Source organism: Ochotona princeps, chromosome X, assembly GCF_030435755.1.
Source record: "Ochotona princeps isolate mOchPri1 chromosome X, mOchPri1.hap1, whole genome shotgun sequence".
Classification (NCBI taxonomy): domain Eukaryota; kingdom Metazoa; phylum Chordata; class Mammalia; order Lagomorpha; family Ochotonidae; genus Ochotona; species Ochotona princeps.
Genome location: NC_080865.1, coordinates 10,790,647 through 11,079,004, shown reverse-complemented (window position 1 = coordinate 11,079,004; position 288,358 = coordinate 10,790,647). Strand labels below are relative to the sequence as shown.

The following is a 288,358-nucleotide window of genomic DNA, read 5'->3' as shown; positions in this document are numbered from 1 at the left end:
GTGAGACACTGTGTTAAGTACTTGAGAATCATTAACACATGCTATACCACCACACAGAAATTCATTCTCAGCCATTTTTTTCTTAGATGAGAAAACAGAAGTACTTGAGGTATCTTAGCTAGTGAGGCAGGTGGAGTCTAGATTTGAACCCAGGAGTTCTGTCTCCTAGAAGCTATATGTGTCTTTTAACTACCTAGTTAAGCTAATATAATGTCTTCTTCCTCCAGGGAACCACAAAATCATGGCTTGCTTTCTCATAAACTATGTGTTCTTTAGAACAAACACATTACCACTGAATAAAAATTACAGTATTACTTGATAAGAAAAGCTAAGAAGTGAATTATTTCAAAAGTTACACCCATGAAACAGGCTAAATTAAACCAGTAATTTCACAAGAGTACCAGAAGTCTAAATATACTTTTCGAACTGCCTGAAGACACCAAATAAATTTATACAAGGCACAGTTTGAAAAATCTAGACTGAGCTTTTCATTGTCAACCTCAAAGCCAATTCAATGTGAATGCTGGGTGGTGGCAAGCTCAGAGGTCTGCTGCATGTTTCAGTTCTTGCTGGGGCTCAGGTTTCTGACCTCTGAGCACCATGACAAAGCAGAGTCCTACCTCCAGACCTGAAGGGAATGGGCAGCAAAGACATCTGAATCCCCTTGCCTCCACGTGCTGTGCTGTCACCTAATTTTTTATCTATCTCTTAGGAGCCAAGGACAAATGCTTCAGGTGAATCCCAAGCTGTCTCAGAGTTTTCAAAATATGAGAGGGTTTTATGTCTCAGTACCCAGTGGGAGCAGCTATAAATGATGTTCATTTTATTTATTTTTATATTTAAAGGATTTCTAAGCCTTGCAGTTTAAGCATGGTAACGTGCCTGGCGAGCCCTGATCTGTGCACAGCCCTGCCTGCAAAATCCTTTTGTGGGATCCAAAGACATTTATGATCATAATTCTGAGTTCACTGCCACTGTGGTTATTATAAATATCTGAAGAAAATGAAAGCTAGAAAAGAAGGTTAAAAATTTTAAGATATAAATTCAGCTGAAGAAAAAGAGATGGAAATGAGAGCAAATATTCATATTTGAAGAAAGCCATGTAAACTCCAACCACTTCAAACTACCTCACAGATATAAAAACAATCTTAAAAGAAGAATTGGTGTTGTGTGTGATTCAAAGAAAAGGTTTCCACATGTAATCATAATACAATTTGACAGATTTTTTTCCTATGAAACCATGCGATGAGCTTTACAGCTTGGACCAACGATCCATTTAACTAATAGCAATATTGCCTATTATTGCCAATAGTCCATCAAACACTGAAGAGAGTAAAGGAATAAGCATTGAGAAAGATCTGTGCTCTGAAGCCACTGCTAAGAAGTTCAGTTTGGCTAAGAGCCTATCACTGTGGTCCAGTGTCAGTCTATTTTGTGTTACTATAGCAAAATGCTTGAAACTGGGTGCTTTTACAATGAAAAGAGGCTTACTTAACTCACAGTTTTGGCTGAGTCACCTGGCAGATGACATTACATTGTGGGAGCAGTCAGTGGCATTTTTGAAAGAAGGATTCCAATGACTTGCCAGGCTTACTTGTAAGGTTGTGCTCTCACCATAACCAATCTAGTCATGAAAATCCTAATTCATTCCTGTGATATGAGCAATAATCCTTTCTGAGGATGGTGGCCCGATGATCTAATCCCTTCCCACTAGGTGGCCTAGCCTCACCTAGCCCTTAGCACATAAACCCTTGGACAATAAATCACATCCAAAATGTAGCATAACAGTACAAGATAGAGATGAGATTGAAGAAGTAAGCAGGGGTAAGATTCTCAAGACTCTGCCTTTTTAAGCTTTATTTATATTTATTTGAAGACAGAGCTATAGACTGGAGAGAGATAGAGATCTTCCATCAGCTGGCTCATTCGCCAGATGGCTTCAGCAGCAGGGGATGGGCCAGGCTGAAGCCAAGAGCCGAGTGCTTCCTTCAGGACTCCCACATAGGTGCAGGAACCCAAGCAAATGGGCCATTTTTTTCTGCTTTCCCAGGCACATTAGCAGGGAAATGAATTGCAAGTGGATCAGCTGGGGTTTGAACTGGTGCCTAAGCAGCATGTTGGCATTGCAGGTAACAGTTGACCCCTTTAAGCCAAAATGCCAGCTCTATCAACATTCTTTGAAGACTGGTTGAAGACACTTGTTCTGTACCTAAGGCAGTACGGAACCAGTAATCTTGTCAGTTTTCGTCCTATTCATTTCAGGAGCAGCCGGCAGGGCCAACTTCATGAGCATGTGACCTGTGCAGTCATACAGGGCTCCGTGTACTTGGGGTTTAGTGCTACATGATCACTATCTTCAACTTGTTAATGACTTCATTTTTGAGTGTGTGATTTGTAATTGACATATGAAGCTTGAAGCTTGGCACCTCCTTCAACCTCCCTGGGGCATGGCTCTCAAATTTCCTCACTACTGACATCCCATACCTCACTTCGTCTCTTTTGACACGAGATGCCCTCCATGCCTGCAAAGGCCTGTGAGTGTGGGAGAGCACTCGGTGGCATTCCTTTATGTGCAACAGAGTGACAATCCTTGTTCCAGACTGGCAGTGATATGGCATTTCTGGTGGGTAACTTTGTGTGGGTAGGGGAAAGCTCCGTTTCCACCTTTGATGGAGACATTCTAGTACAAAGGGTCAAAGATTCTTAGAGATCAGCTATCTGCCATAGGTTGGGGCATCAGGCCAGGGGAAAGACAACACTGGCTGAACTTCTCCAAGCTCCACCTCCCTACCGGGGTGTTGATCTAGTAGCCAGTGGAAAAGAGAGATCTGTTAATGGCTCAGTCCAAGGGGAGACTGTCCCATGTAGCAGGGTGAAGGCCTCAGATGGCAATTTCCCATGCTGGCAGTGTCTCTTAACTGTCTCTGTGCCAGGGGGATTTTCTCTTCCTCATTCCAACTGCCTAAATCTACTCTGAATCCACCACTTCTGGTCAGTATGAAACAGCTCTCAGGGATGAGAGCAAAAATGAAAATTGTGAAGTTTTGATGATTCTGCAAATGGGTCCAATACCTTTAACAGTTCTGTTTCAAACTGATATTGCATAATAAAAACACATATGGTAAACTACAAATAGAAAAGGCAACCATGACAAGAATGGGTATAAAAAAGGAAAAACTCTAAAGTTTACTTTTATTGACACCAGTTTCCTGTGTTTTTTTTCTTTTAACAAGATGCTCATTGTCATTTTGCATGGGGCTAACATATCATGAGGGTGCTTTAGGGAGCTGGAAAGCACAAATAAGCCTGTAGTAAGATGGTCACTGAAGCAGGGAGATGTCAACATATGACTTCATCTACAGTTTAGCATGCCTAATCATTCACTCCCTCTAAATAGTGTTTTTCAAACTTTAGCCTCCTCCCAAATAACCTATAACACTTCATAGAATGTACATAACTGGGCAACTGGGCCTGCATAATCAATTTTCTGATTTGGAAAGTTGGAATGTGGACTTGAAGTGGTACACTACATTATGCCTCCTCTGGAGTGTATTTAATCCATGTATTCCTTGAAGGCAGAACCTGGGCTTGCAAATAAATTTTTCTGAAAGCCCACATCTTTTCCCTGAGGACTCTTTCAGATCCTGCTAAGTAAGTAATGAGCCACATGGCCCTGCTCCTTGTTCACCAATGATTGGGCAAGGTGTGGCTACATGATCTAAGCTGGATCAATCAAATTCCCTTTCCGGAGGTTTTATATTTAACACTTGAGGACTGGATTCAGTCTTTACTTTTTTCTCAATGAGAAGGCTTGATGTAAAGCCATGTTAAGGCAAATACATTTGACTTCCATGTAGGTGCAGCAAAGGAACTATGTCAAGAGATGCAGAGAGAATTAGCTAAGTGAAAACAAATCAGGTCTCAGTTCCTACAGGATTTTTACTTTCAGCCTCCAATCTCACACACACACACACACAAAGAACTACTGTCCATCTCCTTTTGTTCCTTGTGCTCTTCATTTTCCATTTTCACTACCAGGACAATGAGTATAGATTTTCTGACAATAATCTCTCTGCTGCTTTCTCTTTATGTTTTTAAGGACTGATGCGATTGTATTGTCACTCAGACAACCTAAAAAAACTTCCTGTTTTAAGATCAGCTGATGAGCAACCTAAATTTTATCTTTGATATTCCTTTTGGTGTGAAAGTAACAGTTTCCAAAATAAAGAGGTAAACATTTTTGAGGACCCATTTTTCTGCCTTCCACAGAGATACTTTGAAAAATGTAAATTTTTCAAATTGATTAAAAGATAAATGAAAACATAAGAGTATCAATTTTTATATAATTTAAAAACTTTTTATGATACAGTTCCATGGGCTCGGAGATTTCCCTTCTCACACTCCCAGTACCAATTATTATTGAGCAAACTTAATATTAAACAAAAACAAAAACCAACCTATTTCCAATTGAAAAGCGATGTTTGGCTGAGATCATTTTAAAAGGAAGTTTTTAGTATACATTCAGGGACTAGTATTCATTACATTTCACTAATTATTCTAGAGACCAGAAGGCGGGATCAACGTTTAACTAATTTTTAGATGTTTGCATAACTTTTATTCTGAAAAATACAAATACGTTGCAATATTGGAAGATAGTAGGATAATATCACAAACATAGGTGGAAACATCTTATTAAAATATTACAAATCTGGGGCCAGGGTCATGGCATAACACAATAATCCTCTGCCTGTGGTGCCAGTATTGCCTATGGGTGCCTGCTTGAGTCCTGGCTGCTTCATATTCAGTTCTCCACTAATGGTCTGGGAAAGCAGTGGAGAAGGGCTCAAGCCCGTGGGACCCTGCACCTGCGTGGGAGACCCAGAAGAAGCTCCTGGCTCCTGGCTTTAGATAAGCTCAGCTCTGGCCTTTGTGGCCACTTGGGGAGTGCACCAGGGGATGGAAGATCTTTCTCTCTGTCTTTCTGTAAACCTGCTTTTACAATGAAAAGAAATAAATCTTTAAAAAAATAGAAGAGGAACAACATGAATGAAAGAGTGCTTAAATAGAGTTAAAATTTATAAAATGTATCAACTAAACATTCTTTTGAACGTTCTAGGACTTTAAAATGTAATATGTAGGGCCCGGCGGCGTGGCCTAGCGGCTAAAGTGCTCTCCTTGAATGCCCCGGGATCCCATATGGGCGCCGGTTCTAATCCCGGCAGCTCCACTTCCCATCCAGCTCCCTGCTTGTGCCCTGGGAAAGCAGTCGAGGACGGCCCAATGCACTGGGACCCTGCACCCGCATGGGAGACCTGGAGGAGGTTCCTGGTTCCCGGCTTTGGATCGGCGCGCACCGGCCCGTTGTGGCTCACTTGGAGAGTGAATCATCGGATGGAGGATCTTCCTCTCTGTCTCTCCTCCTCTCTGTATATCCAGCTTTGTAATAAAATAAATAAATCTTTAAAAAAATGTAATATGTAAACTAAGAAATTATTAGATGGATTTAACAGCAGGCACACAAGAGGACAGGGTTAATGATTTCAAAAATAATTCTACAGAAAAGGAAAAAGAATAAATGAGAAAATTTAGAAATCAGAAAGGATAAAAAAAGAGATTGGGACACAATAAAAAAAACTGACAAATATGTTTGGTGAAGCACTAGAAAGAAGGGAAAGAGCTAACGTAAGAAAATATTGTTACGTTATTGTTCTTCAGTATTTGAAGAAACAATGGCTAAGAATTTCCTCACTCTGGCAGAAGATGTCAACCCATATGTTCAAGATGCAGTAATAAGACCAGTATAGTACACTGGCTTTGGTGTTGTGGTGTAGTAGGTTAAGCTGCCCCTTACTTGGACAGCATCTTTGTTGGTCTGCCAGCTTGAGTCCTGGCTGCTCCACTTCTAATCCAGCTTCATCTCTTCTAATGCACTTGGGAATGGCAGCACAAGATGACCTGAGCACTTGGACCTCTATACATGTTTAAGAGATCCAAAATGGAGTTCTGGAGTCCTGGTTTAGGCATAACCCAATCTCTGCTGTACAGCCATTTGGGGAGTGAATTAGAAGATTGAAGATTTTCTCTCTCTCTTTTCCTCTTTCTGTTATTCTACATTTCACATAAATAAAACAGGTTAAAAAAACAGAAATATGGCCTGTAGTGAAACTATTGAATACCAAAAATATAGAGAAAATTCTAGAAACAGTCAATGAAAGTAAAAGATCTATTGCTTTCAGGAGGATACCTGTAACAATTAGAAGTGATTTCCTCATAGAACCATGTAAACCAGAAAATAATGAAGTGATATCTTTGAAATTCTGAAAGAAAAAACAAAAACCCAAACTGCCAATCTACAGCTCCATACTGAGAAATAATACCCTTCACAGAAACAAATGGCAAGGTCATGTGTGAGAAGTTCCACTTCAAAACAGAATCATGGTACAAGAAACATTAAACTTCTTCATTTTGAAAAAAGGCAGATCTGATATAGAAGCATGGAAGTATAAGAAAGAGTGAGTAGTCCTCAAAAATGGTAAGTATTTTGAGTGAATGTGAAAGACTGTTGTCAACTTAAGCAAAATCTTGTGAGGTTTCTAAAATATGTGAAAGTAACATGTAACAATATGAGCAAAACAGGTGGAGGAAGAAGTGGAGTTAAACTGTTGTTAAGTTCTCCTGTTGTTGAAGGCATGGTAAAGGCATGGGTTTAAGGTAATAAATATGTTTGTGATTTCTAGGACAGGCACTAAAATACTGATGTGAAGAGATTTGTAACATGACTGACAGGATAGAAAGTAGGATCATAAAAATATTCAGATGAAAGAGTGTGCTAATGGCAGATGTATAAACTACTGTATTTGTAGACAACTCAAAGATTGTAGAAAGAAATTTCAACATATATCAATGTATGATGAAGTTTATACCATATTCTTCAAAATCAATCTTCACCATTTGCTTTTAGCTTTATTATTTGGGAATTTTACATAGTATGTTTGTATGTTTATACGTCTATGTGTACATAAAGCATGAAAAATACGTATGTGTATATATATATAGATAGATATACCAACACATATATACATATCCACTTTTATTCGTTGAATATAATTACCAATTCCTCTTGTTTTTCTTGATTTCTCCTGTCTTTAGTTTTTAGTTTGTGATGTGGTATCTTACCCTCTATCATGCTGCTATTTCTGTCCTAGGCCTACACCTACCCTTTTTTGTCAGCATTTATTAAGGATGCTTTCTAGAATGGAACACAGCATTCCAATAGTGTTCTTACCATCCCAGAAAGATCTGCAATTGGGATAACTTTAGATTTATTATGTATTTTGGGAAGCATTACCATATTGATTCATGCTGAACTTGGAGATAATGGAAACATCCATGTCATTCCATGTTTGATTCCATTCATCTTTGATATTGTGTTCTCCAAAAGTTCATTTGCTGAAACCTAAATTCCTCAATGTGTTAGTGTTGGGAGTTTAGGCCAAGTGGGAGGAGTTCAGGTGTGAATTGCTCAAGGTCTTTTTTGTGGGAATGAGTTAACTGTGTTGGGAGTCGGTCTTCTACACATGGCCTCACAACCTGCTGTCCCGAGGTCCTCACTAAAAGCTGAGCAGATCTTGGCACCCTTCTCTGGGACTTCCCAGTTTCCAGATCCATATGTGAAATACAACTTTTTTTTCTTTATAAATTTCTCATTTTCAGGTACACAGTTATAGTGACAAAGATGGACAGAGACGAGCCTCTCTACTGATTCTGCAAGTTGATTTTACAAATCCAAGTATGAGAACTTTGAATACTCTTTATTTGCTTTTCGTTTGATATGTGCCTTAATACTAGCCTGAATTCATTGTGGACCCAGAACCTGTTATCCCTGTGCATTTGCAAACTTCCACCTACAACATTTTTTGAATGTTAAATTTATGGGCAGGATAGGCTTTGAAGTTCAAACAATATAGATTTTTCTGGCAATGAGAATTACGCATTGGAAAAAGTCAATGGAATAGAGCCCTGAACGACCATTAAATGTAGAACAAATCCTCATCTGCCAAGGTTGCTTGTGTTTCAATATAGCCGATGAGTCACTGAAATGGAGTAGTGAACAAACAAAGACATTATGAGAGGGGAGAGGAAGCTGATGCTTGTGAAAACGCCATTGAGGCCATCTTTAACTTCATCAAGGAATCCACCTCCTCAGTTCCCTTAGTCCCTGCATACAAAGCTCCATTTCAAAAAGCAGTTTTATAAGCTGTTTCCTCTTTGCTTTCATCCTTTTTGCTTCTAGAAAATCCTACTCACCTTTTAAGTACCAATTCAGATATCACATTCTATGTTTTGTCCCTGACTCTGCACTATCACCCTCTACTGCAAACCAAGTCATAAATAACACTTCACGCATGTGCGTTCCTTTAACAGAATATTCATTTTGATCTATTATTATAGTCAATGATTTATGTGTCTGAATCACTGGTTTGTTCACATCTTCGGAGCAGATTCTGAGTCTAACTTGTCTGCAACGTGCATGGAGTTCATAAGAGGTATTCAATAAATGTTTATTAGATGAAGAAATGCTTCTTATGCCTTTGTCAAATAATCTTCCTGTGGAAACTTTTAGTTTTGTTGTTATCAAGTTGGGCAATTCTTTCTAAAAATTTACCAGAGCAAGAGAATCAAGATGGCGGAATAGGGTAAGGACTCATTAAAACAGAGAACCATTAGCCAGGGTGAAGCAGAGAAAGCACATTCCAGGAAATAGGAGAACACAGATTGATAGCAGAGAAGCACCAGGACACTGACGGACATAAGAAAGCAGTGGAAACTATGGTGTGATCCTGCAGTGACTCCAGTGGCAGTCAGGGAGTGGCGATCTGAGTTCCACCAGTGGTATAGCTCAACCAGTGGCCAGGTGGAAAGGAGAGTTCATCAGGAGCTCAGGAGGTGAGCCCAGACAAAGAACTGCCTGTCCTGATGATTTGGTTGCTTGAGCCAGAAGCTGAGATAGAACAACAGACCCTAAGAAGGCAGTGTGGGAACATGGTGGATTTTACAGCCACATCAGGCACAATATTGTGAAGGGAGACAAAGTCTTTGGGACAGGACCGTGCATGCACTGAGCAGGAAGTGAACTAGTTTCTGCCTCAGTGCATTGCAATGACGTGGCATCCTATAGGTTCAAACCAAAATAGGTCCAGGTAGCTTCCATAACTAATGATCATCAGATCCAGATGTCCACTAGTAGCACATCAAGTGCCACTTTGTACAGTGTGACAAAGGCTTTAAGACTGCAGGGACAAGAGTGAGCTGCTCATGCACTGAGCTGGGAGCAAACTCACTGAGCACAGTACACTGCACTGGTCCCACATAAAAAATAATACTGACTTTGGCATCATACAGGTCAAAATTGGTCCATGTGGCCCTCAGACCTAATGGCCAGCAGGTTCCAGCAACATCAGCACCACCAGTAACCTAGATATTCAGCAACCTGGTGTTTCCCTAATCCTGGAAATTGCTTAAACCGGAAGTGGGAGAAAGATTGTATAGACAACAGTGCAATCTCATTAATAAAATGACAGGACCAGGGCCTGGCACAGTAACCTAGCAGCTAACATTCTCACCTTGCAAGAGCCGAGATCCCATATGGGCGCTGGTTCTAATTCCAGTGGCCTCACTTCCCATCCAGTTCCCTGCTTGTGGCCTTGGAAAGTCTTGGGACTCTGCACCCACATGGAAGACCTGTAAGAGGCTCTGGGTTCCTGGCGTCAGATTGGCGCAGCTTCGGCTGATGCGGCAACTTGGGGAGTGAATGAGCAGAGGGAAAAATCTCTCTCTTTGTCTCCTCCTCTCTCTATATCTGACTTTCCAATAATAAAAGAAAAAGGAAACTTGATTTTAAAAAATTGGCAGGACCAAGTTACTGCCTATTCAATATTAACTCTGAATGTAACAGGCTTGTACCCATCAGTCAGTCATAGATTAGTAGACTGGATTAAAAAAAAAACAAAAACAAAACAAAAGCCATCTACCTGTTGCCTACAACAGGCACACCTCACAAAGGTCAGCAGAAATTATGTCTCATGGATTTTGATTTTTATTTCTTTAAAGTAGTTTTTCTCCTCATGCTGAATTCTTCATTGACACACGGCTCATACAGTGCCATCTATTTCTTCAAGAAGGTTCTTGATTTTCTTTTTCAGAACTTTTACTCCCATCTAAGTACTGGTTTTTTTCAAACTTTCCCTTCCTTCCTTCTTGCGCTTACCAGTGGGAACCCCAACCCAGTCGGGGCATCCCCTTAGCTCCCGAACAAGGCCTGTTCCCATCCACAGGCCTTGTGCATGCCAGAGGAGATTGCAGTTCTATAGATTCTCACACTGGTGGATGCTGTGCTCTAGCTCTGCCAGATAGATCCCCAGCGTTAGCTTTAGTGTATGTCAGTTGGTGGTGTTCAGTGGTAGTTGATGCTAACTACCCCAGCTCAGGTCTCCCATGTGTGCTGGTGCTTTGTTCTGACCTTTAAAGGTCCTCTCATTTCTCCCTCTAAACCACTTGGTCTCAGTACCTTTGTTTATCTGTAAGTACAGTGGCCTTCTCAATGATCTTCCCTCTATAGTCCTTCCTCTCCTGGGTGTGAGCCCTCCAGTCCCTGTATGCACCCACCCCCAATGCCCCAGAACAACCTGCCGCATGGCCCAAGGCCTCCCGCCAGTCTCCCCCTCTGCTGGGACTATGCTGCCTGGCCAACTTCACTTGCTCTTGGACTACAAGGGGTCTAGGCAGAAGATTGAGTTCTTACATTTAGGTCTTGCATCTATTTTTTGAGTTGACTGTTATGCACAACAAGAGATTTGGTTGGGTCTATGTTCATTCTTCTGTAAGTGAATATCCAGTTTTCCCAACACAGTTAATCGATAAGACTGCTGTTGTGTCCGTATATGATCTTAGCAGATGCATTTTGTTTTTACAGGTTCTCTACCTTGTTCCAAGGATCTTTGTGGCTGTTCCTGTGCCAGTACCACATGGTCTTAATTACTCTAAGCTTGTAATTTACTGCTTTATGTAGAAATTATTTTCATGTTGTTTGAAAGAGAGGCAGAGGAAGAGATATAGAATCTTCCATCTGTTGATTCACTTCTCAGCTGAGGCTGGACTGGGCCCAATTCAGGAGCCCAGAACTCAATCTGAATTTCCCACATAGTTGGCAAGAATCCAAATAGTTTATCAGTCAACTGTTGCCTCCTGGGGTTAGGAAGCTGGACTTGGGAGTGAAGCCAGGACTTGAACCATGCACTTGAAAATGCTACTGTAGGTGCCTGAAGCTGTGTCTTAACTGCTGTGCTGAACATCCATTCTGCTAGTTTGTTTTTTTTTAATAGATTTTTCTATTGTGTAACTTTGCTGAATTTCTTCATTGTTTACCATACCTTTTTAGTGCAGTCTGTTAAGGGGCTTTTATCTCTATATTATTATCTGCAAAATGTGACAATTTAATTTCTTCCAATTTGGGTGTCTTTTGCTTCTTGTACCTAGTTACTGCTCTTTAATTTTTCCACTGTTAGTTTTTACATCACTCTCTGAAGGAGATTCTAACATTTTGATTTTGCATGTGCTCACTTACATTTTTAGTTTTTCTATAGCCATCGCCTTTCTGATATTTTGTCATCTGCTTACCATGTAGTCCTTGATTCATGGTGTGGGTGTCCTCACTCATTATGGTATCTGGGTCTCCACTCACCCAAATGCAAAAGCAAGAATGTACACTTTACCCATTAAAACATCCCACAACCTATGACGTTGAATATAAGTGGTTAAAGTGGGCATCCTTGAATTTTTAGAGATGTTAGAGAAAAATCCTTAATTTCCCCCCATTCAGCATGCTAGCTGTTGATTTGTTATATACGATTTTCATTATATTGAGATGTTTTTCCATACCAAATTTGTTGAGAATTTTTTTCTTGTTGATCAGGAAGGGATATTGGATTTTGTCAAAAGCCTTTTATGCATCTATTGGGGTAATGATATGATTTTTATCCATCATTTTCTTGATGTGGCAAATCATTTTTCTTTATGTATGTTGAACTATTTTTGCATCTCTATTCTTGGCGCCAAAGTCTTTCACTGTGTGCTTTTTTATTCAATTTTAAAATATTTTTTTTTGAGAATTTTTGTGTCTTTCTCAAAGATGCAAACCCTCTTTTCTTAGTGTGTCCTTGTGTGCTTTTGTTGTCAAGGTCATAGAGGCCTCAAAGAATGAATTTAGAGGAATCCCTTGCTCCTCTTTTTTTTGGAATAATTTAGGAAGCACTGGTATTAATTCTTCCTTTTTAATGTCTAACATTTATTTATGAACAAGAGAAAGAACAGTGATGTGAGCTTTGTACAAACTTAAGTTAAATCTCGAGAAGATCCCCACGTAGTTCCTCCCATGAAGTTTTCATTCTAAAAAAAAAAAAATTGTGGCGTTGGGGCTTGTTTTGTGGTACAGCAAACTAAGCTGTTGCTTGCAAGATCAGCATTCCATGCTAGAGTGTTAGTTTGAGTCCCAGCTGCTCCTCTTCTCTGCTTCTTTCGAAAGCAGTGGAAGACAGTCTAAGCTCCTGGGCCCTTGCTACCATTCTGAGAGACCAGATGGCGTTCCAGACTCCCTAGTTTCGGCCTGGTCCAGCCCTCTACATAAAAACATGTGAATGAAAGTTTTTCTTTTTCTGTGCCTCCTCTCTCTCTGCATCACTCTGCCTTTCAAAAAAAAAGTAAATTTAAAATAACTGTTAATAATTTTACATGTTATGGGCCACAGTAATAAAATATTTCTCTATATGTATAAAACTTGTCTACAGCTAGGAATATTTTCCCTTTTTGACGTTATGATTGGAGTTTTGGAGTTTCTTCTGTTTGTTCACCTGGTGTGCACTAGGTTTTTGTGAGCTATTGTTCACAACCACTATGCTGTGTAACACTAGAAACTTACTTGTTTGATATAATTTAGATTTGATGCCCATTATGTTAATTTCCTACCATATTCTGGATATTAATTAACCTTTTGTCACATAAGTGGCTTGCTAATGTTTCTTCCCACCCTATTAGAAGTCCGTTCTACTGTGTAGAAGCTACTGAGTTTAATATAATCCTATTTTTCTCTTTTCTCTCTTTTTTTTTTTGTTTGGTTGAGCTTTTGGGGTATTCCCTTCGAATTATTGAGTACATCAAAGCCTCGAAATATTTCCTTTATATTTTCTTCTGGGATTTTTGTAGTTTCAGGTCTTACATTTAGATCTCTGATCTATTCTGAGTTTATTTTATTTATAGTGACAGGTAAGAATCTAATTTCAGGCTGGACCATGGAACTCACATGACAGTAACACACCTGACATGTGCAGTTGCCGGAACTTGGAGGAGCCAGGGCTGGGCTAAGCTGCAGCATCCACTGGCACATACAAAGGCCAGCACTAAGGCCATGCCAAGCAGGGCTATGGCACCCCTGGCACATGTGAGATCTGGGGCCTTATAGGGAAACTTGGAGAACTCTCCAATGGGGAGTAGAATAGGTGGGGTTGGGGGTGGGCCAGGCCAGGCCAGGCTGCAATACTCACCAGCATTTATGTGGGCCAGATCTAGGGTAGACCAGGCTGTGCCATGTCACAGCACCTGCTTGCATACATGAGAGCCAAAACAGGGTGTGGGCTGTAACACCTGCCAATGAGAGCTGAGATTGCAGGTGGGCCATGCCAGGCTGGGTTGAAGCACCCACCACCATGCACAAGAACCTGGGCTGTAACACACTTGATAGGAGAACACTGGGAACTCCCCTGCTAGGTTGCAGCTCCCACTGGGGAATGGGAGAGTCAGGGCTGGGATGGCAGCTTGGCTTGGGTAAAGCTTCAGCACCCCATCAGCGTGTGTGGACTGGATTTTGGGACAGGCCAGACTGGACTGGGTTCCAGCAGCTGCTGCTGTTCATGAGAGCCAGAATGGGTATGGGACAGGCAGGGCTAGTCTGTAGCACCTGCCTAGTCAGAGGAGAATAGATTGGATCACTCTCCTGGCCAAGCTTTGCAACATGTTCCTGGATCTGTGGATGCACATTGAATTAGCCAGTAGACCTTGGAAAGATTTGCTCATTCCTGGTGCACCAAAGCTGGCAATGCCTCAGAACTATCCAAACTACTCAAATAACACCCTTGAACACTCTTCCACATTGGGGTCTCTAAAGCGTCACCATATTTGACTGTCTTTCAATGCCCGGGTGCTGATGTAATTTGACAGCAAGGAGTGACTCCCTCACTTTCCCTCACTGCAGACACTGGAGAAAAAAAAAGAATGGAACATTTGTCTCTCCAATCTTCCTCCATATCTCAAGCCTCTCCACCATAATCAGAGAACTGCATTGTGTGTCCATCCATTTCAACTATGTAAACAATGTTAAAAATTTAAAAAAAAAGTTTAAAAAGAGTATAATTTCATTCTTCTGCACATGCATATGTATATCTAGTTTTGCCTATATCGTTTGTTGAAATGACCAGCCTTTCTCTAATGTAAGTTTTTGGTGTATTTGACAAAATTCAATTGGCTGTATGTACACGGACCAATTTTTGAGTTCTCTATGATATTCTCTTCATTAGTATGTCATTTTTTTGGGGGGGTGACAGTACCATGTTATTTTAACTACTGTAACTTTGTATTATATTTATGAGATTTATTGTAGAGACATTTCATTTTTTGAAAAGATTTTTTTAGATATGAAAATTAGAGAGAAATAGAAATCTTCCTTCTGCTAGTTCAATGCTGAGATGCCTACAACATCTGGCCTTCTTCCATCTTTTTTAATGTTTTGAACTAGTTTGAGAAGTATTGAAGTTATTTTCCCTTTAAATGCTTTGTAGAATTTAATTGTAAAGCCACAAGGTCCTAAATTTTGACTCTTAAATTATTGCTATGGTCTGCTTGCTAATTATTGTTCTATTTAGTTTTCTTATATACTCTTCATTTAATCTTTGCATCTATCCAGGAACTTATCCATACCCTTAAAGTTGTTTTTAATATATTAACATATAGTTTTTCAGGCCCAATGTGGTTGTCTAGATGCTAAAGTCCTCGCCTTGCACATGCCAGGATCCCATATGGGCTCTGGTTCTAATCCTGCTGGCCCTGCTTTCCATCCAGCTCCCTGCTTGTGGCCTGGGAAGGTAGTTGAGGACGGCCCAAAGCCTTGGGACCCTGCACCCACATGGGAGAATTGGAATAGGCTTTGGGCTCCTGGCTTCGGATTGGCGCAGCTCCAGCCATTGTGGCTGCTTGGGGAGTGAATCATCAGATGGAAGATCTTCTCTGTCTCTCCTCCTCTCTGCATACCTGACTTTCCAATAAAAATAAAGTAAGTCTTTAAAAAATATGATTTTTCTAGTGGTTTATATTTCTATGGTATCAATTTTAAAGATATCAGTATTTCTCATTTTAGTTGTTTGTCGTTTTCCTCCGTTCTTTGTTAATGTAACTAAAGGCTTTCTGTTTTGTCAAACAGCCAGCTTTTTTTTTGGTCTTTTAGTTTCAATTTCATTCATTTTTGAGATTGATTCTTATTATTTCTCCCCTTTTGCTAATTTTGGGTTCAGTTTGTTGCTGCTATTCTGAGTCTTTAAGATTAACCATCAGATTTTAAAAAATGCTTATATAAAGGGAAGAAATTTCATGTATTTCATATATGCAACTTTAAGAACATAGTGACACTTCTCACCATAGCCTCCCTCCCCTACTCCAATCCTCCCTTCTTCTCTTTCAATTTTTACAATCACATAATTTAAATTCTTTTTATAATCACATGCCTAATCCTCCACCATACAAAGAATTAAACAAGTAGTAAGTAGAAAAATCATTGTCCCTCAAGTGTGTCAGCAAGGACTATAAACAATAATCAAATCTGAAATACTAATTATTTGAAAACTTTCTCTTGTTTTCATTTATGCACTTATTGGTGTAAGTTTCTCTCTTATTGGTTTTGCTCTGTCCTATAGATTTTTTGATATATTGTGTTTTTATTTTCATGTATTTCAAGACTTTTTCAAGTTTCCTTTAATTTCTTCGGTGACCCATTGGTCATGCAGGAGCATCTTACCTAATTTTCATGTATTTGTACATCTTCTGTCATTCTTTTTTGCTGATTTCCAGCTTCATTCAATCATGATTTGAGAAGATACATGATACGATTTTAGTTTTTATAAATCTCCTGAGACCTTAGTTGTGGCCTAATATATAGTCTGTTTTGGAAAATGTTCCATATACTCATAAAAAGAGTGAATATTCACAGCTATTGGGAAATATGTCTTGGAAGTATCTGTTAGGCCCCTTTGCTCTACAGTGTAATTCAACTCTGATTAATTCTCTGGGTGATGTGTCCATGATGACAATGGGAATTAAAGTACCCCACTAATATTTTATTTGAGTCTATCTCTCCTTTAGGCATAATAATATGTGCTTTATACATGTGTGTGATATTTGTATTGAGTGGTATTTGTACTGGGTGCATATGTTTATAATTTTTGTATCTTTTGCCGAATCAATCCTTGTGTCAATATATAATGCCATTTTCCTCTTTTTACAGCTTTTTGTGATAGTTTGTTATGATATGACACGATATGATACTGATTTGAGTACAGCCGCTCATGTTTGTTTCTGGTTTCCACTTGCATGGTATGTATTTTTTCAATTCCTCACTTTTAGTTTATGTGTACCTCTAGCTGAATAGTCAGTTCCTTGTAGGTAGCATATGGTTGCGTCTTGATTTTTTTATACATTCAGCCATGTTATGTTTTTTGACTGAGAAAGTTAATATGTTTATATTGAAGGTTAATATTTGTAGAAGAGAACTAACTCAGGTCATTTTGCTGATTCTTTACTGATTGTCTTATATAGTTTTTTGCTTCTTTGTGCCATTCTTGTTATTTGTTTTTAAAAAATTCATTTATTTACTTGAGAGAGAGAGAGAAAGAGAGTGAGAGAGAGAGAGAGAGTCTTCCATATACTGGTTCACTTCTCAAACAGCCACAATGGTCAGAGCTGGGCCAGTTCACAGCCAGGAGCAGGAGCTTCTTCCAGGTCTTCAGTGTGAGTATAGGGACCCAAGCACTTGGACCATCCTCTGCTGCTTTCTCAGATGCATTAATAGAGAGATGGGTCAGAAGTGGAGTAGCTGGAATTCAAACCAGTGTCCATCTAGGATGCCATTGCTACACCTACTGCAGCACAGCACCAGCCCAAACTCATTATTTGCTTTGGTAGCTTCTGTCATAAGATTGGATTCACTTCCCTTTGCCCTGTACTTTCTCTGCTAGTAAATTTTGGACTCTCATGTGTTTCATGATGGTTACTTTCAATGCAGGAATCCTGTTAGGATTTCTTGTAGTATTGGTAGGCATTTATGAATCCCTGTTTTTGCATGTCTTGCAAATATTTTATTTCTTCTCACTGGAAAGAATATTCCTGCTTCTATTTTTTTTTTTCGTTGAAGACAAAGAAAGGAGACAGTATGCTCGGTGAAATAAGGCAATCCTAAAAGGACAAATATCATATGTTTTCTCTGATATAAGGCAACCTTCATGCTAAATACAAGATCAATAAATATAGAGGTAAACATGCATGCGTATATAGTCATCTAGAGGAACTGTAAATGGAGACTATCATAACGAGGTGAAGATACATTGCACTATGTATTTCTACTTCCAAATCGAAGATGGACTCCCGATGAAGCTGTTGAATATATCTTGACACTAGGATGCTGGACATTCTGCCATTGTGCATACCTACATTGTCAGGATACAGATAAATAGCAGAATGATGGACTTATAACTGTTTCTGAAGGACTATACTATTGTAATAATATAGGGGAAATCAGTAGGGGGAGGTTAATTAGGAAGGGGAGAAGGGAAACCCCAGAGCCCATGAAACTGTATCATAAAATTAAATAAATGAAAATGTTTAAAAATGGCATTTAAGAGGCAGTTGTTTATCTAAAGGCTTATAATGGCAGAAAATTTAAACATATTTTGAATTTATCATCTCACTCTGTTCTGGTTGGTAGGGTTTCTGCTGAGAAGTCTGCGGTTAGTCTAATGCATTTTCCTTTGGATATGTAGCTTGAAGATTCTCCTCCCATTTTCTTTTGGATTCCTCTATTTACTGAGTTTTGATGACACGCCTTGGAGAAAGTCTTTTCTGGTTGAGTTTGGTTGTGTTCCTTTGAGCAACATATATCTTGAAATCTTTATCTCTTTCAAAACTGGTGTTCAACTATTAATTCATTCATGGCTTCTCAACACTCCCTTCCTTCTATTCTGGTTATTTATTCACATAATATGAACTCTTTTTTACCTATTTGCATCTCATATTTCTCACAAGTGTTCCTTATTATTTAAAATTCCTTTCTCTTTATTTTTGTCTCACTGAGTTATTTCAAAAGTGTTACCCTGGAGATCAGAAATTTTTTCTTCTACTTGGTCTAATGTGTTGATAATGTTCCCAATTGTATTTTTTATTCAGCTAATACTTATTCAGCTTAAATTATTATTTATTCAATAATTATTTAATTATTATTATTATTCAGCTTAAATTTCTGATAGACTCTATATAGCTATTTGTATCTGTTGAATTTTTCACTTCCATTATATATTGCTTCCATCACTTCTTTCAGTTATCTATACTTGCTTGTATCTCATTGAATTTCTTTAGTATCTTTTTAATTCATTCAAATTCACATCTATTTCTATATATATTATATTTTATATATAATATATATATTCTCTATATATATTATATTTCTACATATATTATATATTTCATTCAAATTCACATCTATTTCCATAGAGATATTGTTGCCTTTTGGAGATGTTTTGCTTCCTTTTTCCTTCATATTTCCTTTGTTCTTAAGATGTCTGTGAGTTTGCTGTAACAATTCCTTCTTCTTCATAAAATAACTTTTCTTCCAAAATATATTTTTGTTTAGATAAACTGTAAGGGTTCATTTGTATTTTAGTTTTGTCTTTGTTTCTTAGTAAGCCCAGGCAGGTAACTTCTGAGTGAGTTTTTTCAGCTATAATTAATAGGAGCAGTATATGTGAATGCCATGCTAGACTAGTCCAGAGAGTTGAATGTCATTCATACTAAGGTTTGTGATAGCAATATCCATATTCCTGGTGTGTGGGACAAAGAAGGGTCTGTCACTCTGTCCAGCTAGGACAGTATGAATGATGCTGTGAGGCTTGTGGTAGCAATAGGTGTGGCCTTGTGGCTCTGTGATATAGATGGGACATTCCCCTGTCTTGCTATGTGGATATGGGCAATTTTGGTCTCAAAACACTGAAAAACCTCAGTTCAAAAACTTGCAGTGGGTTTATGAAGGGAACCTTTTTCAGGTTCCATGAGATGGATGCAGGTTATTGTGGGAATTGTGTAGTGACAGATGTGGGCTAAGTGCAGTGGAGTTCAAGTAGGGTTTTCCCAACGTTCTATAGGATAGGTTCAGATGACTCAAGAATAAAACAGTAATAGTCACAGTCCTGGAGCTAAAGAGTGAGAAGTGTGCTTTTCTCTGGTCCGTGGAAAAATTGTAGGTTATGCTGGTAATTTTGTACTGACAGCCATGTACCTGGAGCCTGCTATCTATGCTATTGAGAAGAAAGTATATTGTAAGCTGTTTGGAAGGATTGTTCTGCATATGACTGTTAGGTCCAGCTGATCTCAGGCACAAGTTAAGTAATGTTTTGCTGTTGGTTTCAAGTCTGAATTACTTGTCCATTTCTGAAACTGGAATCTTAAAGTTCCCTACTTGTTAATGATCCCAGAACTCAATCCAAGTCTCCCATGTGGGTGGCAGGGAACCAAGTATTTAAGTCATCATCTGGTGCCCTGACAAGGTGTGTACTCAAAGGAAGCTGACTCAGAAGCAGAGTGGGCAGGACTCTAACCAGGCACTCTCTTGATTCTTTCTATTGCAGTTTTGCGTTTTGCATGATGTACTATCCAGTTGAAAGATTTCTGATTTTGTTTTGTTACTTCCATCTCCCTGTCAAGACTCTCTGTTAGAATATGAGATTCTTTCTCTGTTCTTTTGATATCATTGAATTTCCCTAAAATTGCCTAAATTCTTCATCTGAGTATTAGAAATGTCAAAACCTATGTGGTTGATTTCTGGCAGCTTAATTTTTTTCTAGGTGAGATCATGATTCCCTAAGAGTTCTTAATGCTTGTCCGTATATAGAGAATTGCAAAATTAGTTATTGACACATTGAAGAATTAGTCATTCCTCCCACCACCAGTCTGGGAAGCCTAGCTTATTCTTTCAGAAATTTCTAAACAACCCATTTAGTTCCTGTGAGCCTCTGGACTCTTTCATCACTTCAATACTCGATGACATCCTACGGCAAAATTTACCCTAAGTTCACTGCCAGTGTACTGCCACTGTCTCAGTGACTTCCTGAACATTTATATTTCCCAAATATATGCTTAGTGTGTCAGTCACCATGACCTGGGAAGGCCTCAAAGCAGTATTAATTTGTCCCTACAAACCTTCCCCAAATACGCCCAGATGCCAATATTGTGGCTACCAATGCCAGAATGCTGGATAACACCCAAAGTCTACAGCCCACCCAGACCAGCATAGCCTGGGAAAAGTACCAAAGTCTGCATTGCTACAGTCTGTCAGCTGCTAAGATGGGCTGACAAGCTGAGCCTGCTCCAAGTAGCTAGCTGAAGTGCAAGTTTGATCAACTGGAGCCACAGACATCTACTTGACACCATGGCAGGCCCAGGGATCCTACCCATGGGTACTAGCCTAGGAATGGGACTCACTGAAATTGATACAGTATTAAAATTTACCATATGATTGAATTTTACCACTGAGTCCCAAGATACAGTTTTCTGGCTCATTGTTATCTACCTAAGGATAGGCTAGGGGGTGATGAAAAAGAGAAAAGAATCCCAAAACTGTTGAACTGGTTGACTTCAGGCACCAGTGTGTTCACAATGTGTGTGATATGTGTTCGACTCTATGAGTTCAACACAGATATTTACTTTGGGTGATGTACAATAAAGAAACCTAAACTGTTCATTTTCAGAAGGAAATTAGAAAGAATGTGAAATAATGACAGTAAGAAATGAGAAAAAGAGGAAAGAAGGGTGCATTCAGTGGCTGTTAAATGTGATTTTTATAAAATGGGTTCATTGGTATTAGGAAAGTCATCTACTCAGTAGAAACATAGTTCAATGAATAGCCATATGTAAGGCATTGAATAAGGAAGAATTTCAGTTATTCGATGACATTTTTAATAAATTTGACATCTATTACTTTACAAATAAAGTCATGTGTTTCCAGTCCTGACGATTAGCTGTTATTCATGTAACATCAATGGTTGTTGCAGTTTTATCTTTAATATCTTTGAACATGGAACTGGAAAAACTGAGTTGATTGTTTTCTGTGAGACGAATTTCTGCTATGGACATGTCCTAAGTTGAAAGCACATCTGTGAAGACTGCTTTGATTGGATCAGTTGACAAATTAGTCAGAAAACAGCCCTGGCGGGGTCATATGCTCTGCAAAGTAGGCATGCAATGGCCCTGGAACTGTGCTACGCCATGCACTTCTATCTAGTTTAGAAAATTCTGAAAACCTTTCTATCAGCTGATTATTTAAATTTGCATTGCCTTAAAAAGTAAATGTTATGCGTCCTTCTTGTTGAAACATTTTTAACGCATGCTGAATTATTTTCAATTGGGAATATATAAAAGTCTTACTGAAATGAATCTCAATTAGCTGCTGCAACAAATCACATTTCTGTAAGAAAGACAAAAAGGGAAAAAGAGGCTCAGGGAATTTATTTAGGAAAACACATAGGTTTTGTGGAATACTGATTTCCTGCAGGAATCCCAGATTAGACCTGAAAGTGCTTTGCAATATTTAGTATTAAGACAACAAAGACAGATGACAAATTCTCAAGTAGTTATGCTTCTTACTCATGAAACCTGAATCAAAACGATGCTATCATGTTTTCTCACCCACGTCCCCTTTTTTTCCCAAATGGTTTGAGTGACCAAATGTACTTTTAAAGGCTTAATGATTATCCTTGCTTCTACTTTTATGTCCTTCTCAGTCATTTCTATGTCTCTGAAATCCTCTTTACCTACCACACCACCTCCACATTTGATAATCAACCTTGCATCTAGAATACATTTATAATTTAGAGCAAATTCAAGAAACCTGACGTGTGCACTCCCTGTGATCCTCTGCCTCTTGCCTCATTGCTATTTACGCTTGTTTCAATTCTGGAGCTAAAGTTCCTGTCTCCTTTCGTGCACTGGAACCTTGTTAGGCTTTTCTTCTACTCGAGACTCAAGTCTCTCTTTGCTTTCCGTGCTCACTCTGACTTGTGCTGTCTTAGTGTTATCTTACTGTCAGATCTGAATGTTCAATCATTCTTGCCTGCCTTGTTTTCTGCTTAACAACATAGTACTACACAGCTTCCTGTGTTCAGTTGAACAGCTTCCTGCTTCCTCCTGCCGAGTATTTATTATTAATTCCATCAGATGCCGCAGTCCATGTTTAACTAGTTTGCAGACTCTGCTGTTACCCACACAATTATACAAGACTATGAACCCCAGTAAGCAGCTCATTTTCTGTTTTTAATAAGTTTTCTCTGATCTGGCGCAGTGGCCTGGATCTACCCCATCAAGCAGTAGGATCCCATATGGGCTGGTTTGTGTCCTGGCTGCTCCACTTCCCATCCAACTCCCTGTTTATGGCCTGGGAAAGCAGTCGAGGATGGCCCAAAGCCTTGGGACCCTGCACCCACATGGGATGCCAGGAGGACAGCTCTTAGCTCCTGGATCTTGGCCTCGGATTGGCTCAGTTCTAGCAATTGCTGCCTTTTGGGCAGTGGACCAGCAGATGGAAGATCTTTCTCTGTGTCTCTCCTTTTCACTGTAAATCTGCCTTTCCAATAAAAACCAATAAATACTGGCAAGCAACTCATTCTTTATCTTTTGTTCCTTTCTCTATCTTTTGTTCCTTTCTCTCTTTCGTTCCCTTTCCTTTCATCTCCTTTCTTTAAACTGCAGCAAGTACAGTGCCTGACATGTAACAGGCATTCAGAAACTAACTCCTCACTAATTGATCATGGAGACGCCAGTTGAGTGCACAGACCAAGAATCCTGACTAGAGCAAGAAATAGCAAACTCTGTTGGAAATGTGCCTTCACTTTCTACAGCATTGCTTCTCAAACTGGTCTCAGACTCATTATAGATTGATCAAAAATGGACTTCAAAGAGCTTTCGTTTATGTGGAATACATCTATTGAAATTTAGTGAGAAATCAAAACGGGGAAGATTTTGAAACACCAAAATGCCTCTACTTCATCATCTGAGTGATGATGTCATCACTCATTATGTAGTCTCCAGAGGACTCTCACTGCGAGACCAAATGGAGGAAAAATCAAATAGCATCTAATTTTTCAGAATAGTTTTGGTCTCCTGGAGTCCCTGAGTGAGTCTCAAAGGACGTGGTAGCCTCCCAGGTTACTCTGTGAGAACTGCTGTCTCATAAAGGACAAAAGCCGATGGGAGAAAAAATTCCTGGAGGGGGATGTGTCTGCATCTCAAACACAGGCAGCTGGGTAAAGATCAAATCCAAAGCAATGAAATCAGATCCAGAAATAAGCCTAGAGACTGCCTCTGAGTGAGGTCAAATCATATGAGGATGTAGGCAAAAGTTTAAGGTTTTTCTGTTGGACAGCAAATATGAGAGAACTTCAAAAAGTTCATGGGAAATGTGTATTATGAAAAAAAAACCTATCCATGGATTTCAATTTTTTGCATCAAAATAAACATCTTTTAATTCCATTTTGTATGAACTTTTAAAGTATTTTCATTTTTCCAAATCATAAATGAGCATTTGTCTTTGTTGGTTGAGTTTATGTAGATATTCATTAATATAATATGTAATATTTTACATTAAGACAATTTTTGTGGAAAGATCAAAAAGTTGTCTGTGCTTTCAAAAGGCTTTCTTGCCTGTGATGCTTAAAAATAGCATGGGCAGACAGGCAGAATGTCTGAACCTGTGCCTATCTCTCCTTGGTTTGGACCAGTGGTTCACACACTATTTAATATAGAAAGAAAGTAAGCACAGCCCTTGCTCTCAGAGTTCAACTTTTTGGTTTTAAAATACTAATTTCTTCAAAATTAAAATGCGATTCTTTCTTTTGGACGTTTTCTTTGCTGAGCACCTCTAGTCAATGTCAAGGTGACATTGGAGACTGGGACATTTAGTTTCCCTTGTTGAGGTGGGAACAGACAGTTATGACAGCAGATGCTGTTTATTCTTCAAAAGAAAAGAAAGAGGAGGGATTATGTATTGGCAAAAAGTAACTGAGTATTGGGAAGACTGGCATTTGTGTTAGAAGGGTTAAAATTTTTTAAACATTTGAATTTGTGTAAATAGAACTTGCTTTCTTGTGCAAGATGGCAGTAAGCCCACCTTATTCCCTTTATCCAGGGCTCTAGAACAAATGCCTCAAACTAACAATAATTTTTAAAAAGCTATCAAAGTGGAGTGGAATGGCTCGCTAGGGAAAGGAAGACTCGGTGGGCTTTTGGGATCTCCCCGGCCTGGAGGCTTTGTGACCGGCACAGGTGTGGGCAGCCAAGCTGTCTGGGAGAAGGGAGACTCAGTGGGCCTTCAAGTTCTCCTGCGACTGGAGGCTTTGTTACCGGCACAGGTGCCTTCAACCAGTCTGCGTGCCTGTCTGGGGAAGGTCTGGGCCTCCCAGTGGCACTCTCTGGGGGATTGGAGGTATGGATTTGCAGGGCGAAAGGGGAATTGCATAGGTGGTGGTGACTGACAACCTGTGGATCCATGCCCAGGTGAAGAATTACTGCTGAGTGACTTCCATGGATAAGGCCACTGTACGTGTATGTAAGAGAGGGGCTGAGACCAAATGGTTTGGAGAGGGGAACAGGAGAGCCTTAAAAGATCGGGCTGAAGTATGAGCACACGTGGCAACCTGAGCTGGGGTAGTTAGCATTGACCATCATCAAGCACCACTCACTGACACACACTAAAGTTAAAGGTGGGGCCTACCAGTGGGAGTTGGAACAGGGGATGGGTGGTGGTAGGATGGGTCATGACAATAGCTAGCGTTTGAGAGAATTGAGTATGCTAGCAGAATCTGTGGGGAGATGTTGGCTCACCCCTGTGGAACTGCGATCTCTGTTGGCACACCCATTAGCTGTGGATGGGAACAGGCCCAGCTGGGGAGCTAAGGAGACACCCCTGGCTGGGCTGTGGTTCCCACTGATGAGCACAAGGGCCAGAATTGAGGCAATGATCTGGGCTGGACATGGCTACAGCCTCCACCAGTGTGGGTATAGACTGGGTCTGGGATGTGCCAAACTGGGCTAGACTCCAGTACCCACTGGTGCTCGTGAGAGCCAGGGTGGGTGTAAAAGAGGCTGGGCTAGGTCTTGACTCCTACTGAACCATGGGAGAGCTGTATCTGGATATGGATCAGGTTGTAATACCCAATAGTAAGAATAAGAATGAATATGGGCTGGTTGAGCAGTCACTGTTCCTGCCAGGGCAGGAGGTGGACAAAGTTAACTTGGGCCAAGGACCCGCTGGTGTACACAAGAACTACCACTGGGAGGAGATCTGATAGAGGTGCTTGGGGAGTTCTTTTGTCAGCACGCAGTCCTTGCAGGTGAGCACAAGAAGCAAGACAAGGAGCAGCCCAGAGCAGGCCAGGTTATAGTACACACTGGCATACATGTGGGTCAGGTCTGGGGGTCAGACCAGGCTGTGTCAATTCCTAACATCTCCTGGCAGATCTGTGAACCAGGGCATGGCACAGGAGGAGCCAAGTCAGGCTGCAACACCAGTCAGTTCACATTAAGGCCGTGACAGAGATCAGGCTGGGCTGGGATAGGCTATAACACCCACCAGCAGGAGCTGGATCTGGGGGCAGATTAGACTGAGCCAGGCTGCACAATATGATAGTGGGTGCTGAGGTGAGGTGAGCCATGTCAGCCTTGGATCAGTACGTGTCAGATTCATCAGCCCTGGAGGCTTGGGGGGGTGGCATTGGGGCTAGGGTTACCTGACCTGGGTCCCGCCTGCAAGGTGGGTGCTGGATTTATGAGCCCCGGGGGTTAGGGATCTGGTGGTACTCTGGTTGTTTGTTCTGGGTCCTGCCTGCAGGGTGGGTTCCAGGTGTTTGAGTCCTGGGGGTGGGGGATTTGGTGGAGTTTGGGTTGCCTGGGCCAGATCCTGGGCCCACTTGCATGGTGAGTGCCAGATTCGTGAGCCCTGGGGGTGGGGGATCCATTGGGACTCAGGTCACCTGGCTTGGGTTCTTGGGCCCACCTGTGAGGAGGGTGCTGGGTTTGTGAACCCCCATGGGTGGGACATCCAGTGGGGTTCGGGTCACCTGGCCCAGGTCCCTGCGCCCGCCTATGAGGGGGGTGCTGAGTTCGTGAGCCCTGGGGGTGGGGAATCTGGTGGGGCTCGGGTTGCCTGGCCCAGGTCTCTTGGACCGCCTGCGAGGTGGCTGCTGGGTTTGTGAGCCTTGGAGGCAGGGGATCTGGTAGGGCTCAGGTCAAATGGCCTGGGTCTTTTGGCCCCCTGGGAGAAGGTGCAGAGCTCATGAACCCTGGGACGAGGGATCCGTTGGGGCTTGGGTTGCCTGGCCCGGGTCTCTGGACTTGCCTGCAAGAATATCCCCTCCTTAATGAAAAAGGTGGAGCAGTGGACACAGATCCTGACACACACAGAGAACATCGCAGCCCATTTGATACTGTAGCAGTAGAACAGAGCAAATTGAACAATTACCCCATCCAAACAATGACAGCAAAAATTTGAATGAATTAGACTTGAGGTTGACTGTGTCAGCCAATGGACATTGGGAGGGCTGCATCATCCTTGAATTGGTGAAATCGCAGCATTTTAGAACTATCCAAATCACTTGGGCAGAACTCTCAGAACATGAACTACAGCAGGACCCTCGCTTGGTATCGGTGGTGGTTTCCTATCCCTGCGTATCAGGACATTTGTGATATCGGATGTGTCTTCTCCCTTTACCTCACCCCTTCCCCAAAAAACAATAACAAGAAAAAAGCAAATGTGGAAATAATGATCTCACCCACTTTTTCCTAACCCTCGATCCTTCCCACCCTGATTAACCCTGTAATTATTATGAAAAATGAAAATAATAATTTAAACAAGCTATCAAAGCAGGCAAGCAGGACTGGTAAACATGTACTTGCAGTGGGTGAGAAGTTTCCCAGCATTTGTGTTTTTAACATTTTTAATTTTCAAAGAGTTGATTATTTTTTATGAGAAAGATTTATAGAAAGAGGGAGACAGAGAAAGAAAGATCTTCCATCTGCTGGTTCACTCTCCAAGTGGCTACAACAGCCAAAGCTAAAGCCAGGAGCTTCTTTGGGATCTCTCACGTGGCTTTGGAGCATCCTATACTGCTTTCCAGGCCACAAGCAGGTAACTGGATGGAAAGTGGAGCAGCTGGGATAAGAACAGGTGTCCATATGGAATTCTGGCACTTGCATAAGGATTAGCCTGTTGAGCTGCTGCACATGTTCTGCCTCCATCCCAGCATTTTGTTGTTTGCTGATGAGGAAGGATAATTGCTATGTAGTGTTTGTGAGATGGAGTAGATTTACTCTGTTAACACCCACAGGCTAACATTTTCATGAAAAATAAAGTCTTGCATCTGATTCCCTTAAAGGAAGATTAGCAGATACCAGGATTTTTTTTTTAATTGCTATGTTTGTCAAGTTGGAGCTCAGCAGGTCAAGGTAATTGAGATTTCATCTGTGACTTGGGTCACTGCTTGTGAATGCCAGTGGGACACTGAATGCGAAGGCAGCAGGAAGGAACACAAAAGCAGCCTTGGGGCTGGGAGGCAGTAGGAAGGCAGGTGGGGAAGAAGGCAGATGGCAGGGAAAGGAGGGAAGAAAGGGAAGAGGCAGGGGAGAAAGGCCCAAGGACTTCTTGTTCTTATTTTGCTGTTCATAACACCGGGAGACTATTGTCCTGCAGATTGTGAATTTCAAAAACACGGGGCATTTTTATCCACAATTTCTTTGACTCAGAATGAATTATCTATTGAAAGCAGCAAAAACAATGTTCTCTCTTTTTATAATGGCTGCAGGTCTCACCCCATGGATAGACTGTAGAGCTCAGCTTGGGTTTATCTCTCTGCCAAGGCTGAGCAGATTTGGATTTAATTCTCCCAGCCACTCCTTTCCCTTCCACAATAGGCTGCATGGTGGTGCTTGGAATCTTTATTTCTTTCTCAATTATAACTGATACTAATCAAAATTTTTTTGAGGTGTGTACAATTGGGCTACCATGAAAACAGGACTCCCAGCATGTTATTCTGTAATGGTTGAAATGGCAAGATGACATGGAAAAGTTGATCATGGAATCTTCTTTGACTTCCACCCCACTAAACAAATAATAAGACCTGTCTGGCATTGGAGCAAGCTAAGACATCTTGAGGCCTTGACTTCCGCTAGCACATCCCTCATAAAACCCTGTGATTAAGACAATTGAAGCAACTATGTGATTCTTTACTCAGTTCAGCTGATAACTCTGGGTGACATTAGGTAAATCACTTTATCCGGTCTAATCCTCAGTTGTCTTATTTGTGAAAGGACTGTTGCTTGCCCAATCTCATTTTACAGGGTGATTGGGAGAGTCACACAAGAGAATAAATATGCCTTAACGTTGTGAAGGTCTGCATTTTTTTTTTCATTTCTGAAAACTAAACACACAGGAGATAAGATACGGCTAATACAAAGAGTAACTCCATAGATCTTTTCAAGCCTATCAACCACGAGGCACTGGTTTTAGTGCCCTGATCACTGATGTTAGATCTGAGAACGCTTACACAATCTGAGCCAGGGGAGAACATTGTTTTCAAGCATCCTCTCTTCAAAATGGAGAATTCAACACTGTGCCATTTCTTTGGATTGATTTCAGACAACCTCAGTTACATTAGGGAGAGGAAATGCGCAAGTGAATACATACATACAGAGAGAGAGGGAAACTCCCAGAGGAATAGAACACAGGACAGGATCAGGGAAAACAGGCCTAGAGGGAGAAGTCTTCTCTGAGCACTTAAGTAATTAATTTTCTGTTCAAATTATGGCTCCCTCCTTTCTACTTGTGACCTAGACTTTCAAAGCTTGAAGTTTTAAATTCGACAGCTCTCCTGGCCAAGCTTTGAAAGCAAGTATCTGGGCGAATCAAGACTCTCAGATGGACTATGTCAGCCAATGGGCCTTGCAAGGATTTGCTCAACCTTGAACCAATGAAATCAAGAGCATTTCAGAACTATCAAAACCACTTAAGCAGTACCCTCAGAACATGTGCCACACCGGGGACCCTGAGATGACATCTAATGGCTGCCCCTCATTCCAGGGTACTGATGCAATTGGGGTGCTAGGAGCAGCCCTGTCTACTTCTCTCCCCACTCTCCCTAGAGACAGGAAGAGAAAAGATTAGAGACAGTTGTCTCATCCACTTTCTCTCATTTCTCAACCCTCCCACTCTAATCAACTGTGTAAACATGACCAAAATAAAATGAGTTTATTATTTTTTTAAAAAGCCGGAAGTTTTGTTTTTTCTGTATGCAGAGTAAAATGATCCATATTACTGCTGTCCCCTCACTTGCACACAGAAATTAGACACATGTTTTACAGTACATTTTTCAGTGACCTTTCTGTAATTTTTTTCCTTTAGGTGAAGTCCAAAAGATCTCTAAGATTGGTGTGCAATGTATTGGCTGAAAAATAGGAGTTGCTATCTTGAAAACCAAGGCATGCTTGTTTTTTTCAATTACCAAGAAACATCAGGAAAACATTTTTTACTTTTGAGCGAGTACTAGGACTGCTTCTAAGATATTTCACTAGGGTGTTTTTACACAGTCCCCAGGACTGAGTCAGCACACAGTAGAGGTGATTTTTCAAAATAGTGTTTCATGAGCATACATTGGTTTCTTCTCTACTTACGTTCATTTCTATTTGATTTCAAGTTACTGCATGACCTAAACAAAAGAGCATTTGACTGAGAGTCATGAGAATCTATTCTCTTTTTTTAAGATTTATTTACTTTTATTACAAAGTCAGATATACAGAGAGGAGGAGAAACAGAGAGGAAGATCTTCCATCAGATGATTCACTCCCCAAGTGAGCGCAACGGCCAGTGCTGTGCCGATCTGAAGCCGGGAACCTGGAACCTCTTCCAGGTCTCCCACGCGGGTGCAGGGTCCCAAAGCTTTGGGCCGTCCTCTACTACTTACTCAGGCCACAAGCAGGGAGCTGGATGGGAAGTGGAGCTGACAGGATTAGAACCGGCGCCCATATGGGATCCTGGTATGTTCAAGGTGAGGACTTTAGCCGCTAGGCCACGCCACTGGACCCATGAAAATCTATTCTTGCGTGTTTAAATTACTTAACATCCTTAAGCCTGAATTTTCCAAATGAAGGGTGAGTATTTGAAAGGAAAGGGCAGCATAATGAATTCAGAGCTGGGAAGGAGTTGGGTGAAGGGAAAGTGTACCACCAGAAATCTGTGCCAGTTGTAATTTCACCTAAAGCACACGATTGCAGCTCAATATCATCCAATCCATATTTTTTGCTCTTTGATGCCATGTATCACTGGCTCATGGTAACTTGGATACTGACGAGACTAGTGATTCTTTGTAACATTGAACTTCCAATACTGCTTCCTTTTAAGGAAAATATTTTTTGTATGATGTAATAAGTACATAAAACATCTTGCATGGAGGCCTTGGGAAAATAGGCAGGAATCAACATAGCACTAGCTGGATCTCACAGGTCAGTACAATCAGTCCCCAACTTTCTCATCATCCCACCGAGAGGAATGTTCAAGCCTGGTGGGGTGGGACACACTAGGATTTATGTTTCAAGATAGGAGTCCACGTGTTCCTTCTGTTTCAATTCTTTATGGCAAGTGTGAAAGTGACCATATAGCAAGGGTCACAGACTGTGAATTTGGGTATCTGCTTTCCAAAGAGTTTGGAAGGTCCTTTCACCTGTCGCTTGGAAGCTTTGTGGCAGTCTGAGACCCCAAGCTGCTCTACCAGCAAGAGAGAAGGAGAGTCATTAGGTCCGTCAAGCTCATTGCCAGGCAGCCTGGAGTGCTTTTGGTGGTCAGTCTTTACGGCTCTGCAAGATGCTTCTTTGATGCATTTATTTCCTTCATTGCCTAGGAAGTATAAAAGTCTGATAGGATGAATGCAGACACTGCCAAGGAAATGTTCTGGGTTTTGACTATCTGAGATCTACCTTTTGTAGGAAATAGAACAGTGCTCTTTTGCATTTTGTTTTTCTTCTGACCATTACTGTCAGTTTCAACTTCCTGTCTCCTTTTCCAAGGCTTAGTAATGAACCTGAATGAACTCCATTGAGTTAAGTGTAGAATATGAAGGTCCATGGTTGAAGTTCTAAACTTACATTGTCACCTGGGCCAGGGATGTGCCTTTACGTCTTCAAAACTCCCCTATATCCTCTTCACATTTCACTTTAAAACGACCATGGAAACTGCTACCTTCTTGCTTTTTCTATGAATGGATGGGGCCTGGGAGCACCACTGACCTCTTTTCTATCTTTCCTGTGTTTCCCAGAGTAAACTTCATGAAATCTTAGTATCCCAAAGAGATAGAAACCAGGGTAAGCAAACTTTAACAGTAGTATGTTCTGTTTCTAGTCTGTAAGATTAATGAAGCACCGTGAAATATTAAAAGCATAAGTTGGTTTAGCTTTTTACATTTAAGCTTCATTAATTGCTTTGAATATAGGAACTCTCTTAGAACAGTACTTTTAAAAAAATCAGAGCTCTAATCAAAAGTTATAGTTTACCTAAACATCTGTTCTGAAGAATGAATCAGAGAAAAAAAATCAAGGAATAACTGGAAATTTTTTAGTTGGCATAATGATAATGGAACTGGGAAGACAGAGGAGGCAATGGTGAGAAATAACTGTCAATTGAATGTGCAGATGGTCCTAAAAAGAAACACTTTCAAATGCCAATGAACAGTCATTCTTCTTAAGCATAATATGATGGTTTTGTCAAGCTTTTAAATAAACAATTCTTCAGGCAAGAAGCATTTTCAAAATGAACACATGTTCAACCTGTTCTAGTGTACTTTATATTTTCATTCCCACCTCCAGACTCACCCTCTACTCTCCTGTACCTACTCTTTGTCTCAAGAGACCCACCCATATCTTCTATCAATGGTGTGACTTATGCTCTGCCTGTTGAATTTGAACAATGAGAAATGCCAACAGTAGATTAAGATGGTGGCTTCAGTTAACTTCTCCCCAGGCTGTTCTACTGCAAGTTTATTAATGTTGGCTGTGTGCCCTACTTGAGTCCACACCCTGGTAAGCATGCTTTTCTCTTACCCCTGTAACCTGCCCCTGCCATGTCTTAATCCACATGTGAGGTCCCTTAACTCTGACTTCATCTTAGTAAAAGCGTCTCTATTAAAATCTCCTTAAGGGATGGGTACTGTACTACAGTGGGTTAAGCATTTACTTGGGACTCCCATTTGCCATATGAGAAGCTCTGGTTTGAGTCCTGGCTACTCCACACTTCTGATCCAACTTCCTGCTAATACATCTTGGAAAGCAGCAGATGATGGCTCAAATGCTTGAGTTCCTGCCACTCACATGTTCTCCTACATGATTTTTGGCTCCCGGCTTTGGCTCAGCCTAGTCCCAGCTATGGCAGGTATTTGGAGAATGAACCAGTAGATGGAACATCTTTCCTTCTCTCTGTTTTTCTGTCTTTCTGATAAACCTTTAATATTTTTTAACTTCTTTATCTCATTTTGAGTATGTTATCAATTTTACGTCAGTACTTTAACCAACATACTGTGGAAAACTTAACAAAATACTATTTAAGAAACAATGTCCCTACCACAAAGGAGCTTACAACTTTGTTGGAGAAGGTCGTTTTGCGAAGGTGTCACCGGAGGAGTATATATTGGACAAACAATATCTTATACACCAGCAGGGACTACTCTTTCTTTCCATATTTAATTTTTAATAGCTTTATCAAGGTATAATTGATGTTCAGTTGAGTGCTTACATTTGTATATACCTGTGCCACAGCAAACAGCATCAAGAAAATAAATGCATCTATCACTCTCAGCTCTCAATAAGTTTTCTTAAGCCTTTTTGTCATCTCTCCCTAGTGACAAATGCTCCTCCGTGGAAATCCATTCCCTATAGCTGATCTGCCTTTTGTCAATATAGATTAGCTTTCATTTTCTAGAATTTTGTATCAATGCAATCACAAATGAGTACATCTTCATTTTTCTTTTGGCTTCTTTTACTCAGTGTGGTTATTTTAAAATTCATTCATGTTACAGTATTTTAGTAGTTAACTCTTCCTTATTTCTTTTTTTTTTTTTAGATGTATTTATTTATCATTGGAAATTCAGATATACAGAGAGGAGGGGAGACAGAGAGGAAGATCTTCTATCAGATGATTCATTCCCCAAGTGGCTGCAATGGCCGGAATTGAGCTGATCTGAAGCCAGAAGCCAGAAACTTCTTCCAGGTCTCCCACGTGGATGCAGGGTCCTAAGGCTTTGGGCCGTCCTCCACTGCTTTCCCAGACCACAAGCAGGGAGCTGGATGGGAAGCAGGGCTTCCATGATTAGAACCGGTGCCTATTTGGGATCCTGGCGTGTTCAAGGCAAGGACTTTAACAGCTAGCCCACCGCGCCGAGACAAAAAAAAAAATTCTTGAGAAACTGCATGACCTTTCATTAGGCAAGGGTGTCTGCTTTACTGTTAAAAGAATGAGCCCTAAAAGGGAAAAAAAGTGATTTGCATCAAAATTGAAATGTCTGCTCTTACAAATACACCATTAGATATCAATTAGGTATCTACTAAGTAAAAGAAGTTTCCTATTTGTGCTGATGGTTTGTTCTGCCCTTTAAAGGTCCTCTCATGCTGTTCTGTCTCAGTCCCCTTGTTTACTTGCAAGTGCAATGACCTTCTTGAAGATATTCCCACTGTAGTCCTCCTCACCTTGGTGTGAGCCCTCCAGTCCCTGTACGCAGCCACCCCCAAGCCTCCAGAAGAAGCTGCCTTGTGGTCCAAGGCCCTCTGCCAGGCTTCCTTTCCCCTGGGCTGTGCCGCCCAGCCAGCCTCACCATGACGTTGGCCAAGGCAGTGACACAGAGGCAGAGAATCTTCCACCCACAGATTCACTCCCCAAATGCTGTCAATGGCCAGGGTTGCACCAGGACAAAGCCAGCAGCCCAGAAGTCCTTCCAGGTCTTTCACATGGGTGGAAAGGACACAAGTACTCTATTCATCGTTTTCTGCCTTCCCACCGCATTAGCAGGAAGCTTCATCAGAACAGAGGATTTGAAACTTGAAGCGACTTGAACCAGAACTCTAATATTGCGTGTGAGTGTCCCTATCAGAGATTTAACACGCTACACCACATGACCTACAGTTTTTCATAAATTTTATAGCTTTGAGTGTTATATGCATGATCCAGTTCAAATTCATTTTTTGTATGTATTGTGAGATACACATTGAATTTCATATAGACAGGTATAAGAAGAAATAGGGACAAAGATGTTCACCATCATTTGTTGAAAAGATAATTTCTCCACTAAATTGTTTTGTCACATTAAAAAAAAATCAACCTACTACATATGTGTGAGTTTGTTTCTCAGACTCCTGCTCCTTTTTGCAAATCTCCATAAATGTACTATTCTACATTGATTACAGTAGATTTGTAGTAACTCTTGCAGTAAAATAATGTTGAGTCTCTGGAGACTTTTCATTATTCTAAAAATTGTTTGGCTATTTTAGATGAATTTTACAATAAAATTGTCAAATTTGCAAAAAAAACTGAAGAGATTTTCAATAGAACTGTATTGAAAAATTCACTTAAATGCCTGTATTCTCTTATGTCTCTTTCAGATCTTTATAGTAATTATCCTGAATTCTTTTCCAGGCATTTCATCAATTTTCCTTTCTTTGTGATTGATGCTAAAATGCTGCTTGTTTTCCTTTTGGAGCATTGTACTGCCTTATTTTTAATTTTTTTTCTGTCCCTATGTCAATTTCTGCACATTTGGCAAGTCTGTTATTTCTATCATTTTAAAGAAGTATCTATGTATATAGTTGAAAGGCAGAGAGATAAACAGAGTTACAGACATAGATGGAGACAGATTGAGAGATTTTCAATCACTTGGTTCACTCCCCCTATGCCTGCCACAGCCAAGGTTGGGCCAGTCTGAATCTGGGAGCTAAGCACTCAATCTAAACCTCCTGCATGGGTGTCAGGGACCTGATTACTTGGACCATCATCTACTGCCTCCCAGGGTATGAACTAGCAGTAACGTGAACTCTCAAGTGGAGCCAGGTGTTGAGCCCAGGCATTCTGATATGAAATGCGGGACATGCCAAGTGATGTCTTAACCTCTATGCCAGGTTCACCCCCTATTACTTTTTAAAAGCTGGGGCTGTTTTTGTTTGTTTTTGTTTTTGTGGGATTGAAGACTTTTCTTTGCAAATATGTCCATATGTATTCTTTCTCCATCAGGGGTCTAGAACACTCCTGGAGCCATGTAAGGTTTCCCAGATAGCTGACATCCAGCCCCTGACTGCTTTCTAAGCAAGGAGCAGAAACTGTAGAGCCTCTCCTGGCACCATGATGATGAGATATGCAGATCCCTATCCTCTGACAATGCAAGGTCTTGAGCAGGACCTTGGGCACTAGGGGGAATGGGTTCATGCAGACCCTCCTTGCCTGTGCATGTGGCATCAAGGTGGATTTACTATACACAGTATCTGCCATTGCTCACATGCAGGCCTGAAGTTGCACAAATGGTGCTGATTCTGTAAGCAAGCTGATCATGCACACAGTCTTGAGCACAGCAGAAAGTATGCAGTCACAAGCAGTGCTGCGCAGGCCAGGCTAAGGTCAAATGAACAGACTGGGAGTCTGTGTGTATGTGTATGGGAGAGTCCCAGCAACAGTGAGCAACATCCTGGGTGATGGGACAGGGGGAAGACTCTGGGCGGAGGTGGGAGGCACGTCATGCTCTGTACCTTGTAGGGCTGAGCCCTGTGTGGGATGGGGTGTCAGCTTCACCAGGTTTGTTCTGGATCTAGTTTGACTTGTGAGGTTGAAGTCTATTTTTGTAGAATGTCTGTGGGGCCCCAGGGACAGGGTTGTGCAGGGTTTCTGTCCTTTAATTCTGGCTGAATTTCAAGAGCAACTCCGTTCTCAAAATGTTGTTATACTGCTGCATCCTGTTCTTGGTGTTGTGAAATATATAATGTGAGGGTTGTTGTTGTTGTTGTTTGTTTGTTTGTTTTCCCCTGAAGCAAAGCAATTGGCTGTGAGATCTCCAGATGTTTCTTCTTACTGGGCTCCTAAGTTGTGGTGCCTGTGGGTTTTTCCTGTAGCTAGGATGGCCTGTTAAGCTGATCAAGCAGGTGGCTTTTCTGAGAGTCTCCCATTTGCCCTTTTCCCTGCAGTGGGAATCCCACTCTCGCTTCCCACTATTGGGGAGCTCAATTACCAGTTATCTTTACTTCTCTCCATGTGCTGCTATCCCGAGTCCCTGTGTCCTCTCAGGCTCTTGTTATCCCTCTGCTGAGCTCTGATGTTCTTCCTCAGGCACTCAGCTGGAGATGTATCTGTTCAGTCTTTGTTTCGGTCCTTCTCTGTAGGGGAAGGCCACCATTCAGGCACCTCTATTCAGACATTTTGGAATCTCCCTCTGAATTACTGTGTTTAGACTTTTATTCAGTTCAAAATACATTCATTCTATTTTGACTACTTCTATTACCCATGAATTATCCAGATGTGTATTATTCCATTTCCAAAATTTTAGGGATTTTCCAGAAATCCTTTCAGTATTGACTTTAAAGGAAATTCTACTGTGGTCAAAGAATGTAATTTCTTCTTCTTCTTTTTTTGAATTTATTGGGGCATGTATCATGGCCCAGAATATGATCTATCTAGATAAATGTTCTGTGCACACTTGAAAATACTGTGTATTTTGCTATTGTTGGAAGGAATGTTCCATAAATATGAATTAAGCCATCAAGCTGAAAGTGTTGTTCATATCTATATTCCTGTTAATATTCTGTCTACTTTCTTCATGAATTATTTAAGGAGTATTTAAATATCCAAATATGCCCCTTTCATTCTGCATTTCTTTATGTAATTCTATAGTAAGGACCTGTTAGTTATTAGTTCATATTATTTGCAATTATCTTTACTTTTTTGTGATTTTTACACAGTTGATTAGGGTGAAAAGGTTCAAAGGCTACAGGAAGGTGGGTGAGATCATTATTTCCACATTCTCTTTCTTTCCTTCCTATATCTGAGGGAAGTGGGGGAGATAATACTTCATATATTTTTATTTGATTAAAAGACAAAGAAGCAGAGACAGACAAGCAGACAGCGATCTCATATCAGCTGGTTAACTCCCCAAACACCTACAACAACTGGGGCTGAGCCAGGCCCAAAGTAGGAGCTCAGAACCCAATCAAGTTCTCTCATCTGGGTGGCAGGGACTCAGTGTCTGAACCAACACCTGCTGCTTCCCAGGGTGCACATTGGCTGGATTTTTAAACAGAATTGGGACTCAATTTCAGGGAATGTGAGCATCCTAAAGCAGTGTCTTATTTGTTAGGACAAATTTCCACCCCAACTTCCTGTACTTTGAAGCTTATTGTTTTTAAAGATTTATTTTAATTGAAAAGGTATATCAGGTTTACAGAGAGAAGGACAGACAGAAAGATCTTTCATCTGCTGGTTCACTCCCAAAGTGGTCACAATGGCTAGAGTCAAGCCAATCCAAAGCCTGGAGCCAGGAGATTCCTCCTGGTCTCCCAAATGGATGCAGGGTCTCAAGACTTTGAACCGTGCTCTGCTGCTTTCCCAGGTTACAAGCAAGGAGCTGGATGGGAAGTGGAGCAGCCAGGAAATGAACTAAGTGCACATGGGATCCTGGCTCTTGCATAGGGAGGATTTAGCCATTGAGCTGTCATGCTGGACCCCTGAAGTTTATTATAAGGAGCATCATTGTTTAAGATAAGGAATGAATGTGTCCCAAGCTGTAATTTGTCCTGCTGTGACACAGTGTCCACCCTTCAACCTTCTTTTGTCCAGAACTGGCATGTTATCTCTTTTTAAATCTGTTTATATCTTTATAGGAAGCACACAATTGGTACTACTTTTTCTGTATCATCATAAATTACTTGTCCATTTTTTGGAGATAGTGTGGTATTTGAACACATATACACAGTTGGAACTGATAAAACCAGGTTAACTAACATTTCCACTGCCTTTTCTTTATTGTTGCAGCCTTGTACTCTAACTTATTCTTTCCGACTGTGTTTGGGTATACACTATCCTTCCCCTCACTCTTCCTCTAGTACTCACTATGCTAAATTCAGCTTGACCTCCATTTTTTGAACTTTTACATATAAGAGATGTGTTATTTGTCTTTTTGCCTGTAATTTATTTCACTTAACGTAGTTTCTTTAGTTCATTTTGCTACAAATGTCATGATTTCTTTTTCTACAGCTGATTAGAATTCCATTCCACACATATATATATACACACACATGCATATACACTCCGCATGTTCTTTATCCACTTGTTTATCACTGGGCATCTAGGCTGATTTCATACCTTAGCTACTGTCAGTAGTACTGCTAACATGGGAGTGCAGGTATCCCTTTCATATGCTGATTTCACTGCCTTCACCTACATTAAGTATTGCTTTTTCTTAGTATATCAGACTCCTCCTATAATTAGGATATTTACATATTTCACATGCCATCTAATTATTTGTGGTCAGGTTTTATATTCTCATGTTAGTATTTGTTTGTTAATTTGTCCCAGCTGCACTTTATTTCTTTCTTTTTCCTTTATTTTGAATTAATTTTATAATAGTATCATGCTATTAGTTTTGTTAGTTTAAATACCTTTTAGTAATCATTTTAGAATTTACAACATGGATCTTTAACTTCTTACAGTCTGCCTTCAAATGATAGACCGTTTTTATTATAAAGATAATAATGTACTTTCTTTTCTTCCTGATTTTTGTGCTATGTTTTCACACATTTTTCTTACATTATAAATCCAGTGTTTATTTGTGATTAGTTCTATTTAAATAGTTAATTGCCATGTATTTACCTTTGCAGTCGCCAGTTCTTATGTTCATTATTACCTTGTACATGGATTTGTCTCATCGTTTTCTTATTACGCTATAGACTTTCTTCCACTTTTCTAGGAGAGCAAGACTTGGTGATGAATTCTTTCAGCTTTCTCATGTCTAAAACCTGTGTTTATTTCACATCTGGCTTTTAAAGACATCTTATTTAACAGTCATAGAATTCCAACTTGACAGTGTGGTTTGTTCTTTTTGGTGCTTTAAAAACACTGCCCCACTGTCACTTTGTTTCTGTTATTTCCAACAAGAAATTTGCTGTCATGTTTACATTTTTCCCTTTGTTTGTAATGTTTCTATTTTCCTCTGGCATTTTTAAGGATTTTCCCTTCATCACTGTTTTGAGAAATACTATTTTAATGTGCTTTGATAGATTTTCCTTTGAGTTTGTTGAGAGTCTTGGGTCTGCAGGTTTATAATCTTTATTAAATTTTAAAGTTTTTGTTTATGGTTTCTTCAAATAATTTTCTTTTCCCCTCCCCTATTGCAGGTCTTCATCTGCACATTTATCAAGGTTCTTCTAGTTGTCCAACTTTTTACTAATGCTGCATTTTTCTTTCTTCACTGCTTTGTTTTTCTCTGGGTTGTTTCTATTACTATGTCAACTTCAAGATCACCATATTTTCCCCAATGTGATATAATTTGCTATTATTCCACTCAGTGCATTTTTCAACTCCAACATTGTGATTTTTATGCCTACAGGATCGTATAGCTTCCATGCTTCTATTTAACTTTCGATCATCTGGAATATTATAACTTTTAAAACATCCTTGCTTAATTCTAACTTCCCTGTAACTTCTGCTTCAGTTTCAACTACTTGACAATTTCCTTCATTGAAGGTCATTTTTTCCCCTCTTGTCTGTCGGCTCTGTAATATTTTCAAAAACACTTTATTTAAACATGACATAAAAGAGTACTTTACCCATTTGTAAAAACGTTGAGGAGACAACATTATTTTGCTGTCAAACATTTTAAAATCAATGTATAGTTTCCTCCTAATACATATTTTTATGAATTTTTTGAAGATCTTTTACACAATGTAACACATCTGTTTGAAAAGTACATATTAACAACGTTTTTGTAAGCCAAATTTTTTTGAATAGACGCCAAACATTGTGAATTTTAGCCTCTTCAATGTTGGATTTTTTAAAATTTTTGTAAGTATTATTAATTTTTGATAAGAGCCAATTAAATTAGTTTAAAACTGTTTTATGTTTTCATGTCTTGCTTTTAATACTTTTTAGGTCAGAACAGAGTTGCATTTAGTGTAATACTAATTATTCCCTGCTACTGAGCAAAGACACTTCTGTATGTCCTACCAAGTGCTCTGTGAATCATGGAATTTTCCAGTCTGGCTGGCAAGAGGAGGCAAAACTTCCAGTCCTGTGTGAAAACTAGGTATTGTTCCCTATAATCCTTTTTTGTTCTTATTCTTGTTTATTTTTAATTGGAAAATAAACATTGCATTTATAGAATGCAACATGATGCCTTGTTTTGTATATATACGCACACATTATGGAATGGTTAAGTAAAGATATTTAACACATTAATTACCTCGCATACTCATTTGTTTGTCTTGAGATCAATAATCCTTTCAGATAGTGCATTCCTCAGTATTAGGCTCTTTTCTTACTGTATACACTGATCAGTACTTAACTGAATTGTTGACAGATTCTTCTTCAAATCTACAGATTCCTCTCTGGTACTCAGTTCTGTGAACTATGGCTGCTTTCATTACCCAGATCTCAGTTCTGTTTCCTAAACTCAGGCAGTGCACCGGGCTTTTTTTTTTTTTTTCCTGTTAAGTTTCCTGTTCCTGTAGCCTGGCACTGGGGCCATGGCTCATTTGTGAAATTTTATTTGTTTCTCTTTTCTTAGGAGTCATCGTGATGATTAATTTTATTGTCAGTTTGGCCAGACTAAGGATTACCTAGCAGTTTGTAGAACATGATTTCTGGGTATTTCTGTAAGAATTTTTCTGGAAGATTAACATTTGAATCTATCATTTGACTGTGTAAGATTATGCTCGACAATGTGGGCATCATCCAATCTGTTGTGAGCCCAAATAGAAGAAAAAGGAAGAAGGGAAAACTTAGTTGGGACATCCATCTTCTCCTGCTCTTAGACATCAGTACTCCTGGTTTGGTCTCCTTCCTTCCTCCAGTATCACTGAGTTCTCAGAGCTTTGACTCACACAGAATTTTACCACTAGCTTTTTTTTTTTTTTTTTTTTTTTTGCCTGTAGATGGCCAGATCAAGAAATGTCTCAGCATTTATAATGATATGAGCTGATATATACATTGTGATTAATACACTGTACTTCATTGTCTAACGCTCTTTGTCTTCAGAATAATTCATTGATTTTTTTTAACCTATAATTTTGTTACTCAAATTGCAGTAACAACTCAAACTTTGTTATATTTTATTTGGAAGAAGTTTGACTAGTGGGTCTTACAAAGCAACAACCATTTTCTATAATCCCAAAAAAGTTTTTACATAGATTTGAAATGAAGGTATGATTTCAGGAAACAAGTTGGTTTCCTATCTACCAAGAGTCTTTAAATTCTCATTCGGTGTAGAACTGGGTTACAGAATAATGCCAAAAATATAGAAATTCAACTTAATTGTTTATTAAGTGAATCAATCTACAATGCTTTTTTTGTGTTTTTTTGTTTGTTTTTTTTTTTTTTGGTTACAAAATACGTCTTCCAGGCTTTTCATCACGAACTTTGTCTTAACATTAAAAAATTTATTTCTAAGTAACATATTCAATTGTACATATTTATGGGGTTGACTATGATATTTCAATGCAAGTATATAATGTATAGTAATTAAATAAGGAAATTATCATATCTACCACATCATTTATCATTTCTTTGTAGTGCAAACATTTAAAATCCTCCCCACTAGCTAGTTTGAAATGGAGATGGGAGAGAAGGAATGAGGGAGAAAAGTATCACTATATTCTTAGAATCATATCTATAAATCATGTGAAATCTTTTCTTTTTATTAACACATAAAAATAAATACATAATTGTTGACACTCACAGCTCATTATACTGTAAAATGCAAAAAGTTATTCCTCCTATTCAATTTTACTCCTGTACCGATTACCCATCCTCTCTTCAATCCACCTTCCTTCCGTTATATCTTAACATTTTTGTTCATACCATGAAGCAGGGGTTTTGGATCAGCCTCATTGAGGTTTGATTTTAATTCTTAAAAATAGAATTACAAATCACATTCAATTTACCATGATTAGACTTATGATTTTTTAACTTTATTATGATGCAAAAGTGATGCATATTCAATAGGAATCATTCTTTAAGTTTTGAGCTTTGGTCTTTTTCCAGGCTACCAGCATATGGTCCTATCCCCTCTCCTGATGCGGAGTGGTGAACAGTGAGTGTAGTTCCCAGCCAGTATGAGGGAAAATAATCAACATTTTACAATGTCCTGTGCTGCTAAGCTGAGATGTGCCCTAGATAGAGTATTTTTAGTGTTTCTGACTTGAGATGCTTTCAACCTGTAATAGATTATCAGGACTTAACCTCATCAGAAGTCAAGGAATGTCTTTATTTTATAAAACCCCGGTGGAATGAGGCAAGGGCTTGGTATCATTCCCTTAAAGCTGTCTGCCTGAATAATGGTGTACCTTACCCAGACTCTGTCTAGTTTGGATCTATTGCTAACTTTCACTATGCTTCCTAGTATATTTCTGCAGAGCTTTATATTTATTTACAAGTTACCAGTCATTCAAATGGTGTTCCATCTTTAGCCTCTGATCCTTTTCTTCAACTCTCCTGAGGCCACATCTCTTGAGTTTACCACCTGGTGTTTATATCCACTCACTTCATACCCTAATGGAAAAGAAATAATTATAATGCCCAGCATTACAGCAGGTCTGTGGTTCTTCAAAGAATCAGTGATTTGAATTTCTTGAGTCATTAATAGGGTGGGAAAGAACAAATAGTTATAGCTCAAGTGATAATGTCAAGTCCCAAGCTTTGTGTAAAGACAGAGTGTCATTTATTTGCCTTTGGTCTAGTTAATTAGGTTTTTCTTCTTGTGAATGCATTCCTTGATTTTAAGACTTTTGGCATTTTCTCCCCCTTTCTGTTCATGGATCACTTGTAGTGGAGTAGAATCCTAAAATTCTTTCAAAACAGTGCTTCTCTTTCTTGAGTTTCATTGGCAATTCCTTAGTGAATTATAAATCTCTGTTAATGAGTCACAGAGAATGGTTTACTGTTTTCTTCTTTAATTCAATCCTCTTCATGAAGGCTAGGGGGATTTTACTTCAATTATGATATAAAGCGGACTCTAAAAGGAAGGTGAAATCTACTGATGTCAACTGGGATCCTGGCAGGTAGTGGTATTCAACAAGAAGAACCAAATGCAAGGCATTAATGAAGGGACCAATTACGGAACTATGGACTTGGTTAAGAAAACAAAGAATACTGAGGCACTTAGAGACTGATGCTGCTAGAGCACCATTGTTGAGTTATAATGGCCTGAAGTGGTAATTACTACCTTCAGCTGAAAGTTACCTGGAAGCCATGAAATAGGATTCCTGGAGAAGCTTCCCAATAGGAGCTGTAGTCACTTAGGAATGTAGCCATGCCGTAAATGTAACGCTGATGTATGGATGAAGCAATGGAATGCCCCAGCCTCTCTCAACATTCTCCAATATCCCTTGAATTTCTCCACAGTCATGCTCAAGCCAGAAGTCAGTTGGAAGGGAAGTCTGGGTATTACAGTCCATAGGACCCACTATGACACACAGCAGACCATAGAGCTGTAATGAGGTGCAAGTGGAGAAAAACTAACCAAAATTCTTTCTATCCTTCTGAATCTTAGCTACTACGCTAAGTAATTACTTTATTATGGCAAGTAAGAGTAATCATTAAGCTAAGTTATGATTGATGGTTGTGCTATTATTCTTTATTATCTATCCAGTTTTTTAAAAAATATGTGTCAACTAAATTTGGGGAGATATTTTAAAGCTTGTGCTGCATTTCTCAATGTCATCCTGTAGTACTCTGAAAGAGTTTTCTAATGGACTCTGTGAGACACATACGTTTATTTGAAAATGGCCAATGAACTAGTGTGGTATAAACTCATTGACCACTGACCACCGCAGGTTTGACTTTTTCGGTGGTTGAAAATAAACAAGTTCCCAGGATGCTCTTGTTGACTGGTCTGTATTTTTTAAAAATACTTCCCTGAACACCACAGTTATTTGAAGGATGTGTCATACACTGTACTTCTGGCTAAAGAAAACATGAGATGGAAGACAATTTGTTGCCTTTTAATGCTTATTCAATTTTAGAAATAAATGCATGACAGGGTGCTCTGGTTTTATAAGCTGGGATCCTGTGTACAAGTTGCAAGCATTTGAGCTTTGAATATCTTCTCTGAGTCTTTAATGACCATATGGGATGATGCAGATTTCTAGCCAAGGCTGTCAGTCTCAGTGGCACGTATAATATTTCTTCCCATTTGGTCCTTGGCCCCAATTTAAGAGCTTCCGAGTACATTAATCCTTTCCTTACACTATTGCAATTTAGGTGTAGTCAAAACAATGCATTAAGCCACTAGCTACTATAATGTACTAGGCACTGTGCCCCATACTGGGAGAACAAAGCTAAATAATCTATGGAACCAACATGAGAGGAATGGGCACATAAGCAGGATCTTTGATTATTATATTATATTATATTATATTATATTATATTATATTATATTCATAGTCAGAATTAGGTGCTGGTGTTTAGCCCACCTGAGTCATAGGAAAACTTCCTGGTGACTAATAGTTTTTAAACGTTTCTGAATTTCACCTCCAGTAGAGAAATGAAAATGAAAACAGTGATCCAGGAAGGGAGGAACATCATGACTAAAATCACAGAACTATGAATCAGCATGATAAGTGCTGGGAACTATTCTAATCATGAATAACAAAATAAAGAGTGATAAAGCTGGAGGAAATCAGCAGTACAGTTGGTGTTCAAGGGGCATAGACTTTCTCAAGAGCTAGGAGAGTATCTATGTGTTAAAAGGAGTTTTCAGACTGTGGATAAATATAGGAGGAGATGTAAGTCTATGGAGAGGACAACACTGGGTGTCAATAGTTCAGAAAGAATCGTTAGGGGGCCAGCACTGCGACGTTTCAGCCTTCCAGGCTCTCATAAGGAACACAAATCAAATATCAAGAACAACTGACCCGTGTGATCGACGCTATTGTCAAATATCTCAAGAGCTGTACTTGGCTTTGTAATCCTGAATAAGAAAATAAAACCAGCTCACTCACATTCTTGCAACCCAATAGGATCGCAGCACTTTGTATCCAAAGGCTGGCTAACACCCATCTAAGAGACCCATCTCTACAGTAAATACTCAGTTGTCTAGGGATAGACATAATTTTGTTTAGTTTGAGGAAGATCTTGAGAGGCAAGCATCCTCAGCAACTCACTCATAACTGCTCAAGTGGTTCGTGAGATTCAGTTCAATAAGGGTCATCTTTTTGAGAATGCATTTCTATTTTTCAAGGTGAGAGAACACATTACCAGTCCTAGGTAACAAGGGAGTTTTGTTGAACATTAACTGTATTCTTTTGTATCTGGATTCTTTTACTTGGCATTAAGTTTGGGAAATATATATAGTTATTATGTGTAGCTGTAATTTTAATTGTATAGTATTTCATTTTGAAATATACTCATTTATCCATTATGTAGCTTGCTACTGATGTGACAACCCAGTTTGGGGCTATAAAATGAGGTTGTTATGAGCATACTTGCACAAGCTTTTGGGATTCATATGTATATGGCTCTGCTGAGTATATATGAGAGTGCTTCACAATGAGCATTCAACAATTGGCCAAACAATAACACCGATACAAGTTATAATAGTGAGGGGAAGATTTTCCAAATGCTCATAACAGCCAGGGACGGGCCAAGACAAAGTTTGGAACTGGGTGTGTTCTTAGCAGAAGTGGAGGAGAGAGGAGTATGGGACAACACTGTGGAAGAGCAAATCAAATCTTCTGCTTGCAATGCTGAGCTCCTATATTGGAGTGGTGGTTAAAATCCCAGGATCTCTACTTCCGATCCAGCTTCCTGCTAATGAGCCTGGAAAAGCAGAAGATGGAGGTACATACTAGAAAATGCATCTGTTGCCATAAAAAACAATTTTAGACTCAAAGGAAAAGGAGATCTATAGAGAAATCCTCAATTGTCTTGAATATTACCTAGAAAGTCATGAGCAGACTATCAGATATATGAACATTAAAGGCTATTTTGATGAGAGCTCACTTCAAAATGAGGAACATGCTACTGAAAATGAGCAAAAGTGATTCTTATTACACAATTGCAAAGCACTTAACTGAATTGTGAATTGTTCGGATCAATGTAAGCTAAACCAACTGAGATGTCTAAGCTGCTGACTATTGTTCCTGTAATTTATTGTTGGTAATTTTCAACTGGGATACAAACAAGATTGTTTCCACAAAAATTGATGTGATGATCTACAACTACAGGCTTTGTCTTTAATATCATGTCATCTCGCCTTAAAATGAATTCACAAAATGCATTCATTTATACACTGCTGATTTCTTTTGAGCATTGTCTCCATGAGTTTTTCATAAAGCATCAGTGAGCTCATCATTTTCTTTTCCATTGATGATGTTGTTCTTGCTTCAGTTTTGGCTGAATTTGTTTTGCTTTGAAGGGGCTGTTTTCATATGATATTATGTCCTTCTTAATGCACCCAGAGTAGATCCTATTCCAGCCATGTCCTGACAACTTAGTCCAGATTTATTTTAATGCTAGAAAATTTTGAAATCCTTGCACAACTTTTCATAACATACATTTTACTTGATCTTTTTGAAGATTTCACGCATAAGTGACTTCTTTTTTATTAAATTTTATTTATAATGATACAGTTGCATAGGTTCAGGGATTTCCCCGTTCACCTTCCCCTCCCTTTACCCCCACTAATTTCCTCTGTATTGTTACAATAGTATAGACCTTCAACAACACTCACAAGTCCACCATTCTGCTTTTTAAGTGTATCCTGACATGCACATAAGTAATTTCAAGATTTTTTTTCACCATGAAAGTTTATTTTTCAACTGTGTTTCCACAAACTTTTGAACTGTGCTCATGTATATTTTCTTTTAAAATTTTTGTGTATTTATTTGAAAGGCAGAGTTACAGAGACAGAGGGAAATACAGAGAAACAAAAACATCTATCCATTGGTTCATTCTCCAGTTGGCTGCAATGGCTAGGGCTAAGTCAGGCTGAAGACAGGAGACCATTCTCATCTCCCACATGAATGACAGGGGCCCAAATACTTGGACCATCTTCCATTGCTTTGCTGGATGTATTAGCAGACAGCTGGATCAAAAGTGGAGTAGCCAAGACTGCTGTTGCCCATAGGCAGTAGCTTAACCCACAATGTCAATCAATCTTTAGATATGGATTTTTCAGTGTTTGGACATACTACACAATGATTGCTTTAAAATCATATAATAACTCTAACATTTGGGACTCCTTTATGACTACTTCTTTTGACAGGTTTCCATACCCCATATGAACCATGCTTCTTTGGTGTGTGTCTTAAAGTTTTTGGTTGAAAATTGGAGATTTTAGATAATACCGTTTCCAAAGTGGAAATTTTGGAAATTAGATCATCTCCTCACTGGTTTGTTATTTTTGTAGTTTGTGTATAATGATTCTCATGGACCAGTTCAGTAAGATCTTTTTGCTTTTCACCTGGTGTGATGGCTCAGTGGCTAAATCCTCATCTTGCAACCTCTGGGATCCCATATGGGCACCTGTTTGTGTCAAAAAGCTTCACTTCCCATCCAGCTCCCAGAAGATGGAAGATCTTTCTCTCTGTTCTCCTTTTCTCTGTAGATCTGATCTACCTTTCCAATAAAAGTAAATAAATCTTAAACATCTAGGGCCTGGGGCAATGGTTCGATGGCTAAATCTTCAGCTTGTACACACTGGGATCCTATATGAGAGCGCAGGTCTGTGTCCTGGCTGCTCCACTTCCCATCCAGCTCTCTGTTTGTGGCCTGGGGAAGCAGTCAAGTATGGCCCAAAGCCTTGGAACCCCACACCTACATGGGAGACTTGGAATAAATTTCTGAGCCAATTCGGAGCCAAGAGGCAGGAGCTTCTTCCAGGTTCCACATGTCAGTGCAATGTCCCAAAGCTTTGGGCCGTCCTCGGCTGCTTTCCCAGGCCACAAGCAGGGAGCTGGATGGGAAGCGGAGCAGGTGGAACACAAACTGGAGCCCATATGGGATCCTAGAAATACAAAGCAAGGATTTAGTCATTAGGCTATTGTGCCTGGCTCCACTTTTTAAAAATATTTTTTAAAAGATTTATTTATTTTTATGTAATGGATTTAAAGAGAGAAGGAGAGACAGAGAGAAAGAACTTCATCTGCTGGTTCATTCCTTCAAATGGCCACAAAAGCTGGAGCTGTGCTGATCTGAATCTGGAACTGGGAGCTTCTTCCAGGTCTCCCACACAGGTGCAGGGTCCCAACAGTCTGGTTCATCCTCTACTGCTTTTCCAGGCCACAAGCATGGAGCTTGATGGGAAACGGAGCAGCCGGGACACGAACAAGTACCCATATGGGATCCTGGTGAATGCAAGACAATGATTTTAGCTACTGAGCTATTGTGCCAGGCCCTTGGCATTTTCTTAAACAGTTCTTACATTGCTGCAAACCTTAAGTTTCTTTTTTTTCACCATATTCAAGAAAATTTAAAAAATATTATACACTCTGGAGGAATAGTGGGTCTATTTTCTTTCTACTTTGCTGAAATATTTACACAATAGAGTGCTAAGGCTGTGATTATGAAGTGAAATGAAAGTATGTCACTGTGAATATTAGGAAAAAAGAAACAAGGAAAGAGGATGGTGGGTGGGGAAAACAGACAGGAGGGAGGGTGAGGTACAATGTATCACTATGCTCTGAAATGTGTATGGTGGAATACATGGAATTTGTTCTCTTCTTATATAAATAAGTTTAAAATGCTGATTTAACTTAAAAATTTATTTAACTCTTTCCATATTTTGTGAAAGGCAGAGAGATGGGGGTGAGGGAGAGAGAAGTGGAGAGAGATTTTTCCATCTACTGGTTCATTCCCTAACTACCCGCATGAACCAGAGCTGGGCCAGGGTAAAGCCAGGAAACCAGCATTCAATCTAGATCTTCCAAATTGGTGGCAGGGGTCCATTGTCTGCTGTTTTGTCTGCTGCTTCCCAGAGTACACATTAGTAGAATAACAGGGACTCAAGCTCATTACTATGATATGAGATGTGGGGATCTCAAGCATTGACTTAAACTATGGCACCAAATCCAGCCCCTGATGGAAGTGATTTTGACAAATTTTGCCAATATTTACAATGCTTTTGTGAAGGAGCAGATTTTTTCAAAGTTTTTACAATACAATTTTAAATATTCTTCTTTAGGTGTATATTTGAGGGAAGAAGCAGTTGATCTGGGGCTAACTGAATCAAACCTGACGTTAAGAAGCCCAAGAACATATGTCCAGTAGACAGTTAACTACACGTATCATTTGACACATTGAATGGTTAACATTCGTTGAGCTTCAGATGAAGTTATGACATAATATGTGACAGTTAATTTCATTTTAACCTTGTTGGTTAATTCAAGGCATCTCTATGGTATTTATTCATGTATGTACATATACTTACACACATACCATTTCCATGCTTCCCTTCCCTATGCAATCATTCCAATGTGTTCAATATGATTCTTTTGACCAATTAAATGTTCTCCCAAAATACGTGCCTTTGTTATGCATTCATGTTTTGTGGATAGTCAGAAAATATGTCACACATAATTATGTAATAACCTCCATGAACACCCCTGAAAATGTCTCAAACTTAGCTGCAGATTGGAATCACCATTGTAACTTTAATATAACGTTCCACTTATAGCACATTTAAAAAACCAGAATGGACTTAGGATTTACAAAGAGCTTCAGAAATTCAGACAGCAATAAATAAAAATAAATAAATAAATAAATAAATAAAATAACACTGTGATGAAATGGGAGAAAGAAATGAACAAAGATTTTTCAAAAAACACAAGTCCACATTGCTGACAGACATATGAAAAATGCTCAGGCTCCCTAGCTGTCAGAGAAATACAAATGAAAACTATACTGAGGTTCCTCCTAACTCCAGTGAGATTGATCTACATTCAGAACTCTACTAACAACACCTGATGGCATACATGTGGGGAGGAAGTTACCCTCCCTCACTGTTGGTGGGAGTGTAGGCTGCTACAACCACTATGGAAGTCAGTATAGAGAATGCTAAGAGAACTGAAAATTGATGATGAGCCACACTCTTACCTTCAGGGAGCCCACGGTGGGACCAGGGAATTTTCAGATATTCTGGAGGCTCTTGGTAGATGCCCTAAAACCTAATGTAGAGGTAATAAGAGAACGCAAGTAGGATGAAAATACAAAACAACCCCTTATGAATGCCCAGAGAAATCTGCTGGTGATTGGATGCCTAAGGAATCCAGCAGGATGATACAAGCAAGTTTGGATATGTCTTCAAGCTCACCTGTAAATAGTGGAGTGGTTTTAGGAATATAACATAATTACGTTTAAATCCCCCTCCCCAATTATTCTGACTCCTAGAGAGAAATTGCTTGAGTGTTTCCCTTTTGACTCTTTTGATGTCAAATAAACATTTCCAGATTCTTGCAAATGTGAAAGCTACTGTACTTCTTGGACCAATCAATGAATGACATGATCAGTAACGGATAAAAAAGCTTCAGTAAGTCATAACAGATCTCATGTCATTGTAAAAGTTTACCCAATTCAGGAAAACATTCTAGATTCCTGGGTAAGGTAGACTTGAGCTTTAGTGGAAAGAATCTGCCTGATGATCTCATTCCTGTTTCTCCACTCCCTGCTGACACACCTTTGAAGACTTTCACTAAATATTGTCGGGACTTAAAAGTCCATACACATCCACCATTTCCAAACAATAGCAATTACTTCAGCTAATCTTGGCGGTTCTTTCTTCCCTTTCAACATCATTTATTTTCATTCTCCATTCCCAGTTTTTCTCTTTTTAAATCTTGACGAACTGAGAAAGTCAACACTGATGGCTCCTTGTTTTTATTTTTATTACTATTACCTTGCTTCTTCATTTTACAGTTAAAAAAGAACTGAGGGCATCTGATCACATCCCACATTATTTGAGACAACACTAGAGTTAAGCAGATTATGTGACCTGTACACCGTCTCATTTTGTGGTTTCATTCTCAGTGGAGTGACAGGTGAAATGGGTGGGGGCCCCAGACAAGTATCAAAATAGTAGTTCTAGATGAGGTAGGAACAGTTAGGAAAACAAAAACTGACACCGAAGCCTAAAAGCAACACTGAAGAACACACAGATGATAGCATTCCACTGACTTTGTCTTTCTCTTGCCTACCTTTGAGGACCATTGTTGGGTAGAATAACTCTTAAGTCCTACACTCAATACATTGTGGTAGGTGTGGTTGGGCACAGATGGCACTGAAGTCCATCACTGGTTTAAGGGTTATTCCCTGTTACCACCCTGCTGTCTGACCCTAGCCAATCTCTGCCCTGCTCTGTGATCTTGGCGAAAAGATCCCCATGGACTGCAGCATCAGGTTCTTACTGCCAGGATGCATTCAACCAACTGAGGTAAAGCAATAGAGTGAAAAACAGAAGACGTACAGGTGGAGGTGTTGCCCCTTGCCTTTCTTCTCAAACAGTGAATAAGACCTTCCATGCCTACCACTGGGTGGTCTGTCCATGTGCTAGCGTGCACAGGGTTCTATTTCTTTCCCTTGTTCTTCTTAGGCTTGCACATGCAAAGGGACCCTACTGTGCTAGTCCCTGGGTGCCTCAACATCCCTTATTTGTTCTCATAACCTGCTTGGTGGTTCCTTTATTAGGGTCTCCTTATTTGAATCTTGTCAGTCGCATTTTGTTTCTTGTTAGGCTCCTTACTGATAGGCTAGTTCCCCTAGGTCTCACTTAAAATACTTTGACAAATAGCATGAGGTGTAAAGTGGCGCTGCAGGGGATGCAGAACCAAAACCCTGACCATAACACTTCATTGCAGAAACTGGAAAAGACACAAAATACATACAGAGGGGCACAAGTCACAAACCCAATAAGTTAGAGTGATACCAACCCCAAATATACAGGAACAGATGCAAGATGCACACAAGTAGGGCAGTGTGGGAGATAATCATGCCTCTCAAACCTCTTCCTACCACAGTGTGCCTCACAAGCGTCTGCTTGTGCTGTGCTTTCTCTCATTAGGCAAGATCATTATAACACAACTTGGTCCTAGGGGAACCACATTTTAGCTTGTCCGTCACCAGGGAAAGCTCTTGCTGCTTTGTGTCTTGTTTGCTGAAGGTAATGCTTCTTTATGGGAAAATCATTCATTTCTTAGGTATTTTATGGCTTCCTGTTTCTCTAAAGATTGTCATTTCCTAAACAGTGTGTATCTGTTACCCTTTATAATGGCCCAAAGGAAACAAAAGCACATTCCATGAAGATTTCATTTAGGAGAGGGAAAAATAGCATCTGTTAACTCTGTAAGTATTTTGGTGTTGTTCTTGTTTTCTTAAGCAAGATAGTTGTATGTGTTGCAGGCACTTGTCTCTCTTGTTTCTGGAGCATGCACCCATGAATTGGGTGATGGCCTCTTTGGAGATCCCAGCTGCACTCATCTCTACTTTACAATATGACATGCACTCTTGCTTTAGTCACTGTGCTAAACAGAAGCACAAAAAGCCTTTCATAATCTTTTCCCACTAGGAATTTTTTGGGGGTTAAAGAAAACTGTACTGTGGCTATAGTTTAGGTAGATACAGAAAAGCTTATTTTAGTGGTGTCCAGGGATATGCTATTAGCAATAACTCAACGAGGCTGACACTACAAAGGGTTTTCTGAAGCATCACAGTTTTACCTCTTTCAGCCTTTGGGTCATCTAAATAAGGGCAACGTTGGAAAGCCCAAAAGGAAGGTCTCTTGTGTGCCTGTGTGGGTATACAAATTTAATGCAACTGAACTCGAGAATTTACTTATTTATCCAGTTAACAAAAGTGTATTAAGCACTGGCTGTGTGCTAGGCAGTAAGCAAGCTATGAGTAATAGCTAAAGTCAAAAAGGAATGATGTGGCCCCCAAAATGTTTACAGCCTGATCATTTAAGTTTGATTTGTTCACTACCATTTAAAGGCAGTCCTTGAAATCTTACATATTTGAAGAGATGAATACATTTACTCTGACTGGACATGACACAACCTATGAATGTATTGAAATATCACAAGGGACCTATAGTTTTTAATGTTTGTCAGAATCTTCTAAATAAATAAAAATAAGCCTAACATAAAGAAGCCAACTCCAAAAGACAAAGGCCTTCTTGGACTAGCTTGTTATGTTGTTGCACTCGTTTTATTACAGGCCATATTGGGTACTGTTGTATAGTACTACTTTATCTTCTTTGTTGCATTTCATAATTCCAACCACTTTTTGAGGCCCATGAGGTTAGTATGACATTCCCTATTGTGTAGATGAGGAAACCGTGATCTCGGGCAAGTTCGAAGCTTTGTCCACTATCACATAGCTGACAGAAGTCACACCCACACTTCACTCAGAGAAAGTTTCTGCCTTTTCCATTTCAGGACTGTCTTACACTCAGCTTCTGCTCTTTTTTATCCTTTTTTTTTTTTTTGCTTGTGTTAATTTTTCTTACGGCCTAGAAGATTTTAAGCTCCTGAAGGCTCAGTGTCACGTATTTCTTTGAACTACTCAAACCACTTAATATAACATTGAACATATTGTTAATCTATATGGGTTGAGTATATAGATTTAGGAAGATTTAAGTTAAACTTGGAGATGTGCTTAAAAGAATTGATAAGGCAGTTCCAACTCACCTCCACAGGACTTACATGTTGGCATTCACTTCTTCCTTTTCAAACGACATTCTTCTAGATGGATTTAATTTACTGTGGGTTAGGATAATTGGGAGAGGATGAGACCATTACCTGGGAGAGTTAATGGCTGAAGATTTTACTCAAATTCTTTATTGGAAGTTAATGCATGAGTAATTCTCGAGTGACTTAAGCGGGCCCTGGATTTCACCCTAGAGATTATGATTTTAATTTAACATATCCTGCTGTACAGTGTGTGAAATATGCAGCCAGCAGTGATCACTGTGAGATGAAAGCCCAGTTGTGTTTATTTTAAGAGACTGTGGTTTTTGCCAAAGCCAACATTCCTGGGCAGTGAATGGACTGAGTGAATCATTCAAAGTAGGTGAGAGGTCACAAGCCTGGAAAAAAATATGAAAGCTCTTCCTGTTAAATGGAAGCATTGGAAAGGGCATTTATAAAGCAGAAATTATCATGGAAATGGATTTTTCTTTTTCAAAATAAACCTTCTGCCTATGGGTCTTGAAGACCTCTTCTTTAACTCCCGCTAATTAATTCTGGTGTTTTTCACCTTCCCTAGAATTAGACACAGAAAAATATTCTGGTTCCTATGGCCTGCCTTGGACAATGACCTCATTGGACAAGGGAACAGTAGCTGTTCTTGAGGGTGATGAAGACACATTCCCTGGAGAATCAGGCTGGCATACTGCCCATGTGACATGACTTTATTGAACGTCAGACAAACCTTCACAGCCAACACTGCATTCCTTATGTATCAATCTTTTGGGGATATCAGCAAGGGCTAGGGATAACATTTAAAGTGGAGGATGTGACAATTCATTATTGAGCACATACTGTATAGTAATCATCTATAAATTTCACTCATCCAATAATGTGGGTATGTTAAATTCCCATTTAATTGATGAGGAAACTGAAGTTTGTAGAAGTGAGGTCAGATAGGTGGTCAGTGATGGAAACAATATTCGAGGCGGAGTAGGATGGAAAGAATGTCATTTATCACCATGAGCCAAAATAGATGGAATCAAAAAAGGGTACACAAGTCATTCTCTGATTATTTGGAAGGCAACCTCTATCTTTATGTGATAGCAAACAAACTAGTTTTGTTACTCACTAGACCCTGGAGGATCTGGTGGGAAGTCAGTCTTTGTGAGCCCAGCCTAAAGAGAAACCAAAAGGAAATAAAGCAAAATGATATCTAAGTTGGATCAACTTCTGTCCTCAGGAAACAAATGGGTCGATAAGTGAGCAGGGACTGAAATTTGAAATCCAGTTACATGCCAGGCAAAGAAGCAATCCATCCAAGTTAGCCTTAAGCAATGGAATCTCCCAGATGCCTTATTGCCAGTGCAGGACCTCTGGAAGGGAACTCCATAAATTGTTATTAGGTTTTCTTGAAATTGTTTCGTTCAGCAGTTCTTCCTCAGTTTATGCAACAGGAAGAGCTTGGCTGAAAGTTCAATGGGATAGACTAGGAAAGTTCATCAACACTGGGTCTGATGAAAGGCTGTGGAGCAGGACCAACCCCAAGCAAATTGCTAATGTCTTGGTGGAGGATAATCCATCAGCAGCAGAAATACTCCTTGCAAGTAGGAAGATGGAAGTGAAATCCACCAGGGCTCACTTCAGTGGGTGAAGGGGCCGTGGCAATGTGAGTGGTTGGGTGGAGTCTCCACAGACTCTATGACTTCCGTTGCGTAGACTTTGCCTTAGCTGAGATTCTCCAGGGAAATATGTGTATTTCCTCTGCTTCATGGAGATTTGATGAGTCTCAAAGATGCTGTGTATGACGAAGGGAGAAAGGGACAAAAGGAGAACTAAAGCCTATATTCTCTGAGGAAGCCTGGGAGAGAATGAAGCTCTGTTAATGTGGACAACAAAAGATATAAGAACTCAGATTAAGTGACATTGTGGTAAGCGCGCACACATGCACGTGTGTTCACATACACATGCATGTGCTGGAAAATGCACATGAATATCAACTATAAAGTCCACCATGACTGATCTCTTGATCAGTATATTTGATCTCTTTCCTCTCTCTGGCCTTGATTTCCAAATCCTTGAAAGAGGAATAACAGCACTCCCTCCAGCCTCAGGATTAAATAAGATAATGTACACTTGATAACGTACACTTGCTGGTATTTCTAAAAATCAATGTAAATCAACACTATCAGGAAATCCCTGCACATAAGGGACTAAGGAGCTAGATAAAAGGAAACGTGAGATTCTATGGAGACTTTTCTGTGTGACAGAATGGATAGAAAACATGCATTCTTCTAGGTTGTGACTTTGACATTTGTTTCACAAAGGCTGTGAGTGGCAGTGGTAGATTTGATTGGGGGATGGGTAGATAGGGTTATCTATCATGAGATGAGCAGTAAGGATGATTCGTGCAGAGGTCAGGAAGAATGGAGTGCCAATAAGTACTGGCTGGCATGGCGAGCAGGAAAACCGTGCCCCTGGATGACAGCATAAATGTTCAATTATGTATCAGATGTTTGGTAAAATGCATTTAATATCCATCAGAACATTTCCTCCATGTGCCCACAGATGGGGAGATAAGGCCACATCCAAGGCCTCAAAGGATAAGCAGTAAGATAAAATGAAAGAGGGATGCCATAACCTTACAGGTCATAAAGATGAGGATCTTAAATCTAGTCTACTGCTTATCAGTAATGTGACCCTAAGCTGTCCTTGAAACACCTATGAGCCTTTCTTCAACTAAAAAATATTACCTAATTTCTGCTTAGTAGCCTGTGATGATGACTGTGTGCACCTGACTGATGAAGGACATGCACCAAGGATAAGCTAGTAAGACAATGGGGGAAGCTAGGTGCTGCTGGAACATAAGCTAAGCAAGGAAAGTCTTAGCTATAGCCTTACATTGAAGGAAAACTCCTGAAGGTACTTTATACCTCTGAGTTGACCCAGTTTGAATGTAGTTGGCCAACAACATGGAGGCAGAGTGTAGGGGTCAATGTCAACTCTCATCAACCCCGAGGGATGCTCCAGATTTGCTGTGAACTGTTAGAAGTTGAAGGACATTGAAGCTGGCAGAGAGGTTCACACACACACACACACACACACACACGAATGTGAAGGATTTGCCTCCCTCCCCAAATGACATTATAATAACAATGGAAAATTACTCTTTATTGGTGAAGGATTACCAAAAGTGCATGGATTTGCTCTCAACAAGAAATCTAACACCAGCTCATCCTCCCAGACCTCCATAACAGAATGTGGTCTTCAATAGTCTGTAAGTGGTTTTATACTGAAAACCTGGACATGCAAAGGGATACTTAGGGAAGACTATCTAAAAGCCATTTCCTTAGCCCATTAACATGCTGTCCTTGTCCAGAAAAACAATGGAAATACTGTCTTGTTTATATTAATTTAAGTTCTTTTACACTCAACTTCACTGTAGAGTGCCCAACACTATGAAAGCCCACCAACCAAACGCCTCCAGCAATGAATTTGTATCTAAATACATTAGGCTTGTTGAACTAAGTGCAGCAGAAGAAAACAATATGCTAGAGGAAACCGGAGGCCCTTGGGAAGAGAGAGGAGACAGAGGGCTGCTCACTGGGATCAGGCCTATTCTGGGTGCATCCCTGGATGGTCTAGGGGAGCTAAGGCTGACTCCGGATTAGGCTCTCTCAGGAGGCGTGGCCAATGTAGTATATGGGCCTCAATAATTTTCATATAGGACAAGTAAACCTGGAGTTGTCATGGGTAAAGGAACAAGCTGCTCACATGAGAAAAGGAGGATGCTTAGTTATTTTTGTGATTGCTGAGTGGCTTTACCCTTGTCTTGTTTCAAATATAATCTTGGCCCAGAATGGTGTGTATTGCTTGAACACACTGTGATCTGGTTGCCAGCAGGTCCATTTCTCACTTTCTCTGCTGTCAGCAGGGATGTATTTCATTTTCTTGGTGCCATACTCCTTTTTTCTCATCAAAGTTAAAAAGAAAAAAGCCTTACTAGATTTGTTCTTGTGGTGGTGGTACAAATTCTAAGGCAGTTGCTAGGCCTTAGACAACCTGGGGTATCACACATACACAACACACACACACACACACACACACACACCCCTCCAGCAGCAGCAGCAGTACCATGGGAATTTTGTTCAAAATATAATATCAAGATAAAGCACTTTATTTAAAAAAAAACAAAGCATCTCTCTCTCTCTCTCTTTTTACAATAGCAAGGTCTAGCTATACGTCTTACTTTATTTTCAGTTCTCTTTTTTCCCCTCTAGATTTTAGGATGGCCAGAGCCAACCTTTTTGGTTCTCATATTTGTACTCACTTATCTCCCTAATCCCAATTTCACACTTCAATTTCATTATTTCTTGATTGTTAATTTCTTCAGGCAAAAGCAGGGAAGGGAATAATTCCACGTTGAGCTGTGCTGCATAGCTTGAAGCTAACACAAATTTTGATTTTGCGTTAGTTCCCAGTTATTTCATGTTTATATCTGCTTCTCATCATTCATATGTCCTTCCTTTCTTCTTTCCTTCATTCCTTCATTATATAACTGCTATTTGGAAATGCTGGTTTTGATGAAATATTTTGGGGATTCTTGCAGACTGACAGTAGAGGTCACCATGGAGCTGTGTATGGTGGTGTGGCCTCTCAAAGCTTTGGAAACGTCTTCCCAAAGTGTATTCTTTTTGCTCTGCTCTTTAACTAGACAGCATTTTGCAATGATTGCCTTCTTGTCATTTTGGTAATAGAGTTGTTTGAAGGAGAGAAGGTGGCTTTTAAATGTTGTTTACCAAGAAAGAATCCATTTTAAGCACTAGGGAACTCTGGAAAAAAAGAAGAGGTTACAAAATGTGTTTACTCAAATATTGTGAAATGAGGATGGAAATTCACAGCAAAGGGTATTTGTCATCTGCTCATGACTAGCAGATGGCCTTCTCCTCCTCCTCCTCTACTGCAAGCCGAGTGACTCAGATCTTACAGGGTGTGCGAAATGAAATTTCAAAACTGTCCAGAGTAGAGGTGGCAGTGCCATAACTCGATGAGGGAGGAGTGCACCAGCCAGACGCCTTCGCCAGCCAGCATGCTGCCAAGGATTTCACAAAATGTCTCTCTCCTTGGAACGAAGAGTATTTGGATGTCTTCTTTCCTTGCATGTTCAAGCGTCCATCCCCACAAGGACTCAGGGGATGCTTCAGGCTGTAGGTGAGCCTGTGTGGGAAGCAAGGAGCGGGTGGTCTGCAGAGCCAGGCAAAGATGGGCTCACCTGTTCTGGCTTGTCAGCCTTAGCATAGTAGAAGCTCTGCCTCTGGCCATCAACAGAATAAAGTCTGGACAATTATCACATGCCCCAATAACTGGGGGATTACATACAGGTAAAGAGATGCAAGCTAACTTCAAAGTTCTTTGGTTTCTTTTGTTTAATTAAAAGGGACTCTGGATCTGCTATGCTTAACAAAACAGTTAGAACTTTGTTTTAGTCAATTACATTTGTTTAAAAATTAGAGCTTTGCCAACCAGGTGGACTAACGTGAACTTGACTTTAAACTGCAAATTCCACTGCCCTTTATTTGGTAATCACCATACTTTTTCCACATCCATCCCACCCCTCCCACCCCCTGCTCCTGCCCTGAACTGCACTTCCTGGCATTTACATTGATCTTTTGAGATCAGTCAAAAGAAGCCTTGTTGTTTCCACCTGGGTTTCTTAGAACATTCTGGAAGAAGCCAGTTGCCATGCAAGAAGTCTAAATGAGATTTATATGTTTTGAGAAAGCTCAAGCAACCACATGAATGGGGTGCATAACTGGAGAAAAGCCTGGCAAATCCCTACCTAGTTTAAACATCCCGGTCAATGAGCCAGATACCCAACTGAAGAAGTCATCTTGGACATACAGCCCAGTTGAGCCTATTGATGACTCCAACCACCATCGAACTGTAACCATCTTGGCAAACTGAAGAACTGGCTGGCCAAACCCAGGTAATTCACAGCAGAATAAGAGGTAGCAATAGATTAGTTTAAACCACTTTTTTTTTGGAGGGCTACCCAGCAATAGATGATGTAAACACTTCAACAATTCATGAGCGATAGAGAGCGAGCCAAAGAAAGGTCAACTGGCTAAATAGTAACTCAGTATGTAGATTTGTTACAATGCAGCAGTTTTTTAACCTTTAAAAACATATCTATTTATTTATTTGAAAGGCAAAGTGATAGAGGTCTTTGTTTTGTGGGTTAACTCTTCCGAATGACTTCAGTGGCCAGGACTGGGCCAGGCTGAAGCCAAGATACAAGAATCCCATCTTAGTCTTCCATGTGGGAAGCAGAGGCCCAAGCACTTGGTTCATCTTCTGTTGCCTTCTCTGGTACGTTAGCTGGGAGCTAGATTAGAAGTGGAGCAGCTGGAACTTGAGCTAGTGCTCATACGTATTTGCCAGCATTGCCAGGAAGTAGCTTAATCTACTGTGCCACAATTCTGGTCCCCAGAAGCAATTTTGATATGGCCTAAAACTCGAGTATTTTCTAACGGATCTTTAACTAGTGATGCTATGAAGAAAAACACCTTAGTATATAAAACACAAAATAGAGAGAAACAGAATGCTCTGGAACATATTCTATGGAGTGAAGAAGTAGGAGAGAAGCTGGAAACAATGAAATAAAATAGTACTAATGTTACCCCTGTTGCCCCCATCCTTTGTTCACTACTGATAAAAAGAAGATGGGCAAACATTTCCTAAGAAGTTATTTTGTGTGATGAAGAAAGGACGTGATTACATTAAAGGCTTTGAAGTTAGAGATTCCAGTTGAACAATGGTTAAGGAAAATGGCAGCATATGAGGATGCCAGTGCCAAAAGGACAGGCACATCTTCGTGATTTGTGCAATTTCATTGGAGTCATCAAGAAGGAGACGAGGCACAGAGAGCATTGGAGTCAAATAAAGCAGGTCCAGTATGTATAAATAGGATTTTTAAGTCAAACTGTTTCCAATCAACCACAACCATTGCATAGAAGCCAGTGAATTTGGTACAGTAGAATGAATGCCAAAGAGCAAATTGGGAGGTCTTGGTTGTGCTATTAACAGGCAGTATAAACTTGGCAAGTCATTTATCCTTTCTGAGTTTCAAAGACAAAGAATTATTATCAATTGTAATACAATTAGTAGTTGCATTTTATGAAATCTTAACTTCTCTTGAACTGTAAACTCTCATTAGACTGTTAGGTTTTTAAAAATAGATAATTACTCTTATAGACTGAAGGTATATATGTATAAAAGTCTTTGAAGCCTTAGGTAAAACAAAACAAAGATATCTTTAGGTAAGGGCAAGAATCTTTGTTTTGTTTTCTGGCATATCCTAAGTACTTACAATAGTGACAACACATGGGAAACCCTAGTAGAAATATTTGTGGACTAAATTAATGAGCTATTCATAAGAAACTCAGGACAAAAATAATCTAAAATAGCCATGTACAATGTAAACATGTCCTTATCTCTTTTCTTTCCTTTTTTATTATTTCATTTTATGACACAGTTTCATAGGCTCTGGGATTCCCCTCCCCAAGCTCTGTCCCATATTGAATTCCTCCATATTTTTACAGTAGTACAGTTCATAACCAGTTATGATTCCTTCATTGAGAGCATGGGCCATGCAGAGAGTACAACATCTTATTGTCCAGATAAATTCAACAGTTTCATTGGGAGACCATCCTTGGTCTGAAAGTAGGGCTGGCAGAATATCATTCCCTCCAATGAAAAGCCACTGCACAACTTCAACAACAGGAAAAAACATGGAAATTTACAACATCATGAAGTTAATTGATGGTATTGAGTGACCAATATGTTAGAAAATGCAAGTTCTTAACCACATCCTGTAACTACTTCACTGACATCTCAATTTTAGTTTATACGCAACTGGCTGCTATAAATCTCAAAATGGTTATAGGGTACCATTCAGCTGTCTTGTGTCTATTTTCATTTTTATGTTTAGCAGTTTATAGTATTCAAGCGTGATTTTTACTGAACTTCACGAATTTTAGGATAGTCCAAACAGGCTTATAACTCTAACAAGCCATATGTTAACGATTGAGGAGCAGAACAATTTTAGCAGGGGTGTGCAGAGAAATCTTCAGTACCTTAATGAGGTGTAACTGATCTTTGTGTCCTACCTAGTAAGGTATATGGAAGTCCAAGCTAACTTTTTCCTGTCTGTTCTAAGCTTTCCTTATTGGTCTCTGTCTATCTGATCTAATTTTTTTTGGGGGGGGGGCTCCAGAACAACCCTGATGGTCATTACAAGAGAGGGTGGGGAGCCAAAGTTGGAACTAAGTAAGGACCAGAGAAAACTCCTCTCCCAAGTCTCGAAGGAAGTTTGTTGTTCTGTTTCTGAGGACCACTCAAGGCTCTTGGCTGTTGTTCTGATGACATTAGATCCTGTGAGGAAGGATCTGGACTTCTTCTATCCAGTGTGGGAAATCCAGTAGGGAATGGTTGACCTCAGAGTTCTCAGCCCGAGGGCACTCCAATTCCCTGTGATCTCCTTGGCCGTTGGGATATAGTCCTTGGTGCCCATACTGATAGTCCTTCATGAGATACCGGAGTCTCTGGGGTTAGGATACAAGCCTCCTCCTGTCCTCTTGTTCCACTCTGGGGTCCCCTCCTGCTCTGTGCATATGACCTCCGGTTAAGAGGCTCTCAGGATAGCTCTTGGATCCCACTGTATGTCTTTATAGTTTTTGCTAATGTCTAATGCAGATTCGAGCCTGCTGTCTGTAAGTTATCTGTTACAAACTTGATAAGTTATACTTAACATCTTTCTCACATACTCTAAGAAGGTGGAAGATTTCTCTGCTCTCCTGACCCAATGTGGAACAACATAGGGTATTAAAAGCATTTCAGGCTTTTCAGTTCTTTGATGTAGATCAGAAGCAGTCTGTCATTGATTATTGGTGTATTGGTTACATCACAATATCTTATTGTGTGTGATATAGGCTGTTTGAGGGTGTAATAATATTACCCTGTCTAAATCCTCACATTTCCAAACAGAGGAATGAACCCCAACTGTGCTTAGGGACAAAGGGACAGCGGCCTGCTCTAGCTGCTTTGAACTGAAGGGGGGCGTTGTTCAGTAACAGCAGCAGTAGGGGGTTCTAGAAATTCTTGGTAGAGGGTAGAAGTCATCAGGTGTCTGAAGTACTACCTGGCACTTGAAGGCTTCTCTTTGCTGAAGTCTAGATAACAAAATATAACATAGTTATACTCTTTCCCAACCTAGCAGATCATGAGTTCAGTTAGAAACCCAATTGGAATACTTGGGCTTTCAAGCTTAGATATAAAAGAATAGTCAGGTTTCAACCTTTGTCAGAGTAAACACTACTTTAGTTTAAAGCTATAGACTAGATTTATATCAGTGAACTCCTTCAAGTCCCCAATTTTGAAACATACCCAATGACTGCAATGGACACATGAAGCTTTTGAGTTGTATGAAATTGTTATCTGAAACAATGAAAGGAATAGCATGTGGCATCAGAATATAAACCCATCACAGGACAGGTAAATGCAAGCTGACTTCTTGACTAACCTTAACGATTTTTGCATTTGAAGTTTGAAAATGCTACAGTAGTTTTGCATCTAGCTAGAAAACCGGCAAGTGTTAGATTTTTCTAAAATGGTTATACTTTACCAATCATTGCCAGCCCTAAGAGTTTCAGGAAGACATATAGCCTAAAACAGCACTGAAAACATTGTTACAAGACCTACTAGTCACATTGTAGATGGTACAATATTTAAACTAGTTTTCCTTTACAATAACCTAGTGGTTTATAGTATTCTAACAAGATTTTACAGAACTTGCACACTTCAAGGAAGAGGCAAGCAATCTACTAATTTATAGGCTAACAAGCCATGTACTGGTAATTGAAGAACATAAGAATCTTAAGTAGATGAGCTGAGAAATCCTAAAACACTTGGCAAATGAGGAAGACATGAAGTCTGCCTTAGGGCAGTAAGGGTATTCTACTTCAGTGAAGTCTAGTAAAAACTGAAGAGGGAGATGGCAAACATGTCTGTCAGGAGCCTGGTCAGTGATGCAGGCTGAGCAGTTGCAGGCTAACTAACTTTTCCCTAGAAAAACTTCTTTTCTGAGCTTCTAGATTTCTACCTGTCACCTGAGCTAATCTGGGGTTCCTGAGAGACCCTGATGGTCACCATAAGGCAGGGAAGAAGCCCAAGCTAGCTAGGACAGAGAAGGCAGTGTCCGGATGGAAACTTACAGCTTTCCCTTCCACTGTGAGAACTATGTGGGGATCTTGGGGTGCTGTTCTGAGGTGTCACTGAAGTCCATGGATGGCCTTGAGCCTGTGAAAGTTTCCGGGCTGCTTTCATCCCATGTGGGAGATCCAATGGGAAATAACTGGCCTGAAGTACTTGGCCTTCTGGGGCAGTCATATCTCCAATGACCTCTTTGATAGTTGGGACATGGCCCTGGGTGTCCTTTCTGAGAATCCTTGGTGAAGTGTCCATTGCTTCTGCAATGAAGAGCACTTGGGAGGCCTCCAGAGGGTCTTGCTAGAACCAGGAAGTTCCTGGTTCCTAGTTTTGACTGTTGCAGACATAGCGAACTGGTAGATGAGAGTTCTCTTTCTGTCTGCCTCCTGAATTCAAAAACATGAATATGCACACATAGTTCTTTCAGTTTCTTTAAAAAGCATAATATTTTCTGTTGCTTTAATATGCTTTCTCTTCTAGATCTTCTACCAAATCTTTCACTTTTTCAGTTATCTAGGAAAATTTCACCACATAGCAACAACATTTCTTCCTGTTCTCAGCTTCCTTCAGTCCACCATTTTATCCTTGTAGTTGTTTGAAAAGTGTTTTTTTTGTATAAGCTACTCTTTAATGCAATGTTTTCTTTTTTCTAGTATTTCCTCTCACTTAACATTTTTTATGCTTCCTTTGATAAGAAATAACATATCTCAACGGGTATGAAAAGATGATAATAAGTAGTTTTCATTAACTTACTCATCACAGTTGTACAATTACAGGCACACTGAGATGCTTTGCCTAAGTCAATATAATTAAGTCATCTGCTGTCCATTAAAAAATAAAGAAGAAAAAGGTAGGCTGAGGATAGAAGACACTCACTTTTACAGATTTATAAAGATATTACAGAATATTTGTAATTCATAACAAACCTCCTTATTTTGCTCTATACCATGCATCATGTCCCGTTCTGCTACTTGCTGAAAGATCAAACTTGCTCTTTCAGATGAAATTTGGTAAGTTTCATTTCATATGAGAGACAGAGAGGGCTTTACATGATGTAAAGAAATATTGAAATGTACTTACTACACATTATACAGAATAATGAATATAGCAAAAGGTCATTCTAGAAATGAATTGTGTGCATAAAATAACCAACACTTGCCTTTCCATGACTGACATAAAACAATAAAACTATCCCCAAAACATTTCTCTTTTAGTTGAATTTCTTCACAGTATCACTAAAATATCAAGCTCAGGCACTTACATAATAATCACTTGTAAAACCCTTTACAATATTTAAAATGCTTAAATTATTCTCTTCTCCCTTTAAAAAATATGATGTAGCTGGAAATTCAGTGAAAATCTACTATCTAAATATTTGATGATTTGGATTGTAAACAACCATTAGCCAGAGTCTATCTTATACTCTCTAGGTTTAAGAGGTAGCCTTTCTGGAGGCCTGGAGCAGTAGTCTAGTGGCTGAAGTCCTTGCCTTGCATGCGCTGGGATTCCATATGGGCACTGGTTCTTATCCTGGCTGCTCAATTTCCCATCCAGCTCCCTGCTTGTGGCTTGGGAAAGCAATTGAGGACGGCCCAAAGCCTTGGGCAAGGACTTGAACTACTACGCTATTGCGCCGGGCCCTGATGGCTCCTTTTTTGCTAGTCCTTTGTATGCTGCAGTTCACTAATATCTTTTTGCTGCTGCTTCTTTTTTTGCACAGGAAAAATGTAACATTTTTTCAGAAATATTGATCTAATTTTATTTTTGTAGACTGTCAGGATAAAAGCAAATCTCGCTTTGAAAATATAAAATTCAGGAGCCCAGCATGGTAGCCTAGTGGCTAAAATCCCATATGGGCGCTGGTTTTTGTCCTGGCTGCTCCATTTCCCATGCAGCTCCCTGTTGGTGGCCTGGGAAAGCAATAGAGGATGGCCCAAAACTTTGGGACTCTGCACCCGTGTGGGAGACCTGGAAGAAGCTCCTGGCTCCTGGCTTTGGATTGGCTCAACTCCGGCCATTGCAGCTGCTTGGGGAGTGAGCCAGCAGATGAAAGATTTTTTTTTCTCTGTCTCTCCTTCTCTCTGTAGATCTGCCTTTCCAACAAAGCAAACAAATCTTTTTTCTTAAATCAGTATTATGCAAAACAATCCCTCTTTTTGCACCCTACTCCAACCCTGTCAAATTTTCTGAAGAGTTCCACTCCTATGATTTTTCCCTGGTAAACATTTACATTCATATTTTATAGGCAATTCCTGGCTCACAGTTTTGCTTTTTTTTAAATTGTTATTAGTATTTTCCATGATCTTCTTTGCTTCTTAGGAGCTTTCACCAAGAAGAATTCTTCTATCATTATGGTTCAGTTTGCACCTGTGTAGCACTGCTTCTCAACTAAGGATTATTTTGTTGCCCTGGGGGCATTTGGCGATGCCTGAGACACTTTTAGTGTTTGTGATGGGTAAGGCATTATTAGTGTCTATAGGCGAGAGTCCCTGGATGATGCTAACCATCATAAAACGTATAGGACCTTTTCCCATTGCAAGGAATCAACCAGCTCAAATAACAGCAGTGCCAAGGGTAAGAAATCCTGTTCTATGGGGAGAACTTCCAGTCCACTCTCTCCTGCCCAGGTTTTAGCCCCAACCAGCACATAACAAGGTGAAGAATCTTTGCTCAGTTTTCCAAATTCAGTAAAAAGCAAGGTCATCAGATGATGAGGTACTGGAGAAAAGCCAACTTATCCATTAGGCATTGTAGTCACAGTGCCTTCCTGGACTCAGGGGTTTATTAAAGCATTTTCATTTCAATTTCTTTTAAAATCAGGGAGAAAGCTAATATAGAAACAATGAACAAAGAATCTAATTTGGGTTATATTTTTCTATATCGATTAAACTACAGAAGACATTTTTAAAAATTTTTTCTTAATAGAAGAATTCCATAAAGGCAAAAATGTTGTGGGCCACAAAAAAACATAATGTAACTCTTTTAGGGAGGGGAAAGAAGCACAGAAAATTTAAATAGTGAATAAAGCATGAAAAACCTTTGTGGGCAGCGGGAAAGGAGTTTCAGGAAAGAAATGTAAGCTTTTGAGAAGAATGCCAGGTGTTATTTAATGCCCATTTGGGGTTGGTATTCATCAATTTATAGGCATACAATTTTGTCTGGTAGAATAATTCCCTAGCAGAGCTCAGCTGCGTGAGTATGGCGCAAAGCAGACAAATATCTGGAATTTTCCAGTGCTAGCCATTTGGTGTAAGGGAGAGAGAAATAAAGGACAAAAAAGAATCTGCAAAATATTTTTTCAATAGTGAATTGAAGGGGCCAACCTAGACAAGGAGTGAAGTGATAACAGAATCACGTCTTTGAATCAAGGTGGAAAAGTCAACATTCAATTTGTTGAAAGGTTGTGACCCATGTGTTAGGATTGGTTAGATTTTGGGAGAGCTGGTAGGTGCCCAACTGTGCATTCACCAAACATTACGAACCTTGACAATACAGGTTAGTTTCCCTGAGAAGATCTTGCCAAGTTGCCAGTTTCCTTTAAGATGTGGAACTCTTAAAAAGGGAAAAATAATGTTATTTTCTTTTAGCACCTTAACTTACTGCTAATTGTGACAGAAATCTAATAATCAAAAAGACCCTGAATGTGGGCCTAGGCAGCGGGCCAATTTAAACAAAGATCTGTTTGCCAAATGTTGATTTAATTTGCAAGATGCTTGCTGTTTTCTTTTTTTTATTATTGATTACATTGCATTATGTGACACAGTTTTATAGGCACTGGGATTCCCCCCCACCCCTCCCTAACCCCCCCCATGGTGGATTCCTCCACCTTGTTGCATTACCACAGTTCAAGATCAGTTGAGATTCTTTCATTGCAAGCATCTACCAAGCATAAAGTCCAGCAGCTTGCTGTTTTCAATGTCTCTCAAAATTAATGTGTTGGAAACTTGGTCCCCAGTGCAGCAGCATTGAGAGGTGAGACCTTTGGGAAATGACTATCCCATGAAGGATCTGTTCACACAAATAGATTAAGCCACTCACGGATAAAAGGATGGTATTGGGAGTTGCTTTGTTTAAAAATCAGGAGGATTTAGTAGCTAAATCCGTACCTTGCATGCACGAGGATCCCATATGGGTGCCAGTTTGTATCCTGGCTGCTCCACTTCCCTTCCAGCTCTCTGTTTGTGACCTGGAAAAGCAGTAGAGCATGGGCCAAAGCCTTGGGACCCTATACCCAAGTAGGAGGCCCAGAAGAAGCTTCTGGCTATTAGGTTTGGATCAGCTAAGCTCTGGTTGTTGCAGCCACTTGGGGAGTAAACCAGTGGTCAGAAAATCTTTTCTCTATGCCTCTCCTTATCTCTGCAAATCTGCCTTTATAATAAAACTAAATAAATCTTTAAAAAAAAAAAGAAAGAAAAAAGGAAAGAAAAGCAAGCTTTAGGGACAGCAGCAATGGCGTAGCAAGCTAAGCCTCCTCCTGTGTTGCCAGCATCTCATATAGGCATTAGTTCAAGCTACTCCGCTTCTGATCCAGCTTCCTGCTAATGTGCCTGGGAAAGCAGCAGAGGATGACCCAAGTCCTTGGGTCTCTGCTCCCATGTGGAAGCTCTTGGTGCCTGGCTATGGATTGTCTCAGCTCTGGGCCAGTGGATGGACGATCTCTCTCATTCCTTCCTTCTCTGTAACTCTGCCTTTCAACCAATCAATAAATAAATAAAAGTAAATAAACAAATAAAAAAAATTTTTAAAGAAAAGCAAGTTCTCGCTGGTATGCTTGTTGTGTCTCACCATACAATACCATCAACCACATCATGATGCACCAAGAAGTCCCTTACCAGATGCTGAGTAGCTGCTGGTACTAGGCTCTTGGAATCCCCAGTCCTGAGAATCATGAACCAAATGTAACTCCCATTGCTTGCAAATTGCTTTGTCTCAGGTATTCAGTTGCAGAAATGGAAAATGGACCAAGACAACGCTGAAAATGACAAATTGCCAATTCTAATATTCTTGATTGTTTCTAATATTTAAAAAAATTGTGTGTACACACTAGCATAAAATCTACATCAACAGTTCATTAGCCACTGAAAAATTTTAAATGATTTGTTTTAGCTACCAAAGTTTTGCTTAGGTTTCATTTTTAATATGCTACAGGCATTTTACTGCAGCCCTTCTGCAATGGATTTGTCAGTCCAACGCAGTTGAATTTCATTTGCTTTCGTGATTCACATTCCAGACATTGAACAACATTCATCTGCTTATTTGGAGGTAATTTTCCATGGGTTTCTCACATTTCTGTACATCTTGTTAGCAAGACAAGACTTTTTTTTTTCTTAACTACCTTTGCAAGGATATTTATACAGTGAATAGTATCTCCACTGCTTCCTCCCCTAACTCAGCCAGCCCCTTCTCCCCACTCAGCAAAGAACAGTAATACTTTCCACTTTAAAAGATTCAGATCCCAGACCCTACATAATTGTACCATAAAATTTTTTTAAAAATCAGATTCCTCAAGCTCGCTGAAGCTCAGAGATCTCTTGTAACTCAGTTCACTGTCCATGTAGGTACCACCTGGTCCTCTTCCCGTCACCCTGATGGAATCTAGGCTGAGGGAACCTACACAGAAATGATGATGGTATGGCTACTGCTATTTCATTGAGAAATAAGTTGTTTCTTTTTGATCCAAGAGTCTTCTATCTAGTACTGGTATTCGTTCAATGGTGTCTGATTACATTGTTAGATTAGGGTAGGCTGAAGTGCCAGACTCTTCCAAATTCTTAGCAGTCTATAAAATCATTTTGTCAAGTCAGTTTTTTAAAAGTCACGAAGTGAAATGACTTTTAAAATACTGAGTACAAAATTTCAAATCCATTGGAGGGGCAGGCACTGTGGTGCAGTGCATGAAGTCACTGCCTATGATGTCCTCATGCCATATGGACATCAGTTCAAGTCCCTACTTCTCCAATTTCAATCCAACTCCATGTTAATGCTCCTAGAAAAACAGCAGAAGATGGCCCAAGAGTTTGGGACCCTGCACTCATGTGGAAGACCTGGAAGAGGCTCCAGGCTCCAGGTTTTAGCATGGCCTAGCCCTGGTTTTTACGGCCACTTGAAGCGTGAACCAGAGGATGGAAGACCTGTTTCTCTCAGTCCCTTCCTCTTTGTGTAACTCTGCCTTTCAAGTAAGTAAATTTGCGCAGACATACAAACACTCGCTGAAAACAAAGAACTTCCCTACCTTTGTTCTGAAATACTTGATATTTGAGACACAAATAGTAATTATAATTTAAAATACACAAAATAATTTTCCATATAAAATGTCACATATGCAAAATACTAAAAAACATTACAGAATCCTTTAAACTTTAGCTATCCATAATGAAAGGCAGTGGCAGAAGAACTGCAAAAAAAACCCCGTAAAACTAGATTGCATCAAATCTTTGTGCCAGTCACTGAAACTGTCCAGTCAACTCCAAAAGCTGATGAAGCCAAATAAGCCACTGTTGTAGGTTTGATTAATGGTGAAGTAAAACGAGTTTTTAAAATAATCTGGTGAATTATCATGCTTCTCATTCATTCTTTTGGCCTAGCTAATGAGGGATGGGAAGCGGAAGGGAGTCCAGACAACTTGGGGAAAGAATTGCAAATTGATGTGAGAGGTGCACCAACACAGATGCCTCTAACTGTTTCTTGTTGTTACATTTTTATTTTGAAGTTTTGAATTTTGTGGTACAATTTATTAGGATCCCCACGCCAAACTCCCACCCCCCGATTACAATATTATAATCCTTCATAAGGAGTCATAATTCCATCAGTCTCTTATTTAAGTGTGCCCCTACACTGCTGGTACAGACAATGTCAGACAGTCCAGCATCCCATTGTCTACGCATTTCCAACAGTTTCATTGGGAGTCCTCTGTATGACTTCTTTAAGAACACCAGCCTGTGTGGTTAAGAGAACTTTCTAATAAATTAGCATTAGTGCTGTTTGGCCTTTCTGCTAAGCTGGCACAAGACAGTATCTTTCCTAAACTAAAATAATGAAAAGATGAGTAAAGGCTCTTAGGCTTAGAAGTTGAACTTTGCTGACTTAGGTTCAAGATAGAGATTTTACAAGTTTATCCAATCGCTATACCACAGTTTCTCCACCTTAAAAGCAGAAGTAGCTGTATCACATGTTGTCTGAACATGTTGTGAGGATTGATTGAAATACACATTTAGATAGTTTTGTATGACACCTGTCCCATAGAGAGCACTCAATAGCTTTAGCAATACGTATCACTAAGAATTTTAAAAATCTGAATATCAAAGCACTTCAACACATACACTTTTTTTTAAGTTTTGTGTTTTGATACTTGGGGTGAAGTGTGGGAGCACAAAGATGCAGGACTTTGTATACAGCCAGACAAATAGCGGGTATAATCAATGTGTTTTAGGGGATCCGAAAATTGCATGCCACTTCGTGAATGTTTAGGTTTTGACAGAACGACAAACAGATATTGCAAAGATCTTTCCTTTAATTATGAAATTCATATATATTAAAAGAAAATTAGCCTATATGCTATTATTTTTTCAAGATTCATTTGAACCTAGCGAATTTCTGGTGTTTGAGGTTCAATCAAGTCATTATATCTAACCTCTCTTTATAAATTATCCTTTTTTTTGTTTGAAAGTTGAGTTGGCAATGAATGGTCACCTAATGTAAATCTTCTTGATTTTAAACATCAGCTGCTACAAAGTCAGGTGAAGAGTATGACTCAATATTCCTGGGGACGAAATTCTTGTGTTCCTTGTTATTATTGTCAAGTAGGCAACACATTGAAGGGAGCAGAATGCCTTTTGGCGAATCTGCCTACTTTTTGCCAGATGAAAACTGGCAGGCATTAGGGCAAGCACAAGTACCATCATTTCTCTTTCAAGCATTATCATGATTACAATTTATTAAGCACCTGCTATGTGATAGGCACCTAATTTATACTTATTTACTACTAAACTCTGAAAACATTCACATGATGTTTACATTATCACCACCTTCTTGCTGATGAGGATGTAGGTGTAGAAATCTTAAAGAGTTTGCTCAAGATTATCCAGCTGATATGGAACAGAACCACATTTTGAACCCAGGCCCCTGAGTCATTTTGTGCTTCAACTGTGACTAAAGCCACTTTGGTCTTAGATCATCAGCGTTTTGGATCCATCCCAGGAGTGGCAAGAGTTACATTCAAATCTAGTGAGGAAGGAAGGAAGAAATAAGTCAGAAGAGAGGGAGGATGGCACTGGCATACTCTTCCAGCACCAACATTATTCAAAATTTTGGTTGTGAATAGTTGCTGCTGCTAAGGGCCTGTAATCCAATGAAGAGGAAGGATGAGAGTGTTGCTAAATCAGACCACTAAGGGTTCTATTTAAGGATTCTGAAAACCTGGAAAAGTTTGCTGGGGCTTGTCTGCAAGATTGGCCTTTGTAAGCATGAAATTAGAGTTATATATAGACATAACTTATCTGAGTTAGGATTCAGTTTGACCATCAGTGACAGGAAACTCTAATGAGTAGCAGTTTAAATACACTAAAATTATGTTTGCAAATACAATTCCTCATGTATAGCTGACGTGAAGCTGCATAGTATCAGGGTCTCAAGTTTCTCTCATCTGGGGCTTTGCTATCTTTGTCACGTAGACTGTGACAGCTGCTCAAGCTTCCCATGGTCTTAGATGGCTTCCTGAATTTCCTATCCACATTGTTAATAGCAGGAGGGATGCATGATGGAGCTTTTCCTTCTATTCTGAGGATACTTTTTGAAATGGTTTTCACACTGTTTCTGCATTTTCATGTCCAGAATTTAGTTACTTGACCACAGGTAAATGGAAAAGAAGATAAAAATATAGCCATCATTGTCATTATGTCCAGATGAAAGTCAAGGGAAAGAAACACAGAACAGATACTTTGGACAATTCAACCAGTTTGCTTCATACACAGAAACTAAGCAAGGTCAGTCTTGTGTGGTTTTGTAAACAAGAAGTAAAGGAACACTATTAATGAGAGAAATTAAAACTGAAGGATTTTAGGATATCTATTGGCAGTACAGCTTTTTAAAATGTTGCCTTTGTCCAGTATAGTCTGTTCTGTGTCATTTGTTGGGAAACCAATTAAGCCCACAGACCACACCAGTTTCCTTCTCAGTTCCTCACACCTCGGTTCACCTTGGCCATGCTCTCCTTCCCCTGTGGCTATGTACCAGACAACCAGAGGCAGCTTTTGTGTCTCAGAGACTGCTGAAATTTTTCAAATTAGTGAATGTGAAACCTTCTGTCTGGCCTCACTGTTTCCTTCCTGTGAAATAACAATAAAAGAATCAATCCATGGTGTCTCCTTTCGTATCATGACCAACCCTGCTGATGTCTACGAAGGAACTTGCAGAGAGCACTGTGCTCACCAAGGCAACTGAGTGTATAAGAAACTATAAAATCTTCCTAGTTTCTCTCTCTGGATCCACGTTTGGCCTCATACACCTCATGAATGCAACATCGTTGAAATAGTATATAATTACTGAGGCCGGAAAGTAACTAAATATTCATTAAACAAAAATGCTTTCCAGTCGTAATCTTCGAGGCATAAATTAATTAATGGATGCAACACTATTTGTATAATATTTTAATTTCATCTGACACACAAAATTATAGATATTTATGGTGTACCACGTAATGCTTCAATACATGCATATATTGTGTTGTGTCCAATCAAGGCAAACACACCTAGCTCTTCAAATATTTATCAATTTTTTATGGAAAAACATCGTCTATACATTTTTACACAAATGTACAGTACATTCTCATTATCTATAGTCACTGTAAGTGGGTAAAAGAACACCAGAATGTCTTACTCCTAACTAACTGAAGTGTAATGACAGTCTTTCCACATGTCTGCTGACCCCTGCTACCTCTAGCTTCTGGTATCTACCATTATAGTTTCAACATCCCTGAAACCACTCATTTTTACACTCCATATATGAGTGTACTTTCTGTGTCTGGCTTATTTAACTTAACATAATGACCTCCTGTTCCACTGAACGTTGTTGCAAATGACACAAGTCCGCATGTTTTTGCAGCTGAAGAAATCTCCACAATGTATCGGCATCACATTTTATTCATCAGTGGATGAACATTTAGGTTGTTTCCATTTCTTGAGTGCTGTGAATAGCGCTGCAGTAAACATGAGAGCACAGATTCTCTTCAACAGACTGATTTCACTTCCCCTGCGTGTACAGCCAGTGTTGCGATTGTTGCATCATATGGTAGTCCTATTTTTGGTTTTTGAGGAACCTCCATACTGTTTTCCATGAGACTGTGCTAATTTGCATTCTCACTAACAATGTTTAAGAGTTTCTGTTTTTCCACATCCTCACAGCTTTTGTCTTTTGTCTTTTTTGATTACAGCATATAGTGATATCTCATTGTGGTTTTGATTTACATTTCCCTGATAGTTATATTTCTCATATATCTGTTAGCCATATGTAGGTTGTCCCTTGAGAAATGTCCATTTACAATCATTGCCCACAGTGACTAACTGGGCAAATGGAGACTCTAAGGTGGACTATGTCAACCAGTGGATTCTGGAGAGATTTCATTGTGCTTGGAGAGATTTCATTGTGCTTGGAGTGATGAGATCAGCAGTAATTCAGAACTGTTGAACTATCAAAACTCTCAAAGTATGCCCCACATCAGGGACTCTGGGGTGGTGTTGGGTGGCTGTCCTCCATCCCAGGGTGCAGAGGCCTTTTGGGAGACTGGGTGTGGCTTTTACCCTTATCTCCCTCCTTCCCCTGGATACAGGAAGAATAAAAAAAGAATGTAGAAATGAGGATCTCACCCAACTTCCTGTAGTGCTTGATCATAATCACCCTAATCAACTATGTAAAATCATAAAAATAAAAATAATTAATAATTTAAAATAAATAAAAGCATTGCCTGTGTCTAAATTGGATTAGGATTTCTTATATATATTCTGCTTAGTAACCCTTTGCTAGATATGTAACTTACAAGCATGTTTTGCTGTTTTAGGTTTTCTCTTCATTCTACTATTTCCTTTGCGGAGCAGAAGCTCTGTATTTTAATGAAATTCCATTTGCTTGACTTTGCTTTGGTTTCCTGTGCTTTGGCTGTCTAATCCAAAAAGTTTCTGAAATAAAATCAGTCTGTTGAGGAGAGTACGCATTCCCATGTTTAGTGTAGGATATTCACTTCAGACAAGAGTTGCTAACAACCTAGGTGCTCACCAACTAAGGAATGAATGAAAAAGTGTGGTCCACATGCAAAAGTATTGGTAGAACTGGAGGTCATTTTGCTAGGAGTAAGACCAATAGTGCATGATTTTACTCCTATATAGAGTGTAAATACAAGTGATTTCACAGAAGTTGAGCATAGAATGTTGATTACCAGAGGCTGAGGAGGAGATGGAAGAAGGAATGGGTTAAGGTTGATTATCACATCCAAAGCTATAATTCTGATGTCATATTCACAGTAGAGTGACTGTACGTAAATGCCAACACACTGTGTATTTCTCTAGTTAAAAAAACTAGGAGTATTTTGAAAGTGTTCACCATAAGTGGAATATCAGATGTTTGAGGATATAGGTCTTTTTTTAAATATCAAAATTATCAAAATAGCAGGTCACCCAAGCATATGTACAATTTTAATTGAACACTAATAATTTATAATAAATAAGAATATCTAAGTAAGTTAGAATTATAAGGATATAAAGGAAACATGTTTCCAGGAAGATATACTAAAACTTATCAACAGCAAGGGTCTGTGATGCCTGAAGCACAATCTATTCCTTTCCGTACCAATTCTATCTCAGAGTGCTGAGAACTCTGCTCTAGGAAGATGTGGCCAAGCAGACAAATCTCTCTTTCCATTTATCTCCCAGCTGAGACCTATAGTAGCTTTCCAAGGAGGCAAAACCTCGGTACTTCTCATGCTATAGCCCAGCTACTTTTTTTGCAGAGGCTATGTTCTGAGTGAGTGCAATAGGGAGGTGATATTCCCACCTTTTATTCAGCCAAAACTCTTTCAGTGTGATCAGGTTTCACCAAAATCTGCTAGCAATAACTTACCCAAAGGGGACATTATGCAGAATACCTACAAGATATTATCAAAAATGTCTAGCTTCCAACAAAATAGGTAAAATACATAAAGAATCCATAAACTATGTTCTATACAGCAAGAAAAAATCTGACAAAGGAAATTGTCTATTAATGCAAGCAGAGGCTTACTAACCAAAGATTTCTTGATAACTAATATACATATTTCTAAATGAAACCTTGATGAAAGAAGTAAAATACAGGGCCAGGCGTGATCGCTCAAGGGCTAAATCCTCACTTTATAAGCACCAGGATCCCTATCTTCTGTAATGGATAGGAAATTAGAACAGCAAAAGAAACAGAAGACTTGAGTAACACTATCACCGATTGGACCTGGAAGACTTCTGGTAAAGTCTTCATAAACTTGGAAAGCAGAAAAGGAAAAAACACACAAATTCGGTTTCATGAAAATGAAATTTTTTTTTTGCTTCAAAGACATTATCAAGACGAAAAGACAGCTCATAAGGTAGTATATGATGATTTCAAATCCTACAGTGAATCTTCACAAAATTATGAAAATGTTGCTGGAAAAAAAAACAGTTGTTTATGTCACTAGTCTGAGTAGTACGAGTAGTGCAGTGAGAGATGCCACACCTCCCACTTAGGAGAAGAAGGAAATAATTCCAGATCGTAGTCTTGGCTTTGCACCAGGCCCAATACAATAAACCCAGTGCCAGAGAGCTCCTTATGGCCCCATCGCCTAGGGTTAGTGCATGCATACTGAGCCTTTGGATCTTCATTAGTCAGGTAATCAAGGGACTGCCACTATCACTGCTCCCTCAACCTGTCTACTTCAATGACACCTAGCATAGGATAAAACCCAAAGGATTCCAGCCCAGCGCAATAGCCTGGTAGCTAAACTCCTCCCCTTGCAAGTATCAGGATCCCATATGGATGTTGTGTTGGTGTCTTGGATGCTCCACTTCCCATCCAGCTCCCTCTCTGTGGCCCAGGAAAGCAGTTGAGGATGGCCTGAAGCCTTGGGGCTCTGCACTCAGGTGAGAGACCCCAAAGAAGCTCCTGGTTCCTGGCTTCAAATCAACTTAGCTCCAGCTGTTGCGACCTCTTGGGGTGTGAACCAGTGGAGGGAAGATCTTTCTGTATCTAGTTCTCTTTGCATATCTTGCTTTCCAATAGAAAGAAATAAAATCCTAAAAGCAACAACAACAAATGATTCTTTTTCCAAGCCAGGAACTGAAGATGGAACCTTTAAACCTGCCCTTAAAAAAGACAAACACCTGTTCCCTTGTAGAATGAACTTTGTTTCTCCCCCCCAAAAAGCAGGCTTGATGTGTACCTCTGAGAAGGCAGAGGACCTGGGACTGTGAGACTGGGATGCGACTTAGCACAGTTCAGGATTAAGTAAGTAAGAGATTGCCTTCCTTGCTGTTTCTTGAACCTTGGGAAAACAAGGAAGTATAGGAGTATGTCTTGGGATTTAGTGTTAAAACAGCAAAACCTGACACTTGGCAAATCCTAATGGTCCCCATCTCAAAGACAGTGCCTAAAGATAGAGCACCTGGACCCGGACCAATAGCAAATGGAGTCCTGTGGCACCTGTTCATTGGACTTCGATTTTGCCCATTATCACCTGTTCCTGATTGCAGTGACCTTGGAAGTATCACTTATGCACTGCTGGTGGGAATGCAAAATTGTGCAGCCATGTTGTAAAACTGATATTTCCCAAAATATTAAACATTGAGTTACCACTTTCCTTAGAAATTCCAATTCTAGGTGCATACCCAAATGAAAATATATTCTCATAACAAATTTGTACAGTGATTTTCAAGTATCCTTATCCATATGAGTCAAAAACTGAAAAATAACCAAATGTTCATCGATGTATTTAGTGGATAAACAGTTATAATCCAAATAATGGAATGTTATTGAATCAGAAAAAGGAATCAAGTACTAACACAAGCTACATCGTGGATAAATCTTTAAAATATTGCATTAAATTAAAGAAGCCAGTCAGAAGAGATCACATAATATAGAATTCCATTTAATTTTTAAAAAGTAATTGGTATATTTGATTATTCCATGATACAGTTCCCTTACCCCATCCTAAATCCCCATCCCTGTCCTTCCTCACTGATTTTCCCCATGTCATTACAATAGTATATTAGTTCACAATCATTTGTAAGTCCATCATTCTGAAATTTAAGTGTATCCTGACATTGTAAGTATGGACAGTGGCATAGTCCAGCATCTTACTGTCTATATACATTCAATAGTTTCATTGAGAGTCCATCTTTGATTTGAAAGTAGAGATGCACACTGCATTGTATCTTCACATCTGTATGTGATAGTCTCTACTACACAGTTACTATACAACCCCTTAAGTGAAAGGCCATTAAACAAAATTAACCACAGAGAGAAAAATAGAAAATCTGCAACAACATGAAGTTAAATAACATGTTACTGAATGACCAATATGTCGCTGAAGAAATTAAAAAGAAAATCAAAGACCTTCCTGAAGCAATTGATGCTATTGTGTGACCTATAAGTAATGGAGGGAATTAATAAGAAAAACTAAAACTATTTTTTAATAAAAACAAAGACATCAAACTCCCTGAGATGTAGCAAAAACAGTTTTGAAAGGCTATTGATCTTATATTTTACATGAAGTCTGCCTTGTATCGGAGAGCACATGTGATATTTGGCTTTGACTGTCCTTTTGTGATTGACTTGTTTCACCGAACATGATGGTCTCCAGTTGGGACCATTTGGTTGCAAATGGCAGGATTTCATTAGTTTTTAATGGCTGAGTAGTGTTTCATGGAGGAGATGTACCACAGCTTCTTTATTCACTCCTCTTTTCATGGGCATCAGCGTTGTTTCCATGTCTTTGCTATTGTAGCTTGTGCTGCTATAAGTACAGAACTACAGATCCTTTTTGCATGTGCAGATTTCACTTTTTTGGATATTTTCCCAGAAGTGGGATAAGTGGGTCACACGGAAAGTCAATTTTCAGTTCTCTTAGTACTCTCGATATGATCTCCATAGTGGTTGTAGCAGCCTACACTCCCACCAGCAGTGAAGGTGAGTATCTTTCTCCCCACTTGCATGCCAGCAGGTGTTGTTAGAGTTCTGAATGTAGGCCAATCTCACTAGAGTTAGGTGGAACTTCAATGTGGTTTTCATTTGCATTTCTCTGACAGCTAGGGAGCCTGAGAATTTTTTCACATGTCTATTGGCCATTTGGATTTCTTTTGAAAAATGTCTGTTCATTTTCTTCTCCCATTTCTTCACAGGGTTGCTTGTTTTGCCATTATTGAGTTTCTGAAGATCTTTGTAAATCCTGGATATTAGTCCCCTGTTGGTTGTGTAACGTCCAAACATTTTCTCCCATTCTGTTGGTCGCTTCTTCACTTTATTGATTGTCTTCTTTGATGTATACAAACTTTTTAGTTTGATATAGTCCTATTTGTTTATTTTGGCTTTGACTGCCTGTGCTTTTGATGAATTTTTTAAAAAAATATTTATTTATTTATTTATTTATTTATTTATTTATTTTTAAAGATTTATTCAGTTTATTACAAAGTCAGATATACAGAGAGGAGGAGAGACAGAGAGGAAGATCCTTCGTCCGATGATTCACTCCCCAAGTGAGCCGCAACGGGCCGGTGCGCGCCGATCCGATGCCGGGAACCAGGAACCTCTTCCGGGTCTCCCACACGGGTGCAGGGTCCCAATGCATTGGGCTGTCCTCCACTGCTTTCCCAGGCCACAAGTAGGGAGCTGGATGGGAAGTGGAGCTGCCGGGGTTAGAACCGGCACCCATATGGGATCCTGGCATGTTCAAGGCGAGGACTTTAGCCGCTAGGCCATGCCGCTGGGACCTTTTGATGACTTGTATTTCCCAATTCCTTTATCTTAGAGAGTGCCTCTTTTGTTTTCCTCTAATAGTTTCCACTTACAGCTGATTTTTGTATAAGGTGACAGCGGTCTGCTATCCAATTGTCCCAGCAGCATTTGTTGAAGACACCAGCTTTTTCTCTAGATTGTTTTTAGTTTTCTTAATTGTCTATGTATGTGTGAGCTCCCTTCTGTGGTTTCTGTTCTATTCCATCAATCTTCTTCTCTGTTTCTATACCAGTACCAGACTGTTTTGATAATAACTGCCCTATAGTGTGCCTTGAGGTCTAGAATTGTGATTCCTCCTGCTTGATTTTTATTCACCAGGATAGCTTTTGTTATTTATGATCTCTTGAGTTTCCAGATGAAGTTTTGTATCTTTTCTGTTTCTGAGAAGAATGTTGTTGGGGTTAGCAGATTACTCTCTTTAGGGCAGGTTGCTAAACTGTGCTGCCCACTGGTCTACATTTGATTTTATTGATTGCATTTGGTACCTGGCTCTTCATTTGCAATCTCTTAAGCCAATCCCTCTAGCAAGTTTTAGAATTTGGCTCTTATGCTAGAATTCTACAATGGCCTCCGGTAGTCCCAGCTCAACACTCTTCAGCCTCTGTGATTCAGCACTGTGGCTGCAACCTTGCCTGCACAGCCTTTATCCCACTCCTGGCTCCATCAATGCCCGGGATTAGGGAGATGCCAGCTGTCCTAAATTACTGGCTGCTGGTCTTCCTGGAACCTGGTGGCCTTTAAATCTGAGGACCACCCGGACCCATTTCTGTTGGAACCCATAGAATTCCAAGTCAGTACTGATTTCCCTGTGGATCGATTTAATGTACTGAGTCAGAATTGATTTTGCTCCTGGCTTAGCCCATGCACAGCTCAGCCTTTGTTATCCTTCTGTTCCCTCAGCCTTTGCCACAGTGCATAAAATGTCATCTGATAAGTCCTGGCTTACTGCATGCACAGCTCACTTTTGTGTCTCTGATGCTGCAGCCTTTGCCACTGTACACAAAATGGCACCTGATGTGGCACTGGTGAGGTTGGCTGGACACTAGGTTTGGGGGCCTCCCAGACCTATTTTGGTTGGAACCTATAGGATGCCATATTGGTACTGATTTCCTTGTGGGACAAATGAAGTGTACTGAGTCAGAATTGATTTTGCTCCTGGCTTAGTCCACGTGCAGTGCTCTGTTGTCATTCCAGTCCTGTAGCCTTTACCACAGTACACAAAATGGCATCAGTGTGGCACTGGGGGGCTTGGGCCATGAAATCTACCCTATTCCTGCACCACTGCTTGGGGTCTGTCACTCTGTCTCTGCTCATGGTCAAATCAAACAAATCAGCAAGATGGGCAGTTCTTTGCCTGTGTTTCATCTCCTGAGCTCCTGGTGAACTCCCGTTCCACATGGTGGTTGGTAGGGCTCTGATTATCTATCACTGATAGCTGGCTGCTGCTGGGGATATCTGGTCACTGCAACACAACTTCATTGTCTCGCTGCTTCCCTGTGTCCACGGGTCTCCAGGTGACTGCTGTTGGCCTGTGCTCTTCTATTTCCTGAAATCTGTCCTCTCTGCTTCACCATGGCTGGTTTCTCCATCATTTTAAACCTGTCTTCACCCTATACCACCATCTTGCTCCTTATCCATATGATTGCATTTATAAGGCACTTTTAGATTATGCAAATCTATCAAGATAGAAGTAAACTAGTGGATGTCTCATGTGCCGTTGAATCAAAAAGCCTTGGGGTTGCCACAGACAAAATCCATCCAGCAGGAGCTCAAAGCTTCTCTAGAATGTTAAGGAGTTTTGATTGCTCTGGACCTGGTTGCAGGTGTGAGGATAGAGTACATTTAGTCCACGTGTGTAAAATGGAAGCTCATGCTTGAGAATTTGCATTTTATTCTAGAAAAATTAGCAGCTTGGGGGTGGTAGGATTTTTTTGAGCAAGAAAACAATAGGGTTATGTTTGTCAACTGGAATTACATCTTAGTTTGTAACAAGGAGTTTGGATCAAAGTAGGGAAGAGACTAGTAAATGTAAGAGAAAGTACATAATGGAAGAAGAAAGTGTGATTAAAGGTCCTAGGGAAGAAGTAAGTCAGTGGTAGGTGGGTCAATTTGTAGCGTCCAGACCTGAGAGTGTCTTTTGATGATTGATTGACAGTAGTTATGATAGTGTAATGATTTGAATATGGCTTTCAAGTTGAGTATAGGATTAACTATAACCCGATCAACAGAGATAGCTAATGGAGGAGCAACAATTCACGGGGAATGACATTTCTGGCCATAATGTGTTGAACTCTGGGATCATCAACAAAAAGACAACTATCTAGCCGATTTTTGAAAGATTTGTTTATTTGAAAGGCAGGAAGAGGGAAGGAGAGGAAATCTTTCATTGGTCACTCCCAAAATAACTACATTGCCCAGGGCTGGTCCAGGTTGAAGCCAGGAAATTTATGTGAGTCTTCCACATGGGTAGCACAGACTCAAGCGTTTTTGCCATCCTGCTCCACATTCTACATTCAAATTGGATTTGAAGCGGAGCAACCGGTACTCTGGTATGGCATGCTGGCATCATAGGAGGTGACTTGCTGTACCACAATGCTGGCCTCTGTCCACGTCATGTAAAACAAAATGCTTGGAAACTAAGAAATATCGTTCAAAATTAGTATTGGTCAGCCAATAGAGAAATAATAATGAAAACTAGAACATGTTTCAAACTGAGCAACTGAAATGTTATATGTCAAAAGTAGATGAAACATGAAGTAGTGCATGAAGTAAAATTTAGATTTCTAGAATGGGTGATTTGGTATAGTGGTTAAATCATCTCTTGAGATACCTACTCTCTATTGGAGTGCCTGGTTCAGGTTGTTTGCTTCAATTCCAGTCCAGCTATATGATAATGTTCACTCTGGGAGGCAACAAATAATGGATATTTCAAGTACTTGGGGCCCTGACATCCATGTGGGAAATCCAGTTGGAGTGCCTAGCTCCTGGCTTCAACCTCACCCAGCTCTTCATGTGGTAGGATCTTGGAAATGAATCAGTGTATGGGAGATCTCTGTCTTTGTCTCTCTGAGTTTCAAATAATTCTTTAAAAGTTAGTCTACTGATTATGATCCTTAAAATATAGATTAAAACATACTTAGATCTTTAAGTAGAATTAAAAGATAAATGTATTTGGGTGTAGAAGAATTCTGAAACTCCTGTATGTTGAGGAATCCTCAAAAGGTTCATGGGAAATATTACTAAAGTTACATATAAATTTGTTTTTTTGCATCATAATACCTTAATTATTTAATTCCACTTTTCCATAAAATTTGTGGTCCACATATTTAAGAAAAGCTTGCTAATTGATCTTATCAAAATGAAAGCAAATAAACGTAAAAAAATGGAAAATAAAAGCCAAAAATAAATTAATTAAAATGAAATGAAATGCAAAACATATGGAAATCAACAAAACCAAAAGATGATTTTTCAAATATGCAAATAATATTTATAGTATTTTCATGTGACAGAGCTAGGAACTGAAGAAAAAAGGAACAGAAAACTAACCCTAGGTATAAACAAGTGATATTCATAATAGAACACGACATTGTTAAAAGTTAAAGCAGAAAGATAAAAATCACAGTTGTAGTTGGAACCTTTTAAAGTTTTCCCTTAACGATTTCAACCAGTTCAAAATCAGCAAGGATATAGGACTTGATAATCAACTTACCATAATTTGATAGAACACCCTCATGCAATAAGAGTAGAACTGAATCTTTTCAAGTGTCTATTAAATATTCACCAAGATAAACTAAAAATGCAGCTCAATAGATATTTAAAAATTGAAATCATACGAAGAATGCTCTCTGATCACAATGAGATCACATTATTCAATAACAGAAAGAGAATAATCCCCAAGCAGTTGGCAATTAAATAAGATATTTTTAAGTAATCCATAGGTCAAAGAGAAACTCTCAGAGGAAAATTAGAACACACAAAACCGGGCCCAGCACGGTGGCCTAGCAGCTAAAGTCCATGCCTTCAGCATGCCAGGATCCCATATGGGCACCGGTTCTAATCCTGGTAGCTCCACTTCCCATCCAGCTCCCTGCTTGTGGCCTGGGAAAGCAGTCGAGGACGGCCCAAAGCCTTGGGACCCTGCACCCGTGTGGGAGACCTGGAAGAAGTTGCTGGCTCCTGGCTTTGGATGGGCACTGTACTGGCCGTTGTGGTCACTTGTGGAGTGAATCATTGGATGGAACATCTTCCTCTCTGTCTCTCCTCCTCTCTGTATATCTGACTTTATAATAAAAATAATAAATAGATCTTTTAAAAAAAAGAACACACAAAACCAAATGAAAATTCAATACAGCAAAATATGTTCAACTCAGCTAAAGTAGTGCTGAGGGTGAAGTTTACAGCACAAAATGTTTACATTAGCAAAGAGGAATGGTCTTTACTCAGTAATGAGTTCCAAATTAATTAGTATGAGTGTTCAAGAAACTAGGACAAGAACAGCAAAATATAAAGTAAAGCAACATAAGGAAGGGATGTTGGAAAGGGAGAGGTAAAATAAATCAGAAACAGGAAAAAAGAGAAAACTTTCCTTGGAAAGATAATAAAATTGACAAACTTCTAGCAACAGTGACAATAAAGAGATGAGGCATCATTACCAATAATAGAAATGAAATTGGTTATCACATGCAGTCATTAGTAAGGAAAAGTAAGAGAATATTATAAATAATTTTTATGCATATAAACTGAACAACTTAAATGAAATGGATCAATTCCTTAAAAAACACAAGTTACCTAAAACAACCAATGTAAAATAGACATTCTTAGTGTTACTGTCAAAAGCAAGTGGAATTTTTAAGTAAAAGCCCTCCATGAAAATATGAAGAGGTTACAAAACACTTAAAGAAAAATTGACACCAATTTTACATAATGATTCCCAGAAAAATAGAAAGAGGGAATGCTTTATAACTCCTTTAATGAGGCTAGTATTGCCATGATATTAAAATCATACAGATAGCACAACAAAGAAAGCTATTATGCAATATCTCTCATCTTGCTGGATATTAAATCCTTAACATACTGTCCAATTGTTACCAGTAATGTCTAAAAAGAATTGTGCTTCACAATTATCTTAGTTTTCTACTGCTGGCATAGCAAGTTACCACAAACTGAGTGACTTAAAACAATGCATATTACCTTACAGCTTTGTGGGTTAGAAATGGATCTCACTGAATTAAAATCTAGGTATTGGTCACATTCCTTTCTGGAAGCTGTGGGGAGAACATTTCTTTGCCTTTACCAGCTTCCATGGCCACCCACATTCTTTGGCTCATGGCTTGCTTCTTTTATCTTGTAAGCCAGCAATATTGAAGCTTCCTAACTATTCTTCCACACTTATGCCTCCTGGCCACAGCTGGGCAACATTCTCTGTATTTAAGAATTCATGTTGGTGAGTGAGGGAAAAGAATTCAAGTGATTTGAATGGGCATGCATTATCAATCATGGATAATCTTCTCACCCCAAAGTCCCTACTTTAGTCACATCCCCACAGTTTCTTTTGCCATGTGAGGATAATGTTTAGTTTCTTAGGATTCAGAAGTGGATTATATTGGGGGGCAATATTCTCCCAAATGCAGTTTATTCTAGTTACAACAGTCAATGTAATTCACTATATCAACAGAAGAAAGAAAAATCACACGATCATACCCTTTGTTAGAAGGAGCATTTGCTCAAATTCAGCAATCATTCATGATTTTAAAAGACTTTTGCAAATTAGGGACAATAGAAAGCTCAATTTAATAGTATTTACAAAACTACTTCAGGCAAAAGACTGAAGGGATACAATCCTAAGATAAGAAACAATATATGATGTCCACTGTCATTAATGATATTCAGCATGGTAGAGGCTCCATGCTGGGCAAAAAGACAAGAGATATACAATAAAAGGATTCAATCCAGAACATATGCCTTCTTAAAAATGAGTAAAAATCGAGCAACCACAAAAATATTTTTCTTCACGTATGAACAAATTCAAATGGATCAACAAAATAGAGAAAGGCTCAATATCATTAGTGAACAGAGAAAAGCATAAACTGCAATAAACAAATCCCATAGTTGCAAAAATTATGAAGTCTGATAATAACAAGCATGTGTGAGAATTTGCTGAAATGGAAATTTTACACATTGCTGATGGGAGAGTTTGAAAATATATATCTTAGTTTCATGCACTCGTGCACCAGGCTACAAATTCAAGAACATCAGTAGTAATTTTTTTTGTAATCATATGACTTGAAAAAACCCATCAGTGTAAACAAATTTTGCAGTATAATCACAAATCCAGTCATATTAAGTACTAAAAATAAAAAACTGCAATTATAACAAAAGAATGTATTTCATTTCACGAACATGAAGCTGAGAGACAAAAGCACTATGCAAGTTACACACACCTTAAGAGCACAGAGGCTAAAATCTCCACTTCGGACACCCACGTCCTATATCCAAATGTCCAGTTTAGGTGTCAGCTACCCCACATCCAATCTGCCTTCCTGCTAACGTGCACTCTGAGGGCAAAAGTGCTTCAGTCCCTGCCACACAATTGGAGACTTAGATTGAGTTCCAGGATTCTGGCTTTAACCTAGTGCAACCCTGGCTGTTACACGCATTTTGGGAGTGGGAAGTTTTCTTCTCTCTCTCTCCATTTCAAATAAATAAAAATGAACAAGTTATTTGATTCTTATAATGGATTTATACATTAAAATCTCATTTACATGACATTCAGACATATTGAAAACTAAAACTATACAGAGATGCAAACCTAAGTGGTACAGCTATAAATTTTCGACAAAAGTTAAGAAAGTAACATTGGGAGATAAGAGGAAATTTCGATTGCAAATGCAAGATGTGGGGCTGGTTGCATTGCCCAACAGGCTAATCTCCACCTTTAAGCACTAGCATTCTCTGACCTGGGAGGGCAGCTGAGGGTAATCCAAGTCCTTGGGACCCAGTACCCATACAGGGGACCTGGAGGAAGCTCCTGGCTCCTGCCTTTGGATCCACTCTGCTCCAGCCATTGCGGCCATTTTGGGAGTAGACCAGAGGATGGAGGATCTTTCTCTCTGTCTCTCCTCTCTGTAAATTTGCCTTTCCAATCAAAACAAATAAATCTTAAAAAAGAGAAACTGAAAAGATAAATGGGCCTATTGCTTTTCTACAGAACTAGCAATATTCTCTTTCTTGACCTATATGATACTTTATAAATGATTGTTAACCAGAAAACACTTTTATGTTCCTTTATGTTAGTATGTTTTATTTTAAAAGAAAGTCTTGCTAAATGATTTCACAATAATAAAATGCATCTTAAAAAGCAAACAGCTACATTCATATAAAGAACTTGAAAATAGTGTGGTAATAAAAACAGGAAGGAAACAATACATGTAAGGGCAAAAATTAATAAAATAGACATAAAAATATAGCATTGGCAGAAATTAATTCCTAGCAATATTAATCAAGTAGACACATGACAAACTGTTCTAATGGGGGAAAAAAGCTCAAAGGCACAAATACATATGACAACTAAAAATAAAGATTTCAATTATAGAGAGTAGAGATACAAGTTTTATAAAAATAATCTGTATTAGTAACTTTGTACCAATAAATCAAAAATATTGAAGGCATGGACAATTTACCAAAAAAGAAATCATACCATAACTATCTCAAGTCAACTGAAAATTGTATAGACCAGTGTGGTCGTTACATGGGCATATCATGATGCCTAGACATTTGATTAAACACCATTCTGGATATTCCTATGAAGATTTTTTGAGATGAAGTTACCACTTTAGTTGATGGAATTTCAGTAAAGCACATGATCCTGCATAATGGAGGTAGGCGTATTGCAATCAGTTGGCAGCCTTTAACTGAATGAAGATTGTGCACCTGAAGGTGAAAGAATTCTGCCAACACAGCACTTTTGGACTTTAACCTTTCCTTGCGTCTCCAGTCAACTGGTCTGCCTGAAGATTTTATATTTTGCAACCCTCCACAGTCACATGAACAAATTCAATGTAAATCCTTCAAGTAATTTCTGAAGCCCATGCAGCCTTGACACCAAAGTTAGACACGAATTGTACGTAGAGGTTCCCTTTGCATTTGCTTTGCCCCCCTCTCTGGAATACTCCCTGCCACACCTTGACATAGCTCTATCATTCATTTAGCCCAGTCTCTGCATTAATGCCCTGTGTCTGAGCACCACTTCCCACTCTATGTAAAAAGAGCCTGTTTTTTTTTCTGAGATGTTTTCTTATTTTTTTCCCACAAACGTTACCACTATTTTGTATATAACAGTTATTTACCTATTATCTGTTTCCCTACTAGAATGTGAGCTGCATGAGAGCAGAAAGCATTTTGCTCAGCTACCTCCCTGGTTCTTGTAATTATTCCTGGTGCATTCTTCTATTATTCTTTTAGTAGACATTCTTCCAATTTATTTTGAAAGACTGAGAAATGAACTGTCTCTCACATTAAGATAGTTAACAACTATACATACATCCTTAATATGTATAGTTGGAATACTAAAATACTTTAAAAGTTGTCAAACTAGGGTAACAATATAAGTTTATTTTAGTGCAAAAACTTTTAGTGAAAAACTTTATGTACAAGGGTATTCAGAAAATCATGGAAAAGCATATTTGAAAAAAAATTTGGGGGTGGGTGATGTGCTGCAGTGGGTTGACCTGCTTCCTGAAGCAACCATATTCCACTGTGTAATGCCAGTTTGAGTCCCAGTTCCTCTGATTCTGATTTAGCTTCCTGCTAATGCACCCCCTAAGAGGTAGCAGATGATGACTCAAGTACTTGGACCCCTGTCACTGAGTGGGAAAGTCAGATGGAGCTTTGCTCTGGCTTTGGCTTGGTCTGACCCTGGCTGTTGAGGACATTTGGGGAGTGAACCAGTAGATGGAAGAGCTTCTCTTCACCTCCCCTCCTCTCTTCCTCCCCCTCCTCCTTCCCAGACGTAGATCTCTCTCAATCTCTCTGAGTGTACCTGTTGGTATGCCTTTAAAGTCAATGAAAAGAAATACACACTTAAAAAAAATCCTGCATGGTACGAAGTACTACGCAACAAGCAAAAATGTATTACATGTGTTGATATGGAAAATGTATACATGTAGAATGGCTTTATATATGTGTGTGTACTTAAAACGCCAAAACTAGTAGTATATGTTGCTCATAGCTAAATATGTACTTAAAACCATATCATAAATTGGAATGGCGCATAGTCATCTCTGAAGAATGGGGAAAGATTTTTGTTATGGAAATACTGGAAAGTATCTGATTTTCTATCAGTGAAATGGTGGATAAGCAAATCATATTTTCTTTCAATAAAAATGTTTCTGGGTAGTTAAAATGAATGAAGTAGAGCTATTCCTGCAGCCTGGAAAAATCTTAGCAACATGATGTAGAATAAAACAATTTGCAAAAAGGATTTGTCAATATGCTACTATCAGGAGTCTACAATCTTGGACTAAATTCGGCTCACAATCTGTTTTTATGTGGCTTACAATGAATGGTTTTTATATTTTTAGTGGGAAAGAGGATGTAGAGGAGGAAGAGGAATGGCTGTATCCTGTGAATCCTTAAACCTTACTAGTTCTTACTAGTGGCTCTTTACATATTAAGGGTTTGCTAAGCCCTGCAATACAGGTATGTGCATTAGTTTACTGCCACTTGGGGAGTGAGTGAGTAGAAAATATTTTTTTCTGTCTCTCCGTCTTTCTGTAAATACGCTTTTCCAATAAAATAAATAAATCTTTAAAAATTAAAAAATAAAAATGGGAAGCCAATTGGCAAAAGAACTTCAATCTGAGTATTGATATATAGGTACTTACCACATCGTTTTCTGAGCTTTTGTATTATAAAAGAGTCATTAATTCCCATTCCATCTGCCTTACTTTCTCTCTGTTTCTGAAATTTTCTCCTGACGTATGGGGATTGGCCCATTTCAGCATCATTTGTGACTCCATTTTCTACCATTACTGACTACAAATATTTACCCAAATAAAAGAGGACATCTGTGAGTCAAAGGACTTCACACTCCAATGGAGTTTCACCAGTAGTTAAAGTGCTTGCTCTTAGGAAAACACTTTGACCTTTTTCTTTTCATCTTGTAAATGAAATATTGGGGTTAGATAGCCTCAAACATATATATATATTTAGAAGAAAAATGGTGGATGGAATAGGACAGACTTTTTTAATTTCATGAAACTGTAAAACTTTCAGTTAAATATGTGTGTTTTTAATTTTGTGATGAGTTGGGTAGATAATGTGATTAACATTTTTTTATATGAAAGACAATCACCTTTCTGCTCTGGTCATATAGAGGCAATCAATGTCAACCTACTTCAATCATGTGAGCCAAAAATGACATTCTCCACACATCAGATCTGTGAATGATTTTCTTGAAAATGATGATTCTTATCTTCAAGGAAAGAAATCCAAGTTTCAGCTATAACTTTCATCCGTGAACCTTGAGGTTTCCCCCCTCCCTTACAATCAATTTCATGCATTCTTTTCCCTTCTGTTTGTAACAATCACGCAAAATATGGTCTAAGTTTGGTGGAAGATTTTGTAGTCACAGGGAAGAATCAGGCTGGGCAACATATTAGTACTTCACATGAGTATTCCCAAACAGGAGCATTTCTAATAAAAAAGTTTATTTATTTATTTATTTGTTTATTTGTTTATTTATTTATAGGCAGAATGAGAGAATAAATGAGTGGGAGAGAAATAGATCTTTCATTTCCTGGTTGCAACAACTGGGGTTGAGCCAGGCCATAGCCATGAACCAGGAACAACATCTGGATCTCACACATAGGTGGCAGGAGACCTTGCACTTGATCCATCATTTCCTGCTTCCAAGAATCAATTAACAGGAAGCCAGATCAGTGAAAATGGAAGAACTGGGATCTGAACTGTCACTCTGATAAGGGATGCTGGCATCTCAAGTGGTGGCTTAACTCATTGTACCACATTGCTAGTCCCTAGAATCAGTTTCCTTTTGAGTCCCTCCTGTTCTTTATTCTTAAATAATGCTGTTAGTGTTTTCTTTACTTTTCAGAGCAGCCTCTTCTTAGAACTTCTAGCCCCTGGCTCTCTGTCCTTCCACAAATTTCCCCAAACAGTGCTTCATTCACTCCTATTCCTTGATCTTCATTTTTCATGGAGTAGCTTTCCCCTGCTGTGAAAGTCCTGGGCTTTAGATACTTAGTCTTCCTCACTGTATCCTCATTCAAGTATCTCCTCAATAAAACTGATTTCTACCTACAAAGAAATTCTCCCACTAGGATCAACTTTTTCACCACTAAGCATTTGCAAGAAAATATCACTTGGCTCTTGGTACTTGCATTTGCTGTAGGAAGCGGCCTTCTCAGCTCTAAGGTCTTGATTATGTACAAAGCCTTGGACACTTGCATTCTGAAATTATAACCCTCAGCCCAACCACAGCATGTGCAGCAGACATTCCAGGCTACCTCCCAGGCACCAAGATCATTAATTGACACCAAAGTTGTCCTGGATCCAAGCCTCTAATTCCATTAGAAACTGTTCTGCTCAGAAGGCTGGCTTTTTCCTCCATCTACACTTGATTGGAATAATCTCCTTAATTAGAAGGAAAAATAGGAAAGTGGTTAACACTGTGCAAGTACAATTTTCTCAGATGATTAGACACTTTTTCTTTTGAAATGAATAAATAAAAGGGAAAGGGGGAAGAATAATGATACAGGTTTTACTTTTTAAAGTTTGAATAAAATTAACATAATTTCTCTTTTAGATAGAAAGCACATTATAGACACTGTAGGTGGAAATGTGGGTGGACACATAGGAGGGGAAATGAGAGAGCATTGAAAATACAGCTGAAATAATGAGCCTGTAAAATGAAGAACAGAACCGAGGATCAGACTGGAGGAGGGAAAGATCTCTGCTTTGATCAGAGGCAAAGAGGATGGAGCACAGAAAATAACAGGGAACCATTGAGCTGAGCTGAGAGACGGGCAGACATTGGACCAATGGATCTGGGCATAGACAGTAAGAGAACAGGGAACATTTCACCACTGACTTAGGTTCAAAATTATACTTGTGTTTAAAAGGAAGAAAACACAATACTATCACTCATGAAATATCCAGTTTTACACACACTATCCCTGATGGAAATAGAAGTTACACAACTAAGCAACATGATTTGATTGCAACTAATCTGGAGCAAGCTTGCTAGAATAGAGAACATCGGGTCTTATTTTCATTATGTCCACCCCCATCAAAGCAAGGACAACACAACCCAGTTAATGCACTCTCCCTGTCCCATTCATTTTACAAATGAGGAAATGGAGGCTCAATGAGGTTGTGAAAACAGTGTTCTTGCTTTGTTTTGTCTTCGTTTGTTTTTAATCTCACAGCCTTAGAAGTCAGACAATTAAATCTCTGTGATTTCTATGAAAAGTGTTTTATTGCTTGACATGCAACAAAATGAATCAAGAAATTGGCAGGACTGAAAAAATCATTCCAAATTTCAAAGTACCTTGAGAAACTAGTAGACACATCTGAATTTGGAATATCTTAGTCTAACCTGTGTGCCACTTAGATGGAACTGTAGTTTAGGCTATAAATTTGGTAATACAGGGAATTTTCTGTACCATGTGTTAGCTCTCCAAACAGGCAGTTGGATGAAATGAATCCACGGATGTCATCCTTTTAGCTTTCTCTCTCTCTCTCTCTCTCTCTCTCTTCACTTCCTATGTGCCAGTCCCACTCTCTGACCCCTCTGCCTTTTCACGATCTCCTAACTTTCCTCCATAGGTTTTCCCACTCACATCTTCTTTACCCACCGTGCCATAATGCTTGCTATTCTCTTCTTGTCATCACAGTTGCCATTGATGGCTCGTGAGAGGAATTTTAATAGCCCAGTAAATATGTAGCCCAAATTTTCATCAATGGAAATTGGATCACCCCTACTTAAAGATAAGGAGCATTCTATTTCATAAGTATAATTAACTGTTCAGCATTCCCTAGGCACTCTCTTCCTGAGTAAGAGGGATCTTCCTTATATATTACATTGTAGCCCAGAATAACACCACAAAGCGAAAAGTTTTTGAAGTGATTCTCTACACGCTACTCAAATTTCTGCTTCTCCTGATGGATAATCTGTTTAGACACTTCTACCTTAGTCTGTTCAGGTTACTATAACAAAATATTTTACACTGGGTCATTTATAAGCCTCCAGAATTTATTGCACATGGGTTTTCAGGTTGGAAAACATGCGGTAAAGGTACCAGTAAATTCATTGCTCCTTATAAATGCTGGCTTCTGACTGCATCCTCACCTGGTGGAAGAGGCAAATAAGGTGCCAAGTTTCTTTTACGAAGAAAGTAAGAGTCTTTATGACTTAATCACATCCCAAAGGCTCTACTTTTTAGTATTATTGCATTGAGGATGAGGTACAACGTTCTGGGGGAGGGGAGCACACAAACATAGAGATAGAACATAGCAACATCTTAGAATTTGCAAATATCTGGTCTTTTGCATGCAGCATGTCAGCCCATCAGTTTCTCTGGAGGTTTTCTGGTTGTGTGTAAAATGACTCACTCAAGGGCACCATCACTGTGGTGTAGCATGTGAAGCCACTATCTGCAACACAAACACCATACATGGATGGGCATAGATTCAAGGTTAGGCTGCTACACTTCTGATCCAGTTCCTTGCTAATGCACCTGGGAAAACAGCAGAAGATGATGGCTCAAGTGGGTGGGCCCCTATTACCCATATGGAAGACCCTGATGGAGTTCCAGGCTCATGATTTCCACCTGACCATTGTAGCCATTTGAATAGTGAGCCAGCACATTGATGATATTTCTTTCTTTCTGTCTGTCTCTCTCTCTCTCTCTTATTAATACTAACTGTTTTGCAGGCTTGTACAGCCTATATAGAAATCAGTATGAATAATACTCAAACAACTCAAAATCTGCATACCATATGATCTAGCAATAGCACTCCTAGGAATATATCCAAAACACCTGTTACACGACAAACCAACGTGCACCCCTATGTTTATAGCAGCACAATCAATAATCGCAAAAACTTGGGAGCAACCGAAATGCCCATCAGCAGAGGACTGGACAAGAAAGCTATGGTTCATTTACTCCATGGAATACTACTCAGCTATTAAAAAAAATGAAACGCAGTTTTTTGTGGCCAAATGGGCCCAACTGGAAACCATTATGCTAAGGGAAATGAGCCAATCCCAAAAAGTTAAATACCACATGTTTGCCCTAATATAAGATAAAATTATGTCAATCCGGAAAATAGTACCTGTACATTGTAATACTATTTCAACCTCAAACAGCCTCTATCTACTGCAACAAGATAATGCGATGTAAGCTGTGTATCAACAATCAATGTGCGTCAGACTGCTTATGATCTACCTCAAAGAACTGTAAAACCTAATATACTTTTAATACACTATGTTATTCCGTAATGGGGAGGGAGAGCAGAGAAATCTTACATCACTGTAGAAGGTGTGAGGAAGACGGGAAGTATAACCTATCAGGATCATAACTGGTAACTCATAGACAACAGACTTGAATCAGCATTAGACAATAGTAACTACAAAGGCATATGGGGGACCCAGGAGCGATGCTAACAACCTCTTAACAGGAGGTCATGTGCACAGAGCAGGGGGGACCCCAGGGTGGAGCAGGCGGACAGGAGGAGGCTTGTATCCCAACCCTGAAGACTCCCAGATCCTCACCAAGGACTATCAGTACGCGCAGCAAGGACTACATCCCTACTGCCAAGGAGACCATGGGGAAATGGAGTGCCTTCGGAGGCCAAGAACTCTGAGGTCACCCACCCCCATTTGGATCTACCACATGGGATGGAAGAAGCCCAAATCCTTCCTTGAAGGATCCAAGGTCATTGGAACAACAGCCAGGAGCACTGAGCGGTCCGCAAAAACAGAAGAACAGTAAACTTCCTTCTGGACTAGGGAGAGGAGCTTTCTCTGGTCCTTGCCTGGTTCCGACTTTGGGTCCCCACCCTCTCTTGTAATGACCATCAGGATCGCTCCAGAAACCCCTCAAAACAAATAAACAAATAAACAAAAAAAAACTAGAATAGATAGAGAACAACAAGGAAAGCTTAGAACCAGACAGGAAACAGTCAGCGGGGATGCACTTATAACTCACTGGGTGGGACACGAAAATTAGTTACTCCTCACTGGAGTATTGAAGATTTCTCTGCACACCCCTCCTAAAACTGTTCACCTAAACTGTTGACATATGTCTTGTTAGAGTTATAGAGTTAGACTACCCAAAAAACAGCCAGGTTCAGCAAAATCATGCTTTAATGCTATAAACTGCTAAATACTAAAATTAAAATAGACATGAGACAGCTGAATAGTAATCTATAGCCATTTTAAGGTGTATAGAACCTGGTTGTATGTAAACTAATAATTGAAATGTCAATGCAGAAGTCACAGGATGTGGTTCAGAACTTACATTCTTTTTCTTTTCTTTTTCTCTTTTAACATATTGGTTACTCAATACCATGTCAACTAATTCCATAATGTTATAAATTGTTACTGATGTTATGTCGGGGCTTTTAATTGATCGGGATGATACTCTGCCGGCTCTACCTTCAGACCAGAGATGGTTCCCCAAGAAACCGTTGAACTTATCTGGACAATAAGATGTTGGACTTTATGCTTGGTTGATGCTTGCAATGAAAGAATCTCAACTGAATTCGAACTGTGGTAATACAACAAGGTGGAGGAATCCACCATGGGGGGGTGTTGGGGGAGGAATGGGGGGAATCCCAGTTCCTATAAAACTGTGTCACATAATGCAATGTAATCAATTTAAAAAAAAGAAAATAAATGCTACTGAATTCACACAAAAAAACTAGCTGATTTTGGTTAGTGTTCAAGAAATATTTGCAAAGTAGGTGATTTTACAAGCTAGGTGATCAGGATTCTGCAATTCATGGGACACTAGGTCTCCACATCATCAACATATCTGTGTACGTGATTTGCAAGCAGCAATAGCCACCTGGATTCAGGACACCAGCTGAGTCAAGGAGTGTCTTGGTTACTGGCAAAAAATCTTCGGCATGTGATTGATGCAAGGTTGAACCTCCACTGCCAATTCTTCTCCCTCTCTATCCTCACCGTTTTTTGTACCCTTTAATGTTACACTCATCCATGCTTTGGCCGATGTGGGCAGCAGCAAAGCTAGGACAATTCTGAACCTAAAACTTAAGAGCTTTTGTTTTCGTCAAAAGCTGAGCTAAGCTTCAACAGGTAAGCTATCAGGTCATTAATTAAAATTACAAGTCAAAATGGGTATAATAGTCAAGAATTGAATCATAAACAGTGGTAACATAAATAAGAACCTAAATGGCTCAATAGATGAATCCTCTACCTGCAAGTGCTGGCATCCCATATGAGCACCAGTTAGTGTCCTGGTTGCTGCACTTCCCATCCAGCTCCCTGCTTGTGGCCTGGGAAAGCAGTCGAGGATGGCCCAAGTCCTGGGGACTCTGCACCCACATAGGAGTTCCAGAAGAAGCTCTTGGCTCTTAGCTTTGGATTGGCTCAGCTCTGTCCTTTGCAGTCATGTAGGGAGTGAAAGAGCGAATGGAAGATCTTTCTGTCTCTCCATTTCATAAATTTAACTTTCCGATAAAAATCAATATATTTTTTAAAGAACATAGGCTAAAGAAAAAGAAATGCCGACTCCGCCAGTGCTCCATTTTCTGCTGTGGAACAGTGCTAGGTGAAGCTCAGATTGTCAGCACGGATGGCAGGAATTGTAAAACTGTGAACAGTGAAACTGCTGAAGGATCCCAAGGGCAGAGAATCTTGCTTTTTATGGACCCGAAAATTGGAGGGAGGAAGAGAATTAAAGTTTAGAGTAGAAAAGTACAGAATACTAAAGTGGATTGGAGAAAAATATCTTCAAGGTCCCCTCTGAAGTTGGTCTCAGAAGAGGTGCTTGATAGATGCCATAGCCAAGAGCTCCTAACGAACGGGCTTCTGCATGGAGTTCTATAGCTTAGGAATACAGATACCATCGACTATGGCTGAGGCGCTCAATCCCTGACCACAACTCCTCTCTGAAATTGCAATGCACATATTATGTGCCAAAACTGATGTGGGGAAGGAAGTTTTCCACAGTAAGACCTGACCAAGTAATGCTTTTAAAATTGCCTTAATGGTCAGGTCTTAAAAAACCACACATAGATTTTGGGCCAAAATATTGACTTCTCAGTTTCTGTTTGCACTCATGGACCAAAGTTGTTCACATACCTTATAACCTCTATGCATAGCTTCTTCTAGTATTTGCTATCCCTGTACATTTGAGGTCTTACCTAAAAATGTGTTGTCTATGCCCATGATTTGAAGTGTTTCACTATGATTATTTCTAATAGTCTCACATTATCAAGTTTTCTATTGAGATCTTTGATCCATTTTAAGATTTGTGTATGTGTCTATGTGTGTGTAGAATGACAGGTAGGTGAGTAGGATGAGAAGTTTAAAATCTTATTCCCTTTGTATATGTCTTTTTTTTCTTTTGCTTAATGGCTCTGACTAAAACTTTCTGTACTATGTTGAATAGCAGCAATTAGAGTGGGCATTTTTCTCTGGGTCTAGATCTTTGAAAAAATGCTTTCAGATTTTTTTCCCTACTGTGTAGGCTATTAGATTTAGTTTGTCATGCATAGCTTTTATTATGTTTAAATACGTTCCTTCTATGCCTAAGTTTTCAGATTTTTAAAATAACAAATCAATCTTGAGTTTCATTGAATATTTTTCTGTATATCCGCTTTGAGATGATCAAATTATTTTATCTTTAACTGTGTAGATGTGATACAACAGTTATTGACCTGCATTGTGTTTAACCATCCGTGTGTCCCTTGGATAAATCTCACTTAGTCAAGGAGAATGATGTTTTTGGCGTGTTGTTTGGTTTGATTTGCTAGTATTTGGCTGAGACTTTATGCATCTATGTTCATTAGGCTTATTGGCTTATGTTTTGTTGTCGCTGTTGTTTTTGTGCTTTCTTGTTTGGTTTGGAATTAAGGTAACACTAACCATGTAAAATGAATTTGAAGAAGTTTAATTAATTTTAATTTTTTGAAATAATTTAGTAAGAATTGGTATGGGGCCCGGCGGCGTGGCCTAGCGGCTAAAGTCCTAGCCTTGAAAGCCCCGGGATCCCATATGGGCACCAGTTCTAATCCCAGCAGCTCCACTTCCCATCCAGCTCCCTGCTTGTGGCCTGGGAAGGCAGTCGAGGACGGTCCAAGTCTTTGGGACCCTGCACCCGCGTGGGAGACCTGGAAGAGGTTCCAGGTTCCCGGCATCGGATCGGCGCGCACCGGCTGTTGAGCTCACTTGGGGAGTGAATCATCGGACGGAAGATCTTCCTCTCTGTCTCTCCTCCTCTGTGTATATCTGGCTGTAATAAAATGAATAAATCTTTAAAAAAAAAAAAGAATTGGTATGAATTCTTGCTTAAAATGTTGTAGAACCCAACAGTGAAGATATATTGTCCTGAACTTTTCTTCACTGGAAACATTTGATAACTGATTCAATCACAATATTTGTTATTTGTCTGTTTAGGTTTCCTGTGTCTTCGTGGTTCAATTTAAGTAAATTGTATGTATCCACAAATTTGCGCAGTTCTTCTAGGCTTCCCAACTTGTAGGCATAAGTCATTCACACTAGTCAGAAACAATCCTTTGTATTTCTGTGCAACCAATTGAAGCATTTTATTTTTCACATGTGACTTTTTTGAGGTCTTAAGTCTTTCTGCATACTCTGGCTAAGGGTTTATTGCTTTAATCTTTTCAACTATTCAGAGCTGATCTTTTCTATTTATTTATTTAAGCTTTTGTTCCACACTTTCTTCTATTCTAAGATTTATTATTTTTTCTTTTACTAACTTTGGCTTCGACTTATTCTTACTTTTCTAAATCATTAAGATGCATTGCTAGATTGCTTATTTGATATGTCTCTACTTGTTTAATGTAGATATTGCACCATTCTAAAAATTTCCTCCTAAGTGCTGCTTTTGCTGTACTCTGTAAGTTGTTTCCATTTTTGTTCATTTTACAAAATTTTAAGTTTTCCTTATGATTTCTTCAAAGATCCAATGTTCGTTCATTCAGGACCATGTTGTTTAGTTTTTCATGTGTATGTAAATTGTCTAAAGTATCTATTGATGTTTATATCTAATTTTATTATATTTGCCCAGAAAGGATCCATGCAATTATTTAACTTAGTTTTCATTTGTTGAGACTAATTTTGTGATTGAATGTGTGGTCTTGTATAAGGAATGATCCATATGCTGATGAAGAGAATGTGTGTCTTGCAGCTGTTAGATGTAACATTCTTTAAGCATGTTTTCAGTCCAGTTGGACCTAGTATAACTTAACTCTGATAACTCTTTGTTGATTTTTCTTTTTTGTTATAGGTTTTGCTCATTGATGAAAATAGGGTGACAAAATTGCCATGCATACTGTATTGGACTTCATCTCTCTCTGCATTTCAAATTATATTTGTTTCACAAAGTTGAGTGCTCTATCATCAAGTGTACACACATTCACAATCAGATATCTTTTTGTTGAACTGACATGTTGGTCATTATGTAGTGGCTTTCTTAGTCTCTTTTTACAGTTGTTGTATTAAAGACTATTTGACTGATGTAAATATCTACTCTTGTTAACTTTGATTTTTAATCCTTTCTTTTCACACTGAGTATGCCTTTCCTGGTGAAATGAATTGCTTCTGGGCAGTGTATTGTTGGGTTTGTTTGTTAACTAGTCTTAATGATTTCTATTGAAAGATCTGGCATTTCCCTTAAAAAAGTGAATTAGGGTTTTCTTTCTCAAATATATTTTTAAAGAGTTACAGAGAAGGAAAGAAAAGGAGAGAGAGAGATCTTCTATCTGATGATTCACTCCCCAGTTGCCTGCAAAATCCAGAGCTGAGCCATGCCAATGCCAGGAGCCAGGAGCTTCATCTAGGTTTTCTATACAGGCATCAGGGGCTGAAGAACTTGGGGCATTGTCCATCTGTTTCTAAGGCACTTTAACAGTGAGCTAGATTGGAAGTAGAGTTGCTGGGATACTAAATAGTACCATATGGGATGCCAGCACTTCAGGTTACCTGCTACAGGACACCTTGGGTCCCATCTTCTGCATATCTTAGGATTCACTCTTTGTGTCATACTTTTAAAAATTTGACTGTGTGACTAGTATTGTGGTACAGTGAGTTAAGTTGCAGCTTGCAGCAACAGCATCCCATGTCGGAGAACCCAGTTTGAGTCCTGGCTGTTCCCCTTCTACTCTAGCTCACCTGGGAAGCCAATTCACTTAGGAAACTTAACGGAAGATAACCCAGTTACTTGGGCCTTTGACACCCAATGTGGGAGATCTGGAGGAGATCCAGACTCCTGGCTTCAGTCTGGCCCACATCTGGCTACTGTGGACATTTGGGGAGTGAACCAGAAGATGAGGGATTAGTGCTCTCTCTCTGTCTCTAGTTCTCCTTTACTCTCCGTCACTCTACTTTCAAATAAATAGATAAATGAAACTCTTAAAAAGAAAATTTGACAATAGTGTGTTGACATGAGGATCTTTTTCTATTCATGCCTATTAGGGATCCTATGGGTTTCCTGTACTTGCATTTCATAACTCTAGATGTGTGCAGTTCTTGTATTCACTTAATAAATTTTGTAGGCCACCTCTCACTTTTCTCAGTAATTTCAAAAATAAAAATATTTCCTTGTTTAACGGTAGCTTGCAGTGCCTCCTTTCCTTCCTTCCTCTCTCTCTCCCTCTTTTTCTTTCTGAGATATTTCAGAAGACCTGTCTTGAAGTTCAAGTATTATTTTTTCTTTTTGTTACAATGTCAATTTATTGCTTTCAATTGCTATTTTTGTTTAACTTAATGAATTATCCATTTGCAGGATTTCTGTTGCATTGTTTTTGGAGACAGCCATCTCTGCTGATTTTGTCAGTCATATGTTGCATTGATTTCTTTCTTTTTTAAAGAAAAGATTTATTTATTTTTATTGGAAAGTCAGATGTACAGAGAGCAAGAGCTTCCATCCACTGGTTCACTCCCCAAGTGGCTGATCTGAAGCCAGGAGCCTGGAGCCTCCTTTGGGTCCCCCACATGAATACAGGTTCCCAAGGCTTTGGGCCATCCTCAGCTGCTTTCCTAGGCCACAAACAGGGAGCTGGATGGGAAGTGGAGCCACTGGGTTATGAACTAGCACCCATATGGGATTCTGCCACATGCAAGGTAAGGACTGCCTGACCTCTATCTTTTCCTTGAATCTGCTCTTTGTGTTTCAGCCGGTCTAATGATTCTCCTTCATCCCAGACCTGTCTGCACCCTATACCACCATCTTGCCTCCAAGGTGAGTACTTTAGCCAAGAGGCTACCACGCTGGTCCCTGCATTGATTTCTTTTTTTATCTATCTATCTATATTTTTTATTAATTACATTGCATTATGTGACACAGTTTCATAGGCTCTGGGATTCCCCCAACCCCTCCCTGTACCCTCTCCCCATGGTGGATTCCTCCACCTTGTTGCTGTATTACATTTCAAATTCAGTCAAGATTCTTTCATTGCAAGCGTATACCAAGCATAGAGTCCAGGATCTTATGTCCAGGTAAATTCAACGGTTTCTTGGGGAGACCATCTCTGGTCTGAAGGCAGAGCTGGCAGAATATCATCCCGATCAATTTAAAGCCACAACATAATATCAATGACAATTTACAACATTATGGAATTAATTGACATGGTATTGAGTAACCAATATGTTAAAAAATGATTTCTTAATTTCACTTAGTTATCTATATGTTTCTTTGTCTTTGAGTATCCTACAATCACTCTTGAATTCTTTATCAGTCAATTTATCAATTTCCCTTTCTTCGGAGTCTAATACTGTACATTTTGTGTGTATTGGAGGCATAATATTTCCTTACTTTTACATATTTCTTGTTTCCCTCCATTGATCCTGGCATACATAGCGCATCAGTTACTTATATGTCTTTATTGCACATTTGTAACTTTGAATACTGGTGTGGCAGGCTACCTTTTCTTTAGCTCTGGTTGGACGTTGCCATTTAATATTCCAATGACTTGTTTCACTGCAGTTGATGGTAGTGGCAGTGGGGATATGGGGCAATCCTGGAGTCCATTAAGCATTCCTTGGATCCCTCACATGCAGTGGCTCAGCCTGTGCCCAAAAGAAGGACTCCAGCTATGGGAGTAGTGGTGATGCTGGCAGCAGATCAGCTTGGCACTGTTTGTGGGCAGAGCAGGCAGATTTCAGCCACTTGGGTGGAATTTTCTACAGATACAGGTGTAGTTGACTTACTGTGTTGTTTAAGTCATCAACTTACTTGGCGTTCTGCAGAGTGGTATCCATTTTGAAAGTTGTATATTAAGATCCATATCTAGTGCTGTTCAATTGCGTATTTTTTGCACTAATTCCTTATGTTTTTGTTGGAAGAACCTGACAATTCTGTCACAAGGTAAATTTATGCTTATAATTGTTAAATAATTCAGCTGACTCTATCATTTCATCATTATAAAATGCCCTTTTGTTTCTTTTTGCTTGTGTGTTTTAAAGTATATTTCATTTGATACGAAGAGATGTCTAAAAGTTTGTGGGAAAATTTTTAAAAACTAAAAATAAAAAATAAAAGCTGTTATTCCCAACATAAATGTCTCCCAGCTCAACATCTTTTTGTAAACAATCCTACCAGCCAAGAACTAATGGTGTTAGATTTTTCACAATGTCAATCCAAATTTTTTACATTACTAACTGAACAAAAATGTATGTCCTTTAAAGATTTCTTAAGGCTAGGAAACAAACAAAAAAAAAATAAAAGAGGCCAACTCATGACTGTAAGTAAGGTGGATGCTCAATAATTTTCCGATGAAACCCTTCCAAAGCTGCCCTTGTTTGGGCAGGGCAATAAACAACAACATCGTCGTGGTGGAGTAAAGCTCTCTGGGGAAGCCTTTGCAGACATTTTGCTGCTTTGCCTAACTTGTCAATTAGTTCCACAATTGAAAGATGCTATTCATCTTTGGCCCTTCAGAAAGCCAAGAAACAAAAATGCTTTGAGAATCTAAAACACCACCAACAAAAATACTAAAAAACAAACACTGTTGCAATGAACTTTGTTCTTGAGCAGTCTGCTTTGCCCGGACAACTTCCTTTTTGCTTGCCATTTTGATTGCATTTTGTCTTTAGGATCATCCTGGTAAAGCCACGCTTCATCTCCTGTTACAGTGCTTCTAAAGGTGCTTCTGAAAATTGATCCCACTTGCTTGAAATGTTCACCGAAAGTGAAAGCCCTGTTCTTGTCTACAGTTGATCTGGGCAAAAAAATTAGGCACTCGGTGAGCAGAAGGTTGCTCAACTTCTGTTGTTCAGTTAGAATTGTGTAAGCTGGGTCAATTGAGACCTCCTTGGCATTTGGGATTGTTTCTGCTATTAATCGTTGGTCCTCTTTAATCAGGATACAAAGAGGATTAATTTTTTCCTCACAAATTCATGCGGTTGGTCTGCCACTGTGGGCTTCATCTTCAACACCATCTTGTCCCTTCTTAAAATGAATCATCCATTCGTGTACTGCTGATTTCTTTGGGACATTGTAAACTTTTCATCTGGCACCAGTGTGTCTATCGTTTTTCTACCCAAGCTTCATCATAAAGTGCATACTTGCTCTTGCTTGGGCTTTAGCAGAATTCACTGCTCTTTTCAAGCTAAACTCTTTTCCTTAAGGCCTCAAACTGGATGCTGTTTAGACAGGATAGAGCAAGTTAGTATGAGTTTATTTGTGTGGGAAAATATTGAAATCAGTTATGGTTTGGAACAGTGTTTATGTCCCTAAACTGCCTATTAGTGGGGGCATAGTTCCCAAGGTCTTAATGATTAATGGGTTAGTATTAATGTTTGATGAATTAATGGTGGAGACTTGATCTAATGATAGCTCCTAAGAGGTGGTCACAAGGGATGGTTTTGGATCATTCTGGCATGTCTCCAGAAAGTAGTTCTCATGAGATGGCTGGTTAAAAAAGCTGAGTTGGGCCTAACTGCTCTCTCTCAACACTTGCTGGTTTACCATGTGATCATTCCTCTGCAGTCCTGACTCATCAGAAGCCTAAGCCAATGGGATAACCTCATCTTGGACTTTGAACTTGGAAAAGATAAGTCAAAACAAATCATTTTTCTTTGTAGATAGCTCCCATTTGGTATTTTAAAGTAACAATGAGCTAGCTAATATAAAATCCATGTATAGTTTTTGCATAGTACATATTTCCCATGAACTCAGTGGCTCCTCACATTAGTACAGCTACTTCGCATTCTTGCTGTTACTGTTTATATGCTATATTTTTTCTGTCCTTTTAGTTTCAACCAATTTGTGTCTTTGAACCTATAGTTTGTCTTCCATAGACAGTATGTACTTGGGCCTTAACTTTTTTCTTATCCAGTCTGACATCCATATTTTTAATTGAAATCTTTAATCCGTTAAGCTATAACATTGATAATAGTGTTGGAGTTAGGTCTGCTTTGATAATTTTTGTTCTTTATGTAATTCATGTATTTTTGCTCCCCTATTTTACCTTTACTGACTTCTTTTGTATTAAGTATTTTATAATATAGTGTTTTATGTTTTGATAACTGTTTCATTCTGAGTTTTTAGTTGTTATCCTCAATGGAGCATTTTCATATTTATTCTAACTTAATTCCAAGAAGCTATAGAAATCACTCTCCTATATATCTCTATTCTACTACTCTTCTTTTTGTGATTTTATTGTTGTGCCACAGTTGTACAACTAATCTATTAGTGATCTTATAATTTTATGTCTTTTAGAGCAAGAAAGAGAAAAACCTCAATACACATACAGACACATCTAAGGATACCTCAAAATTTATGGAATTAAATAATAATAAATATCCTTGGACAAAAATTTTTGAAATTCAAGCATAGCTTTTTTATAGTGTATATTTGCATGAATTTTGTGAAGATCTCATATGTGTGTTTAATGTTAGCTTTTTTCCAACTCTTCTCTTTCTCTTTATTTCTTCCTAAATATTGAAGTTTACCAACTTTGTAAATTCATTACCTTTTTATTCTTGCAAGATACAACAGTATATACATATTTATATGTAACTATATACACATGCATATTTAAGTATAATGAAAATAAATTGGGGAAAAATAAACACAGATTTGTATTTATTGTGTAATCACATAATTAGTTTTAATAGTGTTCTGTGTTCTTCTGCGTGAATTCATGTTGCTGTCTGAGATCATGTGCCTTCCGCATAAAGAATTTTCCCAGGATTAGTGCTGTGGGTTAGTGGGTTAGGCTGCTGTCTGAAGTGCTGACATCACATATGATTGCTGATTCGAGTCCTGCCTGCTCCACTTCTGATCCAGCTCCTTCCTAATGTGCTTGGGAAAGTAGCAGAGGATAGCCCAACTGCTTGGGCCCTTCAAATAAATAAATCTTTAAAAAAAAACACTAGTAGTTATCATAAAACGCATCTGCTAGCAACAAATTCATCTACTTTGGTTACCTAAGAACATATTTCTTTCACCTCCATTTTGAAACTCTAACTTGCTGAATGTAGTATTTCTTACTGGAACATTCTTTGAGCACTTTAAATATGTTGCCCTGCTGCCTAGGACCTCTGCTTCTTCAGGTAAAAAGTTAACTGTTAATCAAGGAGTTTCCTTGAGTGCACAGTCATTTTCTCTCACTGTTTTCAAGATTTTCTCCTTATCTTTGCCTGTCAGCATTTTTACTGTGATATTTATATTTGTAGATCTCTTTGCTCTGATATTACCTGGTGTTCTTTGAACTTTATCATTGTGCAGCTTAATGCTTTGCAAAAAAATTGGAATATTTTCAGATATTTATTTTCTGAATATTTATTTCCTTGCCTTTTTCTTTACTCTTTTGATATTCCCATCATCATTATTGTAGTCACAATTCTAGGGCTTATACATGAATTAAAACATCAAATTTTATACTTTAAATGTGAAATTAATCATTTTAAAGTAAAAAATTTGTTGATAATACACTCAAAGTGATGTGCTACCACCACCTGTGTATAGTTCAAAAACATTTGGTCAGTCTGAAATAAAGCCTTGTGATCATTAAACAGTTTCTCCTCACTGTTTCGTTCCTTAGTCTCTGGAACCCACCAATCTTCATTCCAGCTGTATGGATTCATCTATTTCGGGTATTATATGTAAATAGGACCCCTCAGTATGTGAGTGTTTGTCTCTAGTGTTTGGCATCACATTTTAAAAGTTCATCCACATTATGGCATTTATCAATATTTCATCACTTTAATAACCCATTATATATAAAATATATAATATATATAATTAATATATATATAATTAATATATAATTAATATATGTTCCAGCAAGTTCGAGACACTTTCATAAGCAATGATACAAGCCATTGAGTCCATCTCTAGAGAACTAAGAGTCCTTGAAGTTTAACCATGTCCATTCAATCCTTTTTCCACTGTGTTTTTAAAGATTTGTTTTATTTTTATTGGAAAGTAGGATATACAGAGAAAAGCAGAGACAGAGAAAAATATCTTCCATCCACTGGTTCACTCCCCAAGTGGCCACAATGGCCAATGCTGAACCAATCTGAAGCCAGGAGCCTCGAGCCTCTTACAGTTCCCCCACACAGGGTCCCAAAGCCTTGGACCATACTCGACTGCTTTCCCAGGCCACAAGCGGGGAGCTGGATGGGAATTGGGGCTACCGGTACTAGAATCGGTACCTAATGGAATCCTGACGCATTCAAGGCAAGGACTTTAGCCGTTAGGCTACTGTGCCGGGCACTTTTTTCTACTATTAACCGGACAAAGATGGGTGAGATTAGGAAAGACAATGAAGTCAGAAGGAGGCAAGGCACAGCATTGTTAAGGTGGGTGCCTAATGATTACGCTAATAATTAGCCAATGAAACTCTTGCAAAGCTACCCAGGTTTGATGAGGAGAATTAGTGGGAACATTATTATAATGGAATGGGACTCTTGTGTGGAGATTTCCTGATCATTTTAGTCTCACAATTAGACGGTGCTTGATTCTTTGGTCCTCCAGACAACTAACAAACAAAATGCTTTGAGAATACCAAAACAGAAAAGTATCTATTGTCATTACCCTGTGTTTGGCCAGTTTGCCTTGGGTCTAGCTTGTCTACTTTCACCACTTAGTAGCTATTGTCTGTTGTCAAGATCACATTGGTAAAACCATGATTTATCCCCTTTTACAGTTCTTTAAAGAAATGTTTCAGAACTTTGGTTCCACATGTTTGACATTTCCAATGAAAGTCCTGCTCCTATGTGAAGCTTGTCTTGGGCAAAAGAGTTTTGGGGACCTATTGAACAGAAAGAATTCTGTAGGTCAAATCCACTAAGACTTCTTTTGTGTTGACTATTATTTTTTCTGTTAACCATTGATTTTCTTCAATCAGAGCATGAAGAAGATTGCTTTTTTTTTGCAAATTGATTTGGATGATCTTTTACTTGTGGGCTTCATCTTCAACAATATCTTACTATCTATTAGAAATGAATCAGAAGTTTTGCAAAATTGCAAAATGGTGATTTCTTGAACAATGTCTTTATAAAACTTTTATAAAGTATTGAAATATTTCACTATTTCCCCACCCATATTTCAGAATAAATTTGATAATCTGATTTTTTCTTGTTTTCGCTTTGGCAGCACATATACTAAAATTAGAATGATGTTTTTCTTGCTTTAATTTGACAAGAGTTCTGAAAGGAGCTCTATTCAACCTGATATTTATCCTTTTGGTGCTTCAAACTAGATTCTGTTCATGCATGTCAATACAACTTTGTTTTGGCACAAAAATCGAAATCCATGCATAGCTTTTTTCATACTACTTTTTCCATGAATTTTTTGAAGACTCATGTATATATTACACGATTTTAGTAACAGGCTTGTGTTGAAGTACAGGAAAACAGTGGTTGAGTGCAGTGGGTAGAGACTGGATAGGTAAGGATGTGAAGCCAAATCAGATTGTAAAACTAGAAACAGCATGGCTCAGAGGTCTCTGTGTATGAGTTTATAGAGCTGATGTAAGGAAGAGGAAAGGCTGGAAAGACAGAGGTTGAGATCAAGAATAGTGTACTAGAATCTGTAAGTTCAGAGGTGGGCCAATTCTAAGTGATATTCAGACTGTAAGTATGGGCCAATGTGGTAATTACATTAAAGTGTGTTGGCATTAAAGATAATTTTAAAGTCATGATCAGGATTCAGGGTAACTTTTTGAGTATGTAGTCTTTACTCTGCAGAGAAGAAGTACATGAGGAGAACAAACAGCAATCTTGTACCCTAGCCCTTAATAAATAGTTTGGAGGTGAGAGGTGAAAAGACACAATGAAGAGGAACAGAGGAGAGGACAGAGGGTTGGCACAAACCTAATGAATGAACATTTTATGCCCCAGAATGGTAGAGTAATAAACTGCTGCTTGTAGTAGAAAGGTAGGAGAACATAATGAAGCCACAGCTCATGAAAAGTGGATGTAAAAGAATAAGCTTTGTCCAAAGAAATTGAAGGAGAGTTGGTTTTCTCTGAGAAGAGTTTATAGAGATAAAATTTTGGAAGTGGCTGAGAATATGTAAGAAAGGCTATTTATAACAGAAGGAGGATTTCTGATTGAAGGGTGGGGAGAAGATAGCAGTGTGAGAAACATGCTGGTAGAATGAAATTAATGAATGAATGCTAGCAATCGTGCAAGTCAGGCCCCTTGTCAATGGACTTGAAGTGTTTATTGATGATCTTTTAAAGATTTATTCATTTTTATTTGAAAGGCAGATTTTAAACAGAGAGAAGGAGAGGTAGACAGAGAGAGGTCTCCCTTCTGTTGTCTCACTCCCCAAATAGCCTTAGCAGCCAGAGCTAAGCCAATCTGAAGCCTGAAGGCAGGAGCTTCTTCCAGATCTCTCATGTGGGTGCAGGGTCCAAAGGATTTCAACCTTCCTCTCCTGCCTTCCTAGGTCATTAGCAGGGAGCTGGATTGGAAATAGAGCAACCAGGACATGAATTGGTGTCCATATGGGATCCTGGCACTGTAGGCGAAGGGTTAGCTTGTTACTCCACTGTGCTGGACACCAAAACCTGTATTTTATTTAGTCATTACACCAACCCTGCCATGTGATCTCTTTTGCATATGGATGAACAGGCACTGAGGACATTTAGAAATTACTCCACAATCATGTGTCTCAGTTGGTTTGAGATATAATTTCAAGTCCTGGTGTATTAATTCTTAGACTGGAACAAGATGTAAGATGAGAAGTTACAAGAAGCGCTTTCATTTTTGGTAAGGGGTTTCTTTTTTAAAGATTTTTAGTTATTATTATTGTTATGATTTTATGATACAGTTCCATAGGCTCCTGGGATTTCCCTTATCCACCTCCCCAACTCCCCCCACCACCTAGTTCCTCTGTATCATTACTAAACTATAGCTCTTCATACACAGTCATATGTCCATCATTGCAGGCATGGACAATGGCAGAGAGTCCAGCATCCTATTGCCAAGATATAGCAAGCAGTTTCATTGTAAGTCCATCTTTGTCTGGAAGTAGAGACGCACACTACATTGTATCCTCACATCTGGATATGTTAGTCTCCATTTCACAGTTACTGTACATCCCCTTAAATGAAAAGTCACAATGCAAAATCAACAACTGGAAGAAGAATACAAATTTACAGTGCCATGAAGTTAAATGACATGTTACTAGATATGAGAGTCTCCATTACACAGCTACTATACATCTCCCAAAATGAAAAGACACAAAACAAAATCAACATTAGGGAGAAAAAAGAAATTAACAACACCAAGAAGTTCAATAACATGCTACTGAATGATTAATGTGTCGCTGAAGAAATGAAAAAGAAAATCAAGAACATTCTTGAACATGATACTACTGTATGATCTACGAGTCATTAAAGAATTTAATCAGAAGAAAGTGTTTTGAAGAGATGAAACTAACAAAAACAAAAACATCAAAATCCATTAGATATATATTCCGCTGATTTTTGTTGGTGAAATGTGTCTCTTCTAGACAGCAAATAGATGTGTTTTGCTTTTTAATCCAGTCTACTAATCTATGACGTTTGATTCAACTTAAGCCATTTACATTCAGGGTTAATATGTATGGGCAGTAATTTGGTCCTGTCATTATAGGAATGGGTTAGTCATTGATTTAGTCTTCTGTTGTCATTTTACTGGGATGTCCTTCCCGTTTGCCTTTGGTTTTGTTGGGTGCTACTCCTCTTCTCTGTCAAGAGAACATCTTTAATTATCCTTTATAGGGCAGGTTTGAAAGAGGAAAATTCTTTTTTTTTATTATTTATTATTTTTACTTCATTAATTACATTGTATTATGTGACACAGTTACATAGGTACTTGGGTTCTCCCCACCCCTCCCCAAACCCTCCCACCATGGTGGATTCCTCCACCTTGTTGCATAACCACAGCTCAAGTTCAGTTGAGATTCCCCCATTGCAAGCGTATACCAAACATAGAGTCCAGCATCTTATTGTCCAGTCAAGTTCAACGGCTTCTTAGGTATACCCTCTCTGGTCTGAAGACAGAGCCAGCAGAGTATCATCCCAGTCAATTGAAAGCTCCAACATACCATCAGCAAAAATTTACATCATTATGGAATTAATTGACATAGTAATGAGTAACCAATATATTAAAAGTAAATGCGAGTTCCCAGCCACCTTCTGTGACCACCTCACCTACACTTCAATTTTAGTTTATACACAACATATAACATTCATAACATAACATGTTATACATAACATCATATCATCTTAAATTAAGGCAAACATGTGGTATTTAACCTTTTGGGATTGGCTCATTTCCCTTAGCATTATGGTTTCCAGTTTGGCCCATTTGGCCACAAAGAACTGCATTTTGTTTTTTTTAATAGCTGAGTAGTATTCCATGGAGTAGATGAACCATAGCTTTCTTATCCAATCCTCTGTTGATGGGCATTTTGGTTGCTTCCATGTTTTTGCAATTACTGATTGTGCTGCTATGAGCATAGGAGTGCATGTTCTTTTAACTTTTCTTTATTGTGGAAGAATTTTATTTCATTTTCAAAGACAAAAGAAAGCTTTGCTGGATATGTTATCCTGGGCCGACAATTTTTTTCTTTTAGAATATGGAATATGTCACTCCATTCTCTTCTTGCCTGTAGAGTTTCCTGTGAGTTTTAATTGGCATTCCTTTATATGTCAATTGATTTTTTTCACGTGCACATTTAAGGATCTTTTCCTTATGTTCAATTGAAGAGAGCTTGATGATCATATGTCATGGTGAAGATCTCTTTTGGTCAAGCCTGTTGGGAGTTCTGTGCCCCTCCTGGATGTTATTTCCCAATTCTTTCTCTAGATTAGGGAAATTTTCTCTTATTATTTCATTAAATATATTTTAGACCCAGTTTCTCTTTCTGCACCTTCTGGAACTCCCAAAACTCTTATATTTGGCCTCTTAATAGTGTCTTTCAATTCTTGAATACTTTTTTTTTGCCTGATCCAGCTCTGCTTTCAGCTTTTTGTTTGCTTCCCCCTGGTGACAGAAAATATCTTCCAATTCTGAAATTCTTTCTTCTGCTTGCTTCATTCTATTTTGGAGACTTTCCACTGTACTTTTAATTTGCTCTACTGTGTTCTTAATTTTTGATATATCAGCCTTGATTTGCTTTATTGCTGCTATTTCTTGTGTAACATATTCCTTAAATTCTTTGAACTCTTGTATGTGCTTCTCATTGTTGATCAGAAGCTTTAAAATGAGTTTTCTGACTTCTGTGTCCCCCATTTTCTCGATGTCTTCCTCAGTTAACTCTGAGGTTGGCATAGGGTTTTGTTTCTTTGCAGGGGCGTCTTCAGTAATATTTGCTTTGCCTTTGTCTCTTCTTTTGCTCTTGGTCATTGTACTTCTAGCTATCGGAGTCTTTTCCTTGGGGCAGGTTTCTAAGCTGTGTCACTCACAGGTCTACAGTTCGATTTTACTTACTGCCTTTGGTACATGGCTCTTTGCTGGCAGCCAATTGTGCCACTCCCTCCAGTAAGTTCCAGGTCTGGGTTCTTATGTTAGATTTTTCACCATGGTCTCTGTGGCCCCAACTCCTGGCTCACCAATCTCTACCTCCTGTACTATCATGCTGAGGTTGCACTGTTGTCTCTGCTACCTTTCTTCCACTTCCGGTTGGAGGAGGTCCTAGGATTAGGGAGACACCAGATGTACTATGTAGCTAGGTTGTTGGTGGTGCTGATCTTGCCAGAACCTGTTGGACGTTAGGTTTGGGTGACACATGGGCCTATTTTGACCTGTACAATGCCACGGTTGGTATTGTTTTCCTGTGGGACCAATGCAATCCACTGAACTCAGTGAGTTCTCACGAGCTCAGCACATGCGCAGTTCACTGTTGTCCCCTGCAGTCCTGAAACTTTTGCCACAGTGTACAAAATGGTGCCTGACGTGCCACTACTAGAGTTCTTGATCTGCTGGCCATCAGGTCTGAGGGCTACCCAGACCTGTCTTGGGTGGAACCTATAGAATGCCGCATTGCTGCAGTTCACTGAGTCAAAACTGAGTTCACTCCCAGATCAGTGCATGCGCAGTCCTGCCCCATAGCCCTTGCCTCCTTATCCAAAATGGTGTCTAATTTGGCTCTAGGAGGCAGACTGGGCTGTGAAATCCACCCTGTTCTCACACTGCCCATCTGGGATCTGCTGCTCTGTCTCTGTTCCTGGTCAAATCAAACGGACCAGCAGGACGGACAGTTCTTTGTCTGGGTTCACCTCCCAAGCTCCCAGTGAAAGTCCCTTCCCACCTGGTTTCTGGTGGAGTTCTGGCTGTTGGTGGAGTTCAGATTGCCCATTAGCTGAATGCTGATGGATTATCAATCACTACAACACCACACCATTGTTTTTGCTGCTTTCCTGTGTCTGTCAGTCTCTAGGTACCCCTCTGCTGTTGTTCTGTCTTCTCCTATTTCCTGGAATGTGTCCTCTCTACTTCATCCTGATTAAATGTTTCTCTGTCTTTTTAAACATGTCCTTACCATATTCTGCCATCTTGATTCTCGGTAAGGGGTTTCTAATGGTGGTATGGGAGATCACATGGATCCAACAAACTGTAAAGATCTAGGCATGTGTTTGCAAAGTCCTTTGAATGATGGAAGCCCTGGATTAAATCATTTGTCTGCTTTCAGTGTTCCAGATAGATTGTGTATAGGTGGTATTTTGTGGCATTAGAGTGGGGGAAGAGAGACTGTGGTGGTAAATAAAGAATGGTTAGGTGGATCTATGCAGTCAGCTCCACTTAGTTATAGGAATAGAGTCAAGTCTTCTCACAAGTGACCCAAAGTCATTGATTTTAAGTGATCAGTCCACATGGGCTCCTAGAGAAAATATGCAGACCAGCTTTTATTGCAGACAGCTTTGTATGGGGAAATAGAGTTGGTGGTTGCTTATCCAAGCTGTTCAGTCCTCTATGTCATCAATGAGAAACTATAAGCTTCAGTCTGGTGACAGCTTTTGACAACACTAGGACTTTATTGAGTAAGCAGAGATAAATCAGCTTGGGTCTTCATTCTCAGCTCTGGGAATGTAACAACAGTAGCTTTGCAGAGATGAGAAGTGATTCTTTCTTTGGGTTCATTTCTCTTTCTGTCCCAATACCGGCCATGTCCCTTTCTCTAGTATTCTGTTTTCCAGGTTCTTTGCCAGCTGTGGTGGGAGCATTGTTGGTATTCAGTCAGATTCCTTCAGATCTTTCTCATTGCTTCTGCTCACCCCTCCCCTGGTTTTGGTGTGTTTTTGACTCCAAAGACCACATCTAAGACTCTACTAATGACATCTTTCTGTGCCTGGGACAGTCTTTAGCCAGTAGCTCATGGATGTGGCAATTTCAAAGCTCAGTTTCCTTGACTAAGATTGGGCCAAGTTGGAGGCACAACTTCCATAACAGAGTTCCCCTGAGGGGTTAGACTGAATTTCTCTTCTTTGGGACCTTGCCCAAAATTTTGCTTTGGTTTGGCTTCTTACCATCCCCTTCCCTATTCTGCCTCCCCCACTCCCTTCCTAGTCATTCCTGGAAACACTTTTTAAGTAAGCCACATAAACATGAACTAACAACTTAAGGCCCGTACATGAATTATCAACTTAAAGGCTGCTTCTGGGAACTTCAACTTAAACACAGGCAATTAAACAACTCTTAAAAGGAGGTACATAGAGACAGAAATTTTGAAGATGAAGCTCAAGATGTAATTTTTAAAACAAAAGCATGTGATCATTTACATGCTACAAGAAAATGTGAGTGAATTATTTCATAGAATAGGAGTGAGGAAAACCTTTCTAACTGTGACTTAAAATCAAGAAGCAATGAAAAGATCAGTAAGTTCAACAACATAAAAATGCAAAAGTACTTTGCTTGAAGTAGAATGGTGATTTCAAGGAGCTTAAGGGGGAAAATGAGTAGATACAGTCAAAGGGCGCAAATTTCAGTTACGTGAGATGAATAATTCTAGAGATTTAATGCATAGTGTGGTGAATATAGTTAATAATGTATTATAACTTAAATTTTGATAAGCAGGTATATCTTACATATTCTCACCAAAAGAAAAGGGCAGGTGGATGCCGGTGCTGTGGCACACCACCTGTGATGCTGGCACAAGATTCAAGTCCCAATCTGTTTCTGAGCCAGCTCCTTGCTAATGCACCCAGGAAAGCTGCAGAAGACTACCTAACCATTTGGGCCTCTTTCATCCACAAGGGAGACTCAGACTCTAGGCTCCTGGCTGCAGTCTGCCTTAGCCCTGGTCATTACAGTCATTTGTGGAGTGAACCAGGAGATGGAATATTCTCTCCCTCTCCCATTCTCTCTCTTCTACCTCATATCCATCATTCTGTTTTTCAAATAAATAAACTTAAAAAAAAAAGAAGGTAACCGTATGAGGTGGTGGATATGCATTACTTTGTGGTCATTTCACCATTCAAATTTAGATCAACCTGTCAACTTGTACATGTTAAATATACTCTATTTTAATTGTCAATTATACCTCAATAAAACAGGAGAATGACCCAAGAAAGGCCATAAGTAATGCTTAAAAAGGATAAGGTGAAGCAAAAAAAAAAATTGAAACTTGTATTACAGATGGTGAGTTAATCTCCCTTGTATAGAGAGAGCTTTACAAATTGAGGGGGGAAAATACCAGAAGGTCATTAGAAAAAGGAGAAAAGAATAAGTAAAGAGAAACAACTCTCAAAATGGAAAAATAAGCTTAACATCACCCATAATAACACAAATTGCTGCTGCTTGCAGATACTGTGTTTTTTTCAGATTGGCAGAAATGAAATGCTGACAAAACAGCCTGTTGGCAAGGCTGCACAGAAACGTAGATTCTGCGCTGTTGCTACAGCCCTTTGTAGGGGCATTGGACAACACCTAATTGAAATAAAGCTGCATTTGTTCACTCCCTAAGTAGTTCTGAAGATACATTTCCACCAAGGTAAAATAGCATGCAAAACTTTATTGGTTGTGTACACAAGAAAAAGTTGAAAGCAATGAAAGAGTCTATAAATATAAATAGTTGAATAAAAGGTCACTGTAATGCAGTACTATCCTGTCATGAAGAAAGAATGAGTGGGTTTTTTTTTTTTGTGGTTTAAAGGTCAAATTTATTAGGAGATTAAGAGATGTGTTGTATGTGTACTATAAATACTGCACAGCTGACTTTATTCACAGATACTCAGTGCCAGCCTATTTTGTGGATAGTCTTGTTGTTTTGTTCCAAGAAAAGCTTGTGCCATAAGATTTGAACTTGGGCTTAAGAATTTTCTTCTCTTCCATGTCATACCTCCATTCTTTTTTTTTTTTTTCCACAAATGCACCTGCATCTTCTTTAGTACTGAAGGTTAGCACCATATTAGACAAGGGATCGACCGTTGATGCCCAGCCCATCGAAGGATTTTCCCATATTTCCCCGGTACCAGATTCCATCTTCCATTTCTTCATGTTGTTTATTCGAGACTGCATGTTATTGTGAGCAGGAACAAAATCCAGACTTTTCAGGTTTTGATATGTTCTCCTGAAACATCAGTTAAAGTAGTGATATCCAATTTCTCATCCACTGTTAAGAGTTGCATGTCTCGAGTTTGGTCCTGTTCCAACCTCCATGTGGAAATGCTCAACCACCTGATTGGAACCTTGGAAACAGAAAGGGCAGCCACTGCCACTGCCCTTCTGCCCAACAACACCTGCCTCAGTGCCACTAACACTGATACCACCGCCATGTTGCCACGAGCAAACGCCAGGGAGTGTATTTTTTTTATTTTGGATTTTATGGTAGTTCCATAGGGTCTGGGATTTTTCCCCTGCCCCCAAATTCCTACTCCTTGACTGATTTTCCCCATATTGTTACAATAATTTACAATAATATAGTCCCTCATAAGGAGTCCTAATTCCATCAGTCTATTGTTTAAGTGTGCCCCGACATTACTGGTACAATGTCAGCCAGTCCAGCATCCCATTGTCTAGATATATCTAAGAGTGTAATTGGGAGTCTATCTTTGATTTCAGAGTAGAGATACATACTGCATTGCATCTTCATATCTGGATATGATAGTCTCTATTCAGCAGTTACTATACTTTCCCTTAAATGAGAAGCCACGAAGCAGCCAACAGCTATAAAGTTAAAACAATAACAACAAAAATTTTACACAGCCATGGGGTCGAAAAAATGCACTACTGAATTACCAACGCATGGATGACAAAAAGAAAAAGCAAAAGTCTCGTGGATAAAATGATGCCACCGTACGATAAATGAGTCAGTGATGAATGGGTATACTTTAAGAGTAGATCTGGGGCCTGGAGTGGTAGCCTAGCAGCAGCTAAAGTCCTCACCTTGCATATAATGGGATCCCATATGGGTGCCGGTTCTAATCCCGGCTGCCCCACTTCCCATCTAGCTCCCTGCTTGTGGCCTGGTGTAGAAGGACATTCAGAACCTTTGCTATTGTGGGAGACATAGCCAGTTGGATCTCCCCTGAAGGAGTCAGGAGCAATTGATAAGGAGATGAATGAGCAGGATACATCTTGGTTCACAGGTTAAGATAAAGAACCTGCTAGAGGAACAAGCTGTGTTTTTGGGGAACTGTACCTTGCTGTTGAGCTGTAAATGGCTCAAGCCCCTCCTCCTTGGATGCCTACATGACAACCTTCCTTTAAAAGTCTGGTGTTGTTAATAAACTTCGGCTATTGACCATCAGTCAGTAATCCACACTTGTTATTATCGTCTCAGTGCACCAGATTGTTCACTGCAGGACAGCGACAGCCTGGGAAAGCAGTCGAGGACGGCCCAAAGCCTTGGGAGCCTGCACCCATGTGGGAGACCCAGAAGAAGCTCAAGCTGTTGTGACTGCTTGGGGAGTGAATCATCAGGCAGAAGATTTATCTGTTTGTCTTCCTCTCTGTAAATCTGACTTTACAATAATAAATAAATAATAAATAAATAACTCTTTAAAAGAAGAGTAGATCTGATCTTTAATATTATATATAAGCCATGCATGTATACATACATTCTACATATTTTATATATAATAATACGGAGGGTCTTCAAAAAGTTCATGAACATGAGTACTATGATAAAGCCATTTAGGAATTTCGAAAATCTTTTGTAGCAAACTAAAATGACCTTTTAATTCTATTTTTTTCCATAAACTGAAATATTCTTTTATAGATGAAAATGATTAAGATAAAAATGTTTATTTAAGTATATGCAGATACACATTTATATGTAAATGCATGCATATAAAATTATATTTGATCGCTTCTCTGCTTTTTGGCTAAGATCAAGTATAAGATTATATTTGGGAAAAGGAGTAAAGAAACACGGGGGAAAACAGAAACTAACAGAAATTGGAATATTTGTTATGTGCTTAAGATGCTTCTTGGGATGCCTGCAGCCCATATAAGAATGCCTGGGTTCAAGCTCCAGCTCTGTTTCTGATTCTAGCTTCCTGTAAATGCACATTCTCGAAAGTAGTAAGTGGTGCTTCATTTGATTAGGTCCCTGTCATCCATGTAAGAAACTGGATTGTGTTCCAAACTCCAGGCCACCAATTCCCACCCTTGCTCCAGATTCTTAGGGCACTTAAAAAGTGAACTAGCTAATAGGAGATCTCTCTCTCACACACACATAAATTGGATAATAATTTAAAAGCAGAAAAAGACTGATAGAAGTGACTACTATGAAGGTGTTGATAGGGAAGGGGTATAAAGAAGGCTCTGCCATTTCCTTGAGTCTGCCGTTATACATGGTTCACATTTTTGAAATACGTTATTTTGCATATTCAAAAATAAAATTACATTAAATAGGTAAAAAAGCAAACCCTAATGCTGATCATAAACAGAGACACATCAACTTTTTCTATAAATAGATTGATAGCATAACCACACAGAGAAAAAATTACATACTCTTTAAGTTACTTTTGTGCTTGGTTCTGACTGTACTACTCTATATATTTTGCATTAGATGCTTGAAAAAGTTCATGAAGTTTCTTCAGTAGGTTTACAGTTAATATTTATTTGGTTTACATAAATATTGTAGGATAACATAATTGGTAGCTTAAACATTAATAAGAAAATTGTTTTGTTTTGATGGAACAGGGGGAAATAAAAAGAAATTTGTATACCCATAATGATGCTCTAAGATATGGAAGGGAGGGAAGCAAGGAAGGTGAGAGGAGAGGAAGATGGAGAAGGAATGGGAAGTGAGGAAGAGAAAGAAGCTCTTCTATTCACATGAATACTAGCTTCGAGTCCCACCTCTGCTTCTGATTCGTGCTTCCTGCTAACGCACACCCTGGGAGGAAGCAATGATGGTCCAAGTACTTGAGTCCCTGATATCTGGATTGATCTGGCTGGGTTGGCTTTGGCAAGGACTGGTCATTGAGGGCATTTGGGAAGTTAACCAGCAAATGAAATGCATTTAAGATTGTATTCACTTATATACTTTCTCCTTTTCTCTCTCTTTGTCCCATCTTCTACTTATCCAGGCACATTAATTGGACAATGAACTGGAAATGGAGCAGCTGGGAATTGAATCAGGACTTTGATTGGGTATGCTTGTGTCACAAGTAGGGACTTAACTTGTTGTGCCCCAACACTTTATCTTGGACCTCAGTTTTAATGGTCACTTAGAAATTTAGACTTGTGGGGACTTTGGTGGGAACAAGCTACTTACACAGAGCATCTCTTTACCAATTAGATTTTGTTAGAATATCTCTTCACCAAATACATACTTATTCCAAAAAGAAACAGTGACTTTGCAATTGATAATCCTGGAAGATAGCAGCTTATCCCAATGATCAAAGTGAAAAGTCACCAAAATTTGAACAAACATATTGATGTGCCTTCTTACACATGAAAGGTGTTCAAAATGCTTATGGAAAGTGCGTATTATTAAAAAAAAAACTACCTTTATTAGAAATTAAAAAAATTTTGCACCCAAGCAAATTTATATTTTAATTTTATTTTCCCACAGACTACTTTAAGTACTCTTATGTATCAAAATGAGTACAATGTTCCTGAAGTGATATTCCTAACAAAAGTTCTCTGCTAAGGAAACATCACACAATCCCCAATACAGGGCTGTCTACAAAACACCTCTGATGTATGGCCTGGTGCTGGAATATCCAGAAATACTAAAGAGTTGTTCCACGTTAAAGGACACTAAGTACTTAATCCAGAATCAAATCCAGGATCTGGAAAAATAAAACATGTCAATGTTGAAACACTTGTCGCATTTAAATAAGGATAATGGATGAAATAACAGCATCATATTAAGTTAAATTCCTGGTTTTAATTGCTTTACTGTGGTTTTTTAAGGGAATGTCCTTGTTCTTAGGAAATGCACACTAAAGTATTTGGAGAAAGATCTTGATACCGTCAACTTCTAGTCATCTGGGGCTAGCTTAGGAAAAAAAAAATCCTTTTGCACACATATAGAGAAAGAGAATAAGTAGGAAGGAAATCTGAACATTTAAGTAAAATTGGATAGAGAATTGGAAAATCCTCCCCTTATTTTCAGAATTTGAAAATTTTTCAAAGTTAAAAATTAGCAATCAAAAATCTCCATAAAATAGCCAGCAGTATGTAAAACCAGCTCCCAGCCAAAGCATCTGGGAAAGCAGCAGACGACCCAAGTCCTTGCTTTGGCCTGGCTGTCGCAGATACTTGGGGAGTGACCCGATAGCTGGAAGATATCTTTCTCTGTCTCTCCATCTCTCTGTCAGTATGTTCTTCAAATAAAATAAATCTTTAAAAAGAAAGTTTTCTTTTAAAATCCTGCTTCTTAGGATGTGCAACATTTGAGGAACAGATCAAATGGAATATGCTCAAATACCTTCCCAGGTGTGAGTTGCAAGACTGTTCAGAGGCAAACAAAAAAGCAGAGCTACTGCTAAAGAATCAAATGGATCTTTCAGCAGCTGAGAAAACATTGTTGGCAACATCAGAATTCCCCACTTTTTTGTCGTGAGCAATTGCAAGTTCTTCAATGGTACAAAAGAAATGGATGGTGTCTAAACCAAATAAGGGGTCAGCCCAGCTTGCGTTTCCTGGTTCCTGGAGCCAGGCTGTGGCTTCTTACTATACCAGCTGAGAAGGCTGATCCCTTGCAGCTAGAGAGGTCAGACCCAAGGAAAAGCGAACCAGTGCTTGGGAGTCTGCAGTCCTGTCACTTGGGCCAGCAGCATCAGGCCTTTGCAGTCACCTCATTAACACATCATTAAGAAGAGTCACCCATTCTATGTAACTGAGTGTTTCCCAGAAAAGCGGATTATTTCTGTCCCCTTTCAAATTCATAAACGCTGCCCAGAAAGCCCCAGGTTTCCTGTAATGTCTATTAAAAATTCCAGATATTCCAGCAACAATGTCCAATCACCACTGTTTCCATTAAGAGAAATAAAATAGTTACACTAAGCTATATGGATTCTTTCTTTGATGGTATATCCAGCAGAGAAAAGATGTAAAATTGGATTTAATCTGCAGTCTGTCAGGATCATTACTGAAACACCTGATGTCTCCTCTTTAAAAAAGTAGCATGTCTCTCTTAAAACCAGAACATAAGAAAAGTTTCAGTTATTACAGTTTAGGATTCTTTTTCTCTTTAAATTATTCAAACTGTGAGAATTTTCTGTAAGAAAGAATGTGTCATAAGGTTGGCTTCGATTCCCGAACTGATGTTTCGTTAGGACTATAAAGTTACTTCTTCTTAAAAGTGTTTTGTATTGTCACGCTGCAATTCTTAATTTCCCGAGGAATACTTCAAGATATACACTCTATCCACAATCTAAGGTAAAATACTAGAACAACCACTTCCATATATATTTATTTTGAGGTTCAGTTTGTTATCAACTTGATTCTTGGAATTGCTGGAGGTCATCAAGTTTAGGAAGGTCATAATTTATCAATTCTGAATGAAACCTATGTAAGTAATACATACACAAAGAGATTTGATTTGCATATTGCATAAGAGTTAATATTCCCTGAATAAAATGTTTGGATGAATAATTTTGTAAAATAAATACCCATTTTTCAATCTATAAAAAAAGTGTTTTGTATTTTATAGGAAGGAAGAAAATTGATATCCACTGTATGCCTACTATACTAGGTGCCTGGCATTAATTTAGCTTATATCAAACTTAGAGTGAAAGGAAAACCTAATTTTTTTACAAGAAAAGAATAGTGTCGGTGCCACTGATTTCCTGTGAATTCTAGACCTGTACATTCAAGTATGTTTTCCTGAAGATTCCCAGGCATTTAAGCTCTCATGTTGCCTTGCTTGCTTTTTGTTAATAAGATCTTACTGACATATTTTTCCTTCTTCATTTCATCATTCTATCCTTTATTCATAGACTACCGTACTTGAAATACATCAACAGAGGTGATTGTACGGTTTTTTTTTTTTTTTTTTGCTTTAAAGACATAATAAAATTTTTCCAGGAACTGAAGTAAAATTTTGCAGAAATTTGCCAAAATGATGGGGCAGAGGGAATGGCTAAAATTTCACTAGCTTTCAACAGCAACAATGTTCAATTCTGTGTATTCTCCAGTTTTTCCTCATACTCACACATATTCACATAGCTGTAATAAATACACACATGCAACTTGCGGTGTTCTTACTTACTTCTGAAATGCGTTATCACATAGATGACTGTTTTTTTCAGTATTATAATTCTTAATGAATAGTAATCTTCATTAAGTGTGTGAGCATGACCCTTCCATGGAATAGCTAAATCATTGCCAGTTTTCAACATTAGGCAAATAGGGTCAAAACTATCTTTATATGTGTGAGCATATACTTATACCATCTCATATGGCTATTACTTCTTTTTGGATTATTTTCTTAGAATAAGTCCCTATTAATGTGACAACTTTTGTGTCAATTAACTACTCTTGTGAAGTTTTGAAAGTCCTGTGCCAATGTCTCACCAATGTCGAGAATGCTTCAAAGCTCCCACGTTCTTTCAGCTGTCATCCAGTGACTATTTCAATCAGTGCACTTTCTGGCTTATTTAATAAATAAATCATAATATAATTTGCTATCCTGTGGTATCTCCTATTTGACTTTTATTTGCACATCTTCACTTGCAATCAAAGTTGAACCTTTGTTCTGTGTGTAGATATCTCAGAACTCACTTTTATTTTTAAATTTTCTCCCTTTTCCCCATTTGCCTATTTGTAAACATGTGTTTTACATTTGATTAATTTCTACATTTTGTTTTAAAATTAACACGTCTGAAGTTGATGATCTAAAAATTCTCCCCGGTATCTTCCTTATTGTTTAATTTTCTTGGTTCAAATAGTGCTTTTTTGTCTATATGTCTGAACATGTCTTTTGTGGTTTCCTCTAATAAGTTCAAGTTTTCAAGTTATCTCTCTTTTAAGTTCTCTCTCCTCTACAAAGCTGAAAAAATATTCAAATGTATGTTTCGTTTTTATTGTTTTCCACAATATATTTTTGTAGGTATAGGGATTCATCCCTCCCTCCTCCTTGTTTCCCACTCCCCATTTTCCATTCCCACCATTAGTTTTCTTGTATTATGCAACCTGTTAACCTAATTATAATTTCTTTTGTTTAGTTCTGTGACATGAATCTCCAAATTATTTTTCTATTTATGCCAACTGGAATGTTTTGAATACCTCCTCTACGCTATCTGTAATTAGATATACTTCCGCACTTTCTGATTCTATTCCATTGATCAAAGTCTGATCTTCTCCTACTATTGCAACCTATATATTATTGCTGCTGATAAATAAGCATTTTTATTGCATCTATAACTGGCTTTGCTTTGCATATCCATGATGATCATTGATGTTGACCATTTGTTCATATCCTGCTCACTATTTGTATGTCTTCCTTTAAAAAATATCTATTTAGATACACTGTTCATTTTCTCTAGATTATTTGGAAATTTTGCTATGGAGTTGCGTGAGTTCTTTCCATAGTGTGGATGTTAACCCTTTGTCATATGTATAGTTTTATTCATATGTATAGTTTATTCTTTTAATTGTCCCTTCATTCTACGAAGTGTTTCTTGGCCGTTCAAAAGTTCTTTAGTGTGATGCAATACCATTTGTCTAGTTTTGCTTTTATTTATTATTTGGGAATCTAACTCAGAAAATACTTGCCCATTTTAATGTCCTGAAATATTTTCAGTATGTTTTCTTTTAATAGTTTCAAAGTTTCAGGTCTCATATTTAGATCTTTAATTCATGTTGAGTTGTTATTTAAACATTGCAAGAAAAGGGGTCTAGTGTCATTCTTCTACATGGAGACATGCCTTTTCCCAGCACCATTTATTAAAAGGGCTATCCTTTTCTTTTCTTTTTTTTTTAGATTTATTTATTATTTTATGACAAAGTCAGATATACAGAGAGGAGGAGAGACAGAGAGGAAGATCTTCTGTCTGATGATTCACTCCCCAAGTGAGCTGCAACGGTCGGTGCACGCCAATCCGAAGCCAGGAACCTGAAACCTCTTCCAGGTCTACCACATGGGTGCAGGGTCCCAAGGCTTTGGGCCGTCCTCGACTGCTTTCCCAAGCCACAAGCAGGGAGCTGGATGGGAAGTGGAGCAGCCGGGATTAAAACCGGCGCCCATATGGGATCCCGGGGCGTTCAAGGCGAGGACTTTAGCCGCTAGGCCATATCGTCGGGTCCACTTACTTTTCTTTTTGTTTTTTTAAGATTTATTTATTTTTACATAAAGATAGGAGGAGAGACAGAGAGGAAGATCTTCCATCCAATGGTTCACTCCCCAAACGGCTGCAGCGGCTGGAGCTGAGCCAATCCAAAGCCAGAAGCCTGGAGCCTCTTCCAGGTCTCCCACACAGGTGCAGGGTCAAAGGGCTATCCTTTTCTAGAAACTCTGTCAAAAATCAGGTGGCTGTACATTATGGGTTTCCTTCTAGAGTTGCTATTCAGTTTTGTTTGTGTGTCTATTTTGGTACTAATATCATGCTGGGTTTTTTAAAGATTTATTTATTTTTATTTTAAAGGAAGATCTTACGGAAAGTAGAGACAGAGAGAGACACATCTTCCATCTGCTGGTTCACTCACTCCCCAAATGGCTGGAGTAGCCAGAGCTGAGCCAGGAACCAGGAACTTGTTCTAAATCTCCTACATGGGGGCAGACACCCAAGAACTTGGACAATCCTCCACTACTTTCCCAGGTCATAAGCAGGGAGCTGGATTAGAAGTGAAGCAGCTGGAACTACAACTCACACCTATATGGGATGTTGGCTCCACAAGTGGAGGATTATTATGCTCTGACACTGTGCCAATTTCATAATACAGTGCTGTTTGAATTGTTTCAGTTTTGCCATATTTTAAAAATCAGGTAGCTCAATGGCAACTGCTTTATTCTTTTTGTTCAAGATCACTTTGGCTATTAGGGGCTTTTGTGGTTTCATATGAATTTTACCAGTGTTTCTTCTAGCTCTGTGAGTTGGAATTTAGATAGTAATTGGATTAAATATTTAAATAGCATTGGGCAATATGTACATATTAATTGTATTGGTTATTTCAGTCCATGAACACAAGATATCCTTCCATATGTTTGTGTCTTCTTCAACATCTTTTTTCCACCAATTGTGTATTTTCAAATAGTCTGTCTTTAAGCTCACTGATTCTTTTTTTTTGTTTTTTTGATATACCATTGATGCCTTCTGTGGTACCACATTTTAATTTTTTAAGATTTGTTTTATTTTTGTTTTATTGGAAAGGCAAATATACAGAGAGGAGGAGATACAGAGACAAAGAACTTTCTGTTCACTGGTTCATGCTCCAAGTGGTCACAACGGCTGGAGCTGAGCTCATCCAAAGCCAGAAGCCTGGAGCTTCTCCCACATGGGTACAAGGTCCCAAGGTTTGGGGCCATCCTCTACTGCTTTCCCAAGCCACAAACAGGGAACTGGATGGGAAGTGGAGCAGCCAGGATATGAACCAGTGCCCATATGGAATCCTAACGGATGCAAGGCAAGGGTTTAGCCACTAGGCTATCGTGCTGGGCCTGGTAGCACATTTTTTATTTCATTTAGTGTGATTTGATTTGCAGAATTTCTACTTGATTTGGTATAATTACTTGGCATCTCTATCAAATCTCTGTTACAATGTTAAAACATGTACTGTGTTCTCTTGACTTGCATTACTCTTTCTTGAAATAGCTAAGGTGAAATCTTCACCTAAGCATTTAAAAATTTCAATTCCTAGATGTTTGTCTTCTGGTATCTTATTTGCTCTTTAGGTAAAATCATGGTTCCCTGGAGATCCCTAATGCTGAGTAATGTGTGATACTGTATGGATATTAATGGATTCGTTTTAGTAATCTGGTTTCATTTGTGTCTGTCTTCCTAGAAATTCTAAGCTTTCTACTCATTTTCTCTGAGCCTATGGATATTTCTACTTTTTCAGCACTACACAGCACTGTAGGTTGTGATTTGCCTCAAGTCTGCCTTTGATGTTTTTATTTGATTTGGTCCTTCTATACTCTGCAAATTCAAATTTGCTTCAAATCTCTAGTGGATGTATTGTTCATTACAAAGTTGGGAAGTATCTAGGAATGGGTAATTTTGTGCATCCCTACAAGCCTCTTCCTTGAACTGTAGTAGGCTCAGACTCCTTGCCTTGTGTCCATGAATGCTAGATCACACCTGGAATTCACACCTCACCCAGACTAGGGGTAGGACCCAAGCCCACCCTGCTATGGTCTGCTTGCTGCTGAGGTGTGCTCACTGTCCAAATGTTGCACTTATCGGCCACTGATAAAACTGGCTGATGTATAAAACTGCTCAATCAGGAGCACAGAATTCCATTGGGAATTGAGTAGGTCAAGAGTTTGTCTTCAGGTGGTGGTCGGAGACAGAGATGATTAGGATCTGCAGTTCCATGCTGGGTTTTATCATCCCAGTACTGAGTCTCAAATCAGTAGTATAATTACATGCTTTCTCAGGTTTGTAGGAGGGGTGTAGAGGCAGCACCTCAGCTACTTGGTCAGGCCCTAGGTGAGTCACATCCAGGTCTTACAGTCACAAGGTCCTGTGTAAACTTGGTTGTACCCACCAGGCCTACCAGAAGTTGGCAGTGATATACACCCCCACCCCCCAAAAAAAGTATGTCTCATCAGAGCACAGGCCTTCCATGATGCTGGGTCAAGTTTGGAGGCTGTTTTCAGACACTGACCCAAAACAAGGTTCCTGGGCAGGCCATTATTGTCTGAATAGTCAGAAGAAGGAGATGGAAGGTAGGCTCCTGCCTACCTAGGATGCCTCAGGATTATCACACCTTGATCCCATAATCCTTGGTCTCCACAATGTCCTGGGGTGATTCACTGATCCTACCTGAGATCAGAAGTGGCACACAACAAAAATGAGCCCCACCCACTGGAATGCAAGGCTTACACTGAGCAGGTCTAGGGTCTCAGTCCATCAGCTGCAGCTGGAGGGTAGAGGCCTTAGGCTTTATCACATGCTAGATCTGGGTGTGGCGGGCCCAACTATGAGTGCCAAGGTGCAGTGCAGTTCTAAGTTCCCTCCCAGTGTTTCCACATGTCCACATGTCAGGAGTTTTACTTTTTGTTGGTAATAAAGCGATGGCAAATTCTGCCTGGCTCTGGAAGTTCCAAAAATTGACTATACAAAACTTCACAGGGGCTGGATGGTTCAGTCTGACAGAAATTTTTTCACAGTGGAACTGTCACTGAGATTCAGCTTACTTTCCCTCTCCCAAGTGGGAGGTGTCTCACCACACCACACTCTTTTGAGCCGGGGAAGGGGTGAAGTGGACAACTTTTCTCTTCTTGCTTTCTTCAATGAGAGTTTTCTCCGGATTACAGCAAGATGAGTTCTGTAATCTTTCATGTGGCTCCTGTAGCTCTTGTGAAGGTGTTGTGGTGTGGAGGTGGTGGCTCCTTTGGTGCAGGTGGCAGCAAGACTCTCTTACCAACTTCTTCATCATAGTTTTGACTTTCAGTTCCCTGATAGTTAATGATGTTGAAATCACTTCATATGTCTGTTGGTCATTTGTACGCATTCCTTCAAGAAAAGTCTATACATAACCTTTACTCATTTTTTAATTCATTTACTTTGCATTTTTTGCTATTGAGTTATTTGAGTTTCATGTTTATTTTTTATGTTAACCCTTTATCATGTGTATAGTTTACAAGTATTCTGTCTCATTCCAGGAGTTTTCTGTTCAATCTGTTGCTTTCTTTGTTGTGCAGAAACTATCTTGTTGAATATAATCCCATTAGTCTATTTTTGCCTGTATTTCCTGTCTTTGGGGGATCATATGAAAATTTTTTCTCTAAACCATTGTCCTGCGGTTTTGTACTGTTATCCTCTAGTAGTCAAATAGGCTTTTCATGTCTTACATTGAATTTTTTTATTTATCCATTTTAAGTTGATCATGGTATATGATTTGAGAGGAGCGGTTAATTTCATTCTTCTGCATATAGAGACCCAGCTTTCCCAGCGCCATTTATTCAAAGGTCTATCCTTTCTTCATTATGTATTCTTGGCAACTTTACCCCTAGTTGGTTGACCATGGTACAATTTCATTTCATTTCACTCTGTTGTTATGACAATGAAATGCTGTTTAAGTCAGGTAGTATGATGCCTCCAGCTATATGTGTATCTATGCTTTTAAATCAGTATTGCTTTGGTTACTTGAGGTTTTTTTTTGTTTGTTTCACACAAATTTTAGGATTTTTTCCCTATATTAATGAAGAATATTGTTGTTTTGATACAAACTTCTTGGAATCTATAGATAACATTCAATAGCATAATGTTTTAATGACATTAATTATCTCAAACTATTAATATGGAATATTTTTCCATTTATTTTGTTTTCTCTAATTTTTCTCATCATGTTTTACAGTGTACAGAGTAAACATCTTACTTCTTTGGTAAAATTTCTTATTTTTTTTTCTATCTTTAAAAACTTCATTTTATGACACAGTTTCATAGGCTCTGGGATTCCCACAACCCCTCCCCACTTTGGTAAAATTTCTTGTTAAATTATTTAAATCCTTTACAAATGACATTTTTCCTTCTTTTTAAAAATTAAAAAAAAAAGTTTATTTACTTTTTATTAGAAAGGCAGATTTAGAGAGAGAAGGAGAGACATAGAGAAAGATCTTCAATCTGCTGATTCACTTCCCAAGTGGCTACAAAGGCTGGAGCTGAATTCATTCATTCAAAACCAGAAGCCTGGAGCTTCTTCTGGGTCTCCCATGCAAGTACAGGATTCCAAGGCTTTCGGACATTCCAACCTGCCTTTCCAAATACATTAGCAGGGAGCTGGGAGGGAAGTAGAGCAGCCAAGACATGAAATTAGAAAAATATTTTCATAGTAGGCATGATGGCTCAACTGGCTCAACTGGCTCAACTGGCTCAACTGGCTCATCCTTCACCTTGCAGTGTTCGTATCCCATATGGGCACTTGTTCTGGTCACTGCAACACCACACTGTTGTGTCTGCTGCTTTCCTGTATCTGTCAGTCTCCAGGTGCCCCTCTGCCATTGGTCTGTCCTCTCCTATTTCCTGGAATGTGCCCTCTCTGCTGGCTAATGTTTGTTTGTTTAAACGTGTTCTTACCCTATTCTGCCATCCTGATTCTCCTTATACTGATATTTGTATGTTGATTTTTGTAATCTAGAAATGTACAGAATTCCTTATGTAATTGTAAAAGTTTTTTTGTTTTGATAGAGACTTCAGCATGTCAATATAGCTATATATCTGTATGGATAAGTAAGGTCAAAATGTCTGCAAATATAGACATTTTTACTTCTTCCTTACCAATTTGGATGCCATCTGTTTGTCTCATCTGATAGTTCATGACTAGTACTTCAGTGCTATGTTGGACAGTAGAAAAAGTAGAAAAAGTGGGAAACCTTGTCTTGTGTCAGCTCTTAGCAGAAAAGATGTAAGTCATTCTTTGTTAGCTATGGAATTTTCATAAATGGCCTTTATTATGCTGAGGATTTGCCCTTCTACATTTAAATAATTTTTCATTAACAACAATGCATTGTGTATTTCAAAACTATTAACAATAGATGTTTTTCCAAAAAAAATTAAGTATGTCAGGTGCTGCTTTTAATTATTTTTGCTGTAAATATGTATTAAAGCATGACATTATGCTACATAAATACATACAATTGATTCCTATTGAAAATAAAATTTGAGAAAGAAAAAAAGGATATTGGCTTTTTCCTAATGTTTTTTATACATTAATTGAGATGTTCAAATGGTTCTTTTAGCTTTTATTCTGTTGATATATTGTATAACAATTGGTCTAACATTGAAGGGACAAATCCCACTTGATTATAATCATATTTTTTTCACATATTGTTTAATTCTGTTTTCTAATTTCTAGATGAGAACTTCTTCATTATTGTTTAAGTGATACACTGGGTTATAATTTTTTTCTATTATTAACTTTATCTTATTTAAGTATCAAAGTAACCCTGACCTAAAATGTGTTTGGAAGTATTGCCTCTAGCTTTAGGTTTTTGCCATGTTTAAGAGTTACTGATGATAATTGGAATGTTGAAGCCATCTGGTACTGGGATATATGTTGTTATTATTGGAAGGTTTTGAATTACTACTTCAAGCTCTATTTTTTATTGATCTGTTTGAGCTTTACATTTCTTCCTAATGCAATGTTGGTAGATTATATTTTTCCAGAATGACTTCCATTTCCTATAAGGTTATCCAATTTGCTGGTAGATAACTGCTCACAATAGTCTCTCATGGTCCTTTTAATTTCTGAAGCATCTGTTGTAATGTCTCTACTTTCATTTTTGGCTTTTATTTATTTAAGTCTTCTGTCATTTTTTAAAATTATTCTGGCTAAACATTTGTTGACTTTACTTTTTTTGTCAAAGAACCAAATCTTGGTTTTATTGATTTTTCCTGTAGTTATGCTGTAGTATATTTGATCTATTTTCTGTTCTGATCTTTATTATTTCCTTCCCTCTGCTCTTTTTCAAACTCCTAGAGGAATAATGTTAGGCTATTTATTTGAGCTCTTTGTTCTACTATAAACTTTTAGAGATGCTTTTGCTGCATCCCATAGCTTTTGATATGTGGCATTTCCATTTTTATCTGTCTTCAGAAATTTTTAAATTTCCATTTTGATTTCTTATCTTACCCATTGTTTATTCCAAAGAATTTTGCTTAATTTCTATGTGCTTGTGAATATTCCCAATTTCTTCTTACTGACTTCCAGTTTTATAGCATTATGATCAGAAAAGATACCTGAAACAATTTCAATCTCCTTAATTTACTAAGATTTCTTTATTATTATTTTTGTTTTCTTTCTGGATTTTGCATTTGTGGGCCTGGGATTGGGGTTTAAAGCAAAGTCTTGTAACTTACTTCTATCTCATTCCCCCAAAATTTACTGTATCATTGCATGATGTGCTGCCTGTGGTTAGAGGCAAAGAGATACAGTAATGCAAAACTGCCCATCTTAGCCTTTTCGTAGCATCCTTTCTTCTTATTATGCTGCGGACATGTTCTGTGATCTCTGACTCGGTCTCTTTAGTTCTTTTGAAGGCATTTTTGTGTGTGTAGATCGTTGTTCAAATTGAGTTTCTTTGGGGATACATTAACTAGAGAGATTTTATCCTAGCATTTTGCTCCTCTCCTTCTGCTTACTTCTGTTTTTTTTTAACAACCAGAACAATTTTTAAAAATGATCTATTACAAATCTCATATTATTTCTAAAATGAGACCTCCTCTGTACTCAGCAGAAGCAAATGGCACCAATCACCTGGGGCATCATGTCCTGCTGGTAACCATGGAGAAGGCCCAGGTGAAGCAGTCAAAAACATTCATGTGGGCAAGGGGTTGGTGCGTAGCCGTAAACTCTTATTTAAAAATAAATAAATAATACATGCATTCATGTAGACCAGTGACATAGTGCCAATATTTAGATCTATGGCTCTCTGCTGCTCTGGCTTATTTCAGGGATAAGATGTAATATATTTAGGATAGGTGAACTGCATATCCCTTAGTGTGCATTATTTGCGTGGAGATAAATCAGATATCTTAGTGTAATTGGAAAAAATTCATATAACAGAATGTATGGAAGCATAGCCAATGAGATAGTTAACATTGACCCAGAATTTCTGTTAACTCCACAAAACTGAGAAGTCCTCCAAAGGTGCAGCCCCCCTAAGACTTACTAAGATGTAGATTAACTTGTCTATCAATTATCCACTTTTGTCACCAATCTCCAGATTACATCCTAGAAGGCTAGAGGATCATGAGTGCAATCTTGGGAGGGAATTTGCAGGAAAAAGAAAAATTCGGCTTTTCTTTCTATCCTGAGAACAAGAAGGGAAGTAATTTTTAAGGTTTTTTAATATATACTTATTTGAAAGACAGATTTTACAGAGAAATGGAGACATAGGGAGAGAGAAAGAATAGGAGCGAGAGGTCTTTCATCCACTGGTTCATTCCCAATGGCCACAGCAGTCAGAACCAGATTGATCCTAGATGACGAGCCAAGAGATTCTTCCAAGTCTCCAGGAAGATGCAAGGTCCCAAGTAGTTGAGCCACCCTCTCATTCTTTCCCAGGCCACAAGCAGGGAGTAGAACAGCCAGACTAGAACCGGCACCCATTTTGGATACCAGCACCACAGTCGCAGGATTAGCCTATATACCACTCATTGTCCCCCCAAAAAGGGAGTTTTTACTCTTGCCCACTCAAACTTAAACTCTCAAACTGCCTCCTAAAAGAGGAGTCATAGACTCTTACAGGAATAACATGCTGTTTGAATGTTTTCAGCAATGACACACTAATCATTACCCAGTTAATCTCCAGAAGTGTGAGCCCTGATTTGAAGTATGTGCTGATTTCTGTACTGTGAATGTTCTCAGTATGGCCAATTTCGAGCTATGAGCCTGAAGTCATTGATGTGGTATTTCGAAGAGATGTGTATAGTAAGTTGTAGAACATTCCTACTTTTAGTCAAATCCCGTGGTGTTATAGTCATGGCTCTCCATGAATTACACGTCCCTGAATCCATGCCACACTGCAGACACTGCCCACACTAACTCTGGGCTTAATCATGTGATTTTCTTTCCTATGTGAAAAATAAGCAAGTATGGCAGAGATGTAGAAGGCTCTGGTGTATTAAGATTCTTGTGCTTTGTGGCTTTCTCTCCTAGAAGGCTACATAAGTGAGGAAGGCTGATGTAGCCTGCAGGAGGATAAGAACTCACTTGGAGAGCTATGGTTTAGCCCACATAGCAACACCATGTGTCAGACATGTGGCTGGTCATTTTAGATAAGCCAGTAACCCAAGTCAGTCCATCAGATGATTATCACAGATCAGAGCAGCAAACTACTCATCTGAGCCCACCCAAATTGGTGACTTGCAGAATTCTAAGAACATCAATCAGTTCTTGTTTAATCCAGTTGGTTCTGGAGACCTAAGAAGTTTGTCTATAGTCATAGAAAACTCAAAGACCTCCAACACTGTCTCCAGGGGTTTGGGCTACACATGAGCACTGACACTAATGTAGACGTTAATGAAGACCTGGCATGAAAGAAGGGGCAAGGTCATGCCCTTGCTGTGAAAGGCCTTCAAAGAACTCCACTCAAATAAGCCATCTGCTGCGGCAAATGGACCCCATGAGAAAAGAGCCTACAGGCAGTCCTCTGGAAGCAGAAGATGAGGGGTAATGTGACAGATGTGTGCCAAAACACTCACTCGCCCACATCTATCAATATACCCCATAGGAGAGTTAGGGTTTGGATGCCTGAGCACATTAAGTACATTCATCAGTCAAGAGAAATACACATGATACTGACTCTAAGCTCTCTGTGTTCATTCCTTTCTTAGGGGAGTCACTGATGGGAATAAAATCAAGTAGCTTGTTATTTGTATTACAGCAAATTCTGGTAATTCCACAATTTGGTTACATTTACATTTTAAGAACTTTGAAATCGTATCACACATATAAATACTTTTGAACACACAAAAAATGAAATACTCCCTTACCCATTCATTCTTTCAATAAATATGGATTCATGGTTACTCTCTGCCAAGCAAGTAGGAATATCTAAGAATTCAGACATGGAGCAACATAAATTTTCACCTTTAGCAAGCTTTCATTCCAGTGCTGGGGATGTATAAAGAGGACAACATATATATTCAAATATATGTAGAAAATGGTAAGATGGAAATAAAGTTGCCAAGAACAGAATCCATTGTTGTAGTTCTGAGTAGGGAAGAGAATCCCCACAGAACAGCTCTCCAATGAAGCTGCTTGTTAGAAATTGAGAGTGTAACCCAAGAATGCAGTGCTCGAGGCACAATGTTTAAGTTTTCACCCATCTTTGATTTAGGCAATACATGTATTCAACCTTCATCACTCTAGGAAAGACTAAGATTATGGGATTACACAATCATAACCAAAGGAAAAGACCACCTCATCAAATTACATGGCAGGCAAACTGGTCTGTGTAATTCCATTAAAAAATAAAGCTCTGTGTTGGGATAACACTGTTTTATCTTCAGAACTTTAGATGAAACTAATTTTAACTCATTATAGCAAACGTGGACTCCAATGAGTCAGAAAAGTTACAAAAATCTTTTGTCTAAGCAAAAGCCTGCTGATGATAATGACAAGAGTATACAAACCCCTCTGCTGAAATGATCCCCTATAGAGCAGATCTCAGGCACTGAAAGGTGCCCAGTCAACGCATGGACAGTTTCAAAAGTTTAAGCAATGAGCTTCACTTTGGTGCTCCTGATTTCATGAAGTGATTTTGAACACCTAGTGAAAGCAAACCTTTTTGTTTAGATTTTTAAAAGTTATTGATTCTAAGGGCCCAGTGCGGTAGTCTGGAGGCCAAAGTCCACATGCACAGGGATCCCATATGGGTGCTGGTTCTAATCCCGGCCACCTCGTTTCACATTCAGCTCCCTGCTTGTGGCCTGGGAAAGCAAGTCCCAAAGCCTAAGGAGCCTGCACCCACATGGGAGACCCAGAAGATGCTCTGGGCTCCTGGCTTTGGATCTGTGCATCTCCGGCCATTGTGGTCACTTGGGGGAGTGAATCAGTGGGAGGAAGATCTTCTCTGTCTCTCCTCCTCTCTGTATATCTGACTTTGCAATAAAAAATTAAATAAATAATAATAATTACCTTTGCTTATAGTAACAACTTTATTTCTTCTTTTCTGACCCTTATACTCTTTCTTTTCCTGCCTTATTTTACTAGCTAGAACTTCTAGTACTATGCTGAAAAGAAATGGGATAATGAGCATCCTTGCCTTATTCCCAGTATTAAGGAAAAGCATTCAAGTTTTCCCCATGAAGTATAATGTTAACTTCAGGTTTTGCTTAAAAATCTGATTATGTTTATGGATTTCCTTATTTGTTCTTCCAGGTTTTGCTCTCCATAGTTTTCAACTCTGTTGTCTGGCTCACACACAATTAGAATAATGGTGTGGATTGACCTTTTATTGGTATGTAACCTCCTTTTCTGTCACTGGTCATTTTCTTTGCTCTGAAATCCATTTGATCTGACTTGGCATAGCCACTCCAGTTTATTTTGCTTACTGTTAGCATGCTTTGTCTTTTTCCATCATACTACATTCACCCTGTACATGTAATTTCATTTGAAGTGATTTTATTGCGCATATACTTTATTCACCTCTTTTAACCATCAGTTACCATGGGCTTCAGTGAATTCTCTAAAAACTAGTGAATAAAACAACAAATCAGTGAATTGAAGTACAACAACAGAATTTCAGAGTATAGCAAATAGTCACAGACAAATGGAATTATGCTGCATGATGTAGAACAATCTTATTAGGTAAGAACTTTGGGGGATAACAAACACAGTGACTGACGCAGAAGTCAGAGTGTCTCACCTTGGGCTGCCATAACCAAGTGCCATAGTCAGGGTTGCTTAAGCAACAGAAAATTTTTTCTTGCCATTTGGAAGGCCAGAAGTCTGAGATGGTACCAACATGCTTGAATTCTTGTGACACCATCTTGGAGATGGCTGCCATCTCACTGTATTTTCGTAGGACAGAGAAAAAGAGTGAGAGAACAAGGGTGAGTGAGAGCAAAAGCATTTTCTTTTTATAAGGGCATTAATTTCATCATGATTTCATCTAACCCTAACTACCTCCCAAAGAGCCCATCACCCAATGCCATCATCTTGGAAGTTATGCTTTGACATTTGAGTCCGGAAGCATGCAACTCAGTCCGTAACAAGATGCAATTCATTTTATACTGTTTGTTTAAAAAGATTAAGATGTATGAACTTTATATGAACTTACACACTTCTTCATTACGTTTGTCCACAAGATTCAGCACATTAGCCCATTATACTTTTATAAAGCATGCAGTTACATTTCAGGGAACAGTATGTCTATATATTAAGTTTGAAGCTCTATAGACAATGTTTTTTAAAGATTTGTTTATTTTTATTGGAAACTCAGATCTACAGAGAGAAGGAGACACAGAGAGAAAGATCTTCCATCCACTGGTTTACCACTCAAGTGGCCACAAAAGCTGGAGCTAAGATCATCCAAAGCCAGGAGCCTGGAGCTTCTTCCAGGTTTCCCACACGGGTGCAGGGTCCCAAGGCTTTGGGCCGTCCTCCACTGCTTTCCCAGGCCACAAGCAGGGAGCGGGATGGGAAGTGGAGCAGCAGGGATATGAACTAGCACCCATATGGGATTCTGGTGCATGCAAGGCAAGGACTTCAGCCACTAGACTACCATTGTGTATAACTAACACAGCAACTTTTTAAAAAGATTTACCTATTTTTATTTTAAAGGCAGATTTTACAGAGAACAGAGACAGAAAAAGATTTTCCACCCACTGATTCACTCCACAATTGGCTGCAACTGCCTCTTTTCTCCATCACAGCGCTCATCATCCCCTCACACACCTGTTTTCCTCTAAGAGTAAAATCTTATTTTCCATACTTTCCACAGTGCTGATACCAAGTATGTGTGAGGTTTTCCAATATCAACTATTTCTCCAGACACCAACTGAGTGTCCTCTCATTCAATTCAAGCCCACAAGATAGCCTCCAACTTCAGATTCCACTCACATGTCTCAGGTTGCCACCCACACTTTGGATCAACTAGCTGTAAATTGAGGGCTCCTACAGCATTCTCCTCATCTTTGATAATTTCCTACAATACCTTTTGAAACTTAGGAATGTACTTCCTTATATTTACTAGTCTATTATAAATAATGTTATAGGGCCCGGCGCCGTGGCCTAGCGGCCAAAGTCCTCGCCTTGAACGCCCCGGGATCCCATATGGGCGCCGGTTCTAATCCTGGCAGCTCCACTTCCCATCCAGCTCCCTGCTTGTGGCTTGGGAAAGCAGTCGAGGACCGCCCAAGTCTTTGGGACACTGCACCCGCGTGGGAGACCTGAAAGAGGTTTCAGGTTCCCGGCTTCGGATCGGCGCAGCACCGGCTGTTGCGCTCACTTGGGGAGTGAATCATCGGACGGAAGATCTTCCTCTCTGTCTCTCCTCCTCTCTGTATATCTGACTTTGTAATAAAAATAAATAAATCTTTAAAAATAAATAAATAAATAATATTAGAAAGGATGCAGATGAGCAGTGACAGGAAGAGATATGTAAAAAAGGTGCGCAGAACCCGTGCTCCCCCTCTTGGCACTTTGATGTGTTCACCAGTTCAGGAGTTCTCCGAAGTCTGTTTTTAGGGATTTTAATGAAGTTTTAGTCTTTAGCTATGATTGGTTACATCATTTAATATTAGTGATCAATTCACACTTTAGCTCCTTGAGATTAAGGGGTGAAGCTAAAAGTTCCAACCTACTAATCACAATTTGATCTTTCTAGAAAACAGCCCTCCAGGCCCCGGATGCTATCTAGGGACTTCCAGACAACCCATGCACATACACAGGAACCCTTAGCATTTTACAGATTCTAAACGTTTCTTTTTTTCTATCACAAGGTGAGGACTAAACCCAAATGTTACAATAAAGAAAAACTTCTGTCATCTTTATCAATCAGAAAATCGCGAGAGTTTCAAAAGCTCTATGTCTGAGACTTAGGGCAAAGACCACATTTATGTTTGTCTTGCCATATCTACTCATTTGACAAAACTCAGCAATGGGGCTTATTAAAGCTTAAAGATGTCTTCAAATATTCCTCAGCTTGAGTAAAATGCTCTCACAGATGTGGAAATTTGGTACTGCAGGATATCTCTACTTGGTCCACATGCTTGCAGCATTATGTAGAGCATCACTTAACTTCCAAAAAGAAGGTTCAAAAAGGGGAGCAATGGTGAAAGACTTACCTGGGGTCGAAGGCGAATAAGTCAGCAGTTCTGTGAAATACAGGAGATGGGCACAGTCACAACTTGCACCGTCATTGAGAGGATATGCATAAAGGCCTTAAAATAAATGAATGAAGGACAATAGTGAAATGAAGACTTTTTTTAAAAAAATACATTCTGATGTAGCACACTCCAATTTAGTCCAGGCTCCTAAATGGACGGTTGAGAATAGAATTTAATATGTGTAAATTGCAGCTTTTACATTAATTAATGTATTTGATTGTTTCAGAAGCAGAGAGAATGGTAGAGACAGAAAGAACAGCCATTAGCTGCATTCACTATCCATGGGTGGGGCTGGACAGGATGAAACCAGGAGAGAGTAATTCAATCCAGGTCTCTCAATTTGGTGGCAGAGGACCCAATCACTTGAGCCAACACCTGCTACTTCCCAGGATGTACATTTTCAGGAAGCTGAAACCAGGAGAAGAACCTGGACTCAAACCAAGCATTCTGATATGGAACGCCAGCTTTTCAACAGGTATTTTATTTGCTGAACCAAACACCCAAAGGAATCACATTAGCTACAGCATATAATGTGGAGGACTGGAATTAGCAAAGTCACCTTGGCCTCAATGTTGATTTGCATACAGGAGAGATTATACTTTCTTCTATTATTATTATTATCCAGATATTACCACATTTTTAAAAACCCGCTCTAATCTGGTATGGAACTGTTGAAAGATAAATTGGATTTTTTGCTTATCTACTTACCTTTGATTGAAATTATTTTATTTAAGTAGGGGTTAAATGAACTTAGCATGAATCAGTCATAAAACTAAAGGAGAAAGATGCAAAAAATAAACAAATCAGTTTTCATCTCAACAGTTTTCAACTCATTTTAATGGAAGAGAAGAGAAAGCCAGCTTTATTTTCCATCCTCAGCTGTGATTTCACTGGAGGTTGCAAGCTAATAAATAAGTGGTTTCTGGGTTTTCTTTTGTGATGAGAAAACATTTTTTAAAAAAGAAACTGTTGCTTAAAACATCTTTCTCTTGTACAAAGAACAAATAAAATACAGTCCAGTGATTAAACTATGTTTACAACAGTTGTTTGTTAAGCCTGGGACTTTTTTAAAACAAGTATACAATTATTCATCTAATCCAAACTTTGCATTTTTCTGTTTTTCAGGTCAAACTTCAAGAGTTTGGGAGGTTGAATTTTGATGGAGCACCCAGATGTGCTCAGCTGTCTTGGCAAATATTTGCCATATTTGCTTGCATATTTTGCCTGCTATATTGGCAAATTCTCAGTTTATTAACATAGAGGAAAGAAGTAGATTAAGAGTTACCATATCAATCACTGTGTCTTGGGCTCAATATCACCTTTAATGTGATCCAAGGCTTTCAGCTTTGAGGTTTTTTTGTTTGTTTGTTTGTTTGTTTGTTTTGTTTTTTTAAATAAAGGAGTCAACCTTTCCAATGCAGCTAAATAATATCAATGATTGAAGCGGAAATCCCTGAGCCTATGGAACCCACCAGCATAAGTGTGGGCTGGAAGAGTAGGGTCAAATGGTCTGAGCTAGGCTGCAGCACCCAATCGGTGTGTACTAAAGCTGAATGGGATGCGAGACAGATGGAACAGTCTGCCGCACACACTGTCACACACAGGAACCAGGGCTGGGGTAGGAATGAATCCTGAAGGACACCCAATGACAGGGCCACTGTACTTGCAGGTAAGTGAGGGGACTAAGACCCGGTGGTTTGGAGGGGAAAGACCGGAAGATCTGTATGGATCAGACTGATGCACCATCCCACATGGGAGTCCTGGGTTGGGCTTGTTAGCGTGAAACATTGCTGACCGCCACATGCCAGTCCACATGAAAGCTAGGGCTAAATCTCAGGACCTGAATGTCAGAACAGGAGATGGTCACATTAGGTAGGGCCATGACACTAACCAGCATGCAAGAGAATGCAAATTCTGTAGGGGATATGTAGACCAAACCCTGTAGAAATACAAGCCCCACTGGTTAGCTCAAGAGTTGGGGTGGTGATGTGCTGAGCTAGGTGTGACCATGGAACTCACTGACACTCACGGGTACTAGGGCTGGCAACAGGCTGGGCAGGTGCAGGTTGTAGCAACTGCATGTGCATCCTAAAATAGGGTGTGGAGCAGGTTAGGCTGTAACATTCACCAGCTCATACAAGGCCAAGATGGAGCGGCAGGCTATACTGGGCAAGAGCCTTGCACCTGCTGGCATGAATGAGATCTGGGTCTGGGAGTGGGTCAAGTTGGGGAACCTGGGAAACTCCCCAAGTGGGTCATAACTCCCACTGGTGAGCACATGGTCCAGGCTTGGGATCAGGCAAGCTGGGCAAGGTAGCTCCAACTGTTGGCAAATGTGTGGGTTGGTTTTGGAGGGGGGCGGACTGGGCAAGGCTGAGCAAACCTTAGTTCACTGGCAAGTGCAGAAACTAGGCTGGAATGCAGGTCGTGCCAGGCTTGGCTGTCACACCTACTGGTTTGCATGAGTTAGTGATGGGAGCAGACTGAGCAGGGTCAGGTTCCAGCACCCACCAGTGAGAGTTGGGACTGGAGACAGGCTAGGTCAGGCCAGGCTACAACATCAAAAGGTAAAGGCCATGATAGGTGATGGACTATGCCAATTTGGGTGAGAGCAACCATTGGCACAGGCAAGATTTATGGCTGGAAACAGGCCTGGTTAGGGAGCAAAGGGGACACCCTGCCTAGGATGTGACTCACACTTGTTAGTGGGGGCTGCTATCTGGTCTGGATATGGTTGCAGTGTTCCTCAGTACAAGTGTGGATTGGGTCTTGGGTGCCCCAGAGTGGGCTAGACTTGAGCACCCACTGGTGCTCATGAGAACTAGGGTAGGTGTAGGATGGGCTGGGCTAGGTCTCTGCCCCTGTCTGAACTGTGTCTGGGTGTGGACCAGGCTTGACTGGGCTGTATACCCAACAACAGAATCAGAATGGTGAAGGCCAGTCAGGAAAGGCCACTGTTCCTGCTAGGACAGGAGGGTTAAGACTAAGTAAGGCTGGCCCATAGACCCACTGATACATGCAAGATCTGGCATTGGGAGGAGTTCTTATGGAGAAATTTGGGGAACTCCTCTGTCGGGACACAGTCCCTGCCAGTGAGTGCAAGAACCATGATAGGGAGCAGCCCAGACCAGGCCAGGAAAGGTACCCACCGGCATACGTTTGGTGCAGGTTGGGGTGAACCAGACTGGGCCAATTCATATCACCTGCTGGCAAATCCGAGCTCCAGAACGGAGTGGATCAGGCCGGGTTGGGATGCAACACAAACCAGTTCACATGAGGGCTGGGACTGAGGGCTGGCTGGGCTGGGCTAGGCTGTAGCCCAACATGAGCTAGAACTGGGTGTGGGTGGGGTCAGGCCAGGCTACAGTACCCACTGGCAAATATTCATGTGAGGCAGGCCAGGGACACATGAGACCCATGAGGCAGGGGGAGAACCCAGTAAAGGGGGCCTATGTGGCACTCCCTTGCTGGACCACCACTCCCACTAGTGAGCATGAGAGTTAGGATGGGGGCAAACCAGGCCAGGCAGGGCTGCAACACCTGTTAGCCTCATGTGAGCCAAATCAATGGAAATCCAGACTGGGTTGACTGGTCCTACTGGTACATGCACAAGCCAGAATGAGTGTGGGTTGGTTGGGTTTTGCCACAGATCAGCTGGCAGATGCTGGCAGGGGTAAATTCTGTCAAGCTATACTGCAGAACCACCTGGAAAGTGCAAGATCTGGGAGTAAGAGTGGGCCCAGTAGGGAAACAGTGAGTACCTCCTTCTTGGGTTGCCACTCCGACTGATGAGCATGAGAACCAGGACTGGGGCAGGCATGGCTAGACGAAATAGCACCTGCCGGCACATGTGTGGGCTGGATAGTGGGGCTGGTTGGGCTGAACCAGGCTTCAATGCCCACCGACAAATGTATAAGAGCTGAATGGGATATGGGACAGACTGGACCAGTCTGCTGTACATACTGGCAAGCACAGGAACCAAGGCAGGGGCCTGGTGGGGGTTATTGCGGGTTGCTCTGACTCACTGGTTTGTGTGAGAGCCAAGTGTGTGGTCGGCAGGATTGGGCTGGGCTGCAACACCCATTGGTTTGTGTAGAAGAAGGGCTGGAAACAGAACTGACCCAGCAGCATGTGCATAAGCTGATTGGGGCAACAGACCGTGCCAGACCCTGTATTGGCAAGCACACACAAGAACCAGGTCTGGAATTACCTCTGAAGTTGTTTCTTTAGGTATCTCCCGCCAACTAAATTGCTGAGCTAAGAACTCCGGCTAAGGAGAGAATTGCAGTTACCATGGTTTGACAGTGGAATGCATATGTCAGAGATGGACTTTCTCAGTGGCTTAGACAGAGCAGTAGACAGCATATCCAGGTGAACATGAAGGATATGGCAGTACATTGGAGTCTACAGAGGATACCTGGTACCATAATGGAAGACAGAACAAATTGATCAACTACTTCAGTCAAGTGTTGGCAGTGAATATCTGGGCAAACATTCTAAGGTGGACTATGTCAACCAGTGGATCTGGAGAGATTTTATTGTACTTTGGAGTGGCAAGATCGGCAGTAACTCAGAACTGCTGAACTGTCAAAACCTCTTGAGCAGGACCCCCACAGCATGCCCCACATCAGGGACCCTGGGGTGGTTTTGAATGGCTGTCCTCCATCCCAGGATGCAGAGGCATTTGGGAGACTGGGTATGGCTTCTTCCCTTATCTCCCCCCTTTCCCCAGATACAGGAAGGAAAAAAAAAGACTGTGGAAATGGAGATCTCACCCAGCGTCCTGTAGCCCTTGACCCTTATCACCCTAATTAACTATGTAAAAATCATCAAAAATAAAAATAATTATGAGAAAAAAGCGAAGCTATAAATCCTCACAATCTTAGGTTTAACAAGATTTCCTTTGATGTCAAGTAAAGATTGCAAGCAGCAACAGGAAAAGACAATTCAACTAAATTTAAACCTTTTGTGCTTCAATAAACACAACTAAGAAAGTAAACACACCACACACATAGTAGGAGAAATATTTTCAAATATCATCTTGTAGGGTTTTATGCCCAAAATAAATAATGAGCCCTTATGAATAATGATAAAAAGATAATTAAATGGATCAAAGAGTCTTATTCCTAGAACAAATGGAGAATTCTTATAATTCAACAGTATAAAAAGAACAATTTAATGAACTAAAACATAAACAAAGACTCTGTGTAAACATTTCTCTAAAGAAGACGTGAAAAAAATGGCCAACGAGCATATACTCAACATCATTATCAGGAAAATGCAAATAAAACCATAATGTAATACCCCTTTCATTATGATGGCTAATCTTATAATAATACAGATAGACGAGAATCAGTGTTGGGGTGCTAATGTTGTGACATAACAAGTAAAGCCACTGCCTATGACACTAGCATTCCATAAGGGTGCTGATTCAAGTCCTGATTGCATCATTTCTGATCCAGCTCCCTGCTAATGTACCTGGGAAAGTAGACTAGTACAAGTTCTTGGATCCCTCAATCCACCTGGGAGACCTCTTTTAGCTCTGGTCATTTTGGCCATTTTTGGAGTGAACTAGCAGACGGAAGATCTCTCCTTTCTCTTCCTCTTTCTCTGTCTCTCTGTCTCTGTCTCTCTCTCTGTCTCTGTCTCTCTCTCTCTCTTACCCTGCATTTCAAAAACAGAGTAAGTGTTGGTAAGAATGCACAGAAACTGGAACTTTCATACATTATAACTGAGAACATACAATAATGCAGCCCCTTTGGCACATAATTTAGTTGTTCATTAAATAACTAAACATTTAAAATATGAATTAGTAATTCCACTGCAACAGACTTGAAAACATGTCTGCATAAGACTTTGTATATGAATATTACATGTCCATAAAAAGATTAAAACTACTGATGCATGTTACAAAGTGAATGAACCTTTAAAACAGCCTAAGTGACAGAAGCCAGATATATGCTCCCATAACGATCACAAAATCCACTAAATTGTGTGCTCTAAAGTAGTAAACTTTGTGCTGTGTGAGTTATATCCAAATAAATTGGTTAATTTCTAATATGAATAAGATAATTTTCAAAACCTTAAGAAAGTTGCATTTTAACATGGATGAGATGTCATTGCTGGTGTTTAAAAGCAAGTCTTGGGGACCGGCGCCGTGGCCTAGCGGCTAAAGTCCTCGCCTTGAACACGCCCCGGGATCCCATATGGGTGCCCGTTCTAATCCTGGCAGCTCCACTTCCCATCCAGCTCCCTGCTTGTGGCCTGGGAAGGCAGTCGAGGACGGTCCAAGTCTTTGGGACACTGCACCCGCATGGGAGACCTGGAAGAGGTTCCAGGTTCCCGGCTTTGGATCGGCGCAGCACCGGCTGTTGCGCTCCCTTGGGGAGTGAATCATCGGACGGAAGATCTTCCTCTCTGTCTCTCCTCCTCTCTGTATATCTGACTTTGTAATAAAATAAATAAATCTTTTTTTTTTAAAAAAAACAAGTCTTAACCATTTATCTCCATCACAACTCCTAGCACTAATAGAATAAACCCTCAGAAATTCCTGTGTAATTAAATTGGCTCCCACAAAATTCTGTCAGCTTACCTGTGGGAAACTCAGTCTTCTGCTGTGTCACCCTGATTCTAGAAGCCTGTCCTGTGTTCTTTAGAGGTAGCTCAGTCTTCATTGTGTATGCAGGTGAACACATGAGTCTAGCTTGTTCCTGCCAAGCTCTGTTTCTGACCATGCTGAAAAGATCTTACTTTAGCTATTTATCAAGTGGTCTCCAGCAGCTGGAGAGGCAATGGAGTCTTATGCAATAGTATGGACATTAAAACTGTGTGCACCAAGTTCTTCTCTGTTTTAAAGACTAATCTTTCTTTTTGTCCCTGTCTCTTCCACTGTACATTGTATCCTGAGTGCTCTATAAAATGTATATATTGGACTGTGCATCTTCCCTGATTCATTGTTAATGCATATTCAATTCTTAATGTCAAATGTATTTGTAAGGTTTTTATGTCAATTGACTCAATAAATCTCCACAACAAATATTCTGTGATTTTCATTTTCTAGATGAATAAGATGAGACACAGAAGCTTCAAGTTGCCTATCCATAATGACACACCTGCTGGGTACCTGGGATGAGCAATCTACTCAGATGGCATTGTTTTAGAGCCCATGATCTCAATACTACAACACCCCCTCCTCAACTACTATTCATCCTACTGATGGCAAAATCTCTGCCATGGTTTTAAAGACCTGGGCAGTCTGGTCACTGCCTTCTTCGTATCCTAACACCTCCTACTAAGGGAGTTCACCATGTTTTATCCATGGTAGCCTGTTGGTTCCCGGAGCGTAGCAAGTTCTGTCCCATCTTAGGAGCTTTCGTAGACTCATTTTTCTCCTTTATACGTTTTGGCTGCTTAAATGCTCCATTTCAGGGCCTTCCCCTCTTAGTAAACATACTGCCCTGCTCAGACTATCTTTGTGTGGCAGCAGCTTCATTCAGAGCACTTTTCTCAATGTGTTTAGTAGTTTGTGAGTTGTCTCCCCTGTGAAACTGTGGGATCTTGAAATCAGGAACTATGATTGATCCACCTGAACCTAACATTGTATCTGGCACAAAGGCAGCACTTAATCACAATTAGTTTAATGAAAGATGAGGAAGGTTAAATTTATACTTTTATCCTAGGGCTTCTCAGCTAATGTTGGCTTTTTGGGAAATTTTGTCTGAGAGTTAGGTCAGGGTTTTGCTGATTTTTAAATTTATTTTATTTTTAATATTGGTTACATAGGTGAGAAGAATATATGCCTATGTGGGCCATTGATTAGGGTGGGGAGGATCAAGGTATGGAGGAAGGTGGGTGGAAGAAATGTTTCTATTTTTTTCTCCTGTGTCTACAGGACCAGGAAGGAGGGGAGGGCACAACGCCTTGCTGACAACCTACATCAGTACCCGGGGATGGTCATTTGATGTCATTTTAGAGATCGCAATGTGAAAAAGGATGTTCCAAGGATATTACTCAAGTAGTTTTGATAGTTCTGAGACATTATTCATTCTGCTGCTCCAGGGTGGAGAAAATACTTTCAAGGTTTATTGGTTGGCAAAGTCCACTTTAGTGCATTCACAGATCTAGGAACATGTTGCAAAGCTTGGTCAGGAGAGTGGTCCAACCTGTTCTGCTTTCCATCCTCTGACAAGGCACTTGAAGTCCTCTGATGGCCTAGATGAGCTGGCTGGCATGTTCCTCCTGTGCATATGAGCATTCTGTCTACCACTTAGGCACCAGCAACTGAGGAGGCCCAGTCTTGATACATGTATTCTTCCAAGGTTGGACAATATAACCTGTGATTTTCCCTGCGGACAAAGTTTGAGTCCCATGGTCTAGTTGGGGAGCCACCCGAGAAGCCTTGTCCATGGTGACCCCATATCTGACTTTTGCCATCTAGTGCAAAGTCTGGTTCAATCTGTTACCTCCGTCAGCCTACACACATACCAGTGAATTTAGTAAACTAGTCAGTTCCACCCCAGCCACATCTCATATGTAAACCGGCAGATGTTGCAGCCTTGTTCAACCCAGCCTGCCACAAACCCAGGCCTTATGCACACCAGTAGGAACTTCAGCCTAGTGGAGGCAACCTTCAATAACCCCCACCAGGCCCACCCACAGTTCTGGTTCCTCCACACACCAGCATATGCCACCCACAGTCCTGGTTTCTCCACACACCAGCATGTGCAGCAGTCTAACCCAGTCTGTGCTGCATCCCATCTGGTTCTTGCACACATTCTTGGGTACTGTGGCTTAGTTCAGCCCAAACCACCCCTAGACTCAGCATACACATATGCCGACAGGTGCTGTCATCTCGTCCAGCCTAGACAGCTCTCAACCCTGGCTCTTATGCACAACGACAGAAACTGTAGCCCAGCAAAGTACCCACAGTCACCTTACTAAGCCCAGTCTCAGCTTTGGCTCTTGCACTTGCCAGGAGTTACTACCCCTAGACCTGACTCTCATGTGGGCTAGAAGATGTTGCAGCTTAGCCCACCCCATTACATGCCCATTCCGGCTCTTGCAAGCTTCAGTGGGTGCTGGGACCTATCCTAGTCTGACCTGCTGCCAGTCCCAGTCCACACACATGCCAATGGGTGCTATAGCCATGTTCAAACAAGTTCACCCTCAGCCCCCGGTCTCATGTTTACCCGTGTGACCTGCAGCCTAGTGAGGGAGTTCCCTTAGTTTCGCCACCAGGTCTGTTCACAGCCCAGATGAATCGTTTCTGTTCAGCATATGCACTAAAGTTTAATATATATTGAATAAAAAGAGCATAATTTGTCAAGAAAGGCTTCATAGAGAATGCATACTTGAATGACTTACGGAAAATATTTTTTCAAACGTGAAGGATATGCATTTGAAAACTCCTTAGGAAGCAAACAATTCTTGTTAAATAACATATCAATCACTCAAGCACAGATGAGAAAATACCATATGGATACTTTTATTACAAAGAGCCACGGACACGAGTCATTTGTTAACTTACGAAGAAAGACAAATTTTGCAAAGCAATTAGTGACAAGATACAAACACTAATTACCAAATCCCACAAGTGGCACATATCTTCCAAAGTGAAATAAAAGCCAACTGATTTTACCGTCAACAATAGTAGATCCTATTCTATCCAACCCCTTGTGAAGTCAAAAAGTGATAAAGAAAACATATGTGGACTAAATCAGGTATAGTGTAGGCTATTAATCTTATACCAATCTAACTCACTTTTCATCATTCTTATACTACAGCAGTTGAGACAAGGGACTCTTTGGTTGGAATATTGGTTTAAAATCCCACCCTGTTGCTAACTTGCTGTGTGACTTCAGGCAAATTATTAAACCTCTTTAAGCTTCAATCTTCTGCACTTTAAATTTGGGCTAATGATAGCACCCAACTCCATGAACATAAAAGGCTTCACTAATTGCCGAGCACACAGGAATTCCTCAGTAACTGTGAAATAGCAGCAGTGTTTTGAAGTCACATAGGGAGGAAAGCACTGAATTGGCTGTAAAAGATCTGAGTTCTCGTCCCAGTTCTTCCAGCTGTGGGACTGCACGGTTTATGGCATTCTTCTCTTTGGTAAATAAGGGTGTTTACGTGACCATGAGTGTCAGGTGTCTATCACTTCTTAATGAACCAGTAGATATGTGTGCTGGGGCACAGTGAGCTAATGCAATCTGCATTACCAGCACCCCACAACAGAGCACTAGTCTGAGTCCTGGTTGCTCTGTTCTCAACCCAGCTTTCTGCTAATGCACCTGGAAAAGTCACACAGGATGACCCAGATACTTGAGCCCCTGAGCCCATGTGGGAGACTGGGTTGGAGCTCTGGTTTCCTGAGGCTTTGGCACAGACCAGTCCTGCTCATTGTTGGGCCCTGCAACAGATGGAAGACGTGTGTGTGTGTGTGTGTGTGTGTGTTCATGTATGTTATCTTTTCTTTCAAGTTAACAAATAAATCCAATAAAAGTATGATAAATAATGAAAATGTTTTTGCTTTAAATTATCTTAGAAACAATTTATTGTTCTCATGAAACTGTGGGTTGACTGGCAGCAGCTGGGAGGACCTGCTGTTCTGCTCTGTTTAGTATAGCTGAAGTCATTGACCTGGTCATTAGATGGAGCTGTAATGTATAAAGTGGCATCACTCTTCAGGGTCTCTCTATTTCCCATCTTTTCTGAGTGAAGAGTCTGTTTCAAGTGATTTCTCAATCATGTTCACAACAGGGCGTGTTCCAAGAAGACAAGCCCCCAGTGTAACGGACTTAGCAACATTCTTTGTACATCTTGCTCACTTGTTTCATTGACCAAAGTCAGATGAGTCCAGATTTTCTTCAGTCAACAAATGTCAATTTACTTATTAAAATGCTTGCTATCTCTATTTCTTTCATGACCTTTTAAATTTTCTCATTTTGCTTCTCAAAATGCTAACATTTAATATGGCATTCTTATGGAAGCCACCATGGAGTGAAGTCTTCTGTCTTTAAAAAAGTGATAAATAAAACCTGGAATATGTTGTTCCATTCTCTTCTGGTCTGTGAGTTTCCTGTGAAAGGTCTCCTGTGAATTTAATTGGCATTCCTCTATATGTCAATGTTTTTTACACTTGCACATTTAAGGATCTTTTCCTTATGTTTCATTGAAGAGAGCTTCATTATCATATATTGTGATGGAGATCACTTTTGTTCAAGCCTGTTGGGAGTTCTGTGCCCCTCCTGGATGTTGTTTCCCAATCCTTTCTCTAGATTAGGGAAATTTTCCCTTATTATTTCATTAAATACAGCTTTAAACCAAGCTTCTTTTTCTGCATTTTCTGGGACTCCCATAACTCTTCTATTTGGCCTTTTAATAGGGTCTTTCAATTCTTCAATATTTTTTTAGCTTGACCAGTTCTGCTTCCAGCTTTTTGTTTGTTTCCCTCTGATGACAGGAAATATCTTCCAATTCTGATATTCTTTCTTCTGTTTGCTTCATTCTATTTTGGAGACTCTCCACTGCACTTTTAATTTGCTCCACTGTATTCTTAATTTCTGATATATCAGCTTTCATTCAATTCATTTTCTGTGTGACATGTTCCTTAAATTCTTTGAACTCTTGTATGTGCTTCTCATTGTTGATAAGAAGCTTTATAACAAGTGTTTTAAATTCTGTATCCCCCATTTTCTCAATGTCTTCCTCAGTTAACTCTGAGGTTGGCAAAGGGTTTTGCTCCTCTGCAGGGGAGTCTTCAGTAATATCCATTGTGCCTATGTCTCTTCTTTTGCTCTTGTTCTTTGTACTTCTGGTTATCAGATTCTTCTCCTTGGGGCAGGTTTCTAAGCTGTGTCACCCACAGGTCTACAATTCAGTTTTACTGATTGCAGTTGGTACCTGGTTCTTTGTTTGCAGCCACTTGCGCCACTCCCTCCAGCGAGTTCCAGGTCTGGGTTCTTATGTTAGATCTTTCACCATGGTCTCCATAGCCCCAGCCCCTTGCTCACCACTCTCTACCTCCTGTGATGCAGTGCTGAGGCTGCAGGTTAACATACCCAGCAAAACTTTCCTTTGTCTTTGAAAATGAAATAAAATTCTTTCACAGTAAAGTTAAAAGAATATCCCTCTTTAAAACCTGCGCTACAAATCATACTTAAAGGTGTTCTCTTGACAGAGTAGGGGAACAGCACCCACCAAAACCAAAAGCAAATGTAAAGAACATCCCAGTAAAAGGCCAACAGAAAACTAAATCAATGAACAACCCATCGCTATAATGACAGGACCAAATTACCACCCATTCATATTAACCCTGAATGTAAATGACTTAAACTCATGTCATAGATTAGTAGACTGGATTAAACAACAAAAAAAAAAAACTATCTATTTGTCACCTACAAGGGATACATCTCACTAACAAAAATCAGCAGAAAAAATGTAACTCATGGATTTTGGTTTGTTTCATCTTTTCAAAACTCTTATTAAATTCTTCACTGACTCATAGATCAGTAGCATCATTTTCTTCAATAATGTTCTTAATTTCCTTTTTCATTTCTTCAGTGACACATTAGTCATTTAGTAGCATGTTATTTAACTTCATTGATTTTGTTCTGTGGCTTTTCATTTAAGGGGATGTATAGTGACTGTCTAATGGAGACTATCATATCCATCATATCCAGTAGCATGCTATTTAACTGCATGGATTTATAAATTTCTATTTCTCTTCCTGTTGTTGATTTTTTTGTTTTGGCTTTTCATTTAAGGGTATGTATGGTAACTGCCATACCCAGAAGTGAGGATACAATGCAGTATGCATCTCTACTTCCAGATCAAAGATGGACTCCCGATGAAACTGTTTAGTGTATCTTGAAAATAGGATGCTAGACTCTCTGCCATTGTCCATGCCTGCGGTGATGGACATATGACTTTTTATGAAGAACAATACTATAGTAATAATATAGGGGAACTCAGTGGTGGGGGAAGGGACTTGGGGAATGGGTAAGGGAAATCCCAGGGCCTATGGAACTGTATCATAAAATGATAATAATAATAAAAGTAAGAAAAAATTTTAAAAATTCAGTTTCTTTTTTCTTCCTGTTGTTGATTTTGTTTTGTGTCTTTTCATTTAGGAGGATATATAATAGCTGTATAATGGAGACTGTCATATCTAGTAACATGTTATTTAACTTCATGGCATTGTAAATTTCTACTTTTCTTCCTACTGTTGATTTTGTATTGTGACTTTTCATTTAAGGGGATGTACAGTAACTGTGAAATGGAGACTAACATATCCAGATGTGAGGATACAATGTAGTATGCATCTCTACTTCCAGACAAATATGGACTTACAATGAAACTGCTTACTATGTCTTGACAATAGGATGCTGGACTCTCTGCCATTGTCCATGCCTGCAATGATGGACATATGACTGTATCAAGAACTATACTTTAGTAATGATATAGCGGAACTAGGTGTGCGGGAGGAAGTTTGGGAGGGGGATAAGGGAAATCCTAGGAGCCTATGGAACTGTATCATAAAATGATAATAATAATAATAATAAAGATAAAAACTTTTAAATTCTTCACACTATTGATGAGTAAAGATGTTATTATGTAATTATACCTTAATTTGACTCAAATTATTGTGACTCTATTTGAGTCAAACTCAAATGCTTTATCATTAAAACTGTATTTATAACAGCATTATCCACAATAGCTAAGACGTGAAAACAGCATAGAGACCCACTAAAAGACGGAAGATCTTTCTCTCTGTCCTTCCTTCTCTCTGTAAATCTGACTTTCTAATAAAAATCAATAACTCTTTTTAAAAAATAGTCTTGCTCTTTCCTTTTACATCCTACTGTGAACAAAACAAAGAGAGCCATCCCTCAGCACACAGTGTTCAAGTGCTGAGCTTCCGCCACATGTTTCAGCAAATGCTGATCATCTGCCTCTTGCTGGTGGAGGGAGAAGTTTGTACATTTTTCTCCATCTGGACACCTTCTAGAATATGTGGAAATTCAGGAAAATCCCTGTCTCCCCAGGCAACAGCCTCATGTGCACTCGTACCATCACACTGTGTTGTAATCTAAGCATTTTGAAGGGAAAAGCGACAAATCATACTGCTCAGCAGAAGAAGTTGTTTCACATCATTTCCAAGGACACCCTTTATAGGGGCATATCCCATTCCTGATAGAAACCATGTATGGAAAGCTTAGATTTTTCATCTTAACCATCCCATCTGTTTTCCGAGTCACTTGAGGTTGAAGGGGAAGCCTAGCAACTATCTGGTTAACAGGATCAATTGCAATAGCAGGAGATCTGGCTGGGTTACAGAGCTTAGCATTCAGCAGTTAGGTTTTCAGAAATCCTAAAGATGGTTTGTTAAAAAGGCATTTCAGGAATCTAAACATCCGCTTTTCTGGGATTCTTCTCAAAAAATTAACAAAACGTTAATCACACAGTTCTTCTTATCTGATAATTGCTTTTGCTAGGTTGGTATGTTTTCCCAATATTATCTAGTTTGTCATTCACAATACATAATACAGCTTTGTATGCCTCATTCCAAAAAGCATTGTGGCAGGTACTTACTAAATATCCTTTATCATTTCAGCTTTGAGCAGGCAAACGCAACACTCCAACAGATTTTTTTTTGAAGTTATATGCTGTACAAAGGTACTTCAAAAAATTTGTAGGAAAATGAAATTAAAAGACAATTTTATCTGTGCGAAAATTTTGAAATTTGCATATAGTCTTTTCATGATACACATTTTCACAAGTGTTCGAAGACTATTTGCATAAAATAATATGAACTTCATTAAGGAAGCTCCAGAAAAATGTGAAACACATAATCTGTGTGCTCCTGTCTTATGACAAATTACATACACAGTCATTTTAGTAGTTTATTTGCCTTTAATGTAGTTTAAATTTATCCACAATTAATGTAATTATGTTTTGAAAGGAACTCAACTATTGGTAAAAGTCAATTTTCCCAAAGTTAGCAAATTTATTTGAATGACCCAAGAATACTGTGCAAATGAATAGCTTTTTTTTTGTCTTCACATGAAATATATGCTTTCCCCAACATTACTATAATTTTACAATACGCACTAGGCAGTCTACAATTCAATTCTGATACTAACTACCTGTAGTTCACACCAGGTGTTAGTCCTAAAAACCTGATTCTATTTGATGGTCGTCATGAAATATTAGGTACCCAAAGTCAGGGATTCCCATAACTCGCCACCTCAAGTACAGAAACTTTCTAGAACAACCCATAGAACTCGAGAAAGTGTCATGTTACTATTTGCTGGGCCTCCTCAGTGGTTCAGACGGAGCAGTAGACAGCATATCCAAATGTACATGAAGGATAGGACAGTACATCGGAGCCTCCAACAGACTCCTGGTACCATGGCAGAGGAAAGAGGACAGAATTAATTGATCAACTATCCCAGCCAATCACTGGCAGTGAAGATCTGGGCAGACGGAGACACTAAGGTGGACTATAGCAGCCAGTGGATTCAGAGAGATTTCATTGTGATTGGAGTGGTGGGATCACCAGCAATTCAGGACTGTTGAACTATCAAAACCTCTTGAGAAATTCATGGTGTTGTAAATTTCTATTTTTCTTCCTGTTGTTGATTTTGTATCGTGGCTTTTCATTGAAGAGGGATGTGTGTTGACTGTGTAATGGAGACTATCATGTCCAGATGTGAGGATGCAGTACAGTGTGCATCCCTATTTCCAGATCAGATATGGACTACTGATGAAATTGTCAGCTGTATCTTGACAATGGGAGGGTGGACTCTCTGCCATTGTCCATGCCCGCAGTGATGGACATATGACTGTGTATGAGGAGCTAGGCTATAGTAATAATACAGGGGAATTCGGTGGAGGGGAGGAGACTTGGGGATGGAGCAGGGGAAACCCCAGGGATTTCTGTATCATTGAATACATAGGGAACTGTATCATAGAATGATGACAATAATTTAAAAAGAAGTTAAATCAAAACTGCAAATAAAAAAAGATGTGATGGCAGTGTGAATGTCAGTGTGCACACAAATGTGCATGCATGTATATACACATCCACAGGTGTGTGAGTATGTCAAGAAATTCACAGAAAACAGAATTACAGGTTAAGTTTATTTTGATGAGAAAAATATAAACTCATGTACATAAGGAGCCTTCATGAACTTCACAAAAATGGATATTATCAAAATTTTGTGCATGGATTTAAAACATTTTGCATCATTTTTTCCCATTTTTCATGAACCTTTAAAAATAGCTCTGTGTGTATTGCGTGTGTGTTTATGTGCATCCTCATTAACATCTGTTCACTGTTCAGGACTCCCAAAGTTGGGCTCCCAATCTAACCTTCCTTAACTATCCAAGACTTACTGGCTAAATAAACACCTTCTCCGATTTTTGTTACATTGTATCCGTGGTTTCCCTCACTGCTCTTTTTGTAGCATTGTATCTATGGTTCGCCTCCCTGTTCTTTTTCACCAAACCATAAAATCTTTGTAGACAGTAACTGTATCTTTATCACAACACTTCCCAACACAGGAAGAGCAAAGTAACTTTGTGTTAAATGAATAAAGAAAGCTAATGCCTTAACTGCATTTTAATACTAAAACTACATTTCTCTCTAAACTGAACATGATTTTTTAAAAAGAATTATGAATGCGCCTGGGAACAGCAATGATACTTCTGAACACGTTGAGGCCACAGTTTGGGTGTGAGTCCACAAACAGCAGTTGGCAGCAATGGCCTCTCATGTTTGCCAGAAAGGGAGAATTCTGAGCGATGCTTCCTCAAAAATTCTTGGGTTTTTGCATGGGCATTAAGATTTGGATTCAGTAGAAAGGCATCAATGGACAATGTGTGTGTGCATGTATATGTGTGTGTTTGGTGGCAGAGGCGGTGGGTGGGAGGGCAGAATGAGAAAGGGAGAGAGAAAAGAAAGGGGTGTAAACAACCCAGCTGTTGCATGTGGGGAAACCCAGGGTGTGAGAGAGGTTGGCAGAACAGCCAGGGTGAGCTTATGTTAGGTTGACTATTCCCATTTTAAGTCAGCACATGCCTCTGGAACTCCCTGAAGCCTTTTTTGAGCAGGGTTGGGGAGAGACCCCACCTACAGATTCTGGATGCAAAGTTCCTCCAGCCCTCCAGAAATGAGTCTCCTGGTCTTACTATTACTCATTTCCTGGAAAACTCATAGCTGGTCTGTCCTGATCTTCTGAGACTGAAGAAGTGCAGAATCATCTTCTAGACTCAAGAATAATTTAAAGAAGTCATTAGTAAATCCTCGCAGAAGTTTCATCTGCCTTTGACTTTGTTAAAAACCTCAAGAACAGTTTTACTATACTTTCTTTTGACATGTTTTGGGTGAATCAACATGAAAAACAAAAGCAGTTTCCTGGCCAAGTTGAAGTTGAAATTACTAAAGATGTTATTTCTAGTTTCTGAAAACTTCTCAAGACTTGAATCTGAAGTAACGATACACTCCTTCTGGCCTCACATGAAGTCATAGCTATAACTGCAATCTGGCAGCATCTCTAGTTTTCATGGTGTTATTATTACCTTTATTTCTTTATTTGCCCAAACAACTCCAGTCTTGTTTTCCACCTTGGCACTGGGACAGCAGCTTACCTCCAGGGAAAATATATTCCTATTACCTTTACCTGTGTACAATCACTTGGCAAGCAGAAAGCCAGCTTTGAGAATACTCTGTCCATAAAATTTCTTCCCTTATGCCAAACTTTTGGGTTTTCATACTTCAGTTAGCAAGATCTTTTCCTTTGCCTGGAAATACCTTTTCTAGTTGAATGTGTGACACATGAATTCAAGCCCTAGACTTCAGAAAGCAGAAACTTGTTGATATTGCTCCCTAAAATAACTTCTTATTGACCAAAAGAAGCAGATAATCAATTTTCATGCATAAAGCAGCATATTTTGTAAATGCTGTTGCATGTATACCTGTGTGGGCTTGTGAGAAATGGGGAAACCAAAGAACACTACAAGGAGTTGTAATTTAGCTTGTATAATAGAAACATTAGATGGAAGATAGATAGATAGATAGATAGATAGATAGATAGATAGATAGACAGACAGACAGACAGATACAAAGATAGCTGGAGAGGGAAGGGAGAGAGAATATAAGTTCATAGAAAATGGGTATTATTAAAAAAAGCTATGCATGGGTTTCAAATATTTTTGCACCAAAATAAACTTATCATTCTCTTCTCCCATGAATTGTTTTAAAGTACTCTGACATTTTTATAGTGCCCTTTTTGAGGCACTATAAATTCACCATTGATTCACTGAACCAAATGACTAGTGTAGATGTTATTTCCATAAGTAGAATGATGCATGAATTCTGGAAGCCTGTGTGAGATGGACACTAATACTTTCTTTCTATTCATATGCCATCAAAACCCTTGGGTTGCTTACATTCTTGCTAGCAGAATGTTCTCATTAAGAAGGAAAAAGCACAAAAATGGCTGAAAGCTAACATCTAATCAAATTTAAGGATTTTGCCCCATTCTTCCACTTCTGGAGCAGATTGGTACAATTTATTTCTCTGCCTTGGGCAGCTCAGCAGAGTTGATGTTGGAGTCACAACTTAGCAATGTAGCTCATGTGACTTACCCAAATAGGGGCACAATTAGCGAAATTTGTTCCCATAAATGGCAGTTTAATACTAAATTCTGGAGAGAATTCAGCAAAAATCTAGGACAGAATAACATGGGGAAAATGGTAAGTTTTGGTGAAGTAAAATATACTGGTCACACCTTTGACTAAAGAGGGTCAAATTCAGAGTGACTTGAAGTATTTTTAAGCCACTAGTAAAATCCCCAAATCGAATAGCAGTCATAGCATTTTGAGAATGGGAAAAATATGTAAGCTCTATATATTAGACTCAGGACAATGGTGTATTTGTCAGACTAAGCAAGCACTTCAACTTCAGCAATTTAGAATCAATCTTGAACTACTGGTGTTCTATATCCACAAACCTTGGACTGGTGGGGTCCATTGATGTGCTTATCAGAAAGAAAGTAACGGAGATGGAGATGAAGGCACAGAGGCTGTTGGTTTTCTGTCATGTTTGCTTGTGTGAAACTATTGATCACAGTTCAATTGTAAAAAGTGATGAGATGCTGGGAAGAAAGTGTGTGGTCACATTTGGATCTGTTCAATTTGAGGTGTCATTGAAACTCAAAAATTAAGATGTAAAATGAGAGGTTGTTTCATATGCTGGTCCAGACTTTAGAGGAGAGATTTGGAATGGGGTTATGTCACTTTTCACAATCAACCACGGAAGTAAATGAATTTGCCTTCTAGAAAGGATTACAGGAAGATGGGGAGGGGGAGGATGTGAACAGACAGAATCTCGAGAAGCTGTTCGTGGACCTACAGAGTAAAATGTACAACCACATACATAGGTAGGGGCAAAATCAAAGGTGCATGAAGTCAGAAAGAGAGTGATTGAATAATTGCTACAATTTAACAGTGCTAGGATTGAAACAAGTGCTGGATGAGAAAAAATTACAAGGTGAAAACTTTAAGGAAGTTTGTTCTAGTAGTAGTAATTTTGAGCAAAAGAACAATCGCTGGTAAGAATTCCAAGGTATAAAAGTTGTAGATCCATCAGAATGCAGGATCCTAAAAAATGGATTTGGAGCTATGGATTCTAGAAGGTGTTTGTCTAAGGTGTGATAGCAAGGGATTTTATGAGGATTAGGTAGGACTGGCATTTGGCAGCTGTTTCACGGAATGGCCTGAAGATGGCTTAGAAGATTGTGGAAGAATCATAGGTTAATATTTCTTTCTACAGTTGTAATTGTTCTTTTTCTGGTTCGGCTGAACTGGTGATCCCAATTGACTACACATGTGTTGACTTTCTGCATTGCTTCTGCCTCAGATTCCACAATAATGCTTAACCTAATCCAAAAGCAAATTAATGCTATGATCAGAGGGTAACTGATCATATGTAGAGTAGGAGGGAATGGACGTACATGTGACTAAGTCTCCTGTCCAAGTGATTGGGAAGCTGGGGGAAGTTGGATGGCAGGGCCATTTGAGGAGAGCTGCAAACACTGCTTTGAGCATGTTCAGCTTGAGATCTACTATGAGGTCCAGGTGGACTTTTTCCAAGAAGCTGTTATAAATATTTGGCTGCTATTTAGTTGGAAACATTATAGGATTACTTGATTTATTCTAAAATGGGATGCCCATGCAGCAATGGAAGTGCTGAGCTTCTCAGGAATTCTGTGGTGCAAATAGGCTCACTTTCCATTGAGGCCTCCCCACTCCAACCCCAGCAGAGATTTAAGCTGTAATTTCATCAAACAACTTTTTCCACAAAGCTCTGGCCAAGGCCATGTATGTCCATGGCAAGCAAACCTTTCATCTTAACTCACCAACTGTATTGGTGCCCCAGTCAAGACAACTGTATCTCTTTTGGGGAAAAAGAAGCCAGAATCATCTGGTAAGCCTGGAAAATAACCCTGGCTAAAGCCGGGAGAAGCTTTTGGGGGGTGAATACTCATATGACTTTCACAGTTGTTTGTTAATACGCTGAATTACATTAATTTCCCGTTGTTAACTTTACTTATAATAAATCTTGTTTGATCATAGGACAGTGCCCTTTATACGTATACCTGGATTTTAATATTTCTCTTAGAGACTGATAGAATTATGATTCCTTATGAAGGACTGTATATCATTGTAGTAAAATGGGGAAAATCTGTTGCGGTGGTGGGAGTTGGGGGGGGAATCCCAGCCTACATGAAAACTCAAAACTCAAAATAAAAATAAAAATATATTACCTTGAAAAAAGTATTTCTCTTAGAATGCGTGTTCATGAGGTAGAATGACATAATTTTTTCATTTCCTGTAAAGTTCTGTTCAAATTTTTTTAGTGTAGTTATATTCACATCATAAAATTAATGGATAACCTGTGGTTTTAACTTGTGAATGTAAAGAGCTTGGAGATTGTTACATCTATTCTTTTTAATACAAAAAGGCTGAAAAAAATACAAATGCAAATTAAAAATACTTTTTAATACAAAAAGTAACTGAAAATCAAGGATTTTGTTAGGCCTATCAGAGAACTAGGTTCATAAGAAAACCCACCACCCTGAAACCCAGAGAGACAGGCAAATCCAGAGAATGGTAAGTAAGATCTGCTTGCATGGAGCAGAAGCCCCTGAAGCATTAAACTGTTAGAAACACTTAAATGGTAATTTTAATAACAATTTTTACAAATTGCTGAAGGCTGCATGTGGACTCATAGGAGACTGAGAAACTATAGGAAGAAAAATTAGATGAATTTTGCCTCCTAAAACTTCCTTAGTTTCTCCTCTTCCAGCTCAGACAGGAGGAGGGAAAAGTAATCATTGCGAAATAAGCCCAAGGCAGATTTCTTGGCATGGCTTCTTTCCAGGGACAAACACTGCCGGAGTGTTATCCCACCTGGGGGAAGGGCATAGCTCCCATTCTACTCACCCTCTAGCTTTCTGGCCTCACCTAAACGGGAGAAGAGGGAAAAGAAACACTTGTGGAAGTCATGGTTTACTCACACAGAACTACCTCAAGATTGAGATTTAATCATGAAAGTGTAGAACAGTTTCCCTCAGCACACCTTACCACTACACCCAGACAGCTTCAGTATAGTAGACAGAGCTGGGGTCAGCACTGTGCAATAGCAGGTAGAGCTGTTGCCTGTACCACCAGCATCTCATAGTAGATTGCTCCAGTTTTGATCAGTTCCCTGCTATTGGCCTGGGAAAGCAGGGAAGGATAGCCTAAGTGTTTGGGCTGCTCAACCCACATGAGACACCAGGAAGAAACTTTTGGCTCCTGGCTTTGGACCAACCAATCTCTGGCCAATGTGGCCATCTGGGGAGAGAACCAGTGGATGGAAAATCTCTCTCTTCCTCTCTGTCTTTCTCTTTCTGTCTCTCATTCTCTCTATAATTCTGCCTTTCAAATAAGAATAAATAGACCATTACAAAAAAGAAAAAGAAAAAGAATGAGCTGAAAGACATACATGTTCTGCAAACAGGAATCAATAGAGAAACTCAAAGCCTAAAGAGCAGATCAAAACAAGGATACTAGAAGAATCTGAAGCCTCTGGAACAGACAGCTACAGTAAACATTGAACACATCCCAACTCTCAATCACATTGACATGAAAGCATACACTGAAGATCTGTTTTTTCGACATATCCTGTCTGGCCTTCAATAACACGATTAACTGGAAAGTATTCTTTCTTTTTCTGTTCTAAGAGTTTGGTTAAGATCAGTATTATTTATCATATATGCATTTGGCACAATCCAATGGTGAAGTCACCAAGTGTAGAATTTTCTTATGGGAAGGTTTTTACTAGCAGCTTTGTTACAGGGTGAAGAGAGAGATTTCTCATCTCCACTAGACTTGCTCCAGATTTTTGCCTCCATGCAGAAAAAGAATTCAAGGAGGAGACAGATCAAAGAGAGCAGGGAAGTAAGGTGTAGTTAAAGACAAAGGGAAAATGCAGTTATACTGGAATGGAGGCAGTTCTGGAAAAAAAATCAATGCTGCAGTTTTCAACATACAAGTCACCCTTTTATAGGATAAGAAGGTCCCCTGGGCAGGTTTCAACTGAATATTCAAAGGAGATGGAACTTGGGCCAGATTGCAGCACATGTCATGGCATCTGGTGCATGATAGGAAGTGTCTCCAATGTATGACAGGGAGCGGCTGTGCAGTGCTGACAATCATGACTCCTCCTAACCACCTCCCTGTCTATATCAGACCCAATTGCTTTATAAAGTATATAGCAATTCAGATATGCTTATATTTTCAGTGCTGGTTTTTCAAATTTTTTAAAGATTATTTTTATTGGAAAGTCAGATATACAGAAGAGGAGAGACAGAGAGGAAGACATTTATCAGTTCTCTAGTACATTCCCCAAGTGGCCGAAGAGGCCAGAGCTGAGCTGATCCAAAGCCAGGAGCCAGGAGCTTCTTCCGGGTCTCCCACGCAGGTAAAGGATCTCAAGGTTTTGGGCCATGCTCAACTGCTTTCCCAGGCTACAGGCAGGGAGCTGGATGGGACGCGGGGCTGCCGGGATTAGAACCAGTGCCCAAATGGGATCCTGGCGTGTTCAAGGCTAGGACTTTAACCGTTAAGCTATCATGCTGGGCCCGCATTTTATATCTTGAGTCAATTTTAGCAATAATGTCTTCTACAACAGAGCGGAACTGTGTCCTCAAAATTTTGTGTTGGAAATTTAATTTCTAACCAATAGTTAGGATGTGGGGACTAATGAAATGTGTTACATTATGAGAGCTTCATCTTTATACTGGTTTAGTCAATCAATCGCTAAATATTAGTCAGTCAGTCTTTCCCCTAGTTCTGAAATTTACCCTTCTATGTCCAGTTTGTGCCCAGAGAAAGCATTGGCATCTATCTTTACTCCCTTAATGGGCTTGATCAATAACTCTTTTTATTTATTTATTCACTCTATTATTTTATGATTCAATTTTTATGGTGAAAAACATACATGTAGAATTAGACAGATGTATGTAGTTTAGATGGTCTCACTTTTGCTGGTGACATCCAGAGCATGACAATCAGGAGCCGGCTGCATATCTGCCTTCTCTTCTCCATCAGGCCTGAGCAGGGTGTTGACTTTGGCCACATCTGTGTCCTAGAGCTTCTTCACGGCTTGCTTGATCTGGTGCTTGTTGTCTTTTATCTTCTTCCTGGCCGACTCTGGTCGGGGGGACTTGATGATGGCATAGAGATCAAACTTGTTCCTCCTGGGGGCGCTCTTCCAAGGGTGTTTGGGCTGCCGCCACAGGTGCTGTGTCCCGTGCCGCTGGAAGGTGGGTGACATGCAGATCTTCTTTTGGTTATGGACACCTTCAGCACCACCTTCTTGGCCTTCAGAGTCTTGGCTTTGGCTTTGGGAGGGGTAGGAGCCTCCTTCTTCGCCTTGGGTGCCATCTTGGTGGAAAGCGATACAGTCATTCTCAAAAATGGGGTCCATCAGGTTCAGCTGCCTCGTTGCACATTCAGCCACTGTTTCGATTTACTGCTGGGAAATTTGCCATCTTGTCCTAAAAGAGGTTCACAGCTATTAAGCAGCTTTGTTTAATGGAAGAGCAGGTACTTAAGCTGGCTCTGAAGCACCAAGAACTGAGTGGTGAAGGAACACAGCTATGAGACAGAGCTTTTATGAGCTATGAAGGGGCGAACAAACAGGAGAGAGTTTAGACAGGAAGAAAGAACAGAGAACATTGGCAACGTATGTGAGTACTGAGATGTTCAGGGGGAAACGGGGTTCACACCACTTGCTCTTGATCATGCTTTGTCTACCAAGTTCTTGTTTCACTTCGGTGATAATTCAGTTGATTAACATCTATCAAGGTCTAGTCCTCCTCTCACCATGAAAACTACCTCAGCTACTTAGCTTTTTCTCCTTTCTCTCTACAGCTTACTTTAAACATAGGAAGCATTTGGCTTGATATTTTATTCAACGGATCATTTTGTTATATGAATGGTCTTTCAAAAAGCTCATGGATATTATGAAAAAAACTATACATGGATTTCAAAACGTTTTGAGTCCCTGGGAAATTATCTTTTTCGTTTTCTTGTTTTACAGTATTATTGCTTGAAATAAGCAAAACTCAACTCTTCTAAGTAATGTTTGTATTTTTGAGGTATGATGGTGTGTCATATTTTTCGGTATCACACAGGGCTTGGCAAATGAAAAGTTCCACAGAGATTAGCTGATATTATCTGAATGCAAATAAGATATATTTAATATAAACAAATAAGTGAAGGTGTGAAAATGATCTTCCAGACAACAAAAATAAATTTAATGTGTGAGCTATTTTATTAATAAACTTTAGCATTCTGTGGGCATTTAAAATATAAACACCCAAATCTTCAAACTGCAGAATATAACAATTTTTTTCACTGACAGATTGGCAAGGATTTAAGGTCTCCTTGTTCACACAAATTTCTGTTTCATGAAAATGTTCTGCATACATTTTACCAAAGAAATTTCCATCTGGATGGTTAATTGGATAATGAAAATAGCCTCGTGTAATTTTGACAGTTTGATGGTACCCATTAAAATAAGGTTGTGCATGTAATATTACATTTTACATCAATAATAATAGGCTTTCTTTACATCATTCAATATTCGTTTAGGTCTTACATTAAAACAGGGTTCCTAAGTCCAACATGTGTGAGAAAGTTAGACATACCAAGTCCTTTTATATATTAACGTGTATGTTAATTTTCCAAAAATAGATATGTTATGCCATATTTCCTAAGCTGCTTCAAACCATAGCTTGCTTCAGGGAAGCCCAACATAGCCATGGAGACAAGCTGCATGTAGAGACAGAGACACCTAGACAAATCCAACTATTCTAGCTATCCAAGCACTGGCGCCAGACAAGTAAGTGAAGAAGTCGTCAAAGACATTCCAGTTCCAACAGATACAATCTGGAGGAGAATCAAGCAGACCCAGCCAACAGCTCTAGCCATGATCCAGAGTTAGGGCTGGAGAACAGCCATGCCAACCTTCATCAGTCATTCAAGTCATTTTAGCTGAGACTTCAGTTATTGTGAAGCGTAAATGAGTCAGCCACACTGTGCCTTGTCAGAATCCTTGGCTCCAAAGCTAGTGAGAATGATAACAATAGTTGTTTTGTATCATTAAAGTTTAAAATGGGATTTGTTACATAGCAATAGATAACTGGTTAGCTTCAGGGTGACAAACAAAAGTGTTTAGCTTGCTCTTAGGAATAAAATAGGTTCTCACAGATATCAGCTTCCTACCATTTCCCCCCAAAAAGGATTTCCATCATATGGTCTAGACACCTACGATTGTTGATATTCCATGAAGATCTTCATGTTGAAGGAAACTGAAGGTAATGGCCAAGGAAAAATGAAAACTATGAAGATCTAAAACACCAAAGCTATGCATATTGTGGTGTGAATCTCCAGGTGAAGTAGGTCCATTTTTATTTAATAACAACTATAAAGAAATTTTATTATATGTGCTTGAAGTTTTCAGGATCATGTTGTGGGGTTCATGTAGAAATGATAATAAAATATAATGCAGCCAATTAACTTACACAGTTACTTTATTTTCTTTGGTTTTTAATTTTTTGTGTTTTAGATTTGTTTATTTATTTGAAAAGCAGGGTTACAGAGAAAGGAGAGAGGAGAGGAGAGGAGAGGAGAGAGAGCGAGAGAGAGAGAGAGAGAGAGTATTTCATTTACTGGTTTACTCTCCAAATGGTCACACATGGCTGGGGCTGATCCAAATCCAGGAGTCAGAGCTTCTTCCAAGTTTCCTAGCACTTGGGCCATCTTCTACTCTTTTTGCAAGCACATTAGTAGGGAACTAGATCAGAGGTGGAGCAGCTGGGACTCAAACTGATGCCAATATGGGATGCTAACTCTGGAGGAAGTGGCTTTACCTGCTACACCACAGTGCTGGCCCCATTTATTTTATTTGTTATTTTCATTTATTTGAAAACCAGAGTGACTAAGAGAGACACATAGAGATGTTTATTCTGGTTCAATCCCAAGGTCTACAACAGCTGGGACTAAGCCAGGTTGAAGCCAGGAGCCAAGAACTTAGTCCACTTGTTCCATGTGGGTGACAAGGACCCAACTACATGAGCCGTCATCTGTTGTTGCCTCCCAGGATGTACATTATCAACACGCTGAACTGAAAGCACTCAGGCCTTGGAATATGGAATGTGAATGTCCCAAGTGGCAGCTCAGTCCACAACTCAACACCACTTTCCCTATCATCTGATAAGAGCAAATAAAATCTACTTACTTGACAAAAGTTTCTAATGTAATGCAGTTTTATTAACTGTGGTACTTTGTAACCTTTCACTTACATCTGCCAATTTCCTTCCCACTCCATCCCTGGTAAGAACCTTTACATTTTCTATCACTGTATGTTTCACTTCTTAATTTATTTTTTAAGTTTATTTTAATGTCAGAGTAACATACACACAGAGAGAAAGACACACAGAGAGAGAGAGAGAGAGAGAGAGAGAGAGAGAGAGAGAATCTACCTTCCTTCTGCTGGCTCACTCCCTAGACAGCTGCAACAGGCTGGGTCAAAGCCTGGAGCTTCTTCTGGGTCTCTTACATGGCTGTCAGGAGCCCAAGCGTTTGTGCTATCTTCCTCTACTTTTTCCAGGCCATCAGCAGCAAGCTGAATGAGAAATGGAGCAGCCCGGACTCAAATCAGCACCCATGTGGGATGCCAGTGCTGCAGGCAGCAGCTTAACAAGATATGCCACAATTCTGGCCTCTGTATTTTATCAAGTTTCCAAATATAAGTCAAGTTATATAGTACCTTTGTTTCCTATCCAGTGTAATATGTTCTAGATCCATTCATTCTGTGGCAAATGACAGGATCTCCATTTTAAAAGTTATGTTCATTGTGTGTGTGTGTGTGTGTGCATGTGTATCACAATTTCTTTACGCATTCACCAATTTATTGAAATTTAAGTTGTTTTCACATCTTGACCATTGTAAATAATGCTACAATGAGCATTGGAGTCCAGACATCTTTGTGAAGTGGTGACTTGGTTTCTTTTTTGTATACCTATAGGTGTGATTGCTGGATCAAATGGTAGTTTTTATATTTCACTTCTTTTTAGAAACATCATGCTTTTTTCTGTGATGACTGCCAATTTACATTCCCACCGGGAGTATGCTTGGGTTCACTTTTCCTCACACACACATCCACGTTTATCCTTTGTCCTTTTGAAAATAACCATCCTAATGGGTGTGAGATAGTATCTCATAGTGTTTTAATTAGCATTTCCCTGATGATTAATGAGGTTGAGTAGATTTTTATACCTGTTGTTCATTTCTATGTCTTTGGAGAAATGTCTGCTTAGATCGTTGGCCAAGTTTTTTTTTTATTGTGTTATTATTTTTCTGATATTGAGTTGTAGGAATTCTTAATAAATTTTGCACACTAACTCATTATCAGATGTGGTTTGCAAACATTTTCCCAGCTCGTAAGGTGTTTTGTCATTTTTTTGACTGTTTGCTTTCCTAAGATGAGGCTTTGCAGCTTTACATGCTACTTTTTTCTTTTACAGATCCAGTTTTTAGTGATTTAAAAAACTAATTTCTAAGGCCAATATCAAGGGGTTTCCCCCCTGTGTTGTCTTCTGGGATTTTTATGATTTCCGATCTTTCATTGAAGTCTCTCACCACTTTTTAAGTTGATTTTTGGGTATGGTGTGAGTTAAAGGTCCAGTTTCCTTCTTCTACCTGTTGATATCCAGTTTTCCTGGCACCATTTACTTAATAGATACCATTTCTTCACCATGCATTCCTGATATGCTTGTTACGAATTGAGTGCCTATGTCTGGATTTTTTCTAGGTTCTCTATTTTGTTCCACTTGGGTATTTATATGTTTTAGGCCAATATCAAATTGTTCTGTTTGCTACATTTACATATGCGGACCAATCAACGTTGGATAACACATTAGCAAAATGAAAGGTACAAACGTATGATTATCTCAGCCTGATACAGAAAAAGCCTTCGACAAAGTTCAACCTTCTACCTTTTGTGTTACTTTTAAAATTCCAATATTTATTTGCAACTACACACACAAATAGCCATGAAAAGTAAAATTAAAATTTGCTACATTTTTAAAATATAAATAAAATGTGATGCCTCTAATTTTACTTTTCATTCCAGTATCACTTTGGCTATTTGTGTGTGTAGTTGCAAATAAATATTGGAATTTTAAAAGTAACACAAAAGGTAGAAGGTTGAACTTTGTCGAAGGCTTTTTCTGTATCAGGCTGAGATAATCATACGTTTGTACCTTTCATTTTGCTAATGTGTTATCCAACGTTGATTGGTCCGCATATGTAAAACTAGCTTCGCATGAGATAAATCTCATTTGATTATAAGGTATATTCTTTTTTATGTGTTGTTGAATTTTGTTTGCTGACATTTAATTGAGGACTTTTACACCAGTGTTCTTTGGAAATATTGGCTTGTAGTTTTCTTGTAATGTCTTTCTCTGATTTAGAAGTCAAGGTGATGCTGGGCTCATAAAATGTATTTAAAAACATTCCTTCTAGCTCTATATATTTTTGAAGAATTTAAGAATGATTGGTAGTACTTTATGAGATGTCTGGTAGAATTCAGTTGTGAAGCCATCTGGTTCTGGGTTTTTCTTTTTTGGAAACTATTCGTTGTTATTTAAATATCTTTATTTGTTACTGGTTTGTTCGAGCTTTCTATTTCTTCCTGATTCAATCTTGATAGGTTATGTTTTTCTAGAATTTTACCCATTTCCTCTAGGTTATCCAATTTGTTGGTACATAATTGTTCACAATAGTCCCTTATGATCTTTTTCATTTCTGAGGCATCTATTGTTGTCTCTAGTTTCATTTCTGATTTTATTTATTTGAAACATCTTTTTTCTTAATTAGTCTGGCTAGAGATTTGTTGATTTTGTTTGTTTTTGTTTTCAGAGAGACAACTCTTGGTTTCATTGATTTTTCTCTGTGGTTTTTCTGTTCTCTGATTTATTTCTGTTCTGATGTTTATTATTTCCTTCCTTCTGCTAACTTTGTGTTCAACTTGTTCTTTTTCTAGCTCCTAGAGCAATAATGTTAGGCTATTTATTCGGAATCTTTCTTCATCTTTAATGTAACTACAAACCTTCAGTCTAAAGTGTAGCAAAAATTTAGTATTTACTTACTAATTTTCTGTATGATTAATTTATCCAGTGCTGCAAGTAAAATATTAAATTTCCCGACTATTACTGTATTGCTTTTTATTTCTTCCCATGTCAATTAATATTTGATTCATATATTTACGTGTTGTAATGTTAGGTATATTATATGTATTTACAATTGTTGTGTTCTCTTGATGGATTAACACATCCTTTTTCAAATGACCTTCCTTGTCTCTTTTGCATTTTTTGACTTGTTGTTTTAATTTACACTTCTTTCATGGCTGATGATGTTGCATATATTTTCATGTGCTTATTTGTCAGCCATAAATGTTTTTTGCTGAAACATTTGTGCAAATACTATGTTCATATTTTGAATACCTGAATTATGTATTTGGGATAACAGTCCTTTCTTAGCATATATGATTTGAAGATTATGTATTCAAGTCCATGGCTTATTATCTTTTTCTTCTCTTGTCAGTGTCTTTTAAATTGCAGAAATTTTAGGGGCCGGCACTGCGTTGTACAGAGTTAAGCCGCCACCTGCAAAACCAACATTCCACAGAGGTGCCAGTTTGAGTCTTTGCCACTACACTGCTTACCTAACTCCCTGCTAATGCTTCTGGGAAAGCGTCAGAAGCTGACTGAAGTACTTTGGCTACTGGTACCCATGTGGAGACCTAGATAAATCCCCATGGCTGCTGGCTTAAATCTGGCCCAATCTTGGCCATCATGGCCACTGGGAAATAAACAAGTAGATGGAATATCTCTCTTTTTGTAACTCTGCCTTTCAAATTAATATGAATTAAATCAATATTAAATTTTTAAATGTTGATGAACTTTTGTTTATCATTTTTTTCTTTTATAAATTAAAGATTAAATCTTTAAATGTTGATGAAATCTGTTTATTTTCTCTTTTATGAATTGTGCCTTAGGTGCTATGTTCAAAATTCCCTCTTTGAACAAAGGTTATGGAGGTATTTTCCTATATTTCCTTTCAAAAACAGTTTGTGGGCAAATGTTGTGCAGCAGGTTAAGGTTCTGCTTGAGACATCTGTATCCTATGGCAGATAGGATATGTTAACTTCTTCTGTTTCCAACCCAGCTTCCTGCTAATGGATGCCGACAGGCAACAGATGATGGCTCAAATACCTTCCACCCATAAAAAATACCCAGATGGAGCTTTGGAATCACACCATTGGCGTGGCCCAGCCCTGGCTCTGACAGACATTTGGGGAGTGAATTAGCAGATACAAGTTATCTCTTACTGGGTCTCTCTCTTTGTCTCGCTTTACCATTCAAGTAAATAAGGATATATTTTTAAGAAAATAAAATTTTATTACTTGGAGTTTCATATTTAAGTTTGTAATTTCTTTGAAAGTCATTTGTCATATATACTATATGGCATGGGTTTGAGTTTCTTGTTGCATATAGATGTACAATGGTTACACTATCATCTGTTGAAAGTACTATCTTTTTTAAATGCCTGAGCTCAATGGCGGTGAGCAACTGACATGCAGGCTGGCTGCCCACCAGGCATGGGGCCCAGGCCCAACACTCCTGGAACACTGGAGGTGTAGCCTTGTGGGGGGCCTAAGCGATGGTGCTGACGGCAATGTGCTGATTTTGTGCTGTGGCACGTTCAGAAGCTCAATTACTAGCCATGAAAGTTTTTTTCCCAAGATTCCACCAGGTTTTCTACATAAATTACCACCTTGTATCTAAATTATTGGTATTTTTATTCTTTCTTTCCAGTCTAAATGTCTGCTATTTATTTTTCTGGTTGGTTTTGACTTGCTAAGACTCAACATTCCTCTCATTCTCAATTAAAGAAGAAAGCATTTAGTTCCTTTCCCATATCATGATACTAATTATAAGTTTTTCATACAAGTCCTCTATTAGGATAAGAAAATTCCCTTCCATTCTAGTCCAGTGAGTATTTTTATCAAGAGTAAGTATTTGATTTAGTCAAATTCTTTCTCTGTGACTATTGAGATTATATTTTTTAAGTTTGTTGACATATTGAGCTATTATATTGATTTATTTTAAATTATTTATCTAATATTTCAATTGATCACATTTACATCCCTGGAGTTAGTACCATTTGGTCATTGTCCATGTTCATGCATTGTTGGATTTAATTTGCTGAAATTTTGTTATGGTTTCTGTATCTATATATCTGAGGTATGTTGCTTTGTAATTTCCTTTGCTTACAATGTCTTTATCTGACATTGTATAAGAGTAATTGTCACCTCACTAAGGAAATTGAAAAGCAGCTCCTCCTTTTCAGTATCCTGGTAAAACTGGTACAGAATTGGTATTTTTGACCCCCAAATACCTGATAGAATTCACAAAGACACCTGGCCTGGAGTTTCTTTTGAGGGAGATTTATAACTACAGATTTAGAGGTAGTTCCATTATCTGTTGCTTCCTGAATGAGCTTTTGTAGTTTGTGATATTCAAGACATTTTTTTTTAATTTCTGATGTGTTGTCAATTTTACTGACTCAAAGTTGTTCATTATATTCCCTTAATTATCCTTTTTGATATCTGTATAGTCCATAGTGATTGGATTTCTGTCATTTCTGATTTTGGAAATTTGTGTCTTTTTTTGCTAATAAGTCTGGCTGTGAGTTTATTAATGTTGTTGATCTTCTCAAAAGGAAAGCTTTTTGTGTCATCTATTCTTCTCTATTGTTTTCTGTCTTACAGTAATTTATTTCTACTGTGATCTTGCTTTTTCCTTTCCTCTACTTATTTTAAGCCTAATATATTCTATTCTAGCTTCTTATAGTGGGAGCTGAGTTCATTGATTTGAGATCTTTTTCTTCTTTTCTCTTTTAGATTATTAGCCACAGTTATTTATTGTTTAATTGTATTGGTTACTTTACAGTGTAATTCTTTTTCTTATTACAGTATACTTTCAGGTGATAGCATAGCCACTCCACTTGTTATACAACTCAGGCAGCTTTTAAGTGTCCTTTGCTTTGTATTTTCTGCATGGCCTCTTGAGTCTCCTCGGTAAATATGCATAGTTTCCCAATCAGCCTTCAATATGTGGAGAGTATATGTAACCCTTCTATGGCATGCTCATTTTCAGAATCCTCCTGTGAGAGTTTGACTTATCCATCGCACGGCTCAACCAGAACCCCAACCTAGTGGAATTTCGGGTTTTTCCATCCATTTTGTACTAATCTTACTATTATTAAAGACACTACTGCTAAATCAAATGATTCTTCCCTGACAATATCTTAGTTGAACCAGTATTCAATTTTTAAAGGAAATTGTATCAATCTATAGAGAATAAAGAAGGTCAAACCAGCCTAAAAATGGAAAATGGGAAAGGGGAGAATTACAAAAAAGGTTTAAGTGAAGCACACCCACCCAGACACATAACAAGATAAACACAGATATAAAATGGACCAATTTTCATGATAGAGCAGCTGGAGCATGAACTGGAGCCCTTATAGGATGCCAGTATTGAAGGTAGTGGCTTTGCCCATGACACCACAATGCCATCCCTCCACTTTCATTCATTTTAAAGCTGTTATCAACTTGGAGAGTATTTTCAGCTCTAAACATCTATGTGATCTTTCAGTACTCATGACATGAAACAGGTGAATTAAATAAGTTGGGATCCGTACAGATGTGGTTCATGGTTCAGTGAGTTCTTACAACTAATATAACCAATGGCTACTAATGTAAGAGGGGAAATTTAGTTACAGATATTTAATTTCTGTAGGGCTGGTAGATTTATTAACAGCATCCTCTCTATCACATGTGATCAGACCCCACAACATTACTACATGTTTTCAGTCAGGTATAAAAATAAATTGTAAAGGCACCTTAACATGGGTTTCAGTAAATTCCACATAAACATCAATAAAAGTTTAAGTCAGTAGATTTTCCAAGTTTATTTTCAATTTGGGAATCATTCTTCCTAGGAATTCATTGGAGGATTTCGATTCTCAGGGAACAAAGAAACAGGATGCACCCATGTGAGTTTCATTTGCTGTCAAATATGTGACATCTCTTCTTGTTGCAAACAACCAGTAAAAGTAGGAGCAAAAGTCTTCATGAAAGTGTTCATAATGGTGTTCATAAAACTGTTCTTCCCTTATGCATCTCTCATCACATTATGCAAATTATATGAACTTTATCTCAGATGATGCTGCCTTTGTTCATGCAATGTTAGAGCCTCAGTCTTATCTGGTCCTTGGGAGCTTGAAATTCAGCACAGAACTCTCAAGTAATATCTCTGCCACATGTCTCTCAATCCTGTCCATTCAGCATATTTAAATCCCCTAAAGGGGGATTTAAAATAGGGAGAACAATAGGATTTTCTTAGCGGAATCCTGTGGCCTTTTAAATATCAGTATTAGCAAATTCACAAACTTGGTTTGCTAAGGAAAGTCCACGTTGAGTCACAATTTACCAGCCTTACAGCCAGGTAAAATAACTGTGCTTTTATTTGTGCTTCTAGTCTTACTGAAAAATGCTAACAGTTCATCATTAAGATAGAAATAGCAGTAGGAATCATAAAATCACAAGTCAAAACAAAATTGCTCACCCCCACCCTTATTGTGCCTGGATTGATCTTTGGTCACCACTAGAGAATGCAATAATTTCAGGGTCATGTGGAGGCAGGGCTGTGGAGTCATTGACTTCAGAATCAAGATTTTGACCAGATGTGAGGCTTTAGGCAGCTATTCTAAACCCTCTGAGACCCAATTTCCTAAACACATCCTTGATGAACAGTGGCTAAAAGTAGTACCCAGGTGTCCGACCCTCTGCCAAGTCCTGTCAATGCAAAGAATCATGGTGATGACTTTCTATCATCAGGTGCCATGGCCATCCTCAATATCCAGCCACACTTTTTAAGGCTCTAGTTCTCCAGGACACATTACTCCCAACCAGGTTTTGATCTTCCAACATGGAATATATGTTGAATCCTTGCATTTATGCATATAGAAGGGGCCTTGGAAAAATTCGTGGACAAAAAGGTGCATTATAAGGGCCCTGCACTTTAGGCTAATGGCTATAAATCCTCACCTTGCATGTGCTGAGATGCCATATGGGTTCTGGCCCGTGTCCTGGCTGCTCCACTTCCCATCTAGTTCCCTGCTTGTGGCCTGGGAAAGCAGCTGAAGATAGCTCAAATCCTGGTTACCCTGCACGCATGTGGAAGACCTTCTGGCTCCTGGCTTCGGATTGGCTCAGCTTCAGCTGTGAGGCTACTTGGGGTGTGAACCAGCGGATGGAAGATCTTTCCCTCTGTAAATCTGACTTTCCAATAAAAATAAGTAGTTCTTTCAAAAATGTACATTATAAGAAAACTGCATGGACTTCATTTTTTTTTCCAATGAAAACAAGTATCCTTACAGTGCTCCTTTTTTAAATCTCCATACCATTGAATGACTGTTTTCTGGCAGTTTATTTCACCTGGGAGTCCCATAGTGCTTCATAGTCCCATAGTGTTTCAAAGACGAGCAGGTTTAGTAACATCAGCCACCAGCTAGGGAAACATGCTTGTATCACCCCACATTCAATCCCTTTCCAATGATTTGCTCTTAAAACCATAATTACCTCGATGTCACCTTGTTATCTACCTTAAAAATACAAGTTTCTACTTAATCTTGCTAATGGACAGCACTTTCAAAGCTTCAACAAAGTGTCTGCTAAGCCCTTCTGAGAACCCTCAAAGAAAGATTAGGTTACTAACATAGCCCTCCTTTACCAGGTGACTGAGGTGTCTGGACTCCCCAGGTTTTCCATGGGGTCCATGAGAAGGGAAAAGAATGACTGAAATATGTTGTTCAACTTCATCTCTGGTAGTCTCAGCGTTGAGATTGAGTGTTATTCAGTTTCCCCCAATGCTTTATTTTCTGAAATAAGCCCACCTAGATGGGTATCACTATGCTCCCTATTCTGAATACAAAGCGTCACTCATGCACCCATACTCTTTTTAGATCATGCTGTTTTGTTTTCCATCTCTGTGTGGAGATAACATGGATTTATCACATTTTAGGCTTTTATTTTCCTTCTTCAGCACTTTTCTGCTTTATTTGAATCCCCCATTCTTAACACACACACACACACACACACATACTATCAGCAAACAGAGCATCTAAACAACTTAACGTAATATGGTTATGTCTTGGAGATGTCAGGAATGATTAATGGTGGGCCTTTAGGTCCCTATTTAGGACACCTATTTTGTAAATTAGAGATGAAATCTGTGTGTTGATACATAAAATTGCTATCTTGGTTCTATAACTACCTGGTTTTTTTTTTTTACTTCTGGCCTATATCCAAAAGGATTCTATCTCTCCACTCTCCAAATCTACTTTTCCAGCCTGCAGTGGTTAGCATTTTCCTGTAAAACCAGTGCCTTTGAATATAATTTTCATGTCACACTGTTTCAGACCATAGGAATATAGCCTAAGCAGCGTTGATGCATCTTGATGTTTTCCAGCCAAACATCTAATTGAGTTGATTTTTATGACATTTCAAAGCCACCCACTCAACTTCAAATTTTAAAGAACTTACAATTTGCATGTTTGTTTTCTGCTACCACCTAAACAGAACTTAGCATATAACACATTTTGCTTCTGGTGAAAAAAAATAACCCTTTGAGAACAAGGAAAAGAAGTTGCTCAAGCTCATGAAATCCCAAGTTTACAGAATGATGTTTGTTAGAATCATGGTCGTATTTATGCTGTTGTCAAATATGAAACCATTTAGACACATAAACATTGATGTTTTAAAGCATAAAATAATAAAGTTTTATTAAATCATCTCAAAATTTGACAGACATATGAATTTATAATAAATATCCTAAATTTATTTATTATTTTATTATACAGTTACATAGACTCTGAGATTTCCCTTACCCCATCCCCAAAATCCCTCCCCCAACTGATTTCATCTATATTACTACAATAATATATTCCTTCATGAACAGTCATAAGTTCATCATTCTGCTATTTAAGTGTATTCTCTGATATTGTAGGTATGGACAATGGCAGAGTCCAGCATCGTATTGTCAAGATGTATTTCATAGTTTCATTGGGAGTCCATCTTTGATTTGGAAGTAGAGATGCATACTGCGTTGTATCTTCACATGTGGATAAAATATTGACATTTCTATGTATATAAGATTTAAATAATTTCCAATGAAGATGTAAAATGTTATTGCTCTGAATTTCAACAGATGATCAAGATCTAGACAACTTTTCTAACTCTATATTAAATTCTTGGCATGTATCAAACACACTCTAATTGAAAAGGCTTCCCAATGAGGTACATGTGAAATGAAGTATATTTCAACTGGCATGAGTTCCTAGATCACTGAGGTCAAGTAATGATCCAAATGAAGCACACACGATCATAGCCACAGTGCAAGAACAATATTTGAAAACTTTCCTTTTAAGTGGGGAGCTGTATAAGAAGAGAAGCAGCTGATACTTGAACTGCTATCTTACTGACCCTCATTTTTTTCTTCAAATTTAGAGAGAGAATTCTTCATCATTTGTTCACTTCTCAAATGGACATAACAACTGGGGCTAGTCCAGGACAAACGCAGTGGCCTGGAGCCCCCTTTTAGTCCCTTACACAGGTGGCAGAGGCTCAAACACTCTGGGCTATGAATTAGAATCAGAGCAGCCAAGACTGCTCCTTTATGGGATGTTATCAGTGTAGATGGTAGTTTAAGGTCTTCAACCAAAAGTATCAAAAGAAGAGCCAACAGTGTGACACAGAAGGTTAAGACTCTGCTTTCAATTCCTACATCCCATAGCAAATGACCCATTTGAATTCCAGCTTCTCTGCCTCTGATAGAGCTTCCTGCTAATGAGCCTGTAAAGGAAGTGGAAGATGGCCCAAGTGCTTGGACCCCTGCAATCCATGCGGGAGATCTGGCTTTTGTGACCATTTGGGGAGTGAACCAGGGGATAGAAGATATCTCTGTGTGTGGGGGGGGGGGGGGAGGGCGTAACTCTGACTTTCAAATAAATAAATATTTTTTAATGTACCAAAAGAAACTTCCAAGATCTTATTAGGGCTCAAACTGCTTTATTACCAACCACACAGAAGGGAAACTATACAGGTGGAAACATTAACACTTATTGTTAAAAAGAAATTCAGAAAAATTAGTAAGACTTTGTATCTTGTTACAGATAGTATTTTTACTAAAAATTGGGGCCAACACCATGGGGTAGCAATCAATCCATTTTTTGTGACCACAACATCCCTTACTGGTACCGGTTTATGTATCGACTGCTCCATTTCTGATCCTGCTCCTTGCTGATGTGCCTGGGCAAAAAGCGAAGACTGACTCAAGTGCATGGGCCCATGCATCCATATAGGAGACCCAAGTGAAACTCCTGGCTCCAGCCTGGCCCAACCCCAGCTGTTATAGCCATTTAGGGAGGCAAAACAGCAGATAGAGTCTTCTTTCTCTCTTTGTAACTCTGACTTTCAAATAGATAAAAGTAATTTTTTCACAAGTAAATAATTTCAAAAGTTATAAAGATTCCTCTTTGCCCATGGGAGAGGTGCTATCCCTCATATCTGAGCCTGAATTATGATTCCAAGACATTTTAGTGTGACCTATTGCAAATTACTTAACTTCTTTGTTCTCATTATCTGAAGAAATGAAAAAGAATAATGATAACTACTTCTAAGATTATTGTAAAGATTAAGTAAAATGTAGTATTGGAAAAACTTAGCACATTGCTAACTTTAATTAATTTTACAATGGTTGCAATTATGATTATGATTATGATTATTACAATGTAAGCATTAGCTTTGATTTTTTTATATGTGATCCCCCCGGTTACATAATCGTTATGACTGCTCAGTTAAATATCATCAGAGTTACTTTTGCATGAATAGACATAAGGAAAATCAATTAGAGGAGAGAAGGATGCTTGTAAAAGTAGATAAAGACTTATGAGCTCTATGGGCCTATTACTTTTTTTTGTGGAAATGGACACACAAATTGCTTTTACAAAGCATTGTGATGGGTGTAGCTGAGATCTCAATCCTGTTTGATCCTCACCACCTTAATGACAGTTGAGGCATGGATCTAAATCTTAATGGGATCACTGCTTCAGCAAACTGCAGGACCCTGCCCACAAGGCTAAGGAACACTTTATTTTCACGAGAGCCTTACTTTTATCCAAAATTTCTCAGCCATATCTCTTTCCTTGAAGAAAAATAGAAGAAACAGAATTTTGACCTCAAGTTCTCTTTAAGGCCTCAACTCTCATGTGTGGTGTCTCTCTCATGAACAAGAACCCTGTATCTACTGCAGGAGTCTCAAGGTCAAATGCTCACTGTACCAACCTGCTGCTCTTTCAAAGTGAAATAAACTAGGAGACCTGTAGGACTTTCAATGACGTGAGAACCTGAATCGCTCCAGAAGGTTATTTCAGCTGTTTTTTGTTGTTGTTATCTAAGAATACCTAGGCACAATGGTAGATCCTCCAGTTTTCCAAGATAAGTTATACACATCTAGATTTTTTTCTTGAATTCCCTAATTCATTACTGTTGGAAAATATTCAAGTTATAAATTCCCCATACATACCTAACAAAATATTTCTGTTTGCAACACACACCAAAGGACTTCTAGATAGAATCCTCCTCTACATGGCACAATTTCAGGTTCCCAGGGAGATTCAATATGACCCCCAACACATCTCATACCTTCCATTACCCCACACCAACAGGCTTCCCCATGTCTAAAACCTCACCTTCAAAAAGCAAAGTCTTCCTTCTGGGAAGCATATTGGACACCCACAATCCATTGATTACTTTGACAATTTTATTTTTATTTAATTTTTAAAGATTCACTTATTTTTATTGGGAAGGCAGATCAGATTTACGGAGAGAAGGAGAGACAAAGATCTTCATCTGCTGGTTCACTCCCTAAATGAACACAGTAGCTGGAAATGAGCCAGTGCAAAGACAAGAACTAGGAACTTCTTCTGGGTCTCCCATGTGAGTGCAGGATTCCTAGGCTTTTGGAGCAGGGAGCTGTATTGGAAGTGGAGCAGCTGGGATACAACCGGTGCCTATATGGGATCCTGGTGTTTGTAAGGTGAGGACTTAGTCATTGAGCTATCATGCTGGGTCCTGCTTAGAACTTTAGCTTGCTGCATCCATTTAGGGAATGAGAAAATGGAAAGTTGTAGAGGTGGATAAGAGTGGCACAGATAGTTAGAATAAACACTCCACTTTTTTTTGCTCTAATATTAGTTGTTATCACCACAAGGAAATCATTTATCAGACATTCACCTTTCCTTATAGTAACTTATTTCATGGACTTGTGACAAGAATTAAGTGGTGGGGCAGGATAGGGGAACACAACAAACGCCCAGCCTAGAGTAGAATGTCTTTAAATGGAAGTTTAGTCTGGGCTAGAAGCAGGAATAATGTAGTGGTGGTTAGGGTAAGTTCTGAACTGGGGCATTGCGCACTGGAAAGGGGAGCGAAAAGGATGGAAAAGTGGGAGGGAGTTATAAGCAATCGGTGTATTTTCCGGCCCAAATCCCAGCTGGTATGAGGGGATAATGTACCAAGAGAAAAACGGGCACTACAATAACAAACCACAAAGGTAGCCTTTTATACTAATCTGCACTTTAAATTCACATAAGTCTAATTCATAATCTCCAATATTTTTTGGCCGCTATAAGACTTATTTTTCTCGATAATTTTCTTTGACTCCTTTCCTCAAATCAATGTTCCATGCCTGCATTTCTTACTGTTATAAGTGAATCGTGAGCCAAATCCTTTGCTTTATGGGAATAAAAGCCTTTTTAAAACAACAAAAGTTCTTTTGTTTTAGCCTGCACAGCACTCAGCACATTTTAGGGAAGAAATTTTGATCATCATGAAACAATGTTGGAATGAACATGGCAGGGTTCAGAATGTGGGGTTGAGGAATAGGAAGAGGATAGACACACAACATCAACAATATGGCAAAAGGGAATGGTTACTATAGCCGCTAAGTTGAATTTTATCGAATCATATGTCATTAGCTTGACACTGTAAAAATGTCCTAGTAGTTATTACACAAATGCCAAAAAAGACAAGAGAAATCATGTACCATTTGTCCACATCAAACTTTCTTTTTTTTTTTGAGATAGCATCAAATATTTATTAACCATTTAGACTGTGCTAGACACTCATCATCCCATTATGCACATATGATAAAAACCTAGTACCACGATCTTTAAAGTGACTTCCAAAGCCACACAGTTCCTAAGGAACACAGCTGGTTTCACATTCTATCAACTGTCTTTTCTTTTCACATCAAACTTTCAGGCTTTATCTTCTATTCCATTCCATTGCTTAGCTAGGAAATGCTTTTAAAAAGTTTATGGATATTATGAAAAAAAAACTATGCATGGTTTTAAAAATATTTGCATCAAAATTATCTTAATTTCCACTTTCCTTGTACTTTTTGAAGTTCTCTTGTATTTCAACTACAGGTGCTTACCGAGTTGCCTGCTTTGATAGTTCATGAGAGGAAGAGGTTGGGTTTTATCCAAAAAGCAAGCCACCTGAAGGTGTGGTTCCTAGTTGAATACTGAAATTCCCACTGTTTTCCCCATACAAATGTGAATGCCTACACATATTCATGCATATGACCAAAGTGTTTTTGGGTTTGTGTTACTGTATCTGACAAATCAAAGATGTGGCTAAATCTGCACACTCTGTGTGTTTTCTGTCAGTGGCCTCCTGTCTGAGGCAAAAGATAAGGCAGGATGTTAACCAAGGGTCCAGATGTGGCTTTTCAGAAAAACACATTCCTTACTTGGCTTTTGTACATGTTAGTTACCAGGATCCGCTTTTTAATTTCAGCCCAGCCTCAGTGCCTCACCCCCTCTCGTAATCATCTCAAATGGCCACTACAGTGGATGCTTTCATACTGGAGTCAAAAGAAGAAAAAAACTTAAGAAGACATACTCCAACTCCACAATTAATTGAAGAAGCTGTAACAAGGCAAATCCACTGTTATATGTCAACTTATCTATATATTGAAATTAGTTTTACAGGGAATAATGTCTAAAGAACTTTTAAGTGCAGACATGATGCCTGGTGATGGGTCTCTGTTAGGACAGGTGTCGTCTTCAGTTTTACTGCCCATAATCTCAGATGGAAAAACTAGCCACACTGTCCTAACTATTAAACTCAAAGTTTTCATTTGGAAATTTCAAAATACCAAAACAAATACAGGCTAGTCCTTTAAGAAACTTATTTCAATCTATGACAAAGAGTATGAGTCTCAATTTTAGAAGAAGCTCCCCAGGTGTCCTTGATGCAAACAATTCCCTGACCTTGACTTAGGAAACACTGTGTCAACTAGACCACCAACTGTCCAATTTTTGAGGTCACAATCCATTTACAGCCTCAAAAGTTATTGAAGATTCCAGCAAGCTTGATGAACATGGACTATAACTATTAATGTTTGCCATTTTACAAATTAAAACTGAGCAATTTTAAATATAAAATCACTTTGGAAAAAAATGATAGAAACCAGCGCAGTGATGTAGTGAATTAGGTCACCACCTACTACACCCGCATCCCATATGGATTCCAGTTCAAGTCCTGACTGCTTCAGTTCCTATCCAGCTCTCTGCTAATGCACTTGGAAAAGCAATGGAAAATGGCTCAAGTGCTTGGGCCCCTGGTAACCATGTGAAAGATACAAAAGAAATTTCTTGCTCCCGGCTTTGGTCTGGTTCATCCCTGGCAATTGGCCATGGAAAAGAGCTAGAAGATGAAAGGATGTAAGATCTCTCTCTCTCTCTGATCAATTTTCAAATGAATAATGAAATCTTTGAAAAAAGAAATAACAATGATAAACTTATTACAAGTTAATATAAGTAATATTTTATTTAAAAATAACTATTTTTGTTGAAAGGAAAAAAATTAGTGGTTAGCATTATTTTACATTTTCCAATCTCTTTACCACCAGGTTTAATAGAAGACAACTTAATTCTCATGTTGGCTTCCTTATTCCATTTGTTGCAATGTACTTTTTAATGAAAGTATATAAATAAAAACAACCCAGATCATATAAATGTATGCCTAGAAAAGATAGGATATATTTAATAACTCTGTCAGATCAGTGTGGTCATTCTTTGATACTGCACACACCAAAATAAATGACAAGCAACAGTAGCACAAAGACTTGTTGCAACATGAAATCTGAGACCATAAATCAATGAGTTATTCATTCTCATATTAAAATTCATTAGTGTGTCTTACACTCAGAATATATTTTTAGTCATGCATGATTTTGTACAACTATGAATTGGTCATCTGGACAATATTGATTCACCAAATTATACATATCTTTCAAAAGTTGACACATTTTTTGTAAAAATTTTTAAAATCATGTTTGTTAATATCAACACTAACCTTTTTCGAAAATGTCTTTAAGCATTAAGCATCTGGCAAGCTTATGGTGGCAGATACAAGCTCTCCAAAACTCTAATATCCTCTTGAAAGCTTGGAATTCTATCTTTGGCAACAAATACTGCCAGTTGTTTTTCTTGAAATAACAGGCTCACTTAGTTCATTTTCAGGAACATATCTCCCGAAACTGAAGTACAAATAGCTATGATTTGTCTGTCAGTCAGTAGATGAAGTAGAAATGGTCTTCACACACACACACACACACACACACACACACACACACGCAGCTGAGCTCACAACTCTACTGCACAAGTTCTTTGCTTGAAGCAACTGCTGTGCGTTAGCAGGCAACAGAAATGTTGTGTGCATTCTCCCACTTCGTCACACAGAATACTAAAATAAAACAAAGTAAGGAAGTATAGGCTTAGAGATTTTATAAACACATTTATCTGAGATTGTGTTTGAAAATCCTGAAAGCACTGGGCACTCCTGCTGGCTCTGGTCAGAAAAATATCTGATTTCAATTGGCAACTGCTACTTTAACATGGGAATTGGTGGAAGGGACACACTCAATCCATAGCAAAAACATTCTAGGAGTTGCTATGCTTAGATCAGTTATGAAAACTCATCTCAATAGAAACTCTCTAGGTTATAAGTGGCCCACTCCACTTCAGAAGGAGTTAATCAAATCCTGAGAGACGTCGACACTAATAACAAAAAAACAGTAAAACACACACACCAGTAAGAATATCTTCCAACAGCAACGGCCAAACCTGATGGAAATGTAATTCAGATTTGGGATGCCTTATTTCAATTTCCTTGTTTCTTCATTCGATGATGTATCATATATCAAAATATCACACTGTACTCCATTAAATATACACAATAAAAAATGATGGGCCTAAGTTTGATTCATTATTTTCCATCAAATTTATTTCTTTTCTTTTTTTCCTGCCGGATTCTAGGTTTTATTTCTGCTGACATGTGCACCTGCCCTGCACACCAGCCACGCTCCCACCAGGGGCCAGCTGTTCCCTCTGCTAAGTCTGAGGAAAGCAGCATGGGGTGACCCCTCCTCGGAGCCCTGCATCTTCCAGGCGAGCCCAGGGAGAAGACAGGGCTGATAGGCCCTGCGTGTCTGGTCTGGGTACCCGGCACGGCCGCGTGCTTAGCAACAGGCAGCCCAACACCAGAGGATGCTGCGGGAGACCCAGGCCTGGGCGGGTTAGGAGGGAGTGGCGGTCGCCACAGGCCCGGAAGACAGGCAGGCGGCTCCCACGCCCTGCAGCCGGTACAACGCCTGCAGCTGCCTGTGCTTCTCTTTGGCACTGGTGACGGTGGTGCGGAAAAGCTTGCAGAAGAGCCGCACGGCCGGGGGCGAGTCGTCGTTGCCGGGCACGGGGTAAGTGATGAGGCACGGTTACAGTTGGTGTTTACGATGCTCACTGTGGGGATGTTCATTTTGGCGGCGTCCCTCACAGCCACGTGGGGCTCGAAGACGTTGAGCGTGTGCAGGAAGACGATGAGGTCCGGCAGGCGCACCCCGGGGCCCAGGAGGAGGTCAGCGTTGGTCAGCAGCCCGCCCTTGAAGCAGCGGGTGTGGGCGTACTCACAGCAGGTCTGTGTTGTGTTCTCGATCAGGTGCGAGAACTGCCAGTGGCGACTTAGCAGCAAGATGATGCCCCCGCGGTAGGCCACGTGGGCGGTGAAGTTGAGGGCCAGCTGCAGGTGCACGACCGTCTGCTCCAGGTCGATGATGGCCAGTCCAGGCAGCTCCCAAAGATAAACGGCTCCATAAACCTGTGCCGGTAGCCAGCCTCATGTCCCAGGTGCACAGGGCTTTTGCGGACATCGCCTTGACGTTGAAGAAGTCGGAGTGCCTCAGTGAGGGCTCCTTCAGGATCCTGTTGGTGACATCGCCGTCATCTTCGCGCTCGCGGACCGCCAGTGCTGCGGTGCTGCCCAGCATCCTGTAGCCGGGCCAGCACGGCCTGGGCCAGGCACCCGTGCAGCAGGCCACCCAGTGTGAGCATGGTGAACGCCATGGCCGGGCACATGCTAGGATCCCATATAGGCACCAGTTCTAATCTCAGCAGCCCCGCTTCCCATCCAACTCCCTGCTTGTGGCCTGAGAAAGCAGAAGACAGCCCAAAGCCTTGGGACCCTGTACCCACGTGGGAGACTCAGAAGAGGCTCCTGGCTCCTGGCTCCTGGCTTTGGATTAGCTCAGCTCCAGCTGTTGCGGCCACTTGGGGAGTGAATCTATGGACAAAAGATCACCCTCTCTCTCTCTCCTCCTCTCTGTATATCTGACTTTCCAACAAAAATAAATAAATCTTTTAAAAAATAGTTGTGCAGTATGCAGACAACACAGCTAGGCTTTCTGGGAGTGTCACATAGAGAACAGAGACAAATGCAGATGGCATTTCAAGGACACCTTGTACAAGTCTCGGGTCCAGATATGTGGTGCCAGAGAAAAATGTTCCATTTTGAGTGAAGGCATTGAAGCAAGGAAGTGGGTGTCATTTACAGAGAACACAGCATGCGGGAAGACAAGTCCTAGAGAACAATGTCAGAAAAGCAAGAGAGTGTCAGATTGTAGACAGCCTAAATGACAAGCCAGAGAATTGTTTCTCTGTGTTTCTCTGCTTGGCTCCACTAGCTCTGACAGTGCCTCCTTCCTTCTTGTCTCCCCACAGTACAGAATGATGTTTGCAGCCCTCTCCTGTCCCAGAAAAATCTCCCTTCCAGCTCCTCCACCAGTCCACATACCTACAATCCATGCACCCACATCCTTCCAACTTTGGCAGTAAAACTCCTACTACAGGGGCCCATGAGAACCAAAATTGCCACGAGTGGCCGAAATGCATTTTGGATGTTGTCAACATTCATTCCTTTTGCTGGATATGTTACCATGAACAAGTCTAAGGGTTCATAATAAAGTTAAATTGCAATGATTATTCAAGAGTTAGGACAACCAGTTAAAGGCATGTTAAATATTCCAAAGAGTCTAAAGTCAGAAAAGTTCTGGTAGACTTTTTAAAGCAATTCCAAGTTAATGAGTGCTACAGTGGACACAATATTCAACAATATATGTTTCCCACCTATAGGCAGCCAAAGAAACTAATAATAAATACAGACTAAGAGATATGATCTCATAGGTGACTTCTAGTGAATGGATCACCTTAAACAATCACTGGTTTCTTAAAGTCATTAGCTATTGCTCTAATACAGATAAAACTTTTTTGCGTCTGTGACTCCGCTTTTTCATTTTTCTTTTACCGTACGATCAGAAGCCCAACTTCAGTCTTGCGATGTTTCTAGGCTTCTCTATTTCCTATCTCTATCATACTTCCTATTGGAGACCCTCCATTTGTCAGGCTTCCCCACAACTCATTCCTAGGTGCGAAAGGCCCATCCCATTCTATCGTCCACTCTGCCTTCCCTCTAAAAGCTGCTGATCACCCTACCTCTTCTAGGAGAGTGTTTCAATGATGGATGGATACAAAGGAATACAAGAAAGTATGAGATACAAAATAAATATAATTCTGGACTACACACCTATTTTTATACTAAAACTACGGATTTGAGTAGGTGTTTGTTGCGGTGTTTAAGATACTACTGTGGATGTCTGCATCCCACATTTGTGTACCTGGTTTCAAATACTGACTTCACACTTAATTCCATCTTCCTGCTGATGCACACCTCAGAGGAAGGAGGTAATTACCTGGGTAGTTAGATATCTCCCACCCAAGTGGGAGACCAAGATTGAACTCCTAGCGCTTGGTTTCATCCTGGACCTGTCTGCCCTGGGTGTTGCAGGCATTTGGGAAAGGAATCACCAGAAAATTTTGGAGTGCTTTCCATCTCTCTTCAAATAAACAATTTTAAAATCTCCACAAACCTGTACTATTTAAATGAATGGAAGAGAAGGGAAAGCTTTTCCCTAGAGCAGAATGACAACTAGCAATTATAGAAAGCACAATGAGGATAGAAAAACAGTAAATGCTAAGTCTTGTGAGTAGGAGTTGGATGGAGAATATATATATATATATATATATATATATATATATATATACAGTCTCAAAATTTCTTTATATATCACTTACTAACTACCATAGGAGCAATAATCACCTTAGAGCACAGAAACTAGCAGGTAGCTCCTTGACAAAGGGATCAAAGTCACAGCATCAATATTATAACAAACCAACACAATGTACCACTGGGAATTCGCAACCTCACTTCTGTGGTGTTCTCATCACATGATATAATCATAAAGAAATTTAATACAGGCCCAAACTTGTGAATATTCTAAAACATAGCCAGTCTGGGGCTAGCTCCATGATATAGCAGACTTAATCTTCCACCTGTGGCAAGGTACCCAATATGGGCTCCAATTCAAATCTAAGCTGCCTACTTTCAATCCAGTTCTCTGCTAATGGCCAGTAGCTTGGGAAACCAGTGCAAGATGACTCAAGTTCTTGGGCCCCTGCACCCATGCAGAAGATCCAGAATTAGCTTCTGGCTCCTGCCTTTGGACCAGCCCAGGTTTGGCCGTTGTGGACACTTGGGGAGTAGACCAGTAGAACAAAAATCTCTCAGTAAGCCTGCCTTTATAACTAAATGAACAAAGAATGAATCCTTTTTAATATTTATCTATTTTTATTGGAAAGGTAAATTTACAAAGAGAAGGAGAGTCAAAGAAAAAGATCTTTTGTCCTCTGGTTCAATCCCCCAGTGGCCATAATGGCCAGAGCTAAGCCAATCCAAAGGCAGGAACCAGGAGCTTCTTCCAAGTTTCCCAGGTGGGTTCAGGGTTCCAAGTCTTTGGACCATCCTTGACTGCTTTTTCAGGTCACAAGCAGGGAGCTGAATGGGAAGTGGAGCAGCCAGGACGCAAACCAGTGCCCATTTGGGATCCCAGCACATGCAAAACAAGAATTTAGCCACTGAGTCATTGTGCCATCCCAACAAATAAACCTTTCAAAAAATAATTAGCCTATACTCTGAGAAAAGCTTCAAAGATTAAAAAAAGGTAATGAAAAGAAAACAAAGAAAGGCTGATGAACTGTTTTAGCTTAAAGAAGGTTGGGATTATATGACCACTTACTGCCATGCATGATCCTGAATCAAACCCTAGCTTAGGAAAAACAAGATAGTTATAAAGGACATTGGGACAATTATGAGATTAAAACATGGGGTGTGGATTGGATAATAGCATCATGTGTGTCCACATTGAATTCCAAATTTTGATTGCTATTCCATGGTTATGGAACAGAATGTCTGTTGTCTTAAGAAACCTAGTCTGGAGTATTTGGTAAGTTGGTTTGATGTTGTCAGCTTACTTTGCAATATTTCAGAAAAGAAATAGGAGGGAAAGAAAGAATGCCAAAGAATGATACAGCAAGTGAGGGGAATGTCAACAGTTGCTGGATCCAAGTAAAGAGTATCTTTTTGAAACTGCTTTTGTAAACCTGAAATTGTATCACGGCAATAGTTTTCTTAAGGCAGTCTTCCTACTGAAAGATCCCATGGTGCCTGATGCTGTGAGGTTTTGACTTCCCAGTGCTTCACACAAAGTGGTACATGATACTGGTTTGTTACAACATGAATGATGTTACCAGAGGTAGACAGGTAGATGATGGGTAGACAGATGGATAACTAGCTAGATGATAGAACGAGAGGAAGAGAGACAGAGAGTGAGATCCTCCACCCGATGACTCATTCCCCAAATGACTGCCAGAGATGGAGAAAGTCATAAGCAGACATGAAGTTCCTGCATACGAAGCTCTTCAGTAAGGATGAGCTCTTAAGCTCTACAGCCAAGCAAAGATTTTGACAAAGTAAGAGGCAAGAAGACCGGAGAGCAATGTTCATCTAGGAGAAAGAAGTAAAATCATTCAGGGGGAAAAAAATGGAGCAAACACAAATAAGATGCTGGCCATGGCCAAGCTTCCCCTCGCTGCAGCTCTGTTGTTCCAAGCTTATTCACTTTCTTCACTCTAGAGAGCTAGAACAGAAGGCATCCCTCAGAGAAAGAACACATAGTGTTCCGAGCTTGTTGACTCTTCTTTTTTGCCAATGGGATTAAATGTCTTTCCCTCTCCTTGTCCTTTTTGTTTATTGAGATAACAGTACGTATGTTCACTTACATAAGATAAAGGCATGACTGCTTAAAAGATTTACCCCAACAGCTAGCAATTGTATAGAGATGGGGACACTAGGAAATGTTCACTGAACTGACTTTCCTTCAATTATTAGCCATCCTGCTTTGGTTCTGTTAGTGAACAGAAATCTTCCTGAGCAAGCAGCAGTTTCAGATTTGATTATCTTGTCTGAAATGCAGACTATAGTGAGGCAGTCTCTAGGGATTTAGAAATAAAATTACCTTCTCAGTAGGAAACCCCTTCCAATGAGACAGCCAACTGAAATCATAGCCGCAGGTGAGACCTGGAGTTGTGTGCAGCAAGTGAAATGGCTTCAAAGTTTTATGCTGCTTAGTAACGTTGATGCAAAATTGATATTTCACTCCGAATTCAATCTGTTCTTATATTAGCATCAAGGTGTTTATTTTGCTCTTAAATCTTGAAGCGAAGTTATCCTCAGGAAAGATGGGTCGTCATTGTTCTTTGCTTACTAAGAACCTTGGTTTTACATATATTAGGTTGAGAAAAAAATGCGTGAATAGTAGATACCCACAGTCACTTCAAAGAATTGTGATTGCCAGCCAGTCTTGCCTCCTCACTCTTTCCAATCAAATTCACTCACTTCCTTAGCAAGCACTTAGTGGGTGCTGGACACTCTTTCAAGGGTGTCACTGGCATTATTAACATATCCAATCCACATAACCACCCTATGTGATAGATCCTATTATTATCCCATCTCATAGATGAAGAAACTGAGACACATAGTGTCTGTGATCATAACCATTCAGCAGTAGTACCTTCACTCTTAGTCATGGCACTGCTGTGCCTCTCTTCAATGTCTTGGATCACAAATGCAGCTGGAGGAACTAAAGCTCCCCATTGACAATTTGGAAACATGACTTGATGGTCTGTTGAGAGGGAATCTGCTTTTTTAGGGCCATCTGTCATCGAGCCAGTGTATCCCAAGACAGGAATTTATCAGTGTGCGTCTACAGACCAGATTCACAGAGGTGGGAACTCTTGTGTGTCCTTGAGCGGCATATTTCCTTTCCACAGACAGACCTCCACAAGAGGCCAAACAACAGCCAGTTGGAGCAAAACAAACTCAAACAAATGGAGCTGATAAGACCAGGGTTGCCAAGCATTAGCCAAGATTGCTAGTTCCACATTCCTTGCACTAATGAAAACTGCTTCACCAAAAAAAAATTCTGAGGTTCCTCTATCAGGTAATCTTTTTTACAAAAAAAAAAGGACTATAAACTTTGGCAAATGATAGTAAAAAAAAAAAAAAAAAAAACCAGGACTGTTTGTAAGAGTATAAGAATCCATTTTTTGGAATTCACGCAGAGTTGGCATCTGTAATGAGAATCTGTGCATCTCAAACCATACTCCACCTGTGTCTTTCATGTCTGCTTTATGCTGAGATGCTAAGAAAAGCATGACAGTATTCATAATCTGCTTGCGTTTCAGTTCAAGGTTTCTATTGTCCACGAGAAAGTCATGCCTTTTCTCGTTCCCAAAACTTACTTTGTAATAGTCCTTTATTTCTTCTCTAGGTTGCTATTTTCCCTATTTTCTCAATAAAATTCCTCTCCACTCCTTAATGTTCAGTTCTTATGTTTATTATTCTAATGTACACAATTTTCCATGCCTACACATACCCACACAAATTATAGAGGTCACCTTTGTGGCAAAGAGAAATAAGCCACTGCTGATAAGGATGGCATCTCATGTCAGAATCACAGTTCAAGCTCTGGCTGTTTTGCCTCTGAACCCGCTCCCTATTAATGCACCTGGAAGTCAGCAGGAAAAGTTCCAGTGGTTGAATCCCTGCACGCTTGTGAGAGATTGTGAAGGGACTTTCTGGTTCCAGATTGTTGTAGCCCAGTCCTGGCTGTTGCAGCCATTGAGGAATAAATCAGTGGATGAGTAAACCTCTCTCTCTATGATACACTTTCAAATAAATAAGTAAATACATATTTTAAAATTATATGTCTTATTTTCTTCGATATCATTTTGTATTTTTCTGTTACCATCCCTATCCTAACTCTCAGTATCCTAAACCAGGACTAGCAGGATGATCCATCTTGGCCTTCCCATTGCAGATTTTTTGTGTGGATTTGATGTGATCAAACTCAATATGACTGCACAAAAAGCTTACATTTCTGCTTAGATTCAGATTCTAAAGAGCTATGGATAACAATAAGCAAAATCCTGGGCATGCATAAACTGATCCAGCAAATATTTATTAAGTACCTACTCCTTGTTCGTCATGGGGCTCTATGTTGGAGAAACAGTAGTAGCTAAGATAGTCAAGGTCTCCAATTTCACAAAGTTTGCAATCTAGCAGGAAGCACACATCAAAAACAAGCACTCACAGCGACCAAAGTGTAGCAGGTGTGCTATGATAAGGGAAACAGGTGTTAGGAGAGTTTGTTTACAGGAGCCTAACCTAGCATGTGTTTGTGAGTAAGTAATGAAGAGGAGAGAGACAATAGAGTGGAGAAAGGGGGATTGCAGGAGGAAGCTTGGCATGTAAGAAGGCTTGGGGGGTGGTACAGGTAGGAAATGTGATGCTGAAGGAAGCGGGTGAAGTTGACCGGAGCGAATGAGGAGACACAGCTGGCTGACAATTGCAGCTGAGAAGTAGCCAAAAGCCTCATTTCACTTGACACAATAGTTCGCAGTCACTTTATGCCACACAGACTTTACCCTAAAAGCAGTGAGCAAACCATTGGAAAATTTTGTTCTGTTTTTAGAAAAGTCACTCTGACTGCCACGTGGTGCAGACTGGAGACTAATAAGAACAGAGAGGGTTGGCTTGTGATTTTTGAGTAGTTCACGTACCCTCTCCTCTCTGTTCCTTCACCTGTGAGATGTGGGGCATAATAGTTTCTTTATTCATAGGGTTGCAATGAGGATTAAATGAATCCATGTGAGGATACTTCAAAATACATTATGATAAAGAGAAGAAAAGATCAATTTAGTGTTGTGCTAAAAAAATTGAAACCCATGCATAATTTTCTTCATAATATGTACTGTTTGTGAACTTTCTGAAGACTATGTATGGGCATGTTTGTGTGCGCCAAATATTGTCAGCATTGCCTGGCCACATATTGGCCTTTCATTAAGCACTATTTATAAATAATGTAACTAAATTAATAATATATAATATATATAAACTAGTTAGAGCTCATCAGACTGAGATACTGATCAGCTTCTCTTGAATTGCTTGTGGAGCACAAAAAGTCAAATAACCTTGAGAGCTCCAATATCACAGAAGCAAATCAGCATTGCTCACATGGGCATTGTGTGGGCACCTGCAAAGCATATCCATCTTACTTATCAACATGGACACCACACCCAGGACCAACACATACTGTTCCAGTCTGCCTTTCATAATTGCCACACCACCCTTTTTCCAGGATGTCCTTCCTTTGTCCTGCTGTAATGCTCCCTTGTTTAAAATATATATATATTTGAAGGGGAAAGTTATGGGAAGTGGTGAGAGAGAGAGATCCTCTACCCGCTGATTCATTGACTGGTTTTAACAGTCAGGTCTGGGCCAAACCGAACCCAAAAGCATAGGACTCCACTTGGATCTCCTATGTGGATGCTAGGGGCCCAAGAAATTGGGCCATCCTCTTTTGCTTTCCCAAGAACATTAACAAAGAATTGGATTGGAAACAGAGCACCGGGGATTCCATCTAACGCTCTGATATGGGATTATGTGATCACAGGTGCAGCTTAACCCAGTGTATCACAATGCTGATTCCTCAACGTTCCCTTCTTTTTAATTACTTTTTCATTTTGATTTGAAAGGGAGATTTTACAAAGAGGAGAGACAGTGAGCTTTCATCTGCTGGTCTGCTCCCTAAATGGCCACAATGACCAAGAGCTGAGCTGATCCAAAGCCAGGAGCCACAAGTTTCTTTTGGGTTTCCCACGTGGGTGCAGAGTCCCAAGGATTTGAGCTACCCTCCACTTCTTTCCCAGGTCGTTAGCAGGGATCTGGATTAGAAGAGGAGCAGCCAGCACAGGAACCTGTGCCCATGTGGGATGCTGTTGCCACAGGTGGAGACTTAGCCTGCTATGCCATAGCACTGGCCTCTTGGTGTCCCTTCTTAAACTTTAGGTTCTTCAGGCTGTTGATAGATGTGACAGATATTAGCAACTATGACTTTTATATCAAGAATGCAGAAGTTCAACATTTTAAAAAAGATTTATTTATTTTTATTGCAAAGTCAGATATATAGAGAGAGGAGAGGAGACAGAGAGGAAGATCTTCCATTCGATGATTCATTCCCTAAGTGACCGCAATGGCCGGCGCTGCACCAATCTGAAACCGGGAGCCAGGAACCTCCTCCAGGTTTCCCACGCGGGTGCAGTGTCCCAAAGCTTTGAGCTGTCCTCAACTGCTTTCCCAGGCCACAAGCAGGGAGCTGGATGGGAAGTGGAGCCGCTGGGATTAGAAGTGGCACCCATATGGGATCCAGGCATATTTAAAGTGAGGATTTTAGCCGCTAGGCCACGCCGCCGGGCCCTAGAAGTTCAACATCTTACTTCCCTGTTGGGAGATCAACTCTGAAGATTTGTCTTGCCTGTGTAACTTTTCTGAAGTCTTTTATTTCTTTGGCATTAGCTTGCAAATCCAAAACACTGAGTTAGGTTGCTTTACTTTGCCGACAGCAGTTTTTACTGCACTCTGAACTGGAAACCTCTATTGGCCTGAATGGTTTCCACTCACTCTCTTCCACTTTCTACACTGCAATATTTTTCCCCATCTGTTTTGTAAGGTGAGGTGGACCAAGGTCCAGAAAAGATGTGTATATTTGGGCATCTTGGTATCTATAAAGCATTTTCACTTGGGGTGTATTTCCAAATGGTTTACTTTTTGTTTTGGCTATAATTGAAATTGATTTTCTTAAACCTTTTTATTATAAAATAAAGCATAGATACAGAAATCTTCACAATGCATTGGGGTTGTGTCCTTGTATGGACCACCCAGGAAAAGAAACAAACCTGTCAGACATGCTAGCTGTCTCTCGCTGGTCCTTGCCCTTGATCTCAATCTTTATCTCTCTGTAAAATAACCACTATCCCAGCTTGTTTTTCTTTACAGGAATGTCCCTCAGGAATGTACATCTATTTACACAAATTTAATTTTGCCTATTTGAAAAAAGTATGCCTCTGAATTCAGAGCTTCCTTCTATACTCTTTTCTTTCTCCTAGAATGTGTCTGTTGAAGTACCAGGGGCATTTGACCTGCAGAATTTTCTATACTTTGGGTTTTTTTGACTGCATGTGCAATTATTGTGCACATTGACACATTTTTCCATATAAGTTGTGTCCTGTTCCTTCATTGTTTGGGTTGCATAACATCTGATGATCTCTCTTTTTATGACATTAGCAATTACTGATGTTCAATGCCTGGATCTGCTAATTTACCGAGAGGTTGTAAAATGGTATTATTATGATTCTATTATTTCTTAGTTTTATTGGTTAGAATACCCTCATGAAGGCCCACTACTTCTCATAATTGTTACTAAGTGAAAGAGATCATCGAGGAAAGGGAAAGTAAATGCTTGATTTTTTACTTGAATTATTGCCTGGTGGAGACCAACGAGGTTTGTTTTTTTTTTAAATACAAGAATTGGGAACTCAGAGTTTTAAACATGTTTGATGAGTTTTAATTGCTATCATGATCCCTTTTGAAGCTTGGATTGTCTTGTCTTGTCTTTGGCCAGGAAAAACGCCTTCAAGTTCACTCTTTTAATGTCTTCAATTTGTTCAGGTTAGATTTGACTTTTGTCTCATGATCTTGATTTGGGGCTATCTACCAACTCTTCTGTAGGGTCAGAGTTTGTGTTTGTCAAAGTCTTTATTGACAGTTGAAGAATCTTCTTTTGCTTAAAATATTGTTTCTCAAACTATAGAGTTCAGACCAGAAACACCAGCATTACCTGGGAGCTTTTTGGAAATGTAAATTCTCAGGGGCCAACATTGTGGCGTAGTAGGTAAAGCTGCCTCCTGCAATGACAGCATCTTATATGGGTGCCTGCTCATTTCCTAACCACTCCATTTCTGATCCAGCTCCCTGCTAATGACCTTGGAAAAGAAGTGGAAGATTGTGTAAGTGTTTGGGCCCCTAAACTCATGTGGGAGACCTGGGTGAAGCCCCTACCTTTTAGCTTCAACATGGCTCAGCCCTGGCCATTTATGGCCGCTTGGGGAGGGGAATGAACCAGTGGATGAATGATCTCTCTTTCATTATTTCTCCCTAGGACTGGGGGCTGGCTGGGCTGGGCTGGATGGTGGCACCCACCAACTTGAGATTGAACTATGGCAGGCCAGGCTGGCCCAGGCTACAGCACCTGCTGGCAAATGCCGAGGTGAAGTGGGCCATGCCAAACTGGGCCGCAGCACCCGTCAACACACATGAGATCTGTGGTATGGACAGTGTTAGCCTGGTAGGGGGGCTGTGGTGGACTCTCCAGTTGGGCCACTGCTCCCACTGGTAAGGGTGAATACCGGAACTGGGGGTCAGACCAGGCTTGGCAGAGCTACAACACCTGTTGGCCTGCATGTCACTTGGGTTAGGTGGAGAGCCAGGCTGGGTTAACCGGCTGTATCCACTGGTTCATGCATAAGTCAGAGTGGGTGCGGGCTGCTTGGGCTTTGTATCAGCATCAGTTGGGATGGGGCCAAGTCCTATCAGGCAAGACTGCAGAACCACCTAATGAGTGCAAGATCCGGGGCTGGGAGTGTGCCTGTTAGAGAAACTGTGAGCACCTCTCTGATGGGTTGCAACTCCCACTGGTGAGCATGAGAACCAGGGCTGGGGACCAGCCTGGCTAGACAGGTGGTGGCATCTGCCTGTGGAAGTGTAGGCTGGATAGTGAAGTTGGTTAGGTTGAGCTAAGTTTCAATGTCCACTGATGTAGGCGAGAATTGAATAGGATGTGGGACAGACTGGGACAGTCTGCTGCATTTACTGGCATGCATAGAAACCAGGATTAGGGGCAAGACTGGCATGGTTTATTGGGGGTTGTCCCAACTATGTTGCAGGTCCCACTGGGGAACAAGAGGGCCAAGTGTGTGGTGGGCAGGGCTGGACTGGGCCACAGCATCCATTGGTTTATGTAAGACATGTTTTTGGAGAAATACATAACCCAGCGATTGCAACTACCAATGTGTGCTTATGCTGATGTGGGTAACAAACTGAGCTCCACCACGTACTGGCAAGAACACACAAGATTCAGGTCTGGGATCACTTCAGACGAGGTTTCTTTGGGGATCCCCCCAACTGAACCAATGACTCAGAACTCCAGCCATGGGGAAAAAATCACAGGATCAGTGGTCTAATTGTGGCATGTGTGTGTGTCAGAACTGGGCATCCTCAGTGGCTTAGATGGAGCAGTGGACAGCAAGCCCAGATGCACATGGAGGATATATCAGCCCACTGGGGCCTGCAGAGGACATCTGGTACCATAGCAGAGGAAGGAGAACAGAACATATTGCTCAACTACCCCAGTCAAGTGTTGACAGACAATATCAGAGCAAATGGAGACTCTAAAGTAGACTATTTCAGCCAATAATGGATCTTGGAAGAATTTCCTCATCATTGGATCAGCAAAATAGACAGCATTTCAGAATTATCAAAACCACTTGAGCAGCACCTTTGGAGCATGTTCCACTTTGGGGATCCTCGGATGAAATCAGGTGGTCGTTCCTCATCTCCAGGTACTGAGGCAGTTGGGAGGCTGGGTGAGGCTTTTCCCACTACTCCCCACTTCCCCCAGACACAGGAAGAAGGAAAAAAAACGAAAACAATGGCTTCACCCACTTTCCCCTAATCCTCAACCCGTCCCAACCTAATCAACTAAGTAAACATCACCAAAAATAAAATTTGTATTTAAAAAAGGAGTTCTTCATGGTCAATGTTGGAACACTTTGAGCAAGAAAATGCACAAAGTATTATTGGATCATAACCTGGATTACAAAATGAATATCTGTGAATCCATACTGTTATAAATAAATTACCAAAGAAGTAATTGGAAAGGTTGCAAATCTCCAGTGCAGAATCTGAAATAATTTAGGTAGAGATTCATTTCTTTGATTGTTTGTATTTCTTTCTTTGTTTTTCCTAAAGAACTTTGTTGTTATAACAGTTTTTGATTTACACAAAAATTGAGAAGGAAGTGCAGCAAGCTCCCCTAATTACTACTTTTCTCCTTTGTTTCAGGAGTGTGGTGTATTTGCCGCAATTAAGGAATGCATATTAAGATATTGGTAAGGGCAATAGTTTATGTTTTATTCAGATATCCTTCAATTGCCTCTGATATTCTTCTGCTCTTCGGAGTAGACTCATTTCTTAAAGGGGGTAAAATTTAACCTCCCACTCTGAATGTGAGCTATGCCAAGTAACTTATTTCCAGATGATGGAAACTAATGAAAGTAACTTTACAATGGTGAAACCTGACAAACACAATCTCAGGTAAGCAAAGTCAACATCAAGGTGATAAATCATGTTGATAGTAGCAAACCCTGAAATGAGGTGATGAGAAGGGCACTCTAAGTCCTTCCTCCCCTAAATCTCTAATCTAATCATGAGAAAACCTTCAGGCAAACCCATATTGAAGGACATTCTACGAAACACCTGACCAGTATTCTAAAAATGGTCAAGGTCATCAAAAGCAAAGAAAATATAAACAAACTTCACAGATCAGAAAAAGGTAGAGACATCACTGGATGTCGTGTCGTATCCTAGAACAGACTCAGAAAACCAAGGAGGGAGCCGGTGTTATGACATACTGGATTAAGCCACTATTTATAACATCAGCATCCCATGTTAGAGTCCCAGTTCAAGCCCTTGCTGTTTATCTTCCAATCCAGCTTCCTGCTAATGAGCCTAGGAAGGCAACAAATGGAGCCTCTGACACCATCCAGGGAAGACTCAAATGATGTTCTTGTCTCCTCACTTTGGCCTGTTCTAGACCTGGCTGCTGAGACCATTAAGGGTACAAACCAGTGGATGGAAGATATTCTCTCTCTCTCTTTCTTTTTCTCTCTTCTTTTTTTCTGCCCCCTCCCACTCTGCCTCTCAAATAAATACATCCTTTAAAAAAAAAGAAGATTAAGGGAATCTGAACAAAATTCATCATTGGCTCCTTGGTTGTGACAAAAAATAATAGGGGAAACTGAATAAGGGGCACACACACACACACACAAATCTATACTACATTGGCAACTTTTCTAGAAAGCTAAAGGCTCTCTGAAATGAAATGTTTATTGGCATAAAAATAGCCAAGTAATTATAGAAGTTTATTATAAGTGATTTGGGAATGGTGACATAGGATGCGAGAGACTGGATATGAGTAGATATGAGTGCTATTCTATATATAATCTTCAGGGAAGGGCTCTTTCAGGAGGCCTTTTAATGAGCAGGAGGGAAGACCACACTATGTGAACACTGGGGAAATGCACGTCAGGAAGTGTAAATGGTAAGAACAAAGAAAGCAGCTGAAAACCGTCAGAGACACCTACCAAAAATGAAAGCACCTCAAAAAAAAAAAAAAAACTTAATGAAAAAACAGAACTAAAATATTTTTATGTCCATACAAAAAAAATTGAAAGCCATACATATAAAGGGATCTTTAAAAATTCATGGAAAATATGCATTAATGTTTTGCATCAAAATAAACATTTGCTTATTGCATTTTTCTACAAAGTTGTTGAGTATCCTAGTAGTTCAAATGCAACAAAAAGAAGTTGTGAACCAGGGAAGTCATGAGACGCAAGATGGGCAGGTGGCAGACTTGAGAAGCACACATTTTTGAACCAAGAGGAAGAAAATAAGAATGGTATAAAGAATGGTGTGGAAGTCAGGGAGCCTTCTCACTGTGCAGTCACCACACCACGGTGTAGTGATGCTTGGAGCACTACGGCTGTCCTACTCACCTGGTACTTACAGCATCAAGTTCTCAGTAGAGGAGCCATCCTCGACTGCTTTCCCAGCCCACAAGCAGGGAGCTGGTTGGAAAGCGGAGCAGCCAGGACATAAACTGGGACTCATATGGAATCCTGGCAATTGCAAGAGGAGGATTAGCCAATTGAGCCATTGCCCTGGGCCCATATCTCTTAAATTTCTCTATTGTAAAACATGCATTCATCTTCCTCCTTTTTCTATTTGTACATAGGTTCCTAGGGTTCCCAAAGGCTGTAACCATCCACAGCCAAACACCACTTGGCTTTCCCTGAGTGGTTGGCTGAGAGTGAAACCAGTCACAGGACCCTACCAGTTAAGCTCTTCCTGGCCTCAGCCTCCAAGAGTAATGATGAGGACATTGGAATTGGAGGAAAATTACAAGTTATCAATCTGAATTCCCTACAAATCTATTTAATTTTCAGATCAGGTGACAATGTTATCATGCCTAAGAGTCATGGACCACTAAAACCATATCAGGGGTTTTCTATGTGCTTCTACTTTGAAATCACTTCTATTTTTTTTTTTTTACCTCAACTCTCTTAGCAATGAATCCCAACTAATCTCAGAAAGCAACCCCCTCTTCCCCTGTACTTCTGCCTCTCTGTTCCTTTCATCGACCCAGTAATCATTCTTCTCCTTGCCCCCTAAACTAGCATTTCTTCTCATATCCTGAGTCCCACTCACGACCATATTATCCTGACAGATTATATGGAGTGTTCCTTAGCATTGTGGAACATTCCTGGGTATTGAGCCTTTGCAAAAGAGGAGCAAATCTTGCAGCAACAAACAATTTGAGTATGTAGAGAGAATTCTCTCAAGTACTTTTTGGCCTCAAAGAGGAAACGGATGTTTATTCAAAATGCTTAGTTGACCACAATAATTTAATTTTCTAACACTATAATTTTTTTTTTTTCTTTTTTTAAAAAGGATTTATTTATTTTTATTACAAAGTCAGATATACAAAGAAGAGGAGATACAGAGAGGAAGATCTTCCATCCAATGATTCACTCCCCAAGTGAGCCGCAATGGCCAGTGCTGCGCCGATCCTAAGCCGGGAATCTGGAACCTCTTCCAGGTCTCCCACGCGGGCGCAGGGTCCCAAAGCCTTGGACCATCCTCGACTGCCTTTCCAGGCCACAAGCAGGAGCTGGATGGGAAGTGGAGCAGCCAGGGTTAGAACCGGCGCCCATATGGGATCCCGGGTGTTCAAGGCGAGGACTTTAGCCGCTAGACCACGCCGCCGGGCCCGTTTCCTTTATTTCTATCTTTCTGATGATTAATGAGTTTTAGCAACCTTTTATGTGTCCTTTTTTAATAACTTCATCTTGGAATTGTTTTTTATTATTAAATGAAGTAATACATATATGCTAAATTTACAAATATAAGAAATGGAAATGTGTTCTCATTTTGTGAGTTCATGCAACTAACAGTATCACTTCATTCACAATGTAGAAATTCTTTTTTTTTTTTTTTTTTTTTTCATTTTTTTTTTTTTTGTGTGTGCAATTTTTTTATTATTATTAATTTCATTGCATAATGTGACACATTTGTTTTTATGCACTGGAATTCCCCCCACCCCTCCCCAAACCCTCCCCCCACCCCCACGGTGGATTACTCCACCTTGTTGCATTTCCATAGTTCAAATTCAGTTGACATTCTTTCATTGGAGGTTTTGACCAATCATAAAGTCCAGCATCTTATTGTCTTGGTAAGTTTTCTTGTTGAGACCATCTCTGGTCTGAAGGTAGAACCAACAGAGTATCATCCCAATCAAGTAAAAAACCCAACATAATATTTACAACCATTTACAACATTATGGCATTAATTGACATGGTATTGATTAACCAATATGTTACTAGAGAAACGCATGTTCTCGGCCACAACCTGTGACTTCCTCATGGACATTTCAATTTTGGTTTATATTTAACCATGTTCTATATACCTTAGAATGGCTATATATTGCTATTCAGCTGTCTCTTGTCTATTTCTATGTTAGTATTTAGCATTTTATAGCATTGAAGCATGATTTTGCTGAACCTGGTTGTTTTTCGGGTAGTCTAACTCTATAACTTTAACAGGACAAATGTCAACAGTAACTCATAGACAGCAGACTGGAGTCAGCATTAGACAATAGCAAAACTACAAAGACATGTGGAGGGAATCAGGAGCAATCCTAACAACCTCTTAACAGGAGGTCATACGCATAGAGCAGGAGGGGACCCCAGAGTGGAGCAGGGGGACAGGAGGAGGCTTGTATCCCAACCCTCAGGACTCCCAAAGCCTCACCAAGGACTATCAGTACGACCACCGAGGACTACATCCCTACCGCCAAGGAGACTACGGGGGAAAAGGAGTGCCTTCAGAGGCCAAGAACTCTGAGGTCACCCATTCCCATTTGGACCTACAATGTGGGATGGAAGAAGCCCAATTCCTCCTTTGAAGGATCCAGGGTCATCGGAACGACAACCAGGATCCCTGAGCGGTCCGCAGAAACAGAAGAACAGTAAACTTCCATCGGAACTAGGGAGAGGAGCTTTCTCTGGCCCTTGCCTGCTTCCAACTTTGGGTCCCCACCCTCTTTTGTAAGGACCATCAGGATTGCTCCAGAAACCCCTCACAACAAACAAACATGAACAAACAAATTAGAATAGATAGACAGAGAACAACTAGGAAAGTTTAGAAACAGACAGGAAGCGGCCAGCTGGGATGCACTTATAACTCACTGGGTGGTACACAAAGATCAGTTACTCCTCTCTGGGGTGTTGAGGATTTCTCTGCACACCCCTCCCAAAACCGTTCACCTAAACTCTAACACTATAATTTAACTTGATTATTCTTCATTTACTAATAGATTTTAAAGCAATGCCCTGCTTCCATCCCCTCCACCTTCTCTTTTCTCTCTTATAAACGATATATTCTATATTCATTTTAATCTCTAACTTGTTTGTTTCTAAGATGTATGACAGGACTTTTTTTCGACAGGACTTTTTAAACCGTTAAATGACTTTCTGTTTTGAAAGGAAACAATTAGAATATCTACATCTATAGCTATCATAAAGAAACACATGATTTTGAAGGAAGGCATTCAATTAAATAACATTGTGATTTCAAGTTAAATTGTTTGAGATCTGACTTCCTCGATAGATCTGATTCAGGCCTCCCAAAAATGTCGCACACTGTGACTCACACTTCCTTCTGGAAATGACAAAACTTCCTTACCAGTCTGATCTAAGCCACCTGCGTTTGGCCTTCTGTGCTCTCAGGAAAGGATCAGGTCATGTGTTACATTTTTTCCACTCTGGGCAAGGAAACCCATCTTTGTTCAAGAGGGGATACGCACACACACACACACACACACAACCCACACACACAGTCCAAGAATGACACACTGAAATTTTGAAAAATGAATACCAGCCAGGAAAAGAAATTATTTTTAAGAATTGCAAACACAAGAGGGAACTGAGTTGTCAACTGCTTAGACTCCAATACGCTATTTTACTGTCTAGGTATCTAAGAAAAGGAATTTGTAGCAATTTTGCAAAGCTGATGCTTACGGTTATTTGAGGTAGTCCTATAGTACTTGGATTTTGTAGGTAGTTAATAATCAATGTTGAGTGCCATTTTCCATGGAAATTGCATTGCCAGCAACTTCAAAAAGATGTTTGGGGAAACAGAGGAAGAATGAAGAGAGGAAGATGTGTGTCAATTGCCAATATTTTGTTCTGCTGAAATCGCTCTAGACTACTCCAAAGCAGCCACAAATATGAATGTGTGTGGATCTGTATATTATAATGCATAATCCTGCACTCATTTAAAAACACAACTTACTGGAGTGAAAAGGCACCTAGGATATTAATTCAGTTTATAAAGATATAAGATATGATAAACAAGGATTTATTTTCAGAGTAAGAATTTTGAGATTAAGAAGCTTAATGTTATTCTTATATTGTCCCACCTATAATAAGTTAAAATCTTGATTGATGCTTTCAGGATGAATACATATTATGTGCATGAAATAGAGAATGATACATATATTCACAGTCATATGTCACATCATTGGAGGTACATGCTGAGAAATGTGTCATTAAGTGATTCCCATCATTTTGCAAACACAGAGTGTATTTACAAAAGCTAAGATGGCTCCAACACTTTTAAGTTATATAATCTTATGAAAATATTATGATATATATGATCCATCTTGACCACACATCATTATATAGGCTATAATTACACAGACTTAGATCCACTCTCTCACAGGGTCCTTTAGGAGGATGACTAAAAAGGAGAAACTTGGCTTATACCTTTACCTGTTTCATTTTCCTCAGAATAATGCTGTGGTCATCAGTCCTGGGTTCTAGTCCCAGTTCCATTATTGGATAACTGCATACTAGTAATCTAATTGAAAATAGCAAGCTGGTTAGGTGACGTCCAATGATCTTTCCAGTTTTGAAATTCTATGGCCTCAAGATTTTGTCAACTTCCATGGGATTTCTCCTTCTTGGCAAAGAAGACAGCAAGATGCGCTGCCTGCTCCTGCTGATTTAGCGACAATGATGACCCTGGCAATCCTGCGTCCTGGAAGACAGGGCCTAGAAATGGTAACTCTACCAACTTAATCCATCTGGACGTTATTTCATTGGCTAGTCGGTTGGCCCACTACTAATGGCAGAATGCTTAGGCTTTCCTCTAGTCATCATCGATTTGTATTTTTTCATATGATTCCATGAATAGGTGGGAGAAGGCCCATTTATAACAGATGTGCTTAATGTGGGCTTGCTGTATGCTTAAATCATCATACTGCACACTGAAGACAGAGCAGAGTTGAGTATTCGTGAGCCTACACGTAATTGTGCTTTTGGTTAAGGAAGGCAAAGGGACCCGTAATAGCTCCCTATCCACTTACAGTGGATTCTGAAGTTTCACCAATTATGAGCCACTCCCTGAGTATTTTAGGACTTTGAGAATGCTGCATTAATTCTTTTTCAATATTTAGAAAGAGGTAGGAGATCACTTTGTGGTCTAAAGGAATGAGAAGAAGAATAAGAATAGCTGATGGTGGGGCAAAGAAACATCAGAGAAAGATTAATGTAATTAAAGAGGGAGGCGAGGGCCCTGCGCAGTGGCCTAGTGGCTAAAGTCCTCGCCTTGAATGCACCATGGATCCCATATGGGCACCGGTTCTAATCCAAGCAGTTCCACTTCTCTTCCAGCTCCCTGCTTGTGGCCTGGGAAGGAAGTCGAGGACGGCCCAAGGCCTTGACACCCTGCACCTGCATGGGAGACCTAGTTGAAGCTACTGGCTCCTGGTTTCAGATCAATTCAACTCTGGCTGTCAGTGCCCACTAGGAGAGTGAACCGGTGGACTGAAGAACTTTCCATTTCTCCTTCTAGCTATACATTTGCCTTTCCAATTAAATATATATAAAGAAAAAGAAGAAATATATTTTAAAAAGAAAAAGAAGAAAGGAAAGAAGCAGAATAGTTAGTGTCAGAGTAATGTGATGGAAGAAAGACTCAACCTACTATGGCTGGATTTAAAAATGAAGTAGTGGGCCATGGGCCAAGGAACACAGCAGCCTCTAGAAGCTGGAAAAGGCAAAGGGACATATTCTCGCCCCAGAGCTTCCAGAAGCAACCATTTCTACTTACACCTTGACTTCCACCTCAATTAGACTGATTTTGGACTTCTTGCCTCCAAAACTGTTAAGACAGCAAATACGTATTGTTTTAGAGATATCAAGTTTATGGTAATTCGTTAGAGCAGTAACAGGAAACTCCTACAGTTAACCTGACCTATAATAATGCATGGTAATGCTAACTCTCTGTCATACTGTTTCATAACAAAAACTCTGAGGAAAATTTTCAGCCTATGTCTCATGACCTGGTTCCTTAACTTTCTCCATTGATTTCATTCAGATATTATAAAGTCATTCTACCCTCACCCCTTCACTGTTGTTTTCTTGATTTCCCCTAAAACCTCAGGTTGATATGGGTGACCTCTCATCACACAAAGATGTTGTTCTGCAAATGAAAAATCAGCAAAATCAAAACCCAAGTACACCTGTATGGAAAAGTAGTTGAGTTCTGTTTTAGAGAAAGGCATCGTATGTAAGCCTCAGAGCTATTCTGTGAAGGGGATGGCACAAGGTGGCCGCTTCACTCTGTGTTCCATGGATGGAATTCTGTGAAAGTACAGAAATTTTACTGGGTGGTAGAGGCACGTGCCATGCATACTGACAGACACATAATTCTCATTCATTGATTAAATCCAAGGCAGCTGTGAGGGCTTTACAGGAGAGCAGTTGTAGCCTCCCAGTAAGATTTGAGAGGGAAATTAAGGCTCACTTAAGCTCATCTGTCATCAGAGTAAATATCTCAAAATATAGTGGGTGCCAGACATTTGTTAAATTGAGATGGATTCTCTCTGAGTCCCTGTAAGTACTCACTTGACCCTAAATGAACATAGAAAGGTTTTCTTTGAGAATTGAGCAATAGGGTTCTCAGTCTATCCCCATGAGAGGGGCTGGGTTCCTGACTTCTTCGGCTAAGCCCATGTTCCATGTCTATTAGCTTGAGCCGCATCCATATTTACTGAAACTGGAAAGTTGCTGTTGTTACAGAAGCCAATAAGCAGATGATATTCTGAGATGGGACAATTAAATAATTTGAAAATAATTATCTATAGCAAATAAAGATTCTGAATGAAGTGAGTATACACTGTAGATTTCTTTCTAACCCAACACTGGGTATCATATGCGCTGTTTAATGGCCTGAAAGACAGTTTATTTTCAGTATTTTTTTAGCTCAGAAAAGTAACAATCAGGGTTTTTTTTTCTAAAGGTTTGTAGCTTTTTTGACTTAGACTAAAATGCTCTCAAGCATCCAAAAATTATTTAAAAACCGACCTTGAAAGATGAACATTATTTTCCCTTCAGTTATAACATAACCTCAAATTGCAAAATCCCATTTAAACTTCTCTTTTCTTTGAAACAAATGAGAAGCAGGAAAGAGAAACTAAAATGTTGGTACAAATGCAGAGCTATTTTAGGGGTACAAAAAAACTCTATGCATTCTATTTCTAAGTATTACAAATATTATAATAGGCTTTTTTTGAAAGTTCAACACAAAGAAAATCTACTTAACCTTTCATTTAAACACATTCTGTATTAACATTTCTCTGTTCTGCACAGGAGGAATGCAGTCTGCCTTTTAAATCAATGAGATTGGCAATGCTTCTTACTTGTGTCTCAAGTTGCTTAATGAAGATCCTTGAAGCATTTGTAACATGTTGAGAAAACTGTGGATAGTTAAATGCCTATACCTGTTCAATCTAGAAGTTGAAACCAAACCCAGTACGCTTTTTAAAAGGCTTTTGAAGTGGTCAAGGTGCATTAAACCTGGAACTGAAAGGTCAAGAGAGGTCCAAGACACTCAGATTTTCAATCAAGTGTAATTCCCTTCTGGAAGGGCCAAGAGTTGGAAAAAGTCAACAAGTGCTGATTTGATGTGTTGAGTACTCTTTGGGAATAATGCAGGGAGGGGTAAGTCAAGACCCCATAAGATCAGAAATAACAATGTAAGAGCTGATCTGGTCCCCAGGCTATATAGATTATAGATATAGATTATATAGATATAGATATAGATATAGATATAGATATAGATATAGATATAGATATAGATATAGATATAGACATAGACATAGATATAGATATAGATATAGATATAGATATAGATATAGATATATCCTTGTGATAAGACATTATAAATAATTTGATTATTTGCTACTACTTCAAAATCAGGATTGTAAACAAAATGTCCTGCTTCACTTGGAGACCTGGTCCTTTAGAATCACGTTCTCTGTTGATGCTAGCTGGCAGGAACTCCTAATGCCTACTCCCTGTATTGCAGTGTGTCAGCTGACCATATCACTAGTCTCCTTGGGTGAGATTCACTGATTTGTATCCTTTGCCCAACCTGTGGGGTCTGAGGATGTGAACATGGCTTGATGTGTGGGGAAATCTGACTGTTGCTTTGCTGGTAACTTGGGGGCACTCATGTCAGCTGAGGACTTTATAACTACCCACCCTCAGCCCCCAAATTCCTAGGTGGGAAGTGTCACAGCCTGGGAAAAATCCCACGAAATTTTTAGTGAGATTGAAAGAATAGACAGATAGATACACAGTGAAATGTTCAACAAAACAATGTTTGTTCTCCAGAAGTCTTATCTTCTGCTCACTCTGAAGCTAAGGCAAGTTTTATACAAATTATAAAGTAGATGAATTGGTCTTTGTTATTCTCACTCTGCTTTTCTCTCGTAAATGTAATTCACCCTTAATCAGTCAGATGCCCTGTCCACTAACACAATGTCACTCAATAGCTCCCTCCACATTGGACTAAACCCAAAGTCCATACCATAGTCAAAAAGCCTACCTGATACGAGCTCTGCCCACTTTTCCATTTTCAACTATTATCATTCTCTCCCTTAAGCACAGGATGTTGCCAAACCAATATTCTTGCTGTTCCCCAAAGAGACAAAACTAGTTCCCATCTCAGGATGTTTGTCCTTGTAACTGCTCAAGCTTGGAAAGTTCTTCCCCTAGGTAGGGATATGACTTCTCACATCATTTATGCCTCTGCTCAAATCTCAGCTTTTCAGAGTAGCATGCCCTGACTACCCATACAATTAGCCCATCCTCCCACCCGCATTCACCATTCTTTAGCCCCTTTTCCTGCTCTATCTTTGTGTGCTTTATCACAAATCTAAAACTCCATAGATAGTCCTCGCTATCTGGGGAGCAGAAAAAAGATCAGGCAAGTTGAGACCATGTGACACACTCTTCACAGTACATGGGGAAATTTATAATTGTTCTATAAGTGACCACTAAATTTTTAAATCAAAACATTAAAAGTCTTCTACTATTCAATGTAAATATTCAAGAAAATTACAAAAAATGCAATAAATTTTTAATGCACTATAATTTGAAGCATTAGGAATGTTGGTCATCAAAATGTTTTCTTTGTAGGAAATTTCTCAGTTGAATGGACAATACTCAAATGAGAATATACAAATGGCCCATCAGCTCATGAGCAGATGCTCAGCATCAGTGGTCATGAGGGAAATGCAAGTAGCCACGATGAGATACCACCTAAAATCTAAAGGAGGAAGGGAGGCTGTAGGTGACACAAACTGGAGAAAGCAGAACCTTTGTGATTTTACTGGAGGGCTGCACAACAGTGAAGCCACTGACAACAAACAGCTTGACCGGTTCTCAAAAATTCTAAAAGAATTATCATGTGATCCAATAACTATTTCTAAATATCTCCCTAAAAGAATGAAAGGCAGAAGGCCTGGTGCAATGGCCTAGTGGCTAAATACTCGCCTTGCGGGCCCTGCGCAGTGACCTAGTGGCTAAAGACCTCTCCTTGAACACGCCGGGATCCCATATGGACGCCGGTTCTAATCCCAGCAGCCCTGCTTCCCATCCAACTCCCTGCTTGTGGCCTGGGAAAGCAGTCGAGGACGGCCCAAGTCTTGGGACCCTGCACCCGTGTGGGAGACCTGGAAGAGGTTCCTGGTTCCTGGCTTCGGATAGGCACAGCACCGGCCGTTGCGGTCACTTGGGGAGTGAATCATTGGATGGAAGATCTTCCTCTCTGTCTCTCCTCCTCTGTGTATATCTGACTTTGTAATAAAAATAAATAAATTTTTTTTAAAAAATACTCACCTTGCATGTGCAGCAATCTCATATAGGCTCAGATTTGTGTTCCGGCTGTTCCATTTCCCATCCAGCTCCCTGCTTGTGGCCTGGGAAAGCAGTTGAAGACAGCCCACAAGCTTGAGACCTTGCATCCACGTAGGAAACCTGGAGGAAGCTCTGAGCTCCTGGCTTTGGATCAGCTTAGCTTCAGCCATTGTGGCTACTTGGGGAATGAAACAGACAGAGGATCTTTCTCTTTGTCTCTCCTCTCTGTAAATCTGTCTTTCCAATAGAAAATAAGATAAACAAATATTTAATTTTTATTTTATTATTTTATTTTTATTGCAAAGTCAGATATATAGAGAGGAGGAGAGACAGAGGGAAGATCTTCCATTTGTTGATTCAGTCCCCAAGCGGCCCCAATGGCCAGAGCTGCAACAATCCGAAGCCAGGAGCGAGGAGCCTCTTTCGAGTCTCCCACGCTGCTGCAGGGTCCCAAGGCTTTGGCCTGTCCTCAACTGCTTTCCCAGGCCACAAGCAGGGATCTGGATGGGAAGTGGTTCTTCTGGGATTAGAAGTGGCATCCATATGGGATCCCGGCGCATTCAAGGCGAGGACTTTAGCTGCTAGGCTACCGCACCGGGCCCTAAAATAAATCTTTTTAAAAAAGAATTACAGGCAGAAACTTGAACAAATATTTGTACAACCAATATTCATTACAGAAAAATTCACAAAAAAGTTGAAAACAAATCATGTGGATAAACAAAACATGGTCCCTACATGTATTGTTTAACCTTAAAAAGGAATGGAATTCTGATACATACTGCAACAGCCAAATCTTGAGGATAGTATTTGCCAAGAGAAGTAAATCAGACACAAACAGACAAGTATTGTATGATTCCATTCATATGAATCTGCTTATATAGGAATAGTTAAATTAACAGAGACAGAAAGTAGAATAATTGCCACCATGGGCCGGGAAGTTAGGGAAAAGGAGATGTAATGTTTAAGGCTTACAGACTTTGTTTTTGAAATGATAAAAGAAAGACATTCTAGAAATAGATAGTGGTTACAGTTGCATGGCGCTGTGACTACTTCTGGATAGTACACTTGAAATAGTTAAAATGATAAATACATGTTATGTGTTTTGGCACAATTACACTTATCAAGAGTAATTTGAGCAATACTTGCCTCTTGCTTCTCATAAAACTCATGATGCAGAGAGATCTTTCTTTTTATACTCCTTGGTGAATAGCCATACTCCTTTCAAAATTTGGATCAGCTTCCAAGGTTGTGTCCTTTGCATTTTCAATGCCATGAAACAGCTCTGAGACTTCCTTTAGTGTTAGAGTTTTAGCCGTGTCCCTTCCCCTAGACATCTTCATTGATTCATCATAATCACGTCCTTCATTTAGGCACATATCTAAGTTAGTCTGGCTGCTTATCAAGAGGCTCTTAAACAGCAGCAGGATGTCCACATTCACATTGTCGGATATTTGTTCTATGGCTGTTTATCTACAATTAGAAGCCAGAAAAGCTACTTGTACAGTGCAGTGAAAGGTCCTGCCACATTGCGTGCAGACCCTTTAGTGTCACTTCCTGCTACCATGATGCTGATAGTGTGTAATTAAATGTCTTATGTCGTATTTCTTTCAAGACTGACCTGCAGAACTGGCATGTTGTACAACTGTAACATTAATAACTTGTCGGAAAGTTCATCTATCTGGTCTTAAAAGTTGAAATAAACCCGTGATTCATTGGCTGGATGAGTGAAGTTTGGTGTCTTGATGTGAAATGAATAACATCTGCGGTGATCAATCACAGACTAACTTGGAAATGAGGGTTGTAATTGGTCACTGATCAACTTGTCATTTGCCTAGTGATTTGAGGACTGGAGAGTAAATAGTGAAATTTACACTTCATGAAACTACAACTAACATAAGGTGGTGACTGAAATTTGAATTGTATTGTTGGGAGTCTGGTGCTAACCAAACTCTGGTAACCAAAATTCACGCATATCAAAACAAAGCAAAGCACCAGTAGTATATATTTGAAAGAACCATCTGAAGTATGTGTTTATTTGTGCTTTATGTTTTCCTTACTAGAATGTAAGTTAATGAAAACTATAAGCTTTGTGGAAACTCCGTCTACTTTGTTTATAGTTACAATGTCAAGGTACAGAATAAAGCCTGACACATAGAAGGGTTTCCAAACAATACTTACGGAAAAGAAGGAAGGGAAAGAAATGGAAAAAGGGGAGGAAACAGAGCTAAGGGTGCAGGTAAAGATCATCTGTTAAGATCAGCTATCTCGTGCAAACAATGCCCAGAAAGAAAATCACTTTTCCAATGGTACCCTGCTCTCCAAGACTTCTGATTTTAAGCCCTAAATGATTTTTCTTTATCTCTTTGTCTCCATCTCCTCTATCCACCCTCCCCCTTGCCGTGTCTCTTCTCTCTCTCTCTCTCTCTCTCTCTCTCTCTCTCTCTCTCCAGGTCATCTTTAGGGTTACCTGTTCACATGAAAATGTAAGCAATAGTGGTATGGAGTTCCTAATTACTTGATCTTTGAGGAAGGATTAGAGCCCTACCCAGGAAGGCCGCAGCCCTACAGGGTAGGTGACTTTAGGGCTTTCCAGACTCCCTGGTACAAAGCCACAGAGGTTGCGGATTCTTAGTCTGTGTCAAATGATTTGCATTTTCTTCCCAAATCTCCTTGGGGGGTGCTACCATGACAGCATACAGGATGCTGGGGTTTTTTTCTGAGTAGCTCACTCCACTGAAGCTGGGTTTCTGATTTACTCATGGGGTTCCAGTGTCCCAGTGCAGATGGGGCAGCCTGGCCAACTCAGAGGAAGAAAAGACTGACTTCAGATGAAAACCTGCTGTTTTTGTGACTAAGGACTTAGTCAGCCACCTGGTTTAGGATGTACTATTTGTCAGAAAGTAGATCTGGAGGAAATAAGAACTCATTCTGGTTAGAGTAATGGTTTTCGGTGCATTTTTTACCCATGAAATTCAAAACGAACAGGGTGCCAGTTTAACCTTGTGGTTAGGGTTATGACTGAGAAAGGAAGTTCAAATTACCCAGGGAGGCTGTCCTCTTAGTCAGAGTTTGAGAGCATTCCAGGCTCCTGTGTCAATTAAAGCATATCAAACTTCAATAAAATATCAAAAAGCCAAACAGTAGGCTGTCTGCAGACTCCCCCTTCCTTACCTTTGTGTTTGTTTTCTGTTTTCTCTAGACATTAGCTAGCTAGCTAGCTATATCTACCTATCATCTACCACTCCTTCCTCTTACCTTCCTTCTCCCTGCCTTTCATATTTCCTTTCTTTTTCCATTTTCTTTCCCCACACTCCCCTCTTTCTCCCTTCCCTCATCCTTCCTTCCTTTCTTCCTTAAGGGAAAAGTATCTATTCTTTACAAGAATAAAAACATTTAAGTCAAGAGCTGAAGGTTCTAAACCCACACTTGTTAATGATCCGCTTTCTTTCATTTCCAGATCCGTTGCTTTTCCGCTTTCCTAGTCAGTCTCCTTCCCTCCATTCCCAGACAGCTTGAATCTGAAAAGAAATGAGTTTGATTCGCTCAAGGGAGCGTTGAGACAGCTCAGTGATGCATAGGCTTCTCCTTGTTAGATGCTCATAGAGAACGGTTGGTGAAAATAATTAGTTGGCTGAATTTAGTCTTGGGTTTAGGACATTTCCAATATGTCTGTTTTTCCTGGTTGTCATTAGCATAAATATTTGAGAATCAACAATGAAAGAATTTAAAAAATGTATTGACTGAAGATTTTTGTCACAGACACTCCATTTCAACTGACACCTTTTACTCTTTAAACGGTCTCTTATTTTAAATGGCATTTTCTTCTAGTGGGATATTGGATTTCAATTATGTGCAAGTCCTGTGGGGAGACACGAAGATGGATAGGACACAATTCCTCTCTTTACTGCTGAGACCGCGCGGAGAGATAAGATTCAGGCTGGCAAAATGCTAAATAAAATACAGGACTAAGCTAACAGCAAAAGAAAGCACTGAACAACAACAACAAAAAAGCATCCATTTAGACTTTGTTTAATTTTCAGGTTACCACTACAGACAGAATATGCTGAAGGAGGTCTGCAAAAAGAGAAATGCCTTGGGGGTTGTGGTCAGGCCAGGATGTAGAGAGGAGTTCAGATTGTAGATGCATCTGGAAGGAGTGGGAGGGCAGAGTTTCAGGAGTAAGACGGCCTTAGTCAAAAATATTTGGGCAAGCGGAGCTATTGTGTGTACTTAGGTAGGTTGCACAACACACACTTCCAGGGATTATCATTCATGTCATGATATCGTGTAAAACATAATCTGTGTGATCGTTGCTGGCAACCCTGGAGCAAAAGCCTAAGAGATACAGTGCAAAACTTTTTGTAGAGATAAAAAATTGACTTCTTATTATGTCTGATTTGAGTCTTCAGAAGGCGGTGACTGGGTCTCACCTTTACATCCTCAAAGCTTTGCTGCATCTGTCACAGATTAGGTAATGGTACATGTTTCCCAAATGGATGAACTACAACTTGATCTTGGCCAAACCCCATCATCTGATTGTGTGAATGATAATGTGGTCACAGAGTGATGATAACTCAGCTTCATTTGATAACCCTGGCTAATGTTGGGCCTCCGTACCAGCACTACCCTCCTCCCAAGTCAGCCCAGCTACTTCCAGGATCTTATGGTGTATTTGTTCACATTTTATCCTTGCCTATCCTTCCATTCTAGTGTTCAGCCAGAATTTTGAGGAAGACCCCCCCCATCGTGCCCACTCTGTAGAACTAACACATCCTCCACGAGTATGACACATCATTCCAGATGCTCATCTCCAACGTCCCCAAAGTCATTATAGCTGAGGCCATGGTGGTGCTTTGCTTCCTCTGAATCCTGAGATCAGGTTCTAAACAAAAATGGGGGAAATGACCTTTCGCTCTTAAAGATCATACTTATGAATGTAGTGCTTTGTTGTCTCATTTATATCCCTCACTGCCTTCCTGAACAATGTCTTCTGCTTCAGCGTGTGCCAACACTGAAAAGAATATGGACATGATGCAATTTTTCCATCCCCATCTTTCTGCTTTGTAAGGAATACACAGTTGAAAGTACAGGTGGCCCATGAGACCATGATTATATGGTTTAGTTGGAACCAAAGGTGGTACAACTGATCAGAGGAAGAGTTAGTCCCAAATGAGACTGAATTCAATGAGAATAATTCAGTGTAAATTCATAAACACTATTGGACAATTACATAAAAGTTATTTTACTGGGAGCTGTCATGTCATCATTAAGTACAGAGCACAAGAGCGTTATGATAGATGCTGTGGACTGACCATTTTCCTTCAGAATATATATGCTGAAGCTCTAATTCCTGCTGTGATATGTTTGGAGGAGATGATTTTGAGAATGATTAGGCCATGAATGTGAAACATTCATGAGCAGGATCTACGGGCATAAGATTGAGGATCTCGAGTTCTCTCTATACAAGGACAAGATAAAAAGGTAGCTATTAACCCAGTACAGTGGCCTAGTGGCTAAAGTCCTCGTCTTACTTGTGCCAGGATCCCATATGGGTGCCGGTTCTTATCCTGGCAGCTCCACTTCCCATCCAGCTCCCTGCTTGTGGCCTGGGAAAGCAGTCGAGGACAGCCCAATGCCTTGGGACCCTGCAACCATGTGGGAGACCTGGAGGAGGTTCCTGGCTCCTGGCTGCAGATTGGCTCAGTACTGGCCATTGTGGTCACTTGGGGGGTGAATCATCACACAGAAGATCTTCCTCTCTGTCTCCCCTCCTTTCTGTGTGTCTAACTTTGCAATACATATACGTGTGTGTGTGTGTGTATATATATATATATATATATATATATAATATCTTATATATTAAAGAAGATAGCCATCTGCAACCCAGGAGGAGAACCCTCACAGGCAACAACCATGCTGGTACCTTCATCTTGGCCTTCCAGCCTGCAGAACTGTTAAGAACTCGTTTTTAAGCCACCCAGTTTGAACAGCTTGAGCTGAACAAGACTGGCTTAAAGATATGACCATAGTCTATGCAGAATAAGACTATGAATAACACAGACCCAATTTGCATCTCAATGACCTTGGGAAAGGTAGTTAACCTCAGAAATTCTTAGTTTCTTTACCTGTAAAGTAAGCACACTACTCATTGCTTGGAATCTTTTGTAACAATACTGTCGATAAAGTGTTTAACATAAATCCTCATACACAGCCAATACAGTGGTCACACATAATAGACAAGTAACACATTGTAACGCATTCTTACTTCTAGGGTAATGTCTCATCAAGATTACCAAAGACATTCACACTGTAAGTAAGCAAAATCCGAGAAGCTAGTTTCATTTGAATCTTCTCCTTTCTTAACCAATGATTCCCAGATCAAGCAGTTTGATCCAATTGATTAATTGGATCAATTAATTCAATTCATGCCCTAGAGGCAGTGCCTATTTTTCTTTCAAGAAGAAAGAGAGCAGGAAATGACTGACACTAGAAATTCAGGGATCAACAAGAGTTTGGGACAGGATGGTGGCCTTTGAGTGTGCCCTGCTTCTCCCTAGCTCTTTATACCACATCCTTAAGGTGACTCATTGTTCCGGAGTTAATTTTGAAGTTGAGAGACTCAAGGCTTTTGTTCCACTGCACATTCTGTGCATTTAAGAGTTTGTTCCAGAAGCTTTACACTGGCTATCTGTTTAAGTGGCCTTTAGTTGTCCAGTCATCATAATCTTCAAGCACTCTGTTCCCAGAAATCAGAAAGTCCTTGCTTTTAAGGTAGGCTTTATTTGCCTGGCTTTACTAAGCTCTTTGAAACAGTTTTTACTTTACCAAGTACCTTCCAGATATTCTGGAATGATTGACAATATTATCACCTCTCAGGGCTGTGTTCCTGAACTGAGTTACAGCTGCAAATTTTATATACACTGACAACTTCCAGTAATACAAAGAAAGGGATGATTGCAAATCCTAGATTGTGATACATTCACAATCAGCACCGCAGGAAGCCTTAGAGCAGGAAACTCCTTCCTGTTGTCTAACTTACCTGAAAAATAAAACAAAACAAAACCCACCAAATCTTGTCTGAAAACTCAGTGTCCCAGCTGAGGGGTCCCTGACACTGACAGAGAGGAATAGATTGAAGTCATGTTTCAGGATCTGGGGTAGAATTCAGGAACACTGGATTCTTGATTTTTTTCTGCCCACATAGGAGTCTCCTCCCAGCATATTACACTGTCTACTCAACTCAGACCACCTGAGTTAAGGAAGAAAGTACGTGGTGAGGGCATTCATTTGCCTGGCCTTAACAAAGTTGCACCCCAATCAGACTCTAACTCTAGCATTGATCACGCAGACTTCATAAAATGCAAATTTTGTAACCAACGTTTCTGACATTTCAGGAGTCTGTGAAATGCCATTTGGGTTCTACTGTCTGCGGCAGAGCTTCCTCAGAGGAAGTTTTCCGGAAGTGGCAAGTGCTATCTTTTTCCACTGCTTTAAGGTCAATGCTAAACCACTTCATCATCAGCTAGATCTCACTTTCATGGGCTCATAAAATGGTCGAGTTAGAATGAGTCTGGGTTTATGAAGCCAGCTGAGGGTGTGAGGGTGACTCAGGCTTTCCCAAGTTCCGCCCGCTTATTCTGTACCAGGGATATTTAAATCAGAGCAGAACTTAAAATAGCAACTCCTTTTCCAAGGGCTTGGAGCTAACTCCTGAGACCCATTTTTCAGCCACCCCTCTTTTCTGTTCCAGTGATCACACTTAGAAAATGTGAGACAATATTCACCTGTGTTGGGTTTTCTCTTTATGTTCACTGAAGAACTACACGGGATAAAATTCTATATAGAATTTCTAAGGGTTGAGAGAATGTTGGGCAAAATTTTATCTCATGCTCTGGGATACTTAGGAAGTGGCCTGCATGAATATTTTTGCTTGATGAATATTTGATGTGCAGAACTTTTTATTAAATTCTTCAAAGAACAAGAATGTCATATTATTTTCTTTTCGTTTTATGTACTATGACCAAACTAATTTTGATCCTTATAACACTGTACCATTGAGACCCAGACTTCTCTCATAAGGTCCAAATGTCTACCAGACCTCTCTCTATGCAGGTAGTCCATTAAAAAAAAAAAAAAAAAAAAAAAAACCTTTTACATTCAATGGAACTCAAAGGGGAATCCTCATCTATTCTGCCTTCTGTCTCCACCTCAGTTAATTTAACACCATCTGCCAATTTCTCAAATTGGAAACTTTGGATGCATTTATCTTCAAGTTTTCCCCTCATTCACTCTTAACATGTAACTGATCACTGTACATCGTTGATTCTGTTGCAAAACAGCCCTTGGATGAGTCCCCTTCCTCCCTGTGAAAACTGAGGAATTTCCATCTTTTCATGCAGCACTTTAGCCTGCAGAGCATGCTCACCACTTCCCTTCCCTAAAGAGGCCCAGGATCCCCTATCTGATCATGTCATTTCCATGCTTGGAAACCTCAGGCTTGCTGGACAATGATAACCCACAACCCCTGAGTTGGCACTGACAGTTCTTAGCCTAATCTCAGTCGGTTCTGCTGTTTAACTTCCTGCTACAGCACCCTTCTTGTCCTAGATTCCAGCCACACTCTGATTCTTTATGATTCTAGAAACAGGACTAGTCTCTTCCCCAAGCTCACCTTGGCCTCACTTCTCCACAGGATCTCGCCCAATGCCATTCATCCTTCAGTATCGATTTCACATGCATCCTTCTTGGAGAAATCCTCCTTGATGTTCTCCAATCCTGCCGCAAGTTAATGATTCTGCCCCCTGCAGTGCCTCAGTGTTTTACTCAGGCCTCTACGCTAATAGAGCTCCCAATCGCCATGTGTGAGTACTCTGCAAGAGGTTTCCTATACTGTAATTCATTTATCCCTGGCTCTCAGTAACACTTGATAAACAAATGAGTGGACTAAGCAGTAATTTTCAAATAACAGGGAAAAATTCATCTTCCCTTCTTGAACAACTAAAAATGCAGACAAAATATAGGAAACAACAATTTGTCAAGACTGTGGATATCAAGCAAATAAAGTTAGTGACCTCTGCAACACAGGAAAAAAGGGGATAAACTGCAAACTGCTCCAGCTCACTGTCTGGAGTGTCCAGGCCACAATGAAGACAGGGACTTGAGGGGGCCTAAGAGGACGCCTTGAGTTGAAAAAACAGATCTGAGACTCTGTGGACACCAAGGCAGATAACTCTTACAGTGTAGATAAAAAACAGCAATTAAGGTTTCTGCAAAAGCTTCCCTTTGAATATTCAGGATATTACAGCTCAATACATGCATGTGAAAAAACTACGCAAGGCTCAGGATGAACCAATGGAAAGGTTTCAAAGGACCCATATCCTGAGCTCATAGAGAGCCAGGGAGTGACAGGGGCCCCAGGCACTTGTGTCATCTTTTGCTGCTTTTGCAAACACACTAATAGGGAGTAGGATTAGAAAGTGGAGCAGCAAGAACTCTAACAGTTACTCCTATGGGATGCCAGCATTGCAGGCAGTAACTTAACCATTGGTGCCACAATACCAACTCCCAAGTCTTTTTCTTAAAGCAACACACAACTCTGGTAATGCACACCATCTGGTTAGATCAAGAGAAATAAAAAGCTACTAGCTTTGTGGATTCCCTAATTAAATAGATCAGGAAAATCACATAAATTAGAACACTGGTCAAACATAGGTTGTGTGTAGATTCAATGACTGCAAAGGAGAGAGGGACATTTGTATGAAGTATCAAGTGTAAGCTCAAGTGGTCACTTTGGTGTAAGCCCCAGAACAGACAAAAGACGTAATAAGGAATCCTCTTACTACAAAAGCAGCAGAAAATACAGCTTGTACAGTTGATTCAAAAATACCATCTTGAAATTTTAGTATAGATTTATTCTCTTAGAAAAACTTGAGAAACACAGATTTGAGAATATTTTCCTACATTTCTGAACCACACTTCTAAAACACTTAATATTAGTTATTACAGAAAAAAATATGTTAATTTAGGAACAATTGTTTTTATCCTGTAGGTAAAGAACAACATGGGAAGGGAGTTGGCTTATTCCTTAAAACAAGAACATAAAATCAGACCAAAACCCTCACGTTTGAGCTGGGAGTTCAAATGAGAAAAGTCCAATCTGCCAAAAAGGACTAAATACCTCAAGAACTCATGATACTCTGATTATTTAACTTTGACTCAATTGCTAAACACGCAGGACATGTAAACTTGCTAAAGGGAATTTCAGGGCAAAGAATAAAATTCTGGCCATGTATGCTCAGCTTCCTTTGGCTCATAAGAAAAACCTTTGGTGGCTTCTTTCATAATGGCTACATCTTACCAAGTTCTTTCAGGGGAAATTTTATTGGGTTTATCAACTCTGCATGAGAAGGAGAAAGAAGACTTTGTTTATGCAGCAATTTGAATAGGATTTTTTAATGCATAATATTCTTCTTTTGGTTACTGTATTCATCTGTTTCACATTATTATAACAAAATTCTTGAAATTGGCAACCTTCTAAAGAAAAGAAGATTATTTAGCTCACGCTTTTGGAGGCTGAAGATCCAAGACAAGGTGCTCCTATACATTCCCTTCTAGTGAAGGGCCTCTTGGTTGTGTGACAACATGGCAAGGAGATGGAAAGGGAAGCAGCTGTGTGCAAAAGGGGTCAAATGTGCAGGATGCTCTCGCTTTATGACAGTGTGCTCTCCTGAGAATTAACTGGGATCCCATGGAAGCTATGTCAACTCCTTCCAAGGAAAGCATCTTCAGTGACTTCCTTCTGGACCTTACCTCTGATGCCATCCTATTAGGGTGGGGAGTTGGACGGCAGTTAGGATGTAGCTTGGAATGTAGGCATTGCATTATAAGAGTACCTGGGATGCAGTCCTGCATCTACTTCTGATTCCAGTCTATTGTTAATGGGTACCTTGGGAGGCAGCAGGTGATGGCACAAGTCCTCAGGTCCTTCTATGTGGAAGACCTAGATTGGGTCCTTGGCTCCTGGCCTCGACCCAATCCCACCTTTCATGAGTATCAGGAGAGTAAACCAGCAGATGGAAGGTACCTCCCTGTCTCTGTCTCTATGACTGTATGTCTCTCTGCCTTTCAAAGAAAAAATGGAAATAAATAAGCAACATGTTTTTCAAATTCTATTTACTTAGTTGAAAGGCAGAGTTACAGTCAAAGCAAACCCAAATCACGGCAATAATATTTAATCATACTCCTCTATCTTACAAAACAATATGAATTTAGCTATTTATACATTGACAATACATCCTTTGTTTCTGATGATTATGCTTCCTTTTGAACTCACTTATACTCACAATTTAGATGCTAAAATGGCCTCCTCTGCAAAGAGACTTGCACCAATCACTATGATCCATGAAGTAGACCTCCAAAAGTCAACACAAAGGGCTTGATTACCTTATCAAATCCTTTAAATTCTCTTTAACTAAGTAAATCCATATTAAATAAAGTCCTACTGTGCTCCATTCCAATAAAACCAAAACTCATCCCTGGGGAAAAGGCTGTTTGCTGGCAGCATGTGAAGCGAAAAGACAAACTTCAGGATTGCAGCATTCAGGGTAAATAAGTCCTTATGAATACAAAACTGTGATAGCACAAATATTAATGGCTGCAGGAGCAATAAATGGCTTCTGAAACAAGATTGTTTGACATCAGCATTGTCGTAGTTCATCAAACCTAAGATCACAACTTTTGGGAGACTGTTTCAAATTTAATGCTGGATGATCCCTTGGCTAAACATAGGATCAGAGCCACTCCAGAAAAAGGATTATACTACTAAAACTGCTGCAACTAACAAGAAGCCAGGTTTTCCAGGACAGACACAGAGAACATGCAGGCAAATGTGGGCACCCGATCCGTTTTATCCTTAAATGAGCATGAGTCCTTGTTATTGCTGAGTGTAGCTCGAGGGTTAGGTGCCAGTCTGCCTTCTAGAATGCCTCTAACGTTTCAAGATATTTCTAAATGTTTCCTTCTAAGGCCATACATTGTTTGTGTAAAATCCTCCTCAACAGCATGATGATGCAGGTTTTTTTTTTGTTTTGTTTTGTTTTTTTGTTTTTTTTTAAAAGAATTTCTTAAATTAAAAAAACCAGAAAAACAAAACTCAGCTGGGTACATTTGACATCACTGGCAGTTTCTAAGAGATTCTGGGGAAAAGGTGGAAAGGGGGCTACTTGGTTTCTAAGAGTCTATCTATGTACTTGCTTAAATAGCCCAGAATTTTAATCTGATGATTGTGTGGGGGGCATGCACTCCCACACCTATGCTTTCTTCCTCCAGTTATGCTGGAATCTCCAACTGTCATTCAGAACATTATGTGGGTATCATAAATGAAATTTAACATTTGCACATAAGGCGAGCTTGAGGGAGAATAGGGACAGCAGTAGCAATGGGAAGAAATAGATATATTAGAAAACACAGGCATATGATAATATGTTGACGATAAAAGGAAGACACAGCTCCAAATCATGGTGACCAATTCAACACTCGCATTTACATCACCATAGAGCCACAAGAGCAAAGAGGGGAAAGAAGACAGCAGTAATAAAATGATGGGATCTTGGAAACAGGTAGAAATAATAACTGACTCTAAGAGGCTCACCTCAGTTGAATTCTAAGCCAAAGTGGGGAAACCAAGAAGCAACCCATTTTGCACTTCAGAACATCCTCAGGAGTTAGGACTTAGTAGCTGCTGTAGAAATAGTAGCTAATGTAACAGCCAAAACAGGAGGCTTCTCTGAAAAAAATCTGTTAAAGAAGAAGTCCCAAAGGGCCTCCTAGGGCCAGTCCAGTTAAGAGGCAGCTTCTACCTCACCTTGGCAGAAGATGGCAGGTTTATTTATGGTAATGCTCGAGCAGGTCAGTCAATTTGCAGACTGGAAGATACCAAGAATAGACAACAATGGAAATATATAATGAAAATAAGGGGATCAAGGAGGAATTCTACAAACTAAGCATTGACACAGCCAGACTCTCTTTTCTCAATAATCTGTGCCAAGACTTGCAAGAGAATCTGGCTAGATCAAGGGAGATAAAAAAGCTACTAGCTTTACGGATTTCCTAATTAAATAGATCAAGCAGATCACATCATAGTGCCTCCCCCAGCTGAAAAACCCTACTCATGTGTGCAAAGTTGCGAACTATATTCAGGCAGTCAAGGATCATTCAATGTGAGACAGAAATTTCAGAGTGAAAAAAACTTAAAGAATTACCGTATAACCTCAAAGAAATAAAACCATGCAAAAAGAACAAGAAAACACGGAAAATGATCATCCAGAATACACACAGAACTGAAGCATCATCGGAATTAAACAGAATACAAATTCGATAAATTTGATCAAATAGAACAAATGTAGAAGGGATCTAGAACAAAAAGATTAAGCAGATGATGCAAATCTGAATAACACGTTAATTTTGTAGAAGGAAATTGAGGCACCTTAACTCATTTTTGAGGTATTTTTAGTCTTCTTAAAATTTTTAGTCTTCTTAAAATTGTGGATTAATCTAGATAGTTTAAGAAACAAATGTGTCTTTCAGCCGGAATTACAACCAGCACCCATATGGGCTCCCGGGGCATGCAAAGTGAGGATTTAGCGACTAAGCTATCGTGCCAGGCTCAAGGCTGTTTCTTCAGAAAAATATTAATAATAATAATAATTCCCAACATACAAATCTACATTTAGTGAGAAAAATTACCTAGGATAGTGATGAAAGAAGTTTTTTAGAATGACAGTGCTTGCCAAACTGTCAAGCCTGGTGAACAAGTTGTCTATGTATGAGCAGATAAGACATCTTAGAAATTTCTCTGAAAAGAAAGACGAAATCAGTGGAATTTCTAAAATACTCAGACTTATTGAAAGAAAGGATGGAGAAGAGTCTGCATCCATAGCTGCATAGGCCACTACGTGAAACAAGAGCAATATTTACTCCAGGGCAAACAAAAAGCTTTCAGGAAGGAAAAAAAGTAGTCATAGTGAATACAGATCTCTCTTTTGCTTCTAAGTAATATCAATGAAAATCCTGCTAGGTTATTTTGTGGAAACAGAAGCGGTGTTTTACATTCTACATGGCAATGCAAAGGTTCAGATGTAACCAAATAAGGCTCTCTCAGCCTACTTCAGAACAATCTGGCAGGTGCTTTGTCCCTGCACTCAGCTAACAGCACTCCACTTTGCAGTCCTCTTCAGGGACCCTCTATGGGACCAGAGGAACAAAACTGGCTGTGATCTCAGACCAAGCTTATTGAAGTAAGTTAAAGATTTTAATAGGAAATGTGAGAACAGAGAGTGTTGAGCAGTAAACAGGTTAATACAGATTGGATGAGCAGGGCAGCATTTCCCCGTGTCACTGCAACTGAAATGGTGGAAATGAGACAATCCAGTATAAAATGAAGCCCATTAAAGGTATCGGCAAAAGAGGATCCTGGAACAAATTAAAGGTAGTACCATCAAACATTGACCCCATACAAGAACACCAAGGGGTTTTGAATGCTCATATGATGTGAGTTCCGGAGTAGAACGTTGTAGCAGGAAACAATGAAGACATTCCATTACCAAGCCCAGCACATCTTGACCTTAATCAGCTTCCTCTCAACCTCTGGCACTGCCATCACCATCCCATGCCTTTACTTGGAGTCAAAACCCTCTAGATTGGCTGGGTTTTGAGAGACCTCCTAGAGCCTCATGAGACGAAGAACTCCCTGAAGCTGGCAAACTAAACAAAGAGCCCTGTGATTACAAATGCTCTTTGGCAAATGGACAACCAGCCAGAAATGAATGTACTGTGACGCCATCAAAATCACCAGCTCTAGTTGGTCCTCCCAGAATGCTACCAGAAGACAGAGCTCATATTTCCTCTGTTCAGGGTTTCTTGTCACTTCTCCAATCTTCTACTCACAGGGCTTATGAGCAAATCTTAAATATGTTGGAGGAAGATCGTAGACCTGCAGTGGCCCGTGGCTCTGCTGCTTCTGCTTCTCAAGCTCATCATGAAAACATGAGGCAGGTGATTTCGAGCATCGACACCGCTGTGGACGGAACATCAGAAGACATCACTGCTGTGGAAGCCGCCATGCTGAGACGACAGATAATCAAACTCAATAGACGCTTACAACTTTTAGAAGAGGAAAACAAAGAACGGTCCAAAAGAGAAATGATCCTGTATTCAATAACTGTAGCATTCTGGTTGTTTAGTAGCTGGTTGTGGCTTCGGCGCTAGAGGTAACTTCAGTTCTCCAACACAAGGTCTCAATAAGTTAGAACCATAAAGCATTTGCAAGCTTCTTTGTTTCTGTCTTGATATTTTATATTGTTCCGTAGCTCTCGCCTTGCTAACACTCTTCTTCCAGGAAGCAGTAGGAAAGAACTTACATTTGCAGAAGTAAAGGTATACATTCTGCCACTCAGCTTTGTGCACACCTAGCCAATTCTGCTGCAACACTTTCTGAAAATGTTCCCTTTGCCTGTTTTGTAAGTAGGTTCTAGTTCATTTTGTTAAAAGGAATTGATTTCTTGCTTCATCGGTCTGCACAGCTAATTCTATGAACGGGATAGAGTGCATAAAGAATGGATTTGGGGAAGTATCTGTAAAAACAAAACAATAAGTCGTCCTGATTTCCAAGCACATATGAAACTAACTGGTTTGTTAATAGAGGTTTTGACACTCACATGTCAGTGTTACAACCTTTGCAATCATGAACTGGTATCGCATTTCGGAAAAATCAAACAACCTCACATTTCCTAATGCTCTTCATCATGTACCTTAAAATAACCCCTAAAAATTCAGCCATTTATCTAAAAAGTGTGTGATATGTGTGTTCTTATTTTCCGTTTAGCTTTTCAAATAGTTTTCAACAAAATGCATTTTTTGCTAGGTTCATACTGTGAATATTCTAAAGCCTACAGAATACAGAGTAAGTGTATTTATATAAGTGTTTAATAAGCTGTCAATCAAAAACAACAAGAACAAGAATGAAGCTGATGGACTTGTACAGCCAATTTAAAGTCTTAAAATAAATGCATTGGTCATCAAGACTGTGTGGTACTGGTGTGAAGAGGGGTATAATTAGCATTGCAATGGAACAGAATGCATGGAACAGGACCCATACACTCATGCACTCATGCAACCATACACCCATGCTCCCATACTCCCATGCATCCATGCACCCATGCACCCATGATGATTATCTTTTTTAAGAGAGCAAGGTAGTGGAGTAGACGTGGAATAGTCTTTTCAGAAACTGATGTTCAAAAATCGGGTCATCTATAAGGGATTAAGAAGAACCTGAATCCCTATTCCACACTATGCACAAAAACTAATTAGAAGTGAGTCACAAAATGCAGCACAAAAGCTAGAACTCTGTTCTGCAAGGGAACATACAAAGCCATTTCTTCAACAGAGCATAAGAGCATGATAATTTTAAAAAGAAAAAAAAACGATCGATAAAGAAAAGATAGATACACAATGGAGTACTATTCGGGCTTGAAATCCTGTCACTTGCAACAACACAGAGGAACCTGGAGGGCATTATGGTGAGTGCAATAAGCCAATCACAGAAAGACAAAAGCTTCATGATCACACTCATATGTGGATGGTACAAAAGTTAGATTCATAGATATGGAGAGTAAAATACTGATTACCAGGGAAGGGGTGCTGAGGGAGGGGGCAACTTGGGGAAAAGGAAGTTGTTGACCAAATGATTAAAAAATGTAAGAAAGAAAGAAGAAAGCAAAATAAAACTTCGGTAATACAGGAGATAAGTTTTAGTGACCTATTATACAAAATGGTGACTAAAAGAAGGTAAGGCATTGCATGTTCCCAAATTGATCCAACAGTAGATTTTGAATGCTTTCATCAGAAAAAAAAAAGGTAAGTATGTGAAGTGCCAGATTTGTAAACCAAATTGATTTAATCATTCCACACTATAAACATATAGCAATGCACCACATTATCTCCCAGCAGACATACACAGTTGTTATTTCTCAACTTCTACGAAGGGATGGAAAATGTAGTGCTGACGATGCTGCTCGTGGTGACTACACTCCATACGGCAGTACCTGCTTTCATGTCTCATCTCTGTTCCTGATTCCAGCTTCCTGCAAATGTACATCCTGGGAGACAGCAGGTGACGATCAAGTAGTTAGGTTCCAGCCACCTACATGGCTCAGCCTAGTCACGGCAATACAGGCATTTGAGGAGTAAACCGGTAGACAGGAGAACTCTGTCCGTCAGTCTCAGACTGTCTTTTATGACTCTCAGTTTCAATGGCTTTCAAATAAATGAAATAACAAATACATTGAAATCTGGAGCCAGCACAATGGTTCCACTGGCTAATCCTCTACTTCCCAGTGTCAGTATCCCATATGGGCGCCAGTTTGTGTCCCAGCTGCTCCACTTCCCATCCAGCTCCCTGCTTGTGGTCTGGGAAAGCAGTCAAGGAGGGTGGAAATCCTTGTGGTCCTGTACCACCATGGGAGACCCAGAAGAACTTCCTTGCTCCTGGGTGCAGATCAGCTCACCTTCAGCCATTGTGGCCATTTAGGGAGTGAACCAATAGAAGGAAGATCTTTATCTCTCTGTCTCTCCTTTCTTTGTAAATCTGCATCTCCAGGGCCTGGCACAATAGTCTAGTGACTAAAATCTTGCCTTGAATGCACCGGCATCCCATATGGGCACCAGTTCTAATCCCGGCGGCTCTGCTTCCCATCCAGCTCCTTGATTGTGGCCTGGGAACCAGTCGAGGACAGCCCAAAGCCTTGGGACCCTGCACCCATGTGGGAGACCTGGAAGAGGCTCCTGGCTCCTGGCTTTGGATCAGCTCAGCTCCAGCCATTGCGGCTTCCTGGGAAGTGAATCAATGGACAGAAGATCTTCCTCTCTGTCTCTCCTCCTCGCTGTATATCTGACTTTCCAACAAAAATAAAATAAGTCTTTTTTAAAAATCTGCATTTCCAGTGAAAATAAATACATCTTTGAAAATAAAAAATAATCTTAACACAAAGGTTAAAAATAAAATAAATTTGAAGAATTAAAACAGGGGGCCCAGCGTAGCAGCCTAGTAGCTAAAGTCCTTCCTTGCCTTGCACACCTGGGATCCCATGTGGGTGCCGGTTTGTATCCCAGCTGCTCCACTTTCCTTTCAGCTCTCTGCTTGTGGAGGACAGCTCAAAGCCTTGGGACCCTGCACCCGAATGGGAGACCAAGAGGAAGCTCCTGGTTCCTGGTCCCTAGCTTGGGATCGGTTCAATTCTGGCTGTTGCATCCACTTGGGGAGTGAACCAGCAAGTGAAAGATCTTTCTATCTGTATCTCCTTCACTCTAAATCTGACTTTCCAATTAGAATAAATAAATGTTAAAAATAAAAGCATAAAGAGAGGAAAGTAGATAAATTGGTATTAAATTTAAAAAAACTGTGTTTTGAGCAACATTATTAAGAAAAAGCATTCAGGGGCTGACGCTGTGGCATAGTGAGTTACTATTATCCCATTTGAGTGATGTTTCAGATCCAAGCTTTTCCACTTCCAATCCAGGTCCCTGTTAATGCACCTTGGAAAGCAGCAGAGGATGGCCCAAGTGCTCGGGCCCTTACACCCACATGGCTAACCCAGGAGAAGTTACGGATTCCTGACATCAGCCAGCCACTGTGGTCTTTTGAGGAATGAACCAGTAGATGAAAGATCTCTCACTCTCTCCTTTCTTTCAGTAACTCAGTTTTTCAAACAAATAAATAGATCTTTGGAGACAGACAGAGAGAGAGTTCAGGGAAGCAGTACTGTGGTGTAGCACATTAAGCTTCCTCCTGCAGCATCAAGTCTCTTATGGGTACCAGTTTGGGTACTAGCTATTACACTTCTGATCCAGTTCCCAACTAATCTGTCCCAAAAAGCAGTGGAAAAAGGCACAAGTACTCCAGCCCCGTAACCCATGTGGGAGATCTGGATGAAACTCCTGGCTCCTGCCTTGGACCTGACTTAGTCTCAGCCAATAAATGCAACTGGGGCGTGAACCAGAGGATGAAAGATTCTCTTTCTGTATCTCTCTTTTCTCCTCTCTGCAACTCTTTCAAATTAAATATATCTTTTTTAGAAAAAGAAAAAGCAGGGAAGGTCCCATGGTACAGTAGGCTAGACCTCCACCTGTGATACCAGCATCTCATACAGGCACCAGTTCATATCCTGGCTGCTCCTCTTCCCATCCAGCTTTCTATTTATGGACTGAGAAAGCAGCAGAGGATGATTCAAGCCCTTTGACCCCTACACCCATGTACAAGACCTGGAGGAAATTCCTGGCTCCTGGCTTCAGATCAGCTCAACTCTGGCAGTTGTGGCCATTTGAGAAGTGAACCAGCGGATGGAAAATATCTCTTTTTCCTTCTTTATTAAGATCTGTATACAATGCGGACCCTCGCAGGGACCTGCACGCCGCCACCATGTCTCAGGAAGGTGTGGAGTTGGAGAAGAGCTTCCAGCGCCTCCGGGAGAAGTTCCATGGCAAGGTGTCGCCCAAGAAGGCCGGCACTCTGATGAGGAGATTCGGGAGTGCTCACACCGGGGTGGGTCGCTCCATAGTATACGGGGTCAAACAGCAAGATGGCCAGGAGCTCAGTAATGGCCTGGATGCCCAGGACACCCCAGAAGACATGAAGCAAGACCGCGACATCCAGGCGGTGGCCACCTCCCTCCTACCGCTGACGCAGGCTAACCTGCGCATGTTCCAACGGGCCCAGGACGACCTCATTTCTGCAGTGGACAGGCAATTTGCCTGTTCCTCTTGTGACCACGTCTGGTGGCGCCACGTGCCCCAGCGGAAAGAGGTCACCAAGATGGGCAGTTCATGCCAGCAGTGGCCCCACCACCCACAACCCAGACACAGACTTCCTCCCTAGGTGTCCCGATGCCGGAAATGCCGTAGGCGCTTCGACCCAGTGCCAGGTGACAAGATGTGGGGCGTGGCTGAGTTCCACTGCCCAAAGTATAGACACAACTTCCGGGACTGGGCACAGATGGGGTCTCCGTTCCCCTGCTATGGGTGTGGCTTTCCTGTGCATCCTACGCGGATCCTCCCTCCACGCTGGGACCGGGACACCGACCACCACAGCACCACAGCACCCACACCCACTTGTTCGGCTGCCGACTGCTACAACCACCTAGAGCCCCACGTGCCAGGGATGCCTTGCGCTCACCCCAAGAGCCAGAAGCAAAACCACCTGCCTCAGGTGCTGCACCCAGCAACCTGCATATTAGCAGCGGCTCCACCGTGGTCACGTGCCTGAGCCAGTGTGGCCTCCTGGAGGGGCTGGACAACCTTATCCTGGAGGACCTCAAGGAGGAGGAAGAGGAGGCGGAAGGAGAGGAGGAGGTGGAGGAAGGCCAGCGCCAGGAGTGACCAAACGCACATATGCAAACCAGAGTCCGTCTGGGCGAGACTACGTTGTTATAAAACACAAGACCAAGATGGAGACTGTGCTGGGGTGTGGGCGGGCGGGGACAGGGCAGCTCCAGGACCCCACTGACTAGAGGTGGGGACGCACGTGCCAGCTGCTCCCCATCCCTACGCGGGGCCCTGCTGCCATTACGGCCTCAGCAGCCGGATCAGTATGGCCACCTTCTTGAGTGAAAACGCGCCGCCTCAGAACTCTGCCCAGTACACCCCATCCTGGTAGTGGCTCCGGTAGTGGCCGGCATGGTGCCAGACACCGTTAAGGTTGGAGTGGGCACAGGCGTGGTACCACCAGCCTCTGCGCTGGTAGAGAGCACAGTTCCCTGGAGAGAGAGAGGAGAGGAGAGGAAAGGAGAGGAGAGGGGAAGGGAGAGGAGGGGAGGGGAGGGGAGGGGAGGAGAGGAATCCCTTGTCCCCCTACCAGAATAAAAGCCTGCTCCTCCATCTCCTCACCAAAATATAGGTCCTGACTGCCCTCTTTCAGCATAATAGTCTTAATTCCTTCTTTGTCTCCTCGCCAAAGTACAAGTCACACTTCTGACTTTTTTTTTTTTTTTTTTTTTTTTTTTTGCTAACCAGGAGTCTGCCAAAGGCTACAGGGGAAGGGAGGGAATCTTTATTTCCTTTCTAGAAAAACATCACCAAAGTAAGAGTCGTTTGCTTCAGGAGATTCATCTAGATTTTCCATCATACCCTCGTCAGAATAAAAGTTCTTTTGCTTATTCTCTTGCTAGATTAAATGCTTACTTTGATACAAGCCAGAGTGGGTGAGTGTGGTCAGGGAGAATGATTCTGTCGTCCTCCATTCTCTCACAAGAACAAAAGTCCCAGCTCTCTCCTCACCAGAAAAAAAAAAAAAAGATCTGTATACAAAATAAAAGAACTCTTAAAACTGAATATTGAGAAGACAAATGAGAATACAATTAAATGTGAACAAATGATATGAAGAGATATTTAACCAAGGAATTTTATGAAAGTCAGATAAAAATATAAAAGAAGGACAGCACAGTGGTATAGTGGGTAAAGCTACCACCTGCAATACCAGCATCCACATGGGCACAGTTACTGTCTTTGCTGCTCCACTTCCAATGCAGCTCCCTGCTAATGACCTGGGAAAAGCAGCAGAAGATAGTTCAAGTGTTTGGGCCCTTGCTACCCACGTGGAAGTCTTGGAAGAAGCTCCCTCCTGCCTTGGGCTTGGTCCAGCACTGGCCATTGAAGCCAACTGGGGAGTGAACCAGTGAATGAAAAATCTCTCTGTCTGTCTCTCCTTCTCTCTCTGTGACTTTGACTTTCAAATAAATAAATAAATAACTTAAAGAAAAATAGACATAGGCTGGGGCTTCTGCCAGGGCTGGCTGGGTGCTGTGCCCAGGCTTCCACTGGGGCTTGCAGAGCAGGCCTGGGGATTTGTGTACTTGTTTGGATCTCAGGCAGGCAAATGGAAAGGATACCAAGCTGGCAAGCTGGTGTGGGCCAGGGAACCCATGCATGTGCTTGCGTCCCAGGCCAACCTGCTGGCATGGTGTGCTGGTGGATGGGGTCTAAGGACCCATGCATGTGCTTGGGTCTCAGGCAGGTGGGTAGGGATCCAGGTCAGCATGCCACTCCACCAGAAAACCAGGTGGGGAAACCCAAGCGTCCACAGGCTGTGGATTGCTCTGGAAAAGGGGTACTGAAATGTGTGGGAGGGGGGACTGCTGAGGGAGTCCATGACAGATGAGGAACAAATTCTGGGGGATTTCCACTGACCTGGCCACTGTACTTGCAGGTAAGCAAGGAGGCTAAGACCAAGCAGTTTCATGGACGGAAACTGGAAAACCTTTGTGGGTAAGACCAATGTACCTGCCCATGTGGGAAATCCGTGTTGGGTCATTTGGCACGGACCACTGCCAATCACCGTTCACTGGCACACACAAAAGCTAGGGCTGGGTATGGGCCTCCCTGACAGGGATAGACCACAGTACCCACCAGTGAGTGTGGGGACAGGTGTAGATGACATCAAACTAGGCCATGACAGTAACTGGCATGCAAGAGAACCAGATATAGGGGCAGATTCTGTGGGGGATATGTGGACCCCCCCCCACCATGTGGGACTGCCATAACCGCTGGTTTGAACAAGATCTGGGAGTGGTGACGAGCCAAACTAGGCATGACCATGGAACTCACCAGCACTCATAGGGACTGGGATTGGGAACAAGCCAGCCTGCTCCAGGCTGCAGCACCCACACGCACACTCAAAAATTGGGTGTAGGGCAGGCTGGGCCACAACATCTACCAGCACACACAGAGGCTGAGATGGGGAGTGGACTCTGCTGGATGGGGGCCTAGCACCCACTGATACACATGAGATCCAATTCTGCGAAACGGTCTGATAGGAGAGTTTGGGAAACTCCCCAGGTAGGTTGTAGTGCCCACTGGTGAGCACGTGTTACAGGGCTGGATGTGGACCAGGCCAACAAAGCGGCTCCACTAGTTGACAGGTGTGTGGATTGTCTGGTTGAGAGGAGGAGTTGAGGACCCACCAGGGCAGGGCCAAACTGTAGTACACTACTGGTATGTGCAGGAACCAGGACGAGGTACAGGCAGTACTGGGTTAGATGGTTACACCTAAAAGTTTGTATTAAAGCCAGGGATAGGGGCAGGCTGGGTAGGGCTAGGTTGTAGCACCTACTAAAGAAAGTTGGGACTGGAGGAGGGCCAGGTGGGTGTGAGTCAGGATGGGTGTGAACCAGTTGGGCAAGATGTCCCGAGGCTGAGCCAAGCATCCACCAGTTTGCGCAAGATCTGTGACTAGAAGGTAGGCTGATAGAGGAGCTTGGGGGAACTCCTATGTCAAGATGCAGTCCCTGCTGGTGAGTGTAAGCAGCAAGACTGGGAACAGCCCAGACCAGACCAGGTTACAGTTTTCGTCAGCATACGTGGCTCAGGTTGAGGGTGGGCTGGGCTGGGCCAGGCCAGTTCTCACATCCCCACCCATTGGCGGATGTGAGAACCAGGAGTGGGTGCGAGACACACCAGGTTGGGCCACAACACCAGCCAGTTCACACTATTGCCGGGACTAGGGGCATTGCAGGTTGGGCTAGGCTGCAGCACCTGCTGGTGAGTGAAGAGGTGAGGTGGCCATGCCAGACTGGGCTGCAGCATCCACCAACACACGCAAGACCCAGGGACTCCCCTACTAGGCAATTGCTCTTGCTGGTGGGCATGAGATCTGGGAATGGGGGCAGACCAGGCTGCAAAGGGCTACAGCACCCATTGGCCTGCATGTGAGCTGAGTTAGTGGGAGAGCCAGGCTGACCTTGACCATATCCATTGCTGCATGCATGAGCCAGGGTAAGCCCAGACTGGTTGGACTCTGTCGTAGCATCAGCTGGCAAGTGCTTGGATAGAGCAGGGGCAAGTCCTGTCAGGCTGGACCACTGTACCACTTGCAAAGTGCAAAAGCTGGACCTGGGAGTGGGCCTGGTGGGGATTGTGGGCACCCCTCTGATGGGTTGCAGCTCCCACCAGTGAGCATGACAACCAGGGCTGGGGGTGGGAATGATTGGAGAGTAAGTCGCACCCATCAGCTTAAATTGGGCTGGAGAGTGGGGTCCATCAGGCTGAGCTAGGCTACAGTACCCATTAATGTGTATAAAAACCAAATGGGATGTGGGGCAAATTGAACATGTCTGCTACCAGGGCAGGGAGTGGGCCTCATGAAGGTTACTGTGGATTGCTCCAAGTTGCAGTTCCCGCTGGCATGCATGAGGGCTGAATGTGTGATGGACAGGATTAGGCTGGGCCACAGCATCTGTTGGTTTGAGTATAAGATGGGGCTGGGGACAAAACTGACCCAGCAACTACAAACACCAGTGTGTGTATAGGCTGATGTGGGTGAAACAGAACTGGACCACGCACTGGCTTTCACACACAGGAGTCAGGTCTGGGATCACCTCAGGCACGACTTCTTCAAGGAGTCCCCTAACTGGAATATTGGACTAAAAACTCCAGCCATGGGGAAAATCGCAGGATTTGAAGTCTGACTGTGGCGTGCATGGATCAGAATGGACCTCTACAGTTGCTGAAGCCTGTGTAGTGGACGGCATGCCCAGATGTACATGGGGGACACGACAGTACATTGAGGCTTGCAGAGGATGTCTCGTACCATGGAGGGCAGAACAAATTGGACAATTCTCACAGTCAAGTTTTGACAGCAAGTATTTGGGCGAGTGGAGGTTGTAATGTGGACTCTGTCAGCCAATGGACCTTGGAAGGATTTCCTCAACCTTGGAGCATTGAAATTAACAGCATCGCAGAACTAATGAAACCTTACTTGAGCAGTATCCTTGAAATATGCTTCAAACTGGGGACTTCAGGATGACATTGAATGGCCATCCCTCATCCTTGGGTACTGATGTGGTTAAGATAGGATGTTGAGAGCAGACTTCTCCCCTTCTCTCCTCCCTTCCTTCAGATACAGGAAGAAAATAAAATTGTTGGAAGTGATTGTCTCTTCCATTTTCCCCCATACCTTGACCCTTCCATCCCTAATCCGTGGTCCACATGGAGATGCATCCCTCTCAACTATATAAACATCATAAAAATAAAATAAATTTATTAAAAAATAAAAAATAGACATAAATGATAGTCAAACATCTTTAAGATGTACAACTCAAAATCACCATGAAATGTTTCTCATATCCGTGAGTGGATCTAAAACTAGGAACTGCCAATATCAAAGGTTAAAGGGAATACAAAGCAAATGGAATGCTCATAAATTGTTGGTGAGATCATAAAGTAGTACAATGAGCTTTAAAAACAGTTTAGCAGTTTCTTACAAAATTAAGTATGTATCTAAGACCCATTGATATTTTCCTAAGATAAAAGGAATTATGTCCAAAAAACTTGAATATTCATAAACTTTTATTCCTTTTTTTTTTAAAAAAGTTTTTTTGAATGTGAAAGGCAGATAGAAATAGGTGCACATTAGCAGAAAGCTGGAATTGGAAATTGAGCTTGGATTTGATTCCAGACACTCTTACATGGGGTGAGGGCTTTCCAAGTAGTGTCTTAATTAGTGTATCAAACATCTTCTCTACAAAGTTTTATTTTATTTTTTATGTTAGTCAGAAACAACTCAGATATGCATTGAAAACCCATTTTGATGAAACTCAGAAGAAAATGAAGACTATTTCAAATTAGAGCAAAGGCCATCCTTTTCACAGACTAGCAAAGAACTTGGCTGAATTATGCTCATGTTCTAGTACCTTATGGAGGGCAGAAGTTTAGAGTACTGAACTAAGAAAATTGTTCACGGTGTGGCATGAATTCTCTTGAGTGCTTAGAATGAAAAGTGGGAAGGGAAACATGAATTAAAGATGGAATTTGTAATAAGAAAGGAAGCAGAATTTAAAGATGAGGAAAAATTCTGAGTCTGGTCAAGTTGTAAAGGTCCGTTAGGGAGAAAACACTGAAAAGTGTGAACAAGTTATGGTTTAGCAAAGAGATTAGTCATATGTTATTCATAAAGGCGGTGGGAGAATAATCCTGAAAACATTTCATGGACCATTAATGTTGCCCTTCCTATCACAAGGTCTGGGGAACACAACTGCATGAAAGGAGAGGACTCACATGCCCACAGGGCATCAGCCTTCACTGCCAGTGCCAGCTTACATCTCTGTTATGTGGATTTTGGTGCAGAGCTCCTCAGCTACCTCAACTATGGCACAAGTGGACCCAGGTGAGGCTGGCATCACAACTCTGGAAACTATGGGCCATAAACCTTTGAACTGAATACGTGGTGCTAACTGCAGGCACACAGAGAGTACAGGCTGGGGAGGCATGGCTATCTCCTCCAAGATTTCAAGCAATTGCTCAGACTCTGGACCCAGACAAAGAGCTGTTAAAGAAATGGAGCTGCCCCGCTGAATCAGGATGACAATAAACCATAGCGAGGCTATTTTGAGTCTGGCTATCTCTTTTCAAAGGACACTGACTACAGGTCATCTGTCAGTCTGATGTCAACTTCTGGCTACAAAATTTAAGTGCGCTCACCAACCTTTCTGATAAGATAGGACACCCCAACAGGATGCTCAAGGAAGTATTCTTGAAAAATGGTGGGTTGCTGAAAACACAGCTCTCCGTTAATTTGTAAATGCGTGAATCTTTGCCTCTTTTACCATTCTGTGGTATTCTGGAATTCTGTATGTGAGCTGCCTTAACAAGCTGTTATTCTGTTATTACCTATAGTGAAAGACATCCACTGGGCCACTTCCCCAATACTTATAACAGTCAAGATTGGGCCAGAATGAAGCCAAGGAGCCAAGAACTCAACCTGGGTCTCCTACATGAGTGGCAAGGAAACAAGCACTTGGGATATCATCCTTCTGTTGCCTCCCAGGATGCATCAGCAGGAAACTGAATTGAAAGCAGAGTAACGGATTCAAACCAGTACCCCAATATGGTTTCTGGGTGTCCCCAACAGAAGCTTTAACCCACTGCACCAAATGCCAACCCTTAATTTTTTGCTTTGCTTTTCCAGAAAGATCTGTTTTGTATGAAAGGCAGTCACACACACACACACACACACACAGAGAGAGAGAGAGAGAGAGAGAGAGAGAGAGAGAGAGAGAGAGAGAGAGAAAGGATCCACTCACTGGTTCACTTCCCAAATGGCCACAACAGCTAAAACTACACCAAGCTGAAGCCAGTCTGGATCTCCTACATTGGTATAGGAGCCCAAGCAACTGGAACACCTTCCATCACTTTTCCATGCACATTAGTGTGGAGCAGGATTGCAAGGGGAGCAGCTGGGACTCGAATTGATGCCCTTGAGATGCAGCATTGTTGGTGGTGCCCCAATGCTAGCTCCTAAATTTTGCTCCTTCATTTTTTCAGTCTCAAGATTTCGGCTTCTTTCAGGGGAAGGATTACACACTACGTGCCCCACCCTCACCTCCCCCATGGATACTACAGTGCATAGGTGCTAGAGTGCAATATTAGCCTGAAAGCACTGCACAGCCCACCTCCAAACTATGAAAGCTTCTCTGTGGTCTGTGTGAAGCAAAGCTGCAGGGGTAGGGTGGGGCTCTGCGAGGCTCCCTGCAAACTTTGGGGACCCTCCTCCACTCTAGTGGAACAAGCCATGTTGTTTGCCCTATTGGTTTTGGACTAACTTGCATCTACTGCATTTTCTTTACTGTTTTTTTACTTTTGGAAAGGGAATGTCTGTCCTACACTTGTCCCACCATTGTTTCAATGATACATACCTTGCTTGATCTTACGGATACACAATTGAATAGCAATGTGTCTCAAAAGAAATCTTGAGCAATATCTTGATAGAAATCCTGAACAATATCTGATATAGTTAAAACTCTAGACTTTGATGAGTTAAGCTTGGGCAGTTAAGACTTTTGGAGGTTATCAGGATAAAGCAGATGTATTTTTGCATGTGGAATGAATTTGGAGGCCAGGGGTAGATTCATAGTGGAGTTAAGGATCTTATGGAATGGCTACAGGAAGTGTGTTCTCTGCCTCTTCTTTCACTGCGGAAAGTGTCCATTCTCTATGCCCTCACACATGCAAGACGCCCCTCCCCAGTGGAACCTGGCATTTGACCTTCCCACCCTCTAGAACCCTGATGAAGTCAAGTATTTCTTTATAGACTATCCAGTTTTGGATACTTAATTATATCAGCGAGGATGGACAAAGAAAGTAATTAATTCAGTCTCTTAAGGTCATATGCGTGTACACACACACACATGAATACGCCATGGGACTGAGGACAAACAGTGAGTCTGTATTTCTTATTCTACCACAATAGCGCAAACTTGCTTTGAGACTAAGTTCAATACTGGTCCATCAGCTGGAGAGGGAGATTAAAGCTCATCCATAGAACCAGGGAGCTCTTCACCCCAATGCCACTGTAATTTAACTATGAGTAAAGATGCTCAAAGACTATTAGAGGTAGAAGAGTGGTGATGAAAGAAAGGAAAGTGCTCCTCTGATAATTGTGACTTATTAAATATAACCATACTGTACAGAGCCATTTATTATTCTTCAAAGGCTGTCAAGCACCTCCAAGGGAATGGCTTTCTCTTCCCAGGGGCGGAACTGATGATGGAATGGAATGGTGAGTTGGAAGCAAAAAGACACATAAAATGTTTCAAAATCTCCAAGTCTTTATTTTCACTGAACTCAGAATGCGGTGACAAAAACACCTTTGTATCACTACAATCAGTTAATTATGACATGCAGACATTTTCCTTTGCATGCCACATGCACATTTTCTATTTTAATCAGTAAATTCATAGTAACTGAGGACACATGATTTCTTATTAAACAGCTCCAGTTCATGTGAACAAGAGTTAATAAATTCTTTTAAGCATATCATCATGGAAAATGTAACAGGTTAAATTATTAGTTTTTAAAACATTTTGTGGGATTAAATTTATTTATATGGCATTGCGTCAGATTTGTTCCACTAAAGCTTTCTCCATCTTTTTTCTTCTTGCTGCATGAGGAGGAAAGACAACATCACAAAGCAGTGTGATCAGGCCTGCTGGTGCCATATATTCTGATAATAATTAATGGGAATGGTTACTGCTTGAGAGATGAGGCAAGGAGAAAGAAGGATGGCATCATACGTTGTCAGTTGGTTAGGCAGCCATATACGTTGGGTGAAAACATAAGGCATTCTTTGCTGACATGATCAGCTTTTACATCATCCTTTCTCTGCATTCTATCCAATGGAAAACCTTACTGGTTTACGCATCATGGAAAATCGAACATTATAGGTATTGCATTGATGAGATGATCATTGCAGAATGCGTTTCCAGGTAGCCTGAAACCCAGCAGACAATGTAGCTGTTGCCCAGAAAATACAGAAATCTACATTGTATGCCAGGTTCAAGCCACACACCTGGATATTCATTTTGGAGAATATCCTTGTAGAATCCTTAGACACAACTGTCACATTGAAGATTACAAAATTGGCATTTGTGTCTTCTACCACTGGGGAACAAAATCAAGAGTCAGACTTGCTGGAACATGCTTGCACCAATTACAATTCCATCAAGATCTCATTCTTTAATCACTACATTATTTTGAAAATGCTATCTAGAAGTTAAGAAATGAGAAAGAGGTCATGAAAGAATGGGTAGCTTGATAGTTGGGCAGAAAGATGATAAGTGGAAAGGTGGTAGATAACTGGTACAGGCAGACAAACTAATTGGTTTGGATTCCTTTCCCTGGTGCTGTCTAAGCAAACAGACTTCAACAGTGTGCATCAAACCTTGATGATTCCGAAACCCCAGCTAACAATAGAGGCCTGAAGACCCCAAAAGCTGATTCTCTCTCTTTCTCTCTCTCCCTCTCTCTCTGTATGTATAAGTCAGGGTAAAGCTTTCATTATTACATGTTGCCCAGTGGCCTTCCTCAGGAGTCTTGATCGTCTCCTGTAACAGAAGCTAGAAGATGCCATCAGAGACCCAGTAGCCAGATGTAGCTACTGATTACCAAAGACAGGATCTACACTGGCTACTGAGCCATTGAGGGCACCTAAACCTTCTGGCAGCTGGATGATCTGCAGCCTTCTTGGGAGGAACCCTGTGGAGAAAAGAGAAGAAATCAATGCTGGATACTTAGGTGGAAACAGTTTCATAGCAATTGCCTATTTTTGTGGGGTCATAGATTGATATTTTAACAATAATCCCAGATATACAGTTTCAAATAAATGATATATATATATGGATATATATATATATTTTTACTTAGTCAATGGTTACTGATTAAGTCACATTAACTCAAGTGCTAGATAGTCTCTCTCAAGTACTAGACATGAAGGAGCAAACAAAGAAGACACAAATCTCTAATCTTTGGGAACATTGTGACTCTTGGTGGGGAAAAATCTAACATTTTATTTGAAATGTTTTTGTGTAAAATGTGAAGGTATCTTAATGAAAACCAAGCAAACAAACAAAAGCAACACATCGTTTGACTGTGGTCTTCAAGCATCTTAGTTGCTTGGATAACATAGCAATGATACACATATTAAACTGTAGAAAAACTGTATTGCAGGATTGTAGCAAAAGAGTATTGCTTCCCGATGTTAACGGAGGATGACACAGTTCTTTCCATGAAAAGTCTAAGCACCTTAGGAAACTGACAAAAGGGAATCACGTAAAACAGTCAAAGTAGCAGCTCACCAGTACGTCCATGCTAAGATTTCTTCCCTTAGGACAATGCAGATGTAAAATAAGGCACACAGTTTCTTCTCCCTCGGTCCATTCATTCATTGATTCACCACAGAAATACCTCCTGACTGCACTTTATTCCAGGCACGGGGATGCAACATTGAACAAAATGTCCCAGTACTTACATAACTCACCCTCTCAATTTAAGATGAAAAGAGAAAAAGACAAGGAAAAAACCAACTTACATGTTCAGTCACACCAGACAGCAACTGGATGCTAACAACGTGGAATGCTCACAATATGAGCCATGAACTCAGTCCCAACTACTTAAGCGTTTCCAGGCACATCAGTACAGAGCTGAACAAAAAGTGAATCAGATCATACCAAACCAATGCCCGTATGGGATGCTAGTGTTGCAGGCTGTGGCTTAACTCGCTGTGCCACAATGATGACCCCAAGCCTGATGTCTTAGACAAGTCATTCTTACATCAGCACAAGTCCATGTTAGTTTATAATTTAGGATTATTTTAGAACATAAATAACTACACAGCTTTGTTCCAAGTATAGCACACATCTTGGATATCTATGTTCCCACAAATGCTATCAGCTATCATTTTGCAAAGATTTAGGAAAGTTAAGATCAGCTGGAAAAAAAGGTTTTATGATTTGATTGGACATGCAGCTGGATCACAGAATGACACTCAAATATTTATTGCCAAAAGAAGTGGTTTTTTGCTTAATGTGATAGCTATTAGGAAAAGATAATCAGCTTCCAGGGAGCTCTAAATATATAGATGCCTAGGGAATGATTTAACTATTTAATCACAATTGCCTAGGCTTAAGAGGCAACCCATTTGCCAAGTTACAATGATAGTTCTTTAACCAGTGTGGTTAGCTCTTGGAAGGACAATAAGGGTGGAACTTCTAAAGTGAAATAGGTTTTTGTCTGATTGTACGCTGTTTTTTTTTTTCCTTTTTAAAACAAATTATAATTAACCTCATCTATGAACTATACTTTAGCATTACCTATAGACTACAGCATACATACTAGTGTGGGGAAAAAAAGACCATTTGTACAGATTTGGCTGAATCTTATCTGCAATATAAAATAAGACATTTACAGAAAGCATAAACACATTTCATAAACCACTAAAACTGTAACTTGACTTTCATGAATAGATTAACCAAGTGAGGTAAGGGCTCAGTTTGGTTAGTTTCAGTGTCAAAACCCAAAGCCTTGTCTTGTATAAATCTTGGTCCATATTTAGATTAGAATAATAGCATTTATAATTCTCAGAGTTTGCCGTATATATCCTCAAAACCCAATTTTATTAGAAACTAAAGTTAGGAAATCTTTTCCCCTTCTTTCTTATTTATCTATGTAATCCAAATAGAAAAATGTCATAAATAAAATTTTATTAGAAGTTACTCTGTATAAACTAGTGTCTACCACTATCCAGATACACATTTTAAGTTTATTAGAAACAGAAAAGGAAATATGTAGAATATACAATAGCATAAAATATTTTTAAAGTGGACTATTCAAAGTAATTTTTTTTAAAAGAATTATTTATTTTTATTGGAAAGGCAAATATACAGAGAGGAGAGACAGAGAAGAAGATGTTCTATCCGATGGTTCACTCCCCAAGCGGCCGCAACGGCTATAGCTGAGCCAATCCAAAGCCAGGAGCCAGGAGTTTCCTCCTGGTTTCCCATGCAGATGCAGGATCCCAAAGCTTTGTCTTCGACTGCTTTCCCAGGCCGCAAGCAGGGAGCTGGATGGGAAGCAGGGCTGCTGGGATTAGAACCAGGGCCCATAAGGGATCCTGGCGTGTGCTAGGCGAGGACTTTAACCACTACGCTATGGCACCAGGCCGAATAGCATAAAATTTTAATCAATAATATATTCTCAGAGTTTAAAATAAGAGTGAAAGTAAAGAAATAGAGCTGAACCAGAAATATTGAGTTATGCAATTTATTATCCAACAATTAAGAAAATGACTGGAATAAACAGTTTAGTCTATCAGTTATGTTGTCTTTTAGGGAGACCTCATCACATATCACAGTGCCTAGTTTGAATCCTGGCTACTCCATCTCCAACCCAACATGCTAATAATGCAAGAAGGTACCAGGTGATGGCTCAGGCAGCTGGGGCCCTGCCACCCATATAGGAAACTAGCCTGAATTCCAAACTCCTGACATGGGCTGGCTCAGTCCCAACTGTTGTAAGATTTGAGGCAGTGAACCAGCAGATGAAATATTTTTCTTTGGCTCTCACTGTACCTTTCACAGGAAAACAAATTAAAAAAAAATGTTAAGTGACAACAAAGCCCCAGGGATGGATGATAGATCTACAACCAAAGTACTGTTCTCCAGTCCTACTAACAGTGGAAACAAACAAAACACAAACCCATGCTAAAGAAAGTGCCCATCCTGCTAATAGGTCATGTATTGAGGTATAGGGAAGAGAGTTCAAAGGGAGGAAAAGACTGATTAAAGTTAAGCCTGCGACCTGCTATTAGGATGCCTGCTTTAAAGTGAGATAAAGACCAATTTTTGAAACATTCTCCTAGAATTTGAAGAGATTACACTACAGAGTTCCAACAGGAACAACCTATACTCCCACCCAAGAAAATTTTTAAAAAATCCCTCTGATGCTCAATGACAAGCTACCAGATATAAAATGACATTCACATCAAAGTTTTGCTAGGAATGAAAGAAAGACATACTGCTTCCGGGGGTCACTCAACTAAAGGGAGCATGGAATACCCTATTCGTTCTGATGGATTACCTGGTCAATTCTATTTTGTTCCAAACCATCAACCTTAACTTTAATAGTTTTAGGAAAGAAATTTCAACCCCATGAACTCTATGTCTAAGCAAATGATGAGAGAGGAATGAACACAGTAAAGTTAGGAATCTGACAGTGCTAAGTCAGAACTGTCCCAGTGACTTAAAAAAAAAAAAAAAAAAAAAACAAAACCAAACCTCCAAAGTAAAAAGAATCTGTTTGTTTGAATAAGAGATCTTCAAAATGTTTTCCAGTTCCACAATTTTCTACAGTCCTACAATGTTTGTACCCACATATCCCCAACCCCTCAATCATGATATTTCACAGTAGTTTGGTACATGTGCCAGTGGCCTTCTGTAACTAACTAAAAATACAGCTAACTTCTACCATAAATATATTTATAGATTTAACAGAGCACAAAGCAGCTCAGTATTCTAATAAAGGCAGAATTTAAGTGAAAAAAAAAAGAAAAGCTGCCTCCCATTGGCCACACACAACAAAACCCCCAAACCAACCAACCAATAACATCTAAAAGGACACGAGAAGATGTTGGGTTGTAGTGATGGTATCACCCATATTTACACTATGTCCAAACTCATCAAATTGCCCGCATGAAACATGTTATATTTATTGATTGATTAAGCTTCAATAAAACTGCATTTTAAAAAATCTGCCCCCCATGTGGCTAAAAACAGAAGTCTAATTAGCTTTATAGACTAGAAAAGCAATGCATACCATGTAACAGTATGCTGCAGGGTGAAATTACGCTGCAGGAAAAAGCAACCTTTTAAATGCAGGTGTCTAATTAAAGTACGTTCTTGTGAACTTAGATTCCTTCTGGGTTACGTTAGAGCACTTGAGCCAGGGTATCACCATAAGCAGGCACGTGGTTGCAACCCGTCCAGCACCCGCATACCTGAGATCCTGTGACCACATTGATTAAAACCACTTCTACCAGCTGATGGTCACTTGATCCCTACATCTCTCTATTTAGTAAATTGCTCTGCCAGTCAATTTGAAGATTGAGGTGAACATTTTCTGGGACGTTCCTATGCAAGACATTTTTTTCAAAGGCATTTGTTGCCAGAAATGTCTAGTCTGAGCAGGTCTGGGAAGGGACTGGATTGGCACAAGTTTTGAGAGGCTAAACCACTCGCAGCCCATGAAGCAGACTCAGATGAGTTTTTTTTTTTAAAGAATATTTGGCAATCAAGTGCATACCTTTAATCCTTCTCAATGGAAACTAAAGTTTTCTTAATCACTAGGTGAAAGCAGGAATCACTTTACTCATTAAAAACACTCAGAGAAACAGAATAGCTTCATCTTACATAATGAACAGCCTTTTTATGGACATGTTCCAGAAATTAATTGCCTTAAACCCATGTGCATATGGATCTCTCACTATCCTCCCTCCTCTCTGGTAAAAATCCCTAAGATTTTCTCTTCAGTGTGCAATGATGGTGAGGAATCCCTGCCACACAAAAAGTAAAATAACTTGAGCCTGGTGCAGTAGCCTACTAGCTAAAGTCCTCACCTTGCATGCTCCAGGATCCCATATGGGTACTTGCTTATGTCCCAACTGCCCCGCTTCACATCCAGCTCCTTGCTTTTGGCCTGGGAAGGCAGTCGAAGTTGGCTGAAAGCCTTAGGGCCCTGCACTTGCATGGGAGACCTGGAAGAAGTTCCTGGCTCCTGGTTTCTGATCAGTTCAGGTCTGGCCATTGCAGCCGTTTGGGGAGTGGATCAGCAGATGGAAGATTTTCCTGTCTCTTCTCTCTGTTAATCTGTCTAATAAAAATAGTTAAAAAAATCAGGATGTCAAAATAAGTAGCTGTTTTCTGAATCTATAAAATAGAAAAGTCCTCCATTCCCACTAAGAATTCAGGTTTACTTTGATTTAATCACAATTGTCCTATCACCGTTCTATACCACTATAAGGGTTTTTCATATTTGATCTCAGTTCTAAGCCTTACGCTAATTTCTCTAGGCACCCACATTGTACCTGCCTACCTCTACAGGCTTCATTTGTAATCAAATCCCCACCATGCCTCTACTCTGGCCACTGTATTGAACTACATTTGTCAGCCAGCATTCTCACAAACCACAGTATTTTTGGTCTCCCGTGAATCTTCCCACGGAAAGCTTCACTCAGATCAGATGGACTGAAGAGGGAGCAAATGTTTCATCTCCTCTAACTGCTTGCCCAGTTTCCCTTCTCTCTACGCTGGGTCAAGACTCAAACAGACTCTTCGTCAGTTAGACATAAGTCACACTGTTGTTCAATAATTTATTTGGAAACATATCTCCCTAAGAATAAAGTTGTTTGAGGGTATGAATCAAGTCCTATTCTTAATAGATTCTACAGGCACATAGCGTAGTACACTGAATCATAACATTCTCTTGGTAAATTTTGTCAAATAAAGAAATCAAAATGAACAGACCAGTAAAATCCTATACTGTCACACTTCAATAAGCAAACACAAAACATTGTGAAAATATCTCCATTTCATAACAAAATATGGGGCTTCTTCATCCTTTAAACATTCCCTGTATTTATCTTAGTTTCATGTTAACTTTCTAGACTACTTAGGGGTATGCGTAGGATCAAATTATTTGTAAAGGAGTATATATAATCTAAGTATGAGCTATTAAAAGCCTTTCCTTTCATCCTAACCTCCTATGTCATACAGTAAGGAAACAAAATATAAACTAGCAACATGAAAAAAAGGACAATTGAACAGATAACAGGAGCAGAGAGAGAGAAAAAAGACCTCATCTACATGTATAATTTCATGTGCTTGTGATGGTTGCCAAATGAACTATTTTGTAAACCTATGAGGCCTCTTAAAGAGGAAGACATCCTTGGAGTTTCAGTCCACATGGGGTATTAATGATAACAAGTTTTACAGTAGTATGTCAATTTTCCTATTAGGTAATTTACATAAATGGCTCATACAACAAAATAAAGAGAATAAAGCTAGCAGATGTAGTATGAAGATTTGGAAGGATTAACAAAAATGATTTGCAACTTGATAAAGGCCTAAATATATGTACATCTTCTTATATATGTGTATGTACATACATTAATTTCACACTTACAGAGACATACACACAGCATTTGGCAAAGAGGAACAGCATAAAACTGCACTGTATTTGCATGATAAAGAGAAAAGAAGTTCATTGAGATTTGTTCAAGCAACACTGTTCTGAAATGCGGCAACTGAAGGAAGAACTGGTTATTTTTCATCTTCTAAAGAATGGAAGAGACAGCAATATCAATTTCTAACCTACAAGTCTGTGTTTGCTCCCAGAATGGCTGCCACATAGTGGATGTGGATGTGGGGTCATAAGGAAAGCAGTGATTTGGAGGTAAGAACTTAATACAACTCCAAGGCCATGCAAAAAACATGATGACAATATTCTCCTCTTATTAGTTGATGCTAGACTGGGTCTGTGATGACAGCGGAGCATTTTTGGCAGTCATGGTAGTTCTGTAGAGCAGATGGAAAGATTTAGAAAAACACTATCAATCTAATTTTCAAAAAAAGATTCAAAAGTAGGCTCAAAAATAACAAAGAGGAAAACATCAAAAGATTAAGTGCTCAGCTTACAACTGGTGATGGGCTTCTGAGATGGTCTCCAAAAGCATAATGTGAAATATGAAAAGTAAGAGGGTTCCCGAAGAGGGAGAACCACTGCAAGAGACAGACAAGGAGAACAAACGTCAGTCAATGCAGCCAAAGGCAAAAAGAGTGGAATCCAAGCCCAATACCAAGCCAGAACGCCAGGCACCCATCAGTGAGGCAAAGGCTTTACAGGCGCCCACTGTTAACTAAGCAAAAGAGAAAGTTTATCATATGGAGAAAGTCAGAAGACTGGGAAAATAAAAATGCAGAAGTTGGAAAAAAAACTCCAAAGAGCTTCTTTTTTCTTTTTTACCTTTTCAGTTTGAAAAGGTGATAATCTGGAGTCCACGAGAAAGAGAATCTTCATAGGCCTGGGCAAAAGTCAAAAGAGATGAAGGCAGGAAGTCTTTCTTCCCGTCCGAGGGTGAGGGCAGAAGCAAACTTTATGGCTAGGTTGAAAGGGGAAATAACAGAAGTGCTGCTCTTGATGATGGCAAATAAATAACACAGGGGAAATCTGGTGCCTTTTTCCACAAGAGCAGCAAAAAGTTCAGCAGAGGCACTTGGCACTAACACATGGTACAACCTTAAAAGGACTGGTCAAAGACGATAAGACAATGTGGATGAATGAGTGCTGGTTGCCAACAGGGGATTAGCTGGAGTGACCATGAAGGCCATTGTGCCATAGCAGTCATTTTCTCAAAAATATAAGAATCCTGTCATGCAGAGGAAAGGGCAGGCTATAAGCAGATCATAAATGAAGGGTCTTCTAATAAGAACACATTAGATGGAAGTTCCCAATGCTGTAGGAGGACAGGGGTGCTGCTTTCCTGGGATATTCAGTCTTTGGGATTGTTTAGATGTTGTAGTAGATAAAAGAAACCATAAACAAACTGAGATTATCCATGTCTGCAATCATCCTTCTCAATCGAATGCCATCAGCTCCACTTTTGTCTCCTTGCTTCTCATTCCTCGGTAAGGCACTGTGATTCTTCAGATTCCTTATGAACAATTGGTATTCACTCTGCTATCACCACTGCTTCAAGTCCCATACTATTCAGTGAACTTTCCACAGGTTTAGAGAACCCACTGTGAAAACAGACTCCCTAAATATGATCATTCCTTCCAAGCTGAAGAGGTCAGACTCATCCGACTGCTGAGATCACCAATACAAGGGAATTTCAAAAAAGTTTGTGCAGAAAGAGGGTTAGAAGATAAGTTTATCTGGGTGCTGCCCAAACGTTGAAAGCTGTGCATATTTTATTGCATTCCCTTTTTAAAGTTTAAAATACACTTCAGCATGAATAGTTTAAAACATAGAAACTCTCAAGACCCAGTCCAAAAACACAATCATGTTTGTTTCAGATGTGCCAATGGAGGCAGATTAAAAAAACTCTTTGAAAAATTGTCGGGCCCGGCGGCGTGGTCTAGCGGCTTAAGTCCTCGCCTTGAAAGCCCCGGGATCCCATATGGGCGCCGGTTCTAATCCCGGCAGCTCCACTTCCCATCCAGCTCCCTGCCTGTGGCCTGGGAAAGCAGTTGAGGACGGCCCAATGCATTGGGACCCTGCACTCGCATGGGAGACCCAGAAGAGGTTCCAGGTTCCCGGCTTCGGATCGGCGCGCACCGGCCCACTGCGGCTCACTTGGGGAGTGAATCATCGGACGGAAGATCTTCCTCTCTGTCTCTCCTCCTCTGTGTATATCTGGCTGTAATAAAATGAATAAATCTTAAAAAAAAAAAAAAAGAAAAATTGTCACTTTACCAATACATAAGGAAATGTTTCCCGGACTGTTCTTTAGAGAATTCAACCAGGAAACAATAAACAAATATAAAAGGTTCTGACAAGTTCTGCAGGGGAGAAATTTATTTGATGTTCTTTAACCCAATTTTTATTAAATTCATGCCAGAACTCTTTTCTGAAAATGTATTTTGTGAAATGCTGTCACAAAGTGGACCAAAGATTATAACTGGTTCCCATACATGTGCTGGGGAGGTTTCCATGGTGACAGTTTCTTCAGGAATTCTCCCAAGGCAGCTGTCCCCAAATTGTGAATGTTAAAAAAAAGGGGGCGGGCAGTGCAGAGAGAAAGAAGGCTGTTAAACACGACAAAGGGCAAGGAGGGGGGAAGCATGCAGTCACAGCAATGAGGAGGAAAGGAACATGGGCCAAGCGTCTTGGCTACGTAAACTTCAATGGCACTTGCTTTTAGCCCTGCGTTTGCAAATTGCTGAAACTCAGCTAATGTGACAATCTAGTATCTTTTAAAGAATATAAAGTAATGGAGTGCACAGGACTTCATTTATTGTGACTTTCCAACTATGAACCAAGTCATGGGGTGACCAGTGGAATTACGTTGCTGTGTCTACCTGTTGGGTTATAAAACTACTTACTCAGTTCCATGCCATCAATAATTTGGGCACAATGAAGGTGATAACACAGCAAACACCAATACCTGCTGGATACAGTTTCCATCTTGATTTTCATATTTCTCACTTACACATGGAGAACCTGAGGACCAAAAGGGACCATTGCCTAGAACGCCTCATACACAACTAAAAGGGACTCTAGTAACGATTCAGTTAGTTCATGAACTGAGAATCTCAGCCAAGTATTCAAAGACATGAGTTCAGGTTAGAAGCTAAGTATGGTGGAGACAACAGTGACCTGTAACCATGAAGATGGGTGCTCTCTGATCCAGGTAAGTAGCAACTTGGTTTTCACTTTGCTCCCGAAGTAAATGAAAGTAATGGCTCTGCTTATCACAGGATCATTGAGAGGATCACACACAATGAGACTTATAACCGTACTTTAAAGCTAATAATTATGTATTGTACACTTAAAATTTACTGAATGCAGATCTCAAAAATTCTCATTGCAGACAACTATGTGAGGTGATAGGCTAAATTGGCTTGATTGTGGCAATTTCACAATACATATACATATCAAAACAACACGCTGTACATTGTAAATGTGTCTGCAGCCCTTATTTATAGATCATGTCTCAACTCCAAGGCTAAAAACATAATAAAACACATCCTCAGACACTCTGCAAATCTAAGAGTTTTATTTGTCTACCAAAGGTCAAATTCACAAGTGGCCATCATCATGTCTCATCTGAAATCGAAGCTCAGCTTCAAATGCCTTTGTCTCACTGTCACATATGTGCTGCAGTACTTGTGCCAATTCAATGCTTAGAAACTAGCCAGGCAGCTGGACCAACGGAAGAAACTTCGGGAAACACTTGTTTAAAGGCCTTATAAACAGGAGAAACTAAAGTTATCACACTATGTTCACTGCTTAACCTTAGTTTTGGCTGTACTAGAAGGCTGTATTTCTATACCCAAATCATTAAAACTATCAGATCTTTTCCCCCAAGAAAATGCTGTTTTCTATTTTACCAAGTCCTCTAATACTGATTTCTTATTTTCTTTATGTCTTTCATTCCTTGGGGCATGACTGGCATACAACATTTAAAGTGTGGTGTTTGGGGCCAGGCATGGTAGCCTAGTAGCTGGGCCTAGAGCATGCTGGGGTCCCATGTGGACACTGATCCTGGTCCCAGCGGCCCCGCCTCCCATCCAGCTCCCTGCTTGTGGCCTGGGAAAGCAGTTGAGGTCAGCCCAGGACCTTGGGACCCTTTTACCCGTGTGGGAGACCTGGAGAATGCTCCAGGCTCCAGGCTCCAAACTGGCTCAGCTCCATCTGTTGTGGAAGCTTGGGGAGTGGGTCAGCAGACAGAGGATCATCCTCTCTGTATATCTGAATTTGCAATAAAAATAGATAAAATCTTAAAAAGAATTAAAGTGTGATGTTGGCAATGTGGATATTACCATGAAAGTGTCTCCAATCATTAATGTAAATATCCACTATATTGATTGTTTGTACCATTCTGTATTTCTGCCTAAATGTCTGAGAGTTCTAAATTCTCCACATTCTCACCAGCACTTGGTATGGTGAGTCTTTTTATTTTTAGTCACTCAAATAGTAGGTCATGGTATTTCATTGCATTTTTCATTGAGATTTCTTAAAGACTGATCAATGGTACTGAACATATTATATGTGCTTAGCTGCATTTTATGTATTTTCTTTAGTGAAGCTTGTCTAGATCATTTGTGCTTTTTCTTTCCTTGCTAGCTGTTTTCTTAGTATTGAAAATCCTTGGTTTTAATCAACAATCCAAGACTGGTAACCGAGAATTTAATCAACAGTTTACTGAATTCATGACACACAGAAAGCTTAAAAAAACTTCACAATGATTATTTTGTAATACTAAGCTAAAATATTCTTTAAATTTTATAAATTTGCTGTTGGTTAAAGCCTTGAAAAGACTTCATTATTTTTGTCAGTATTACTGTTACATCTATTTAGATTCAGAAATTAATTGGTAAACAAAATAATCACATTTTCATATAATCAAGAGGCACCTAAAGTACTTCAGTTGTTCCTCACTGCATTAGTTCAATCACAAAAAGTTTGTGTCTCACGGCCACACTTTATGTTACATACTAGTTATATAGTAATCCCATAGATACAGTTTTACCAAACTAATTTCTTCTGTCAAACTTGGGTCTATATTCAAAAAAGTGACCAAGGAAAAAAACCTCTATTACACTGTGCAAACATTAGTGGATAAATTCGATTTGCAAGCGCACAAATGGAGTCCCATGTAAGATCTGTGGAGAAGGTAAGATTTCAGTGCCTCCCCCCAAGGCTTTGCTTTGAGGATAAGCAGAGCCATTGGTTCACAGCCCAATTGTTACAGTTGATGTGGGTTTCCTTTTAGATGCCTGGAAAATGACTCTGCTGACCACATCCACATTCTGAAATACTTTTTGAGAACTTGTAACCGAACTGCAGGAACTGACTCATGTTGCAGTGCCCGGCCACCACACAATTGTTTCAGAAGAGACTCAAGTCGAAGGCAGAAATATCAAGGTTTGAGAGCACAGGCAGTGTACTCTCTATTTATATGGGGGAAGAAAAGGGGGAAGTCCCAGGGCACAGCCAAACGGCTGAAAACCGGGGACACTGACACTAAGCCCGGGACCAAGATCAAGAGTAGCCTTGGAGGAAGCATCAAACAGAATGTAGTACTTCACGGACAATGCATGCGAGGCTACCGGCAAGGGAAGAAGTCAGACAGTGGTGGAAAAAGAACCTTAATGCTTACTTCTTTTCGTTATAGCTAGAAAATACATTTAGTAGAGGGAAGTATGAGTGAAGATTTGGAGAACATGGTTTGTCTTGAAAGTTCATTCCTGAATTCCTTGTCCTCAGAAAGGACACTATGTCACAGTAGACAAGCAGGGATGGAGAGCCATTTCTGTATCTGGGCCACCAGGAGGAGGAGCTGAGAGTGGCACCTGGGCCTGGAACCAAAGATTGGCCAACCATCCTATTTTCTTCCTCCTTTGGCCTGCATCTCTGTCACTCTCCATCACATTTCTCAACATGTTTTTTCTGGGCAGGTGGTTTTCTCATGCCACCCCAACTCTATCTCCCAAGGCACAATTCTAGCCTTAGGGCAAGAAGGAAAGGCGCAAACGCTGCCCCCCTCCCCCACCATGTCACACACTGTTCCTAAAGTACTCATTTCTCCTTCTCACAAGTGAAACTGATTCAGTCAGTCAGTTTCAGCCAGAGGCAGCAAGGAAATCCGGTCCAGTTGAACTGAGCTATAAATGACAAAACCAGTTACTCTTTTCTGCAGGTGGGTTCCTTGCTAAATAAAGGAGTATGAAGGTTAACACAAATGTATCACTGACTACTAGTACTAGGGAAATAGGGGAAATAAAGTATCAGAGAGTGTGAAGTAAGGAAACCATGGACAATACCTGCAGCAAGCTATTTAATTGAAGCCCTGGGAAGAGTATGTGTTGTGAAGACTCTTTATAAAAAAGTCCTACGGTAGATAAACTGATACGCAGCAGGGGACTTAAAAGAATTGGGAAGTAAAATGGAAAGATAGTTTCTTTCCAGGTCAAAAATTTGGAAATACATATATGCAAGGGATCTTCCAAACACTCATAGAAACTGTTATGAAAACAAATGATGCTTTTGGACTTCCAAATCTTGACACCTCAGTATCTTTTTCATTGCATGCTTCACGAAGTACCCTCACATTTGCCATATTTGACATCTCTGAACGCGTTCATAAACTCCCCTCAGGTGACAGACTTGGCACAACATAGGTTGTGATACCAGAAGAATGACAAGGAGCTGCGATTCATTTTTAGCAATCAACTTCACATTCGAAATGACGAACATGTTTTTTAATTGCACCTTTAAGGGACAAAAGTACCTATAGTCTCACTTTACCTACCTGGCTAGCTGCTTTCATTTTTCTACACTGCCTTCAGGTTTCCAGGTATAAAATGAATACGGTGTAACAAAGTTTCCTAACTTGTAACATGCAGTCATTTTTCATGGTAACTTCAGTAGACTGACAATAAAACTGAAGATTACAAAAAATACCACAGAATTATTTAAAATCCATAGAGTTCAAAATTCAAAACACTCTGTTACTTGAGTGAGAAATTAGCAAAGGAAAGCTGTGAAAGATGATTTTCTGATATATCAAAATGAAAGTATCCCATAGCTAACACACTCAGGTCTTCAGGAGTAGATACAAATGAAGAATTACGAACATCTTTTGTGGCATTTGGGTTTCAAATGGCTCCATTTAATCCTTCTGTACCAAGATTTTTTAGATCATAATAAGTTAAATTTAAAGTATAGTATTTTATCCCCCCCAAAAAAGCCCAATGTAACTGCCACTCTAGTACGGAAGCAGCAAAGTTTGATTCTCCAGGATCCCTGTGCAAAATCACCTGCACCCTTGCAATAGTATCCTCCTTTCCAGTTATCATCCACCTTCCAGCTACATTCCCTTGGACACACCAAGCTTGCTCCTGCCTTCACTGCTGTGAATGTTTTCTCTTCCCCTAAATCTTTGTCCTCCAGCTATCCCCATAGATGGCATCTCACATCCCACAGGCAGGCCTTCCCATCAACGGTGGATAAAAAAGTTCTGCTCTAACCCTGACACTCCCTGACAGTCTCACCTGGTTTGGGTTTGGATTTGCTCCATAACTCTTATTAACACTTCATATGTATCATTTGGTGAATCATATTAGTGTGCCCTTGTCTAGGAGAGAGCAGGCACATGCTAGAAGCAAACCATTTTTGAAAAATGGAGAGTTTCCATGTGGTGCCTTTGTCCATGGTTCTGCTATTAACTTTTGAAGTCCAGTGGGCATCTGAGAGCATGTTTGTTAGCACCTGAACAAAGGCAGGTAAATAGGAGCTGTAAGAAAATGAGCCATTTCTCCAGCGTGGTGAGCAACTGTGCAGGAGTAAAGGGAAAACAAAAGCAATTTTGCGTAATCTCCTTGGTGTCCATGGCTCAAAAACAGGGGGCAGAGGAGTATGGATGTCAAATAGAACAGGGAGAAAAATAGGAATTCCCTATCTTTAGCAGTTTAACTTGTCCTGAACATCCCTTGCTTGATCTTGCTCTGAGAGAGGAGCCTTGAGCTAGCGAAGCATTCTTTTGGAGTTTGGGAAATTTTGCTTTTCTGCTTACTCGTCTTGTTTTTATATCTATGTGAACATTTTTCCCCCTATCTAGCCAAATACACCTATGAGTGACAGAAACTTACCACTTTATGCTGAAAGATGCAACACATTCACTGTTGTGCATCCGAAGACAGAAACAGTTTCATGCATTACAAGGAACATGAATGGTTACCTACAGAATCTATGGGAAACAACAGCAAGGTTTAATGCATTACCAAATCACAAGTAAGGATGACGATTCTGTGTGTGTGTGTATGTACAAAGTATTTCTACCTGTAAGTGTCGGAGTAAGCATCTCTTCCCTCCCTGCATCTGTCCCCAGAAGAGAGCATATTCTTCATTTCTCACATCTGTAACTGGAGACAGTTTTAAAAACTAACAATATTTGATGAAAGTCAGAGTAGAACTTGTTACCTTCAAATCAGTTTACATTTCAATGCAAAAGAAAATATTTTCCAGGGCATTTGCTGTTTCTTTCTAACCTGTTAACTGAGAACTGACTTGGAAGTTCAGGGGCTGTTAGGCCATGCCTGCTGACACATGCTATGCTAGGAGCTCTTCCTCTACCAGCATAAAAAGGCAACAGAAAGCAAATGCTATTTCATTGCGTTGTCTTCCCCCTCAAATCTTTTTGCCCCATATCTTTAAAAAAAAGAAAAACAAGATAAAAAAGAAAAGGAAGAAAAGGCTGGCTACCAAAGGAAGGTGCTACAGAGCTTTCTGTGTCCGTCTGTGACACTCAGCAAATGCTTTAAGAAAAGACCCAGCTTTTGAGGTGGAAGGAACCAGGAGTGAGCTCACAGCTACTGCTTTCTTATCCCCTGATGCATTCATTCTCCTTCGGTCCTTCCTGCGCTGTCTTTGGAGATCCTGTGACTGAATCTTATGAACATATGGATCAGTGTGAGTGGATGAACAAATCAATGAAAGAATGAAGGCAAGTGTGATTAACTGCACTCCCCAAAGGCAGGCTTGGGCCAAGGCCAGGAAAACTTTAAAATGATTTCCAAGCACTCCGAACTCACAGGCGAGAGATAGTCTGTTCCACCTTTTTTAAAGTCAAATGCCTAACCTAGATTTGAAAGAGGAAGGAAATTCTCAATGTGAAGCCTCTTATCTGTTTCAGAAAATGAAATCATCTGAAAGTAAGGTTTTAGGAAGAGAGGTAGCTTCCTGTAATTCTCTTAAAAGTTTTACCTCCCTAGAAAAACAGAGATAAATACTCTTTTTACTGTTCCATGCGTTAATTCTACACCAGTCTCCAGAAATGTGGATGGAAGGGCATTCCTAGAAGCCAAATGCCTACTTACTTCTCCCTTTCTTCCCCAGCCGCCCCCCTGCACCCCTCCCCCACACACAAACACCTTTAAGTGAAAACATTAGAGAAAAAAAATTAGGGGAAGTTACATGAATAAATTTGCTACTGGATGAGATCAATTGAAAACAAGGAATTCCCCTCCTGGACTTTAGCGGCCTAGTTAAAACTCATAAAACACAAGTGACTAAGATTGGTCCCACTGATTTGTAAAATAAAAAGTAGAAAAACTCAACTTTGTATTTCAGGTCTGGAAGACATGACATTTAACAGAATAGAAATGAGAATGCCATTTCTGAGACTTTCAAGTTCAGTCAACTTCTATTCTGCCCCTCCTGCTCTCCTTACCCTCTGAACTGCCAGCTCCCCTGTAGAACAGTGGCCCTAAATAAGTTCCTTAACTTTTTAGGCACCTCAGTATACTCCTTTTTGATACGGGTATAATAATTAAAAATATCATGAAGACTACACAAGTCCGCACAGGTGGAGCCCTAGAAACAGAGACTACCTAGAACACAGAAAATGCTGAATAAATGGTACCAGCCATTATCCTTAATTTTTGCTTGATCCGATGGCGGGGGGAGAGAGAGGTGCGGGGTAGGAACCACTGATATAACTTAGCATCAATCCAGCCTACTTCATAAGTGAAATAAACAAGTGTTTGTTTCTGAAAGGATTTGGGAAGGGACTGTGAATGTATTTAAACACCATATTACAGGTTCTGCCACATGTTCTCCACACATGCTATTTTGCACAACAGCTCTATGAGCTTCTTCTAAAAGGTTTGGGCCACAGAGAAATAAATGGAGTAGCTTATTCAACTAGTCATAGTGAGTTTAAGGGAAAAGTGAGCTTAAACCACAAGTCAATTTATTTCCAAAGTCTTGGCCACTTAGTGAGCAAACAGTTGAATGGAAGGTACAAACATAAGTCATATTGGAGACGTGGAAACCACTGATGTGTTCTTGATACTCACTAGAAAATATCTGAATATTTGGGAATGTCTTACAGATAATCACAATTTTACAAGTTTCCTGCAAAGCTTTCTTGGGCCTGTAATAAATCCACGATTTCTTTCAACTTCAGGAACTGTAGTCGAATTTTATACATATGATACAAATCCTAATTGAGAAAAATCAACAGATTTACATTATCTGAAATGAGTGAGTTCTACAGTTCTCTATATACTAAAAGTAGTTCCTAAAGTATTTTTATATGCTTTCCTATTAATTAAATAATCCCTCATTTTTAAAATATCTAATCATTATATTTAAATTTGACTTACTTTCCTCACCTGAACCAAAAAAAGCCATTCTTGAATTCTGACTATATAACCTAAACAAGACCTTTAAGAAAAAATTCTTTTTTTTTTTTAAAGATTTATTTTATTTTCATTACAAAGTCAGATATACTGAGAGGAGGAGAGATAGAGAGGAAGTGGAGCTGCCGGGATTAGAACCAGCGGCCATATGGGATCAAGGCAAGGACCTTAGCCACTAGGCCACACCGGAAGGGTTTGGGGTGAAGGGGGGGGAAATCCTAGTACCTATGAAATTGTGTCATGTGATACAATGTAATTAATGAATAAAAAATAATAATTAAAAAAAAATTCTAGGAAAGGGGACAGAGAAGTTGGGGCATGGAATATGGGATTTGCATCAATTTGGACTGGTTTTTTATTTTCCAACCTCAGAATCCTTTTGTGGATTCTAGGAGAACTGGCTCAAGCATTCCATAGTATTTCCCTGGTAATGACCACTTTCAGCTTCAGATTAAACAAGACACAGAGTGATTAAGAATAAAGTCAACAGCTAAAACTGGCCAGTGCCACTCTTCAGAATGTCCTTGTTGGCCTCAGTAACAACAAACTACAGCTGAATTGCTTGCTTTCAGGTCTTGGCTCCACTATTTCCATGCCTGTGTCACTTTGAGCAAGTTGATTTCACTTCTCTGTGCATCAGTTTCCACATGCAAAATGAGTATAATAATCATATTGGCAATATACAAATACTGAGTCAAATAAGTTAATATAAGTAAATACAAGCTTTTATACCAAAAACACACCTATTTAGCATTTGCAATGTGCCACGCACTACTTTAGATGGCAGTGAATTCTTATGTGCTTGATAAATAACATGAGCTCAATGAATGTCTATAATGATAATTCCACAACCCTTCATCTGACCTTCACATTGATTACGGTTATTATTTTATACAGATAATAAATGACTTTTATAATATATATGTTAGAGGCCCAGGGAAGTCAAATGTGGTACTTCATGATCAAACACATTAATATTTCTGTGGTGAAACAAAGATTTATACTTAGTGAGTTAAATTCAGACTACAATTAGCCTCACTAAGTTCAGGGCAGGATTGTTGTCAAACCTGTTACATGAAAATCTTTTGAGTTTCAGAGCTATTTTGGATTTCAGAAAGTTAATGGAATCAAATCAGTTAAGTAATGGGCCAATCCCACTGGAATCTTTTCCTTTCCAACTTTAAGAAGTGCTGGGGACCAAATAGTCAAAACCATTCAGGAGTAGAAAATAGGAATCCCTTCAGGCATGGAAACTTCACAACTGTATCATTCATCTATGCCAAATATTAGTCAAAACAATCCCTCTTTTCCAATATAGTGCTTCATACATTCTCAGTCAACTCATTCATTTACACAAACAGCACGTCTCAAACAATCTATAAGGATTTTATAAAGTAATTTCAGAATATGGGATAAAGTAGTGCAAGAGTGTCTTTCCCACAGAAAAAGACAAAAGCTATTAAATGACAAACAATTGGTTTAAAATCATGAGCCTTAAAAGAACACAGTATCCACTGCAGTCAGCCTGCAAGAGATGAATAAATGTTATGCCAAAGTGGTAAACCATTCTGCTACCAAAGGAATTTTCTCCACATTGCATTTTAAGGAAACATTTGCAACTCTTGAAGAGCTATATAGTAACTGGTTCAAGATGTTCTCACTACTGGTCAGTACTGGATAAAGGATCTGGACAAACCTGAGGAAGCAGACTTCTCCTGCCTGCTTATAACCTCCAAGTGTTGTTATTTATCTTGGCCAACTTTCCTGACCTCTTTCCATTGATTTATATATTGAAGTATTCCTTTGTTCAATACCTATGTTTACCACCCCTGTGGCAATCCTCTATACAAAGGCAAGTCAGGAAGACAAGAAATGAATGGAGATACTTATGTAGCTTCATGGTTATTCCCCTTCTCATTACCATCGTACTCAATGAGACTGTAGTGGGAGGTTTGAATGACATTTCCAAGCCAAGAACTTAAAGCTGCATTACAACACCCAGCTACTCAGTTGTCATAGGAACAACACCGTGAGGCTTATGTTAGTCCTAACAAACAGCCACTTGTTTAGCTAGCGACTGAAACTCCCCTTCAAATCCAATATATACACATGTACATCCTTACCGTCAAAGAGACTTCTAAATGGGCCACAGGCTAGATCTACCACATCAAGAATGTAAGAAACAAGCCTAAAGGAAAAGTGTTTACATTCCTAGGTCTGGAAAATCAAATACTAGTTGAGAAAAAAAGTATTCTGAGGTCTCTTGCTCCATGAAGCTCCTTCAGTTTGTTGCATCATGTATCCACAAAGATGTATGCATGTGGTTAATATCTTTTCACAGTGTACGCAAAAAATGTTAATATTCCCAATGATCCACAGGGAGAATGCAAGGCAATATTATCTTATTCATTTTAGATGTACTTTTGAAAAATTAATAAATTGAGAACAGAGAACAGCAACTAGACTTTAAAACATGAAGCTCTCATATAATTCTTCCAGAGCACACTTTCCAGCATTTTATACTCCAACCTACTCCTATTTCATTTTTGTCCTTCAAAACAAAGGCTTCTACACAGATGAGGAAGGTCTAAAATTTGTAGAGGTTTTTTTCTTCCACATCAAGCATGTCAGTATTCAGATTCATGAAGTCACCATATTTCACCCAAATATATGCATGAAGTACTGAGCCGGAAATAATTGTGAATCACCAAACACAAGCTAGCAGTGGAATATATAAACTGGAAGCACCTTAGTGTTTTGTTACTACTTTTCTGTCTGCAAGACTCTAAAAAATCTATAAATTTATGGGCTACAGGCAAATGGGTGTCACACCTTATTAAGTCGAATGTGATATTCACAGGCTTGCATCATCAATTTCCTCATTTAACAGCCAGACTTATCTTGCCTTTCTCATGTGTCTTTTTGAAAACAAATGCTGATACAAAAGTCTTGAGATGTACTAGTTTGAGAAAAGTCATCTTTCAATTTCTCCAACTGTGTAAGTGGGGGGAGAGGGGAAGATCAATTGATAGATCCCAATATCTTCTTCCTCCCCTACACTATCCTTCTCCCACTCTACAGGCAATAGGGAACAGCAGCATTGCTAGCCTGTTTGATTATAGATGTATTTTTTTTTCTTTTTGAGTTATGGATTTTAAGAGCCCGAAAGCAACAGAACAGGAACTCAAAATCAAAAATGGAGACTCAACTGTCACTTTGGCTTACACTACATAAGAAATGAGTAATGCATCTTCTATAATCTCAAACTGACAATTCTGGTACTAACAGTTTGAATGACAATCTCCACGTTTGCAGAGATCATCAAAATTGCATTGTCTAATTAATAATACCTAAAGAACACTTTTTCCCCATCTGTTTCTGTAAGTAGACATCACAAGATGACTTCTCTTGACCAATAACAAACTGGTGAAATCAGGAGCCACCCATCACTCTAATGTTCTTTTCTTATTCTGTTCAACATTTTCAGCACACTCATCCCCAAGAAGCCAAACAGTGAAGCTGGACATTCATGCCTAATATAAAACTGTGTTACCTTACAGTTCGTGAACAAGAGCCTATTACATAAACACAGGTAGTAAAAGCTTTATTTATTGTATTTTCTGGAAACCTTAAACCTGTGAGCAGCTCATATTCAAGACTAGAAAACTGAACTTAAAGTCTTACAAGACAGACACATGCACACTGAACCACTAAGAACTGCTAGTCTCAAAATGTAATGAACCATAAAGAAAGCTCTACCCTTCAAAGCTATGTAATCAAACAAGACAATTCTAAAGTGCATGACTACAATGCGATAAACATCTATTACCACCAAAACATGTCCTTTCAAGTCAGGAGACATTGCCAATACCTCACGAGCTTTCATTTTGTTAAGTTCTGACTAAACCCTGACACCCCGGAGTGGAGGGAGGAACAGGAAACCAAGTCGACTAATCCTGAAAGCCATCCCTTTAAATTCCCAACAAGCTATTTGGACAAAAGGGAACTTGCTATCCATGGAAAATTAATGTTGAAGCTATCCAACAACCCAGTTTGAATTCATGCCTCTCCCTCCCCAGAATGAAGAAGAAAAATCCCCAGTCCAGTTACAAGGCATCTATTTGGCTAACCTGGCAAAAGTTCATTTTTTTTTTTTTTTTGCCAATTACCTGCTCCTTCTCAGCTTTTATGCTATATTCTCAAGCTGTTCTTTTTTTAGAATGCCTCACTTTGTTCCCGTGTTCTCCACTCAACACAGTTGTTAGGGGTCTGTGAACAATTTTGCAATTCCCACACACACCATATGATATCTATTAGGGAGCAGTGCCACTTTTCACTTACCAATTCAGGATAAAGCAGTATTTCCTGGTGACAGAATGCTTCTGCTGCCGTTCACTGAAACTCCCTCTTCGCAGCTTGATAAATCTGATTATAAAACGTCTTTGTTCCAGATCACACAGGCGCTTTTCCTACAAAAGTTTTTTTTTAAGCGTTATCTGCATTTCGTTCCCGTGACAAAACAAATCAGAAGGGGCGAGGGGTGAGGAGGTTTTGGGGGGGGTGTAGACAGGGAGTTAAGTCCACACAAGTTCCTGGCAAAGAATTGCTGCTGCATTTTTCTGAGTTTAATCAGTAAGCTATATTAAAGTGACAGTTACCAGTTCAGGAAACCAGAGTTGGATCAAGTCAGCCACAGTCAGTTTGTGTCTTCCACTGCTGTGCAGAACCCAAGAAAACAGCCAGTTGGTCATCTATCAAATGTGGCTGAATCACTGGACAGACACCCGCAGTGTGACCCCGCCCCCAACCCCACCCCACCCCATGGAGCAGCAGCCCAGGCAGAAGAGTGGCACAGCTATCTGACCCAGGACCTGTTATAGGGACCCGCCAATTAGCTGCTGACCAATCGCAGCCAGCACCTAGTACCTAAGTCACATGACAGGGCAGTCCCTATGACTGCAAGATTTCTGAATTACTAGGGTTACACAAAGGACACTCATTCAGGAAAAAAAAGAGATTAAAAAAAAAAAAAAGGCCATAAGCCGAAACAGAAACGCCCAGGCTGCTGTGACAACTCTGGCTTTTTCAACCAGCGAACACCCGAGCCTCACAGAGACAGAACAAGTTAGCCACAACCAAGCCCGAATGGAAATCAGAAGACTGTCTGGCACATATTAAAAAATAATCCCCAAGCAAAAGCTGGGTTCACAAACCCTCTTCAGCTATAAATCTACCACCCGTTCTTCCCCTTTCTCTGTAGCCTCCCTGACAATTTTACATTCGCAACTTCTTTATTTGAAAAAGCTCCAGCGAGCTTCTGTGAAGCCACTAAAGGAAAATGTGGGAGACACAAAAACCTCTCTTCACATTCCCTCGAAATACCCCTTCAAGATCAGAATTTGCCATGAAAAAGTCCCTAAACAAAAATACATTTCTTTTCTAAGTAGCTCGGGTACACGAAGCAAAATTGAACATTGCCAGGACATATTTGGTATAACAGCCAAATCTTTTCTCTTGCGATTATTTTGTTCAACTCAAGAACATTTCTGTGAAGAAACCAAGTTCATTTAGTGAACCAGCTACCCATTTATTTGCATTGTAAAGCCCCCAACTTATCTCTTGAATACCTCTTATGTCCCAGGAAGAAATTCAACTGTAAACACCCCAACCTCCAAAAATGTTACTTACAAATGTTCCTTGTTTGGATCTGTCAGTCGCTTCTGCCCCTCCCCCTCCAGCTGCAGTCAGAATGTGGGCTCAGCCTCACCCTTCAAACCCCAAGGCCCCATGTGGACTGTGCCTTGCGCTCCTTCTGCAAGGCAAGTCGGGAACACTGCGCTGCTTGCCATTCCCAATTTATGGAAGGAAGCGTATGTCAAACAAACCAGGTGATGACTCAGACTGCCTCCTCCAGCCACGTCTCCCCTAGCATGGGAGGGTAGCCGAAATGCGGCCCGTTTGGAGGTGACTCAGTTTTATTAGACTGCTAGTTGTCATTGCACTGACAAGTTCACATTTTTCTTTTATAACTTGTACATTTAAGTCTCGGAACACATGGTCTAATTGGTTTCAAAGAATTGGATGGTATAAACAAGAGAGGTGCAAGGGATGGCCAAGCTCTAGTTCTAGGCTTTAACATTTCAAACTTCAGGATTGTACACTGGAAATCTTACCACTGAGGCAACTAAACATTGAAGTTCACACACAAACAGCAAGAAGCAGGCTATAATATGTTTAGGTTTGCTTGAGGTCTTTATTGTAAACGACTGGGGCTCTTTCGGTCCTGAGGGACTCAAGGATACGTCTCTAAGTCTGGGGCCCGCAGGGCGAGTTCTTCAGGAAGCGGTCAGGCGCCTCAGAGCCATGTTGTTGTAGGTTTCACTTTTCCCTTTACTGAGCTACTCACTCATAAGCACACATGAAAGACAGCCATCACACACACACACACACACACACACACACACACAAAACCCACACAACCATTTAATCCCTATGTGCCTAAAAGCTTTAAGAGAAAACTTGAAAAATCCCCAAATGTCACCTGCAAAAATTCCAGCTAAATAAACTGGCATAGCTTACAAGTCGTTCTCTTCAGTAAAAAGTTGACTACCAAGATGAGAGTGGCATGGCGTGGCATGGCATGGCATGGCGTTCCCAGGTATTACACAGACAGGAAGAATGCAATAAGAAGTGCAATTCCCCACACAAAGTCTCTGGAAGGCTCCAGTTATCTCTTTTCAGCACACTTCCTTTAACCTTGAGCAAAGTCAGCAACTGCTCTGACCGAGCTTTGACATTTGTCGTTGATTACACTTGGTGGATAACTAACTTTTTTATATTATAGGACGTATACTCTATTTTCAGCAACGTAGAAAAATGTTCAACCCTCTACATTTCAAATTCCTGCATGAGGCCAGAGAAAAGGAATACAACACTGAAACAACACACATACACACACACACACACACAAAACTGACACAGGCATTGGCTATTCGCCTTACAAGATCCCCCATGCAGTTTTACTACAATAAACCCTAGCTTTTAATTTACATCGCACTGAGTAGATTTTTAGAAGTTAAATTCACAAGACTATTTAGAAGCTCGTTTTCAAATTATACTTTCCTCATCTATTTTAACTATGTGCACCGCACTTCTCGCTCAGTTATTAAAACCTATTCATATTTCAACAACGATCGAGTAATCTAGTCACTTTTTTTGATTCAAGTTTTATTGGCTTAAAGACAGTTACCATCCTATGATATACAGAGAACATAAAATCTATAATTATATGCCTTTCAATGAAAATAAACACAGCCTATGAAAACTGAATGCTAGTAAAATCAAACACTTAAAACTCTGGCATCCAAAAGGACCTCCATCTTTTAAGTCTGGCTTCCGGATCCAGACTTGCTGAGGTTCCAGCTCCTAGCCATGTCATCTGGATTAAAAAATGACCATATGTAAGTGCTGAGAACAGATAAATCCACAGTCATATACATCTTGGTCCTACACATTTCCCCATGCATAAGGTTTTAAAAAAGAATGATTGGTAACTCAGTATTTACATAATAGTTACCAATTATTTGCATAAAAAACACCTAGTCAACCTGTGTTTTCGTTCAAAGGTCTCAGCAGTTGAAACTCTCATGCAGTGGGATACCCACACTCCAATCTGTGTGCATCTTTGAACCAAGCTTTAGCCCAAATGGACTCAACAGAACCCTCTCCCAAAACTCATTTGTAAACACAACTACCCTCCTTTTTTTGCTGGGCTCCTCCCGTCCTTTCTCCCCACAGGGTCATTACTTTGAACCCTACCACAGTTATACTAAGGACTAACTCCAGGAGTTGGGTAGGGAAACCTCAGGGGGCATTCTCTTCTATGCTGTCTTTCATTAAGACATTTCATTTCTTAAAGGAACAAACTGCATGGATTTCCATCTGAAAACTATACGAAGCAGTTCAAACATCCCATAAACCCTTCAGTAACAAAAGCTAACAGTTTCCAGCCAGCATATAACAAGGACAGCAACCAGCCATCTCTGGAGGTGCAGGCAAGCTTTATAAATATGGGACTCCTCAAATATGGTGCTCTGTACTGCCCTGGGGCCAGGGGGGTTGGGGGAGAGAAGTTGTTCCGTGTTTTCTTTGAGGGTGAGCGACTGCTCCAGCTTGTCTCTATCCAGGCAATGTTTCAAAGACAGATGGTAAAATACAGGAGGGAAAGTCAGCAAAACAGAGAGTACATGGCTGGAATGATGAAGGAGCACTGAAAGAAGGTTTGATTCTGTTCCCTTCCATGTGGGAGTGTGGTTGAAGACACAACAGAAATCTGATTCCAACGGTTCAGTTCAAGGGTGCTTTGGTGCTCCTCCAGGGGGATTCCTGTCTGCTGCCCCTCCTGTGCCAAGGCAATCTCTGGATCCCAGAAACCAACACTACTCGTCAGCAGGGAGACAGCTGAGTTCTACTACTGCCTCTGGGTCTATTGCCTATGAGGACTTAGAAGAGTCACTTGATTGATTTTCTCAAGGCTTTTGCTTCAACTGGAGAGTGAAAATAAACAAGAAACTACAAGGAAGGACAAAAAGCATTGCCTCAGTAATGCTTGCTGCCACCACTGGTTCACAAAGGGTATGCTACTGCCCGCACTTGCCATCTGCTAATTCCTATGGGGATTTGAGGAACCATACTCTTGGGCCTCTTAAGCCAAGCCACATCACTTGTTCGCAGCCAAAGTGCCTGCTTGAAAAAAAAAAATCTGATTTGGGAATTTGAAAGACAGAGTTACAGTGGGGGATAGGAGAAGAGAGAAACTTTCCATCTATTGGTTCACTCCCCCAAAGACCAGATTTGGGCCAGGAGTCAAGATCTTCCTCTGGGTCTCCCAGATGGGTGGCAGGGACCCAAGCATTTGGGCTTCCTCCCATACCTTCCTAGGCACTTGAGCAAGACATTGGATTGTAAGTAGAGCAGCTGAGACTCAGTGCTCTAATATGGGATTGCTCCTGGTAGTTTAACCTCCGATGATAAAGTGCATTTGTCATCAATGTTTTACTAGTATCAAAAATCTTTGGACAGATACTACAGTCACTTTGAAATTATAGCCAAGCAGCATACTTCAAAAAGAGTGGTTTTGTATACAATGTATGTGAATTTCCTAGTAGAATTGTGCATAGGTGTATATACACCTCTTTACAGATACGCATTAACTATGTCTACGCTTACATAAGGCAATCAGCTCATTCCTTTATGAGGGTTGGCCTCTCTTCCTAGCTTTTCATGTTATATAAGTAGTCACTGTGCCTGTCTCCTGCAATGATTTCAGATCTGAGCCATAAATTTTGTTCAGAAAAGTTTTTATTAGTTGTCTCCTTTCCCCACCCATTTTTAAAGAACGACTGACTCAGGTTTTTCATGGCAACACCACTGGGTGAGAGTGAATATGGGAGTGGGCAGAGTAGGAGAAATGGGGGAGGAGGAGGAAGAGGGGGTGGGAGCCAAGAGCTGAATCACATCCATGTGAGCAATCCTAGGCCTTTTTTTTTCCCTAAGGGTATGAATCAAATTAAGCTTGTTTTGCCGTGGGTGAAGGAAGAAGAATATAATAGTGTGAATCAGAGCAATTATCAAATATGCGGCACTCAACTAAAAAATTAATTACAATCACTGCTTTCTCATACAAGTCTGCCAGAAGATGCCAGAAAGCTTTTGTTAATCAATAGAGTCCTTTACACAAATTCTCTGAGCTTGAACTTGATTATCACCCTCTTTCCTTTCAAAATTTCCTTTTACACATCAATTTCAGAAACAGGAATTATTTTGGAGCTTCTGTGAGATAATCTTTGGCCCCTGGAGATAAGCGTGAAAGCATGAATAATACTGGGTAGGGACGAGGTTACATATTATCTTGCCATGAGCAGTGCAAGCAAAATGCTAAATTTATGAAAACAATTTTTCGGAAAATGAGTTTAACCTCAACAGTATTCCAAAGGGAATGCCATATACCACAGCAAACCTGGAGAAAAAAGTCGACGGGTATTTTTTGATACTCGTTAACCACAATAAAGTTGCCATACAGAACTTTTGAACTGCCTTAGGCTAAAATAAGACAGTCTTCGTCAATGTAATTATCTTCTGTGAATAATACGAAGAAAGGTAGATCATAACGCATCAAATGAGGGGCAAGTAGTTAACCTAGTAGTTAAAATGCTGCTTGGGACACCTGCATCCCACATAGGAGTACCTCGGGTCAGTTGCAGGCTCTGGCTGCAGACACTAGGTGGTAGATGGGGTGGCTCAAATAGAACTTCTGCCACATACGGCAGACCTGTATGGAGTTCCCAGTTCTCAACTTCAGTACCACTGAGGCAAAGGTCAGTGGATGGGAGCGTGCCTTCCCAAATAAACAGTAAACATTTTTGAATGATGTAATTATAGAAAAATACAGTGAAAATCTAGGTCATACCAATTCTTGAAATTCAAATTCTCAAAAAGAGTCTTTGGGCAGTCCCTAGGAGTTTCTTCTTTCCCCCAGCTGGTGTTTATGGCTGGGGTTGGGGAATGTGAGATCTTATTCTCATGTTTTCTATGCTGAGAATTTTCAAAGGCATAGTTGATGTTAAGTGCAAATGGATTTTAAAAGGTTTTTAATTAGTCATTAATTATGCTGGCATGACCTGCTTCTCAGTTATCCATAAGCAAAAAGAACAACAAGAGAAAACAGCAGCAGCAAAGACAGCTTGAAGACTGGCCATGTGAGAAAGGACAGTGGTAGAGGTGGATGGCAAATAGGTTGTGGTGGTCTTGGCTGGGAGTTGATGAAGTAAAGGAGTCAGTTAAAGCGGGAAACTAGGGGTGAGTATTTGACCTGGGGAGAGGGAGCTATTAGGACCCCTCACAATGCAGAGCACACCCAAGTCTGCCTTCAAGGGATACAATGTAACACATGGTGTCCCAAAGTGCAAGTGAACGGGAATAAATAATAGAAATGGTAAAGGAAGGTATTAGTTCACTTGAAGAACGCGATTTTAATCAGGAGCTTGCATTTCTGACCTCCTTGGTAGTCCGCACTACTCTATTTTTCCTATAATGTACCTCTGAGCTCACCCCCTTATTTACCTGACCCATTATTACCTTCTCTCAAGAATGCAGCCATTCTATCAAAAACCTGCAGCCTGCAGAGAAGCAACAAACAGGATGCGTAGAGCAGGGTTGGGGACTGAAAGTACTGCAGGATTAAAGGAAATAGATGTATTTAACCAGGAGGAAGAAAAAGCACAGAGGTGCCTGTGTATTATCCAGTGTATGGGCATGAAAATCCCTATGTTGCGTAAATCAGACTATGGCAGGTCATAAGCAGAAGAAATCCTTCGGAAGAGCTGGAACAGTGTCCTGGTAAGAATGTCAAGGAAAGAGTGGCCTGATCCCAAAACTGACTGGCCTGATGTCCCTTCTGATTGCAATTCTAGAACCCTGCATTTGATCTATTTCAAAAGGTTTCATTTGATATTTTAAATCATTCTAAAATGATTCTTTGAAAAGAAAGCCATGCTGTGGCAAAAGAAACTCTTGTGCAAGGAGATCTATGTTGCAGTTTTATGTAACCAGTTCTTGAAGACACCTTCCTATAGACTAGATTTTTTTTCCTGTGTCATGCAAATCAATATGAGTCGTTCTACAACCTTTTTGCCTATGGTCTCACCTCCTGCGACCAGGAACCTTACTACAGTGAAGTGGCTGATTGGACAACGTAACTCTGTATAATTCTATGCCAAAAGCCCATAGGAAGAGAACTAGACAGTCTATCAAATATGGCAGCTGCACTAGTTAAGTGAGATGTCACCATGGCAAGAACCTGGGTGTTGGATATTCGAGATCTCTTGGTGTATTTTTGTGAGCTTCTTAGGTGCCTATAATTACTTCAAGAGAAAAAAAAATCAAAATGCGCACCTTTCTTAAAAAAAGTCAATAATCCAAAGTCATCTTGCTGCACAAGACCATTAGTTCCAACGTTTACAGTGCTGTATGTAATTTTAGAGAAAGCCATTCACTACAGCGATCAAGAAAACGTATTTTAGCAAAATGCCTGGCCAAGCCAGTTCCTTCCTTCTATACTTCATAAAGATGAATAACATTTGTTATCTTCTAAACTGTAAACAAATAATTGGCAAAATTCAGATATATAAATTAGAGTTATAATAAAGTTAATATCATAAACAGATCCATCCTTATCCATCTGAGCAGAAAAACGCTACTGATATTTTATGGACCATTAAAAAAACAGTTTGCCAATCAACTATGACACAATGACTTACAGAAGGTCTTTGGTAGCAGTCAAACTAGCTTCTTCTCACAGCTTTGTTCCAAAAGCATCTGGCACTTTCTTCCACTTCTGCTTTCCTTGCCTATGATCAGCAGTCATTTTCTTCCAGAAAGTCAGTAACAAAACTAGGAGGGTTTGTACTACATCTACCTTCCTAGTTGTTTTGAAAGAAAAGGTGGAATTTCAGTCATTTTTCCAGCAATGTACATTTGTTTTAGTAGTATTAAATTTACTTCCAGTTCTGCTCAAAGCATTCTGTGTACACAACAGCATTTTGAGGCCGATAAAATTTTATTTCTGTAAGTATCACTTTATTGATAGTTTACCAAATGACAAGTCTACTTGTGGAAAAGTAGATCTTCAAAAGTTCATTGAAAAAGTGCATAATGAAAAACCTGCACATGGAATTGAGTTTGAAAGTGTTGACACCAGAATTGGTTTGTGGTTGAATTTCATTTTGAAAGTATCCACATATAAAACCAACACCATAAGCAACTAAACTGTTGGTTAAGTGAACTGCTATGGCCAGTTTGGGGAATACATGGCAAACAGCCAAATGTATCATGGCCATTGCCTGGTAGCTAACAACCTCGACCTCCTCTCCATTAACAAAATGCACACCAACTGGAAAAATGACCAACTACCAAAGACTAGGTAGACGGGGTATCTTACAATACATGAAACGTTGTGGTTTCCGTGGAGCCTTTTTTTCAATCATCCCAAAACTTTATTAACTACTGACTACTACTATATCCAGGTGCTGTGCTAGGGTCAGAGGATTAAAAGAAAAGAACTAGAGAAAAAAGGGCCTACCCTAATGGAGATTCCAGTCTCAATAGTAAGGAAATAGAATCAAATATATGCTAGCTAGTGGTAAGAGCTCAAGCTGAATTCAGAATCCAAGCAATCCTCAGGGTGTGTGTGGCATGGAGGGGTGGTGACGGCTTACAGTGACCAGTAGAAGATGACCTCTTTGAGCAAGCAGATCTTAGAAGAAACATCTGAAGGAAGAGAGGAAGCAAGTTCCTTACGAATCTAGGTAACAGATGAGGAAACAGGACAGAGGAAAGACTTGTGTAGCACACCCCCTCCTGAGGCGGGAGTGTAAACAGGTTAATGTCAAGACAGCAGAATTAATAAAGAAGATTAGAGGAGGAGGCATTTGGCTAAGGAAGAAAGATGGGGATGGGGAGCAGATCGCCTAACATTTTCTAAGACATTGTCTTCACAGGCTGTGTGTGGTCTTTGCTCCGAGTGAAAGAGAAATCCAGTGGAGGCTTGAGATCAGCAAAGTGGGATAGTTAAAGCCTCTGTGGAGAGTGCATCCAAAGGCAAGGGAGGAATGGGCCACCCCAGTGATGAACACCCATGTAGGGCCAGTCAAGTCCAGGTGGTAGCAGTAGAGAGAACAAGTTGTTAGATTCTGGATATATTTTTTAGAATGGAATAGGCAACATTTAGTTCAGACATGCTATGGTGGAGATGCCAATTTGACACCCAAGCAGAGATGCTGAAAAGGCAGTTGAAATTGAGCAGACAGAGTTCCTAGATAAATCATCCATGTGTAAATGGCATTTAAAGCAGAGATGAGATCATTGAATTTTGGGAGTGGGGACGGTTAAAGAAAGTAGTGGGAGGATTGAGGTATTTGAATATGACAGTTGGGGCAATACCAAGAGCAAGTGCAAAGGAAACAGCAAGGAGCACCCTGCAGGGTAGGCAGAGCACCAAGCATGGCATCAAAAAGGACAAGGCAAGAAAAAGGGCCCCAATGAGCTGATTCAGAACCAACCGTCAGGTTGTTCAATAAGGGTCAATAAGATGGAGACTGGGAATTCATTACTGAACTTAAAATGTGACAGTCCTGGGCACTCTTACCAAGAATGGCTTCAGCAGGGAAGGGAACCTGAAACTGTACTGGAGTGAGGACTGGAGTGACAGGTGAGATTATGAGGCTGGAAACAGTTAACTCTTCCCCTCGAGAAATGGTACAGGTAGCTGGGAGATGTGGATGCGGACCTACCAGCTAATGCAAGGTAACACATGGCCAACCACGGGAGCCTCAGGTAAGGAGTGCAGTTCCTACATTAGACCAAGCTTCTGTGTCTGTCTTGCCTATGGCACCTGTCCCAGCACCCTTACCAAAGATTTAACATAGGTATGTACTCAATAGTTATTCGATAAATCAGTGCATGAAGCTCCTATAAGATTAGACCACAAATTCTAAGATAATTTCTTTTTCCTAAGAAACACTGAAGCTCAGAAGGGACAGATCTAGTACAGGGAAACCTAGGTGTAAGTTACTCACTAAGTCACCATTTGCAGCATCAGGGCTTACTGTATTTGCCTTGCACACTAAGTCTCAAATTCTTTAGCTATGCTGTTAGTCTCAATTTCCTTTTTTTTTTTTTTCACTATTTTTCTCTTCTTGTCTCTTTCAAAAGCCTGACTTGGGATTTTACAACATAGATAAATGCCACAATGTAAACTGGAAGTGTATGAGCAGTTCTGCGAGTGGCAGGGAGCGCCACATATAACCTCTGTCCTTGGAAAGGTGCTAAGATCTGGGCTCCAAGTCTCTGTCCTTTTGAATCCTGGGACTTGCCAAAGAACAGGGAAGGAGGCCTCCTACTTCTGAGACTGCTAGGGGCATATTTGAGTCTCATTTGGGAAGCCTTAGAGATGAATTCCAAATCTTTGCTTTCAGTAGTTCAGACAGAAATTCCACAGAAAATCAAGTGTGAGGTTGAAGAGTCAATAAGTAGTTCCAATGTGGACAGGGTGAAAATTCTGTCAGGTCCTGAGCATCAGGAGAGGTGAGGCCTAGTTGTAATGGAATGTTGGGCAGAAAACCCAGGGAAAGACAAATGTCTGCAGCTTTGTGTGTCCAGGTTATTCGTTGCATGTCTCTTAGGATAACTTACATTGTTGGGGAAGCTGGGACGTAAGTCTTCAGTTTAATGGATGGACTTCAGAGTAATGACCATTTGTTCCTCTTGGGGTTACAATTGATTGGATTGCCACATGGACTTGTGATTTACTATTGCTAGTGGGCCCTGTTATCATCAAGCTTGGTTAATAAAGACTTCTTAATAAACCTTAGACTTGTCTGGCATGATCTCGCGCACAACCCGCGACATAATAAATTCCACATGCATTTTTAATCAACTTCAGAAATTATCTTCATTTTTGCTAATCTTGTTTCATCTATTTCCTTCCGCATTGTTTCTCTCTCATTTAAAAGTTAATAAAATTGGCAATAAGAGGTAAATGCCTCGCTTAGAACTATCCTTTAGAAGCACATAGATGATACTAATTCAGGCCCAAGCCTTTGGGGCACTGCCACCCCCGGGTAAAACCAGATGCCAGATACAGTTCCTGATTTTGGTTTAGTAGCCATTGTGGCTATTTAGTCTCTTTCCCCATCTCCTTCTTCCTCCCTTTCAAATAAACAAACAAATAAATAAATCTTTATCGTAATTGTTAAGGTAATACATTTTATACACTTTAAAAAAAATAGTATTTAAAGCAGTTGTAAATGGTTGCTGTGAAAGCATCAAATTCAGACCAAACAGAAAAGACAGAGAACCTGTATGGAAGCCACTAGGCTCTCGTCTCAGGGCGTTAAAAGGATGAGCAGGAAAATAGACCAGCAATTGATAATGTGAATCCTTGCAGCCCAAGAGATAGTTTTTTTCCCACCGCCAGAATGAATTTATTAAAGAGAAATAAATTCACAGAAGTGGTCAACTGCCAGGACGTCTATGCAACAAACATGTGGGTGAGGCAAGAATGGAATTATGAGCTGAGTTTACTATACAGCATGAAGCTAGGTAAGGGCCATGAGGGGGAGTGGTGCTGAGCTAAGTTTTCTTGGGACTTTTCAAATTCAGTAGGGCTTCCTCCTGTAGGCCAGGTAGTTGGAAAGGAATGCAGGGGGTGGAGATGTGGAACAATACCGAGCTGGAGCAGGTTGATTAGGGGTAATAGTGCCTGGGGAGATCTAATAGGGGGTGCTGGTTTCCTTCTGACTGCTTCCTGCTGATATGGGGCATGAATGTGCACAGAATATCTATGTTGTTCTCATTAGATGGCTTGGGATATAGCAGTCACTGGCTGCTGGAAACACTTTTGAAATGTATTCATGTTAATATACATGGTAGGAATAGAAGCACTAAAAGGAGATAATAAAGACACTGGCCATGGTAGAAAATATCTTCTCAGAGTGAGGTGTAAGTTTCCTATTGTATTTGCCTTGTCTACTGAAATTGCCAACCTAGCTGCTCCTGTCCAAATTCCTGCCAGAAACGCCCAATGAGATTAACAAGGGATGAATCCAAAAATCTCTGTTGGCAAGGTAGAACAGAAAATAATAGAGATTTGTTAGAATTTAGGACTAAGGGAGAAAGAGGAAAGCAAGAGTACAACTCCCTGTCCAGTTAGTGAGAAGACAAGTCTGCCTGCTTGTCACACAAAACACTGTTTATTGTGTATATACTAACCAGGAGCGAACTATGAGATGCGGTTAGTCTGACCTGCTTCTCGTTCCGGGATCCCTCATTTTCTCCCTCTGGTTCTGAAACCTTGGCCACTATCAGGGGTTAGAGCGACTCTTCTGGCTTTTTCAAGCTAAGTAGCAGCAGAGTAGGGGTGCCAGCATAAGGTGGTCACTCGAGGGGATCACAGTGTCAGCTAGCAGAAACTGATACTATTTGATGTTTCCTATGCCCAGAAGAATGTCATTGCTTCAAGTCTGCAGGATACAAATCTAACTAGCAGATTAAAAACACAGGGTCCAAAACAATGGACAGAGACATTAGAGAACATACAAAAGGAACACTTTCAAATCCAGAGAAAGTTTTCTCATGGAGAGACAAACAGAAATTAATAGTAGGGGCTGGATACTTAGGTGGGTGTTAAGGCCCAGCCAAGTGTATGCAAGGCCCAGACCTATATACCTCTTCACATGGGAACTAGAGGAGACATCATAAGGCGAGTGTGGACCCACTTAGGGAATACACCCTGTGGACTCCCACCTTGAGAGGCAAAGCATAGATTTAAAACATTATTTTAAGTGGACAGCTTTCTCAGTATTTTTCTGTAGAATTTCAATTATTAATAGAGAAAAGCTTAATATTCATGTATAGTCACAGCCAGAAAAATCTATCTGCTCACGTTCCATGTTTTTTGTAAAAAGTGATATGAAGGAAAAATAGTATTTTTAAATACTGAACGTCAATGTCTAAAAGGGAGAAGGCAGCTCAGGCTCAGCTTAGCGATATTTTGCATCCTCATAAACGATTTCAAATAAAGGGCAGAAATCATTTCTTGTCTAGATAACTAAAGTACACAATCAAAAAGGAGAAGCAGGCGCTCCCTAAGAACAATGAGAAAATGTTTTTAAAATCGGTAGTCAAGACTTGTATTTGATGTTCCTTCCAACTGGCCTTGGAGTGAAGGCTAAATCCCATCCCTTTATGCCTCTCAAATATCACCTTCCTTAAAGCTCAAACACAGCCCACACCTTGTCAACTCTCCCAAGTCACAGCTTCACATCCATCATTCGCTCGTCAAATACTTCCAGTCAATCCTGGGTATCCAAGAGGACTGGTCCAAAAATCAGGGGATGCTCTAGTCCCTTAAATAATTGACATAGCATTAGCACAGCATCTGTATAACCCCTCATCGATTTTAAGTCACCTCTAGATTAGTTATACAATCTAATGCAGGGCCCGGCGGTATGGCCTAGCAGCTAAAGTCCTCGCCTTGCACACGCTGGGATCCCCTATGGGCTCCAGTTCTAATCCCGGCTGCTCCACTTCCCATCCAGCTCCCTGCTTGTGGCCTGGGAAAGCAGTTGAGGACGGCCCAATGCATTGGGACCCTGCACCCATGTGGGAGATCCAGAGGAAGTTTCTGGCTTCTGGCTTTGGATCAGCGCAACACCGGCCATTGCGCTCACTTAGGGAGTAAATCATCAGATGGAAGATCTTCCTCTCTGTCTCCTTCTCTCTGAATATCTGACTTTGCAATAAAAATAAATAAATCTTAAAAAAAAAACCTAATGCAATGGAAACCTTATGTAAATAATGGTTAGACAGTACTGCATAGGAAATACTAAGGAGAAAGTCTGTGCAGACTCATAATGTGGGTAAGTGAGTAGGTTTGAACGTGTTTACATGGAACCTGCAGATACTATCTTTTGTATTAGTATTTCTTTCATCTAAATTATTGGAACATCTGTAAGGGCAGGATCCTTGTTATTTCTTGCTCTCACCTGCCTCTGGAGTTGCCTAAAGCTTTCTTTTAGGTGCCCTAAGGTATTTCTGACAGAACACCACCACGCTGGGCTTCCCACTGGTGCCAATCTTCATGAACCTTACCCTTTCAGTATTTTCCAGACTTTTTTCTGTCAAAAGAGCTCCATCCCATATCTTTGCTAATTTTAGTGTTCTGACAACTAAAATGGTGATGAATCTTACAAAATGTCTTGAAATGGTGTATTGCACCAGGTGCCATGGTTATATTACATTTTATGGATCTAAAACCACATGGAATGCTGCTGAAGAAACCTATTGGGATGTCAGATAGGAGCAGCACAGGATCTCTTAACTGCTAAGGCCTGGCAACTCAAACTCAATCCTAAGACACAATACAGATATTTTAAAAATATAACTCTAAATGTCTTTTTAATACAAGAACCCCACAGGAATGCCATTTCATAGACCTAAGTACTACCCTTACAGCAGACTATATTCTGTGTGGTCCCCTACACTATTTTCAATGTTTCATAAAAACTTAAACATAGATTATAAATCTCTTATCAGAAATGTTTTGGAGCAGAGGTGCCTCTGGTTTGGGACACTTTGGATTCTGGAATATTTGCATGCACACAATTAATACATTGGGATTGGGAACCCCCCCAAAAAATTCACAAAATTCATGTTTCACACATACACATAGCTAGAAGGTAATTTTGCACAAGAACTTCAGTGTACCTGTGTTTTGATGGTAACTTATCACTGGAAATCAACTGTGAAATTTTTTTACCGAGGGCTCCAGGTTAGTGCACAAAACCTTACAGATTATTGGAGCATTTTGGATTTTCAATTCTCACATTAAGGCTGTTCAACTGGTAATGTTGATACAGCATAGCATTCCTTAATGGTTGATGATATTTAAAGCTCACAAGCAATTAAATACTGGTTTGCACCACCAGCTAATTATTTCCTACATGACAGAGTTCAAGTGGAAATGGCAAAAACCAAAATGATACTAAATTCAGGTTACTGAAAAATAAGTGTATCTTGAAAATGAAAAGCTAAAAGATAAACAGAACCTTAAAGCAACATCATATGTGTTTTTGTTAGAAAGCCATAGGCTCTATTTCTTGCAATACATAGAAATAATATTTAGGCATCTATTCAGCTGTGGGTGAATCAGATTAAAATTTCTTTCATACACATATATTGAAACCATTGGTTTTAAGTCCCCAAACACATCCATCCATGCACTCTCTGCTCCTTATGATTCTAACAAAATCCACCATCACTGGTGAATTTTCTTTCTTGTGTAAAAAATGTAATTAAATGAACCTTGTGAAAATTAAGAGAAATCATAGTACAATGGGTAACTTGTTTTCAGAAGGGTACAAAAGAGATATTGATTAAGTGTTGATTTCCTGGGCACAGGAGATTAATTAAACCACCACTTGTGACATAGACAGACATCCTACCTCAAAGAACCAATTTGAGCTCCAGAGTTGAGTTGTGGTTGCTCCAGTTCTGATAGCAGCAGAGAATGGTCCAAGTACTTGGGCCCCTGCCACGCACATGGGTGACCTCAATGGAGTTCCTAGCTCCTGGCTTCAGCCTGAGCCAGAACTTCTTGTTGCAAGCCCTTGGGGAATGAATGAGTAAATGGATGATCTTTACATGTGTCCGTCTTCTGCCCCCCCGCCCGCCCCATTCTATCTCTCAAATAAATAATTTTTTAAAGAAACAATGTTGGTCTTTAATTTTCCTTTCTGTTAATGCACTTACAGTTTCTGGAGCAGACACCCAACCCTTTCAGGCAACTGATTTCAAAGGGAAACTCACATATTCCCTATATGACATCACATCCAGAAGAGCATAATCAAGGGTTATGATTCAATTGTTTCTCCACAGGAGGAATGCAATTCTTAATTTTTAGGCATAACCCCTGAATTCAATAAGCACTTAGCACATTAAAGGAAATGCTTCTTTTTAGACTTCAATGAATTTTTGATAGGCATGTTAAAAAAGACAGCACCTTTAACGATGTCTAATAATAACAGCACGTGCACCCCCACAGTGCTTATAGCCTCCCACCCAAGTTTCTATGGTGACTCTTAAAACTCAGATAGGTTGAATTCAAGCTACCCATGGATCTTAAGAGACCTTTACTCACACTTTCAAAAAATAAACACTTTAAAAATGTTTTGGAAAAGATGAAGACTTTAGAAGTTTTCATAATGCATTTTTCTTCTAAATTAAGAAGTTCACAGATCTTGGCCCAAGACCTTCTCAAGCACTAAATTACTATGGATAAGAATGCTACAATAATTTCCTAAGATTCTTTGTTTTTTTTTTGCAATCATGGAACACTAGGAAATATTCAAGTAGAGGCAGAGTTCAAGCATGCCATGGAGTTGAAAACTCATCACCAAAAAATTAATCACAGCTGAAAGTTGACATATACTCTCCCATGTTCTTTAGGTACAATACATTCCAATGATTAAAAATACATTCCATTTCCTCTAAGTGCAAATTTAACCTGTCAAACGGGATGACAACAGCCATGAAGTCGCAGTCCCATCTTCAAAGGCAAGCTGGAAGAAATGGATGTATCCTTTTCAGATGTATACATGGGTGAACATTATATAAGAAGGATTTTAAAATAACCCCTTCATAAACTGCTTACTCGGAACAGTATTTCAAATTCTCAGTCTAATTTTAAATTGCCACATTTGCTCTAAGATGTATCCAAGTACAAGTTTCTTTCATGCTCCTAAGAACACTAAAGGGTTTCAGATCCACTGCAATATTCCGGTGGCAGACATTGGCATAAACCCCATGAAAACCGTGGGTTGTATCTTTAAAAGGTGTCAAAGGAAAAAGCAGATGAAATGCTGTAATCTCCACCCACTGTCACTTAAGAGCTACTTCCCACGCACTCCGCAGGCCAAGCCAGCATCCTGCATCCACCCTTTCTTTCAAGCCCACTACATTAGACCATGGAAACTCAGGATATGTGGCCACAGCAGCCCCTGCTCTCAATCCAGCTGGCCCACCACGTGGCGTGGCCGTGACCTTAGTCACACTTCCCCTCTACATCCTGTGAGTGGGCTCAAGCTGGAGCCAAACCTTCCCACAGTGCTACCGCTCTGCTCCTGGAAATGACAAACCCCCACTCCCTAAAACATTCCATTCTCCATTTACACTGACAGTGCTTCCTGCTCCCCACCCCTCCTGAACAACAGGTCTTTGAATATCACTCACCACCCTGGTAACACCTTTAACTATTTAGTTATTAGCTATTAAGGAGCTATTCACCACTTCCCTTTGGATTTTTGTAGAAGCTTGTTCTCAGATTTTCCTTAAACCATTCTATCATCACAGTAATCACTCCTACAGAACTTATATGCACATGCAACATTCAAAATCTGTAACATGTCACTGTGCAATGTACAGTCCTCTACAATCAACAAGTGTGTCATTGTTTAGTAGAAAGGGTGCCTGGTAAATTTAGAGTTACATAAGCATTCTCTTTAAGGTTCTTTTCTGCACTGGACTAAAACAACTTCAGAAATCTTCATCTTGTATGTGTAATTTGTCTTTGAGGAACTTTCATTTTTAATGAATCAGTTTATGAAAACAAAGCACTCAAACTGGTTTCGGTTGTCAACTAAGGAGCAAGTTTTAATTTCATCAGAACATTGGGACAGTGTTGTTAAGGGGTAATAGTAAGCCTAGCTTCCAAAAATTTCTATGTGGGACTCTTCAAAAAGGTAACGAAAGATGTGTAGTATGACAAAAAAAATCATGCATCAATTTAAAAACTTTTTGCACCAAAACCAACATTGTGGAATTTCGTTTTCCATCAACATTTCTCCAGTGCCCTCATACTTAGAACCTGAGGACCTCTATATTTCCAACAAGAATGTCACACGGGCTAGAACAGTTAACATATCCCTGAACTCATACCAGCCTCCATGTGCAAAATCAGCCACAGGGGCTCTTACTCTGCATAGCACAGAATCCCTCCACTCTGTTTTTCCCAGAACCTGTAAAACCTGGAGAGATCATACAGAGAAACCATATGTAAAAGCCCAGCAAAGTGATCAGTAACCGGAAGATTCAGAAAGAAGAGCAGAACTTGAAATCCTTGTTAACTGCAAGTGCAGTTTCCCATTCCCTTGTCCTTGGGGCGCCCAAGCCTGGTCTCCACATGCAATCTGCAACCACTGAACACTAGCACAGAGTCAGATATGCTAAAGCACTGGTTCACACAACAGGAAAAGAGAATTCCTGATGGAATTCATGCAGCATGGGAAAACATCAAACAGACTAGAATTTATCAAAATGTTCCAGCAGTGGCTGGCCTTGTGACTACATGAGTTAAACTGCCACCTATGATGCTGGCATGTCATATGGGCACCTATTCGGGTCCCCACTGCTTGACTTCCAATTCAATTCCCTATTAATGTGCCTGGGAATGCAGTGGAAGATGGCCCAAATGCTTGGGCAACTGCACACACATGGGAAACCCAGAAGAAGCTCCTGGCTCCTGGCTTTGTCCTGTCCCAACCTTGGCTGTTCTGACCATTTGGGGAATGAACCAGTGGATGGAAGATCCCTCTTTCTTCCCCTCTCTCTCTTCCTGGGCACTTCTGCCTTTCAAGTAAATGAAATGTTTTTCAAAAATGACTCAGCAACCAATTGTGAACAATCTTGATATCTATGAAAGACAAAATCTAAGAAATAAAGCATATAAAGAACTATTGGTAAATTTAATACTGAACAACAAAAAGAAAACAAAAATTAAAAATGCATGGGATAGGCTCAAGAATTACTGAACTTACACACAAACCCATAAAGAAGCCAATCTAAACAACAAAGAGGAAAAAAATCTAAAACAAACACATCCTTAAGGGACCAGGGGACAGTAACAGAAAAACCTGCAATTAGTGTCATGCAAGTATTAGAAAGAACGAAACTCAGTGTAGTGCAGAAATATTTCATAAAATGTCTGAAAACTTTTTCACAGGATGCACAGATCGACAAATTTGCAAATACCAGTGACCCTCTCATCTAAGATAATGCACAAAATGCCATGTTGAAAACTATAAACAATCCAGAAATAGTAGTGAGGGAAAAATGATTCGTTCCCTACAGAGGCACAGAAATTCAAATGAGGGCCCACCATGCTAGCTTAGTGGCTAAAGTTCTTGCCTTGAACTCCCGAGACGCCATTTCGGTGCTACTTCCTATCCCTCCAGCCTTGATTCCCATCCAGCTTCCTGCTTGTGACCTAGGAAACCAGTCGCTGCACAATGCCTTGGGACCCTGTACACCCGCGTGTGAATCCCAGAACAAGACCCCCCCCCCCAATTCCTAGCTTCACATTGGCTACGTGGGGAGTTAACCAGCAGATGGAAGATCTTTCTTCTCTCTGTCTCCGCCTCTCCTTCACTCTGTAAATCTGACTTTCCAATAAAAACAAATAAATTAAAAAAAAATTCCAATGACTATGAATTTCTCCCCAAGAAACCATGGAACGAAGTAGTACAGCATCTGTAAAGTTGAGGGAAAAAACCTTGTAACAAGAATTCTATTGCCAGCTAAAATATCCTTAAGAAATCAAGGTGAAATATAATATCCTCAGAAAAAAGGAAAACTAAGATAATTCAGGAAAGTGATTATGTGGCTTGACTGTATTTCTCTTGAGCTCTATGTTGAAAGCAAAGGATACAATAATGTCTATGGGGACACTGATGAATGCAGATATATAGTGGAATCATTATAATTAAAGATAGGAGAACAAAGTGATATACACAGTGGTAAAATTTCTCTCTGTATACCTAAATTAATAAATATCAATTCTGTCTATATAGTTGTACATCTATCTATCTATCTATCTATCTATCTATCTATCTATCTTTCTACACAAGGGTACAATAATAGAAGGAATAAGCAAAAGACACAAATCTGAACATATCAGTAATTACATTAAACTCACAACCCAAATATAAGAGTCAGTTAGACGCAGACACTATAAGAATAAATTTTGAAAAGGAACCAACTATGTTTTGTCTAACACAAATTTACACTAAATATTCAGGCAGGATGTTAAAATAGTGAAACATACAAATACTTGCCAAAAGAGAATTGGAGTAGCTGCATTTCTATGAGACAAAGCAGACTTGAGAGAACAAAGTCAATTACCAAGGGCAAAGAAGGATGTCACATCAAGAAAGGACTAATTTGCTCAGAAGACATGATCATCAAAAGGTGATAGAACCCAATGGAACATGGGTAAATCTACACCTATAATTAAAGGCTTTCAACACTCCACTCTTAGTAATCACACAAATATTAGGCAGAATACATCAATTAACAAAATCTAATATTTACAAAATATTCTATCAAACAGAAACACAATTTTTATTCTTTTAAAGTCCATATTGTACATTCGTCAAGTCATTACCCTAAAATATAAGTCTTTAACAAATTAAGAATTAAAATGTCTTTTAGTAATAATGAAATTAAATTAGAAACCAACAACTAAATAACAAAAGGAAAATGTTCAAATATTTGGAAAGTCCCAGGTGGAAAAAAATGAATTGCACAAAATGAAGATACATTGCATTGAAATGCCTGTGATACAGTTAAAAACCATGCTTATAGGGAAATTTATAACACTAACTGTTTATATCAGAAGCAAAAAGTCTCTAATGAATAATCTAAACCCTTACCTGAAAATAGCAGAAAGCAATGAAACAACAGAACACACAAAATAAAATCAATGAAACGAAACACTGAATTTAACCATATTAATACACTTAATAAACCTCTGATAAGATCACCCCAAATATATTAAAATGATAAATGAAGGTTATAAACAAATCTATATTATTTATTTGAGAGAAAGGAAAAAATCTATCTACCGGTTCACTCTCCAAATGCCTGTAACAATGAGGACTTGGCAAGGGCCAAAGCTGAGAGTCTGGAACCCAGTCTGGCTCTCCATCCCAAGGGTAGCAAGTACTCAAGAACTTTAAGCACCAACTTCCATGAGCAAGGCTAGAACCAGAACCCAAGTACTCTGGTGCAGGTTGACAGCACCCTAAACATTACCTTAACTGCTATGCAAATGCCCATGCCTGCCAGTACTTTTTATCATTTTTTTAAATTGTTGTTAATGTTCACAAGGATTTTAGACTATAGCTTGGTTGACACTGTGTGTACATGTGCGTGCTTTTGTGCATGTGTGTGTGTGTGTTTTAACAACCACTGATATCAAGGTGATGGCGATCTCATAAAGCAAGTTGAATTATTTTCTCTCTCCTGGAAGATATTGTCTGCAATTGATGCCATTTCTTCGTTAAGTGTGATATTTTACCAATGAAACATCTGGGCCTGGTAGTCTCCTTTTCCAGAAGATTCTTAATGAAACCACATTTAGTCATGATTCTAGGAATATTCAGATTATCTACTTTGCCTTAGGTGATTTTGTAAGTAATCCCCTCTACCCACCCTTATTAGAACTAAATTCTCTTGAAGTTTGATCGAGTTACTTGATTCCCACTGGATTAATGAGGAGCCCACGTGATCCAAGCTGTCAGTGAGAGGTGTCCAACCTTCTCAATAGCAGTCAGAAAGTGATGGGGAGTGTGAGGGATGGTGCCAGAGGAGGGGAGAGCAGGAGGATTGAGGTAAGGATGCAGGGGTTCAGTAGAGGTTGCTGATGGCAGTGAAGCTGTCACATGCCAATGTGCTTACCCCATCCACCCAAAACCTTGTAACCCGGACAGGGCAGAGAGTTTGCAAAGTGCTAGCAAGTGAGCTGGAAACCACTGGGCTGGGGTTGGAGAAGGACATAGCGATGTGATGAGGGGTCAGAACCAAGAGCAAACCTGGCCAAGGAGGGTCATGTGCTCTCTCTAGTACCTCTCCAAACAGACCAATTACACATTCTGGCATTCCTCCATCTTATCCCACAGCTATTATCGGGCATAGGTTTAAGTGTTGACATGGTTGTTAATCCTTTATTCTACTGAAGGGAATTCAGCTGCTAGAGACAGCATGGAAGACACTTTCCCTGCATCTGAGGAAGTGACTCTGGAATCTGACCACAGAGTTTCCCAGGAAAGCAAACAACCAGGCGTTCCCAGCTCGAGGGAGGGCACTTGAGTAGTCAGCTTGAGTTTGGAGACAAAGTTGTGACATCCAATTAACTGGGTTGCAATTCTTCCCCCATGTAGTCAGACCCAAGTGGAGCTTCAGAAACCCAACAGCAACCTCATGAATCTCGTAAATCTTCAGATGAGGAGACTGTGGGCTAGATATAAAGTGCCCAGCCCAAGGCCAAATGCCCTTTTGAGGTCCATGTTTCGGAGTCCCAGCAGAGTGCCTTAGACACTACACTGCATTCAGACAAAAATAATCTTTAGGGTCCAATGTGATGGCTCAGTGGCTAAATCCTTGCCTTACATGTGCCAGCATCTCATATGGGTGCAAGTTTATGTCTGGGCTGCTCCACTTCACAACCAGCTCCCTGCTTAGGGACTGGGGAAACAGTGGGGGATGATCGAAAACCTTGGGACCCTGCACCTGCGTGGGAAACCCAGAAGAAGCTCCTGACTTTGGATCAGCTTAGCTCTGGCTGTTGCCAGCTTCTTAGGGAATGAACCAGCAGATGGAAGATCTTTCACTCTGTATCTCTGTCTCTCTGTATATCTGACTTTGCAATAACAATACATAAATCTTTAAAAACAAAAACCAAAACAAAAAAACAAGCTTTGATTACAGTTACAACAACAAGGTGATATGACAGAAGTTTCTACCAGTAGTGAATTTCAACTCAGCAGAGAACACAGACATTAGAAATTACAAAGATAACTGCCATAGAAATGATTGTTATTGAGGAGAAAATCAGAGAATGTAAATAAAACATAACACACACACACACACACAATTTTCCCAAGGCATAACTCATCACCACCATCACAACAGTGACAGTGAACCCAGTGGGAAAGTTTCACTTTGGAAAATAAATCAGGGAATTCGTGTACATTAGATCTTTAGGTGATTAAGTGAAATTTAATGCTGGTTACAAAGTGATCTTATTTTATGCCTCCAGCATGATGTCATAATAGGCAGGTGGAGGAGAATATTCTCTTAGTGAACTAAGGAACCAGACAAAAGAAATGAACACTGGAAGAAGTAATGACTTTAGCCATAGGTACTTTATAGACTAGGATAGAGGTTCTGTGGGTTGAGTCAAGCCGAACATGACCCAACTTCTGCTGGGGATTTCAACTTGACGATATAAAAACCCTGAAATAGCTCCAACCAGTGTGGCGGATTCCACCAAGCAGGAGTTCTCTCTGCAGTAAGCAGGGAGTTCTCAGAAGGCAGTCCTTTCCTATGCCTTGGTGGTGAAGGAAGAACATGATGAAATATGCACAAATAAAACTTCTAATTTTATCTCAGAACCTGATAAAAAGGGACCAGCATTGTGGCATACCAGGCAAAGCCACCACCCAAAACGCTGGCATCCCTATCTATGGGCTCTGGTTGGAGTCCCAGTTGCTCCATTTCCGATCCAGCTCCTTGCCAACATGCCAAGGAAAGCCACGTAGGAGGGTCCAAGCGCTTAAGCCTGTGCACCCACGTAAGAGACTCTAGCCAAGCTCCTGGCTCTCAGCTTCTGCACCTGGGATTGATGCAAGGAAGCACAGCGGATGGCCAATATGAAAAGAACACAAGCTTGGCCTCAGAAAGGCATCCTTCACTTAGCCAGTGAAAGAAAAGCGGCTCAGAGACGATTTATACAAGCTCTGACATGACAGAAAATTTGAATCAATATATACTTAGACTTTGCAAAACAAAAAGACACACCAAAACACACACACACACACACACACACACACACACACACACACCCCTGAAGCTGGCTGGTTAATTTAGTTCAAACCATAACATATGGATAGACTAAATTGGTGAAATAAAAAAACCTCTATTTTCAAAAGCAACATATACATATTTTTTTCAATTTAGGTTAAATATGCTTTTGAAATCACAAGTGAAGTACCCGGAAGCTCAATACTCACAAAACTGAACCAAAGCGTTGCTCGTTGAGATGGTGCCTGCCAAGGAGAAGCCTTTCTCATCTTGGCCTCCTAGATAAGCTCTGTGCTACTTCAGTTCTTTGTGTGATTTTAAGGAAGTTGTACCTTTCAGGACTCAGCTTCTCCATCTGTTTAAAGAAAGCAGAGATGGATCTAGCTAAGTCAAAAACACTACACTTCTATCCTAAAATCAGGAATCAATATTACCTAACCATATGCAAGACATTTTATTAACAAATATTCCTGTTTTTGAACATGTAATTCTTGAGAAGAGCATCAGGGTACAGGTACTAGGTAGCAGGTGCACTATCAGCTCCTGGGAAAAATTGTATCCCATATTGGAGAGCCTGGGTCAGAGCCCAGGTTCTAATCCTGATTCCAGCTTTCTGCTAATGTAAACCCTTGGAAGCAGCAGGAATGGCTCAAATACTTGGGTCCCTGCCACACACATGACAGATACAGGCTGAGCGGCCAGCTCCTGACTTGAACCTGGCCCAGACCTGGCTATCGCGGACATTTAGGGAGCAAACCAGAGAGAAACCCCGTCTGTTTCTCTCTTGGCTTTTAAAATGGATTTTCAAATACTAAAAATGTTTTTAAGATGAAATTATCCAGAATTGTTAGAAAGAATTTTAAATTTAAAATAACAGGAATTTGTTCAGGCTTAAAGGAAGATTTTTTACATGTCTTGTCCAACTGGGAACCACACAGATCACAATATACTCCCTCACTTCCTTTTAATCACTCCTCCCTAACTTCATCTTCCAGATGCCTCTCTCATATTAGTCATGGCCTATTGTAAGATGGGATAAATCTACAGATAGGCTGCAAACTCACCTGATAACACATGGTTGTTCTAACACAAATGTGCCATCAGGTCGATAGTTTCACACTGCAGACGGTGGGAAAGCCACCTTGGGCGCAGTGCTGCATGGTAATCAATACCCCAGCTCATTCCACAGTGAAGGTTATAAGAGCGAGGCAAAGAAAATCTGAGCCTTACAGGCATGCTTTAATGTAGCCTACATAATGGACAAATACCACGTATTTTTATGATATATGAAAATTGCAATCAAGTTAGCATACTAGCAAAGAGCTGTCGTTGCAGCATTCTCAAATGTAATAATGAAGAAAATGTCAGGAGAACCAAGTGCAGTCAAGACTAGCTTGCTTTTAAAGCATGATACACATAAAGTACACAAAGAGAAATTGATCTTTTTATTAACTCCAATTCAGACAAAACCTTAGTATTCACTAAATACTGCACACATTCCTCCCATAAGCCATAAACCTGATAATACTACATGCTCTAGGGATCCAATGTAGATAGAATATTTAACACTTATTAAGCACTAAGAGCTCTAGAATATATGAGGAGAGGAGAGATGTGCTCATCACTCTTCTATAAGCTTTAGAATGTAAGGATTACAAAAGCATGTGATAATGACCAATTTAGGGAATAACATAACAGTTTGATTCCTTACAACAACCTAATCCTATAACCATCTAAAATTAAAATGTCCCAGTTTGCAGCGACAGTTCATTTTTTTAAAAGCTGAAGCAGTAGCCAAAGATTAACAAAGTAGTCAAGTGTACAGTGAATAAAAATTAACCAGGGATAAGGATTTGTGCTAAGGTGTCTGTAGGTGACATTTTATCTCTCAATATTTCTTAGAAGGCACACAGCCACTTCAACCAATTTCTTAGGCCTCCTAACACTGTGCATAAAAATGTCTAAATTCTACCATTTCTAAAGAATTGCCCTAACAAACAGTTTTGAATTACAGATGACTACAATTGAACTAATAAAATTCTATCCCACTTACTGTAAAAAGAAACACACAAAAGGAACCAAAATGCTGTTGAAAATACTTAATGATACACTCAAGCCATCCAAACTAGATGGAGGTTCCTGAAAAATCTTCACAATCCTGCTAAACATTAGCATAATGATTATCTCTGAAGTATCCAGTCTCCAGTAAATGTGTAAAGCTCTTGAAGTATGTTACTGAACAAATTCTTTAATTCTCTCATTTCCCTCAGAATGTGTTCACATTGTTAGAATTTGGTTCACGAGATGGAATACTATGTAGCACACTGTGTAAAAAGATTGCTTTTAGAAAGCCTTCTTTGATTCTTAGGCCTGAAAAACTGTCTCCTTCTGGTGCTCCATGAGAGCATCTTTGTAATTAGGAGTTTTGGTAAGATTTACTTTGGGTGCCTCTCATGTGACGGGACACAGGCAGGAGAGCAACTGAACAGCCAACTGCTCATGTCCATGAATGCTCTCAAGTCCACAATCAGGCCTTGACCTTCAGTTATTACTGCCACTGGACTTCAGCTGACTTCCAGTTATTTTATCTGTAAGGAGTAAGCCTAAGTTACAAACACGTGACAAAACGCTTTGTGCACGTTTCTTTCGGGTAGACAAAAGGGATGCCAGTAGAAGGAAATCTGAAGCATTTAGTGGGCCAGTTGCCTTGTCTGGACCGCAAGGAAGTAAAAGAACAGGACACAATTCTTAATCAGAAAAGTGAATTTTTGCACTCCACTCGCTTGCCTTAAGAGCAGACAACTGTATTTCCCGTTTGTTTTCACTTTCAAATCACTTTACCTCTGCATACAACTAGACAGAACTCAAAACTGAGAAAAAAGTGAATGGGATCCAATTGAATAATCCATGAAAAAATAACACATTTTGAGTCCGCTGCTAGTCAAGCAAAGCATTCTGGGAAAACAGACACGATAGCTTCCAAAAGGCACACAGCTTCTGCAGCGTAGCAACTTTATGAGCTGCCCACAGCTCCAAGGCTTCTTGGCATCTTGAAACCAGGGCACATCTATCCTTCTCTCATTGTCAACATGAACCTCATGATGTTTTTTCCAATAAGGTATCTTGCTAAAGACCCTCAGGGAAGCCCAACTTGCTTTGTCTGTGAGACAGGTTCACATGTATCAGAAAGGCGCTTAGGGAGCAGCAAAAAAGGAAAATGTTGTATCTTCCATTGGAATTCAAGGCCTTCCTGCTGCCTTGGTAGACCAGATTTCACCACAGTTATTATATTCAGGAGACTCATACAGTGCAAAAGCCAATATACACAGGAATCAAGCCATAAAACAGTAAAATAAGCTTTAGACTGTTACCTCGATTTGTTATTCTCATCTCTCAAATATTGTGTGTTACTTGCGGAGGGAGTGAGGTAACAAAACCAGGGATTTAAGGAGCAAAAAAAAATCACTATATTTTCAAGGCATCCACTGATTTTATGGTATCAATATTTAAAGAATAAACATGATCAAAAAAATCCTGGCAACACGAGGTTTACTTCTAAATTGCTTTGTAATTTGTCATCATTATTTTTTGGAGGGGGAGGTGGCTACCTGTCACTGCAGGTGAGGATGCTGTTCTGCTTAAGGCAAAAATAGAAAACCCCACTATGGCTCAATTTCTTTTTTAAGTAACTTGAGAAAATTGCTTAAAGCTAGCTCCTATGCCTCTAAGCTTTTCAGCGAAAGGAAAATTTACGAAGCACTGTGCAACTGCGAATAATGCTATTCTAAAAGCCCTGGGGGAGGAGGAGCAGGTGGACTAACAAGGTAAGTATTTCTAAGTCAAAACTCTTCGTTCATAACTGCCTTGAATTTTGTCATCTATATTTATTTTCAAATGTATTCTACAATAACCACAATCCCTTGAGTAATATTTTTCAGGAAATCTCTTTGAACTGAGGAACAACTGGCTCCAACTTGGTGCTCCCTTTACACATGATGCCCGAAATCACTGTGGAGTCGTGGAACAGAAGACACAAGTGGGAAAGCTGGTGAAAGTGAATACAGCCTGGAGTTAAGCTCGTACTTTTGTGCCAGTGTTGATTTCTTAGTCCCCTTAACAGAAAAAAAAAAAAAGACAAAAGAGTATGTGTACTATTTTTTTTGCAACTTTTCTGCCAAGGTAAAATGATTTCCAAATAAATATCTTTGCTATGGACTCTAAGAAAATCAATTGTTAACACGTTTTATTAACAGTGGAAATCTTTCAAAAGTTGACTGCAATCGTAATAAGGAATTGACTCCACTAGATGGCACTGTTTTTTTTCCAGTTTTCACACCTTCCCACACACCTATCAAGCATCAGCTGATAGAAATTTTGCTTGAGCTACAATTCTCATGAGCACTGATGCTTGGCATAATGTACACTGTGATTCAACTCTAAATGTATAAGTGTGACGCTTGACTTTCTTGGTTCAAGCTTCTTCATCATTGCTGAAGTTTAAGGTTTATGAATACGGTCCTCAACACATCATGCTACAGTTGGGGACAATCCATTCTCTTTAAAGTAGTCTAACAGCAAAACCTTCCACCTTTCTGCACACCTGAAAATTGCACAAAATCCAGAAAGCTATGCCCAGCAAGGAGCAAGCAAATATTTTTCATGACACTGAACATCCCCATCTAACTTTACTGCTCAAATCAAGTGTTAGCTATTCAATATTAGCTTCTAGGTTCCACTTGTATGTCAAAGTTAAAAAGCTGGCATGGCACAATAGCCTAGCAGCTAAAGTCCTCACATTGAATGTTCGAGGATCCCATATGGGCACTGGTTCTAATCTCAGCGGCTCTACTTCCCATCCAGCTCTCTGCTTATAGCATGGTAAAGCAGTTGAGGGCGGCCCA

At 40.0% G+C, this 288,358-nt stretch overlaps 2 protein-coding genes, 1 long non-coding RNA gene and 3 pseudogenes across 3 annotated transcripts; 3 read left to right on the top strand and 3 right to left on the bottom strand.

Annotated features, from left to right (window-relative positions):
• Positions 1 to 55,796: 55,796 nt before the first annotated feature.
• Positions 55,797 to 168,935, top strand: LOC131478527 (uncharacterized). Its single transcript, XR_009244538.1, has 3 exons — positions 55,797 to 55,966; positions 101,968 to 102,032; positions 168,865 to 168,935. It is a non-coding gene; the product is annotated as an uncharacterized LOC131478527 (long non-coding RNA).
• LOC101526086 (NADH dehydrogenase [ubiquinone] iron-sulfur protein 4, mitochondrial-like) lies at positions 116,477 to 117,009 on the bottom strand. The gene is given in 2 exon segments (XM_058658669.1): positions 116,477 to 116,778; positions 116,781 to 117,009. Coding segments are annotated over 2 exon segments (531 nt in total).
• Positions 168,936 to 183,035: 14,100 nt separating the features above from the next.
• Positions 183,036 to 183,779, bottom strand: LOC101518945 (small ribosomal subunit protein uS2m-like; annotated as a pseudogene).
• Positions 183,780 to 222,232: 38,453 nt separating this feature from the next.
• On the top strand, positions 222,233 to 223,015 carry LOC101526329 (mitochondrial fission factor-like; annotated as a pseudogene).
• Positions 223,016 to 227,130: 4,115 nt separating this feature from the next.
• LOC101519438 (shiftless antiviral inhibitor of ribosomal frameshifting protein homolog) lies at positions 227,131 to 228,214 on the top strand (annotated as a pseudogene).
• Positions 228,215 to 237,389: 9,175 nt separating this feature from the next.
• Positions 237,390 to 259,777, bottom strand: LOC131478605 (uncharacterized). Its single transcript, XM_058659000.1, has 3 exons — positions 259,643 to 259,777; positions 259,326 to 259,453; positions 237,390 to 237,762 (listed from the first exon to the last, which is right to left on the bottom strand). Exons 1-3 carry the CDS (start codon positions 259,733 to 259,735, stop codon positions 237,669 to 237,671), a joined length of 315 nt encoding a protein of 104 aa, XP_058514983.1. The 5' UTR covers positions 259,736 to 259,777; the 3' UTR covers positions 237,390 to 237,668.
• Between the last annotated feature and the right edge of the window lie 28,581 nt (positions 259,778 to 288,358).

Bases quoted from the DNA above. Each gene is read 5' to 3' on its own strand.
- LOC131478605 (XM_058659000.1), bottom strand. From the start codon at position 259,735: ATGACCAACTGGCTGTTTTCTTGGGTTCTGCACAGCAGTGGAAGACAC. The intron at 259,454-259,642 runs GTAACTGTCACT...AAACTTTTGTAG, and splicing joins AACTCTGGTTTCCTGAACTG to GAAAAGCGCCTGTGTGATCT. The intron at 237,763-259,325 runs GTAAGTGAAAAG...TTTTCTCCACAG, and splicing joins TACTGCTTTATCCTGAATTG to GGTTCCTCCCAAGAAGGCTG.